General features: G+C 47.6%; 1 protein-coding gene and 1 pseudogene across 2 annotated transcripts; one reads left to right on the forward strand and one right to left on the reverse strand.

Annotated features, from left to right (window-relative positions):
* Positions 1-19,397: 19,397 nt before the first annotated feature.
* On the reverse strand, positions 19,398-19,997 carry LOC104668329 (annotated as a pseudogene).
* A 20,602-nt stretch (positions 19,998-40,599) lies between these two features.
* ABCC1 (ATP binding cassette subfamily C member 1) lies at positions 40,600-233,331 on the forward strand. Of its 2 annotated transcripts, XM_010370871.2 has the most exons (31): positions 40,600-40,816; positions 95,283-95,459; positions 97,215-97,340; positions 103,369-103,506; positions 105,370-105,495; positions 122,506-122,567; positions 125,865-125,996; positions 133,845-134,075; positions 135,215-135,392; positions 138,116-138,277; positions 142,435-142,527; positions 145,780-145,983; positions 158,551-158,697; positions 162,068-162,155; positions 166,781-166,856; positions 170,388-170,514; positions 174,533-174,709; positions 177,695-177,862; positions 181,254-181,437; positions 193,689-193,779; positions 196,431-196,566; positions 201,054-201,261; positions 204,487-204,797; positions 211,880-212,079; positions 214,833-214,959; positions 215,838-215,939; positions 222,227-222,373; positions 224,703-224,861; positions 226,810-226,976; positions 228,650-228,844; positions 231,442-233,331. In XM_010370871.2, the coding sequence occupies exons 1-31, from the start codon at positions 40,769-40,771 to the stop codon at positions 231,548-231,550; spliced, it is 4,596 nt and encodes a 1,531-aa protein (XP_010369173.2). In that variant the 5' UTR covers positions 40,600-40,768; the 3' UTR covers positions 231,551-233,331. The 2 variants fall into 2 exon arrangements, with proteins under 2 accessions (XP_010369173.2, XP_030780788.1); XM_030924928.1 differs by lacking the exon at positions 103,369-103,506 and having other exon boundaries at positions 40,628-40,816.
* Positions 233,332-237,145: the final 3,814 nt, after the last annotated feature.

Below are 237,145 nucleotides of genomic sequence, written 5' to 3' on the forward strand. Positions count from 1 at the left end.
CTAAGTAGCTGGGACTACAAGCCTGGCTAACTTTTGTATTTTTAGTAGAGACCAGGTTTCACCATGTTGCCCAGGCTGGTCTCGAACTCCTGGTCTCAAGTGATCCAGCACCTGGCCTCCTAAAGTGCTGGGATTACAGGTATGAGCTACCTTACCTGGTCAGTTTGGCAGGTTTAATGGTTGACTTATGCCTGTGGCTGTGGCTATCTTTCTTTATATTCTCACGGTTTACCCCAGGCCGGCCACTAGTAATACACGGTCACCTTAACCAAATTAGAAAAAGATATTCCAGCTCATGTGGTGGCTCACGCCTGTAGTCTCAGCACTTTGGGAGACCAAGGTGGGCAGGTCACTTGAGCGCAGGAGTTTGAGACCAGCCTGGGCAGCATAACAAGACCTCGTGTCCACAAAAATTACAAAAATGAGCTGGGCAAGATTGTGCATGCCTGTAGTCCCAGCTACTCAAGTGGCTGAGGTGGAGCCCGGAAGACGGAGGTTGTAGTGAGCCAAGATGGGGCCACTGTACCCCGGCCTGGGCAACAGAGCAAACCTGTCTTAAAAAACAGAAAACAAAAAACCTGACATGGGACTTTGAATATTCTAGTATTGAATGAATGAGGAATAAAGAGATGGATGGGTGGATGGATGGATGGATGGATGGACAGATGAATGAATGAATTGATAGATGGATGAGTGAATGGGTGGTGGAAGGATGGATGGATGGACAGGTGAATGAATGGATGGATAGATGGATGGGTGGTGGATGAATGGATGGACAGATGAATGAATGAATGAATGAATAGATTGACAAGTGGATAGGTGAGTGGCGGATGAATAGATGGTCAGATGGATGGGCCATGGATGGATGAATGGACAGATGGATGAGAGAAAGAGAGAGAGATTCCTCTGGGCAGCAGACAATTTCCTTGAAAAAATAAAAAGTCTCCTTTTTCGGGAAGATACAACCACATACCAAGAAGTACATTGGCTGAATGTCAGTCCCCAATCATCTACTCAGCACTTCCATGGCACAGGGCACAATTTTGGGCAAGCGCCCATCTCGTCAGGACCACAGACAGGCACCACTTTTTTTAACGGTTGGTGGGATGATCAACACTGTTTGAGGCATTGTATTCAAGCATTACAATGTTCAGAGGAGAAAATAGAATGACTTCCAGGATCTCTGCCAGAGAGCCAGGAAGAAATTCCTCGGAAACATTTAACAAAACTCTCCCCATATCTCATTAGCCTGATTTGAGTTACATTTCTTTTCTTCCTTCTTTCCTTCCTTCCTTCCTTCCTTCTTGCCTTGCCTTGCCTTGCCTTTCCCTCCCTCCCTCCCTCCCTCCCTCCCTCCCTCCCTCCCTCCCTTCCTTCCTTCCTTCCTTCCTTCCTTCCTTCCTTCCTTCCTTCCTTTCTTTCCTTTTTTTTTCTTTTTTTTTTTGAGACAGGGTCTAGCTTTGTCGCCCAGGCTGAAGTGCAGTGGCATGATCTTGGCTCACTGCAATCTCTGCCTCTGGGTTCAAGCAATTCTCCCTGCCTCGGCCTCCTGAGTAGCTGGGATTACAGGCACCCGCCACCATGCCTGGCTAATTTTTGTATTTTTTAGTAGAGATGGGGTTTTATCATGTCGGCGAGGCTGGTCTTGAACCACTGACCTTAGGTGATCCGCCTGCCTTGGCCTCCAAAAGTGTTGGGATTACAGACGTGAGTCACCGCGCCTGGCCTTCTTTCTTTTTTTGAGGTAAGATTCACAAAACATTTTTAAAAATCACCCTTTGGGGCCAGGCATGGTGGTGTGTGCCTATCGTTCCAGCTACTAGAGAGGCTGAGGCAGGTGGGTAACTTGGGCCCAGGAGGCTGAAGTGAACTATGATCACTCCACTGCACTTCAGCGTGGGTGACAGAGTGAGACCCTGTCTCAAGAAAAAAAAAAAAAATCACCACTTAAAGTGAATAGTTCACTGTTTTTTGTCACATTCACAATGTTGCACAGCTATCATCACTATCTAGAACACTTTTACCACAGCAAAAACAAAACAAAACAAAAAAACAACAACAAAAAAAACCATAACCATTAAGCAAACATTCTCCATTCCCCTCTCCTCCCAGGCCCTGAGAACCACAATCTACTTTTTCTCTCCCCGGTTTTGCTTGTTCTGTGTGTTCCATACTATATAAATAGATTCATACAATATGTAGTCTTTTGTGTCTGCATCTGTTCCCTCCCTCCCTCCCTCCCTCCCTCCCTCCCTTCCTTCCTTCCTTCCTTCCTTCCTTCCTTCCTTCCTTCCTTCCTTCCTTCCTTCCTTTCTTCTTCTTTCTTCTCTTCTTTCACATCATGGCTCACTACAGTCTTGACCTCCCAGGTTGAAGCAATCCTCCCACCTCAGCCTCCCGAGTAGTTGGGACTACAGGTGTGCACCAGCACCCCTGGCTAATTTTTGTATTTTTTTGGTAGGGACTTGCTGTTGCCATGGTGCCTGTGCTGGTCTTGAACTCCTGAGCTCAAGCAATCTGCCCAACTCAGCCTCCCAAAGTGTGGGATTACAGGTATGAGCCACTGCGCCTGACCAGGGTTCTTTCTTGTGGCATGGTGTTTTCAAGGTTCATCCAAGTTGTAGCATGTGTCAGTATTTTCTTCCTTTTCATGTCTGAATGATATTCCACTGCATAGATAGACTAAATATTATTTATCCAGTCATTACTTGATGGGCATTTGATTTGTTTCCACTTTATGGACTGTTATGAATAGTGCTGCTATGAGCATTTGTCTGCCAGTTAATGTTTGAACACCTGTATACTAGTATACACCCAGGCAAAAAGTTGCTGGGTCATATTGTAATCCTATGTTCAACTTTTTGAGGAACTGCCAAACTGTTTTCCATAGAGGCTGTACCATTTTACATTCCTAGCAGGAATGTACAAGGCTTCCAGTTTCTCCGCATCCCCATCATGCTTGTAATTTTCCTTATTTTTTATTTATTTATTTATTTATTTTTGAGATGGAGTCTCACTCTGTCGCCCAAGCTGGAGTGCAGTGGCGTGATCTTGGCTCATTGCAACCTCTGCCCCGCAGGTTCAAGCAATTCTCCTGCCTCAGCCTCCTGAGTAGCTGGGATTACAGGCACCTGCCACTGCACCCAGCTAATTTTTTTGTATTTTTAGTAGAGACGGGGTTTCACCATCTAGGCCAGGCTGGTCTTGAACTCCTGACCTCATGAGTCACCACGCCTGGCAGTGATTTTCCATTTTTAAAAATTATAACCATTCTATTGTGTGTGAAGTGGCATCTCTTTGTGGTTTTTATTTGCATTTCCCTAATGATGAAAGATGTTGAGCATCTATTCATGCTGCTTGTTGGCCATTTGTATATCTTCTTTGGAGAAATGTCTATTCAAATCCAGGGCCCATTTTAAAAAATTGGGCACTTTGTTTTTTTTTTGTTGTTGAGTTGTAAAGTTCTTTACATATTCCAGATAGTAGAGCCTTATCAAGCATGTGATTTGCAAATATTTTCTGTGGACTGCCTTTTCACTCTTTCGATACTGTTCTTTGATACATAAAAGGTTTTAATTTTGATGAAGTCCAGTTTCTCAACCTTTGCTGTTGTTACTTGTGCTTTTGGCATCATATTTAAGAAACCATTGCCAAGCCTGAGATAATGAAGATCTTCCTCTAGGGAGATTGCTTGAGAGGATTGCTTGAGCCCAGGAGTTTGAGACCAGCCTGAGCAACACAGCGAGACTTCATCTCTACTAAAAATACAAAACGTTAGCCCAGGTGTGGTAGCACGTGCCTATAGTCACAGCTACTAGCTATGTGGGAGGCTGAGGTGGGAGGATTGCTCGAGCCCATGAGGTAGAGGCTACAATGAACTATGATTGTGCCACTGCACTCTAGCCAGGGCAACAGAGCAAGATCCTGTCTCAAAAGAAAAAATCAATTGACCATAGATATATGGATCATTTCCAGACTTTCAGTTCTATTTCGCTAATCTATATGCCTATCCTCATATCAGTATGACCCTTTTGATGATTGTGGCTTTGTAGTAAATTCTGAAATTGCCAAGTGTGAGTCTTTCAACTTTGCTCATTTTTCAAGATTGGCTATTGGGTGCAATACCGTGTGAATATTAGGTTTGAATTTTCCAGGTCTGCAAACAAGTACATTGGGATTTTCACAGGGATTATATCAAGTCTACTACTTTGGGGTAGTATTGTCATTTTTTTTTTTTTTTTGAGACAGAGTCTTGCTCTGTCATCCAGGCTGGAGTGCAGTGGCATGATCTTGGCTCACTGCAAGCCCCGCTTCCCAGGTTCACGCCATTCTCCTGCCTCAGCCTCCCGAGTAGCTGGGACTACAGGCGCCCACCACCACGCCCGGCTAATTTTTTGTATTTTTAGTAGAGACGGGGTTTCACCGTGTTAGTCAGGATGGTCTCGATCTCCTGACCTCGAGATCCGCCCGCCTTGGCCTCTCAAAGTGCTGGGATTACAGACGGGAGCCACCATGCCCGGCCAGTATTATCATCTTAACAGTATTAAGTCTTCTAATCCATGAACATGTATATTAGTCTGTTTTCATGCTGCTGATAAAGACATACCCAAGACTGGGCAATTTACAAAAGAAAGAAGAGTAATGGTCTTGCAGTTTTCCATGGTTAGGGAAGTCTCAATCATGGCAGAAGGCAAAAGGCATTTTTTACATGGCAGTGGCGAGAGAGAATGAGAGCCAAGTGAAACGGGTTTATTCTTATAAAACCATCAGATCTTGTGAGACTTATTTACTACCACAGGAACAGTACAGGAAAAACTGCCCCCATGATTCAATTATCTCCCTCCGGGTCCCTTCCACAACACGTGGGAATTATGGGAGTACAATTCAAGATGAGATTTGGGTGGGGACACAGAGCCAAACCATATCAACATGTGACGTCTTTCTATTTATTTAGGTCTTTGTAACTGCTTTCAGCCATGTCTTATAGTTTTCAGGGCACTAGTATTACTCCTACTTGGTTAAATTTATTTATTTTTCTTCTATCGGAAGTGAAATTGTTTTCTCAATTTTACTTTCTGACTGTTTGCTGCTAGTTTGTGGAAATGTGGCTGATGTTTGTGTGTTGATCTTCTTTTCTTTTCTTTTTTTTTTTTTTTTTTTTTTTTTTGAGACGGAGTCTTACTGTCACCCAGACTGGAGTGCAGTCACATGCTTTTGGCTGACTGCAACTTCCACCTCCTGGGTTCAAGTGATTCTTCTGCCTCAGCCTCCCAAGTAGCTGGGACTACAGGTGCCCCCACCACGCCCAGCTAATTTTTGTGTTTTTTTAGTAGAGATGGGATTTCACCATGTTGGCCAGGCTGGTCTGGAACTCATGACCTCAAGTGATCCACCCACCTCGGCCTCCCAAGGTTCTGGGATTACAGGCATGAGCCACCATGCCCAGCTGCAAACTATCTTTTCAATGACAGTTGTCTCCTAATTTGTTGGCCTCAGCATAAGTAAATAATAATAAAAACTACATTTTGAAACATTGAAGGGCAATGTTCAACCAGGCACAGTGACTCACACCTGTAATTTCAGAACTTTGAGAAGCTGAGGAGGACAGATCACTTGAGGTGAGGAGTTCCAGACCAGCCTGACCAACATGGTGAAACCCTGTCTCTACTAAAAATACAAAAATCACCTGGACATGGTGGCCCACACCTGTAGTCCCAGCTACTTGGGAGGGTGAGGCAGGATAATTGCTTGAACCCAGGAGGCAGAGGCCACAGTGAGCTGAGACCGTGCCACTGCATTCTAGCCTGGGTGACAGAGAAAGAATCGGTCTCCAAAAATAAAGAAAGAAAAATAGATGAGTCACTTCCAAAATGGCCAAATAGGAACAGCTCCGGTCTGCAGCTCCCAGCAAGATCGACACAGAAGATGGGTGATTTCTGCATTTCCAACTGAGGTACGTGATTCATCTCACTGGGACTGATTGGACAGTGAGTGCAGCCCACAGAGGGCGAGCTGAAGCAGGGCAGGGCGTCGCCTCACCCAGGAAGTGCAAGGGGTCAGGGGATTTCCCTTTTCTAGCCAAGGGAAACTGTGACAGACTGAACCTGGAGGAACGGTATGCTTTTGTCCTAATACTGCACTTTTCCCACGGTTTTAGCAACTGGCAGACCAGGAGATTCCCTCTCGTTCCTGGCTCAGCAGGTCCCATGCCCACGGAGCCTTGGTCACTGCTAGCTAAGCAGTCTGAGACAAACCTGTGACGCTACAGCCTGGCAGGGGGAGGGGTGTCTGCCATTGCTGAGGCTTGAGTAGGTAAAGAAAGCGGCGGGAAGCTCAAACTGGGCGGAACCCACCACAGCTCAGCAAGGCCTACTGCCTCTCTAGATTCCACCTCTGCAGGCAGGGCATAACTGAACAAAAGGCAACAGAAAACTTCTGCAGATTTAAATGTCCCTGTCTGACAGCTCTGAAGAGAGCAGTGGTTCTCCTAGCACAGTATTTGAGCTCTGAGAACAGACAGACTGCCTCCTCAAGACAGTCCCTGACCCCCATGTAGACTGACTGGGAGACACCTCCCAGTAGGGGCCAACAGACACCTCATACAGGCGGGTGCCTCTCTGGGATGAAGCTTCCAGAGGAAGGATCAGGCAGCAATATTTACTGTTCTGCAATATTTGCTGTTCTGCATCCTCTGCTGGTGATACCCAGGCAAACAGAGTCTGGAGTGGCCCTCCAACAAACTCCAACAGCCTTGTAGCTGAGGGTCCTGACTATGAGAAGGAAAATTAACAAACAGAAAGGAATAGCATCAACATCAACAAAAAGGACATCCACACCAAAACCCCATTTGTAGGTCATCAACATCAAAGACCAAAGATAGATAAAACCACAAAGATGGGGAGAAACCAGAGCAGAAAAGATAAAAACTCCAAAAACCAGAGTGCCTCTTCTTCTCCAAAGGACTGCAGCTCCTCGTCAGCAATGAAACAAAACCGGATACAGAATGAGTTTGACAAGTTGACAGAAGTAGGCTTCAGACGTTCAGTAATAATAAACTTCTTCAGCTAAAGGTGCATGTTCTAACCCATTGCAAAGCAGCTAAAAACCTTGAAAAAAGGTTAGACGAATGGCTAACTAGAATAAACAATATGGAGAAGACCTTAAATGACCTGATGAAGCTGAAAACCACAGCACAAGAACTTTGTGATGCATGCACAAGTTTCAATAGCCAATTCGATCAAGTGGAAGAAAGGATATCAGTGATTGAAGATTAAGTTAATAAAACAAAGGAAGAAGACAAGATTAGAGAAAGAAGAGTGAAAAGAAATGAACAAAACCTCCAAGAAACATGAGACTCTGTGAAAAGACTAAATCTACATTTGATTGGTGTACCTGAAAGTGACAGGGAGAATGGAACCTAGTTAGAAAACACTCTTCAGGATATTATCCAGGAGAACTTCCCCAATCGAGCAAGGCAGGCCAATATTCAAATTAAGGAAATACAGAGAACACCACAAAGATACTCCTTGAGAAGAGCAACCCCAAGACACATCATTGTCAGATTCATCAAAGTTGAAATGAAGGAAAAAAATGTTAACGGTAGCCAGAGAGAAAGGTCAGGTTACACACAAAAGGAAGCCCATCAGACTAACAGCTGATCTCTCTGCAGAAACCCTGCAAGCCAGAAGAGAGTGGGGGCCAATATTCAACATTTTTAAGAAAAGAATTTTCAACCCAGACTTTCACATCCAGCCAAACTAAGCTTCATAAGTGAAGGAGAAATAAAATCCTTTACAAACAAGCAAATACTGAGAGATTTTGTCACCACCAGGGCTGCCTTACAAGAGCTCCTGAAGGAAGCACTAAACATGGAAAGCAACAACCGGTATCAGCCACTGCAAAAACATACCAAATTGTAAAGACCATCAATGCTATGAAGAAACCGCATCCATTAATGGGCAAAATAACCAGCTAACATCATAATGACAGGATCAAATTAACACATAACAATATTAACCTTAAACATAAATGGGCTAAAAGCCCCAATTAAAAAACACAGACTGGCAAATTGGATAAAGAGCCAAGACCCGTCAGTGTGCTGTATTCAGGAGACCCATCTCATGTGCAGAGACACACATAGGCTCAAAATAAAGGGATGGAGGAAGATCTACCAAGCAAATGGAAGGCAAAAAAAAAGCAGAGGTTGCAATCCCAGTCTCTGATAAAATGGACTTTAAACCAACAAAGATCAAAAGAAACAAAGAAGGCCATTACATAATGGTAAAGAGATCAATTCAACAAGAAGAGCTAACTATCCTAAATATATATGCACCCAATACAGGAGCACCCTAGATTCATAAAGCAAGTCCTTAGAGACCTAGAAAGAGACTTAGACTCCCACACAATAATAATGGGAGACTTTAACACCCCACTGCCAGTATTAGACAGATCAACAAGACAGAAGGCTAACAAGGATATCCAGTACTTGGACTCTGCTCTGCACCAAGCAGACCTAATAGACATCGACAGAACTCTCCACCCCAAATCAACAGAATATACATTCTTCTCAGCACCACATCACGCTTATTCTAAAATTCACCACATTAATTGGAAGTAAAAAGTTCTTCAGTAAATGTAAAAGAACAGAAATCACAACAAACTGTCTTTCAGACTACAGTGCAATCAAATTAGATCTCAGGATTAAGAAACTCACTCAAAACCAAACAACTACATGGAAACTGAATAACCTGCTCCTGAATGACTACTGGGTAAATAATGAAATGAAGGCAGAAATAAAGATGTCCTTTGAAACCAATGAGAACAAAGACACAATGTGCCAGAATCTCTGGGACACATTTAAAGCAGTGTGTAGAGGGAACTTTATAGCACTAAATGTCCACAAGAGAAATCAGGAAAGATCTAAAATCGACACCCTAACATCACAATTAAAAGAACTAGAGAAGCAAGAGCAAACACATTCAAAAGCTAGCAGAAGGCAAGAAATAACTGAGATTAGAGCAGAACTGAAGGAGATAGAGACACAAAAAACCCTTCAAAAAAATCAATAAATCCAGGAGCTGGTTTTCTGAAAAGATCAACAAAACAGATCGCTAGCAAGACTAACTAAAGAAGAAAAGAGAGAAGAATCAAATAGACACAATAAAAAGTGATAAAGTGGGTATCACCTCCAATTCCACAGAAATACAAACTACCATCAGAGAATACTATAAACACCTCTATGCAAATCAACTAGAAAATCTAGAAAAACTGGATAAATGCCTGGACTTTTTTTACCCTTCCAAGACTAAACCAGGAAAAAGTTGAATCTCTGAATAAATCAGTAACATGTTCTGAAATTTAGGTAAAGTATAATTAAAGTATAATTTTAAAAAAGAAAAAAATCCATTCACATATCGATAAAACATAGAACAATCAATCAATAAAACGTGAAAGTGCAATGTTGACTAAAGGTGGTAAAAGCAGGCATCCTTGTGTTGTTCCTGGTCTTTGCGGAGAAATCTTTGAGTTTGTAAGCCTTTCACTGTTGCTATATGGTGTGAGTTTTTCTTTTCTTTCTTTCTTTTCTTTCCTTTCTTTCCTTCTTTCTCTCTCTTTCCCTTTCTTTCTTTCTTTCTTTCTTTCTTTCTTTCTTTCTTTCTTTCTTTCTTTCTTTCTTTCTTTCTTTCTTTCTTTCTTTCTTTCTCTTTCTTTCTTTCGCTCTCGCTCTCGCTCTCGCTCTTTTTTTCTTTCTTTCTTTCTATAAATAGAGACAGCATCTCACTATGTTGCCCAGGCTGGTCTCAAACTTCGAGGCTCAAGCAATGTTCCCAAAGTGCTGAGATTACAGGAGTGAGCCATCATGCCTGGCCTGGTGTAAGTTTTTCATATATGCGCTTTATTCTGTTGAAGAAGTTCTCTTTTGGTCTTTATTATTTCAGTGTTCTGTTTTTTTCTGTTGTTGTTGTTGCTGCTGTTGTTTTGTTTTTTTAAATGCTGAAAAGGTGTTGGGTATTGTCAAAAGCTGTTTTCTACATTATCCCTTAATTCTATTAACGTTGTGAATAACATTGATCTTTTTTTTTTTGAGGCAGAGTCTCACTCTGTCTCCCAGGCTGGAGTGCAGTGGCGTGATCTCAGCTCACTGCAACCTCTATCTCCTGGGTTCAAGCTATTTTCCTACCTCAGCCTCCCTAACAGCTAGCATTACAGGTGTGTGTCACCACGCCCAGCTAATTTATTTTTATTTTTTGTATTTTTAGTAGAGATGGGGTTTCACCATGTTGGCCAGGCTGATCTCATATTCCTTCCTGCAAATGGTCCGCCCACCTCGGCCTCCCAAAGTGCTGGGATTACAGGTGTGAACCACTGTGCCTTGCTAAGTTTTTCCTTTTTTGAGACAGGGTCTCACTTTGACACCCAGGCTGGGGTGCAGTGGTGCAAACATGGTTCACCCAACTCCAGCGATTCTCTCACCTCAGCCTGCCAAGTAGCTGGGACTACAGTTGTGAGTCACTGTGACGTGCCCTGATTTTCTTATAATGAATCACCCTTACATTCTTGGGATAAGTCTCATCTGTTAACAAAAATGTATAATATGTTTCTATGCTGCTGGATTTGATTGGCTAGTATTTTCTTTAGGATTTCTGCGTCTATATTTATAAGGGACACTGGTCTATAGTTTTCTTTTCCTGTAATGTCATTGTATGGCTGTGGTATCAGGGTAATGCTGGATTCATAGAATGGGTCAGAAATGTTGCCTCTTCTTCTGTTTTTGGGAAGAGTTTAGTAAGAATTGGCCTTAATTATTTAAATGCCTGGTAGAGTTCACCAATGGAGCCATCGGGTCCTGAGTTTTTCCTTATGGAACTTCAAAAACTTGTTACCAATTCTTCCAACTTTCTAGTTTTTCTTGGGTTAGTCTTGGTAATTTGTATGGTTCTAGAAATTTGTGCATGTCATCCAGGTGTATTCAATTAATTGACATACAACTAGTTTATCGTATTCTCTTCTAATCTTTTATTTTTGTAAGGGTTGTAGTAACCTTCGATTCCTGATTTTAGTACTTTGAGTCATCTCCGTTCCATTTTTTGAGGGGGGATTAGTATTTCTAAAAGTTTATCAGTTTTGCTGATTTGTTAAAGAACCAGCTTTTGCTTTTATAAAAGCTTTTGCTTTTATAGAATACTATATTTTACTTATATTCACTGTAATTTTTATTTTTTATTTTTTGCTGCTGTTTGCTCTGGGCATAGTTTGATTTTTCTAATCCTATAAGGTGGAATAATGTATTATTTATTTGAGAGCTTTCTTTTTTTTTTTTTTTCTTGAGACAGGGTCTTGCTCTGTTGTCCAAGCTGGAGCGTAGTGGTGCAATCATGCCTCACTGTAGCCTCAAACTCCTGGGCTCAAGTGATCCTCCTGCCTCAGCCTCCCAAGTAGCTGAGACCACAGCATGTGCCACGATGCCTGGCTAGATTTTTTTTTTTTTTTTTTTTTCATACAGATAGAGTCTCGCTATATTACCCAGGCTGGTCTCAAATTTCTGGCCTCAAGTGTTCTTTCTTTTTCTTTTTCTTTTCTTTTCTTTCTTTTTTTTTTTTTTTTTTGAGAATTGTTGCCCAGACTAGAGTGCAATGGCATGATCTTGGCTCACTGCAACATCCGCCTCAGGGGTTCAAGTGATCCTCCTGCCTCAGCCTCCCGAGTAGCAAGGACTAGAGGCATGAGCCACAATACCCGGCTAATTTTGCCTTTTTGGTAGAGATGGGGTTTCTCCATGTTAGTCAGGCTGGTCTTGAACTCTGACCTCAGGTAATCCACCCGCCTCAGCCTCCCAAAGTGCTGGGTTTACAGGTGAGCCACTGCGGCTGACCTCTTTCATTTCTGATGTAGCTGTTTACAGCTGTAAATTTCCCTCTGAGCATTGTCTTTGCTGCATCTCATAAGTTTTGGTAAGTTGTATTGCTTTTTCATCCATCTCAAAATATTTAAAAATTTTTTTATGATGGCTTCTTTTACCCATTGTTTGGTTATGTTGTTTAATTTGTACATAATTGTATATTTATGAATCTAAAAATTTTCTTTCTCTCGTTGATTTCTAGCTTTATTCCATTGTGATTGAAGAAATTACTTTGTACGATTTCAATTTTTTTTTTTTTTTTTTTTTTTTTTTGAGACAGGGTCTCTCTGTCACTGGAGTACAGTGGTGTGATCTTGGCTCACTGCAACTTCCACCTCCCGGGTTCAAGCAATCCTCCTGCCTCAGCCTCCCGAGTAGTTGGTATTACAGGTGCCTACCACCATGCCCAGCAAATTATTGTAGTTTTAGTGAAGACAGGGTTTCACCATGTTGGCCAGGCTGGTCTCGAACTCCCGACCTCAGGTGATCCACCTGCCTCGGCCTCCCAAAGTGTTGGGATTACAGGCGTGAGCCACGGTGCCCAGTCAATAACTCAAAAATTTTCAAGAGACAAAGACTTATTTTTTAACAGACGGGAGACTCCGTTTTTTAAAACAAGACCCAATAAAGACAGCATGAGGCTAACTCAATCTGTCTCTCCTGCAAACAAAATTGTTTTTTACTATTTTTTAATATTACATGAAAATTTTGTTTAAAAGAGAACACTAAATTTTACCTTTCTGTGTAAAATTGTTCCTTTAGTAGTTTTAATTACATATATTATAATGTCAACTCTTAGGCAGTTTCCGCCTCTCAGGTTCAAGCGATTCTCTTGCCTCACCCTCCCAAGTAGCTCCCACTACAGGTGTGCACCACCATGCCCAGCTAATTTTTGTATTTTTTGTAGAGACAGAGGTTTCACCATGTTGGTCAGGCTGGTCTCAAACTCCTGACCTCAGGTGATCTGTCCACCTTGACCTCCCAAAGTGTTGGGATTACAGGCGAGAGCCACTGCACCCAGCCATTACTAACTTTTATTTTTAATTAAAAACTAAGGAGGTAGGCAAGTTTAATTATGTACCAGGTATAGAGTCTAGGACAGTAGTAACCTGTGTCACTAATATATGATTCTTTTTAGGATAGCCAGGGTGCATGGTTAACTCTCCACATCCCCAGGCCTTATCTACAATCTAAGGGCTTTAAAATAGACCAGTCCAACAATTATTTAAAATGCTATAGAAGCGCTAGGCACGGTGGCTCATGCCTGTAATTCTAGCACTTTGGGAGCAGAGGCTGGTGGATCCCTTGAGCCTAGGGGTTCGAGACCAGCCTGGCCAACATGGTAAAACCCGATCTCCACTAAAAATGCAAAAAAGAGCTAAACATGGTGGCACGTGCTTGTAGTCCCAGCTACTTGGAAGGCTGAGACGGAAGGATCACCCAAGCCGAGGGAGGCTGAGGCTGCAGTGAGCACGCCGCTGTACTCCAGCCTGAACAACAGAGTGAGTCCCAGTCGAAGAAAAAAATGTATAGAAGTAGTTTAGGACCTAAAAGATCTTAGTAAAGACAATACCAGACTTGTCTAATTTACACCAAATATTCACATTCTGAAGATAGTTTTTATTTTACTAATAATTTTAAAACTATCTTTACTAAAGATTATTAAAGTTATGTGAACTAAAAGATATTGAAAGTTTTTATTTTTTGATAAAATATTCAATGTAAGTGGTTAAGTCAACTGATTAGAGCTTTTTAAAAAACCTATTTCAGTGGTGAAATATTATATATTCTTTTTTTTTTTTTTTTTTTTTTTTTTTTTTTTTTTTTTTTTTTTTTTGAGACGGAGTCTCGCTCTGTCACCAGGCTGGAGTGCAGTGGCCGGATCTCAGCTCACTGCAAGCTCCGCCTCCCGGGTTTGCGCCATTCTCCTGCCTCAGCCTCCCGAGTAGCTGGGACTACAGGCGCCCGCCACCTCGCCCGGCTAGTTTTTTGTATATTTTAGTAGAGACGGGGTTTCACCGTGTTAGCCAGGATGGTCTCGATCTCCTGACCTCGTGATCCGCCCGTCTCGGCCTCCCAAAGTGCTGGGATTACAGGCTTGAGCCACCGCACCCGGCCAAATATTATATATTCATGGCACATGTAAACATAGACATAACGGACAGAAGTAGACCTTATAGACTTGCAAGACTTTTTATTTGTCAATTTAAAAATTTTTATTAATCAATTAATTTATTAGAGACAAGGTCTCACTCTGTCACCCAGACTGGAATGCAAAGATATAATCATAGCTCACTGTAGCCTCAAACTCCTGGGCTTAACTGATCCTCTCGCTTCAGCCTCCTGAGTTGCTGGGACTACAGGCATGCACCACCATGCCCAGCCAATTAAAAAAATGTTTTGTAGAGATGGGGGTCTCACTTTGTTGCCCAGGCAGGACTCAACCTCCTGGCCTCAAGTGATCCTCATACCTCAGCCTCCCAAAGTGTTGGAATTACAGGCTTAAGCCACCACATCTGGCTGGTTTTAATTATTAAACAACAAAAAAAATTCATTTAAAAAAATTAGTACTGTGGCCTCTACACAAAAATAAACAAAAACAATTTAGCATGGTGAAAACAAGATAGAGTCAATAATGTTAAATTTGGTTTTTTGAGACAGTCTCGCTCTGTTGCCCAGGCTGGAGTGCAATGGCTTGATCTCAGTTCACTGCAGCCTCCGCCCCGCTGGTTGAAGCGATTCTAGTGCCTCAGCCTCTGGAGTAGCTGGGACTATAGGCGTGCACCACCATGCTTGGCTAATTTTTCTATTTTTAGTAGAGACAAGGTTTCACCATGTTGAGTTTTGCTCTTGCTTCCCAAGTTGGAGTGCAATGGTGCAATCTCGTCTAACCACAACTTCTGCCTCCTGGATTTCGGCAATCCTACTGCCTCAGCCTTCCGAATAGCTGGGATTACAGGCATGTGACATCACGCCCGGCTAATTTTGTATTTTTAGTAGAGATGGGGTTTCTCTATGTTGGTCAGGCTGGTCCCGAACTACCGACCTCAGGTGATTCACCCACCTCAACCTCCCAAAGTGCTGGGATTACAGGCGTGAGCCACCACACCTGGCTCTAGTTTTTGTAGTTTTCAGTAGAGACAGAGTTTCATCATGTTGGTCAGGCTGGTCTTGAACTCTTGACCTTAGTTGATCCGCCTGCTTCGGTCTCCCAAAATATTGGGATCACAGGCGTGAGCTACTGCACCTGGCCCAAACAGTCTAAATTTTAATAAACACTGCCAAATAACACTTTCAAAAAGAGTATCCATTCAAACTCCCACCAATGGTATATAAAAAGGCTCAATAACAATTGGTAAAATAGGTTTGGCGGGGAGTTCAGCTCTACGCTGCTGAGTTGCTGATACTTGCAACCACAATTTTTTTTTTTTTTTTTTTTTTTTTTTTTCTGAGACAGAGTCTCACTTTGTTGCCCAGACTGGAGTGCAATGGTGCGATCAAGGCTCACTGCAACACTTGCCTCCAGGCTTCAAGTGATCCTCCCGCCTCAGCTTCCCGACTAGCTGGGATTACAGGAGTGCACCACCATGCCCGGCTAATTTTGTATTTTTAGTAGAGACTGGGTTTCACCATGTTGGCCAGGATGGTCTCGAATTCCCGACCTCAGGTGATCTGCCTGCCTTGGCTTCAGGCATTACAGGCATAAGCCACCGTGCTGGGCCCCGCAAACATAGAATCTTAGAGTTGAAAGGGACATAAAAATTCATCGAATTCTTGTCCAACTTCCCTCCCAAGGCAGTAATCCCCTGCAGTACAGTCTTGTTTTCAATGCTTCTCTTGTCTGGGACTGGGGTCAAACTCTTCATCTTTGATCTTAAGAAGAAACCACCACTGACACTGGGCTTATCACATCCAGTAAGTTTGTTATATCACTGGGCCAAAATCTACTTTCCTGGTGGGGCCCGGTGGCTCACACCTGTGATCCCAGCACTTTGGGAGGCCGAGTAGGGCAGATCACCTAAGGTCAGGAGTCAGAGACCAGCCTGGCCAACATGGCGAAGCCCCATCTCTACTATAAATACAAAAACTATCTGGGTGTGGTGGTACATGCCTGTAGTCCCAGCTACTCGGGAGGCTGAGGCAGGAGAATCACTTGAACCCAGGAGGCAGAGGTTGCAGTGAGTGGAGATCACTCCACTGCACTCCAGTCTGGGTAACAGAGTGAGATTCCATCTCAAACACACACACACACACACACAGTCTACTTTCCTGCAACACACCCACACCCCACCTGTCCTAGCTCTGCTGTCGGGAGTAACACAAAAGAGCTAATCCTTTTCCACATGACAGCCCTTAAAATATTTGAAGACTGTATCAAATTTCCCCAGAGCCTTCTTTTTATGGGGTAAAACTTCCTACTTGTGACCAAACATGTCCTCTCCATAGGAAAGTGCTGACTGGAGTCTCTTCAGCTCAGTGGCCCAGCATAAGAGCTTTAGAGTCACTAGGCTTGGGTTCAAGTCCATGTTCCCACCCTTTCCAGCCACCTGACCTGGACTAAATCACTTCTCAGACTTTAGTTTCCTCCCTTGGATAAACTGCAGAGCAATAGTACCCATGACATAGGATTGCTGGTTTGACCACATTATGTTTTTTTCTTTTTTTTGAGACAGAGTTTCACTGTTATTGCCCAGGCTGGAATGCAGTGGCACAGTCTTGGCTCACTACAACCTCCGTCTCCCAGGTTCAAGTGATTTTCCTGCTTCAGCCTCCCGAGTAGCTGGGATTATAGGCATCCGCTACCAGGCCCGGCTACTTGTTTGTATTTTTAGTAGAGACAGCATTCCTCCATGTTGGCCAGGCTGATCTCGAACTCCTGATCTCAGGTGATCCACCCGCCTTGGTCTCCCAAAGTGCTGGGATTACAGGCGTGAGCCACTGCTGGCCTTTTTTTTTTTTTTTTTGAGACAGAGTCTCACTCTGTCACCCAGGCTGAAGTGCAATGGCACGATCTTGGCTCACTGCAACCTCTGCCTCCCAGATACAAGCGATTCTCCTGCCTCGGCCTCCTGGTAGCTGGGACTACAGGCACCAGGCACCACACTCCATCACATTGATTTTTTTGGTGGGTTCCTTCCTCCATAATAAAGAAGTGTTTTAAATCATAGTTTATGACCGTGTTAGTATAAAGATAAATATAACAAGGCCTGGTGCAGTGGCTCACGCCTGAAATCCCAGCACTTTGGGAGGCCAAGGTGGGAGAATGACTTCATCCCAAGAGTTCAAGACCAGCCTAGGCAACATGGCAAGACCCTTTCTCTACAAAAAATTAAAAAAATAAAAATTAGCCAGAAGTGGTGGCATGTACCTGTGGTCCCAGCTCCTCAGGGGGCTGAGGTGGGAAGACAGCTTGAGCCCAGGAGGTCAAGGCTGCAGTGAGCCTTGAGCTGGAGTGCAGTGGCACTCCAGCCTGGGCGCCAGAGCTCCTGCTCAAAAATACCAAAAACTAAAAACCAAAAATTATATATATATATAATATATATGTAATAAAGGCAGGGTTATATTTATTTTCTCTTCTGATTTTAAAAGAATTAAAACATTTACATGGGACCCTAAAAGTATTGTGGGCCTTAGGCACCATGCTTCCTGTAAGTTCATAGGCCCTGGCTGCTGGAAGGAAGGAAAAAGAGAAAACATGCCAAATATGTAAAGTGCTTAGCACGGCACTGGGCCTGGCCCTTTTTAACTTATTAAATGGTGATCAAAAATTAAAAAGGGCAGTGCAGGCCGGGTGCAGTGGCTCACGCCTGTAATCCCAGCACTTTGGGAGGACAGGCGGGGGGATCACGAGGTCAGGAGTTTGAGATCAGCGTGACCAACATGGTGAAACCCTGTCTCTACTAAAAAATACAAAATCGCCAGGCGCGGTGGCTCAAGCCTGTAATCCCAGCACTTTGGGAGGCTGAGACGGGCGGATCACGAGGTCAGGAGTTCGAGACCATCCTGGCTAACACGGTGAAACCCCGTCTCTACTAAAAAATACAAAAAGCTAGCCGGGCGAGGTGGCTGGCGCCTGTAGTCCCAGCTACTCGGGAGGCTGAGGCAGGAGAATGGCGTAAACCCGGGAGGCGGAGCTTGCAGTGAGCTGAGATCCGGCCACTGCATTCCAGCCTGGGCGACAGAGCGAGACTCCATCTCAAAAAAAAAAAAAAAAAAAAAAAAATACGAAATTAACCAGGCGTGGTGTCACACACCTGTAATCCCAGCTACTCGGGATGGCTGAGGCAGGAGAATTGCTTGAACCCGGAAAGTGGAGGTTGCGGTGAGCCGAGATCACCCCATTGCACTCCAGCCTGGGCAACAAGAGTGAAACCGTCCAAAAGAAAAAAAGTGCGGGGAGGTGCAGTGCAGAGAACAGAGTGTAAACCTGGAGAACTCTGCAGAGCTTTCTTTTTCCTTTTTTTTTTTTTTTTGTTTGAGACTGAGTCTCGCTCTGTCGCCCAGGCTAGCATGATCTCGGCTCACTGAAACTTCCGCCTCCCAGGTTCAAGTGATTCTCCTGCCTCAGCCTCCTGAGTAGCTGGGATTACAGGTGCCAGCCACCACACCCGGCTATTGTTTTGTATTTTTAGTAGAGACCTGGTTTCACTATATTGGCCAGGCTGGTCTTGAACTCCTGACCTCAGGTGATCTGCCTGCCTTGGCCTCCCAAAGTGGTGGGATTACCGGCGTGAGCCACCACACCTGGCCTGCAGAGCTTTCTTTATTGGCATGCATTGGGACTTGCAGACTCAGCTTCAGCTGAATGCAAGTAACATAGTTCCTGGGTCCATGTTTTCTCACTGTGTCCACAAGAGTCTTGCAAGAGATTCTGCAAAAAGATGCACAGTCTATGGCATTTATTTTGAGAAGGGAGAAAATATATGTTTAGGGACATGTGCGTGAAGAATTCTGGAAGGATAAAGCAGAGCTTAATTTATAGCTGTTACCTATGGGGAAGGATTGATTGGGAATATTGTGAGTAGGTCCAGGAGTGGGAGACAGTCTTTCCACTGTATGCCTACTTACAGTTTTGATGTATAAACAATGATAATAGAGTGCGGATTCAAAAATCTTAGTAATTTCTTTTTTTTTTTTTCTTTTGTGATGGAGTCTCACTCTATCACCCAGGTTGGAGTGCAGTGGTGCGATCTCAGGTCACTGCAACCTCTGCCTCCCGGGTTCAAGTGGTTCTCCTGCCTCCACCTCCTGAGTAGCGGGAATAACACTTGTGCACCACCACACCCAGCGAATTTTTCTATTTTTAGTAGAGACAGGGTTTCACCATGTTGGCCAGGGTGGTCTTGAACTCTTGACCTCCGGTGATCTGCCAGCCTTGTCCTCCCTAAGTGCTAGGATTACACGCTTGAGCCACTGCACCTGGCTCAAAAATCTTAGTAATTTTTTTTGACTGTCCTAAATTATTTATTAGGTATGAGTTTTACAAATGTTACTTATATTAGCAGTAACAATGGAGATTGAGAGTATTGAGCCTTCTCCAAGCTGCCCAGCAAGAACCACCAACAGTGTGATGGAACTTATGGCCCTTTCCAAGGCCATGGCTCTTTTGGACTGCACATGTCAGCTCACACATCTCCTTGTGCTTGTGGACTGGTTTGGTGATCCACTGGGTGTCAGGATTTCTTCTGATACCTTTATGGAATGGATCAATGAGGATAACCTCAAAAAATCTGTATGTGGAATCTTCACCAACCAAGTAAGAATTCAGGACTCTTAGAGCCCCACAGTGGCGTCCAACTCACTCCTCCGCAATCAACTGAAGGCTTCAGTTAATACCATGATGGATAGGCTTGCCGTAAGTTACACCCTTAGGAATTGGGCATTTTTGGCCATCACAGAGAATACGAATCCTATATATAATATAACCTTGCTTGGTCTTGTAGCCCAGTTGGTGTACTTTATTGGCCTGGGTGGGGCGGGGAGCCCCGTGGAGAACAGAGAGCTGGTGGTACTGTCAGCAGCAGACCCTCAGAAGAAAGCTCATGACATCAGACTGCTGCTTCCTCCATAGCTCCTGGGTGTACTTGTATGCTCCCATCTTGGCTTACCTGATGGCTGCTACCAAACAGAAAGGTCAAAAATCTTAATAATTTTTATTTTGAAAAATATATGCATGTGGTTAGAAAAAACTTCGAACAGTTCAAAAGGGTGAAAAGCAATCTCCTTCTTGTACCCAAGGAGTACCTGGTAAGATATAACATCTCATACAGGACTTACAAAACCTCTATGGAAACTATTAAAAAAAATTGTTAAGAGAGAGTAAAGAAGACCTAAATAAATGGAGAGATATACATGTTCATTAATTGGAATAGCCTAGACTCAAAGGCGCCAACTCTTGTATTGATTCATAGATCCAATGAAATCCCAATGAAAAGCTCAGCTTGTTTTTTTTTTTTTGTAGAACTTCACACTCTGATTCCAAAACTGATAGGGGAATAAAAGGGAGTCAGAGTACCCAAGACACTCTTGGGAGGAAAAAACAAAATGAACTGTGGGCTGGGTGCAGTGGCTCATGCCTTTAATCCCAGCACTTTGGGAGGCTGAGGTAGGCAGATCATCTGAGATCAGGAGTTTGAGACCAGCCTGGCCAACATGGTGAAACCCTGTCTCTACTAAAAATACAAAAATTAGCTGGGTGTGGTGGTGGGTGCCTGTAGTCCCAGCTACTTGGGAGGCTGAGGCAGGAGAATCTCTTGAACCCAGGAGGCAAAGATTGCAGCGAGCTGAGACTGTGTTACTGCACTCCAGCCTGGCAACAGAGCGAGACTCCGTCTCAAAAAAAAAAAAAGCTAGACAGGAAGTTAGAGAGAGGGTAGACAAACCAGAACCCACATTTCTTTTTTGTTGTTGTTGTTTATTTTTCCATTATAGCCATTCTAGCACAATTAGAGTAATGTCTTATTGTGGTCTATTGAAATATTTTAAAGGAAGTTACAGAGATCATGATAGATTACATCAAGTGCTGTGCTATACATGTCTAAAAATACACGTTTATGGATTAGAAGACTTAATATTGTTAAGATGACAATACTACCCCAAACTGATCTACAGACTTGATATAATCCCTATGAAAACCCCAATGTCCTTGTTTGCAGATCTGGAAAATTCAAACCTAAAATTCACATGGTATTGCACCCAATAGCTGATCTTGAAAAATGAGCAGAGTTGGAAGACTCACAGTTGGCGATTTCAGAATTTACCACAAAGCAACAATAATCAAAACGTTTGGTATTGGTAGGAGGATAGGCATATAGATTAGTGAAATAGAATTGAGAGTCGGGAAATAACCCATACATCTATGGTCAATTTTTTTTTTTTTTTTGACAAAGTCTCACTCTGTCACCCAGGCTGGAGTACAAAATTATCATGCCTGTAAGTTCTGAAATATTTTTCTCTTATTATTTCATCTACAGTTTTTTTTTTCTTTTTCTTTTTTTTTTTTTTTTTTTTTTTTTTTTTTTTGCTGTGTTTTGTCAGTTTTATTTTTCTGAAATGCTTATTATTTAACTGTGGGATCTTTTTGTGTGACCTTCTCATGTTCTCTATTTTCTCTGATCTCCTCAAGATTTCAGCAATTTTTTCTTCTTCCCTTTTCTTCTTTTACTTCTTGCTTTCTTAATTTCTGAGAGCTCCTTTTTGTTCCCTGAATGTTCCTTTTAAAAGATATACTGGTCAGGTGCAGTGGCTCAAACCCATAATACCAGCACTTTGGGAAGCCGGTAGGAGGATCGTTTGAAGTCAGGAATTTCAGAGAAGAATTCTGCAGTCTCCTTGTTAAAGGTTGTGGTAGTCATACCTGCACCTATGAATAATTCTACCCAAGGTAGTCATACCTGCACCTATGAATAATTCTACCCATCGTAGCTCACGCCTGTAACCCCAGTACTTTGGGATGCTGAGGCGGGTGGATCACCTGAAGTCAGGAGTTTGAGACCAGCCTGGCCAACATAGCGAAACCCTGTCTCTACTAAAAATACAAAAATTAGCTGGGCGTGGCAGTGCATGCCTGTAATCCCAGCTATTTGGGAGGCTAAGGGAGGAGAACTGCTTGAACCCGGAGCCGAGATCATGCCATTGCACTCCAGTCTGGGCAACAAGAGTGAAATTCCATCTCAAAAATAAAATAAAATAAAAATAAAAAATTCTAACTAATGAGGTATGATTGAAAATGACACACATCTTTGTCAATCACACTTCATCAGTTAGAATTATTATTATTATTATTATTATTATTATTATTATTATTTGAGACAGGATCTTGCTCTGTTGCCTAGGCTGGAGTGCAGTGTTATGATCTCGGCTCACTGCAGCCTCTGCCTCCCTAGATCAACTGATTCTTCTGTCTCAGCCTCCCAAGTAGCTGGGATTACAGGCATGCACCACCATGCCCAGCTAACTTTTTGTATTTTTAGTAGAAATGGGGTTTCACTATGTCGGCCAGGCTTGTCTTGGACTCCTGACCTCAGGTTATTCACCTGCCTTGGCCTCCCAAAGTGATGGGATTACAGGCGTGAGCCACCATGCCTGGCCTAGTTAGAATTATTCAGAGAATAATTGAACAATTTTTCTGTGAACAACCTGTAAAGAACAACCTGAAAATTAAACAAGGAAAAGAAAAGACAATTCCACTTGCAATAGCACCAAAAGAATAAAAATACTTAGTAATAAATTTAACAAAAGATGTTCAAAATTTGTACACTGAAAGCCATGAAACATTGCTGAAAGACATTAAGGAAGACCTAAACAACTAGAAAGACATCCCATGTTCATGGACTGGAAGACTCAATATTGTTAAGATGTCAATACTACTCAAAGCAATCTACAGATTTAATGGGATTCCAATGGCCTTTTCAGCAGAAATGGAAAAGCTTATTCTCAAATTCATACGGAATTGTAAAAGACTCCAAGTAGCCAAAACATTATTGAAAGAGAAGAACAAAGTTGGAGGACTCACATTTCTTGATTTTAAAGCTTACTACAAAGCTACAGTAATCAATACAGTGTGGTATTAGCATAAGAACAGACATGTAAACCAATGAAATAGAATTGAAAATACACAAATAAACCTATACAATTATGGTCAATTGATTTTCGACAGGTGTGCTAAGACAATTCGATGGGAGAAAGAATAGCCTTTTAAAAAAATTGTCCTGGACCACTGGATAAACATGTACAAAAGGGTGAAGTTGGACCCTAACCTTGCAATTACCTTAAAAATTATAATAAATATAAGAACTAAAACTATAAAACTCTTAGAAGAAAACGTAAGGATGAATTTTCATGATCTTTGACTTGGCAATGAATTCTTAGATATGATACCAAAAGTACAAGCCAAAAAAGAAAAACAGACAAAGTAGACTTCATCAAATTAAAAACTTTTGTGCATTGAAGGATATTAAGAAAGTAAAAAGACAATGTACAGAATGGGAGAAAATATTTGCACACCATGTATCTGATAAAAGCCCATGTTTTAATGTAATTAAAACATGAACAAAGTTAATTTGTGCAGCAGCGATAAAAAAGGGAAACAAAATGTTAACAAAGGACTTGAATAAACATTCCTGGAAGATACATAAATTGCCAACAGGCACATAAAAAGATGTTTGACATCATTAGTCTTTAGAGAAACACAAATAAAAAACCATAATGAGGTCTCAGTTCACACACACTAGGATAGTTACAATTTTTTTAAAAAGTGTGTGTGTTGGGGGGTGCGGCTGGGAGCAGTGACTCATGCCAGCACTCTGGGATGCCAAGGCAGAAGGATCACTTAAGTCCGGGAGTTTGAGACCAGCCTGGGCGACATAGCAAGACTGCTATCTCTCCAAAAAATTAAAAAATTAGCTGGGAGTGGTGGCACACACCTGTGGTTCTAGCTACTTGGGAAACTGAGTTGGGAGGATTGAACCCAGGAATTTGAGGTTGTAGTGAGCTATGATCATGACACTGCATTCTAGCCAGAGCAATAGGGCAAGATCCTATCTCTAAATTACATAAATAAATAAATAAGTAAATATGCAGAAAATAAATGCTGGCAGGAATGTGGAGATGTTGGAACCCTCGTGCATTGCTGGTGGAAATGTAAAATGGTTCAGCTGCTGAGAAAAATTATTTAATGGTTCCTCAAAAAGTTAAACACTGGGCGGGGCACGGTGGCTCAAGCCTGTAATCCCAGCACTTTGGGAGGCCGAGATGGGCAGATCACGAGGTCAGGAGATCAAGACCATCCTGGCTAATAACACGGTGAAACCCCGTCTCTACTAAAAAAATACAAAAAACTAGCCGGGTGAGGTGGCAGGCACCTGTAGTCCCAGCTACTTGGGAGGCTGAGGCAGGAGAATGGCATGAACCTGGGAGGCGGAGCTTGCAGTGAGCTGAGATCTGGTCACTTGCACTCCAGCTTGGGCAACAGAGTGAGACTCCATCTCAAAAAAAAAAAGAAAAAAAAAAAAGTTAAACACAGAATTACCATATATCTCAGCAATTCTACTCCTAGAATATTCCCAAAATAAATGAAAACATGTGCTGACAGAGATGTACATACACACATGTTGACAGAGGCACTATTCACAATAGCCAACAGATGGAAGCAGTCCAAATGTTCATCAACTGATGAATGGATAAACACACTGCAATGTATCCACACAATGGAATATTAATAAGTCATAAAAATGAATGAAGCACTGATACATACTACAAAGTGGAAGAACCACAAAGACATTACACTAAGTGAAAGAAGCCAGACAAAAGGTAATATAGTGTATAACTCCATTTACAGTTGATTCTTTTTTTTTTTTTTTTTTTGAGACCGAGCCTTGTTCTGTCACTGGAATGCAGTGGCGCAATTTCGGCTCACTGCAACCTCCCCCTCTCAGGTTCAAGCGATTCTCCTGCCTCAGCCTCCTGAGTAGCTGGGACTATAGGCACCCACTGCCACGCTCGGCTAATTTTTATATTTTTAGTAGAGATGGGGTTTTGCCACGTTGGCCAGGCTGTTCTCAAACTCCTGACCTCAGATGATCCACTGGCCTTGGCCTCCCAAAGTACTGGAATTACAGGTGTGAGCCACCACACCTGGCCTGATTATTTTATTCATGGGTATTATGTTCTATAAAGCCACAGGAAATATAGAATTACCAAATATTGAACCACTGCTCCTAGGGGAAATTCAGTTCCTGCAAGCCTCTGGTCATAATCTTTTCAATACATAACATTGTTTTATGTATGTTTCCATTTCAAGGTACCTTATTTAATATATATTGTTGAGCCAAGCATGGTACCCAACAAATTAAAACTTGTTGTGCACGCCTGTAATCTTAGCATTTTGGGAGGCCAAGGCGGGCGGATTGCTTGAGTCTGTGAGTTCGAGACCAGCCTGGGTAACATGGTGAAACCCTGTCCCTACTGAAAATACAAAAATTAGCCAGGCATGATAGCACATGCTTGTAGTCCCAGCTACTTGGGGGACTGAGGCAGGAGGACCACTTGAACCCAGGAGGTCGAGGCTGCAGTGAGCCAAGGTGGTACCACTGCACTACAGCCTGCGTGACAAAGTGAGACTCTGTCTCAAAAAAAGAAATACATATATGTGCGTGGGTGTGTATATATAGGCATATATAGTTGATTCATTAACATTAAAGTCATTGTCAACAACAATACTATAACTCACACCTGAACAAAGCTTAACACATGTATTTTCTGTCTTCAGTTTTTTTTTTTTTTCCCCCAAGAGATGAGGTGTCACTCTGATGCCCAGGCTGGAGTGCAGTGGTGCCATCACAGCTCACTGCATCCTTGAACTTCAGGGCTCAAATGATCCTCCCAACTCAGCCTCCTGAGTAGCTGGGATTATAGACAAGCGTCATCACAACTTGCTACAACACATGTATTTTCTTTTTATTTATCTATTTTTTTGAGATGGAGTCTTGCTCTGTCGCCCAGGCTGGAATGCAGTGGCGTGATCTCAGCTCACTGCAACCTCCGCCTCCCGGGTTCAAGTGATTCTCCTGCCTCAGCCTCCTGAGTAGCTGGGACTACAGGCTCTCGCCACTATGGCCAGCTAATTTTTACATTTTTAGTAGAGACGGGGTTTCACTATGTTGGCCAGGCTGATGTCGAACTCCTGACCTCAGGTGATCCACCTGCCTTGGCCTCGCAAAGTGCTGGGATTACAGGCATGAGCCACTATGCCGGGCCCAACACATGTATTTTCTTAGGAACACCAGATAGCACTTCAGTGCTATGCTTGGGGGCCATTTCAAACAGCAAAATCAATAATAAATAGCACAGAGATGTGAAAACTATGGCGCACAAATGCTGCAAAAAGGACATCTGTGGCCTGGCACAGTGGCTCACACCTGTAATCCGAGCACATTCGGAGGCTGAGGTGGGTGGATCACCTGAGGTCAAGAGTTCGAGACCAGCCTGAGCAATATGGTGAAACCCCCATCACTACAAAAACTACAAAAATTAGCTGGGCGTGGTGGCGGGCGCATGTAATACCAGCCACTCGGGAGGCTGAGACAGGAGGATTGCTTGAACCTGGGAGGCAGAAGTTGCAGTGGGCTGAGATTGAGCTACTGCACTCCAGCCTGGATGACAGAGTGAGACTCCACCTCAGAAAAAAAAAAAAAAAAAAAAAAAAAAAAGACATTTACAATAGGACAGCTAAAACAAGAAGTCAGAGTGTGGCCTCATTCAACCTCAGATAGGAACATGTGTGTTGAGCAACTCAAATTTTTTTCTTTTTCTTTTTTTCCTTTTGAGACGGAGCCTCGTTTTGTCGCCCAGGCCCAGGCTGGAGTGCTACGACGTGATCTCGGCTCACTGCAAGCTCTGCCTCCTGCAAGTGATTCTCCTGCTTCAGTCTCCTGAGTAGTTGGGATTACAGGCGCCCACCACTATGTCTGGCTAATTTTTGTATTTTCAGTAGAGATGGGGTTTTGCCATGTTGGCCAGGCTGGTCTCAAACTCTTGACCTTAAGTGATCTGCCTGCCTCAGTCTCTCAAAGTGTTGGGATTACAGGCGTGAGCCACCACGCCCAGCCCTTTTTCATTTTTATTTTCATTTTTTTGAGACAGGGTTTTGCTCTGTCACCCAGACTGGAGGGCAGTGGGCCATTGTGGCTCACTGCAGCCTTAACTTCCTGGGCTCAAGTGATCCTCCCAGCCTCCAAAGTAGCTGTGAGCAAAGGTGAGCACTATTACAGCCGGCTAATTTTTTTGTATATTTTTGGTAGAGATAGGGTTTTGCTATGTTGCTCAGGCTGGTCTCCAACTGCTGAGCTCAAACGATCCACCCACCTCAGCCTCCCAAAGTGCTGGGATTCCAGGTGTGAGCCATCATGACCAGCCAGGGATCTCACTATTCTTAAGTGCCTTCTCACTTAATTCTCCTGTTGATAGTTGCATTGATTACTCACTCCATCCTCTACGCTGTCTCTTGCTACATCTGGACTCTCTCTGATTTATTTTCTCAAAGACATTCATCTAGAATGTCTAATTTTTGTGGTTGGGATCAATATAGTTCACTTGCTTTATGGGGTGGGAGGAATGTAACTGTTCTTTAAACTGAATTCCAGTTTTCAGTTCTGACTCACTACAGTCTCCATGCTATATTCTGAATGTTTGTACCCCCCAAAATTCCTATGTTGAAATCCTAACCCCCAAGGTGATGGTATTAAGAGGTGAGACTTTGAGAGATGATTAGATCTTAACAGTGGAGTCCTCATGATTGGGATGAGTGACCTTATAAAAGGGGACCCCAGGCTGGGTGTGGTGGCTCATACCTGTAACAATTCAGCTACCAAGGCCCCCAAAGTGTTGAGATTGCTTGAGTCCAGTGGTTCGAGACCAGCCTGGGCAACACAGTGAGACACTATCTCCATTTAAAATTAAAATAATAATAAATAAATAAAAGGGACCCCAGAGAGATCCCCTGCCACTTACCATAGGAAGGCACAGTGAAAAGAGAGCCATGTAGAAAAGCAGATCCTCTCCAGACACTTCAATCTACCAGCACTTTGATCTGGGACTTCGGTACTGTGTTACAACAGCCATACATTGTGCTACTGATATTACATATGTAATTGATGTTTTTGGATTTTGTTTTTTGTTTTTGTTTTGTTTTGTTTTGTTTTTGAAACAAAGTCTCGCTCTGTTGCCCAGGCTGGAGTGCAATGGCACGATCTTGGCTCACTGCAACCTCCACCTCCCAGGTTCAAGTGATTATCCTGCCTCAGCCTCTTGAGTAGCTGGGACTACAGGCATGCACCACCACACCCAGCTAATTTTTATATTTTTAGTAGAGACGGGGTTTTGCCATTTTGGCCAAGCTGGTCTTGAACACCTGACCTCAAGTGATCCGCCCACCTTGGCCTCCCAAAGTGTTGGGATTACAGGAGTGAGCCACCACTGCACTCAGTCTCTTTTCTTTTTTTTTTTTTTTTTTTTTTTTTTTAATAAAGACAGGGGTCTCCCTATGTTGCCCAAGCTGGTCTGGAACTCCCGACCTCAAGTGATCTGCCTCCCTCACCCTCCCAAAGTGCTGGGATTACAGGCATGAGGCACCGAAACTGGTAGAATTTGAAGGTGAGTATTTGGGCTGGGCAGGGAAAGTCCAGGCAGAGCAAAGCTATGAGGAAGACTGAAGCCCAAGCCCAAGGTCTCTCATGGCAGTTAGGCCTTTTTTGGTAAAGGATCTGAAAGTCTGAATTTGGGGATCCTGTAAATGAAACGTTCATGGGTAGGGCTGAATCCAGGATGCAAATGAAGCCATCACGAGTCTGTTTGTCTCCCTTTCTTGGCTTCTGCTTGCCCTGTATTGGCCCCAGCCTCAGGCTTCAAGGAGCAGGGACACGATAGATGTCGTTCAGGTGCCTGGGTCCCCTCAGACTTTCAGTGAGAGGAGTCAGAAGACTGTCTTTCCCCAAATTGTTTTTTGTTTGTTTGTTTGTTTTTAGATGAAGTCTCACTCTGTTGCCCCAGGCTGGAGCGCAATGGCACCATCTCGGCTCGCTGCAACCTCTGCCTCCTGGGTTCAAGTGATTTTCATGCCTCAGCCTCCCAAGCAGCTGGGATTACAGGCACACGCTAGCACATCCGGCTAATTTTGTATTTTTAATAGAGACAGGCTTTCATCATGTTGGCCAGGCTGGTCTCGAACTCCTGACCTCAGGTGATCTGCCTGCCTTGGCCTCCCAAAGTGCTGAGATTACAGGCATGAACCACTGCACCTGGCATCTTTCCCCTGTGTCCAGATGAATGCAATGCACTCATTGGCTAAGGCTGGGGACACATTTTGGGCACAGGGAATGGCCTTTCAAAATTGTACATCAGATCATGTCGCTTTCCAGTCTGAGTTCCTCTCCAGCAATGATTCTCAACCAGGTAGTTTGCCCTCCCAGGGGACATTTGGCACTGCAGGGAGACATTTTTGGTTGTTAAAATGCAAGGGTGGGTCTGCAGGTATATTCCTGGCATTTGGTGGGTAGGGGCCAGGAATGAGGCTAAAACATCCTGTAATGGGTCAGGTGTGGTGGCTCAAACCTGTAATTCCAGAACTTTGGGAAGCCGAGGTGGGAGGAATGCTTGAACCCAGGAGTTTGACAGCAGCCTGGGCAACACGACAGAACACCATATCTACAAAAAAAAAAAAAAAAAAAAAAAAAAATTAGCTAGGCATGGTAGCACATGCCTGTGGTCCCAGCTACTAGGAAGGTTGAGGCAAGAAGATCGCTTGATGCCAGGAATTTGAGGCTGTCGTGAGCTCTGATCATGCCATGCCACTCCAGCCTGGGTGACAAAGGGAGACCCTGTCACAAACAAACAAACAAACAAACAAACAAAAAAAGGCCAAGCATGGTGGCTCACACCTGTAATCGCAGCACTTTGGGAGGCTGAGGCGGGCAGATCGTTTGAGCCAGGAGGATTGCTTGAGCCCAGGAGTTCGAGGCTGCAGTGAGCTATGATCACATCACTGCACTCTGCACTGCATCATGAGCAACAGAGCAAGACCTTCTCCAGCAAAAAAACAAAACCCCTCAAAACCAGGTAAAGATATCTGCAAAGATAACAGGAAATAATATTTCTACCAAGGATACTGCAACTGTAAAGTGCCATGGTGACTTCCTACTGTGAACCACTGCTTTCTGACTTGCTGAGAAACTTTGTTCCATAAAATCATACATAGATAATTTGCAGTTTGAAAATATATTAGTACAGGCCAGGTGCAGTGGATTACGCATGTCATCCCAGCACTCTGGGAGGCAGAGGCAGGCGGATCACCTGAGGTCAGGAGTTCGAGACCAGCCTGACGAACATGGTGAAACCCCGTCTCTACTGAAAACACAAAATTAGCCAGGCATGGTGGAGGGAACCTGTAATTGCAGCTACTTGGGAGGCTGAGGTAGGAGAATCGCTTGAACCTGGGAGGCAGAGGTTGCAGTGAGCTGAGATTGTGCCATTGTACTCCAGCCTGGGCAATAAGAGTGAAACTCTGTTTCCAAAAAAACCACAAAAGCAACAACAACAACAACAACAACAAACAAACAACCAGAAAGAAAAGAAAATATGTCACTACAAATGAAATTTTTTCCTCTTGCTTGGTGGATCTGGGGGATACCCAGGCACAGGAATTCAGATAAGTGTTCTCTGAACAAAAAGGTCCACATTTATTAAACTTTAGAAGTTAATTTTTACCTTTGTTTGCTGAAGCATCCCATAGTTGTTCAGTTGCTCTGATGTGCTCCTCTCCCTCCTTTTTTTTTCTTTTTTTTTTGATACAGGGTCTCACTCTGTTGCCCAGGCTGCAGTGCAGTGGTACAATCACAGCTCAGTGCAACCTCTACCTCCTGGGCTCAAGCAATCCTCCTAAGCCTCCTGAGTAGCTGGGAATACAGGTGTGTACCACCATGCTTAGCTAATTTTCATAGTTTGTAGAGATGGGGTTTTGCCATGTTGCCCTGGCTGGTCTTGAACTCCTGGCTTCAAGTGACCTTTTTGTTCAGGGAATACTTATCTGAATTCCTGTGTCTGGGTATCCAAGTGCCTGGATCCTCCAAGCAAGAGGAAAAAATTTCATTTGTAGTGATATATTTTCTTTTCTTTTCTTTCTTTCCTTCTTTTTTTGAGACAGAGTTTTGGTCTTGTCGCCCAGACTGGAGTACAATGGCACGATTTCAGCTCACTGCAACCTCTACCTCCCATGTTCAAGCGATTCTCCTGCCTCAGCCTCCCAAAGTGCTGGAATTATAGGTGTGAACTGCCATACATCCTCTTCCTGTTTTTAATAAGTGAATAAACATGACATTTTTCTCACTAGGGGTTAGTCCCTGGTGGCCAAGCTGGTCTCAAATTCCTGGGCCTGAGCAATCCTCCACCTCAGCCTCTCAAAGTGCTGGGATTATAGGTATGAGCCATCCGGTCAGCCTCATTTATGTATTTGTTATGGATGCCTTTGCACTCCCATGATAGATGTGAGAAATGGTGGCAGACACTGCAGGACCTGCAAAGCCTAAAATATTTACAATCTGGCTTTTTACAGAAAAACTTTGCTGACCCCTGGTCGAAGTGCTCTGAGTACATAAGTGAGCAAAACATACCTAAATCCCTCCATCATGGAGCTGCAATTCTAGAGAGGAAAAATAAAAAGATTTGCATACTTACAAGACACCATAAATACATCTAGTATATGACCTGTATATAACTTAGGGTAATTAAATGTGAAAAGAAGAAGTGACTGGGTGCAGTAGCTCACACCTGTAATCCCAGCACTTTGGGAGGCCGAGGTGGGCAGATCACCTGAGGCCAGGAGTTCAAGACCAGCCTGGCCAACATGGCAAAACCCCATCTCTACTAAAAATACAAAAATTAGCTGGGCGTGGTGGTACGAACCTGTAATCCCAGCTACTCGGGAAGCTAAGGTGGGAGGAAACACCATGCCCAGCCTGCTTCCACTTTTTGGCTACTGTGAATAATGTTGCTGTGAACATGGGTGTACAAATATCTGTTCTAATCCCTGCTTTCACTTTTTCTTCTTCTTCTTCTTCTTCTTTTTTTTTTTTTTTAATGGAGTTTCACTCTTGTTGTCCAGGCTGGAGTGCAATGGCGCAATCTTGGCTCACCACAACCTCTGCCTCCCGGGTTCAAGCGATTCTCCTGCCTCAGCCTCTCGAGTAGCTGGGATTATAGGCATGCAGCACCAACCATGCCTGGCTAATTTTATATTTTCAGTAGAGATGGGGTTTCTCCTTGTTGGTCAAGTTGGTCTCAAACTCCTGACTTCAGGTGATCCACCCGCTTCGGCCTCCCAATGTGCTGGGATTACAGGTGTGAGCCACTGTGCCTGGCCTCACTTCTTTTGGTGATATACCTAGAAGTAGAATATTTGTATCTTTTTCCAGCAGGATTTTATACCAAGGACAAAGGGAGGCCATTGGAGGCTGTATGCAGGGTGCTTTACTAGGTCCCCTGGGGCTGCTGTGAGGGGTTCTGATTGTAGTGGGGAGAGAAAAGAAGTGGGGAGACCAAGGAGGAGGTAGGTGCAGAAGTTCAGGTCAGAGATAGCAGCAGCTTTGAGGTCCCAGTCTGGGGCAGGCGCTCATGCCTGTAATCCCAGCACTTTGGGAGGCCAAGGCGGGTGGATCACTTGAGGTCAGGAGTTCGAGACCAGCCTGGCCAACATGGTGAAACCCCATCTCTACTAAAAATACAAAAATTAGCTGGGAGTGGTGGTGTTCACCTGTAGTCCCAGCTACTTAAGAGGCTGAAGCAGGAGAATCGCTTGAACCTGGGAGACTAAGGTTGCAGTGAGCCGAGATCCTGCCACTGCACTCCATCCAGCCTGGGCGACAGAGTGAGGTATCTCAAAAATAAATAAACAAATAAAAATAAATAAAATGCTCCCAGTCTGGCTGGGGAGGCCATATGGAGCAAATAAATAAATGAATGATTACAAATAGTGAAAAGTACTCCTAAATAAATGAAGAAGAACACAGTGCTGTGATTACAGGAAATAAAAAGAGGAACTCTGGCATTCTGTATGCTATTTACCAGTTTAGTGATGCTTGAAATCCAAAATCCAAATCTTGCATTTTAATCATCAGTCACTTTGCTGCCAGTTGAGTGGGTTTGAGGCAGTGCCCAGAGTCTCTTGGTTTAAGGGTTTGTGACATTATGAGAGCCCCTAATGGGTAGGGTGGGGCTTAGAAAGAAGGCAAAGCGGGTGGTTTGAGCCTGTGGCTGAAAGAGTTGCACGGAGAGGCTTGGTGGTTAGGAGCAGAGCTGAGCCTTATCTCTGCCACATCCCAGTTGTTGGATCTGGAACATGTTACTTCGTCCCTCTAAACCCAATTTCCGCTTTTGGAAAATGGTAGACTAATTTGTTTGGTCTATAATTACTTCCTTCTTTGTTTTGGTCACTCCTGTGTCTACAGCAACTAATACAGTACCTGGCACACAGGAGACCCACAATACATTTCTTTCATACTTTGCTTCCTCTCCTCTCCTCTCCTCCCCTCTCTTCCCCTCCCCTCCTCTCCTCTCTCTTCCTCTCTTCCTCCCTTCCTTCTTTCTTTCTTTTCGTTCTTTCTCTTTCTTTTATGATGGAGTCTCACTGACAGACGAGTGCAGTGGCACCATCTTGGCTCGCCGCAACCTCCACCTCCGGCACATAGGAGACCCACGACAAATTTCTTTCTTGCTTTTCTTGTTTTGCTTTTCCCTCCCTCCCGCCCTCTCGCCCTTCCTTCTTTCTTTTCTTTCTTTATTTATTTATTTCTTTTTTTTTTTTAAAGACATTTTATTTTATTTTGTTTTGGAGACGGAGTCTCGCTCAGTCGCCCAGGCTGGAGTGCAGTGTTGCGATCGCGGCTCACTGCAAGCTCCGCCTCCCGGGTTCACGCCATTCTCCTGCCTCAGCCTCCCAAGTAGCTGGGACTACAGGCACCCACCACCACGCCTGGCTAATTTTTTGTATTTTTAGTAGAGATGTGGTTTCACTGTGTTAGCCAGGATGCTCTCGATCTCCTGACCTCGTGATCCGCCCGTCTGGGCCTCCTAAAGTGCTAGGATTACAGGTGTGAACCACCGCGCCCGGCCTCTCTTCTTTCTTTCTCTTTCGATGGAGTCTCACTCTGTCTCTCAGACTGTAGTGCAGTGGCACCATCTCGGCTCACCGCAACCTCCGCCTCCTGGGTTCAAGTGATTCTCCAGCCTCCGCCTCCCGAGTAGCTTGGATTACAGGCGTGTGCCACCATGCTTGGCTACTTTTTGTATTTTTAGTAGAGAGGGTGTTTTACCATATTGGTCGGGCTGGTCTTGAACTCCTGACCTCAGGTGATCCACCTGCTTGGGCCTCCCAGAGTGTTGGGATTACAGGCGTGAGCCACCGTGCCCGGCTCACATTTATTTATTTTCTATTTTAATTTTTTTAATTGAGGCTGTGCACTGTGGCTCATGCCTGTAATCCCAGCGCTTTGGGAGGCTGAGGCAGGAGGGTCGCCTGAGGCCAGGAGTTCGAGACCAGCTTGGGTAACGTAGTGAGATCCCTTTTTACAAAAACATTACAAAAAAATATTAGCCAGGCGTGGTGGTGTATCCTATAGTCACAGCTACTTGGGAGGCTGAGGCAGGAGGATTGCTTGAGTCCAAGGGTTTCAGGCTGCAGTGAGCACCACTGCTCTCTAGCCTGGGCAACAGAGCAAGAGCAAGATCATATCTCAAAGAATTTTTTAAATTGAGTTTAATTTTCTTTTTTCTTTTTTTTTTTTTTGAGGCAGAGTCTCGCTCTGTCGCCCAGACTGGAGTGCAGTGATGCAATCTCGGCTCACTGCAAGCCCCGCCTCCCGGGTTCACGCCATTCTCCTGCCTCAGCCTCCCAAGTAGCTGGGACTACAGGCGCCCGCCACCTCGCCTGGCTAATTTTTTGTATTTTTAGTAGAGACGGGGTTTCACCATGTTAGCCAGGATGGTCTCGATCTCCTGACCTCGTGATCCGCCCGTCTCGGCCTCCCAAAGTGCTGGGATTACAGGCTTGAGCCACCGCGCCTGGCCGTGAGTTTAATTTTCATAGAGCAAAGTACAGCAGCTTTAAATGTCCTCTTGATGATTTTTTTTTTTTTTTTTTTTTTTTTTTTTTGAGACAGAGTTTTGCTCTGTTGCCCAGACTGGAGTGCAGTGGCATGATCTCTGCTCACTGCAACCTCTGCCTCCTGGGTTCAAGTGATTCTCCCGCTGCAGCCTCCAGAGTAACTGGCATTACAGGCTGCACCAGGACACCTGACTAATTTATGTATTTTTTAGTAGAGATGCGGTTTCACCTTGTTGGCCAGGCTGGTCTTGAACTCCTGACCTCCGACCTTGGCTTCCCAAAGTGATGGGATTACAGGCATGAGCCACTGCACCCAGCCAAGCTCAATGAATTTTAAAATATAAATGTGTGTGTATGTGTGTGTGTGTATATATATATGTATGTGTGTGTGTATATATGTGTGTGTGTATATGTGTGTGTGTGTGTGTGTACGTATATTTAAAACCATGTAACTACCACCAAATCAAGTAATAGAACATGTCCATCTCCCTAGGACATTTCTTCCTATTTTGACTTTGATCAACATATATTATTATTATTCAGAGACAGGGTCTACCTCTGTTGCCCTGGCTGGAGTGCGGTGTTGCAATCGTACACAATTCACTGCAGTCTGGAACTCCTGGGCTCAAGCAATTCTCCTATCTCTGTTTCCTGAGTAGCTAGGATCACAGGTGTGTGCCAACATGCCCAGCTAATCTTTAAAATTGTTTTGTTGAGGCAGGCGCAGTGGCTCACGCCTGTAATCCCAGCACTTTGGGAGGCCGAGGCAGGTGGATCACGAGGTCAGGAGTTTGAGACCAACCTGGCCAACATGGTGAAACCTCGCCTCTACTAAAGATACAAAAAAGTAGCCAGGTGTGGTGACACGCGCCTGTAGTCCCAGCTACTTGGGAAGCTGGGGCAGGAGAATCGCTTGAACTTGGGAAGCAGAGGTTGCAGTGAGCCAAGATCACACCACTGCACTCCAACCTGGGCAACAGGGCGAGAGTCCGTCTCAAAAAATAAAAAAAATAAAAATTTGTTTTGTAGAAATGAGGTCTCACTGTGTTGCTCAGGCTGGTCTCAAACTTCTGGCCTGAAGCAGTCCTCCTGCCTGGGCCTCCCAGATTGCTGGTATTACAGACATGAGCCATGGTGCTTGGCTCTCGAATAATGTATATTCGTTTTACCTATTTTTGAACACCCTGTAAATGGGATCATGGCAAATATGCTCATTTGTGTCTGGCTTGTTTTGCTCCTTGTTATGTTTTGTGGGATTCATACATATTGTTGCTATTATGAACACTTTTTGTAGATGTGTTTTGGTGGATATAAACTCACCTTTCTTTTGGAGGTGAGTGGAACTGCTGCTGTGCCACTATGTAATTGTATGTTTCACTTTAGTACAAATTGTTAGTTTTCTTTTTTTTTTTGGAGATGGAGTCTCCCTCTGTCACCGGGGCTGGAGTGAAGTGGTGTGATCTTGGCTCAGAGCAACCTGCGCCTCCTGGGTTCAGGCAACTCTTGTGCCTCAGATCCCCAAGAAGCTGGGACTACAGGCGTGCGCCACAAGGCCCAGCTAATTTGTTTTTTTTTTTTTTTTTTTTTTTTGAGACAGAGTCTCACTCTGTTGCCCAAGCTGGAGTGCAGTGGCACCATCTCAGCTCACTGCAACCTCCGCCTCCCGGGTTCAAGCAATTCTCCTGCCTTAGCCTCCCGCGTAGCATGGATTACAGGCATGCACCACCATGCCTGGCTAATTTTTTTGTATTTTTAATAGAGATGGGGGTTTCCTCATGTTAGCCAGGCTGGTCTTGAACTCCTGAGCTCACGCAATCCATCTACCTTGGCCCACCTTTTTGTATTTTTTGTAGAGATGGGGTTTCACCATGTTGCTCAGGCTGGTCTCAATCTCCTGAGCTCAAGAGATCCACCTGCTTCAGCCTCCCAAAGTGCTGGGATTACAGGCGTGAGCCACTGCACCCGGCCAAATTGTTAGTTTTCCAAAGTAGTTGAGCCAATTTATACATCTCCTAACAGAGCGTGTCTGTTCCCATTAATCCATGTCTTTGTCTGCACTTGGAATTTTCAGTCTTTCTTTCCAGTCACTCTGGTGGGTGTATGATGGTATTTCACTGGGGTTTTATTTGCATTTCCCTGATGACTAATGAAGTTGAGCACATTTTCATGTGCTTGCTCAATAAATATTTGTTGAAAGGGTGAATAAAGAGTGAATGAATAAAACATGGAAAGAAATCCAACTCTGTCTTGTGCCCTGCCTAAAACCCACCAGTGACTCCCACTGCCCCTCTCTTGGCTGACGGGTACCTGCCTGCCCTGGCTCCTTCTGACCTCTCCTGCTCCAGATGGATTGCTTTTGCTTCCTTCTCTGGGTTCCTGCCACCCAGGCTGTTTTCAGTTTCTTCCAAGGACCCTTCCTGCTTCATAACTTTGCTACAAACTCTCTTCTTCTGCCCAGAACACAACCCAGGCCCCAGGAACCCAGATTCATTCCTTGTATCTCAGCTTGAAAGCCTCTTCCTCCCGGAAGCCTTCTCTGACTTCCACCCTCAGCAGGGGTGGTGTAAATTGCTAACTTAGGCCCACTTTTGCCCACTTTTTTTGTTTTTGTTTCTGAGATGGAGTCATGCTTTGTCATCCAGGCTCGAGTGCAGTGGGGCCATCTCAGCTCACTGTAACCTCCACCTCCTGGGTTCAAGTGATTCTCCTGCCTCAGCCTCCTGAATAGCTGGGATTACAGGCACCCACCACAACACACAGCTAATTTTTGTATTTGTATTTTTATTATTTATTTATTTATTTTGAGATAGAGTCTTGCTTTGTCGCCCAGGCTAGAGTGCAGTGGCATGATCTTGGCTTACTGCAACCTCTGCCTCCCAGGTTCAAGTGATTCTCCTGCCTCGGCCTCCCGAGTAGCTGAGATTGCAGTCGCCCGCCACCACACCCAGCTAATTTTTGCGTTTTTAGTAGAGATGCGGTTTTACCATATTGGTCAGACTGGTCTTGAACTCCTGACCTTAAGTGATCTGTCTGCCTTGGCCTCCCAAAGTGCTAGGATTACAGATGTGAACCACCATGCCTGGTCACCACTTTTTCTTTCTAGCTGTGACCATAGTTGTAAATATCTCCCCTCCCCTGGCTTTTTTTTTTTTTTTTTTTCTTTCTGAGATGGGATCTCACTGTGTTACCCAGGCTGCAGTGCAACGGTGTGATCATAGCTCACTGCAGCCTTGAACTCCTGGGCCAAGTGAACCTCCCACCTCGGCCTCCCAAAGCACTGAGATTACATGCGTGAGTCACCGCTTCTGGCCTTTAAATACCCTTTCAAAAATATAGTATTTGATTAACATCTGCCATCTTACCATAAGAAACACTTAAAAAATCCCAATTCAAAAAAATCCCAATCCTTTACGCTGTGTAAGAGTAGCAATTTTGGCCGGGCGCGGCAGCTCACGCCTGTAATCCCAGTACTTTGGGAGGCGGAGGCGGGCTGATCATGAGGTCAGGAGATGGAGACCATCCTGGCTAACACAGTGAAACCCCGTCTCTACAAAAAATACAAAAAAAATTAGCCGGGCATGGTGGCCGGCGCCTGTATTCCCAGCTACTCGGGAAGCAGAGGTAGGAGAACGGCGTGAACCTGGGAGGTGAGGCTTGTAGTGAGCCGAGATGGCGCCACTGCACTCCAGCCTGGGCGACACAGCGAGACTCCGTCTCAAAAAAAAAAAAAAAAAAAAAAAGAGTAGCAATTTTATATTGTTCCTAGCAAGACATCTGGCATATAGTAGTAAATGCTCAATAAATATTTGTTGAAAGTATAAAGGTCAAGCAACAGCACAATTGGCATTGTTACATGAAAGTAATTATCCCTTAGAAACTCATTCACCTTCGGGGGACCTGGGTCAATAAAAAAAATCACAGAAAACAATCCTATCTACCTTCCTCCTTCCCTGGCTAGGTCCTTTGTGGTTCGGTCTCAAATGGACACACAGTTTCTGTTTTATTTGGTGCAGCTGTTGTGTGCCTGTTTTACGGAAACCACACATCAGGCAGGAGATTAAGGAGAGGAGAAAAGAAAAGCATCGCTGGTATCACAGTGAAATTTACACTCCGAGGCCTCGCCCTCACTCCTCTGTCTCTGCCTGTCTGTCTATGCAATAGTTCAAAAGCAATATGGCACAATAGATGGTATTATAGACTTCCTACCTCCCTGGCTAACCTTCTTGGGTTCAAAGTTTGGCTTAATCACTTACAATCTAAATAATCCCTGACAATTTACTCTGTCTTTCTGGGTCTTAGTCTCCTCATATGCAAAATGGGGATAATACTACCTCTTACCTCGTGGGGTTGTGAGGATTGCAGTTAATTTGTGTAAATTGCTAAGAACATAGCCTTAGGAAGCCTTGTCACTATGAATGCTTATTAATTATTATTTTTTAATTATTTTTTGAGACAGAGTCTTGCTCTGTTGCTCTGGCTGGAGTGAAGTGGCGCCATCTCAGCTCATTTCAACCTCCGCCTCCCAGGTTCAAGCGATTCACCTGCTTCAGTTTCTCAAGTAGCTGGGACTACAGGTGCCCGCCACCATGCCCGGCTAAGTTTTGTATTTTTAGTAGAGACAGGGTTTTGCTATGTTGGCTAGGCTGGTCTTGAACTCCTGATCTCATGTGATCGGCCCGCCTCGGCTTCCCAAAGTGCTGGGATTACAAGCATGAGTCACCATGCCTGGCCTATGATTATTTTGTCTCCAGGCTTCGGTTTCCTTACCTCTGAGGTGAGGATCAATAACCCAGTTATTTCTAAGTGATGCTTAAAGAGGTTGAGAAGAAGCAAACGCGCTCTGCACACAGGTGAGGTCAACAGCTGTTAGTGATGGAGACTGACGCCCTCTGGGTCATCAGTGCTCTGGAATCAGGCTGCTCATGGGTTTGAATCTCACTTCCACTTTCACTCCTTGCTAACTGTGTGACCTCAGGTAAGTCACTTCGCCAATCTGAACCTCAGTTTCCCCATCTGTAAAAAGTGGGTGAATAAGAGTAGCCACCTTCTTCTGTGTGAGTCAGCTTTGCACCGGGTTCAAATCCCAGCCCCGCAAATGATTAGCCAGGTGACCCTGGGCAGGGGGAATCAGTCAACCTCTCTGCACCTGGGTTTCTTCCTTCATGAAAGTGGAGATAGTACAGAATGAAATGAAGGCGCAGCTAAGACGCCCAGCACACTCCAGGCAGGTAGGGGGCTCCGTTCACGTTATTTTCCCCTGGTTACGGATACTGTCGTTAAACAGGGTTTGAAAAGTGGTCGCAGGCTGTGTGGCCCCAGAAATCCTAGGCGCTTCCGGAAGACGAGCCAACGCTCCCCGAGACAGTCCGCAAGCGAGTGGGCCTGGGCCTCGGAGGATCTCGGGTGGGGGTGGCGCGGCATCCAGGCCCTGGGCGCCCAAAGGTGGCGGGTCCGGCTGCCCACGCCGAGAAGCGCGAGGTGAGCCGGGCGTCGGGGCGGGGCGGGGTGGGGCGGGGCCGCCGCATCCCCGTGACGCGCGGGCCAACCAGGCGGCGTTGCGGCCCCGGACCCGGCTCCTTGCGCCGCCGCCGCCGCCTCCTCCGCAGCCAGAGCCACCAGCCGGGCCGGATCCCCCACCGTCCGGTGCACGCCGCCGCCCGCGCCAGCAGCCGGGCCGGATCACCCGCCGCCCCGTGCCCGCCGCAGCCCTCGCCGCCAGCATGGCGCTCCGGGGCTTCTGCAGCGCAGATGGCTCCGACCCGCTCTGGGTACGTGCGGGGGGCCGCATGGGGCCGGCGGGACGGAGGGAGGTAGGAAGGCCGGCGAGGATGGAAAGCACCGGGCCCACAGCCGGCCGGGGCACCGCGCTCCCTGCTCTGCGTCCGGCCTTTGGGGCCCGGGACTCCCACGTCGCCAGCGGCCCAGCCCCTTTCGGGGGTGCAAGGCAGGGGGGAAAACTTGGGTGACTCAGTTCCTGCGGAGCAGAGCGTGGGGGGGCCGCGTGCCCAGTCCTGGGGTTTTGGAGGGGAGGGTCGGGCCACAACCTCCCGGAGGAGGCCTTCGTGTTTTGGGGTTCCCGCCTCTAATTAAAAACAACCTTCCAGGGAAGGGACGCTAGAGATGGGGAGCGGGAAGGGGGTGTCTCTCTGCTTCTGTTTTCCCATCTTTTTTGTGGTTAGGGTCCCCCCTTTTCACGAAAAATAGTCTATGACCAACGGGGTGAGCTGGGGAGGGGTTTAGATTGTAGAAAGGGACTTTCATTGTCTCCCCGAAGTTGTCGTACAAGCCACATTACTCTTCCGTGAGTTACCTAGCGTTGTCTTTTTTGTTTTCTGCTTAAGTAGTGCGGGGGAAGTTTGGGGGAACCAGGGAAGAAGGGGGGTGTTCACCCTTGACGTGCCCCACCTGACCCTCGGCTCGAGTCAGGTTTGGGGTGCAGCTGAGGACGCCCAGAACCCTGGTGGCTGTGGTCCTGCCCTCCCTTCCCTGCGACACGTGGAGCTCCTCTCTGGGGATTTAACCCCGGCAAATTTTCTTCGGTGTGGCCTGAGGAGCCGGACAGGGTGTCTGGAGTCCACTTTCTGTGGTTTAAGCCCCAGTCTTTTGGGCTTCAGCTTCTCCGTCATGCGATTTGCCTTTTTGTTCCAGGAAGGCACTTCTGTTTCGTGCTGTCTTGATTATTGGTGAACGCAGTAGGCAAATCTGGACACGACTGCTTCTCTCCTCTTTTGTTTAGGAATTAGGAGAAACAGCCTTGGTTCTTAGGAGCTGGTGATTAGCATCCAAAAATACTTTCTTGTCCTGTTTTGGGGGCCTTTCCTTGAAGGCTGCATTTGGAATGTTGAAAAATCATCCTCCAGGGCCCCATTGGAGGATTTGGTTTTGTTTATTTGTTTTTCTTAGTAGGGTATCATTATGTTTAATAATCTACCACATTTTGATATGTCTCCCATTTTAAGCCAGTGGGGTTGGAGAGTGACCCCAGGGGTGGAAATGGAACACGGACTTTACCTTCAGGGTCTGGGAGTGACTGGAGCCTCTTTGCAGATGAACTTTTTTTTTTTTTTTTTTTTAGCAGAGAGAGGAAAACCTGTGGATCCCTTGTTACCAGGTGTAATAACAGCAAGATTATTTTTTGCAAAGATTCACATGGTGATCTGGGTTCGGGTTGCTGTGAATTCCGGAATATACTCTTGTTTATTTTCTTCTCCTGCATTGAGGAGGGGGCAAAACAGGGTGGACATCCATGAGGTTTTGTATCAGGACGTATTTTATTGATGGCAACTGGTAGTTGATGGGTAATGAGTGTGTTTGGGTGCGCTTTGTTTATCTTAAACTGATTCACGAAGTCTAGTTGTAATTTTTTAAAAATTTTAAATAATTTATTTTTTTCCTTCGTTAAGGACTTTTTTTGCCACAGAAATTGCCAGGTGGCTGGGTTTTGCTTGGGTGTAATTGTAGCTGATTTCTGCCTCTGGTAGGTACCCCATCCCGGTGTTTGACCTTGCCTATTTCTGCTGTCTGGATTCCAAGACTTGCTGGAGGTGCCCTGGAATCAGAATTTGAGAGGAGGCAGCTGGGACCTGAGTGGGAAAATTGAAATATAATTAACTGAAAGGTAGAAAGTAGGTAGTTGTTGCGTTTTTCTTTTTCTTTTTTGAGACATCGTCTCACTCTGTCACCCAGGCTGGAATGCAGTGGTGCGATCTCAGCTCACTGCAATCTCTGCCTCCCCGGCTCAAGTAATCCTCCTAACTCAGCCTCCCAAGTACCTGGGACTATAGGCATGTGCCACCACACCCAGCTAATTTTTGTAGAGACAGGGTTGCACTGTATTGCTCAGGCTGGTCTCATACTCCTGGGCTCAAGCGATCCCCCTGCCTCAGCCTCCAAAAGTGTTGAGATGACAGGCATGCCACTGTGCCGGGCTGTTTTTGTGTTTTTCAAGGCAGTATGTTCAAGGCCAGGAGCGACTGGCCTCCCTGGCAGTCAGATAACTGTGTGACCTTGAGCAAGCCACTTTCCCTCTGTGTGCCTCACTTTCCTCATCTATAAAATGGAACGGGAGCCAAAAATGTGGCAGCCTTCTAGGGTTGTTGTGAAGAGTCAATAAGTTAATCTTGTAAGTGGCTCAGCTTGTGCCCTGCACAGAGATAAGCAATGGCTAGTGTTAAATATTATTTTATCCAAAGATGAAGTTGTGTGTTTCAAGCTCCTTGTTCTGCCTTTGGATTCCCCTTTTCTTCAGCTGGTGGAGATGAGATTGGGCTGTGGAAAGGCAGTGAGGCACTCGTGCCGGGCTCCTGTTGTGACCAAGGTCATGTGCTTAGAAGTCAAGGTTAGTGGGCCTTGTGTGACTCTGTCAGCGCTTTGTTCCTGGGCCACTGTCTGCCTCTGAGCCACAGGAAATGTCCAGAAAACCCAGAAGATGAAAATGGCCCATGATAAGGGTTCTGTTGACCATTACTCAGACAGATGTTCTGGGAAGAAAAAAGGAGAACTTCACTATCAAAATGGAAAATAGGGCCTGAGGACAGGGCGCAGCGGCACTTGACTTTCTTTTCTCACGGGAGTGGGTCTCTGGAGGTGGGGGTGGGACTGGTAGGAGGGGCTGCTTTGTGGTTGAGGTTGGAATGATGGTTGGAAATATGGGCCTGGGCTTTTTCGTGAGTTCATTTAAAAAAAAAAAAGCAGGCTGGGCGCAGTGGCTCACGCCTGTAATCCCAGCACTTTGGGAGGCTGAAGCAGGAGGATTGCTTGAGGTCAGGAGCTCGAGACCAGCCTGGGCGACGTGGATTGACCCCATCTCTGCTAATAATACTAAATTAAAAAAAAAAAAAAAAAAAAGCCAGGCGTGGTGGTGCGGCACCTGTGGTCGCAGCTACCAGGGAGGCTGAGGCAGCAGAATCACTTGAAGGCTGTGAGGGTAGAGGGTGCAATGAGCTGAGATCACTGTCACTGCACTCCAGTCTGGGCCACAGACTGAGACGCTGTCTCAAAAAAAAGGGCCAGGTGTAGTGGCTCATGCCTGTAATCCCAGCACTTTGGGAGGCCAAGGCAGGCAGATCACCTGAGGTCAGGGGTTTGAGATCAGCCTGACCAACATGGTGAGACCCCCATCTCTACTAAAAATTAGCTGGGCATAGTGACTCATGCCTGTAATTCCAGCTATTTGGGAGGCTGAGGAAGGAGAATTGCTTGAACCTGGGGAGAGATTGCAGCGAGCTGAGATCGCACCACTGTACTCCAGCCTGGGTGACAGAGAGACTGTCTCAAAAGAAAAAAAATTGTATTTCAGGCCCCGTGTAGAAAAATTGGAAATTACGGAAAAGCAGAGAAAATAACTTGGTATTAAGCAGTATAGTGTGGTGGCTCAGAGCAAATTCGGCTCTGCTGCTGAGGCAGATTACTTCTCTTTGTGCCTCAGTTTCCCTATGTGGGATAACATAGTAAGTAGTGAATAGCGGTGACTTGAGGAATAACTGAGTGAATCCTTAGCGAGGACTTAAAATGTTGCTGCTTGGCACACAGCGCTCAGTAAAGATCAGTGGTCGTCACCACCTGGAATTCTCTAGTTAATTTTTGCTGTTGCACCGACTGGCACTGGAGAAGACCAGAAGGAAGCTGCAGGTGTGTGTCACCCTCGATGGAGTGAGCTGTTCCCAGGGTTGATGTGCACGTCTGAGATACTCTGTGGCATCCACCAACTCAGTAACCCCCTGAATATCCGACTTAGCCGCCAAGAAGAGTATCTTAGAAGCTATTAGAAATTCCTCTTGGGGCTAGGTCTGGCCTTGGAGTCAGTCTGATCCCTGTTTTAATTCCTCCCCTTGGCTCAACAACAGTCTATGAAGAGCCAATTTTTTCCCCCTCCTCCAAGTGTGGCTTTGGTTTTCAAATCCATCCCTTAGCCTTCTCCCACTTCCTCTGTTTTCCCCTCCCCACCGACCCCCCACCCTTTTTTTTTTGAGATGGTGTCTTGCTCTGTCGTCCAGGCTAGAGTGCAGTGGTGTGATCTCGGTTCACCACAACTTTTGCCTCCTGCGTTCACGTGATTCCCCTGCCTCAGGCTCCTGAGTAGCTGGGATTACAGGTGCCCACCACCACGCCTGACTAATTTTTGTATTTTTAGTAGAGACGAGATTTTGCCATGTTGGCCAGGCTGGTCTCGAACTCTTGACCTTAAGTGGTCCAGCTGCCTCAGCCTCCCAAAGTGTTGGGATTACAGGCGTAAGTCACCGTGCTCAGCTTGTTTTCCCCCTTTTTGACTGCTCCTCCTTCCAGACCCTTCCTTATGGATTGTTAGAGTGGAAAGGGATGTCAGATCTCAGGGGGCCAATTGCCTCCACCCACCCTATTTCATGGATGTGGACGCTGAGGTCCAGGATGGTGATATGACAGGGTGCAAGGTGAATGGTTTTGGGAGGAGATGAGGGTGACCCAGGAGAGGCCTGGGCAGGAGTGAACTCAGGGTTCCTGGTCCAAATGGATTCGTGATTCAAGCCAATCAGGAGCGGATTCAGGGTTCCTTGGCCAAATGGAGCCGCGCAGCCCTTAGGGGCCTTACAGAAGGCGGCTGCAGCATGTCCATTTGGCCAAGACTCTCCTGAAGGATTGTGTTCTCTTTCTCTGAGGACAAGCTCCGTTTGTGATAGCCTGGAGGAAGTGCCTTGCCTTTGGGACCTGGTGGTGGATGGGGGGGAAAAAAAACCTTTTCTGTTTGTGGACACAACTTTTAGGAACTGATCTCTCTATGTGGGTGTCTCCCACTGACCATGTTCCTAAAGAACGTGAGCTTCCTCTTCCCATATCAGTCTCCAGCTTTGACTTCTCCTTTTCTCCTCCCATTCTTATCACATCTGTCAGCAAATCGTGTTGCCCGTTGCCTCAGATGGCCTGCTTCTCATGGCTTCCCCGGTTTCCACTCTGGCTTGAGTCATCGTTGGCCAATTCCTTGATTTGAACAGTCACCTCAGTCCAGGCACCGTGGCACATGCCTGTAATCCTGGCACTTTAGGAGGCCAAGGCAGACGGATCATTTGAGGCCAGGAGTTTGAGACCAGTCTGGACAAAAACCTATCTCAACTGAAAATACAAAAATTAGCCGAGCCTGTTGGTGGGCACCTGTAATCCCAGCTACTTGGCTTAGCCGAGCCTGGTGGTGGGCGCCTGTAATCCCAGCTACTTGGGAGGCTGAGGCAGGAGAATCTCTTGAGCCCAGTGGGGTTGGAGGTTGCAATGAGCTGAGGTTTCACCACTGCGCTCCAGCCTGGGTGACAGACTATCTCAAAAAAAAAAAAAAAAAAAAAAAAAAGAAAGAAAACAGTCACCTCTTCGCTGCTGTGCCTACTCTGCCCTTGACCCCTACAGTCTAGTCTTGGCCCAGCTGTCCCTTTTCTGCTAAAACCCTGCATTAGTTCCCCATGTCCTTGAGGGTATAAGCCGAAGGGCTTACAGTGGCCTTGAAGGCTGGGCAGCATCTGTCCCCTTCGCCTCCCTGACCTCCTCCCTGGCTGCTTTCTGTCTCACTCTCCTCTGGCCACGCTGGTGGCCAGGCCTGCCCCTACCTCAGGCCCTTTGCACTTGCTGTTTCTCCTACCTGCAATGTCCCTCACCTTCAAACTTTGTTCAGGTGTCACCTCAGGCATCCCATTCTTTCCCTCCACTAGCAAGTCTCTATCCCCCGTCTACACCCCCAGTAGCACTTACTGCCTTCTAATACACGTAATATTTTGCTTAAGTATTGTGCCTACTCTGTAAACTCCCAGCAAAAGGTCAGCTACATAGGGGCGGGGTTTTTTACCTGTGTTTGTTTATGGCTGTAATCCCAGCATCTCCAACTGTGCCTAGGGCTTAGTAAATAACAGTTGACCTTGGAACAATTCAGGGGTTGGGGTGCTGATGCCCCATGTAGTTGAAAATTTAGGATGCAGCGCAGTTTCTCACACCTGTAATCTCAGCACTTTGGGAGGCTGAGGCAGGTGGATCACCTGAGTTCAGGAGTTCGAGACCAGCCTGGCCAACATGGTGAAAGCCTGTCTCTACAAAAGTTAGCCAGGTGTGGTGGCAGGTGCTTATAATCCCAGCTACTTGGGAAGCTGAGAATTGCTTGAACCTGGGAGGCGGACTTTGCGGTGAGCTGAGCTGAGATCGTGCCACTACACTCTAGCCTGGGTGACAGAGCAAGACTCTATCTCAAAAAAAAAAAAAAAAAAAAAAAAAGGGAAAGAAAATTCAGGTATAACTTTCAACTGCCTAAAAATTTAGCTACTAACAGCCTACTGTTGACTGGAACCAAGAACATACACAGTTGATAACACAGATTTTGTTGTTTTTTGGTAGAGATGGGGATCTTGCTATGTTGCCCAGGCTGGTCTCAAACTCATGGCCTCAAGCTATCCTCCTGCCTTGGCCTCCTAAAGTGCTGGGATTATAGGCGTGAACCACTGCACCTGGCCTAACTCATATCTTGTATATATATTGTATACTGTATTCTTACAGTGAAGCAAGGTAGAGAAAAGAAAATGTTAAACTCATAAGAGAGATTTTTACTATTAAGTGGAAGTGGATCATCATAAAGGTCTTCATCTTCGTTGTCTTCACGTTGAGGAGGCTAAGGAGGAGGAGGAGGAAAGGGAGGGGTTGGTCTTGCTGTCTCAGGGATGGCAGAGGCAGAAGCATAATCTGAGTATAAGTGGACCTGTGCAGTTTAAATGCGTCTTGTTCAAGGGTCAGCTGTGTTTGTTGAATGAATGAATGACATGAAGCACTACAATGGCTTTTGGGCGGCGTGGAAACTTCTTTGTAAGGATTTTAAGGGTGAAATCACTTAACTGTCTGAAATGGATACTCAGATAGACGGAGTCCTTTAGCTTTCTCATCACATGGCTTTTTAAAAAATTATTTTATTGTATTTTTTTTTTTTTTAGACAGGGTCTTGCTCTGACACCCAGGCTGGAGTACAGTAGCGCGATCTCAGCTCACTGCAGGCTCAACCTCCTGGGCTCAAGCAGCTCTCCCACTTCAGCTCCCCAGGTAACTGGGACTACAGGCACACACCACCATGCCCAGCTAATTTTTATATTTTTTGTAGAGATAGGGTTTTGCCATGTTGCCCAGGTTGGTTGTGAGCTCCTGAACTCAGGCTATCCGCCTGCCTTGGCCTCCCAAAGTGCTGGGATTATAGATGTGAGCCACTGTGCCTGGCAAAACACCTATTTCATCTTGCAAAGATCAGAACAGGGTTTTGTCCACCCCTCTTTTCCCAGGACTCAGTGTCACACACAGTGGGGGCTCAATCAACATTAGAATTTGAGTGTTTTGAGGTATGAGTTCCAACCTAGGGTTTAGATATAGCTCACCACTGTGCTGGTTTGGCTTGATTTTAATTATAGGAATGACTGTAATTTCCAGTTTTATTTATTTATTTATTTGAGACGGAGTCTTGCTCTGTTGCCAGGCTGGAGTGCAGTGGCGCGATCTCAGCTCACTGCAGCCTCCACCTCCTGGGTTCAAGCAATTCTCCTGCCTCAGCCTCCCCAGTAGCTGGGGCTACAGGGGCCCGCCACCACACCCAGCTAATTTTTGTGTTTTTGGTGGAGATGGGGTTTCCACCGTGTTGGCCAGCATGGCCTCGATCTCTTGACCTCGTGATCCGCCTGCCTTGGCCTCCCAAAGTGCTGGGATTACAGGCATGAACCACTGTGCCCGCCCTCCAATATTTATTGATTGGCAGATTTCATAGAAACATCTGGATTTCTGGCTTCCCTTGAACAATCAAGTTCTGCTAGCCCCAGGCCCACATTTATACATCATAGTGGTCTGCTGAGGCTGTCCATTTCTGAGTTGCTCCAGTTTGCCGCAGTACACACCCCTCCCTGTTGTTGCTTTAATTTTAAAGCCAAATGTTTGTTGCCTTTATTTTATTTTATTTTATTTGAGATGAAGTCTTGCTCTGTGACCCAGGCTGGAGTGCAGTGGTGGGATCTCGGCTCACTGCAACCTCTGCCTCCCAGGTTCCAGCGATTCTCCTGCCTCAGCGTCCCGAGTAGCTGGGATTACAGGCCCGCACCACCACACTTGGCTTGTTTTTGTGTTTTTAGTAGAGATGGGGTTTCACCATATTGGCCAGATTGGTCTCGAATTCCTGACTTCAAGTGATCCACCCGCCTCAGCCTCCCAAAGTGTTGGGATTACAGGCACGTCCCTGGCCTGTTGCCTTTTTAAAATTGTGCTTCCTCGCACGTGGTCTGCTTCTCTCATTGATGGAAGCCACTTAGCACCTGTTGGTGTCTGAGTTGGCATCTCCTGCTTTGCAGGCCAACCTTGAAGTAAACATCGAATTGGTATGTTGGTTTCAGATTTTCACGGCAAAATAAGGCCTAGCTTTGATGATGAGATCTTAATGGTCCGTACAACTCCAGCTCGTGAAAACTTGCCCAAACATTTTGCCAAAATTAATTAATGGCCAGACATCCTGAGGCAAGCTTTCCTAAGCTTAGCAAGAAAACTGGGATAGGGTGGCATCCCTGCGGGTGGAGGAGTGGTGCTGTGTACCTGCACTTATCTCTCTGAGGCTGAATGGTTGAACGGGGCCTTTGAGGAAGCTGTCTTTTGGGGGTGGGGACATGGAGCACAGTTGCTCAGTGTCAACCCCGTTGACATGTAGGCCACATCATTGTGGCCTGGTTGCCATTCTGTGCAGCGTAGTCTTAGCCCCAAACCTGACCTCTACCCCCTAGTAGATGCTGGTAGCACCTCCCCTTGTTGTGACAACTGAAAATGTCTCTAGATGTTTTCAGATGTCCCCTGGGGTGTGAAATCACACAGCTGCTGGTGTGGAGGAATATGGGGGAGAAATGTGGAGCAAGACCTCTCTCCTCATCCTGCCTTTCCCTGAGAGGTTGTGGGCTGTTGAAATTCTAGTGTAATTGGCTTAGCAGGGTTGCCTTGGAGAAGCTTAATGAGACGTTAAGGAGGTTAAACTCCAATTAGCTAGAGAAGAAACTTGCAGCAGTTTCTTTTTTACTGAGGGCTGTGTCTTTTTACCTTTTTCCATTTTTCCAGTTGGAGTTGTGACAGTTCATTCTCCCCTGGGAAAACGAAAATGGCTTTCTTTTTCTTTTTTCTTCTGAGACAAGGTCTCCCTCTGTCACCCAGGCTGGAGCGCGGTGGCACAATCACAGCTCGCTGCAGCCTCGACCTCCAGGACTGAAGCGATCTTCCCACCTCAGCCTCCCAAATAGCTGGGACCAGAGGGGCACACCACCATGCGCGGCTAAATTTTTGTATTTTTTGTAGAGTCAGGGTCTTGCCATGTTGCCCAGGCTTGTCTGAAACTCCTGGGCTCAGGCGATCCTCTTGCTGCGGCCTCCCGGAGTGTTGGGATTATAGGCATGAGCCGTCATGCCCAGCCAAAAATGGCTTTCTTGAGAGATCAGCTTTGAGGCTCCTTCGTTTTAAAGTGCCCCAGGAGAAGTGGACGATTACAAAGTTGATCTTCCCCTTCCGTAAGTGTCCCCTTGGTTTAACTCTGGGATTCATCTGCTGGGGAGGTTGCCAAGTTCTGGAAAGTGGGTGTTAATGACCAGGGAGGGCGGCTCTAGGCTTTGCATCCTGTAACCCTCAGGTAGTAATTGAGATATTTATGGAGGTTTTCTCTTCCTCTCTGAGTTTTCTGTGTGAGAAACCTCAGTCTAGGGAGGGAGGCTCTAGGCTAGCATCCTGTAACCCTCAAGTAGTAATCGAGATTTTTATGGAGGTTTTATCTTCCTCTCTGAATTTTCTCTCTGAGGAACCTCAGTCTACCTTTTACTGGCCTCCTAGGTAATACTTGCTTGGGGAGAATATGTATGATGCCTAAGTTTTCCCAGTACGAGAAATTTGTGCGGTGATTGATAGATGGATTTGATGGGGTCTTGCTCTGTCACCCTGGCTGATTGCACCACTGCACTGCAGTCTTGACCTCCCAGGCCCAAGCGACCCTCCCAATTCACCCTCCCAAATAGCTGGGACTACAGGCATGCACCATCACACCCGGCTAATTTTCATATTTTTTTGTAGAGATGGAGTTCCACTATGTTGCCCAGTTTGGTCTTGAACTCCTGAGCTCAAGCAATCCTCCTGAGCTCATGTGGCCTCCGAGAATGCTGGGATTACAGGTGTGACCCACCAAGCCCGGTCTCATGTGGTCTTTTATAGCCCTGGGTTCATTGTCTTGTTCTTCCCACGCTGTTTTTCATTCATTCATTTATTCAATCATTAATTGAGCATCTACTGTGTGTTGCTGCTGAAGACACTGAAGATGCAACAGTGAACAGGACAGACCAGGCCCATGTTCTCATGGGGTTTATACACTGAGGGTGACCAAAATGATTTCAGATGCTGGGAAGTGCTGCAAAGGCTTGAACCGGGAAGAACTGGATGAGGTGCAAACTACTACAGAGGGATGTCCACAGAAGGCCTTTCGGAGGCGGTGGGGTTTGACCTGAGAGCTCAGTGGCAAAGCTGGCCATGCAAGGATGTGGGGGGAAGGGACTCCCAGCGTGGGAAGACAATGTGCAAAGGCCTTGAGGAGGATCATGGTGTGGTTAAAGTATCGAAGAGTTTAACTCAAAGGAACTGCAGAGCCCATCTCATAAAAATCTTGCCTGGAGCATTCTGCAAAATGCATAAAGCACTAACACAATGGCTTGCAGTCCTGGAAATTCCAGGGAAGGCACTTACCAGCTCGGCAAGAAGTAGAGCAATGCATGGTCCCTGGCAGAAGCATGAACCTCCTGATCTATTTATGTTTGAGTGAATCTCAGGGTTTTTTTGTTTGTTTGTTTTTATTTTGTTCTTTTTTTTTTTTTTTTTTTTAAATAGATGGGGTCTTGCTATGCTGCTCAGGCTGGTCTCGAACTCCTGGGCTTAAGCAGTCCACCCACCTTGGCACCTCCAAGTGTGTGAGGCAGGTGTGAGGCACTACACCCTGCTGAATGTCAGGTCTTAAAAATTAAGTTTATATTGTTTTATGAGTCTCTTCTCTTTCTCAGAACCTTAACTGAAATGTTTGGGTTTCCCCACTCCCCAGTTGCCTTTGATTCTCCGCCAAAGGCTTATTAGTAAGATGATGAGGTACTTTTTTCCTGTGGTTAAGAGGACTTTCTGTAGGTTGCTAGAAAACTCTTCTTTTAAAAAGAGATGTTGTTGAATTGATCTGGCTGGTTGCAAGAGGAAAATCTCACACAGCAACTTTGTTGATGGTGCTATTACTTTAAGGTGATATTCTAGAAGAATATAAAGGGAAAAGTGAAAGTTTTAGTATGTTCCCACCCTGCCCTTTGTTCTCAGAAGTAGCCGCTGATGATGATGGTTTTGTTGATGATAGTTTCTTGGGTGTTTTTCAAGAAAAGTTTCAAGCATATGCAAATATATATGCAAGAGCGTCTTTGTTTGTGTGTATATGTTTAAATTTTTTTCCCTCCCTAGTTGGGTCTTTTAAATACTGTTTTGTATCTTGTTCACTTAACCAGTGTTGATTTTGTTATCATTTTAAGCCCATGCAAACTGAAAGTAAAAGCCAATCAAATCTTTTTTTTTTTTTTTTTTTTTTTAAACAAGCCACACACTTGCCTGTTAAATGGCTGAGCCATGTATTCACCCAGTCCCCTCTTGGTGGCTATCAGGGTCATTCCCAGTTGCTGGTTTTTTTGCTGTGATAAGCAGTGCTGCATTGAAGGCGCATGTATGCAAGTATATGTAAATGATTCAGCAGAATAAATTTTCCCACAGGAAATTGCTAGGTTGAGAGTATGTGCATTTTGAAATTTGATAGTTAATTGCTAGGTTACTGCAGCAGTTTATACTCCCACTAAGGGGCCCACCAGCACTTATCAAACACCTATTGTATTCCTGCCATATCAGAAAAATTGAGCAAGCTGGGAAGTGACCAGGCCCATGTTGCTTGGCTGTGTGTGAGAGGGCTTTGCCCAGTTAAGTTAAACTTTAGTTTCCAGAGGTAAGGAGATCAAAGCAGGAGCATGCTTTGGTTTTCTTCAGTTTTTTAAAAGCTGTGTTTAAATTTTAAACATATTTGGACTTATTTTAAAAATTGCTTTTAAATCAATAATTTAACAATGTATAAAAATATTACTGATAATCTCACCATGCTAATGTCACTCTGATTTTTACACCTAATTTAATTGCAGAGTTTTCTGACCACAAAAGTGACATGTATTCCATATGACAGAACAAACAATATAAAGATATTTAAATAAAGCCTGACCATGGTACTGGTATTAGTTTGTTCATGCTGCTAAGAAAAAATACCTGAGATTGGATAGTTTATAAAGGAAAGAGGTTTAATTGACTCACAGTTCTGCATGGCTAGGGAGGCCTCAGGAAACTTAACAACATGGTGGAAAGGAAAGCAAACATGTCCTTCTTCACATGGTGGCAGGAGATAAGTGCAGAGTGAAAAGGAGAAAAGCCCCGTATAAAACCATCAGATCTTTTGAGGACTCACTACAAGGAGAACAGCATGGGGGAACTGCCCACATGATCTAATCACCTCCCATGAGGTCCCTCCCCCAACATGTGGGGATTACAATTGAGATTACAATTCAAGATGAGATTTGTGTGGGGACACAGAGCCATACCGTATCATTCTGCTCCTGACCCCTCCCAAATCTCATCTTTCTCATATTTCAAAACACAATTATGCCTTTCTAACAGTTCCCCAAAGTCTTAACTCATTTCAGCATTAACCCAAAAGTCTACGTCCAGAATCTCATCTGAGACAACATCTAGTCTCTTCCACCTATGAGCCTGTAAAATCAAAAGAAGTTAGTTACTTCCTAGATACAATGGGGGTGCAGGCATTGGGTAAATACACCCATTTGAATGGGAGAAATTGGCCAAAACAAAGGGGCTGCAGGCCCCATGCAAGTCTAGAATCCGATAGGACAGTCATAAAACTTTAAAGTTCCGTAATTATCTCCTTTGAAACCATGTCTCACATCCAGGTCACACTGATGCAAGAGGTGGGCTTCCACGGCCTTGGCCAGCTCTGCCCCTGTGGCTTTGCAGGGTATAGCCCCCTGCCTGGCTGCTTTCACAGGTTGGCATTGAGTGTCTGCATCCTTTCCAGGCACATGATGTAGCTGTAGGTGGATCTGCTGCCATTCTGGGTTCTGGATGGTGACCCTCTTCTCACAGCTCCACTAGGCAGTACCCCAGTGGGGACTCTGTGTGGGGGCTCTGACCCCACATTTCCCTTCTTTACTGCATTAGCAGAAGTTCTCCATAAGGATTCCACCCCTGCAGCAAAGTTCTGGCTGGACATCCAGGTGTTTGCATACATCCTCTGAAATCTAGGTGGAGGTTTCCAAACCTCAAATCTTAACTTCTCTGCACCCACAGGCTCAATACCACACGGAAGCTGCCAAGGCTTGGGGCTTGCACCCTCTGCAGGCACAACCTGAGCTATACCTTGGCCCCTTAGCCATGGCTGGAGTGGCTGGGCACCGAGTCCTAAGGCTGCACACATGGTTGGGGGGGCCTGGGCCCAGCCCAGGAAACCATTTTTCCCTCTTAGGCCTGGGATGGGAGGGTGTGCTGTGAAGGTTTCTGATATGCCCTGGAGACATTTTCCCCATTGTTTTGGAATTGGGCTCCTTGTTACTTTTGTAAATTTCTGCAGCTTGAATTTCTCTTCAGAAAATAGGTTTTTCTTTTCACATTGTCAGACTGCAGATTTCCACATTTTTTTTTTTTTTTTGAGATGGAGTCTCCTGTGTTGCCCAGACTGGAGTGCAATGGCTTGGTCTCGGCTCATTGCAACCTCTGCCTCCTGGGTTCAAGCAATTCTCCTGCCTCAGCCTCCAGAGTGGCTGGGATTACAGGCGCCCTCCATCATGCCTGGCTAATTTTTGTATTTTTGTAGAGACGGGATTTGACCATGTTGGCTAGACTGGTCTCGACTTCCTGACCTCAAGTGATCTGCCCGCCTCAGCCTCCGAAAGTGCTGGGGTTACAGGCGTGAGCCATTGCGCCCTGCCAGTTTCCACACTTTTATGCTCTGCTTCCTCTTGAATGCTTTGCTGCTTAGTAATTTCTTCCACTGGATGCCCTAAATCATCTCTTTCAAGTTCAAAGTTCCACAGATCTCTAGGGCGGGTCAAAATGCTGCCAGTCTCTTTGCTAAAGCATAGCAAGGGTTGGGAGAACAGCATGGGGGAGCCGTCCCCATGATCTGATCACCTCCCATGATGTCCCTTCCCGTAATATGTGGGCATTCCAATGGGATTACAATTCAAGATGGGATTTAGGTGGGGACACATATCAGTAATCTCTTGGGCTAACCAATAACCAATGCGTTCTTGTATTCTCTCTTTGAAATCATATAAATATTTATAAATTTAAATAACGTATTTAGATCAAAATGGATTATGTTGTAATCATTACTCCGCTAGTTTTTTTTTTTTTTTTTTTTAATTTTTAAATTTATTTTTTGTAGAGACAGGATCTCCCTATATTACCCAGGCTGGTTTTGAACTCCTGGCCTGAATCAGTCCTCCGGCCTTGGCCTCCCAAAGTGCTGGGATCAAAGTTTGTTAATTTGATAGCTAAAAATTATTTTCATCTGCATTTCAATTACAATTAGAAGCTATGCATCCTGCAACATATTTTCCAGCGATTTGTGTATTTTCAGTGTGTCTTTCTGTGCCCTTTTTGGGTATGCCTGGACTAGTTTGTCCTTTTCTTGTTAGTTTGTAGGGGCTCTTGTTATTGTGGGACCTTTCCTCTTTGTCCAACATGTGTATTTTCTAAATATTTTGTTATAGGCCGTTGTTGTCCTATTGGCATGTTAACATTTGAGTCTTGTTCTTACTAGTATGTAGTTTTGCAAGGTTACATTTGTACCTTGCATACTATTTTGTCTCTTACGTTTTTATTTACTCTAATGAGAATTTTCCCATGTACCCACATAACCTTTTTAATTAAACTTATAATGTCCAATCAATAGTTCCCTGTGTTGGTGGGCTATACTTACATAATTATTATCTCTGGTTTGACATTTGGGTTGCTGTGTTTTCTTGCTCCCTTTTTTTATTATTTTTGAGACGGAGTCTCGCTCTGTCGCCCAGGCTGGAGTGCAGTGGTGCGACCTTGGCTCACTGCAGGCTCCACCTCCTGGGTTCACACCATTCTCCTGCCTCAGCCTCCCAAGTAGCTGGGACTACAGGTGCCGGCCACCATGCCAAGCTAATTTTTTTTGTGTTTTAGTAGAGACGGGGTTTCACCGTGTTAGCCAGGACGGTCTCGATCTCCTGACCTCGTGATCTGCCCACCTTGGCCTCCCAAAGTGCTGGGATTACAGGGATGAGCCACTGCACCCAGCCTCTTGGCTCCCTTTTTAATTTTTTTGAGACAGTATCTCATACCATCACCCAGGCTGGAGTTCATTGCACAGTCTTGGCTCCCTGTGACCTCTGCTCCTGGGTTCAGGTGATTCTCCTGCCTCAGCCACTGGAGTAGCTGGGATTACACACGTGTACTGTGATGCCTGGTTAATTTTCGTATTTTCAGTAGAGATGGGGTTTCACCCTGTTGGCCAGGCTGATCTCCAGCTCCTGACCTCAGGTGATCTGTCTGCCTCCTTGGCCTCCCAAAGTGCTGGGATCACAGGCGAGAGCCACCACGCCTGGTCTTTTTTATTTTTCTTTTAAAGAAAACACTGTCCTGAATACCACATGGGTAGAGTGCGTATTGGCTTATTTCCTTAGATGATGATCTCAGGAGTGGAATGAATAACATATGAAATGGCTTCACTCTAGCCATTGTCTTATTTTCTAAAAGTGGGCTGGCCCAGCTCACCATTCTAGCAGGGTCTAAGGTTACTCTCTGCTGTGGTTATTATTCAGAGTGGACGGTGGTGCATGTTAATGTCAGGCACAGCCGGGCGCGGTGGCTCGTGGCTGTAATCCCAGCACTTTGGAAGGCCGAGGTGGGCAGATCACGAGGTTAGGAGTTGGAGACCAGCATGACTAACGTGGTGAAACCCCGTCTCTACTAAAAATACAAAAATTAGTTGGGCGTGGTGGCAGGTGCCTGTAATCCCAGCTATTTGGGAGGCTGAGGAAGGAGAATTGCTTAAATCCAGGAGGCGGAGGTTGCAGTGAACTGAGATTGCGCCACTGCACTCCAGCCTGGGTGACAGAGCGAGACTTCATCTCAAAAAAAAAAAAAAAAAAAAAAAGGTTCTTCTCTGGTTCCTCCGTCAGCCTGGCCTGGTAAGGCTGGAGACCTATGGCCGGGAGGAAAGTTGGAGGTGTCTGGCATTGGGAAGGGTAACCCAGTAGTTATAATTAGGTTGGCTTTTCTGTGAGCCGTTTGATAAGGCTTTATTAATTTACTAACCTAGGATTGCATGTTAGATCAGGATCTTTCTGAGGGCTGCAATTGTAGTTGCTTTTCTCTCTCTCTCTTTCTTTTTTTTTTTTTTTAGAGGCAGAGACTCACTCTGTTGCTCAGGCTGGAGTGCAGTGGTATGATCATGGCTCACTGCAGCCTTCAACTTCTGTCCTCAAGCAGTTCTCCTGCCTCAGCCTTCCAAAGTGCTGGGATTACAGGTGGGCACCACTGTGCCTGGCCTGCAGTGGTTTAATAGGGCTCTTTCATCTTTAACGTTGATTCCCCGCCCCCTGGGATCTGTGGAGTGAGCCGTTTGATGCTTGCTACTTGGGACAAAGCTGGCCTATGTCCAGTTCTCTGCATACTTGGTAGGGGAGTGTTTGGAGAAAAGGCTCACCTCTGGGTCACACCCTTTACATTCTCCAAAGGGCCATGGGGATAGGGTGGAGGAGGGTGGGGTGAAGAGATGGTGTAGCTCCAAAGGAAGCCAGGGAGGTATATGCTGGGTGAAGAGGCCAAGTTTGGGAGCCTAGCTTTGAAAATCAGTATAGACGATTCAGGTTAATTCACCCTGTTGTTATAGAGCATCTGTCTGTAGGGTACCCAGGTCTGGGTGAGTCTTGGACAGGATGGATATTAGGTTTCAGCTCTGAAATTGGACTGATGTATGGAGAGATTCATTCTGCAGTTTTATTTGTAGTTTAGGATTAAGAAAACTTGGACTGGGTACTGTTGCTGTCGTCTGATCCCAGTACTTTGTGATGCTGAGGTGGGGGGATCACTTGAGCCCAGGAGTTTGAGACCAGCCTGGGCAACAGAAAGACTCCATCCCTACAAAATAATGATAATAATTATTATTAGCTGGGCATGATGGCACATGCCTGTAGTCCCAGCTACTCAGGAGGCCGAGGCGGGAGGGTTGCTTGATCCCGGGAGGTTGAGCTGCAGTGAGCTGTGATTGTACCACTGCAGTCCAACGTGGGCAACAGCATGACACTGTCTCCAAAAAAAAAAAAAAAAAAAAAAAACACGTGTTTAACTACCTAAATCGTAGCATATGTGTGAAGCCAGACTATCACAACTCTGAGAACCGCTGACATACACATATTTTGGAAGTTGAGGTTTTCTGTTACTATAAACATGGTAGAGGTTGAATTACTTAAAGGGATTTCTTTAATCCTACTCTTTCTCCTCTGTGTCTGATGTTATAAGGGGTACAGTATAGAATGAAAACAGTGCAGAAATAAGTGAAACATGAAAATCCCTTCTAGAGATAATTTTTTTTATTATGTTTTTTGAGACAGAGTCTTGCTCTGTGGCCCAGTCTGGAGTGCAGTGGCACGATCTCGGCTCACTGCAACCTCCGTCTCCCAAGTTCAAGTGATTCTCCTGCCTCAGCCTCCCGTGTAGCTGGGATTACAGGTGTGTACCATGCACTACCATGCCCGGCTAATTTTTGTATTTTTAGTAGAGACAAGGTTTGCCGTGTTAGCCAGACTGGTCTTGAATTCCTGACCTCAGGTGATCCGCCCACCTCGGCCTCCCAAAGTGCTGGAATTACCTGTGTGAGCCACCATGCCTGGCCTCTTCTAGAGACAATCTTATTGGCAGGTTGATGTTTTTAATTTTCAGCCTCTCTTCTCCGCAGATTCTAAATATATAGTAATTTTTTTTTGAGACAGAGTCTCGCTCTGTTACCCAGGCTGGAGTGCAGTGGCGTGATCTCTGCTCACTGCAGCCTCCACCTGCCAAATAGCTAGGACTACAGGCATGCACCACTATGTCCAGCTAATTTTTGTATTTTTAGTAGAGATGAGGTTTTTTTTACCATGTTGCCCAGGCTGGTCTCAAACTCCTGAGCTCAAGCCATCCTCCTGCCTCGGCCTTCCAAAGTGTTTGGATTACAGGTGTGAGCCATTATACCTGCCCTTCAACTCAATCCCTGAAGACAACTTCCTTCTCAAGTGTTGGAAAGAACCAATGACTAAATTGCTTCTAGTCTTTGCTGTATCCCCAGCTTACTTGTGTGACGTTGGCAAGAGTTTGTTTGTTTATTTAAAGGAGTGGAGAGTTTAATAGGCAAGAAGGGACAAGAATGAAGGGAGAAGGAAGAAGCTCCCCTGTATAGAGACAGAGGGAGGGGGGCTCCAAAGCTGAGAGAGGGAACCCCAGCTGCCATAGATAGCAGCTAGGTATATATAGAGGCTGGAAGAGGTGGTATCTGATTTGCATAGGGCTCAGGGGATTGGTTTGACTAGGTATGTCTTTCTTGTAGTGCATGCAAAAGCTGGCCCTCCCACCCTAGCCTTTTAATATGCAAATGCAGGTTACCATGATGTTCTGCACAGTTGGGGATACGTGGCGGCGGCCATGTTGCCAGAAACATGTGGGGAAAGGGCAAGAAGGCTGTGGGAATCGCCATATTTGGGTGGACCCAGTTTCTAATGGCTTGTATTTGCATATCAAAGGTTGCTGGCCTGTCTCTAAGAGCCCGGGCTTTACAAGAGACTTTTCTGGAGATGCTTTAAAAACCAAAAATTTCCCAAGGACCCCTTTTTCCTCTCTATTTGCCCAAAATAATTTCTTAACTCCTACAACATTACCCCCTGTGGAGATGCCACACTAACTGCTGTTGGGGGTTTTGGGCGACGACTTCTTCTGGCTACTTCCTGGTGAAACGGGGCGTCGAATGGGGAACAGCAGCTATGGCTCCTCCTGGGGTGGATCTGAGGGTCCTCCATTTGGAGTTTGATTGCTTCAGTCTGAAGAAAGAATTTCCTTTCCTGGCCAACACACCAAAATGGTACAGCTCCGATGAGTGAAGGAATACCAGGGTTGTTGGTCCTCATGCTGGTTTAGATAAAATGACACAGACACACATGGAGTGGTTTTAAGGAGTGGAGAGTTTCATAAGCAAGAAGGAAGGGAGAAGGAAGCAGGTCTGCTGTACAGAGACAGAGGAGGGGGAGCTCCAAAGCTGAGAGAGGGAACCTCTAAGAGTTTATTTTATAAATAAAATAACGTGCATTGAGGTTGCTCTGTGTTGTGTGGTGTGCCCAGCCCTCTCTGCACATACCTTGTTTCAGGCACACAGTCATGCTGGGTGGGTGCTGTAATGACTTTTTATTTTAGATGGGGAAACTGCGATACAGTTAAACATGCCCAGGATCGTATCACTAGCAAGCGGTGGACACGGTATTCAAACCCAGCAGTTTGACTCAAAGCCTGCCCTTTGCCCAGCTGTTTTGCACCTCAGTCACTTGAGTCTAGTCTTCAGGATTTTGACATCTATCTCTTACCTTGTATCTGTTAGGACTGCATTTGGCTTCAAGAAACAGCCCAACTTCAGCAGCCTAAGCAGAAAGGTATTTATTTGTTTATTTTTTACATGTCAGGAATTCCAGTACCTCTTGGAGTTGCTGGCATTGGATTAGTGACGCAGAGCCCTTAGGATTGACATCTCTGCTGTTTTCATTGTCTTTTACTCAAGGCCCCTAAACGGCTGCTACAGCCCTAACCAATATATCCGGGTTCAAGGTAGGAAGAGGGAAAGGTTGCACCAGCCTCATGGGTTCCTTTCTATTCAGGAAAGTCAAAGCCTTCCCGAAAGACTCCTCTGTCCACATTGCAGACTTCTCATGTCTCCTTGGCTGGAACTGCATTACAGGACCATTTCTAGCTGCAAGGGAGGCAGGAAAAACGAGGATTTTGTTTTATGCTTCTCTAGGAGGAAACAGTAATGGAGAAACTTTTGAGTAAGCCAGCCACTATTGTCCAACATGTACTTATTTACTTAACTTTTTTTTTTTTTTTTTTTGAGACAAGATCTGGCTGGCTCTGTTGCCCAGGCTAGAGTGTGGTGGCACGATCTCAGCTCACTGCAATCTCTACCTCCTAGGCTGAAGCCATCCTCCCACCTTAGCCTCCAGAGTAGCTAGGACTACTGCATGCACCACCACACCTGGCTAATTTTTGTATTATTTATAAAGACGGGGTCTCACCCTGTTGCCCAGGCTGCTCTTGAACTCGTGAGCTCAAGCCATCTGCCCACCTCAGCCTCCCAAAATGCTGAGATGACAGGCATGAGCCACCACACTCAGCTAATGTTTTTCTTTCCATCAATTCACTTTTTAAGCCTTAACAAAGTTATCGCAAAAGGAAATTTCATATCACTTTAGAATGTCTTTGAAGTCACAGGTTGGTCATTTTATGTGCTTAATAGCTATTAATGCAAATATAGCACTAAGAAGAAAAGATATTCTTTAAATCGCCTATATCAGTGGTTCTTAACTCTGGATGATTTTGTCTCCAGGGGACGTTTGGCAATGTCTGGAAACATTGTTGGCTGTCGAGATGGGGCAGGGAGTGCCTGCCTAGAGTCTAGTGGGTAGAGGCCAGGTATGTGCTAAACATCCTACAGTACAGGATGGGCTCCCACAGTGAAAAATCCTCTGGACCCAAATGTCAGTAGTACTGCAGTTGAGAAACCCTGGCATGGACGCAGTCTACCTGCTGCCAGGAGTTACATACAAGCCATGTTAGGGTAATGCTGCAATATGTCCATTGTGATTGTGTTTTCTCCTGGTGACTATCAGTAACAATGTGGCCTGCTTGTTGGTTTTCAAGGTCCGTTCTCACAGTTACTATCAGATCTCCAGCAATCCTGTGATGCAGTTTAAAATGTTCATGTCATGTGGGCCGGGCATGTTGACTCATGCTTATAATTCTAGCACTTTGGGAGGTCAAGGCTGGAGAATGGCTTGAGCCCAGGAGTTTGAAACCAGCTTGAGCAACATAGCAAGACCCCATCTCTACAAAAAATTTTTTTAAAAAATTAGCTAGGTATGATGGTGCATGCCCGTGGTCACAGCTACTCAGGAGGCAGAGGTGGGATGATCACTTGGGCCTGGGAGGTTGAGGCTGCAGTGAGCCACGATTGCACCACTGTATTCCAACTTGGGCAACAGAGTGAGACCCTGTCTCAAAAAAAAAAAAAAAAAAAAAAAAAGGAATGTGCATGCAAATTCAAGATATGTCCCTTACAGAGACTGGTGAGGATGTGGCTCATTGACCCTGAAGCCGAAGTGGTTGAAATGATAGCCCTCTTGCCAGGCAAATCCTATGTGAGTGCTTCTAAAAGAGCACTGTGCCTTGCAGAGAGTATTCCTGGGACCTGGCAGAAATCAGGGCCTCTTGGTGACCACATGCTTTGGAAAGGGCTACGCTTTGGCAAGTGGGAGATTTTATTTTTTATTTTCTCCTGTCTGCCTCGGTTTGGCAAAAACAAACATGGCCTGGGCATGGGCCTTGTGGAGACAAGAAGGCAGCTGGTAGGTGGACATTATCAGTGATCAGGCTGCTGGAAGGTTTGCCTGAGCTGGCCTGGTCTGGTGGCTTGACCGTGATGCTCACCCCCTGTTAAAGTTAATTGAGCTATTACAGAATGGGAGTGGGGAGTGGGGGGTGTGATGACTGCCTGTCTCCTTGAGTTGGTGTGGCTAAGAAGTAAGGGAATTTTTTATTTTTCCTTCTTAATTCTGGAAACTTAGAAAAAAACCTCTCACCATTCCTTAATCATTCACTTAGAGAGACCAGGCTGTTGATACGGACATGCTGCATTTCATGGAATCCTAGAGGTCAGCATTTGTGACTTGCATCCCGATTTCAGAGATGTTAGGATATAAAAAGTAGCCAGCAGCGTTTATAGGATGGGCTAATTGAGAGACGCAGACAAGTATCAAAGATAGCAAAATAGGAAGAAACAGAGTCTTAGAATCAATGCAGTATAATAATAGCTTCTAGTTTCTTTCTTTCTGTCTGTCTGTCTTTCTGTCTTTGTCTCCAGGGGAGAGTCTCACTCTGTCGCCCAGGCTGAAGTGCAGTGGCATGATCGCGACTCACTGCAGCCTCTGTCTCCCGGGTTCAAGTGATCCTCCCATCTCAGCCTCCAAGTCACTGGGATTACAAGTTGTTTGCCACCATGCCCGGCTAATTTTTGCATTTTTGATAGAGACAGGGTTTCACCATGTTGGCCAGGTTGGTCTCGAACTCGTGACCTCAAGTGATCCCCCTGCCTTGCCTTCCCAAAGTGCTGGGATGACAGGTATGAGCCACCATGTCCAGCCTCCTCTCACCCTTAAGCACAGCTCTTAGGCGGTCAGAGATGTTGCCTGCTGTATTTCTTGTTCTGCTTTTACGCATGGTTTAAAAATCCTCGCCCCAGAGCGTAAGCCCCATGGCCAGTGCTGCCTACCACCTTTAGGGGTGGCCCCTCCTGGGGTGCAGGAGATCATGCGGTTTGTATTGTGACAGCTGGGTCATTTTTTAATCGGATCACCTGCCCCAGTTTGCTTGGCTCTTAGGTGCCTGGGAGTTCTCCTGGTTTTTTGCTGTTGTGAAATGGCCCAGCTTGTACACGTTGTTCCTTTTCTTGCTGGAGTTATTTCCTTTGGACTCCTGTCTGTAAAGTAGGATTGCTGGGCGAAACTGGGGTATGCGTGGTTAGGCTTTTCTCTGCCTACATTCTGGGTTGCTTTACAGATTAATCACCTTTTATTTGTGTTTTTTTTTTGTGTGTGTGTGTGTGTTTTGAGACTGAGTTTTGCTTGTTGCCCAGGCTGGAGTGCAATGGCAAGATCTTGGCTCATAGCAACCTCTGCCTCCCGAGTTCAGGCGATTTTCCTTCCTCAGCCTCCCGAGTAGCTGGGATTACAGGCATGCGCCACCACGCCCAGCTAATTTTGTATTTTTATTACAGAGGGGGGTTTTTCCCATGTTGGTCAAACTGGTCTGGAACTCCCAACCTCAGGTGATCTGCCCACCTTAGCCTCCCAAGGTGCTGGGATTATAGGCGTGAGCCACTGCACCTGGCCACCTTTTATTTGTTGAATGAGTATTTAATAAGCGTGTCCTATATGCATCAGGAGAATTAAATGGACATGGTCTTGCTTTGGGGGAAATGACAGGTAGGAGAGAAAGACACACTTAGAACTCAACAGAGGCCAGGCGCGGTGGCTCATGCCTGTTATCCCAGCACTTTGGGAGGCCGAGGTGGGCAGATCACCTGAGATCAGGAGTTCCAGACCAGACTGGCCAACATGGTGAAATCCCGTCTCTACTAAAATATAAAATCAATTGGGCATAGTGATGGCGCATGCCTGTGATCCCAGCTACTTGGGAGGCTGAGGCAGGAGAATTGCTTGAACTCGGGAGGCAGACATTGCAGTGAGCCGATATTGCACTGCTGCACTCCAGCCTGGGCAACGAGCAAAACTCTGTCTCCAAAAAAAAAAAGAAAAAGAAAACTCAGCAGAGAAAAGGTGGATCATTAACGTTTCCTTGGGATTTCCGAAGTGCCAGGGACTGTTGTTAATGCCTTTTAAGTGCTAATTATAATTTAATCATGACAAGCTCCCTGTGAAGCAGGGACTGTGATTGTTTCCACCGTATGGGTGGGGAAAGGAGGCAGAGAGAGGTGAATTCACCCAGCTAGTAAATGACAGGACTGGACTGAAACCCAGGCTGTCTGGCTCCAGGGCCTGGCCAGTACCCCATGCTCCATCTTGCCCCATAAACACCCTGGGGGGTGCCAGAGAGGAGTCTTTTCCAACAGGCTGTGCCAGATGACTTTGGCTCATCTTGGAGGCTGGAGGATTAGTCAGTCTACTAGGGGGGCTTCAGCATTTTGGCATGTGGCTTTATGAGCTGTTTACTCTAACGGTGATGATGACAATGGTCATAGTAGTGATAATACTGTGATAGAAGTAACTGCAGCAAACTCAACCCCTAACAAGTACTCTGTCTTCCTAACATTGTGTGCAATAGCCATGAGAGATCGGTGTTATTCTTTTAATTTGGCACACAGGAACTGAAAGCCAGAGAGGTTGGGTGACTTCCCCCAGGCCACACAGCCTGGAAGTAGTAGGACCAGGACTCGAGCCCAGATCTGCTGCCCCAGAGCCCATGCCCTTGACTACCATGTCATGGTCATGCCTGCCCCTGGGCCATCTGAGATGTGATGGTGGCTGGCCAGGATGGGGAGTGAGGATTTCAGTTTGGCATAGCACAGGGAGATGGGTGAGCCAGGACACTCCTTGAGATGGAAGGCTCTGGGGTTGGGGGAGAGGGAGTGGTGGAGACTGGGGTGTCTCTGAGGGAGTGTTTGAAGATGACAGTGGTTTTTCCAGTTTCTTGTTCTTAGCTATATTCAAGAAAAGATTAAGCCAGAAAATTTCTGAGTTTCACAACTTCTGGGAGCTTTTGCAACGTCTGGGTGATGCAGCATTTTCCTGGTTTGAATCCTAAGTGAAGTTTCATTTTTCTTCACTTAACTCATCCTGGCTCTGGCCTGTCTTCCCAGCTGTATTGGCCATCTGGTCCTCTTCTGGCTCTTTGTCCCATTTTTTATTATTTATTTTTATTTTTAAGAGAGATGGGATCTCACTATGTTGCCCAGTCTGTTCTGGAACTCCTGGACCCAAGTGATCCTCCTTCCTCGGTCTTCCAAAATACTGGGATTATAGGCATGAGCCACCGTGGCCAGCTTATACCCCCTAAGCTTGTGACTGTCCCTCTTGGAGTGAGGTTCCCTCCTGTCTCCATGTTGGCAAATCTCAGCACCTTGGCCCTTTGAGATGGAGGTCTGTGTTGCCTAGGCTGGTCCTGAACTCCTGGTCTCAAGTGATCCTCCCATCTTGGCCTTCCAAAGTGCTGGGATTACAGGTGTGAGCCACTGTGCCCAGCCAACCCTTCATAGATTTTAGTCACTTCAAGAAGCCTGCTTTGACCTCTCAAGTGGAAATAACAACTTCCAGGAGTAGGGTGGTCACTGGGCACCCACCCATCTGTTGTCACATGAATGATTTTATCCATATTAAGGAGGCAGTATATGCAGCAGCAAGCTAGCCTGTGTTGAAATTTTCTTCTTTTTACGGGCTGTACAACTTTGGGCAAGTTGCTTTAGTTCTCTGTGCCTTAGTCTCTTCCTCAGCAAAATGGAAAAAATACTGCCCATTTCAAATGGGTGAAAATGAAATATTTAATATATGAATTTTCATCTTCACAATGTCTCTGATGAAAAGCAGGTGTTGGTTGCACATGGTGCTCATGCCTATAATCCCAGCACTTTGGGAGGCCAAGGGGGGAAGATTGCTTGAGACCAGGAGCTTGAGACCAGCCTGGGGAACATGGCCAGACCACATCTCTTAAAAAAAATTTAGCTGGGTTTGGTGGCATGCACTTGTGGTTCTAGCTACTTTGGAGGGTGAGATGGGAGGCTCTCCTGAGCTCAGGAGATTGAGGCTGCAGTGAGCTATGATTGCACACCACTGCTTTCCAGCCTGGGTGACAGAGTGAAACCCCATCTCAAAAACAAACACACAACAACAACAATAACAACAACAAAAAACAGGTATTGTCCTTGCTGTATGAATGGGGAAACTGAGTTTTCCTTTTTGCTTTGTGAAACTCTTTTCTGGGTATCTCTTGCCTCTTATGTATATCTCTTTGATGGTACTTTGTGCTTTTAAAATCTTTTGTAATGTCCATTTATGTACCTACATTATATTCAAGATTCTAAGCTTTTTGAGGACAGGATTTAAATGTGGTTGTTTCTGGTTCAAATCCTGATGCAAGCAAAACTCAGTAAATTTTTTAAATGAATGGGTGGGCCGGTGGTTGGGTCTTCAGAGTCACTAAATACTGGTGGCAGGAGTGGGACCACACAGAAAAAAATGTTAAGGCAGTGGATCTCAATGGGGAGTGATCTGCCTCTTGCAGGACGTTCAGTGATGTCTAGAGACATTTTCGTTGTCACAGTTTGGGGTAGGGGTGCAGTTGCTGTCTATTGGGTTGGGGTCAGGAATGCTATAAACATCCTATGATACACAGGACGGACTTATCCAGCCTAAAACATCAGTAGTGTTGAGGGTGAGAAACCTTGGATTTATTAAGGCAACAAGCAACATATTAATAGCAACAGGAAAAGACATACATTTAAGTTTTTTTTCGGCCAGGCGTGCTGGCTCACACCTGTAGTCCCAGCACTTTGGTAGGCCAAGGCAGGCGGATCATGAGGTCAAGAGATTGAGACCATCCTGGCCAACATGGTGAAACCCCATCTCTACGAAAAATACAAAAATTAGCTGGGCATGGTGGTGCTCACCTGTAGTCCCAGCTACTTGGGAGGCTGAGTTAGAAGAATCACTTGAACCTGGGAGGCGGAGGTTGCAGTGAGCTGAGATTGCGCCACTGCACTCCATCCTGGAGACAGAGCGAGACTCCGTTGTCAAAAAAAAAAAAAAAATTTTTTTTCACAAATGCAAAGTAGTCTAGATGAGGTACACTCTTCCTGAGATGATAAAGTGAGGCCTAAGTGTATTTATTAATTCTTTTGAGGAGAGTGTTAAAGGCAGCATGTACAAGGCAAAGATTGCATATAGCCAGAGTGACCCTGGGGCTTATTCTCTCTCTCTCTTTTTTTTAGTAAACAGCTTTGTTGAGATGTAATTCACATACCATATGATGCACCTATAAAGTGTGCCACTCAGTTTAGTATATTCAGAATTGTGCATGCCTCCAGTCTCCAGGTAGGCAAATCTTAGTACCTCGGTCCTTCTTAGATTTTATTTTTTAGAGATGGGGTCTCACTGTGTTGCCCAGGCTGGTCTTGAACTCCTGGCCTCAAGCCTTCTTGGTCTTCCTCCCATCTTGGCCTCTTGGCCTTCCAGAGTGGCTGTATTCAATATTCAAAGTGACTATAGTCAACATTAGATATTTTTATCACCCTACTTATTTATTTTTATTTAAGACCTGGTGTGGTGTGTGCCTGGCCTTGTGATCACAAATGCTAGCTACACTGAATTGACATTTTGCTGAGACTCGTTCTGATGTCCATTCATAGATTCTATAGGTACTTCCTGAGTGCTTGCCACACCCCAGGAGTTCTGCACAGTGAGTGGGGAGTGATATTTTGAGGGACAGCACCAGTCCATTCACTGCCCTAAAGAAACAGTCTAGGGAGAGCGAGACATCGAAAAAATAACATGTAAAATAAACATCTGATGGAGACATAGAAAGATGCCAACCTTCAACAATTTTTGACTTTGAGCAGTGGTTGGCATGCTTTTTCTGTGAAGGGTTAGGTAATACTTACTTTATATCTCACAGGCCCAGGGGCAAATAGTCTTCCTTATAATATGTATATAAAAATTGGCAAGGCATGGTGGCTTCTGCCTGTAATCTCAGCACTTTGAGAGGCCAAGGTGGGAGGACTGCTTGAGCCCAGGAGTTTGAGACCAGCCTTAGCAACAAAGTGAGACTCTGTATTAGTCTATTCTCAGTGCTGCTATAAAGAACTGCCCAACACTAGATAGTTTATAAAGGAAAGAGGTTTAATGACTTACAGTTCCACAGGGCTGGGGACACCTCAGGAAACTTACACTCACAGTGGAAAGGAAAGCAAACATGTGCTTCTTCACATGGTGGCAGGAAGGAGACGTGCTGAGCAAAAGGAGAAAAACCCTTTATTAAACTATCAGATCTTATGAGAACTCACTATCATGAGAACAGCATGGAGGTAACTGCTCCCATGGTTGAATTATCTCTCACCAGGTTCTTCCCACAACATGTGGAGATTATGGGAACTACAATTCAAGATGAGATTTGGGTGGGGATACGGCCGAACCATATAATTCCATAGCCAAAGCATATCATTCTGCCCCTCCCATATCTCATGTCTTCACATTTCAAAACACAATCATGCCTTTCCAATGGTCCCCCAGAGTCTTAGCTCATTCCAGCATTAACCCAAAAGTTCAAGTCCAAAGTCAAGTGAGACAAGGCAAGTCCCTTCTGCCTATAAGCCTGTGAAATTGAAAGCAAGTTAGTTGCTTCCTAGATCCTAAATACAATAGGGGTATAAGCATTGGGTAAATACACCCATTCCAAATGGGAAAATTTGGCCAAAATGAAGGGGCTACAGGCCCCATGCAAGTCTGAAATCCAGTGGGGCAGTGAAATCTTAAAGCTCTGAAATGATCTCCTTTGACTCCATGTCTCATATTCCAAGTAATGCTTATGCAAGAGGTGAGCTCCTATGGCTTTGGGCAGTACCCTGTGGCTTTGCAGGGTACAGCCCCCATCCAGCTGCTTTCACAGGTTTGTGTTGAGAGTCTGCGGCTTTTCCAGGTGCACGGTGCAAGCTGTCCATAGATCTGCCATTCTGGAGTCTGGAGGATGGTGGCTCTCTTCTCACAGCTCCACTAGGCAGTGTCCCAGTGGGGACTGTGTGGGGCCTCTGGCCCCACATTTCCCTTCCTCACAGCCCTAGTAGAGGTTCTCCATGAGGGCTCCACTGCTGCAGCAAACTTCTGCCTGGACACCCAGGCATTTCCATACATCCTCTGAAATTTAGGTGGAGGTCCCCAAACCTTGATTCTTTACTTTTGTCCACAGGCTCAGTACCACATAGAAGCTCCTAAGTCTTGGCACTTGCACCCTCTGAAGGCACGGCCTGAGCTGTATTTTGGCCCCATTTAGCCATGGCTGAAGCAACTGGGACAAAGGGCACCAAGTGCCTAGGCAGCACACAACAGGGAAACCCTGGGCCTGGCCTATTAAATCATTTTTTCCTCCTAGACCTCTAGGTCCTGTGATGGGAGGGGCTACTGTGAAGGTCTCTGACATGCCCTGGAGACATTTTCCCCGTTGTCTTCGTGATTAACATTTGGTTCCTTGTTACTTATGCAAATTTCTGCAGCAGGCTTGAATTTTTCCCCAGAAAATGGGTTTTTCTTTTCTGTCATATCATCAGCCTTCCAGTTTTTCAAACTTTTATGCTCTGCTTCCTCTTAAACACTTCGCTTAGAAATTTCTTCTGCCAATCATCTAAATCATCTCTCTCAAGTTCTAAGTTCCACACATCTTTAGAACAAAGGGAAAATGCTGTCACTCTTTTTGCTTAAGAATAGCAAGAGTCACCTTTGCTCCATTTCCCAAGAAGTTCCTCATCTCCATCTGAGACCACCTCAGCCTGGACTTCATTGTCCATATCACTATCAGCATTTTGGTCAAAGCAATTCAATAAGTTCCTAGGAAGTTCCAGACTTTCTTACATCTTCCTGTACTCTTCTGAGCCCTCCAAACTGTTCCAACCTCTGCCTGATACTCAGTTCCAAAGTTACTTACACATTTTCGGGTATTCTTACAGCAGCACCCCACTCGCAGTACCAATTTACTGTATTAGTTTGTTCTCATGCTGCTATAAAGAACTGCCCAAGACTGGGTAGTTTATAAAGGAAAGAGATTTAATTGACCCGCAGTTCTGGAGGGCTGGGGAGGCCTCAGGAAGCTTACAATCATGGTAGAAGGGGAAGCAAACGTGTCCTTCTTCACATGGTGGCAGGAAGGAGAAGTGCTGAGCAAAAGCACTTCTTTTGCTGAGAAGTGTTGGGCAAAATCAGATCTCGTGAGAACTCACTGTCACAAGAACAGCATGGAGGTAACCACCCCCATGATTCAATTACCTCCCACTGGGTTTCTCCCACGACATGTGAGGATTATGGGAACTACAGTTCAAGATGAGATTTGGGTGGGGACACAGCCAAGCCATATCACCATCTCTACAAAAAAATAAAATTAGCCAGGCTTGGTGGCTCATGCCTGTATCCCAGCTACTCATGAGGCTGAGATGGGAGAATCGCTTAAGTGCAGGAGTTTGAGGCTACAGTCAGCTATGATCACACCACTGTACTCCAGCCTGGGCAACAGAGTGAGATGCTGACAAAAAAAAAAAAAAAAAAGGAAAGGAAAGAAATCCATTCTTAGCCTGTGTACTGTACAAAAGCAGGCAGCAGGCTAAATTTGGCCCACAGGCTGTGGTTCGCCAACTCATGACCTTTACAAATAGCAATTCATATGGTTCATCTAGTCATAACTGTACATGGTCTAATGGATATTATATAGTATGTTCATGTCAAATGGCATATAATGTGTAAAGTAACATATACAACATAAAATAACATCTGAGAAATATTTAATGAAAAAATCTGATAGGTACTTAGCAGGCACAGTACAGAGTACCATGAAGTTGTTAAATGGGGGATCTGGCGTGTTTGAGAAAGGAGTGGGGAGATAGGTGGGCCTCCCTCAAGAAGGAATGTTTCAACTGAGAGCTGAAGGATGCCCCTACATTGTGTGTCAGGGAAGTGATGGGGAGAAAGACTCCAGGTAGAGGGAACCCACTCTGCAAAGGCCCTGAGTCATGAAGGGGTCCCTGGAACAGTGAGTTGGGCCTGGACCCACAAGCTGCAGTTGTGGAGATTGATCCATCCTGAGAGCTCTGACTTGGAATAGTTTCCAGCACAGTGAAATGGGATTGGGGCTGTATTTTGGAGATATCCCCTGGCTGCAGTTGGGAAGGGAATCATGAAACCTATTTGGAAGCTGGGGTTTTCACCCAGGTCATGCAAATAAGTATTTCTTAGGTGTGGAATGAACTGAGCAAATCACATGTCTTCTTATGGTACACTACACTTTTTTTATTTTTATTTTTTGGTTTTGAGACAGGGTCTTGCTCTGTCTCCCAGGCTGGAGAGCAGTGACATGATCATGGCTCACTGCAGCCTTGACTTCCCAGGTTCAAGCAATCCTCCTGCCTCTGCTTCCCAGGTAGCTGGGACTACAGGTGCCCACTACCATGCTTGGCTAATTTTGGTATTTTTAGTGGAGTCAGGTTTCATCATGTTGGCCAGGCTGGTCTCGTAACTTCTGACCTCAAGTGATCCGCCCGCCTCAGCCTCCCAAAGTGCTGGGATTACAGGTACAAGCCATCACGCCTGGCCTTTAGTGATATTTTAAAGACTAAATTCCCTTAGGTATGCCTGGGTCTGCATTTGTTACTACTGTTCTGTTTCTCACTGTGTGTCTTGAGGTCATCAAAAGTAACCTGGGCCTTTTCCCTCGTTTCTGCCCCCCCAAGGCTTATGAGCCTAATAGCAAAGCCCGATGGTTGTGCGGGTCAGGCTTTTCATGTTTCCTTTAGCTTAAGAAGCAGTTTCTAAGGGAACTCATTGTGTCATTGTTTAGCAAAAGATGGGCAGCCTCCCAAGTGGCAGGCGGTAGGAGCTGGGGGAGTACAGTGGGTTCCACCCATTCTGTGGTGGGGTGAGATGCTTGCAGAAGGAAGTAAGACGAGGAAGCCCTTTGTGCACAGATGTGCGGCAGCCTCCAAGGGGTCCAGTTTTTAAGTGAAAACGTGAAGATCCACTTGGTGTATTTGCTATGATACCTCTGTAAAAAAGCAGACAAGTAAGAATTACATGGTTATATTTGCTTGTATTCGTAAGGAATTCCAGAGGGACGCATGAGAAACTAAAAGAGGTGGTTACATTTGGGCAGAGTAACTTTTTACTGTTTAGCTTGATATATATGTATTTACTTTATTTATTTTTTTTTTTTTGAGATGGAGTCTCGCCCTGTCACCAGGCTGGAGTGCAGTGGCACGATCTTGGCTCACTACGTCCTCTGCTTCCCAGGTTTAAGCAATTCTCCTGCCTCAGCCTCCTGAGTAGCTGCGCTCTTAGGGGCGCACCACCATGCCTGGCTAATTTTTTGTATCTTTAGTAGAGATGGGGTTTCACCTCATTGGCCGGGCTGGTCTTGAACCCCTGACCTCGTGATATGCCTGCCTTGGCCTCCCAAAGTGCTGGGATTACAGGCGTGAGCCACCGTGCATGGCCTGTATATATGTTATATAAACATATGCACACACATGCTTACATACACACACATATATTTTTTAAAAATTGAGTCATGGCCAGGTGCGGTGTGGGTCACACCTGTAATCCTAGCACTTTGGCAGGCGAAGGTCGGGGATTGCCTGAGCTCAGGAGTTCGAGACCAGCCTGGGCAACATGGAGAAACCCCTTTTCTACAAAAATTGGCCAGGCGTGGTGGCATACACCTGTGGTCCCAGCTGCCTGGAAGGTTGAGGTGGGAGGATTGCTTGAGCCTGGTAGGTAGAGGCTGCAGTGAGCCATGATCACGCCAGTGCACTCCAGCCTGGGTGACAGTGTGAGACCCTGTCTTAAAAACAAAAAGAGTCATATATTGCCTATTTAAAAAATAAATTCCTATATTCCATCATCCCCAGCTTCTGCCGTTCTAAAGCATTTTCCTAAGCAGCTCCACTGTGGATGTAGTGGGTATTTCAGAAAGGTGTTAGAAATGCCCCGGGAGGGCAGAACCTGGGGCTTCACTGGAGGTGCTGTTGGGCTCAGTCTAATGTCAAGGCAGGAGCATAGCAAGGGTATTGAGGTGTGAACAAGCATCACTCAGCAAGGTGACGCGTGTTCACGCCTCGATACCCTTGTTTCCCCACCAGCTCTATTTTTATTGCCTGCTCTATTGGTTTCTTTTTCTTGTTTTTTGTTTTTTTTTTTTCTTTTGAGACTCATTTATGCTTCTATTGCCCAGGCTGGAGTGCAGTGGCACCATCTCAGCTCACTGCAACCTCCGCCTCCCGGGTTTAAGTGATTCTCCTGCCCCAGCCTCCCAAGTAGCTGGGACTACAGGTGTGTGCCACCATGCCCAGCTAATTTTTATATTTTTACTAGAGACGGGGTTTCTTCATGTTGGTCAGGCTGGTCTTGAATTCCTGACCTCAGGTGATCCTCCTGACCTCAGGTGATCCTCCTGCTTTGGGCTCGCAAAGTGCTGGGATTATAGGTGTAAGCCACCGTGCCCAGTCTCTATTGGTCTTTTATTGCTGGTATTGCCGTAAACTTGGTGACTGAGAACAACACATATCACTCTAGTTCTCGGGGGTCAGAAGTGCAAAATGCATGACTGGTGTTCCTTCCAGAAGTTCCCAGGGACAATCCATGGCCTGGCCCTGTCCAGCATCTAGAGGCCACCTGCATTCCTCAACTCGTGGCTTCATGTCCCTCCACCCCTGCTTGTATTGTCAAATCTCCTTTACTTTTTTTTTTTTCTGACTCAGAATCTTGCTCTGTCCCTGAGGCTGGAATGCAATGGCGTGATCTCAGCTCACTGCAGTCTCTGCCTCCCAGGTTCAAGTGATTCTCCTGCCTCAGCTTCCCGAGTAGCTGGGATTATAGGTGCACACCACCATGCCCAGCTAATTTTTGTATTTTTAGTAGAGACGGGGTTTTACCGTGTTGGACAGGCTGGTCTTGAACTCCTGACCCTGGGTGATCTACCCGCCTCAGCCTCCCAAAGTACTGGGATTATAGGCGTGAGCCCCCACACCCGGCCTCAAATCTACTTTTCTGACTCAGATATTCCCACCGTCCTCTCACCCCTTATAATTCCCTGTGATTACATTGGGCCTACCTGGATCATCTAGGACAGGGGTCCCCAACTCCTGGGCCATGAACCAGTAGCAAGCGGTCCGTGGCCTGTTAGGAACTGAGCCATGCAGCAGGAGCTGAGTGGCGGGCAGCCAGCGTTCCCACCTGAGTTCCACCTCCTGTCAGATCAGTGGCCGCATTGGATTCTCATAGAAACTCGAACCCTATTGTGAACTGTGCATGCGGGGGACTTAGGCTGTGTGCTCCTTATGAGAATCTAATGCCTGATGATCTGAGGTGGAACAGTTTCATCCTGAAAGCCACCTGCCTCCATCCCTGGCAAAACTGTCTTCCACTAAATCCATCCCTGGTGCCAAAAAGCGTGGGAACCGCTGATCTGGGACATTCTCCCCATTCCAAAGTCTTTAATTATACCTGCTGAGTCCTTTTAGTTCTGGGGATGGGGATGTAGGCATCTTTAGAGGCTCTTCTGTGTACTGCACCTTTGCAGCTTAGTTCCAGGCACATAGTAGGGGCTCAATACATCTTTGTTGAATGACACAGTGAATCATTTGGTTAGGCTAGAGAATGTGGAAGGAGGCCAGGTGCAGTGGCTCACCTGTAATCCTGAAGCCAAGGCAGGTGAATCACTTGAGCTCAGGAGTTTGAGACCAGCCTGGACAACATGGTGAAACCCCATCTCTCCTAAAAATACAAAAATTAGCTGGGTGTGATAGTGTGTGTCTGTAGTCCCAGCTACTCAGGAGGCTGAGGCGGGAGGATCACGTGGGGTCAGGAGTCCAAGACCAGCTCAGAGGTGGAGGTTGCAGTGAGCTGAGATCATGGCACTGCGGTCCAGTCTGGCCAACAGAACGAGACCCTGTCTCAGAAAAAGAGAGAATGTGGAGGGATATAGCAAGAAGTGGATCTGGAAGTTTTAATAGTAGTGGAATTTATTGAGCACCTATTGTGTGCTCTGGCTCATATTTAATGAAGTGCTTGTTTGCATAATGTTAGTATTCCCATTTTACAGATGTGGAAACTGAGGTTTAGTTGCTGGCCTAGTATTACAGGGTGAGGAGCTGAAGCCCTATCTGCCTGACGAGGGGTGCGTTGGGGGTGTAGACTAGAAACTTGGTCAGGGAGGGATTCTGTTCAAACATAGCTGCTTAGCTTTGACACTGTTGACATTTGGGGCCAGATGTTGCCCGTCCTGGGGGCTGTCCTGTGCATTGTGGCTATTAAGCAGTATCCCTGGCCTCTGTCCACAAAGTACCAACAGCACTATCCTCTTCCCAAGTTGTGACAACCCAGGGTGTTTCTAAATGTTGTCACATGTCTCCTGAGGGACGAACTTGCTCCCACTTGAGAACCATGGTGTTAAAACATAGATCACGGCACATCAACTCCATGCTTTTCAGGTCACTCCGAGTGAAAGTCAAAATCCCTGCGATGGCCTGTGCGTCCCGCACTGACTGTCTCCTCCCTGCCTTCTGCCTTCCTCCCTGTCTTCACTGCTTGTTACTCTTGAGACCTGTTGGCCTCTCTGTGGTTTCTCAGAAATGCCAGGCCTGGTCTGACCTCAGGACCTTTGCACTGGCTGTTTTCTCTGCTTGGTGTGCCCTTCGTCCAGTTGGCCATTTGGTTTACTCCCTTGTTTCCTTCTATCCTGTATTTGTTCGTTTATTTTTAATTGAGACGGAGTCTTGCTCTGTTGCCCAGGCTGGAGTGCAGTGGTACGATCTCGGCTCACTGCAACCTCCACCACCCGGGTTCAAGGGATTCTTGTGCCTCAGCCTCCTGAGGAGCTGGGATTACAGGCGTGCACTACCCCACCCGGCTAATTTTTTGTATTTTTAGTAGAGACAGGGTTTCGCTATGTTGGCCAGGCTGGGCCTTGAACTCCTGGCCTCAAGTGATCCACTTGTCTTGGCCTCCCAAAGTGCTGGGATTATAGGCGTGAGCCACTGTGCCTGGCTCAATCCTGTGTTTAAATACCCATCCTCAGCAAGGCCTGCCCTCTTCTCTGAGTCCTTTTTATCACACATGTCTTCATATCCTCTCCCTTCTAAACCATCTGTCTCTTCTCTTTAGGCTGTCAGCTCCAGGAGGGCTGGCCTTTGGTCCCCACCGTTCACTGCTGGGCCCTCAGCCCTAGGAACCGTGCTCCGTAAATGGATGAATGCTGTCTGTCCTGTTACTGCTCTGTCCCCAGACATATCCCTATGCCCAGCACATGCCTGACCCCTCACAAGACCCTGGAACATGACTAAGGGATTTATCTGGTGAAGCATGAGAGTCTGATAAGAGGAGAGGAAGTGGCTGGGGAGCAACCTTGCAAAGATAGCCACGGCTAGATGGAGAAAACGAGGACGAGTGTCAGCTTCACAGGACGGGCCTCCCACGAGAGGCCTCGTGGTGCTTGGGAGAGTTTGGGTGAAAGCAGGTTGGAAGAAGATGCTTGCTGCTGACATTTGGGCAGTGTGATGGGCAGCCTGACCTCTGCTTTCTTTTCAGTGCTTAACAGCATTGAAGCCCTGTTAAGACAGGATCCTTAGGGCTGGCCACAGTGGCTCATTCTTGTAATCCGAGCACTTTGGGAGCCTGAGGTGGGAGGATCATTTGATCCCCAGGAGTTCGAGGCCAGACTGGGCAACATAGCAAGACCCCATCTCTGAAAAAAAAATACAAAAATTAACCAGGCTTGGTGGTGTGTACCTCTAGTCCCAGCTACTTGAGAGGCTGAGGCAGGAGGATCACTTGAGCCTGGGAGTTCAAAGCTGTAATGAGCTGTAATTACATGATTGCACTCCAGCCAAGGAGACAGAGCAAGACTCTGTCTCAAAAAAAAAAAAAAAAAAAAAAAAAGACTTAGTTTTGCATGTAACTGTGTTCAGTTCTGCATCTTGAGCATGAGGATTTGTGGTACCTGCCTGGATGGAGCAAGGACGGCCGTGCCCCTGCCTTCCTGGGTGTTAGGGATAAGCCTGGAAATTGCCCCTGTGATGTTACTGGGCTTTATTCTTAGCTCTGCTGAGTTAGGGGGCAGGGTGGGGTGCAGCATGCCAGGGCTCGTCACTGCCCACGCGATGCTGACTCTAGCCGCCTTCCTCTCACCCCATGCCCCTGCTAGCCGTGCTTGCCTCCTGCTGTGTTGGGGCCAGGAGACTTTAGCCTTTCTCCAGATCTTTTCAGGACTGCAGTGGGAAAATGAATGCCACATGCTGTGTCTTTAAACAGGATTAATGTTCAGAGGCCCAGCGGGTGCCCTGACCTAACCACAGGCCTCTTGGACTCCTTTTCTCAGCTTTCCTTGGCTTCTGAGCTGTCCCTTTGCAGCGCTGTTTCTGAGCGTGGCGTTCAGGAGCAGCCTCTCGCCTTGCCTTTTGCCCCTCGAAGCCCGGTCTGTTCTTTGGTTGGTTGTGCAGAAGAATTGCTGGGGTTTGAATCCAGGACCCTCAAGGTCCTGCCCCTGTGACTCGTGGGACTTCTTCTCACCTGTTTGTCTCTGCGTTCCTCTCTGTAAGGTGGGAGTCATTACAGTACCTTCCTCATAGACTGCTAGGGTGATAAAATGGAGCAATGTACATGAAACCTGAACACTGTGCCTGGTACGCAGTCAGTGCTTAGAAAGAACTGTGATTTTACTTTTATTTCTTTTTCTTTGAGATGTGGTCTCATTCTCTGACCCAGGCTGGAGTGCATTAGCATAATCACGTCTCACTGCAGCTTCCCACTCCTGGGCTCAAGCGAGCCTCCCACCTCAGCCTCCCAAGTAGCTGGGATTACAGGTGTGAGCCACTGTGCCTGGCACCATTCAGCAATTTTTTTTTTTTTTTTTTGTAACAGAGTCTGGCTCTGTCACCCAGGCTGGAGTACAGTGGTGCGATTTCAGCTCACTGCAACCTCTGCCTTCCAGGTTCAAGTGATTCTCCTGCCTCAGCCTCCCGAGTAGCTGGGATTACAGGCGCCCACCACCACACCTGGCTAATTTTTGTATTTTTAGTAGATAAGGGGTTTCGCCATCTTGGCCAGGCTGATCTTGAACTCCTGACTTTGAGTGATCCACCCTCCTTGGCCTCCCAAAATGCTGGGATTACAGGCGTGAGGCACCACACCCAGCCATCAGCAAATTTTTAAGTATACAATATAGTATCGTGAGCTATAGGCACTATACTGTACAGTAGACCCTAGGACTGACTGACTCATCTTGCATTACCAAAACTTTGTATGCTTTGACTAACACCTCCCTGTTGCTCCTACCAGCAGCTCCTTGCAACTACCATTCTGTTCTCTGCTTCTATGAGTTGATTTTTTTTTAGATGTCACATGTGAGTGAGATCTTGCAGTGTTTGTCTTCCTGTGCCTGGCTTTTTTCAATTTAACATAATGTTCTCCGGGCGCATCTATGTTGTTGCAAATGGCAGAATTTCTTTCCTTTTTAAGGCTGAGCGACATTCCATGGCATGTATGGATCACGTTTTCTTTGTCCACTTGACTACAGATAGACATTTACTTGTCTCCATCTTGATTGTTGTGAATGACGCTCCAGTGAACACAGAGTGCAGTTATTTCTCCAGGGCCCATGTGTGGCTGAGATTAGGAGGAGATCACCACTGTCGTCTCCAGTTCAGCAGTGCTAGTGCCTCTTGGTGTTTAGTGTCTAACTCAAGGGAGTGGAATTTTGGGTGTCTCAGGATCTAGGGCCACCTGTGCCTCTAAATCACAGGGAAGCTGTGTGTGTGTGTGTGTGTGTGTGTCGGGGGCAGGGGTATGGGTGTGTGGTGGAGTGAATCTGATTTCTCTTCTTTGCCTTTTCTTAGTTTTCCATTGGCAAAACAGAGCGCCGCTCCAGATCCCTTTCGGTCTTGCAATATGCATGAAAAGTACAGGGCTTGTTCTGCAAAAGAAACGTAGCCCCAGCGAGCTCAGGGTTGAGTGAAATTCCACAAGGACGGCACCTCTCGGATCTTCTGGGGCCTCTGGACTCAGCTTCAGGGCAGAGCTCAGTGTCGCCAAGCAGAACCCCCACTGTGGGCAGAGCTGCAGGGCCATCAGCATTCATTAGGTGAATCCGCAAGTGTAGACTCTGTGGTGCCACGAAGCAGCATCTGGTACTCACTGTGCATGTCTCGGGATGGTATCTAAGTCAGACATCCTTGCATCCCCACTTACGGCCTGTGTGCTGTTGGAGCAGTTCCTTCACCTTGCTGGTCCTCACCTTTCTCCTTGGGTTACGGGGAGAAGTAAATGTGCTAACGCCATACACGCCGACCCAGCAGTTGCCTTGAACCAGGCTTCTCTGTCACCCGTTTCATTGCCTTGACAACGGCTGCAGCCACCTTGCCCATCTCCCCTAGGATCTTCTCCTAGGGTCTCTTAATACAGGGGTCCCCAATTCCCAGAGCACGGACTGGTACCAGTTCATGCCCTGTTAGGAACCAGGCCAGAGGCCACACAGCAGGAAGTGAGCGGCAGGTGAGCGTGCAAGACTTCATCTGTATTTAGAGTTGCTCCCCATCTTTTGCATCACTGCCTGAGCTCTGCCTCCTGTCAGATCACTGGTGGCATTAGATTCTCATAGGAGCGCGAACCCTATTATGAACTGTGCGTACAAGGGATTGAGGCTGCGTGCTCCTTATGAGAATCCAGTGCCTGATGATCTGTCGCTGTCACCCATCACCCCCCAGATGGGACCATCTAGTTGTGGTAAAAAAAGCTCAGGGCTCCCACTGATTCTACATGATGGTGAGTTGTATAATTATTTCATTATATATTACAGTGTAATCGTAGAAATAAGGTGCAGAATACCGTAATGTGCTTGAATCATCCACTACCTTGTCTGTGGAAAAATCGTCTTCCACAAAACCCATCCTTGCTGCCGAAAAGGCAACCGCTATCTTTTTTTTCTTTTGAGATGGAGTCTTGCTCTGTTTCTCAGGCTGGGGTGCAGTGGCACAATCTCAGCTCACTGCAGCCTCCACCTCCCGGGTTCCAGCGATTCTCCTGCCTCAGCCTCCTGGGTAGCTGGGATTACAGGCACATGGCACCACGCCTGGCTAGTTTTTGTATTTTTGGTAGAGACGCGGTTTCACCATGTTGGCCAGGCTGGTCTCGAACTCCTAACCTCAGGTGATCCGCCCGCCACGGCCTCCCAAAGTGCTGGGATTACAGGCGTGAGCCACTGTGCTTGGCCAGGGACCACTGTCTTAATATGTGAATTAGGCGATGCCATGCCTCTGCTTAATGCCCTCCCAGGACCTCCTGTGAGAATTAGAACAAAAAATCCATACTCCGTACCATGACTCCAAGATCGGCTATGCCGTGGCCCCTGGTGACTTCTCCTCCCGCTCCATCTTGGGTCCTGGCTCATTGCTGCAGCCACCCACCCCCCTGACTGTGGCCTTTGCCTGTGCTATCTCTGCCTGGTATGTGCCTCCTAAAATCTTTGCACAGCCAGCTCTTCCTGACCCTTCCAGTCTGCGGGGATGTCATCTGCTCAGACCCCCACTCCGGTGCTTCCTGTCCTGACACCCCTTCTCTTTCCTTCACAGCAGGTACTGCTCTTTGTCATTAAGTTCTTATCTGTGAGCTTTCATCTTTGATGGACTATGCGTCTTAAGAGGGCAGAGATAGCGTTTCTGATTTCCCCCCATGCCTGTGACTAGCCCAGGTCTAGGCACATAGTAGGTACTCAATAAACAGTCATCAAATGATCAATTGAATGCATGAATGCATGACAGGAACCCTGCACTTTGTGTGTGAATCCGTCTCTTGGCTGCTAGGAACAACAGCTCCTGGAACCTGGCGCTTGGGTCACCTTACTGAACCCTCGTGATAACTCTGTGATAGGTGGGTTCTAGAATTAGTCTCATTTCACAGATGAAGAAATCAAGGCCTGGTGAGGTGAACTGACTTGCTTTAGGGCAGTGGGGATGACTTTGCCTCTCTGGAGATACTTGACAATGTCTAGAGACAGTTTTGGTTGTCACAACTTGAGGTGGGGAGTGCCATTATCGTCTAGTGGTAGAGGCCAGCGATGCCACTCAGTATCTTACAATGCACAGGATGGCCCCCTACAACCAAGAATTATTTGGGCTCAAATATCAGCGGTTCTGAGGTTGAAGAAGCCCTGCTTGAGGGCACACATCTGTAAGTGGTGGAGATGAGAACCTAGATCCTGAACCTTGTATTGTTTAACCACTACCCTGCACTGCTCACATTCGGGGCTGGGTGGGTGGCAGGGGTTGTAGAATGTTTCCATGTCTGAGTCAAAATCTTGCTTCTCTGCTCTGGAGAGATGCGTTTGGAATCTGTGAGGCCTGAGGCCATTCACTTGATCTCTGGCCCTGGAGATCTTGCCTCCAAGCCACCTCAGGCTCCATCTGTCTGCCATGCACCTTGCAAACGCCTTAGAATTCTGGCTGGGTGTGGTGGCTCACACCTCTAATCCTGGCACTCTGGGAGGCCGAGTCGGGCAGACTGCTTGAGTTCAAGACCAGCCTGGGCAACATGGTAAAACCCTGGATCTACGAAAGATACAAAAATTAGCCAGGCATGGTAGTGCGTGCCTGTAGTCCCAGCTACTTGGGAGGCTGAGGCAGGAGGTTTGCTGTAGCCCAGGAGATAGAGGCTGCAGTGAGTTGTGATGGTGCCACTGCACTCAAGGCTGGGCAACAGAGTGAGAGCCTGTCTCAAAAAACAAAACCAGCTAACCAAACAAACAAAAAGGCCTTAGTGTTCCAAGCACCTGGTTTAGAGGTGGTGGAACTCAGTGTCAGACTCTCCGTGGGTTCAAATCCTGGCTCTGTTTCTTTTAGGTTTACGAGCCCAAGCCATTTACATAAACTCTCTGGACCTCGGAGCCCTTGTCAGGAAAGGGGAGAGTTTTAATAGTCTTGACTTTGTAGGGCTGGTGGAAAGTTTAAATGGACTATGCTTGGGAAGCACTTATCACTGTGCCTGGCGCGGTCACTCTGGCTGTAATTATTGGCACCCAATAAATACATGCTTTCTTTTTGTTTCCAACTCAGCATTTAGAAATGTCCTACCCTTCAATTCCTGCTGCTGCTATTTATTTGAAGTGCGAACTGGCTTTCTTATTATTATTTTAGAAATAATGCATGCAGAGGAGAAAATTCAAACAGTACAAAAGATAATAAAACAAAAATTAATAGTTGGCTTCCTCTCCCTCGTTTCAGGCCTACCCCCTGCAGATTAATTAGCTTTTTTTCCTTTTTTTTTTTTTTTTGATATTAAGTCTTGCTGTGCTGCCCAGGCTGGAGTGCAATGGTGTGATTTTGGCACACTGCAACCTCTGCCTCCTGGGTTCAAGTGATTCTCCTGCCTCAGCCTTCCAAGTAGCTGGGATAGAGCGGATCATGAGGTCAGGAATGTGACACCAGCCTAGCCAACATGGTGAAACCCCGTCTTTACTAAAAATGCAAAAGTTAGCCAGGCGTGGTGGCAGCCACCTGTAATCCCACCTACTTGGGAGGCTAAGGCAGGAGAATCGCTTGAACTTGGGAGGCGGAAGTTGCAGTGAGCTGAGATCACATTATACTCCAGCCTGGGCAATAAGAGTGAAACTCCGTCTCAAAAACAGAACATCAAATTCCTGACTGTATGCTGCTTGTAGGTTATGTATGACCAGGCCTATTTCTGTATCTGTGAAATGGGTTAGGTTACAGTACCTGAATCCTAGAGTTGTGTGTGAGGATGAAATGTAATGTGAAACACTTAGAGTGGTGCTTGGGTGATGCAACTAATGAATCTTCCCTCTTACTCTTTCTATAGACAGAGGGTGGCACAGATTTCTTCATTTCTTTCCGCACTTTGCTGAAATGTCACCTTGGCCCAGAGGCCCTTTCTGTCTACCTGATACGGATCTAGCACCTGCCCGCCCACCGTTATGCTTCATCCACTTTCTTCTTCTTCTTCAAGCCATTTGCTCCCGTTGGGCATACATAGAGTTTTTTTTTTTTTTTTTTTTTTTTAACCTATTTGTAGTTTTGGCCTCTTCCCATACAATGAAACTGTGTGAGACTGGAGACTTTACTTGCACATGACCTTGGCACATGGTAGAAGTCCCTGATAAATGTCCACTGAGCAAGAGGAACCTGACTGTTGCAAGTTACTTATTTATTTATTTTTGAGACAGGGTCTCAATCTTTTGCCTAGGCTGGAGTTCGGTGGTGCAGTCATAGCTCACTGCAGCCTCGAAGTCCTGGGCTTAAGTGATCCTCCTTCATCAGCCTCTTGAGTAGCTGGGACTAAAGGCAAGCATCGTCACATCTGGCTACTTTTTAATTTTTTTATTTGTAGAGCGGGGGGAGTCTCGCTCCATTGCCAACTTTGGTCTCGAACTCCTGGGCTCAAGTGATCCTCCTGCCTCGGCCTCCCAAAGTGTTGGGATTACAGTTGTGCATCACCATGCCCAGCTAAGTTTTTTTTTGTTTTTTGTTTTTGAGATGGCGTCTCACTCTGTTGCCCAGGCTGGACTGCAGTGGCGTGATCTCGGCTCACCACGACCTCCACCTCCCAGGTTCAAGCGATCCTCCTGCCTCAGCCTCCCGAGTAGCTGGGATTACAGGCACACACCACCATGCCCGGCTAATTTTTGAACATTTAGTAGAGGGGGGGTTTCACTACGTTGACCAGGCTGGTCTTGAACTCCTGACCTCGTGATCTGCCCACCTTGGCCTCCCAAAGTGCTGGGATTATAGGTGTGAACCACTGCACCCGGCCAGCTAAGTTTTTAAATTTTTTTGTACAGACACAGTCTCACTGTGTTGCCCAAGCTGATCAGAAACTCCTGGCCTCAAGCTGTCCTCCCACCTCAGCCTCCTGAAGCGCTGTGATACATAGGCATGAGCCACTGCACCCTGTGGGGTGTGAGTTATTGAGATGTTTGAACTGGGAGTGGATGCTCAGGCCTCAGTGGAACTCGTGGTACACAGTGGGTTCTCATTACCTCCGTCAGTGGCAGTTGAGATTCATAATCACTTTTTCTGCCTGTTGTCTGCCCCATCCTCTCTGTGGCCTTCTCTCCTGTCCTGGAGTTGGCTGACTGGGTCCCTGGCAGGGCTACTTGCCTTATCCCTGCAGGCCCTGGTGGAGCGTCTGTCCAGAACCTGTGCCTTCTGGATGGGAGCAGTAGGGGTGTAGGGGAAAGTTAGTGAGCCGCCAGGTGCACGAGGACTTCCAAGATAATCATGGCTGAACCAGGAAGGCAGGTCAAAGCCAGGGTCATGTACAGGAAGAAGGTCAGCACCAGGGTCATGTATGAGAAGACTTAGATCAATGCCTGGTGCCTTAGTCATCATCATTCAGCCCAGAAAAGATGACGCCATGCAATAGGAATTTTATGAATGCACGAAGGTCAGGGGCCACTCAGACTTGGACGGGGTCCTGAGCTTCTTGAGTGTCAGAACTGAGGGCATGGAGATACAAGAACTTGACCAAGCTGGTGAGGTGTCCCGCAAAGAGAAGCCGCTGTTGGAGGGAACTGGGACCTGGGGGGGACATGAGCTTTCTCTCTCTCTCTCTCTCTTTTTTTTTTTTTTTGAGATGGAGTCTTGCTCTATTGCCCAGGCTGGAGTGCAATGGTTCAATCTTGGCTCACTGCAACCTCCGCCTCCCGGGTTCAAGCGATTCTCCTGCCTCAGCCTCCCAAGTAGCTGGGACTACAGGCCTGTGCCACCATGCCCGGCTAATTTTTTTGTGTTTTTAGTAGAGACAGGGTTTCACCATGTTAGCCAGGATGGTCTTGATCTACTGACCTCATGATCCACCTGCCTTGGCCTCCCAAAGTGCTGGAATTACAGACGTGAGACACCATACCTGGCCGACGTGCACTTTCTCTATGAAGATTTCCATGGGCCAGGTTGGGGCAGGGCCTGGGCTGGTGCAGTGACTGGTGACCGTGTTCTTCAGAACTCATCTCTTGTGGCTGAATTGCGTGTTGGACAGTTGGGTTCTTCTGATTCTGCTCAGAGAGTGGTGGGCCTGGCTGGATTTCCCTAGATTAGGAAGCAGCCTTGGGTAGCTGTGATTCTCGGAGTTGGGAACAGCAAGTGGCCTGCAGACTCCCAGGGAATCATCCCTTCCTTGAGCCTTTGGATATTGCCCAGTATTCACCGTTTTTCCCAGAACCTCCAGTAGTGAGAGTCGCGCTTCTTACCTCCTGGAGTTGTTAAAGAAGGACACATTAGGGTCCCTGCTGGTAAGGAACACCCAAGAGGCCTCGATACTTTTTATTTTTTCTTTTTTTTTGGAGACAAAGTCTCGCTCTGTCACCCAGGCTGGAGGACAATGACCTGATCTTGCTCACTGCAACCTCCACCTCCCGGGTTCAGGCGATTCTTGTGCCTCAGCCTCCTGACTAGCCGGGATTACAGGCATTTGGCACCATGACGGGCTAATTTTTTGTATTTTTTAGTAGGGATGGGGTTTCACTATGTTGGCCAGGCTGGTCTCGAACTCCTGACCTCAAGTGATCTGCCCTCCCCAGCCTCGCAAAGTGCTGGGATTTCAGGTGTGATCCACTGCGCCCAGCCCCGATACTTTTTTTTCCCTTTGAGACAGAGTCTCTTACTCTGTCACCCAGGCTGGAGTGCAGTGGGACGATCTTAGCTCACTGCAGCCTCAACCCCCTAGGCTCAAAAGATCCTCCCACCTCAGCCTCCTGAGTAGAGGGGACTACAGGTCTGCACTACCACGCCTGGATAATGTTTAAATTTTTTTGTGAAGACAGGGTCTTACTATGTTGCCCAGGCTTTTCTTGAACTCCTGAGCTCAAGCAGTCCTCCCGTCTCAGGCTGCCAAAGTGCTGGGTTTACAGGTGTGAGCCACTGTGCCTGGTCCCCAGATGCTCTTAGCTTTGTGACCTACGCTGTTGGCTGCTGTAGGGGCCGTGATGGAGGTGATGTGGGGGTGGATGGCAAGGGTGACCCATGTTGGCTGCTTTCTGCAATAGTCACGAAGTTCATGGTCAGAGTCAGATTTCCTCTTGTGATGCCTTCCTTCCGCTCCCTCCCACAGCTGCCCTCTGGGTCTGAGCTGGCCATCTGGCTCTGAGCAGGAAGCTTGCTTGTGCTCTTCAATTTGCTTGCTGCAGAGGAAACACCTTCCTTTGCTCAGTGTTTCCTGACCTCTCCTTCCCTGGAGTTCCGGTATCCTTAAATGCTCTCTGATTTCTTCTGTAGCTTACTTTCTTGCTTGAAAGGACAACTTTTCTTCATCCTTTAAACTTCTTATCTCTGGGCAATACCGTGGTGGTGGCAGTGGTGATTATTACTAACTGTTAGTATCTGCTCCTACGGTTTATTGTCTCTAGACTGTATCAGCATCTGGCACGCATTGTCCCATTGAATCCTCTCCAGAACTCTTCCAAATGATGTGTTTTCCTGACTTTTAAAAAAAAATTAAAAAAATTTTAAATAAATGGGGTCTTGCCGGGTGCAGTGGCTCATGCCTATAATCCCAACACTTTGGGAGGCTGAGGTGGGCGGATCACCTGAGGTCGGGAATTCAAGACCAGCCTGGCTAACACAGTGAAACCCTGTCTCTACTAAAAATACAACAAATTAGCCGGGCATGGTGGCAGGTGCCTGTAGTCCCAGCTACTTGGCAAGCTGAGGCAGGAGAATAGCTTGAACCTGGGAGGCGGAGGTTGCGGTGAGCTGAGATCTCGCCATTGCACTCCAGCCTGGGCAACAAGAGCGAAATTCTGTCTTATAAAAAAAAAAAAAGAAAGAAAGAAATGGGGTCTCACCGTGTTGCCCAGGCTGGTCTAGAACTCCTGGGCTCAAGCTGTCCTCCCATTTCGGTCTCCCAAATTGCTGGGATTAAAGGTGTGAGTCTCTGTGCCCAGGCTTTTCTTTCTCCCTTTCCCTTTCCCTTTCTATCTTTCTTTTCCCTCCTTCCTTCCTCCCTCCCCTTCCCTTCCCTTTCTCCCCTCTTCTCCCCTCCTGTCCTCCCTTCCTTCCTTTCTTCCTTTCTTTTTGAGCCTGAGTCTAGCTTTGTCACCCAGGCTGGAGTGCAATGGCACAATCTCGGCTCACTGCAACCTCTGCTTCCCAGGTTCCAGCGAGTCTTCTGCCTCAGCCTCCCGAGTAGCTGGGACTACAGGTGCTCGCTACCACACTGGCTAATTTTTGTATTTTTAGTAGAGATGGGGTTTCACCATATTGGCCAGGATAGTCTCGATCTCCTGACCTTGTGATCCGCCCGCCTCGGCCTCCCAAAGTGCTGAGATTACAGATGTGAGCCAGTACGCCTGGCCTTCCTTTTTTTTTTTTTTTTTTTTTTTTTGAGACAAGTGCTCACTCTGTCACCCAGGTTGGAGTGCAGTGGTGTGATTACATTTCACGGCAGCGTCTACCTCCCAAGGCTCAGGTGATCCTCCTGCTTCAGCCCACTGAGTAACTGGGATTATAGGCGAGTGCCACCCCACCTGGCTAAGTTTTTGCATTTTTAGTAGAGACGGGTTTTGCCATGTTGTCCAGGCTGGCTTTCAACTCCTGGGCTCAAGCGATCCACCTGCGCCGACCTCCCAAAGTGCCAGGATTACAGGTGTGAGCCATCGTGCTCAGCTTTTCTGCCTCTTTTTATTGATCAGGAGACTGAAGCTTGGAGAAATGAAGTGATTTCGCTAGGTTCACATGGGGTCAAGGCCTGAATTTGAATCTACGTCTGCTCGATTAGGAAGTGAGCGGTCATAGCTAGTCTCTACCTGAATGGATTATTTAATTGTTAAAATTTTTCAAAATAATTATTTAAAAAAAAAAAAACACGAGGTATCATTATGTTTCCCAGGCTGGTCTTGAACTCCTGGGCTCAAGTGATCCTCCTGCCTTGGCCTCCCAAAGTGCTGAGATTAGAAGTGCAAACTACTGTGCCCAGCCAGATTATTACTTAATAACCAAAACAACAACAATAACAAAACCAAACCAAACAAAGGAGGAAATTGATGGTGGACAAGTAAGAAGATCATTGCAAAGGTTGGGGGCAGATTATTTGGGGAGTGTGGAGGAAGCTTTTTAAATGAGGTACCTGAGTTGGGTTTTGAAGGATGAATAAGAGTTTGTTAGGGCAGAAAGACATTGCAGAGAGAGAATCTAGCAGGAGATGACTGAAGGAACCATTTATTTGACGAGCAGCTGGTGACTGCCTTGAAGGCAGGACTCACAGCCTTTCTGAATCTCCAGTGCCTGAAACAGTGTCTAGAACATTATCTGACAACAAACTTGGTAAATACTTCCTTAAGTAAATGCCTGAGTTGGCACATCTGGGGAACAGGTTGAGAGAAATTGTAGGAGAAGCAGATGGGACGTGAATGTAGAAGGAAGGCCTCATGGATCACTGCAAGGATTGGTTCTTAAAAGCAATAGGGAGCCATGGGAAGTTGTTTCCCAGCAGAAGAGAGATGGCCATTAGATCTGCCCTATGTATTAATGTAAATGTCTAAGTCTATGAATTGTCCTCTGAGCAGGAAAACCTGATTGCTTTTAAATACATATGGAAAGGCCCTCAGTTTTACTCATGATAAAGAGAAAAGGAACTTAAACTACAGAGAGAGATTTTTCACCTCAGATTGGCAGAGGTCAGAAACTTGTAACCTGCTGTGCTTTGTGAAGTAATTGCCTTTTACCTCATGAGCTGAAGTATGAATTGATGTTCCCCATTTGGAGGGCAGTGTCTGTCTAAATGTTACTGTATACACACTTTGACCTGGCAGGTTCATTTTTTGAAAGTTTGTGTATATATGAGACAGAGTCTCATTATGTTGCCCAGGGTGGTCTCAAACTGCTGGGCTCATGGGATCCTCCTACCTGGGCCTCCCAAAGTGCTGGAGTTACAGATGGGAGCCACCACACCTGACCGAGAAAGTGATCTTACCAACACTTGTTTGAGTGTGAAATAAGGCTCCTCCCAGGCTGTTTATTCAATGCTGCACTGTTTGTAAGAGCAATAGCAATGCCAAGTCCCCAGGAGACATATGGAAGTCAAGTTCATCCCTACAATAGAATACAAAACAGCCATAACAAAGAGTGAGGAAACCGTTCATGTATACTGCGGAATGATCTTTAAAATCTGTGATTAAGAGAAAAAAGCAAAAGTACAGAACATTATGTAATGTATGCTTCCTTCCATTTGATAACAGAAGATATATATTTACTTTTGTTATTTTTGTATAAAATATTTTGTGAAAGAAGACATAAACCCATGATCATTGCCTCTAGAGAGAGGAACTGAGGGGAGGGGCTTAGGGAATGGAATGAGAAGACTTGTCCCTTTTACCTTTTTGTTCAAAAGAAATATCAAGAATAAAACACATCTCTGTTACTGATAAAGATCAGTTTCCAAAGCCTGTGTGCGGTAGTTCACACCTGTGATCCCAGCACTGTGGGAGGCCAAGGCAAGTGGATTGCTTGAGCTCAGGAGTTTGGGACCAGCCTGAGCAACATGGCAAAACCCCATTTCTACTAAAAATACAAAATTAGCTGGGCATGGTGGTGTGTGCCTGTGGTCCTGGCTACTCAGGAGGCTGAGGTGGGAGGATTGCTGGAGCCTGGGAGGTCGAGGCTACAGTGAGCTACGATTGCGCCACTGCATCCCAGCCTGAGCAACAGAGTGAGATCTTGTCTCCAAAAAAAAAAAAAAAAAAAACAAAAGTTCAGTTTTTAATATTAGCTAAGTAAACAAAAAAGCAAGGTATAGAACAGAGTATCATGGTGCCTTTTGGGGCTACAAAATAGGTCATATCTGGAAGAATGTAAGATGTTAGCAATGGTAGCTTTCCTGTAGGGTAGGAATGGGGGGCTTAGTTTGGGGAGAAAGACATATTTTTCACTGTATACCTTTTTGAGTAATTTGAAAGAGTTTTAGCACACAAATATATTACCTATTAAAAATAATCACAAAGAGAGGGAGACATGGGTGGATGAATGGATGGATGGTTGAGTGGGTAGGTGGATACATAGGTGAATGGATTGGTTGGTGGATGAGTGAACTGGTGGGTGGGTGGTTGAATTGATGGATGAATGAATTAGTAGGTGGATAGGGTGGATGGGTGAATTGGTAGATGGATGAATGAATTGGTGGGTGGGTGGATGGATGGATGAACTGGTGGGTGGGTGGATGGATTGATAGGTGAATGAATTGGTAGGTGGGTAGGGTGGATGGATGAATTGGTGGATGGGTAGGTGGATGGATAAATGAATTGGTGGGTTGGTGGATGGGTGGATGAATTGGTAGGTGGGTAGGTAAATGGATGAATTGGTTGGGGGGTGGATGGATGGATGCATTGGTGGGTGGGTGGGTGGGTGGATGGATGGATGGATGGGTTCATGGTTGGTTGATAAATATATCCGTGGGTATACATATGGATGTGTACATAGATAATTCTCTGGCTATGGTGGGGAGGACTGGCTGTAGTAGGGAGGACTCAGTAGGACCAGGAGAGGCTGGAGACAGGAAAGAGTTAGGAAGCAATTGCAGTAGTCCTGGCAAGGAATAATGTGGGGCTAGGATCAGGTCAATTAAATGTTTAACATTGGAACTATGTCTCTTGTATACGTAACTGCATATGTCAAGTCTTGGTATTATTTTCTTTCTAGCAGGGCAGATTCCTTTGGAATGAGATTTTACTGGTAACTGCTCAGAAGCTGTTCTGTATATAATGACCACCAACAGTTTAATCCTTTTTTCAGCCATCACCTTAGGAATTAACAGTAGGGTGAAATAAATTAAAATAATCAGTCTTTGAGATGTCTTGCCTTCTCCACGATCAACTTCTTCTTTACAAGGCTGTGTTCCAAATGTGCCAGGCCAAAAAGACTTTTTAGGGTTTGTATCTTGATGTTTCCTAGCTAAATCTCTTTGTGTGTGTTGGCCTTGTAAGGTTTACTTTTTTTTTTTTTTTTTTTTTTGAGATGGAGACTCACTATGTTGCCTGGGCTGGAGTGCAGTGGTGCCATCTTGGCTTACTACAACCTCTGCCTCCTGGGTTCAGGTGACTCTTCTGCCTGAGCCTCCCGAGTAGCTGGGATCACAGACGTGCACTACCATGCCTGGGTAATTTTTATGTTTTTAGTAGAGATGGTGGTTTCACTATGTTGGCCAGGCTTGTTTCAAACTCCTCACCACCTGCCTAGGCCTCCTAAAGTGCTGGGATTATAGGCATGAGCCACCGTGCCCAACCTGATAACTAGATCTTTTTAATTATTGGAACATGTGTATTTTGATCAGATTGACACTTTTTTTTTTTTTTTAAAGTGAAGTGATCTTATTTCCTTCATTTCTCATTTTTAACTTTTTTTTTTGACATGGCTTTAGAGCTGTGTGGAGCTGTAAGGGTCTGGATTCCTTGACATTCCATGGGGGTCTCAGGTGGTCGTGGGAGGGCTGTTGGAATCAGAGCTATTTGGAGGGTGCATAGGCCGGTTGCATGGGAAGCCTGGGGGAGAAGTGGGTTTTTTGGGTTCTGCAGCCAACTGGACAACTGGGCCTGATCTAAAGACTGGCCCCTCCCAGCTCCTAGTGATAGTCATATACCAGGAATAGGGGCCCAGCGCCACCAGATTTTCTGATTTTTTTTTAAGACATAGTCTTGCTCTGTCGCCAGGCTGGAGTGGAGTGGCACGATATTGACTCACTGCAACCTCTGCCTCCCAGGTTCAAGCGATTCCCCTGCCTCAGCCTCCTGAGTAGCTGGGACTACAGGCGTGCACCACCAAGCCTGGCTAATTTTTTGTATTTAGTAGAGATGAGGTTTTACCATGTTGGCCAGGAGGGTCTTGATCTCCTGACTTTGTGATCCTCCTGCCTCAGCCTCCCAAAGTGCTGGGATGACAGGTGTGAGCCACCACGCCCGAAGATTTTCTGATTTTTAAAGTTATGCCAGAGACTGGGCACAGTGGCTCAGGCCTGTCATTCCAACACTTTGGGAGGCCGAGGGTGGCAGATCACCTGAGGTTTAGGACTTTGAGACCAGACTGGCCAACATGGTAAAACCTTGTCTCTACTAAAAATTCAAAAAAAAATTAACCGAGCGGGGTGGCACGTGGCTGTAGTCCTAGCTACTTAGGAGGTTGAGGCAGGAGAATCACTTGAACCCGGGAAGCAGAGGTTGCAGTGAGCCAAGATCGCTTGAACCCGGGAAGCGGAGATTGCAGTGAGCTGAGATCACGCCACTGCATTCCAGTCTGGGCAACAAAGCAAGACTCTGTCAAAAAAATAAAATAAAAAGCCGGAAATCAAAATTTAAATGTTGGAATCTAATCTAATCTTTTTTTTTTTTTTTTTAAATAAAAAGTATGCCTAAAACAACAGCAATAACAACAAGCCATTTATGGGCCACACTGTGGGTGGGAAAACCTGTTTTGTACCTCTTATCCAATCTAACTGTGGTGGAGACAGGAAATTGAGATCCCAAAAAGGGTAGTGAGTTTTCCCAAAGTTGTTTAGTCAGTTGCCAGATTATGGCTTCAATTACATGGAAATTCTTCCGCTGGGCATGGTGGTGCATACCTGTAGTATAGCTGCTTGGGAGGCAAAGGTGGGAGGATTGCTTGAGCCCAAAAGTTCAAGGCACAGTTAGCTGTGATCTTGCCACCACACTTCAGCCTGGGCAACAGAGCAAGACCTCATTTCAAAAAAAGAAAAATTTAAATTCTTCATTACAGAACAGCTGATGGTGGAGGTTTATTCTTGGGCAGGTACATATCTGATCTATCTATGTGTGTATCTATCTATGAATTTATCTATTTGGCACAGCTCTTTAACAAAATACAGACTTTTTTTTTTTATTTTATTTTATTTTTTTTTTAAAGAGTAATTGAAACAAAATTTGTTTCCAAGGCTGGACAGCTCAATGGTAAAATGCAGACTTGAACCACATTGCCTGAGTTTGAATTCAGCCCCAGAGCTTCCCAGCTGTGTGATACTGGACACAGTATTTAACCCTTCTCTGCCTGACTTTCACATCTGAAAAAGGAGATGATAAAAATACTTATAGAATGAAAGGAGATAATACACATGAGGTACTTAGAATAAAGCCCGGCACACAACTGCAATTTGGTTGTTACCCTGGTGATGGTGGTGATGGTGATGATGGTTATGGTGATAGTGGGGGTGGTGGTGGGGAGTGGTGGTGGTGGTGATGGTGGTGGTGGTGATATTGGTGATGGTGATGATGGCGGTAGTGTGATGGTTGTGATGATGGCAGCAGTAGTGATGATGGCGGTAGTGGTGGGGGTGGTGGTGGTCGTGGTGGTGATGGCGTTGGTGGTGATGGCAGTGGTGGCAGTGATATTGGTGGTGGTGGTGATGGCGGTAGTATTGATGATGGTGGTGGTGGTGATGGCAACGGTGGTGATGGCGACAGTGGTGATGGCATTGGTGTTGGCAGTGATATTGGTGGTGATGATGGTGATGATGGCGATGGTGGTGATGGTGGTGATGGTGGTGATGGCGGTGGTATGGTGTTGGCAGTGATATTGGTGGTGGTTATGGCAGTGGTGATGATATTGGTGGTGATGGTGGTGGTGGTGACAATGGTGGTGATGGTGGTGGTGGTGTTGACAATGGTGGTGGTGGTGGTGGTGGTGGTGATTGTGATGGCGGTGGTGGTGGTGGTGGCAGTGGTATTGGTATTGGTGGTGGTGATGATGGTCATAGTGGGGGAGGTGATGGTGATGAATGAAGATGATTAGAAAGCCCTCAGTTCACAAGGTCAGAGTGATCTAGATGACACAGGTTCTTCGGTTATAAGAGAATATCCTTCAGCGTTCCTTTAAATGGCTGTCTCCATCTTTTATACTACAGTGGGACTTGCCACAGGTTCTGGGGGCTGTTAATGTGACATGAGATGCTACATACCTTTTTGTTGGTGAGGTTTTTTTTGTGTGTATGCACTGTTTGTGTGTGTGTGTGTGAGAGAGAGAGAGAGAGAGAGAGAGTGTCTCGCTCTGTTGCCCAGGGTGTAGTGCAGTGGCATGATCTCAGCTCACTGCAACTTCCACCTTGCAGGCTCAGGCAGCCCTCCCACTTCAGCCTCCTGAGTGACTGGGAATACAGGCACGTTCCATGCTCAGCCATTTTTTTGTGTTTTTCATAGAGGCAGCATCTCACTGTGTTGACTAGGCTCGTCTCGAACTCCTGGCCTAAAGTGGTCTGCCCACTTGGCCTCCCAAAGTGCTGGGATTACAGGCATGAGCCACGCATCTGATTTGTATGCTCCTGCTAAGAGAGCTTTATTTTTATTTATTAATTTTGAAACAGGGTCTCTGCTGCTCAGGTGGGAGTGCAGAAGACACCACATACTTTTATCCTTCGTTCCTTGTTTCTTAGTCTTTCTGGCTACTGATCTTTTGAGTTTGCGTGTTCGTCCTGAGAGGTCCTTGGATATATAGGAGCCTTGTCTGTTTATTCAAACCCCACGGCAGCTGGTTTCACGCTCCAGGTGAGCTCCTGTCGTCTGGGGTGTGTCCTGCTGACTCCTCGCCTGTGTTTGTGTTCGTAGGACTGGAATGTCACATGGTATACCAGCAACCCCGACTTCACCAAGTGCTTTCAGAACACGGTCCTTGTGTGGGTGCCTTGTTTTTACCTCTGGGCCTGTTTCCCCTTCTACTTCCTCTATCTCTCCCGACATGACTGGGGCTACATTCAGATGACACTTCTCAACAAAACCAAAACTGTAAGTCACCAGGGGGTTTTGTTGTGGGGGGCAGGGAGGTACACCTGGATGGGGAGTGGTGGCTGGTGAGAACTGACATTTCTCTTCTAGTTAGTTGGCTCTAAGTTCCTTCTTCTAGAAGGCAGAAGAATGTGGGAGGTGAAAACTGGAGCTCTGGAGACAAACATGGGTACAAATCTTGGCTCTGCCGCTTAGTATTTGGCCTGGAGCAAATTTTTTAACCCTCCCAAGCCTCAGTTTCCCTGTTTATGCAACAGGAATGATAGGATTGTTCTCAAGGCATTACTGGGAGATTATCAGCTCTTCCCCTCTTACTGAGGCGATCTCCTTTTTATTTAATTAAATATATGTATATAGATTTTTTTCTGGCCAATTTTTAATTTATTTTTTGTAGAGCGAGGGGTCTTGCTGTGTTGCCCAGGCTGGTCTTGAAACCTGGCCTCAAGCAGTCCTCCTGCCTTGGTTTCCCAAAGTACTCGGATTACAGGTGTGAACCTCCACGCCTGGCCCCTAATTTTTTTTAAGTTGGCTTTTATTTTGAAATAATTTAAAGCTGCAGGAAAATTGCAATAATGAGCCGGGCGTGGTGGCTTACGCCTGTAATTGCAGCACTTTGGGAGGCCAAGACGGGCGAATCACTTGAGGCCAGGATTTCGAGACCAGCCAGGCCAACATGGTGAACCCCGTCTCTACGAAAAATATAAAAATGAGCTGGGTGTGGTGGCACATGCCTGTAATCTTAGCTACTTGGGAGGCTGAGGCGGGAGGATCCCTTGAACCTAGGAGGCGGAGGTTGCAGCGAAGTGAGATTGTGCCCCTGCACTCTAGCCTGGGCAACAGAGCAAGACTCCTTCTCAAAAAAAAAAAAGTTGCGATAATGATACCAGGAACTGCCGCCTGATTTTCTCTATCCATCACTCATAGTCACTTTTTTTTTTTTTTTTTTTTTTTTAAGACGGTGTTGCTCTGTCATCCAGGCTGGAGTGCAATGGTATGATCACAGCATACTGCAACCTTGAACTCCTGGCTCAAGCCATCCTGCCTCAGCTTTTTGAGTAGCTAGTAGCTGGGACTGCAGGCATACACCACCATGCCTGGCTAATTTAAAACAATTTTTTGTAGAGACAGGGTCTTGCTTTGTTGCCCAAGCTGTTCTCAAACTCCTGGCTTCCAGTGATCCTCCTGCCTCGGCCTCCCAAAGTGCTGATATTACAGGCATGAATCCGGCCTGTATTCACTGATTTTTTTAACCTTTTGCTACATTTGTTTTATCATGAGCTTTTGTTCTCTCTCTATATATGCATGCCATAATTTATTTTTTCTGAATCATTTGAGAATGGATGCACCTTGAGACATATCCCACCCACAGAGGACCCTCAGTAAATACTGGTTGAATGAATGGTTGTCGTGGAGGGCTTTCTTGTGCAGTGTGCTGGGGTTGAAGCTAGAGATGGGCTGTGGGCTGAGCTCGTGAGTGTTCAGGCAATGGGGAGCATGGTGACCAGACAGACAGTCCTGTTGGAGGCAGTGGGGCAGAGCAAGCCGGTTACAGACCGTCACGTGCCGGCCTGGATGCCACCTCACCCTACTGAGGACTTGTCCTTATCCCAGAGGATATGTGCCATGCCCTAGGACTGTGGCTGATAGCTTGAAGGCTGGCTGCTTCCCCTACCCCTGGGGCTGAGCTGTTTGTACAGGCCCTGCGGGAGGTTCCAGTGCTGTCTGTTGTAGGACGTGTATGTGCTTCTCTTCCAGGCCTTGGGATTTTTGCTGTGGATCGTCTGCTGGGCAGACCTCTTCTACTCTTTCTGGGAAAGAAGTCGGGGCATATTCCTGGCCCCAGTGTTTCTGGTCAGCCCAACTCTCTTGGGCATCACCATGGTAAGTAGGAGCTGGCTGTGACCCCTGGGCCATCTGCTGGGCTCAGTGGAGACCAAAAGTAGTAACTGGCGTTTAGAAATATAAAGACACAGGGTGGGTATGGTGGCTCATGCCTGTAATCCCAGCACTATGGGAGGCTGAGACTCAGGTGGATCACTTGAGGTCAGGAGTTCGAGACGAGCCTGGCCAACATGGCAAAACCCCATCTTTACTAAAAATACATACATACATGTATGAGATATATATGTATATGAGATATATATATATATGTGAGAGATAGATATGTGAGAGATGTGTATATATATAAATACATATAAAATATAAAGCCCTTGCTGTAAAAACCCAGAAACCTGACTTTTCTTGAAAAACTCAAAAATCTCGCAAGAGTAGAATCATAGTTTTTTGAGGCAGTGATCAGCTGGAACTGGGATACAAATGTAGCCTTTTTTTTTTTTTAAAAAAAAAAGAGATGGGATCTCACTTTCATCCAGGCTGGAGTGCAGGGGCACCATGATGGTTCACTACAGCCTCAAACTTCTGGCCTCAAGCAATCCTCCTACCTCAGCTTTCTCAGCAGTTGGGACTACAGATGTGTGTCACCACGCCCAGCTTATTTTTGACTAATTTTAAAATTTTTTTGTAGAAATGGGACCTCACTGTGTTGTCTAGGCTGGTCTTAAACTCCTGGCCTCAAGTGATCCTCCTGTCTGGTCCTCCCAGAACACTGGCATTATAAGCATGAGCCACTGTTCCCAGCCCCAGCTGCAGCCTTTGGATGGGGCATGTGTTGTCCAGTTTGCCACGATCCCCACCATGCCTTATTGTCTTCCCTGCCACTGATTCTGAGTGGCAGATGCCACCTTTTGTTGTATTTGCCATACTTTGCTCTTGTACTGGCTACTTTGGTCACTTATCTATTAACTGCCGGGGGCCTGACGGCCTTGAGTTTTTAATATCTGGCGTAGGGGGTGGGTTGCTAAGCTAAATAGGGAACTGCTCTGTCCCAGGGGGATACACAACTTAGTGATAGAGACAAGGAGACAACTTTATTAATTACAGCTGACATGTATGGAGCACTTACTATGTATGTACCTGGCAGTATTCTTGGTGTTTCATGTGTCTTGAAATTGATTTAATTTTCACAACAACCCTGTGAGATGGGTACTGCTTTGTCCCCATATTACAGGTAAGGAAACAAGGCACGGAGAAGTTAAGTGTCCTAGTCAAGGTCACACTGCTCATATGCAGCTGAGTCAGCGGTGGGATCCCAGAGGCCATGCTTTTAGCCCCTGCAGCCTGCAGCTTCTGAGCCCCTGATCAGAGAGTTCTCGGAGAGCGTAGCCCTCAAGTATTGTAAAAAGAGGAGGGAGGCTGGGCATGGTGGCTCATGCCTGTAATCCCAGCACTTTGGGAGGCAAAGATGGGAGAATCACTTGAGGTCAGGAGTTCAAGACCAGTTTAGCCAACATGGCGAAACCCCATCTCTACTAAAAAAAAAAAAAAAAAAAATTAGCCAGCGTGGTGGCACACGCCTGTAGTCCCAACTACTCAAGAGGCTGAGGCAGGAAACTTGCTTGAACCTGGGAAGCGAAGGCTGCAGTAAGCCGAGATCACGCCACTGCTCCAGTCTGGGGGACAGAGCGAGACCTCATCTCAAAAAAGAAAAAAAAATAAAAACAGAGAACAAATTTAAGGCAGGACATTCTGAGCAGGGTGAACAGTTTGTCCAGGGAGGGGTAGAAGGTTAAGGGGAGTATGCAGGCAGGGAGGGCGAGGTGTTCCATGAAGGAACACAGTGTGAAGGTTGGGGGGATAGAGTGGACGTGGCAGAGGGGTCAGGAAAGACAATGTGGAGCCGGATTGCCAAGGACCGTGAATCTTTATTTTTCTAAATTGATGTTTAATTTTTTAAATTTTAGAGTCAGAGTCATACTCTGTTGCCCAGGCTGGACTTCACTGGCATGAGATCACAGCTCACTGCAGGCTTGAACTCCTGGGCTAAAATGATCCTTCTGCCTCAGCCTCCCAAGTAGCTGGGAACATAGACATGTGCCAACGTGCCCGGCTAAATTTATTTTTTATTTTCTTTCCCCTATCGGGGGAAACCCTTCCCCCAGTATTCAACGTGGGTTCTTTTCTATTTCCCTAAGCGTCAGCTGGTCTGAGAAATAAAGGGAAAGAGTAAAAGGGAGAGAAATTTTAAAGCTGGGTGTCCGGGGGAGACATCACACGTCAGCAGCTTCCATGATGCTCCTGAGCTGTAAAACAAGAAAGTTTTTATTAGCGATTTTCAAAAGGGGAGGAAGTATATGAACAGGGTGTGGGTCACAGAGATCACATGCTTCACAAGGTAATAAAATACCACAAAGCAAATGGAGGCAGGGCAAGATCACAGGACCACAGGATGGGGCAAAATTAAAATTGCTAATAAAGTTTCTGGCACGCATTATCATTGATAACATCAGGAGACAGGGTTTGAGAGCAGACAACCGGTCTGACCAAACTTTATTAGGCGGGAATTTCCTCATCCTGATAAGCCTGGGAGCGGTACAGGAGACCGGGGCTTATTTCATCCCTTTGTCTTTGACCGTAAAAAACAGCCACCCCCAAAGCGGTCATTTCAGAGGCCTACCCTCAGGGGCGCATTCTCTTTCTCAGGGGTGTTCCTTGCTGCGAAAAAGAATTCAGCGATATTTCTCCTTCTGCTTTTGAAAGAAGAGAAACATGGCTCTTTTCTGCCCGGATCACCGGCAGTCAGAGTTTAAGATTATCTCCCTTGTTCCGTGAACATTGCTGTTATCCTGTTCTTTTTTTCAAGGTGCCCAGATTTCATATTGTTCAAGCACACATGCTCTACAAACAATTTGTGCAGTTAACACAATCATCACAGGGTCCTGAGGCGACATACATCCTCCTCAGCTTACGAAGATGATGGGATTAAGAGATTAAAGACAGGCATAGGAAATCACAAGGGTATTGATTGGGGAAGTGATAAGTGTCCATGAAATCTTCACAATTTATGTTCAGAGATTGCGGTACAGACAGGCATAAGAAATTATAAAAGTAATAATTTGGGGAACTAATAAATGTGCGTGAAATCTTCACAATTTGTGTTCTGCCATGGCTTCAGCTGATCCCTCCTTTCGGGGTCCCTGACTTCCTGCAACATTCCCCTGAGATGGAGTTTCACTCTTGTTGCCCAGGCTGGAGCGTAATGATGTGATCTTGACTTGCCACAACCTCTGCCTCCCGGGTTCAAGTGATTTTCCTGCCTCAGCCTTCTGAGTAGACGGGATTACAGGCATGTGCCACCACACCTGGCTAATTTTGTATTCTTAGTAGAGATGGGATTTCACCATGTTGGCCAGGCTGGTCTCAAACTCCCGACCTCAGGTGATCCACCTTGGCCCCCCAAAGTGCTGGGATTACAGGCATGAGCCATCACCCCTGGCCAATTTGTTATTTTTGTAGAGATGGGGTCTCCCTATGTTGCCCAGACTGGCCTCAAACTCCTTGTCTCAAGTGATCCTCCTGTCTGGGCCTCCTAAAGTGCTGGGATTGTGGGTGTGAGCCACCAGTGCCTGGCCCAGACCATGATTCTATATAGCACACATAGGTGCTGTCCACTCTCTGCCAGGAACTGTCCTAATCCCTTTATTTATTAACCCTTTTACATTGTATATTAGATAAGCAAATTGTGGTACAGAGAGGAGAAGGACTGGCCCAAGGTCATCTGGTCAGTAAGTGGTAGGGCCAGCTTCCAGTCTAGGCTACAGTGTGTAGCCTGGCACCTGTGGGGCTCTCTCTGCTTCACACCTGGCTCTCCTGCTGGGTTTGATTCCCTTTCATGTCCTCAGAGCCTGGCACTATGCCTGGCATGCAGTAAGCATCCCATAAATGTATGGAGGGAATGAGAGAGTAAAGGGCTTTGCTTTATCCTGAATTCGGGTCTTGGGCTCAGCGTTCTGGCAGTGGGGTATTAGAGTGGATTTTTTTTTTTTTTTTTTTTTTTTTTTTTTTTAAATTTCACTATAATAGAGACAAGGTCTCTCCATGTTGCCCAGGCTAGTCTTAAAGTCCCGGGCTCAAGTGATCCCCCCACTTTGGCCTCCTAAAGTGGTGGGATTAAGGGCATAAGCCACTGTAACCTGGTCAGCTATTTTTGACTTGAGTAGATCGTCCTCCCTTAACTTTCCTTGTTCTTGGTCTTTTGTTTTTTCTCTTCTTGCCCAGGCTGGCGTGCAATGGCGCGATCTTGGCTCACTGCAACCTCGGCCTCCTGGGTTCAAGAGATTCTCCTGCCTCAGCCTCCCCAGTAACTGGGATTACAGGCACACGCCACCACGCCTGGCTAATTTTTGTATTTTTAGTAGAGATGAGGTTTCACCATGTTGGCCAGGCTGGTCTCAAACTCGACCTTGGGCCATCCACATGCCTCGGCCTCCCAAAGTGGTGGGATTACGGGTGTGAGCCACCATGCCCGGCCGTTCCCGGTCTTTGGATCGTTCATTTATACCTCTGTCTGTCACCCTGGGGACACGGGGGTGATAGTCTGAGGGTTGGGGCTTTTGACCCCTCAGGGGACTTTGAGCTGGGCTGGCCGAGAGGTGAACCGGCCTGTGAGATCCTCAGCCTGTCTTTGTCCACCTGAGGTCTCTGAGATGGAATGGAGGACAGCTCACTGTGAATGCATCAGAAACATTCTGACTATATCCAAGGGAACCAGAATATGCAGGCACTGGGAATATGGGAAAGGATGCAACCAGCACACTTTTTTTTTTTTCTTTTCTTTGAGATGGAGTCTCACTCTGTCACCCAGACTGGAATGCAGTGGCGTGATATCAGCTCGCTGTAGCCTCCACCTCCCAGGTTCAAGTGATTCTCCTGCCTCAGCTTCCCAGGTAGCTGGGACTACAGGTGCACACCACCACGCCTGGATACTTTTTGTATTTTTAGTAGAGAGTTGGTCAGGCTGGTCTCAAACTCCTGACCTCAAGTGACCTGCCCGCCTTGGCCTCCCAAAGTGCTGGGATTACAGGTATGAGCCACTGCGCCTGGCTGATTTTTTTTTTTTTTTTTAATTTTTTATGCCTACTCTGTACCAGGCATTGGAGACAGAAGCACATAGTCTAGCTGTGCAAACAGACATTAAACAGATGATTCCTCAAAAAGGCACAAAGTGTGTAAACGTCTGCAGAGTGCTGTGCGAGGGTGAAGTGGGGAGCTTGGTTTGGTCTGGAAGATAACCAGGCTTCTCTGAGGGAGGGATGGTGGAGCTGAAGCCTGAGAATGAGCAGGTTGTTAAAAAAACTGAAGGGTCTGAGGGCAGAGGACCAGCTGGGGAGAATAGCACATGTAAAGTCCTGGGGGTCACAAGGGAAAACTTGAGAGTTCTGTGTGGCTGGAGCAGAGATGGCCGAGGCGGAGAGGAGGGGCAATGGGGCAGAGGCTGACCCCGGGAACGTTGAGCATCAGGACAGGTGGGTTTTGTTTTTCATTCCAGGTACTCTGTCTGTTCTTTTGAATAAAGTTTTATTGGCATGAAGGCATGTCCATTCATTTACATCTTGTCTATGGCCACTTTCACACTACAGTGACAAAGCTGAGTAGTTTTGATGTAGAGTCTATGGCCCATGAAGTCCAAAATATTTATTACATGGTCCATTAAGAAATAGTGTGGCTGGGAGCAGTGACTCACGCCTGTAATCCCAGAATCTTGGGAGGCCAAGGCAAGCGGATCACCTGAGGTCGGGAGTTTGAAACCAGCCTGGCCAACATGGTTAAACCCTGTCTTTACTAAAAATACAAAAATTAGCTAGGCATGGTGGCAGGCACCTGTAGTCCCAGCTACTTGGGAGGCTGAGGCGGGAGGGTCACTTGAACCTGGGAGTCAGAGGTTGCAGTGAGCTGAGACTGCACCACTGCACTCCAACCTGGGCGACAAGAGTGAAATTCTGTCTCAAAAAAAAAAAAAAAGAAAAGAAAAGAAAAATAACCAACAACTCCTGTCGTGTGCTTCTCTCCTTAGCTGCTTGCTACCTTTTTAATTCAGCTGGAGAGGAGGAAGGGAGTTCAGTCCTCAGGGATCATGCTCACTTTCTGGCTGGTAGCCCTACTGTGTGCCCTAGCCATCCTGAGATCAAAAATTATGACTGCCTTAAAAGAGGTAAGTGGCGGTCTCATTCCTCATCTTCCTTCAGTGGCCCTGGGCGGGGAGAGATGCTGGGTCCCTCTGGCTTGTGTAGGAGTCATGCGTTGCCATGGGAACCAGGGGATGGGTACCACAAGCACCTGGCTTCTCCCTTGGTGACTTCCCTACCCCACCAAATCCTCACCAAGTCAGCTCCAGCTTTTTTTCTAGCACCTTCTTTCCCCAGGGCCCGATTTGTCTATGTTGCTCCCAGGGGCTCCTGTGGGACCTCCAAGGACAGGAGCTGTGGGCAGATGCCAGGCTGGCCCCATCAGCAGGAAACAGCAAAACAGGCGGCTCCAAATGCTGCCAGGCTGGGATGGAGCTGAGCCGGGAACGGTGTTTGCAGAGTGACTGTTTCCCTGGGGGACCCTAGGCTTGTCCTCACATTACCTTTGTCTCATCAGTTGCTGCTCTGGCTGGAGAAGTTGTTTACATTGGCTGCCGTGAGCTGCTCCTAGGAATTTTGAGGAGCATGCACTTTTTTTGTTGTTGTTGAGACAGAGTCTTGCTCTGTTGCCAGGCTGGAGTGCAGTGGCGTGATCTTGGCTCACTGCAACTTCCACCTCCGGTGTTCAAGTGATTCTCCTGCCTCAGCCTCCCTAGTAGCTGGGACTACGGGCACGCGCCACCACGCCCAGCTAATTTTTGTATTTTTAGTAGAGACGGGGTTTCACCATGTTGGCCAGGATGGTCTCGATCACTTGACCTTGTGATCCGCCCACCTCGGCCTCCCAAAGTGTTGGGATTACAGGCGTGAGGCACCGCGCCTGACCTGGAGTGTGTGCTTTTAGAATAACCTGCTCTTCCTGCCGTCTTGGAGCCAATTAGAGACTGGCATGAGGCAAAGGAAGGAAAAGAAGCTGAACATTTGACTATTGAGCGCCTACATATTGTCATGAGTGATGGCAGCTGATGCTGATTGAGTTCATGTTTTCAAAGTGCCTCGCAGGGGACTATGTATGTTTCATGAATATTCTTCCTGACCTCTTGCAGTGACTTGGACAGAATTTCTCAGCCTCAGCACTAATCAGCGTTTTAGATAGGAGACTTCTTGGTTGTAGGGGCTGTCCTGTGCTTTGTAGACATTTAGGGGCGTCCCTGGCTTCCCCTGAGTGGGTACCATAACACTCACAAGTTACAACAAACAAGATGTCCCCTCACACTGCCAGATGTTTCCTGGGAGGCAGAGTCACCCCTGGTTAAGAACCATAGGTGATTTACAGGTGGGGAAACTGAGGCACAGTGGTTCAATAAGTTGACAAGATCCCACAGCTAGTATGGGAGAGCCAGGCCTTGATACAGCTCTGTTTCACTCCCAAGCCCTGTCTTCCTCCTGTCAGGCATCAGTGAGCAGTGAGACTACCCGTGATGGAGCCGGCTTTCTGCCATTACGTCCCTGGGGGAGCTGGGAGCCTGCAATGGCCCTGGAGCTGAGTGGGTGCACCTTCCATGGTGCTGTCTGCCCTCTGGGTTTCTGCTACCTGCTCTCAGAATGTGATCTTTTTTTTTTTTGAGATGGAGTCTGGCTCTGTCACACAGGCTGCAGTGCAGTGGCGCGATATCAGCTCACTGCAGCCTCCGCCTCGTGGATTCAAGTGATTCTCCTGTCTCAGCCTCCTGAGTAGCTGGGATTGCAGTCGCCTGCCATCATGCCTGGCTAATTGTTGTATTTTTAGTAGAGACGGGCTTTCACCATGTTGACCAGGCTGGTCTCCAACTCTTGACCTCAGGTGATCCGCCTGTCTCGGCCTCCAGAAGTGATAGGATTACAGGCGTGAGCCACCACACACAGCCCCAGAATGTGATCTTTTTCCTCCTTCCTTCCCCACCACGCAGGACGCCCAGGTGGACCTGTTTCGTGACATCACTTTCTACGTCTACTTTTCCCTCGTACTCATTGAGCTCGTCTTGTCCTGTTTCTCAGATCGTTCGCCCCTGTTCTCGGAAACCATCCACGACTCTGTAAGTATGACCACAGACAAGTATGTGTGTGTGCGTGTGTGAGTGTGAGAGAGAAGCATGACACAGTGCCAGCTAACAGTTCTTAGATCCATCCAGGATCTCATTCCAGCCTCCCTCAACCCCTGATACAGGGACTATCATCCCGCCTACTTTACAGATGGAAAAACTGAGGCTTAGATGTGACTAGGGGACCGAAGGAGAGAATCTACTTTGTTGTTGATGAACTACTGTGTCTTGCAGGCCTGTAGGTTTCTCACTTGGCATGGTGATTTTGGAAAGTGTGAGCAGATAATTACAAATCAGGTATTTTTTATGAATTCTAGTTGTCCAGATCCAGATGTTCTGGAAAAGTGAGAAGTTGTGACAGGTTAGGCCTATAATCCCACAGGGCAGAGCTCAGGAGTTGCTGGAGTCCCCACCACTCCCTATTGTATTATAGTGGCATGCTTTCCTCACTTGTGGCAGGTGCCTGGCCCTGCGGGATTTGAGTTTGAGACCTTTGGTCTGTTTTGTCAGTTTCAGAGAAATTCTGTAAATACAGAAACTTATCAGTGAGGAATGTGGAGATGGCCACCCCTTCTGCTAGTAAAACAAAAGGGAACACTTTATTCATTTCCCTTAATTTTTTTCTTTCTTCTTTTTTTGAGACAGAATTTTGCTTTGTTGCCCAGGCTGGAGTGCAGTGATGTGATCTCGGCTCACTGTAGCCTTGACCTACTGGGCTCACGCAATCCTCCTACCTCAGCTTTCTGAGTAGCTGGAATTACAGGCACGCACCACCATGCCTGGCTAATTTTTTTCTTTCTTCACCTTTTATTTTAAGTTCCAGGATACATGTACAGGACGTACAGGTTTGTTACATAGGTAAATGTGTGCCATGGTGATTGGCTGCACAGATCAACCCATCATCTAGGAATGAAGCCCAGGATCCATTAGCTAATCTTCGTGATGCTCTCCCGCCACCTGCTCCCCAACTTGTCTTACTTGTAATTACTTAATTAATAATTAAAGATGGGGAGATGGGGTCTTACTATGTTGTCCAGGCTGGTGTCAAACCCCTGGGCTCAATCGATCCTCTCTCCTTGGCCTCTCAGATTGCTGGGATTACAGGCGTGAGTCACCACGCCCAGCCTATTCTTTCTTTATTTATTTTTTTAACAGGGATGGGATCTTGCTGTGTTGCCCAGGTTCATGTGCAGCTTTTGATAAGAGAGATCTGGGAAGGCCTGCCCAGAAAACTGCATGTGAGCAGAGACCTACAGGGGTGAGGGAGTGGGTGGAGCAAACACCTAGAGGAAAAGTGTTACAGGCGGAGGGGAGCAAGTGCGAGGGCCCTGGGGTGGGGAAGTGTGGAGGGAACAGCAAGAAAAAGCACAGCAGGAGAAGGCCAAGAGATGGTGGGTGCCTGAGAGGTGGGACAGTCCCCTTGTGAGCCGGATGAGCTGTTTGGGTTTTATTGTGAGTGTGGCAGGGAGGCCTTGGAGCACCTATTTAATGCTGATTCATGGCTAGTCAGCTGGTAATGGGCAGACTGCAGTGGGAGCACTTTTTACCTCTGTGGTTCTGTTGGGTTTGGCCTGAACCTCGGTGAGGGGCAGAGGCTCGCCTTGTGGGTGATAAAAGGGCTTGGTGGGCATCAGTATGGAGGAGGAGGTTGATGATAACCAAGAGATTTTAGAAACCTATGTCCCAGGCCAGGCGTGGTGGCTCACACCTGTAATCCCAGCACTTTGGGAATCCGAGGCAGGCAAATCACTTGAGTTCAGGAGTTCGAGACCAGCCTAGCCAGCGTGGTGAAATGCCATCTCTGCTAAAAATACAAAAATTAGCCAGGCGTGTTGGTGCACGCTTGTAATCCCAGCACTTTGAGAGGCCAAGGCGAGAGGATCAATTGAGCCCAGGGGTTTGAGACCAGCCTGGGCAACATAGTAAGACCCCATCTCCCCATCTTTAATTGTTAATTAAGTAATTAAAAGTAAGCCAAGTTGGGGAGCAGGTGGTGGGAGAGCATTAGGAAGAATAATTCAGTCGGGAGGCTGAGGCAGCAGAATCACTTGACCCTGGGAGGCAGAGGTTGCAGTGAGCGGAGATCACACCACTGTACTCCAACCTGGGTGACAGAGTGAGACTCTGTCTCAAAAAAAAAAAAAGAAAAAAGAAATGCATGTCTAATATATGTTCTTAGGAGTCCTGTATTGGTATTTCCTTGCCCAAAGAGGAGCTGGGTTGGAGAAATGAGCAAGTGCGTGCGTCTGTGTGTGTGTTCCTGTGCATCTGTGTGTACGTGTGTGTATGCATGCATGTGCATGTCCGTGTGTCTCTGTAGTCACAGGCCTGTATATGCGTGTATGTGCTTATATGTGAATGTGTGCTTGTGTGCTTAAGTTCATGTATGTGTCTGAGTATGTGTGTGTGTCTTTGTGTTGTGTGTGCTTGCATATGTAAAAAGTTCACAAAGGCAATGATCATACCTGGGTCACTTCATTTTGGATCCCTGGCTGGTGCCTGACACAGAAGAGAGGGAGGGGCTCATGAGTCAGTGGTTGTTGTGTGTATTATGTATCAGTGTGTGTGAGTGTGTGGCAGCCAAGTGTCCCCATTTGTCAAATGTTGGGCTCTTCTTTTTTTCTTTTTTTGAGACGGATTCTTGCTCTTGTTGCCCAGGCTGGAATGCAGTGGCACGACCTCGGCCCACTGCAACCCCACCTCCTGGGTTCAAGCAATTCTTCTGCTTCAACTTCCTGAGTGACTGGGGTTATAGGTGCCCACCACCACACTCAACTAATTTTTGGAATTTTTTTTTTTTTTTTGAGTCTGAGTCTTGCTCTGTTGCTCAGGCTGGAGTGCAGTGGCGCGAACTCAGCTCACTGCAAGTTCCACCTCCCGGGTTCACGCCATTCTCCTGCCTCAGCCTCCCGAGTAGCTGGGACTACAGGCTCCTGCCACCATGCCTGGCTAATTTTTAAAATATTTTTAGTAGAGACGGGGTTTCACTGCGTTAGCCAGGATGGTCTCAATCTCCTGACCTCGTGATCCACCCGCCTCAGCCTCCCAAAGTGCTGGGATTACAGGCATGAGCCACCGTGCCTGGCCAATTTTTGTATTTTTAGTAGAGATGGGGCTTCACCACCTTGGCCAGGCTGGTCTCAAACTCCTGAACTCAGGTGATCCACCAGCCTCGGCCTCCCAAAGTATTGGGATTACAGGTGTGAGCCACTGCACCTGGCTGAGCCATTCTTTAGAACTGGGATTTATACAAAACAAATCATACCTTACCTGGGTGGCCGCAGACCTTGGATTGCTGAGGGTAAACCGAGTCTGGTTGGGGCTGCCTGGCTAGCTAGCGTGGGGATCACCTGACCCGTTAGGCTTCCTCTGGGAGCCTGGGAAGAACTCTCTTGCCGTGGATGGTTCTGGAAGCTTTTTGAAGGAGGGACTTTCTGATTTCTGATCTGGGAAATTCTGGATAAATTCCCTTTCACTTCTCCCCTGGGCGTGTGTGTAGTAGGGTGACTCACAGAGCTAACTTGGACCGTTTTTTGTGCTTTCTGCATTCCTGGGATTCTGGCAGCCTGGGCCTGGGATCTGCTCTGCCACCCCGGGTGGCATGAAGCTCTCAGCTCTGGCGGCTAAAAGGCTGCCTTGTTGGGGGGCTGGGACACCCTGACTCTTCTCCCCAGTCATTGTTTTCTGTCTCTGTCTCATCTCCCCCGGCTCCCGCTGTGTCACTGCTGGTCCTCCAAGATGGTGGAAGACACTGGTTTGTCTCTTTGGAGTCTCGCTCTGTCGCCAAGGCTGTAGTGCAATGGCATGATCTTGGCTCTGCAGCCTGCGCCTCCCAGGTTCAAGCGATTCTCCTGCCTCAGCCTCCCGAGTAGCTGGGACTACAGGCATGTGCCACCATGCCCAGCTAGTTTTTGTATTTTTAGTAGAGATGGGGTTTCACCATGTTGGCCAGGATGGTCTTGATCTCCTAACTTCAAATGATCCGCCCACTTTGGCCTCCTAAAGTGCTGGGATTACAGGCTTGAGCCACTGTGCCGGGCCATGGTCTGCCTCTTGTGCAGTGAGATCCAGCAGGGTGTCAAATGTGGGTGTGCAGGCTGCTGCATTTCTGACATTTGTGCAGGTGTCCAGGAGAGAACACTTTGATTGGCTGATACTCTCTGTCCAGGAAGCCTGAACTTCCCTTTGGGTTCCTGTTCAGGGACCCCATGGGGGTGCCATTTACATTTTTGCAGGTTAGAGTTTAGACCAGGAGTTAGCCAGTAGCCCACGGGCCGAATCTGGGCTGCTGCCTGTTTTTGTAAATAAAGTTTTATTGGAACACAGCCACTCGAGTTCATCACATAGTGTCTACAGGTGCCTGGAGCTGCAACGGTAGAGTTGTGTAGTTGCCACAGAGACTGTAGCACCCACAAAGTCTAAGATACCTACCGTCTTTACAAAGGAAGTTTGTCCACCCCTGGTCTCAGCATTTCTTTAGCTCTGATGACTTTTTAACTTCCTTTTCTGTCCCCTTTCCAGTTTCAGGCATTCTTTCTTCCCATGCAAGGCAAGGACGGGACTCGACATTTATTAGATGCCTGCGGTGTACTAACTAGCACTATGCTAAGTTCTTTATATGCATGTGTCACTTAACTCTCACAGCAGTCCTGATGAACTTGGTACTATTTTTCTCATTTTACAGAGAAACTGAATCGCAGACAAAAGTGCCTTGCTCAATGTGAAAAGTAGAGCAGAGATTCGAACTCACGACAGGCTGTTGTGCACAATCACGTCACTTCTCTTGGTTGTAACTGCTGAACGGCAGGCTCTTGGCTAAATAATGGCTTTGTGTTAGGCTAGAAGCTTCACATGGCAGTATCCACCTTGTAACCTCAGTGCCTAAGACACAGCCTGGCACACGGTGGGCCTTTAGTGGTAATTTATTGTTGTGTTATACGGGGAGGTGCTCAGTACGTGTGGCACATTATCTTACATCTTGCATAAGGGTGAGGTGTGCATGGGGCCTCACAGGACATCAGATTAAGCTGCTTCTCTGCCTTCATTCTGTTCTAGTATTACCAGGAAGAAAGAGGAAGGGGACTGATGTATGCACAGATGTTCTAAAGGCCTGGCATGATGTCAAGAGCTTTATTTTCTTTTTTAAAATGTTGCATTTTGGGGGGTTAAATATATGTAACCTAAGATTCGCCATTTTAACCACTTCAAGTGTGCAATTCAGTGATGCTAAGAGTTTTTAAAAATCTTGTTCAAGGCCGGGTGCGGTGGCTCACACCTATAAACCCATCACTTTGGGAGGCCGAGGCAGGTGGATTATCTGAGGACAGGAGTTTGAGACCAGTCTGACCAACATGGTGAAACCCCATCTCTACTAAAAATACAAAAATTAGCTGGGTGTGGTATTGTGCACCTGTGATCCCTACTATTTGGGAGGCCAAGGCAGGATAATTGCTTGAACCTGGGAGGCGGAGGTTGCAGTGAGCTGAGATTGCTCCAGTCTGGGCAACAGACTGAGACCCTGTCTCAAACAAACAACGAACAAACAAAATAACCACGTAACTACCTAGCAGCCTAGCTTAGCAATTGAGATGGGGGCAAGGAAGGGTAGGAACCAGGTCTTGTGAGAATCAGCTAGACTCGTGGCTTTGGGCTTGGTGCTCTTCCTTTGGGGACCTCAGCAGCTCCTTCTTGAAAACGGGTTGCAACTCGATTTGTGGTTGGCTGCACCTCCTCTCTCTGCCCCCAACCTGAGCCCTGTGATCTGAGGAGGAGGACAGCGAGACACCCTCTTTGCTTGTCTTCCTGTCACTCTCAGGGATTGAATCACAGTGGAGCCAGGAAGACGGGGAGAGTCCAGGCTTGCTGCTCTCCCATCCTCAGAGCAGCAGCAGGCCATCCATCAGCTGTTGCCTGTCCTCAGAGTGATCAGCCAAGGCCTGGGGCAGCTGGGGTCAGGCGGGGCCTGGGTGGGAGCTGGTGGGGCTGGCTGCTCCAGGCCACTTCGTGCTGAGTCACTGAGTCGGCCAATCCTCCCCAGCTGGCCCTGCTCCCATTCCATGACTCAGATGTCTATTTTGGCCCTGGCTGCTCGGTGGGGCTCCTCCCATCTTCCTCCTGGCTCTGGGGCTGCCGAGGCTTTTGGGAGCCTGGGCAGGGCTGACCAAGACTGCTAGGGCTCTAGCCCGTCCCCAGTCTCCTGCCTTTTATCTCATTGGCACTGAGTCTGTGGTTTAGGTTTGAGGGAGGAGGGTCTTGTAGATAAGGGGATCAAGGCCCAAGCAGATCATGTATTAAGTCTCAACTGAAAACGGGGGTCCTTGGACCAGTTGCAGCAGCTTGATATCCCCCGGAAGCTTGCTAGAAATGCTGGGTCTCGGACCCCATCCCAGACCTACCAAGTCAAAATCATTTTAAGATATCCAGGTGGTTCAGGGTCGCCAATCACTGGTTTGGAACGTTCAGTGAATGCTCAACTTATTTGCGGTAAGAGGTGGTTTTCAATGCTGTCTGTACAATATGTAATATTTCCCCCCAGCATTTTACTATGAACATTTTTAAACCTACAGAAAAGTTGAAAGAATTCTACAGTGAGCAGTCATATACTTGGTACCTAGAACCACAGTTAACATTTTGCTAAACTTGCTTTGTCACATATCTGTCTGTCTAACCAGATAGTTAATCATTTAGCCAACCAGCTAGTTTTGTTTTGTTTTTTTTGTTTTTGAGGCAGGGACTCACTCTGTCTCGCAGACTAGAGTGCAGTGGTGCGATTACAACTCACTGCAGCCTCCAACTCCTGGGCTCAAATGATCCTCCCACTTCTGCCTCCCAAGTAGCTTAGGCACTGCAGGTGCACACCACTGTGTTTGGCTGATTTTTAAATTTTATATAGGCATGAAAGGCTCCCTATGTTGCCCGCTCTGGTCTTGAACTCCTGGACTCAAAAAATCCTGCCGCCTCAGCCTCCCAAAGTACTGGGATTACAGGTCTGAGCCACTGAATCTAGTTTTTTTGATACCCGAAACTTATTTTGAAATATATTAGTATTCTGTCACGCAGCCACTTGCAAGCAGATCATTAGCTAGAGTTCAGTATCTGTTTACAGTTCGGAGTTTTTTGTTTAAAATTTACATACAGTGAAATTGCCAATCTCAAGTTAGCATTTGATGAGTCTTGGTAAAGAAATACCTTAAACCCCTGTCAAGATACAGAACATTGCAAAGACCCCAGGAAGTTCCCTTGTGCCCCTTCCTGATCAGTCTCTGTCCCCACCCACCAATGCCTGATCTTGGACCGTTGATTCAAGCGTTGAAACTCCATTTTCTTTCCTTTTCTGCATCATGCTGTCAGTCATTTAATAATCAGGTGTTGTGCCAGGGGCTGAGCTAGAAAGAAACAGTCCTTGAACACTGCCCCGGAGGAGAGATGGAAGGTGGGTGGCAGGCAGTTGAACCAACAACTGCAGGATGGACAGTGGGGGCTCTGAGGGAAGGAAGTGCTGGGAGTTGTTGGGGCTGGGAGAGTGGGTCCCTAACTCAGCCTGGGACCCCAGGGCTAGCATCCAGGGAGGGGAGGCTGTGCTCAAGTCTAAGGAATGAGAGGCTCCGGCCAGGTGAATATGGTTGGAGGTGGAGGGGTGGGAGGGTGCTCCTGGTAGAGCAATCGGCATGTGCAAAGGTCCAGTTGAGGGAGCTTGTGGGTGTTTGGGAATCGCTTAGAATTCGGCTTGGCTAGGCTGGGTGCAGTGTGGCTCGTGCCTGTGATCCCAGCACTTTGGGAGGCTGAGGCAGGCGGATCACCTGAGACAAGGAGCTCGAGACCAACCTGGCCAACATGGTGAAACTGTCTCTACTGAAAATACAAAAATTAGCTGGGTGTGGTGTTGCATGTCTGTAATCCCAACTACGCGGGAGGCTCAGGCAGGAGAATCACTTGAACCTGGGAGGCGGAGGTTGCAGTGAGCCGAGATTCTGCCACTGTACTCCAGTCTGGGCGACAGAGCAAGACTCCATCTCAAAAGAAAGAAAAAGAAAAGAATACTGCTTGGCTAGGTTGAAAGGGGTAGGATATAGTGAAAAGAGAGGCAAGAGCCAGGGAGCATCAGAGATCAAGGGTGCAGTTATGTGTCACAATAAGGACGTAAGTAGCTGGGACCATAGTTGCGTGCCACCACGCTCAAGTACCTTTTTCTATTTTTGATAGAGATGGGGTTTCTATGTTACCCAGGCTGGTCTTGAACTCCTGAGCTCAAGTGATGCCCCGTCTTGGCCTCCCAAAGTGCTAGGATTACAGCGGTGGGTGAACTACCACGTCCAGCCAGGACTTGGAATTTTAACCTTACTGTGGTAGGAGCTGAGGAAAGGTTTTTCACCAGTGGAATGACACACTTAGGTTGGACAGGTTTTGGAAGATCCTCAGACTGAAAGGAAGAGGATGCACTGGACATGGGGGTGGGGTTGGTGGCACTTAAAAAGCCTTTGCAGGCACCCAGGCAGGTAGAGAGGGAGGCTGAGCCAGGATATTCACCTGTGCCCACTACAGCATCAAAAGCCAGAGAAAGGGCCAGGGCGGTGGCTCACACATGTAGTCCTGGCACTTTGGGAGGCTTAGCGGGGAAGATTTCTTGAGGCCAATAGTTTAAGACCAATCTGGTCAACATAGTGAGGCCCTGTCTCTTGAAACAACAAAAAAAAAACCAGACAAGTTCATGGGCAAAGGGCATGGGAAAAGATTCCGACGTGTGCTCCAGTAGAGGAAATGGAGGTCCTGGGCAGGGAGGCATTTTGCACAGTTGGTAAGCAACAGTGCAAACAAATCACCAATGTTTACGTGATACTGGCAAATCTCTTATTGCTGGACATTTAGACTCCATCTAATAAGGATAACAGCTGGGTGCGCTGTATTATTTAGTCCTCACAGTAGGGCAGGAAGATCAGTCTTCCTACTTCACAGATGAAGACACTGAGGGTCAGAGTGGTGATGTGTCAGGAACCCTCCCACTGGGTTCTCACGCTTGAAACACAGATCGCTGGTCCCCACCCCCACAGTTTCTGATGCAGTAGGTCTGGGTGGGGCCCAAGCATCTGTGGTTCCTAGCAAGTTCCCAGGTGCCACCGATGCTGCTGACAGAGCTGTGTTTGAGGACCACTGCTCTAAGCCATATTGCTGCTGTACACATTCCCTCCTGCTGGGCACAGGGGTTGTGGGGGGCCACTTTGGCAGCGCAGAGCGAAGGTAACCAGCAGAAAACCCATCAGAACTAAAACCCGAGAGAGTTTCCGACAAACAGGCCAGTATGCTGAAAGAACCAGACAAGGTCCTCAGACTACCCTGCGCTCCAAGAATCAGTGCCTGGGGCTGCTATACCTAACTGGTTCAAACCACAGCGTTTCTGGCAGCTCATCTGGTACCAAACATAGATGTCAATATGGTGGATGCCAAAGAACACATCACTCTGTTAGGATGAATCAGGCTTTTCCTCCCTCCGCCTTCAGCCAGGACTTCTCTGAATTGTTTTCATTTCGAATGAAGGAGGGACCAGTTGATGAGCTGCTTTCTTGCTGTCTGGGACAGGAGTTGCTGTATTTCAGTGTCTGAGACTGGGAAACCCCCTGGAGGTGGCTCTGTTTTTTGTACCTAGTGTATGATGTCAAAAGATTGTCCTTGGTTTGGGTTACATGAGATGCTCCCTGGATTATGATCCAGTGCCCCATGGGTTTTTTTCCTCCTTTTTGATTGTCAATCCTTGACCTGCTTCAGAAGTTAGTTGTCTTTGTCGTCAAGGCCTTCCACGTCAGATAGAGGCTGTTTCCAGGCCGGGTGCAGTGGCTCATGCCTGTAATCCCAGAACTTTGGGAGGCTGAGGTGGATGGATCGCTTGAGGTCAGGAGTTGGAGACCAGCCTGGCCAACATGGTAAAACCCCATCTCTACTACAAATGCAAACATTAGCCGGGCATGGTGGCGTGCACCTATAATCCCAGCTATGCGGCAGGATGAGGCAGGAGAATCGCTTCAGTCTGGGAAGCGGAAGCTGCAGTGAGCTGAGATTGCACCATTGCACTCCAGCCTGGGAGACAAGAGTGAAACCGTCTAAAAAAAAAAAAAAAGAGGCTATTTCCTTTTTTTTTTTTTTTTTGCCAGTGAAGGAGGGGACCCTGTGTTGACCTCTGTATCTGTAACTTGAGATAATCTGAAAATCTGTTTGTATCTGTTTGTATTTATAGAAGAGAGGCAGCTTGAGGAGAAGAATTTGACAAAGCTCTTTGAGTGTGCAAATTAGAAACTGCAATGGCCGGGCGCGGTGGCTAAAGCCTGTAATCCCAGCACTTTGTGAGGCCGAGGCAGGCGGATCAGTTGAGGTCAAGAGTTCAAGACCAGCCTAGCCAACATGGTGAAACCCTGTCTCTACCAAAAAACACAAAAATGAGCCGGGTGTGGTGGCACGTGCCTATAATCCCAGCTGCTCATGAGGCTGAGGCAGGAGATTTGCTTGAACCTGGGAGGTGGAGGTTGGTAGTGAGCCGAGATCGGGCCACTGCACTCCAGCCTGGGTGACAGAGTGAGACTCAGTTTCAAAACACAAAAACCAAAAAACTCTGCAGTGTTCCGTCTGTCAGTGTCCTTGTCGCATTTGCAGGGCAGGTTTTCTACCAGTGGCTGGGGACTCAGTTTTACTGGGCTGAGGGAAGGTTAGGATTCGAGGGTCTTGTTAAGCTGGACATGGGCTACGTTTCAAGCCTCCCTTGGCCGTCTCTGTCCTGCGTGTTGATGCCAAGGCTGAAGAAGACTGGATTTGCAGACAAAAGACTGTCATTTGAGGCCTGATTTCACCCCTTAATCACTGTGTCTTAGCATGTTGTGGGGGTTGAGGTAGGCAGAGGTTAGCCAACCTTTTCTGGAAAGGGCTGACAGATAAATATTTTAGGCTTTGTATCCCATACAGTGTCTGTGGCAACCCCTAACTCTGCTGTGTAGCTCAAAAGCTGCCATATTCATTTGTAATATGTAAATGAATGGGTGTGACTGTTCCAATAAAACTTTATTCATAAATAGCTGGCCTGTGGGCCATAGATTCTTCTGATATATAAAGCATTTGGTACAGTGGCGTATTGTGAACCCACTGGGTTTTTTTCCCCCTAGACACTTCAGCTTTATTGATGTATATTGACATATAAAAATAGAGTATGGGTTGGGTGCAGTGGTTCATGCCTATAATCCCTGGACTTTGGGAGGCCGAGGCAGGTGGATCACTTGAGCTCAGGAGTTCGAGACTAGCTCAAGCAATAGAGTGAAATCCTGTCTCTACAAAAAATACAAAAATTAGCTGGGTGTTATGGTGTGCGCCTGTAGTCCCAGCTACTTGGGGGGCTGAGGTGGGAGGACCACTTGAACCTGGGAGGTCGAGGCTGCAATGAGCTATGAATACACCACCGTGCTCCAGCCTGGGTGACAGAGTGAGGCCCTGTCTCAAAAACAAAAAGGAATATATTTAAGGTGTACAGTTTGATGTTTCCATATGCCAGAGGCTACTGTCACTGCTTCTATTATTATTACTACTACTGCTCATGTTACCCTTTCTTGAGCTGTTACTCTGTGCCAGGCACTATTCTAAGTACTTAACATGTTGGATCTCATTTAATCTTCACCACCAAGGAACTGACCCGAGATCCTACAGCGAGGAAATGGCACAGCTGGGATTGAGCCATGCCAGCTAGCCCCCACCGCCTTCTTTTTCCTTTGTTCCCTTGTTATTAGCTGGCCCTTCCCAGAAAAGGTTGGTAAAACCTCTGCCTACCTCAACCCTGACAACATGCTAAGAACAGTGATTGAGGGGTGAAATCAGGCCTCAAATGACCTTTTGCTTTTGTTGCAGTTCTCACTGGTTGTAATTCTGATGGTAATTATGTATTTATTTGCACCGTGGTTTGCTTACTGTCCATCTCCCCCAGGGCGGGGGGCTGAATGGGGCAGGGGCCTCGCTGTCTCGTTTGCAGCTCGGTCCGCAGCACTTCACCCACATCCTGGCCTATAAGCAAGTCCTGCCCAAGAAATAAATGAATCATTGACAGCCATGCCCCACCCCTTCCTCCTCTCTCTACACCTCGGTCTTTCACAGTGGGTAGGGCTTGGGCTGCAGGTGAAATGGATTTGCAATTCCCAGATAACCCACCCCACCAACTGGGAGTGGGCAGGAAGGTGTCAGCTCTTCCGGATGAAAAACCAGCCTACAATGCAGCGTTTCTACTCAGCCTACAAAGCAAACACCACTACCTCCACGCCTTAGGTCGGAGAAATTCTGCTTTATGACACAGTCCCATGGGCCTCATGTCACTTGTCCCTCCTGGCAGTCCCGTGGGGTAGGTCGAGCAAGCAGTGGGACAAATGACTCCCATTTTCCAGATGTAAAAACTGAGGCTTGGAGGTAAAGGGACTTGCCCAAGGTCATCAGCTAGAATATAGCAGGGTTGGGATTAGAACCTAGGTCTGTCCGGGTCCACGGTCTGATCTGAACTCTGCTTCGGTTGGTCTGGAATGTAGCCCATGCACCCGCTGTATCTGATGACCTTATTAAAGATCTGTGGCTGTCAGGGTCCTCCCCCTAGAGGTGCTGATTTAGTTGGTCTGGGGTGGGGCCTTAGGCCCTTGAACTTCACAAACTCCTCAGGTGATTCCAGTGAACTGGAAGGCTGGGAACTTCACCCCTCTGAGCCCCAGAGTGGAGCCTGATCCTTAGCCCTGGCTGTGTATTTGAATCACTGGAGGAGCTTTTTATTTAGCCTTTTATGATGGAAACATAAAGTAGACAGCATAGGATAATGAACTACCAAGAGCTCTTTTTCTTTTTTTTTATTTTTGAGATAGTGTCTCACTGTTACCCAGGCTGGAGTGTGATGACACAATCTCAGCTCGCTGAAACCTCTGCCTCCCGGGTTCAAGCCATTCTTGCGCCTCAGCCTCTTGAGTAGCTGGGACTACAGGCACGGCCAATTTTTGTATTTTTTTTAGAGACGGAGTCTTGTCATGTTGCCCAGGCTGGTCTCGAACTCCTGAACTCAAAGCAATTCTCCCATCTCAGCCTGCCAAAGTGCTGAGATTACAAGTGTGAGCCACTGCGCCCAGCTGCCATGAACTCTTTACCATGCATTGCATAGGTGAACATTTTAGTATGTATCTCCGAAGGACATGGATTTTTGTTGTTGTTTATTTTTAATGACTTTTTATTTCGCAATAGTTTGGCTCTCAAACAGCTGCAAAAATAGCAGAGTTCCTGATGTCCATTGTTCAACTTTGTCTAATGATAACATCTAAAAGATAAGGATTTTTAAAACTGTAACTGTTGGGCTGCATGTGATGGCTCATGCCTGTAATTCCAGCACTTTGGAAAGCTGAGGCAGGAGGATCACTTCAGCCCAGGAGTTTTGAGACCAGCCTGATCAATAAAGCCAGACCTTGTCTTGACAAAAAACATATATATGTGACCTTTAATAATAATTAATATCAAATATTCTAGTAATCCATTGTGGTTGCACAATGGTTCATTCTTATATGATTATTCATGTTTTAGCTGGGATTTTTTTTTTTTTTTTTTTTTTTTTTCTTTTTTGAGACGGAGCCTCACTCTGTTGCCCAGGCTGGAGTGCAGTGGCCGGATCTTAGCTCACTGCAAGCTCTGCCTCCCGGGTTTATGCCATTCTCCTGCCTCAGCCTCCTGAGTAGCTGGGACTACAGGTGCCCGCCGCCTCGCCCGGCTAGTTTTTTTGTATTTTTTAGTAGAGATGGAGTTTCACCGTGTTAGGATGGTCTCGATCTCCTGACCTCGTGATCCGCCTATCTCGGCCTCCCAAAGTGCTGGAATTAAAGGCTTGAGCCGCTGCGCCCGGCCTAGCTGGGATTTTTTTATGGAAAAGAGTTTCCCCTTCATTTTTTTGATCACTGATCACTCTGTAGTGATGGAATAAATGACTGTTTTCCTCGGGGAAGCCTTCTCTGACCCTGGTGAACCAAATGAGTACATTTGGGAAAGGTGGAGAAATTACTTGTTTTTTTCCACTTTTTCTGTTTTCAAACAATGACCTGGTTCACTGGCAATATCAGATGTTTCTCTTTATTCCCAGCGTCAATATGAAACTTCTGTATATAAACATGTGGTAAGGCCGGGCACGGTGGCTCAAGCCTGTAATCCCACCACTTTGGGAGGCCAAGGTGGGCAGATCACTTGAGTCAGGAGTTTGAGACCAGCCTGTTCGCCAACATGGTGAAACCCCATCTCTACTTAAAATACAAACATTAGCCCAGTGTGGTAGCTCACGCTTGTAATCCCAGCTACTTGGGAGGCCGAGGCAGGAGGATCACTTGAACCCAGGGGGCAGAGGTTGCAGTGAGCCAAGATCACGTCACTGGACTCCAGCCTGGGCGACAGAGTGAGACTCCATCTCAAAAAACAAAACAAAAAAACAATGTGTGATATGTTTTAGCCCGTTGTACTTACTCTTCTTGTCAAAGCTCAAATTGTCCCTCTCTTACCCTGCAGCGGCCACTTCTGCTTGGCTCTTGAACCTTTTAACAATCCTGTTCATGCTTAGTTTCCTTGTTGTCTGGTGTAACAAGATGTTCTTGGCTTACCTTGCATATTTCCTGCCCAGCCACTTTTCCAAGAAAAATCTGGAAGTTTGAAACAAAAAGCTTCAGTGCCCCAGTCTCACCCCAAACAAACTTAATCAGAATCCCTGGTGCGGGTAGGGTCCGGATACAGTATTTTTTATATTAAAAAAAAAATTTTTTTTTGAGACAGGGTCCCTAGGCTGGAGTGCGGTGGCACGATCTCAGCTCACTGCATCTTCTGCCTTGTGGGTTCAAGCAATTCTGCCTCAGCCTCCCGAGTAGTTGGGATTACAGGCGTGAGCCACCACATCCAGCTAATTTTTTGTATTTTTGGTAGAGACGGGGTTTCACCATGTCGCCTAGGCTGGTCTCGAACTCCTGACCTCTAGTGATCTGCCTACCTTGGCCTCCCAAAGTGCTGAGATTACAGGCGTGAGCCACCACACCCAGCCAGGATACAGTATTTTTTAAAAAGCACTCCCAGCCTTGAATGGAAAAACCACTTGAGGAGAGTATGCCGCCTTATCTGGCTCTGTAAACACGTTAGAGCTGCACAAGGCTGGAACTTTGAGTGGAGTCCTTGGCTAAAGCTTTCATTTAGCGTGGTGACCTCTCTTCCCTCTGCTGCTAAAGCTTGTGTTTCAGAATTGAGACCCGGATGCATCCGTGTTGAAAGCCAGACTTTGTCATCCCAGGACCTCTGTGTCGGTCCCTTTCCTTGCCTGTGTGTTGTTGACTTGGGGCTCATCTTCATACCTCTGGGAAATAAGTTATTCGATAGCTTGCTTAGAATCTCTCGGTACTTCCCATTGCCCTTAGAATGAAGAGCAAGATATGTGGCCTGCAGTGTAGACTGTGCACAGCTTCCAGTATAGACTGCTCAGGCGCTTTCTTGATTCCTGGAGTCTGCCATGCTTCCTTCTGCCACTGGGCCTTTGCACACACTGCTGTCTGCTGGGAATGCATTGCCTTTCCTCATTACTTAGTTCTCCTCTACTCACCCTTCAGGTGCCAGCTTGACTGTCTTCCTCGGGGCAGCCTTCTCTGACCTTGGTATACCAGATCAGCCCCCATGCACTTACTTTGTCTCATTGGTAATATTTCTCTCCCTTCAGGATGCACATCAAGGCCCAGAAGTTGTAGTTTTACATTTGTTCATGTGATCATTTGAAGCATGTCTCTCTCTGGAGCCTGACTCTTTGCGGCTCACATCCTGACTCCACCACTTTTAGCTGTGGGACCTTAAACAAATCTTTTCGTCTCTGGTCCCCAGTTTTTAGATTTAATTTTATTTTTATTTTGAGATAGTCTTGCTCTGTTGCCAGGCTGGAGTGCAGTGGCACAATCTCGGCTGACTGCAGCCTCCACCTCCTGGGTTCGAGTGATTCTCTTGCCTCAGCCTCCCAAGTAGCTGGGACTACAGGCGCCCGCCATCACACCCAGCTAATTTTTGTATTTTTGGGAGAGACGGGGTTTCACCGTGTTGGCTAGGATGGTCTCGATCTGTTGACCTCATGATTTACCTGCCTTGGCCTCCCAAAGTGCTGGGATTACAGGCCCAGTTTCTTTTAACTGCAAAACAGGGATGATATAATTACTTTCATCTGTCTTGTGAGGTGAGGATGAAGATTAAATAAGGTAGTTTGTGTAAAGCACTTAGAACAGAGCCAGCTATTAATAGTAGAGAATCTTGTCAGGTATTACTGATGATTGCTGCAGTAGACCACAAGCACCATACAGGCAGGGGTCATTTCTGTTTGTTTAGATTTGTATGCAGGGTGCTTGGCACAAGGGTAGTGCTCGGAAAATACTTGTTGGATGAGTGAAGGAATCAAGTGGAGATAATAATAATACCGTGTTTATAGAATTCCACGAGGATATAAAATAATGCAAATATATAAGCTCTTGGTAGAGTGTCTAGCACATAGTAGGTGGTCAATAAATATTCAGTGACCAAATGAGTAAAGTGGGGACAGTACTAACACCCACTCATGAGGTTGCTGTGGGGATATCAGGCAACCCTGTAGTACCTTGTAGAATGCTTAGCACATAGTAGGTGCTCCAGAAAATATTTGTTGAATGAATGAGTGAAGTAGGGATGATGTTAACGCCAGCTCCTAGGGTTGTTATGGGGATACAAGATAAGGCAGGTCTATAGCATGTTGTATTATGGTTGCACACGGTAGACACTGTTGATTGAAACTGAAGGAGCTGCCATGAGTTTCTTTCTGCTGGGGATTAGGAGAGGATCCTTTTGGGGTGCAGAATGGTGTGGAGCTGACGCTGGTCCTCTGGAAGGAAGAGTGAGCAGCTAACTACTCCTTGCTAAGCTCTGACCTGGATGAAAAGTTGAATCGTTCCTTTCCCTCTTCCTCCCAAACCTGTGCTTTCTTTCCACTAGAATCCTTGTCCGGAGTCCAGCGCCTCCTTCCTGTCCAGGATCACCTTCTGGTGGATCACAGGGTAAGGCTGAGCCCCGCAGACCTCAGGGAGGTGGTGGGGAATGAATGAATGAATGAATGAATGAATGAATGAATGAATGAACATGAACATGCTCAGGTCCCCCCCGACTTCTCCCTCCGTCGCTCTGTTCAGCAGAGTTGTCTTGAGTCTGCCTGGGCTGGCCATGTGGTCTCAGAGACACCAACTCTGTCCGGCAGTTCCATGAACTTGAATGTGATATACACAGGAGCCGTGAGCAGCTTACACCTCTGCAGAAGGCTTTGCCTGGGACAGCCATACGCTGGACTGCTCTTGCTTTAGCTTCAGATTTGGGTTTTTAAAATATTAGGTATAGTTACTCTTAACATTGTCCCCCTCCTGCCCCCCACTCCTTAGAGAAATAATACTGTCTCACCATGGGAAATGTGGGTTAAAAAACCACATGTACAGATCAGCAGTAGGAACCACACAGAGGCAACCAGTTTCACCATTTTAGTATGCCTACTTCTGGTCTTCTTTCTTTTTTTTGAGATGGAGTCTCGCTCTGTCAATCTCAGCTCACTACAGCCTCCACCTCCCGGGTTCAAGCGAGTCTGCTGCCTCAGCCTCCCAGGTAGCTGGGATTACAGGTGTGCGCCACCATGCCCGGCCAATTTTTGTATTTTTAGTAGAGACAGAGTTTTGCCATGTTGGCCAGGCTGTTCTTGAACTCCTGACTTCAGGTGGTCCACCCACATCGACCTCCCAAAGTGCTGGGATTATAGGTGTGAGCCACCATGTCCAGCTACCTTCTGGTTCTCTTTTTGTACATCTTTTTCTGCCCATTGTTAGCATCTTATTGGGGATTGTTTGAAGGTTCTTTTTTTGCCCCTAATATGCATCATCGTTTTTTTTTTTTTTTTTTTTTTTGGGACAGGCTTTTGGTCTGTGGCTAAGGCTGGAGTGCAGTGGCACAATTGTAGCTCACTGCAGTCCCACTCTACTGGGCTTAGGTGATGCTCCTGCCTCAGCCTCCTGAGTAGCTGGAACTACAGTCACGCTCCCCCGTGCCCAGCAGATTTTTGTACTTTCTGTAGAGATGAGGTTTCATCATGTTGCCGAGGCTGGTCTCCAACTCCTGAGCTCAGGTGATTCTCCTGCCTCAGCCTCCCAGAATGCTGGAATTACAGGCATGAGCCACCATGCCCGCTCTCATCTTTGTCTTAATGACAAACACCTTTTTAAAAAATTAGATGTTTTAAATAATTTCTTCAAATTACTGTTAAAAAGCATCACTGGGACAGTTGATATAATTTGCACATGACTACAAGACACCGGATGCATGCTAATAACTTTCATTCTTCTTTTGGAAAATTGTGCTCTAGTTAAATAAGAGCATGTCCTGGATTGGAAGGGGATGCCTCCAGTTTTTTGGGGGTAAAGGCATAAGGCATGTAGAGCCTACATGTTAACTTTGTTTTTTTTATTTTTTATTTTTATTTTTTATGAGACGAGTCTCGCTCTGTCGTCCAGGCTGGAGTGCGGTGGCAGGATCTCAGCTCACTGCAACCTCTGCCTCTTGGGTTCAAGAGATTCTCCGGTCTCAGCCTCCTGAGTAGCTGGGATTACAGGGACCTGCCACCACACCCAGCTAATTTTTGTATTTTTAGTAGAGATGGGGTTTCACTATGTTGTCCAGGCTAGTCTCAAACTTCTGACCTTAGGTGATCCACCCACCTCAGCCTCCCAAGGTGCTGGGTTTGCATGTGTGAGTCACCGTGCCAGACCTTTAACTGTTTAAATGGTTCGGAAAAAGGTGGTGTGTTTGCATATGTATGTGTGTTTGTGTGTACGTGTCAGTGGATAGAGACAGAGAATGATACTGCCAACATGGCAACATGTTAACAGTGGTGAGTTGAGTGAATTCTTAGTATGATTTGAGTAATTTTTCTGTAAGTTCAAAATTAGAACAAAAGATGAAAGTATTTTACCTTATATTATAAAAGGTATAAAAAGTCTGCTGGGCACGGTGGCTCATGCCTGTAATGTTAGCATTTTCAGAGGCCAAGGTAGGTGGATCACCTGAGGTCAGGGGTTCGAGACCACCCTGGCCTACATGGTGAAGCCCTGTCTCCACTAACAATATAAAAATTAACCGGGCAGCACGCGCCTTTAATCCCAGCTACTTGGGAGAGTGAGGCAGGAGAATTGCTTGAATCCATGCAGTGCGTCGAGATCGTGTCATTGCACTCCAGCCTGGGTGAGTCACATAGAAAGATTAGTATAATAAAACTCAATAAGCTCATCACCCAGATTTCATGCTTGCTAATGCTTTGTCATGTCAGCGTTTTTATTTTTTTATTTTTCCTTCTTTTTTTTTTTTTTTTTTTTTTTTTTATGGACTCTGACTCTCTTGCCCAGGCTGGAGTGCAGTGACACAATCACGGCTCTCTGCAGCCTCCACTTCTTGGCCTTGAGCAATCCTCCCACCTCAGCCTCCTGAGTAGCTGGGACTACAGGTGTGAGCCATTATGACTAGCTAATTTTTTTATTTTTACTTTTTGTAGAGATAGTCTCCCTATGTTGCCCAGGCTGGTCTTGAACTCCTGGGCTCACAAAGTCCTCCCACCTCGGCCTCCCAAAGTGCTAGGATTATAGGCATGAGCTACCATGCCTGGCCCATATCAGCCTTTTTTAATTTAAAATTTTAAAAAGTTGGCTGGGCACGATGGCTCATGCCTGTAATCCCAAGACTTCGGGAGGCCAAGGTGGGAGGATCGCTTGAGCCCAGGGGTTCAAGACCAGCTTGGGCAACATAGGGAGACTCTGTCTCTACAAAAACAAAAAATAAAAAAAATTAGCTAGTCACAACGGCTTGCACCCGAAGTCCCACCTACTCGGGAGGCTGAGGTGGGAGGATTGCTCTAGACCAGGAGCTGGAGGCTGCAGGGAGCCGCAATCGCACCACTGTACTCCATCGTGGGTGACACAGCGAGACGCTGTCTCCAAATAAATAAATGAATGAATAATAAAAAATAAATTAGAGTCATCCTGATATTTCGCTCTTAAATCATCTTTTTTTTCTAAGTCTTTTGTATGCACCACTAAAAAAAAAAAAAAAAAAAAGCCATTTTCCTGCATGACCCAACAGAATGAGCTATAATTACCTTGTAATGTGCAGAAATGTCCATCCACATTCTGACTTTCCCAGCTGCATGGCTGCCGTCATTTGCAATGGGCAGTTGTGCTGCATCAGCAGGCGTGTGGAGTGAGTGAGCCCCGTCCTCCTCCTCCTCTCATTGACTCTCATTGCCTAACACCCTTGTGTCTTGGCCCCAGGTTGATTGTCCGGGGCTACCGCCAGCCCCTGGAGGGCAGTGACCTCTGGTCCTTAAACAAGGAGGACACGTCGGAACAAGTCGTGCCTGTTTTGGTAAAGAACTGGAAGAAGGAGTGTGCCAAGACTAGGAAGTAAGTGTGAGCTTCCTTGGCCTCCAGGATGCCCCGGTCACCTCCTTTCCGCTACTGTGGCCTGAATCCAGGGTGGAGCCCTGGCAATGCTGCCTGTTAGTAGCTTTGTGGTTCTGGGCAAGATGCCTCACTTCTCCTCCTAGCCTCGGTTTACTTTTCTGCCAAATGGGGTAGAATCTCACATGTCATTAAGGCAACTGGGTAGAGAAAAGAAGAAAGAAGCCAGGCGCACGGTGGCTCTCATGTCTGTAGTTGCAGCACTTTGGGAGACCGCGGCAGGCAGATCACTTGATTGGGAGTTTGAGACCAGCCTGACCAACGTGGTGAAACCCCATCTCTACTAAAAATACAAAAACTAGCTGGGCGTGGTGGCGCACGCCTGTAATCCCAGCTACTCAGGAGGCTGAGGCAGGAGAATCACTTGAACCTGGGAGGCGGAGGTTGCAGTGAGCTGAGATTGCACCCCTGCATTCTGGCCTGGCAGACAGAGTGAGACTCCGTCTCAAAACAAAGAAAAGAAAAGAAAGAAAGAAGGAAATGCCTCTCCAAGCAAGCAGGCAGTGGATGCTGTTTGCCATGACCCGTGACTATTCCTCCTTGAGTCAGTCTCACTTTTTCTGTCTCTTAGCATCTGGCATCTTGCATGTTCTTGATGCTTGAATGTTCTGTCCAACATGCCCAGCTGACCATGTATGTCTGTTTAGCTAAAGAAGCCCCATTTGAGGGTGATTTTGTCTGTACTGGATTTTATACTCTATGCCCTATGTAAGGCATGCCCCACTGTGCCTCCTCTGTCATTCTTTTGGGAATCAGGCCAGGGCCACCCCTGCACGTACCTTAACTTGTCAGATTTGAGACACCATTAGTTGCACGATGTGTTATTATTCTACGTAACAGTAAGAAAGAAAAGCAGCTGCAAATTAAACAAGGACATAAGACGTGTCCTGAGCCCAGACGAGCTGGACCATGAAATTGCAGGTGACATGGGGCCAGTGGATTGCTGCTGTGGGACTAGTAGAACAGCTGTTTTTGTTCCTGTTGCCTCTTCCGGGGTAAGTTTACTACGATAAGCCGTGAGGGGGCCAGTCTGGTACATTGGATTCCCCATAGACCCATTGGCCTTACAGGGAAAAACCCCAGACCCGGGTTCAGTTCCTCATTCTGTTCCGGGGATGCCCAGGATACAGACCTTTAGTCAGACCCAGGTGGTGGGTGGGAATCTGGGACATCCATGGTGCCAGCCACTAGGATATCAGCAGAGGGCCTCGTGACTCTGGTGGGAGGCTGTTTGGGTGGTCCAGGTGATGGGAGAAATTGTCTCGTGGGAGGCAGATAGAGCTTGGGCCTCTGTGGCTGAGCATTGTAAGGAAATGGCACATGTCCATGACCCAGTTGAAGGTCTTTGGCAGGTGGAGGTGGCATCCCTGTTTATTACAGTTCTTTCATGGAGACAGAACTAGTAGGACTGATGGATGGATGGACAAATAGATGATAGATAGATGATAGATGATGATAGATAGATGATAGGTAGATGATAGATGGGTAGATAGTTGGTGGATGTGTACATGATAGGAGGATGGATAGATGATAGATGGATGATTGATCGATGATGGATGGATGGATGGATGAAGGGTGGGAGGGGATCTACTAGGGAAACCGAATCATGTGATTATGGAGGCTGAGAAGTCCCACATTAGGTCATCTGCAAGCTGGAGAACCCAGGAAGCTGGTGGCATGGCTCAGGCCAAGTCTGAAGGTCTCAGACCCAGGGAAGTTGATGATGGAATTCTCAGTGCATGATTAAAGGCCTGAGAACCTGGAGTCCCTGGGGTGAGTCCCAGAGGCCAGACATCCTGGAGTTGCGATGTCCAAGGGCGGGAGAGGATGACATCCTGGCTGCAGAAGAGAGAACGCCTGCATTTGCCATTACTCTGACTTTTTGTTGTGCCTGGACCCTCTGCTGATTGGGTGGTGCCACCCACATGGGGCGAGGATGGATCCTCCTTAGCCCACTGATTCAAATGCCAGTCTCCTCTGGAAACACCCTCACAGACACACCCAGAGATAACTCTTTACCAGCCATCTGGGTATCCCTTAACCCAGTCAACTTGACCCCTAACATCACCCATCACATCTGGATCCCTTCGGCCTCACCTGCAGCATCCCCCGTGCTAAGCAGGCCACATTTGTAGCGTGGGCTTCGGCATTCCTCATCATCCATGCCTCTGCTGATCCCCTGGTTCAGCTTCCTCTCATGGAAGAAGGATGCCCACCTTTGTGTCCCCGGGAGCTTGCCAGGAGAGCACATTGCTGGAGACACCGTGGGAGAGGCCAGTATCACAGCTTCGGGAGGAGGACGGAGTTTGAATCAAGAAGTTCCTCCACTGGCCTGGCCTGGCCCTTAATCCATTGAGCAGATGAAACTGACTGCTGCTTTTGTGCTTAGTGATATTTAGTCCCTGAGGGTTCAGAGAGTGGAACAAAAGAGACACACTCTAGTTGGGTGCCATCGACGTTCTATATGGGAGACAGGATGTTGGTTGTGAAACGTGCATTGACAAGAAGCTTTGGAGTGATAGTGCTGGGGTGAGATAAACATGAGGAAGTGAGGGTGAGAGTAACCGAGGAAGCTTTTTGTTGTTGTTGTTTTTGTTTGTTTGTTTTGGAGATGGAGTCTCTCTCTGTTACCCAGGCTGGAGTGCAGTAGTGTGATCATGGCTTACTGCAACCTCTGCCTCTCAGGTTCGAGCAGTTCTCCTGTCCTGGCCTCCCAAAGTGCTGGGATTACAGGTGCATGCCACCATGCCTGACTAGTTTTTGTGTTTTTAGTAGAGATGGGGTTTCACCATGTTGGCCAGACTGGTCTCGAACTTCTGACCTCAAGTGATCCTCCTGCCTTGGCCTCCCAAAGTGCTGGGATTACAGGTATGAAGCTACCGTGCCCGGCTGAGGGAGCTATTTTAGATACAGTGGTCAGAGTTCTACCCAGTGCGGCCATGACTCTTGGTGAGCATGTGCCTGTCCCTCTCTAAGTCTATCTCCGCCTCTTTCCGAGCATCTGGCATCCTGAGTGTTACTGCTTTTCGAAGTGCTTTTGTTCAGCATGCCCAGCTGACCATGTATGTCTGTTTTGAGAAGGTCACATTTGAGCAGAGACTTCATCGGAGGGAGTGAGCCTTGTGTGTGTCTGGGAAAGGAAGGGCCTTCCAGGCAGAGGGAACAGCAAGTGCAAAGGGTCTGAGGACGCTTGTGGTGTAGCAGGGGGCTCGTGTGGCTTGAGCAAAGTGAGTGAGGAGGAGAAAGGGAGGAAATCAAGCAGGAGAAGGATTTGCAGGGGTCTCCTCTGAGAGTTAGGGTGGGATTCCAGGTGCAGTGAGAACACGGGCAGGTTTTCTGCAGGGCAGTGGTGTGACGTGAGTTCTGTTGTATGTATGTATGTATGTATGTATGTATGTATGTATTTATTTATTTATTTATTTATTTATTTATTTATTTATTTATTTTTAGAGACAGGGTCTTGCTCTGTTGCCCAGGCTTGATTGTAGTGGCATGATCACAGCTCATTGCAGCCTGGAAATTCTGGGCTCAAGCAATCCTCCCACCTCATCCTTCAGAGTAGCTGGGATTACAGGTGCACACCACCATGCCTGGCTAATTAATTAATTTGTGTTTTATATTTTATTTATTTTTTTGAGACGGAGTTTTGCTCTTGTTGCCCAGGCTGTAGTGCAATGGCGCGATCTTGGCTCACTGCAACCTCCGCCTCCCGGGTTCAAGCGATTCTCCTGCCTCAGCCTCCCAAGTAGCTGGGATTACAGGCATGTACCAGCACGCCTGGCTAATTTTGTATCTTTAGTAGAGATGGGGTTTGTCCATGTTGGTCAGGCTGGTCTCAAACTCCTGACCTCAGGTGTTCTGCCTGCCTCGGCCTCCCAAAGTGCTGGGATTACAGGTGTGAGCCACTGCGCCCAGCCTTTTAAATTTTTTTTTACAGAGACAGGTCTTACTGTGTTGCTCAGGCTGGTCTCCAACTCCTGGCTTTAAGCGGTCCTCCTGCCTCAGCCTCCCAAGTAGGTGGGATTATAGGTGTGAGCCACCACACCCAGCTGAGTTCTGGTTTATGACATCCCAGGCTGCCCTGAGGAAGGTGGATATTACGGACAAGAGTGAAGGCAGGGAGACCAGGATGGGGACCTCAAAGGCTGTCCATGAAGTCCCTTCATGCCTCACTGGGAGCCTCTGTTTATTTTTTGAGGCAGGGAGTCACTCTTTCATCCATGCTGGAGTATAGTGGTGCCACCTCGGCTCACTGCAACCTACATCTCCTAGGCTGGAGTGGTCCTCCCACTTCAGCCTCCCAAGTAGCTGGGACTACAGGCATGCGTCACCACACCTGGCTATTTTTTTTTTTTTTTTTTTTGTAGAGATGATGTCTCGCCATGTTGCCCAGGCTGTGCTCAAGCAGTCCACCTACCTTGGCCTCCCAAAGTGCTGGGATTACAGGCGTGAGCCAGTGTGCCTGACTGGAGCCTCCATTTTTTACCCAGAGCATTTTCTGAGAATTCAGTGAGATATATGTCATGATAAGCTGTGCACTAGTCCTGAGTAAATGCTGGGCAGGTTTTAGTTGTACAAGTTGTATTTATTCATCTATACACTTCCATCTTGCCGGGGAGAATGTGGTGTGAACTGGGTCTTTGGGCTTGAAAGTGGGCCACCTGAGAGGGGTCTGCCTCTGTGAGTACCTTGGTGTTTAGGGATGCTCAGCATGGGGCCAGGGGGTCATTTCCTTGGGACATTGGTAGACGGATTGCTTGCTTTATTCCCAGAGGCGTAAGCTAGATCTGGCACCTGTAACCCCTGTGTACCTGGAGAGAGTGACAAGGAAAACCCTGTCCTAGGCTGGAATTTCCTGGTGTGGCCACTTACACCCAGATCCCTTTAGTCAACCAGAGAAAGGAATGGAGCCTGTGCAGCTTGGGGCTGCTGGGTGTCCTAGGCTTGGGAATCAGGTGAGGGATACCTGGGCTGAGGGGTCTGCGTGACTTTCTAGGTCCCTTTACCACCTCTCTTCACCCCTGAGTGACTCCCTCTCAAAAGTCTGGTACGGCTGGGCATCGTGGCTCATGCCTCTAATCGCAGCGCTTTGGGAGGCTGAGGCAGGAAGATCACCTGAGTTCACGAGTTCGAGACTGACCTGGCCAACATGGTGAATCCCTGTCTCTACTAAAAATACAAAAATTAGCCAGGTGTGGTGGCGTTCGCCAGCTACTGGGGGGCTGAGGCACGAGAATTGCTTGAACCCGGGAAGTGGAGGTTGCAATGAGCCAAGATTGCACCACTGCACTCCAGCCTGGATGGCAGAATGAGAGTCCATCTCAAAAAAAAAAAAAAAAAAAAAGCAGGTGTGAGTGATCTCCCTGCTCTACCTTTGGTTTTAAAAACCCAGTGCTTCATTGGTTTGTGTGTAGTGGTTTTATGTTCTCTTTTGTGCATGGCTACTCAGAGCTTAGGGCCATTTTGGACTATGGTTTCTGCTGGCATGAATGTGAAATGTTTCTGTGACTCTGGAACCAGAGTTTGGCAGTTTTTTTTGTTTTTGTTTTTGTTTTAAGTTAGACATAATGACCATAGCGCCAGTCACTCCCTTCCCAGGCATCCACCCAAGAGAGCTGAGAACATATGTTCATAAAAGACTGGTACAGGAACGTTCTTAGCTACTTTGTGATAACCCAAACTGGAGGTAAGCCAGACAAATATTAGCAAGTGAACACACAGATGTACTAGTTATGTGCATGTGCATAACTGAATACTAACTGATGTACAAGGATGAACTATTGGCCGGGCACAGTGGCTTATGCCCATAATCTCAGTACTTTGGGGGGCCGAGGCAGGCAGATCACTTGAGGTGAGGAGTTCGAGACCAGTTGACTAACATGGTGAAACCCCGTTTCTACTAAAAATATGAAAATTAGCCGGATAGCCGGATGTGGTGGCACACGCCTGTAATCCCAGCTACTCGGGAGGCTGAGGCAGGAGAATTGCTTGAACCCGGGAGGCAGAGGTTGCAGTGAGTTGAGATCGCACCATTGCACTCCAGTCTGTGTGATAGAGCAAGACTCCATCTCAAAAAAAAAAAAAAATCCCTGTAAGATAAAGACTAGTTTTTTGGTGACAGCTTTATTGAGATATTCATATACCACACGATTCATGTATGCAGAATATACAATTTACTGATTTTTAGTGTGTTCACAGAGTTGTGCAGTCTCATCACAGTCAATTTTATTTACTTGCTTTTTAAGACAGAATCTCACTCTGGTGCCGAGGCTGGAGTGCAGTGGCGCGACCTCAGCTCATTGCAACCTCCTCCTCCTCCTGGGTTCGAGCGATTCTTCTTCCTAGCCTCCCAAGTAGCTGGGATTACAAGCACCCACCACCATGCCCGGCTAATTTTTTGTATTTTTAGTAAAGATGAGGTTTTGCCATGTTGGTCAGGCTGTTCTCATACAATTGACCTCAAGTGATCCACCCCCCTCAGCCTCTCAAAGTGCTGGGATTACAGGCATGAACCACTGCACCTAGTGAGAAAAAAAATTTTTTTTAGAAACAGGATGTTGCTGTGTTGCCCTGGCTGGACTCTTTTTCTCTCTCTCTCTCTCTCTCTTTCTCTCTCTTTTTTTTTTTTTTTTTTTTTTTGCATTGAACTATATATCTATATATGCCTGTCATTTTGCCTGTCTTGATTATTGTTCTTTTTTTTTTTTGAGATAGAGTCTCACTCTTTTTGCCCAGGCTGGAGTGCAGTGGTGCAGTCTCAGCTCACCACAGCCTCTGCCTCCTGGGTTCAAGCGATTCTCCTGCCTCAGCCTCCCAAGTAGCTGGGATTACAGGTATGTGCCACCATGCCTGGCTAATTTTGTGTTTTTAGTAGAGACAGGATTTCTCCATGTTGGTCAGGCTGGTCTTGAACTCCTGACCTTAGGTGATCCGCCCACCTCGGCCTCCCAAAGTGCTGGGATTACAGGCGTGAACCACTGCACCTGGCCTATTGTTGTTCTTTGTTTTTGACACAATGGTGCGATCTGGGCTCACAGCAACCTCCACCTCCCAGGTTCAAGTAATTCTCCTGCCTCAGCCTCCCAAGTAGCTGGGATTACAGGCACCCGCTAATTTTTGTATTTTTAGTAGAGATGGGGTTTCACTATGTTGGTCAGGCTGGTCTCAAACTCCTAACCCAAGTGATCCACCCGCCTTGGCCTCCCAAAGGGCTGGGATTACAGGTGTGAACCACTGTGCCTGGCCATGATTGTTGTTTTGTATTGTTTTGAAATCAGGAACTGTGAATCCTCCAATTTGATTCTTATTTTTCACGATCGTTTTGGCTGTTGTGGATCTTTGAGTTTCCATGTGAATTTTAGAGTTAGCTCATTAATTTCTACCTGGAAGCCAGCTGGGCTTTTGATAGGGATTACCTTGACTCTAGATCAGTTTGGAGCCATCAGTTTTCTCAGTCTTTCACTTACTCAACTTGTTTAATCTTACCTACCTTGGAGGGAGGTCCTACTCTTATCCTCATTTCACAGAGGAGGAAACTGAGGCCCAGAGAGCTTAAGGACCTTGCCTGAAGCCACGCAGCTGGCCAGTGGCCAAGCCAGACCTTGAGCCGGTGACTCTAGAGTCCGTGTTTGTAACCGCTGTGCTGAGCTGCCCCTCTCCCTGGGCTTGTTGTCTTTGACTCTGCCTTCCCTGAAGGGTGACTTTCCCTGGCCATGTCCCTCCGGTGGGGCGGGGGGGGGGGGGGTGCGTCACTGGCAGACGCCACAACGACTTCACTTCCTTGTGTTCCAGACAGCCAGTGAAGGTCGTGTACTCCTCCAAGGATCCTGCCCAGCCGAAAGAGAGTTCCAAGGTGGATGCGAATGAGGAGGTGGAGGCTTTGATTGTCAAGTCCCCACACAAGGAGTGGAACCCCTCCCTGTTTAAGGTGTTATACAAGACCTTTGGGCCCTACTTCCTCATGAGCTTCTTCTTTAAGGCCATCCACGACCTGATGATGTTTTCCGGGCCGGAGATCTTAAAGTAAGACCCCTTCCCTCCCAGGTGGGCTCTGTTTTCCCTCCTTGGGTTTGATCTTTCATTTGCATCAGTCATAACCCTAGGGTCATGCTGTGTCCTGAAGTGGACTCATAGCCAGATGTCTCCATTTTTACCTTAGCTTTTTTGAAAAAAACAGAGACAGGGTCTTGCTTTATTGGTCAGCCTAGTCTCGAGCTCCTGACTTCAAGCAATCCTCCTGCCTCGGCCTCCCAAAGTGCTGGGATTGCGGATGTGAGCCACCGTCACTGCCTAGCTTTGCTTTATGCTTTACTTAATACCATATTAGTGAAGACCACTTTGTTTGCAAGTAACAGAAACCCACTAGGCTCCCCTGAAACCCAAATGGGGAGGATATGGCATTGTCTTGGGAAACCAAGAGCAAGGAAATGCCAGCAGATCTCATGAAAAAATGCAACCAGCGTTGGGCGCGGTGGCTCATTCCTGTAATCCCAGCACTTTGGGAGGCTGAGGTGGGCAGATCACCTGAGGTCAGGAGGTCAAGACCAGCCTGGCCAACATGGCAAAACCGTCTGCTAAAACTACAAAAATTAGCTGGGCATGGTGGCGCACGCCTGTAATCCCAGCTACTCAGAAGGCTGAGGCTTAAGAATTGCTTGAATCCAGGAGGCAGAGGCTGCAGCAAGCCAAGATTGCTTCACTGAACTCCAGCCTTGGCGACAGAGCGAGACTTTGTCTCCAAAAAAAGAAAAAAAAAAAAAACAAAACTGCAACCAGGAACCGGAGAGTCAGAAAAGGAGGTTGCCTCTCTCCTCCCTGGCTCTGTGCTGCTCTGTGACTTAGGGGCTACACATTCATTCTCTTTCCCTCCCTACCTCTTTCCCTGGTGTTCCGTATGCAGTTCCTTTGGGTGACTTGCTGGTGATGAGATATAGCTAGAACATTTAGTACACAACCCCAAGACAGAGGCCTCTGTTATGAGCAGTTGGGGCCACCTGCACAGCCAGATCACCACTGTGGACTTGTTTTTCCATCTGTGAAACTAAAATGATAGTGTCCAGCCTGTCTGGCTCAGGAGAAAGTTGGAATGCCAACACTGAAGCCCTTTTCCCTGCCCCCACGTGTCACAAGTCATTCCGGGCCCTCTCTTGGCTCCTTTGCAGGTTGCTCATCAACTTCGTGAATGACACGAAGGCCCCAGACTGGCAGGGCTACTTCTACACTGCACTGCTGTTCATCGCTGCCTGCCTGCAGACCCTGGTGCTGCACCAGTACTTCCACATCTGCTTCGTCAGCGGCATGAGGATCAAGACCGCCGTCATCGGGGCTGTCTATCGGAAGGTAGGGGGCGCTGTGCCATTGGCATGTGGCCCGACTTTGACATCCCCTCCTGCAGCCCTGGGTTACTCTGGGACCAGCGTGGAGATTTCCAGCCCAGCTTCTGGAGCAGTAGGATGAAGGTAGCTTCTGTGGCCTTAGGTGGCATGGACACTGGGCATCAGGCGTTGTATGTTAGCAAAGCTGATTTCAAGGGTTGGCGTGTAGATGTCCTTGTGTATCAGCTGTAGGTAATTGAGTTTCTTAGATGGATTGGTGGCCCTCGATGTGGGGAAATCCAGTTTGGATCCTGGTTCTGCTGTTAACATTCTGTGCTTCAGCTTACTGTCACTCTTTTTTTTTTGAGACGGAGTCTTGCTCTGTCGCCCAGGCTGGAGTGCAGTGGCCGGATCTCAGCTCACTGCAAGCTCCGCCTCCCGGGTTTACGCCATTTTCCTGCCTCAGCCTCCCGAGTAGCTGGGACTATAGGCGCCCGCCACCACGCCCGGCTAGTTTTTTTTGTATTTTTTTTAGTAGAGACGGGGTTTCACCGGGTTAGCCAGGATGGTCTTGATCTCCTGACCTCGTGGTCCACTTGTCTTGGCCTCCCAAAGTGCTGAGATTACAGGCTTGAGCCACCGCGCCTGGCCGTTTTTCTTTTTTTTTTTTGAGACTAAGTCTCACTCTGTCCCCCAGACTAGAGCGCAGTGGCATGATCTTGGCTCACTGCAACTTCCGCCTCCCGAGTTCAAGCAATTCTTCTGCCTCAGCCTCCTGAGTAGCTGAGACTACAGGCGCCTGCCACTATAACTGGCTAATTTTTGTATTTTTAATAGAGACAGGGTTTCGCCATGTTGGCCTGGCTGATCTTGAACTACTGACCTCCGGTGATCCTGAGTTCTGCCTCATCTTCCCAAAGTGCTGGGATTACAGGCATAAGCCACCGCACCCAGCCTGTTGTCACTCTTAATTTGAACTGAGCAGGTGGCACATTCCTTGCATGATAAGAGTATGTAGCAGGCATCTGTGTACATCCAGTTTCAAAGGAACCGAATTACTTTTTTTTTTTTTTTTTTTTTTTTTTTGAGACCGAGTCTCGCTCTGTCGCCCAGGCTGGAGTGCAGTGGCTGGATCTCAGCTCACTGCAAGCTCCGCCTCCCGGGTTTATGCCATTCTCCTGCCTCAGCCTCCCGAGTAGCTGGGACTACAGGCGCCTGCCACCTCGCCCGGCTAGTTTTTTGTATCTTTTTAGTAGAGACGGGGTTTCACCATTTTCGCCAGGATGGTCTCGATCTCCTGACCTCGTGATCCGCCTGTCTCGGCCTCCGAAGGTGCTGGGATCCGAATTACCTTCTTGATCCCTATACATTTTTTTTTTTTTTTTGTCTCAAGGTCAAGGAAACTGCTTGGCCCATAGGTTAGGAAGAGATAGTCTTGCAGGTACTTGATGAACTAGAAGGGTGATTCTCAGGCCTGTCTGTGAATTAGACTCACCGGGGGAGCTTAAACTGCTACAGGTCAGGCACTGTGACTCATGCCTGTAATCCCAGCAGTTTGGGAGACCAAGGTGGGAGAATCACTGGAGGCTGGAAGTTCAATACCAGCCTGGTCAATATACCAAGACCCCACTCTGCAGAAAATAAAAAAAAATTAGCCAGGTATGGTGGTGCGCACCTGTGGTCCCAGCTACTCACAAGGTTGAGTTAGAAGAATTGCTTGAGCCCGGGAGTTGGAGGCTGCAGTGAGTCCTGATGGCACCCCTGCATTCCATCCTGTGTGACAGAATGAGACCCTGTCTCAAAAAAACAAAAAAACTTCCTGACACCTAGGTTGTACCAGACCAATGAAACTGAGATTGCTGAGGTTGCACCCGGGTGTCAGTGTTTTTATTTTTTATTTATTTTTATCTTTTGAGATAGGGTCTCACTCTGTCACCCAGGCTGGAGTGCAGTGGCACGATCTTGACTCACTGCAGCCTCCACCTCCCGGGCTTAAACGATCCTGCCAACTCAGTCCCCCATGTAGCTGGGCCAGAGGCGTGCATCACCACACCTGCTAATGTCTTAGTGTTTTTAAAACTCACCACATGATAGTGTACAACCATGTTTGAGGGCCAGGGAGATTTGCTCCCCGGCCCCCAGGGCATATTTGGCAATATCTGGAGGCATTTTTGGTTGTTCCAACTGAGGGTGAGGGCGTGTAGTATGTGGAGGCCAGGAATGCTGCTAAACCTCCTACAGTGTACAAGACAGACCCCCAAAGAATTATCCAGCCCCAGATGTCAAGAATGCCAAGACTTAGAGACCCTGGCCCAGACCCTCGGTCCTTCAGTGGGATCTGGGACCAGCAGCATTGGCACAGCCTGGAAGCATGGTAGAAATGAAGAATCCCAGGCCACATCCCAGACCTGCAGGATCTGAAACAACTCCCCCCACCCCCTACCACTCCCCCCCAAAAAAACCCAGCTGCATGTGTGCACATTAAAGCATGTGAAGACCTGGTTTTGAGGACACCTAGGGTCCCTTGCCAGTTGATGAGTTCGAGGTTGGGAGGCAGCACCATGGATAAGAATGTGGGCTTTGAGATGACAACGGCATCCTGGGCATACAGATAGGTCAGGAGGGGAGGAGCAGAGATGTACGGCATTTCCGCCCCTGAAAGTCTCCTTCCTCTCCGTGGGCCTGGAGGGAGAGTCAGGCCTCTTCACCTGCCGCACTCACCCACCTTCCCTCTCCTTTGTCCCACAGGCCCTGGTGATCACCAATGCAGCCAGAAAATCCTCCACGGTCGGGGAGATCGTCAACCTCATGTCTGTGGATGCCCAGAGGTTCATGGACTTGGCCACATACATTAACATGATCTGGTCAGCCCCCCTGCAAGTCATCCTTGCTCTCTACCTCCTGTGGCTGGTGTGTGTTTGACGCCGTTCCCCTTTGCATGCAGGGAGGGACTTGTACGTGTGGGCAGGGGGCTGAGGGAGTGGGTGTTGGTGGTAATGGGCATGTATAGCTCCCTGGCAGTTCCGGCTGTCGTTCATATTTTATTTTCCAGTCTGTTAACCGATTCCTCGGTATTTTGTTCCTTCCCTAAATTGTCAGGTTGATGTTCTCCTTGGTGGCTTGGCGTTTTCATTTTCTCTTCCCTTGACAGTGTCAGTAATTAACTACCCTACAGTGGACACATATTTCTCCCGTTGAATACTCCCAAATGCTTACCAGACTTACTTATTCACTAGTCCCTAATTATGGTGGTCAAAATTCTCTCAATTGCAAGGGATAGACATCTATCTTAAAGTAGCCTAAGTAAATAAAGGAAACTTTGGGGCTGCATGTATCTCAGAAATCTGGGGACTAGCTTCAGGTGTGGATTGATCCAGGAGATCAGGCAATGTTGTGAGTACTCAGTTTCACTCACTCACTCATCATTTCCTAGCCCTCTTGTCCTCTGAGTTGACATCATTCTCAGTGGTACTTCCCCACATGGCTCCATAGCTTTGGGGTGATAACATCATGACAGATAAAGGTGCCAGAGAAAAGATAAGGCAGCATTTCTCTGCACAGCCAGAGTCAGTCTCAGAGAGCACTCTGATTGGCCTGGCTTGGTCCTGTTCATACCCCTGAACCAAATCAGTGTGGCCCAGGAGGCAGAGTTCTCTGATTGGCCAGCCTGGGTCACATGTCCTCTCCCATGGCAGAAGAGATGTGATTGACAGTCCTTCCATGTGAGGAGGGAGAGTTCCCAAAATAAAATGATGATGAGCAAAGAGGCTCATAGCACAACACATGCCTTGTGCTTTGCCACTTCTGGGTCTTTGCCACCTGCCTTTCCTTCCTTCCTAATTGATGAAAGCCTGCTCATCCCTGCAGGCTGTAGCATGACACTACTTCCATTGATTGCCCCTGCCCTCTGAATTAGATGGACTTTCTCTTTTTTTTGAATTTTGAATCCCAATAACTTTAGTATAGGAAGTCGTCTAAGAATACTTTCTGGAGTAGTTTTTTTTTTTTTTTTTTTTTTTTTTTTGATATGGAGTCGCGCTCTGTCGCCCGGGCTGGAATGCAGTGTGCCATCTCTGCTCACTGCAACCTCTGCTGCCCATGTTCAAGCAGTTCTTCTGCCTCAGTCTCCCGAGTAGTTGGGACTACAGGCCTATACCACCAAGCCCACTAATTTTTCTTTTTTTTTTTTTGTATTTTTAGTAGAGACGGAGTTTCACCATGTTGGCTAGGCTGATCTTGAACTCCTGGCCTGAGGTGATCTGCCCTCCGTGGTCTCCCAAAGTGTTGGAATTACAGGTGTGAGCCACCGTGCCCGGCCCACTTTCTGAAATAGATTTTTTTTTTTTTCATGCTCAGTGTACTGCCTCCTCTTTGACGGGTAACATGTTAGCTACTTGCAGACACACAGCAGCTGACTTTTGTGTCTTCTGTGGGTACAACCCCAGCAGGGCCTGGTGCATAATGGGCACAGCTCAAATTATTACCTGTTATTGAAAGAGAAGGGCTGAACGAAATGGCTCATCCCTGTGATCTGAACACTTTGGGAGGCCGAGGTGGGTGGATCATCTGAGGCCAGGAGACCATCCTGGCCAATATGGCAAAACCCTATCTCTATTAAAAATATAAACGTTAGCTGGGCATGGTGGTATATGCCTTTAATCTCAGCTACTTGGGTGGCCGAGGCAGGAGAATGGCCTGAATCCGGGAGGCAGAGGTTGCATTGAGCTGAGATTGCACCACTACACTCCAGCTTGGGCAACAAAGCGAGATTCTGTCTCAAAAAAAAAAAAAAAAGAAAAAGGAAGGAAGAGGAAAAAATTACTGGTTTATTTGTCTGTAGTTTGCTTTTTTTATACATCTGTAGAGCAGAAGGCGAGTAAAGTGTTTCTATAATAAAACTCAGAAAAAAACACCAGAGTTTAATTATCTAATAGGCTGGGCACAGATATAGGTGGAATGTGCCTGTAATCCCAGCACTTTGGGAGGCTAAGGTGGAAGGATTGCTTGAAGTCGGGAGTTTGAGACCAGCCTGGGCAACATAGTGAGACCCTGTCTCTACAAAAAAAAAAAAAAAAAAAAAAATTAGCTGGTTGTGGTGGTGCCTACCCGTGGTCCCAGCTACCCTGGAGGCTGAGGCAGGAGGATTGCTTGAGCCTAGGAGTTCAGAGGCTGCAGTGAGCTAGGATCACACCACTGCACTCCTACCTGGGTGACAAGACAAGACCGTGTCTCTAGAAGAAAAAATAAAAATCTAAATAAATGTCTTTTCAAGCAGATGTCTTGGGGAATCTACTTTCGCAAAAGTGCTACTATGGGAAAAATATTTTTGGAACATTTCTTTTAGAATTGCCTTCAGGATTGGTTTATGAACCGTTAAGAAAATTGTCTAACATCACATCTTGTTTTAGATGGTAGTTGCTTGAGCTCAGCACTGTTGACACTTGGGACCAGACAGTTCTTTGTTGTGGGGGCTGTCTTGTTTTTTTGTTACTTTGTTTTTTCTTTTAAGGGACAGAGTCTTGCTCTGTTGCCCATGCTGGCGTACAGTGATTCGATCATAGCTCACTGAAGCCTTCGATTCCTGGTCTCAAGCAGTTTTCTCACTTTGTCCTCTCATCTAGCTGGGTGCCACAGGTTCACGCCACCATGCCTGGCTAAGTTCGTTATTTCTTTTTAGAAATGGGGTCTCGCTATATATATTGCCCAGGCTGGTCTCGAACTTCCGCCCTCAAGCTGTCTTCCCACTTTGTCCTCCCAAAGTGATGGGATTACAGGTGTGAGTCTCTGCACCTGGCCACAAGGCTATACGTTAATACAGCAAAATTAGCAAAGAATTAAGGAACACATGGGGCAGTGTTCAAGGGAAGCCAGGCACAGGTTTCTAGGAGTCCCCAGCAGAGTCACACAGGTGCACTAATTCTCCGGCCACCGTTATGATGATGTGTGTGAAATGTTGCCAACCAGGGAAGCTTGGTAGGAGCCCAGTGCTTGGGGTTTTTTAGGGGCAGGTCACATAAGCACCCTTTGCTTGGCACGTACCAGAAGTCTAGACTCCCAGAGGGAAAGCAGTGTTCACCATAAACCATATTGTTTGTACAAACAGGTGAGGCACATTGAGCCACTCTTATCAATTCTGTTAATGGTGGAAGCCCTGCAAGTATGCAGACACTAGCCAAGGGCTAAACTTGTAAGCAGCCTTCAAGCAGGATAAGCAGTCAGGTGGTCATGTTCACACTTTTCTACTTACTACCTTATTACCTTTCTAAAAATCTAAGCTGGGCGTGGTGGCTCGCACCTGTAATCCCAGCTACTTGGGAGGCAGAGGTGGGAAGATCGCTTGAGCCCATGAGTTCAAGACCAGCTTGGGCAACATAGTGAGACCTTCTTTCTACAAAAAATTTTAAAAATAGCTGGGCATGGTGGTGTGACTGTAGTCACAGCTACTTGGGAGGCTGAGTTGGGAGGATCACTTGAGCCCCGGAGATCGAGACCGGTTTGAGTAACATAGACCTTGTCCCTACAAAAAAAAAAAACAAACAAAAAAATTAGCTGGGCATGGTGGTGTGACTGTAGTCATAGCTACTTGGGAGGCTGAATTGGGAGGATTGCTGGAGCCCAGGAGTTGAAGACCAACCTGGGCAGTGTAGCAAGACCTAATGCTTACCTGTAGTCCCAGCTACTTTGGAGACTGAAGTAGGTGGATCACTGATGCAAATAGCCACTGTACTGCAGCCTGGGCAACATAGCGAAATCTCATCTCCTAAAAAAAAAAAAAGAAAGAAAAAAAATTAGAATTCTAAAGTTGTGATTTGCACAACTCATGTGGCCCCAAGGGCTTGGGAGAAAGGAGCATGGACTTGCTTATTCTTCAAGGGATTGGGAGGACCCAGAGAGATGCTCAGGAATGAAACCACAGGCTCTTAACACCCTATTGTGGGGTAAAAGTAACACACCTTGCCCTGAACTTGGTCAGCAGCATCCACGTGGGATTGATCAGCCGGAAAGCTGTTAAGGGCCCTGTTTTCTCCTGTCTTGTGAGTGATTAAGAGTCTCCTTTCCTTCCTTAGAACCTGGGCCCTCCCATCCTGGCTGGAGTGGCTGTGATGGTCCTCATGGTGCCTGTCAACGCTGTGATGGCATTGAAGACCAAGACATACCAGGTAAGGCATGTGTCTCTGCAGGCCCCCAAGCCAGGCCCTAGGCAGGAGCCTCTCCATGCAGATTTTATCCAGTTCCTTCTGCTCAGTCCCTGGGGTTCTCAGCCTTGCCTGCCAATTGGAGTCACCTGGGGAGTCTCAACAAATGCTGATGCCCGGGCCCTGTATCTGGGATTCTGATTCAGTTATTGTGAGTGGGGTCTGGACATCAAGATGTACAGCTTCCCAGGTCATTATACTGGGCAGCCAAGCTTGAGAGCTCCTGACACATGGTTAGACCTTGTAGGCCGGTGACTGGAATCAGAAGGTCTGGGAGCCTCCGAGAATCTTTGTTTCCCATCGTCTTGTTTATTATGTGTGTGTATGCCTCAGCTTTCAAGAGTTGAGTGCAAATTACCCCCTACTTGTTTCCCCCTTATTAGCTCTTACCTGGTACCAGACATGGTGTTAATGTCTTTATTTGAATTAAAATAAGTAACTAATTTCTAAGATGGGGCCTTGCTCTGTTGCCCAGGCTGATCTCAAACTCCTGGGCTTAAGTGATCCTGTTGCCTCAGCCTCTCAAAGTGTTGGGGATTACAGGTGTGAACCACCATGCCCGGCTTTCAGGTTTTTATTTTTGGAGATATTTTGTATTTTAAAATGTTTAAATACACAAGTAATAGAGTGTGGTTTCTTATTATAAAAAAGTTCAAGCCGGGCTCACCCCTACAGTTTCAGCATTTTGGGAGGCCAAGGTGGGTGGATCGCCTGAGCTTAGGAATTCAAGACTAGCCTGGGAAACATGGTGAAACGCCGTCTCTACCGCAAATGGATAAGTTAGCTTTGTGTGGTGATGCATGCCTGTAGTCCCAGCTACTTGGGAGGCTGAAGCATGAGGATCACCTGAGCCCAGGAGGTCGAGGCTATAGTGAGCCGTGATTATGCCACTGCACTCCAGCCTGGGCAACAGAGTGAGACCCTGTCTCAAAAAAAAAAAAAGTTTAAATCTTACAAAGTACTTAAAAGGGGATACCCCCTTCCCTACTCTCTCAACCACTGCAAATATATAGAAGCAACTCCTTCTAGAACTTTCTATGTATGTATATACAGACCTGATTAATGATATAGTTAGGTTTGGTTTTTATATATGTGGGGTTTTTTTGTTTGTTGAGACAGAGTCTCACTTCGTTGCCCAGGCTGTAGTGCAATGGTGCAATCTTGGCTCAGTGCAACCTCTGCCTCCCGGGTTCAAGCAATTCTCCTGCCTCAGCCTCCCGAGCAGCTGGGATTACAGGTGCCCACCACCACACCCAGCTAATTTTTGTATTTTTAGTAGAGATGCGGCTTCACCACATTGGCCAGGCTGGTCTTGAACTCCTGACCTCAGGTGATCCACCTGCCTTGGCCTCCCAAAGTGCTGGGATTGCAGGCATGAGCCACCATGCCTGGCCATTATATATGTTTGTCTGTGTGTGTGTGTGAGAGATATTACCATATCTGTTTTTACCTAAATGGGCCTACATGGCAGCATGATTTTTGCCTTTTAGTGCCCTGCTTTGGGGGCCTCTCTGTGCTATGCTGTATAGCTTCAATTCATTCTCCCGACCTGGTGCCTTTTGGTCCATAATGGAGATGGTGCAGTTTATTTCTCTGCTCTTCTGTTGATGGATAGTGATGGTGTGCTGTGGAATTTCAAATGGCAGCACTTGGCTGCACTGTTGGTACCACAGGGAGATGAGTTGCAGGATGTGGGCCCGTTGGAAGGAGAGGCCTCACGGGTTAGGGTTGGGTGCGATGGGTGAGGCAGGGGCTTTAGGGTAGAGTCACCCTTCAGTCTCTGATATGCAGGATTCCCTGAGTGACTCGACTCTGAACCCACTTCAGTCCCTGGCCTCGAGATCATGTAGCTTAAATTGTTCCCATCTGTGACCCGGGGATGACTGTAGCGCTCAATGATAGAGTTCTTGTGAATGTTAAGTGTCTGAATACATGTAAAATACTTAGAAAAGTTGCTGGTATACACAGAATGCTGGTGGTATTAAAAATATTTAACAACTGCACTGCACAAGTATCCACTTTTTGGAACCAGTGCTAGCCAGTACAGAAACATTTCACTATTTTAACAACCATGGGCCAGGCACAGGGGTTCATATCTGTAATCCCAGCTCTTTGGGAGGCTGAGACAGGAGGATGGCTTGTGGCCAGGAGTGCAAGACCAGCCTGGGCAACATAGCAAGATGCCGTCTGTACAAAAAAATACAAAAATGACCTAGGTGTGGTGGCATGTGTCTGTGGTCTCAGCTACTAAGGAGGCTGAAGTGGGAAGATTGCTTGAGCCCAGGAATTCAAGGCTGCAGTGAGCTATGATCGTGCCACTGCACTCCAGCCTGGATGCCAGAGTGAGATGCTCTTCCCCCAAAAAAGGAGAACTGGGCTGACAAGAAATAAGAAAACAGGTTGGGTGTGGTGGTTCATATCTGTAATCCCAGCACTCTGGGAGGCTGAGGTCGGTGGATCACTTGAAGTCAGGAGTTCGAGACCAGTCTGGCCAACATGGTGAAGCCCCATCTCTACTAAAAATAGAAAAATTAGCCAGGTGTGGTGGCAGGCATTTATAGTCCCAGCTACTCAGGAGACGAAGGTAGGAGAATCTCTTTAACCCGGGAGGCAGAGGTTGCAGTGAGCCCAGATCATGCTACTGTACTCCAGCCTGGGCGACAGAGCGAGACTGTCTCACAAAAAAAAAAAGAAAAAATAAGAAAACAGAGAAGAAAAACACCACCACCATGTCTCCTATGTTTGGGTCAGCAGAATAGGGACTGAATCCGTTCTTTTCTGGACACTTGAAGGGTTTTTCTTGCCTCTATTTCTGGATTCTAAATTGAGTGTGTTTCTCCAGTGTCTAACCTAACATGATTTGAAGGGTTTTTTTCTCTTGATCGCGGGGTCCTTTGGTGTGGTCTTGGGACTCAAGAGTAGGACTCATAGGGATTACAGGGCCAGCTCTCCCACCCTCAGGAGGCCTGTTTTTAATAGACGGTGATGTTGAGGCCCAGTAAGGTGGCTCACACCTGTAATCCCAGCATAGGAGTTTGAGACCAGCCTGGGCAGCATGCTGAAACCCCATCTCTATTGAAAAGAAAAAATCAATATGAAAAACATTCACATGTCAAAGCATATAATAAAATTTATGAAAAAGAATAGCTGGTGATGTTGAGTGATGGTCTGATCCCAGGGTCACCCCAGATGTGTTGACTGCCTTTCTCTTCCAAGGTGGCCCACATGAAGAGCAAAGACAATCGGATCAAGCTGATGAATGAAATTCTCAATGGGATCAAGGTGCTAAAGCTTTATGCCTGGGAGCTGGCGTTCAAGGACAAGGTGCTGGCCATCAGGCAGGAGGAGCTGAAGGTGCTGAAGAAGTCTGCCTACCTGGCAGCCGTGGGCACCTTCACCTGGGTCTGCACACCCTTCCTGGTGAGTGAAGCCACATTTTTCCTGGCCCTCATTATTTGATGTTTTATTTTGTCTGCATACTTGAATATTTTTAAAAGGTCACTATGTCGCCCAGGTGCAGTGGCTCATAGCTGTAATCCCAGCACCCTGGGAGGCCAAAGCAGGTGGATCACCTGAGGTCAGGAGTTCAAGAACAGCCTGGCCAACATGGTGAAACCTAGTCTCTACTAAAAATACAAAAAAATTAGCCAGGAGTGGGGACGCATGCCTATTGTCACAGCTACTCGGGAGGCTGAGGCAAGAGAATTGCTTCAACCTGGAGGCGACGGTTGCAGGGGGCCAAGATCACGCCACTGCACTCCAGCCTGAGTGACAGCGAGACCTTGTCTTAAAAAAAAAAAAAAGGTAACTATGTCAGCAAGGCCTTCCCTAAACACTTGCCTTAAACATTTGCCATCTTCTCCATTCTGCTTTATTTTATTCACATTTAGCAGCTTCTTAGCCAACCTGTTGAGGAATTGTTTGTTATCTGTTCACTGTGATATAGGCAGCTTGTGCCAGGATGTAAACCAGTGCCCTCTGCTTGCTGTGTTTTGCCGTGTTAAGATAGCCTTGCAAGAAACAAAGTGTGAGCTGAGCCAAATGGCACGCTTGGTGCCATAGTTGATCTACATTATGGTGCTGCCTCCTTATTTTGTCAGCAACTGGTCACAAAGTGTGGATTGTCAGTGTCCCGTGGGCCACATGTCAAGTGGCATGGTCTAAACACACTCTAAAATTTACTTATTTTGGTCTGGGTGCGGTGGCTCATGCCTGTAATCCCAGCACTTTGGGAGCCGAGGTGGGTCACTTGAGGCTAGGAACTCGAGACTAGCCTGGTCAACCTGGCGAAACCCCGTCTCTGCTTAAAAAAAAAAAAAAAAAAAATTAGCTGGGCATGGTGGTATATGCCTATATTCCCAGCTACTCAGGAGGCTGAGACATGAGAATCCCTTGAACCTGGGCGGCAGAGGTTGCAGTGAGCCGATATTGAGCCATGGCACTCCAGCCTGGGCAACAGAGCAAGACCCTGTCTCAAAAAAAGTAAAAAAAAAAGTTAAAAAAAAAATTCAAATAGACTTATTTTATTGTCTGCCTTTCCCCACTAGGATGTCAGCTCCAGATGGGCATTTTTGTCTTTTCTGTTGACTGCTATATCCTCAGTATGTAAAATAGTGCATAGCAGGTGCTGAACAAATATTTGTCATCCATTGTAATAAAAAAAAAAGAAAATACAGAAAGATGTAAAATGAGAAGTGTATTGTCCTCTCTTCCATCAGTTCCTCTCCTCCAAAGTGACAGTTTTGTGTATGCTTTTAGAAAAAAATGGACAAGCATCTAGGTGTTTAAATATTTTGACAGATTTAAATGGAATCATACTGTACATAGTGTTCTCTTTTGTGTAGTTAATAATATATAGTCTTGGTTCATTCATTCTGATCTGCTTCATTTTAGTTTATTTTTTGGAGGGGGGGAGTTTTGAACTGGGGTCTCGCTCTGTCCCCCAGGCTGGAGTACAGGGGTGCGATCGTAGCTCACTGCAGCCTTGAACTCCTGGGCCCAAGCAATCCTCCTGCTTTGGCTTCCGAAGTAGCTGGGACGTCAGGTGCACTGCTGTCATGCCCGGCTTGCTTCATTTGTGTTCATGATGAATGCTTGTCTCATGTGTGGATGTGCCCTGCTGGAATTACCCTTTTTCCCGTTCCTTGCAAAAACGGGTTGTTCTCTGTATTTTTTTGCTATTATGATCCATGCTCCACTGAAAGTTCTGGCACCTGTCCTGGGGTATGGTAACGGGTCTGTCCCTGCCTAGCTGGCTTTGAAGAGTTTAAAGACATCAGTGCAACTTACCATTTTGCAAAGTTGGCTGCAAATCAGGAGACCGCATAGAGATGGACTATGGAAATCCCCTTTTAAGCACAGTTAAAAACAGTTAATGGTGAAGGATGACTTCAGATCATGCCCCGTGTTTGTTTTTTCTTTCTGTCTTTTTATTAACGGTGTGATTCTTTCTGTAATGTCGTGCTCATTACAACTATTCCTTCTTGGTCAGGTTGGCAAATTGTATGTTTTTCTGGCAAGTTTCTGTGAAGTGGAGTTAAACATGTTTATGAATATGGAGCTTTTCTGTAAAACTACCACCTGCTTCATCTTAGCTGGGTTGCAGGTGGAATGTCTAAGGAAGCTCCAGCTGTTGCAGCATTTGCAAAAGCGTGTCCATGCTGACACTGAGCTGTTGTGCATTTGCAAAAGCGTGTCCATGCTGACACTGAGTTTTCTTAGTCTTGCCTTACATCTGTCCGGGTCTGGAACTGCAGGAGAGATGGTGTTCAAATTTAAGCCTGCATCAGAATCACCTGGAGAGCTTGTTACTATGTTTTATTTATCTGTCTATCGAGATGAAGTCCCACTCTGTCACCCAGGCTTGATTGCTGTGGCACAGTCTTGGCTGACTGTAACCTCTGCCTCCCGGGTTCAAGCTGTTCTTCCACCCCAGCCTCCGAGTAGCTGGGCTTACAGGCATGCGACACCACGCTCGGCTAATTTTTAAAATATCTTTAGTACAGATGGTGTTTCACCACGTTGGCCAGGCTGGTCTCGAACTCCTGACGTCAGGTGATCCACCCGCCTTGGCCTCCCAAAGTGCTGGGATTACAGGCGTGAGCCACTGTGCTGGCTTGTTACTATAAAACTCAGCTTTCTGGGCCCCATCCAGATTTTCAGTTTTAGCAGGTCTGGGTGGGGCCTGAGTATTTGCATTTCTGACATATCCCTCGGTGCTGCTGCTGCTGGTTCAGGTCGACATGTAGAGACACTGGAGTGGATCCTCACTACCTATAGTGTGATCCATGGACCAGCAGCCATGGCATCAGCTGGTGCTTGTTAACAGTGCAGACCTCAGCCCACATCCACTGAAACTGAATCGGTGTTGTAACTAGTTTTCCAGGTGGTGTATATGCACATTGAAGTTCGAGAGAGACTGACAGAAAGTAGGAGTAAAGAAACTTTTTCTGTCAATACTTTTGGAATTCCGGGCCATACAGTCTCTGTCACAAATACCAGTCTCTTCCAGCGTAGTGCAAAAGCAGCCTTAGATAATACGGAAACCGACGGGTGTGGCCATGTTCCTGTAAAAATATATTTGGAGACACCAATATTTGAATTTTATAGAATTTGCATGTGTCATGTAATATTCTTTTAATTTTTTTTTTAGCTTTTAAAAAATGTGAAATCTGGCTGGGTGCAGGGACTTATGCCTGTAATCTCAGCACTTTGGGGAACCGAGGCGGGTGGGTTGCTTGAGGCTAGGAGACTGAGACCAGCCTGGCCAACATGGTGAAACCCCATCTGTGCTAAAAATACAAAAATTAGCTGGAAGTGGTGGTGCTCACCTGTGGTCACAGCTCCTCAGGAAGCTGAGGCAAGAGGATTGCTTCAACCCAGAAGGCAGAAATTGTAGTGAGCCAAGATCATGCCACTACTCCTGGCTGGACAACAGAGTGAGACCCTTTCCTTCGCCCGCCACCTCTCCCCTCCCCCCCACCCAAAAAAAAAAAAGCCGGATGTGATGAAGCACGCCAGTCATCCCAGCTTCTTGGGAGGCTGAGGCAAGGGAATTGTTTGAACCCGGGAGGCAGAGATCGCAGTGAGCTGAGGTCATGCCACTGCACTCTAAGCCTGGGCAACAGGACAAGACTCTGTCTCAAAAAAAAATTAAAAAAAAAAAAGGAAATCAATGCTGAGCTCATGGGCCGCATGTAAACAGGTGTGGGCCAAATGTGGACCTCAGCCATCCTTGGCCAGCCCCTGGCTTAGAGGACTGGAATGTTCTTCTGAGACTCAGGACACTTGCCACATTCTACTGCCAGCTCACAGTGTGACCCCAAAGCTGGTCATCTCACCTCACTGGCTCTAGGTTTTGTCACATGGAAAATGAAGGGGTTAGATTCCAAGCATGTCAAATGCAGGGCCCTGCCCTCACTCCTCATGCCCACAGCAGACACCCACAGTCACTCACGGGGTTCTTTCCCACTGAGTTATGTTCAAGCAGCCCTCCAGGTGACTGGTGCCAGTGGCCTGGAGTTGAGCAAGAAATGGCATCTTGTTGTCCCTCTGTAACTCCGTGTTCCCTAAGATCACTTCCAGCTCCAGTGCCCCTGCATTCTGCCTTGTACATTGCATTCCTCTTATATTCCAGTCCCTTGACTTTACTGGGGTGTATTGACAAACTTTTTTTTTTTCCTTTGGAGACAGTCTCGCTGTGTCACCCAGGCTGAAGTGCAGGGGTGCCATCTCAGCTTAATGCAACCTCCACCTCCCAGTTCAAGCAATTCTGCTGCGTCGGCCCCCCGACTAGCTAGGATTACAAACACACACCACCATGCCTTATTAATTTGAATATTTGTAGTAGAGACGGGTTTTTGTCACGTTCGCCAGGCTGGTCTTGAACTCCTGACCTCAGTGATTCACCTACTTCGGCCTCTCATCATGCTGGGATTACAGGCGTGAGCCACCACGCCTAGCTTCTCCTTTTTTTTTTTTTTTGAGACGGAGACTTGCTCTCTCACCAGGCTGGAGTACAGTGGCACGATCTTGGCTCACTGCAACCTCCGCCTCTTGGGTTCAAGCGATTCTCATGCCTCAGCCTCCCGCGTAGCTGGGATTACAGGCGCCCACTACCATGCCCAGCTAATTTTTGTATTTTTAGTAGAGACGGGGTTTCACCAGGGTTCAAGCAATTCTCTTGCCTCAGCCTCCGAGTAGCCGGGATTACAGGCGTATGCCACCATGCCAAGCCAATTTTTTGTATTTTTAGTAGAGACCAGCCAGGCTGGTCTCAAACTCCTGGGCTCAAGTGATCCACCCACCTTGGCCTCCCATAGTGCTGGGATTACAGGCATGAGCCACCGTGTCCGTCGGTCTTACTTTAAAAAGTAGAAAGTAATGTATTTGCATATGGTGAAACATAATTCAAGCTGCACCAGATGCTATTCATACAGCCGGACTTCTCCGCACTTGGCCACCTCAGCCTGCTGACATTTGCCAACACGTCATCCTTTGTCCCTGTGTTGTAGGTCCTGGCCTGCACATCATAGAATGTTTCCCAGCATCTGTGGCCTCTACCTGCCAGATGCTAAGTCGTACCTCTCCCTGTTCTTCCCAGTGGTGACAATGGAATATGGCTCCAGGCATTGCGAAATGTCCCCTTGGGGGACAAAATTCTCCCAGTTGAGAATCACAGTCCATGGTGAAAGGCCCAAGCCCTTCCTCCTAACACCGGTCACCTTGCTTCCCTCTCTCCGTGTTTCTTGTGTGTTTTTCCACAGAGAGTCTATGTCTGTATCACTGTAATGGTGGATGCATGTCATACATGTAGTTATGGTGACATGATTCTATTTACTTTATTTTTTTACAAGTGATAGTAAGAGTCATACAGAAATACATGACTTTTTTTTTTTTTTTTTTTTTTTGAGACGGGGTCTCACTCTGCCACCCAAGCTGGAGTGCAGTGACATGATCTTGGCTCACTGCAACTTCTGTCTCCCAGGCTCAAGTGATCCTCCAACCTCAGCCTCCCAAGCAGCTGGGACTACAAGCATGCGCCACCATGCCCAGCTAATGTCTGTAATTTTTTCAGAGACAGGGTCTCATTTTGTTGCCCAGGACGTTTTCAAACTCCTGAGCTCAAGTAATCCGCCTGCCTCTGTCTCCCAAAGTGCTGGGATTGTGTATGAGTCACTGCGCCTGGCCTTGATGGCATTTTGAAAGGTCTTTCTTAGAGGCAAAGGTCCAAAGCCAGAGGGAGCAGGTGATGAGGTTTGGTCTGTGACTTGTGTCCCACTTAGGAGGGGATGCATAGTGTTCGCACAGCTTTTTCCTCTGCGCATTGGATTCGTTGGCAAAACCTACAGTTTCCAGGTTGTCACCAAACTTACATGATTACTTGCTGCCCTGTTCTCCATTAGGAAAGCACAGCAGAAGATGCTTAAGAGCAGGACTGGTTTGGTTCCCCTCCCCTCCCCTCCCCTCCCTCCCCTCCCCTCCCCTCCCTCCCCTCCCCTCCCCTCCCCTCCCTCCCCTCCCCTCCCCTCCCCTCCCTCCCCTCCCCTCCCTCCCCTCCCTCCCCTCCCCCTCCCTCCCCTCCCTCCCCTCCCCCTCCCCTTCCCTCCCCTCCCCTCCCTCCCCTCCCTCCCCTCCCCCTCCCCTTCCCTCCCCTCCCCCCTCCCCCTCCCCTACCATCCCCTCCCCTACCATCCCCTCCCCTCTTGTCCCCTACCGTCCCTTCCCCTCCCCTCCCCTACCATCCCCTCCCCTCTTGTCCTCTGCTGTCCCTTCCCCTCCTCTCCCCTCCCCATCCTTTCCCCTCCCCTACCATCCCCTCCCCTCTTGTCCCCTACCGTCCCTTCCCCTCCCCTCCCCCCATCTTGTCCCCTTCTCTCCCCTCCCCTACCATCCCCTACCATCCCCTCCCCTCCCCTGCCATCCCCTCCCCTCCCCTCTTTTCTTTTCTCTCTCTCTCTTTTTTTTTTTTTTTTTTTAAAGAGACAGGGTCTTGTTTTGCTGCCCAGGCTGGAGTACAGTGGCTTGATCACGGCTCACTGCAACCTCCAACTCCTGAGCTAAAGTGATCCTCCTGCCTCAGCATCTGGAGTAGCTGCGATTACAGATGTGAGATTCTGAACCCCGCTACTGGCTTTACTTAACCTTTTCTTGACCTTCCTTGCCATTCAGTTTCCTGGAGTTTCCAGAGACAGAGTTTGTTGAGCAGTTTGGCAAGAAACAGAGGGGCCTGGGTGTCAGTTGGAGACCTTGGTCCTGGCCGAGGCATCGAAGCCTCTGACTACATTAGGATAAAATATGTGGCCTTCAGTTCCCCTGGAAGGTGTCTGAGTGTTTTTTCCACTGGTGCATTCCTGTGCTTCAAAGACGATGAAGTGTTTACCCAGCAGTAGGTGCGATGGAACACAGAGGCCGGGGAAGGCCAGGGATGCCATCCAGGGACTGATGGGACTGTTTTTTTAGAATGCCAAACCTGGCATTTACCACGTCCACCTAATGCATTTTCCTAAAATAGCATCGCCAGGCAGCCATCAGTATTTAACATTTTCTGTCTTGGATGATTTGTGAGCTTCTTGCCTTCTGTTTACCCTGAATTTCCCTTTGTTCGAGTAATTCATCATTCTCTGTGGTAATTATCTGTCCTGTAGTTCTCTGCTGATCATATTCTAGGGTCCGTGGAGACACGGCCACAACGATGTCATTTTATTTATTTATATATTTATACATTTGTATATTTTTGAGACAGAGTCTCATTCCGTCGCCCAGATTGGAGTGCAGTGGCACAATCTCAGCTCACTGCAACCTCTACCTCCCGGGTTCAGATGATTCTCCTGCCTCAGCCTCCCAAAGAGCTGGGATTACAGGTGTGCACCACCATACTCGGCTAATTTTTTCTTTTTAGTAGAGATGGGGTTTCACCATGTTGGCCAGGCTGGTCTCAAACTCCTGACCTCAAGTGATCCGCCCTGCTCAGCCTCCCAAAGTGCTGGGATTACAGACGTGAGCCACCATGCCCAGTCAGACCTTGTCATTTTGTGCTTGTACCCTCCAAGCATAGGGAACTTGGCAAATGGTTCATGCTCCGTAAATGCATGTAGGTAAATGAATGAATACATGCGTGAATGAGAGGTTGAAATAAATCATATTCATTAGGAACTGTCTTGCAAATAATAGAAACCTAGCTTAAATCAACTAGAGTAAGAGAAGAGGGGGATTTTTGAGTCACAAAACTGAAAAGTCTAGAAAAAGACTTTTAAGCATGAATGGGGTTCCAGACATGACTAGATCTGAGAGTTCCCAAGGTAATGTTGGGAAGAACAACGTCTCTGACTCTCAGCTCTGTTTTCTTGATGGTGGTTTCTTGATTAGCTGGCAGTTTCCTGATCATCTTGTCACCTCAGCAACCGTGTGAGCAGAGTCTTATTTTCCCCTAATACTTCCGGCAGAGCTATGGGATTGAGTCTCATTGGTTGTGGTCGATCACACGCTTCTTCCTGAACCAGTCACTGAGGCCAGGGAGATGGGATGCTTGGGTCAGCCAGGCCTGGGTCATGTCTTTCAGGGCTTGGGGCCCAGGTAGAGGGTGAGGGAAGAGGTTCATCTGTGGCTGAAGCTCATAGGTTGAGATTGGGAGAAGTTCAGTTCCCCCAGAGAAAACTGCGTGTTGCCATAAACAGCGCAGTAGATGCCAGGCAGGCAGTGAGAGCAGATAATCTGCACACAGGGCGTCAGGGTTTTTAGAAGGTGGGCTGGAGTGTAGGGGTTCTGTTCGTTGGTTTTCCACGTTTCTCAGAAAAGGCACCTAGGGGACAGGTGCTCCTCATTGTGTATGAAGGACTTTTGCACCCTTGACCCTCGCCTATTTCAAGGCTGTTGCAAACTCCAGTCTCCTCCTGCCTGGAGCCCCAGTCATTGTGCCCATCCTACCAGCCTCTTCAGATTTCCAAACACTGTCTGTAAGGAACCTGTTAAAGCCTGTGCTTCCACTAGACTGTGTGTCTCAGGGTTGCCAAGCCCACCTCAGTCCCCAGTGCATAATAGGTGCTCAGTTAACAACTGAGGGGCGGATGGCTAGATGACCTCCTCCTTAGGGAGAAACCAGGACTGTGGACCTGAAAGGGGCTGCATGATGTTGTCCTGTCCCCTCGCTGTATGTGCCCTGTGCTGCCAGCAGCCAGCATCGATTCGTACTTGGCTCACCAAGGGGGCTGGTACGTTTTGGTGGTGAGATACTGCTGAGGAGACACTTCTGATGTGCTCTTCTGCCCTAAGGCAAATTCATCCACCCCTTCCCCACCCATTTATCCACTCTCATCCATCCATCATCTACCCAGCAGACATTCACTGAGCACCATAACCTGGGCTGTGTCCTAGGCTCTGACAATACAGCAGCAAATACTACAGGTAATAATCTCCAGTCAGGGAACATTTATTTTCACGGAGAGAGACCGACAAGAAGTAGTAGGCACAATAAATAAATCCTGGTGCTAGAGAAAGCCATCCTAAGTCCTATAGAAAGAAAAGAGTCAGGTCTTTGTAATAGGGGCGGCTTGCAGTTTTAAATAGGGTGGTCCAGGCTCACCGAGAAGGTGACACTTGAGGAAAGACTTGATGGAGGTGAAGAGGCCAACCAGGGGGTAGCAAGAGCACGTGCAAAGGCCCTGGGGCATTACTGTGCCCGTTCATAGGTGGGATAACCATGGAGGCTGAAACAGTGGGAGTGAGAAGAGAGTGACAGATGAGGCCAAATGAGGTACAGCTGGGCCCTGGGATCTGAGTCAGCACTTTGACTTCTACACTGAAAAATAGGTTGACTTTGGAGAGATACTTTAAAAAAAATTACTTGTTTAGAGATGGGGGCGTCATTCTGTTACCCAGGCTGGTGTGGCGGCACAATCATAGCTCACTGCAGCCTCGACCTCCTGGGCTCAAGTGATTCTCCTGCCTCAGCCTCCCTAGTAGCTAGGACTACAGGTGCATGCCACTATGCCCGACTTATTTTTTATTAATATTATTATTATTATTATTATTATTATTTTGAGATGGAGTCTTGCTCTGTCGCCCAGGCTGGAGTGCAATGGCACGATCTTGGCTCATTGCAACCTCTACCTCCCAGGTTAAAGCGATTCTCCTGCCTCAGCCTCCCTAGTAGCTGGGACTACAGGCACACACCACCACATCCAGCTAATTTTTGTGTTTTTAGTAGAGACAGGGTTTTGCCCTGTCGGGCAGGCTGGTCTTGAACTCCTGACCTCAGGTTATCCACGTGCATCGGCCTCCCAAAGTGCTGGAATTACAGGCGTGAGCCATTGAGCCAGCTGCCTGGCTTATTTTGTAAAAGATTTTGTAGAGACACAGCCTTGCTTTGTTGCCCAGGCTCAGCTCGGACTCCTGACCTCAAGTGATCCTCCCTCCTTGGTCTCCCAAAGCATTTGGATTACACGCATGGGCTACCATGCCCATCCAAATTTATTTTTTTATAATGAACATATAATTCACCATTTTAAAGTGTGCAATTCAGTGGTTTTTTTGTGTAGGTGGTGTGACACTCACCCAGTGGGTTTTCGTGTAGGTGGTGTGACGGTCGCCCAGTGGGTTTTCGTGTAGGTGGTGTGACGGTCGCCCAGTGGGTTTTCGTGTAGGTGGTGTGACGGTCGCCCAGTGGGTTTTCGTGTAGGTGGTGTGACGGTCGCCCAGTGGGTTTTCGTGTAGGTGGTGTGACGGTCGCCCAGTGGGTTTTCGTGTAGGTGGTGTGACGGTCGCCCAGTGGGTTTTTGTGTAGGTGGTGTGACGGTCGCCCAGTGGGTTTTTTGTATAAATGATACAATAGTCACCACTAATTCCAGGACATTTTCATTACCCCAAAAGGAAGCCCTATAGGTGTTGTAACTTGCTCCCCAAACCTTCCATTCCATCCCAGGCAACCGCTAATCTGCTTTCTGTCTCTCTCTATTTATCTACTCTGGACATTACGTGTAAATGGAATCTAACAACAGGTGGCCCTTTCTGACGTTTCTTTTCTTTTTTTTGAGATGGAGTTTCGCTGTTGTTGCCCACCTGGAGTGCAATGGCACGACCTTGGCTCCCTACAACCTTTACCTCCCGGGTTCAAGCGATTCTCCTGCCTCAGCCTCCTGAGTAGCTGGGATTATAGGCATGCACCACCACTCCTGGCTAATTTTGTATTTTTAGTCGAGATGGAGTTTCTCTATGTTGATCAGGCTGGTCTGGAACTCCCGACCTCAGGTGACCCACCCCCCCTCAGCCTCCCAAAGTGCTGGGATTTCAGGTGTGAGCCACCCCGCCCGGCCATCTGACTGGTTTCTTAGCATGATGTTTTCAAGGTTTATCCATGTTTTAGCATGTGTAAGAATTTCACTCCTCTGTATGGCTGAATAGTCTATCATGTAGATACACGTAGACCCTTTTGAGTAAAGAGCATATCTCTGGGCTGGGCATGGTGGCTCACACCTGTAATCCCAGCATTTTGGGAGGCCGAGGCAGACAGATCACTTGAGGCCAGGAGCTCAAGACCAGCCTGACCAAAATGGTGAAACTCCATCTCTACTAAGAACAATACAAAAACATTAGCTGGGCATGGTGGCGGGCGCCTGTAGTCCCAGCTACTTGGAGGCTGAGGCATGAGAATCGTTTGACCCTGGGAGGCAGAGGTTGCAGTGAGCTGTGATCGCACCACTGCACTCCATCCTGTGCAAAGGAATGAGACTGTGTCTCAAAAAAAAAAAAAAATATTGTGAGGTAGGATGCCAGTGTGTTGTTACCGCTTAGAAGATGGGAGCCAGGATGGGTGCAGTGGCTCACGCCTGTAATCCCAGCACTTTAGGTGGCCGAGGCAGGCAGATGGCCTGAGCCCAGGCATTCAAGAACAGCCTAGGAAGCATAGGGAGACCCTGTCTCTACAAAAATAAAAAAATTAGCTGGGCATGGCGGTATGCACCTGTAGTCCTTGTTACTCGGGAGGCTGAGGTGGGAGGAATGCTTGGGCCCGGGAGGTCGAGGCTGTGGTGAGCCATGATTGCACCCCTGCACCTAGGGATAATGTGTCCCTGTCATTTTGAGCACCTTGCCTCCCTCTTGGCATTGGCACCTGGAAAATTTCTGTGCCATGGCTCAGCGTCATCTGTCTTTTTAATGTCAGAGCCAGAACACGAACCAGCTCTGCCTGCCCATAGGACCAGGCTCTCGTTCATGGAACCAGGTTAATAGATTCCTTGGAAGAATGATCGAATTAATTTGGACCAAATCCTGTAACAAGAAATAAAAACAGCTGCCATCTGTTGAGTTTTACCGTGCTTGGGCCCTGTGCATATAAGCACCCTTCGTAAGTGCCAAAAGCCCTTAGAAGCATGTCATGACTCCCATTTTGTAGATGAGAAAAGAGGGGCTCACCTGGAGAGGTGAAATAACTCAACCAGGGCCCCACAGCGGATAGACGGCAAAGCGTATGGTTTTTACTTTTAAGCCGTATGGGCTTCCAGGAAGTAACAATGAAATGGCAGTGCTGAGACCCTGAAAATACATGGGATGATGGCCAGATGGCAGGGCTATTTGGGTAGAGTGGGAGAGGCATCTCCCTTGAATGGTGAGAGGGAGGAGCCAGGCGGCCACCTGGCTGGAAGATGGTTTCAGGCAGAGGAAACTGCAGGGGCAAAGGCCTGGCTTGGGGATTGTGCTTGGTGCTTTTGAGGAATACTAAGAATGCCCCTCTAGAACATCACTGAGAAAATTGATGGGAGAGGCCAGTTCTTGGGGCTCCTGGTCATTGATTTATCCAGTTCATTCCTGGAGTGTTTAGTGGGCATCTGCTATGTGCCAGATCCTGCACCAGGCTTTTCCATGAGCTCCAGCAGCTAGCCAGTTGTGGCCACCTGGGGAGGGCCCAAGCATGTCACCAGGGCCTGTCACTGCTCCTAGAATGATGTCTCTCATTCAGGGCACAGCAGTCAGCACTGGACGTTCTGCTTGCAGGTGGCCCTGTGCACATTTGCCGTCTACGTGACCATTGACAAGAACAACATCCTGGATGCGCAGAAAGCCTTCGTGTCTTTGGCCTTATTCAACATCCTCCGGTTTCCCCTGAACATTCTCCCCATGGTCATCAGCAGCATCGTGCAGGTACGGGGGGAAGCTGGGGCAACTTCAGAGAGGGGGCCTTGGGGTTCTAGGCCGCAAAAGCATGGAAGTGCCCCTGAGCACAGCCTCTAGATCACGCTCCCAATCGGGCTCCATGAGGCCTGGACCAAGGCTGCCATGCTTTTGTCTGGTCATGCCCAAAAGAAAGAAAATGCGTTTGACTTCTTGACAGAGAACTCACACTTGAGTATATGAATCCAGTTTAATGCAGCAAGGCTTTCCCATGCTCTGGAAGAATCTTTCTGAAATACTCTGTTCTCTTCTTCTATTCATCCGCCATTCCTATCCTTTTTTTCGAAAACGTAGTTCTTGTCTGACGTGATTCATTTTACAACCCACTGATAGGTCTTGACCACCCACGCTTTGAGAAACCCCAACCTTACAGCCGGGCGCAGTGGTTCACGCCTTTAATCCCAGCACTTTGGGAGGCTGAGACAGGTAGATCACCTGAGGTCAAGAGTTCGAGACCAACCTGGCCAACATGGTGCAACCTCTACTAAAAATACAAAAATTAGCCAGGTGTGGTGGCGGATCCCTGTAATCCCAGCTACTCCAAAGGCTGAGGCAGGAGAATTGCTTGAGCCCAGGAGGAAGAGTTTGCAGTGAGCCAAGCTCGTGCCATTACACTCCGGTCTGGGTGACACAGCAAAAACTCCGTCTCAAAATTAAAAAAAAAAAAAAAAAAAAAACCCCAGCCTAAGGCTGGCATGGTGGCATATGCCTATAATCCCAGCACTTTGGGAGGCCAAGGCAGGTGGATCTCTTGAGCCCAGGAGTTTGAGACTAGCTTGGGCAATATGGTGAAACCCTGTCTGTACCAAAAAATATATATATATATATATAATATATATATATGTTTTATGTATGTAATATATATATTTATATATTATATATATATTATGTGTCATATATTATCCTATATATGTCTCATATATATATATACACACACGCACACATATATGAAAATTAGCCAGGCATGGTGATGTGCCCCTGTACTCCCAGCTACTCAGGAGGCTGAGGTGGGAGGAGCAGCTGAGCTCAGGAAGTTGAGGCTGTAGTGAGTCATAGTCACACCACTACACTCTAGCCTGGGTGAAGGGAGTAAGACCCTGTTTTTTTTGTTGTTGTTGCTTAAAAAAAAAAATGTAGACCCTGTAGAATCTGTAAAATTTGTGCCATTGACTGTGTAAGGAGGGGTGGCTTTCTCCTCTGTCACACTTGGGCAGTGTTGGAAGCTCGTGTCACTTTGCTGCACTGTTTTCACATTCTTTTTCCAAGTATTGCGAACATTCATTTTGAAAACTCCATTTCAACTACATAGACAAATCAACCTTAAAATTTGATAGTACAACTCTGATTGCAGGCTTTGTCAAAAACAAAAAATCCTTTTTATTATGAAAAATGTCAAGTGTACACAGAAGTAGAATAGCTTTAAGCTTGTGAGCTGGTATTAAAAAAAAAAAAGAAAAAGCCAGGCATGATGGCTTACACCTGCCATCCCAGCACTTTGGGAGGCCAAGGCGGGCGGATCACCTGAGGTCAGGAGTTCAAGACACGCCTGGCCAACATGGGGAAACCCTGTCTCTACTAAAAATACAAAAATTAGCCAGGTGTGGTGGCGGGTGCCTATAATCCCAGCTAATCTGGAGGCTGAGGCACGAGAATCGCTTGAACCCGGGAGGCGGAGGTTGCAGTGAGCCGAGATCACGCCACTGCACTCCAGCCTGCATGTGACTGAGTGAGACTCCATCTCCAAAAAAGGGAACAATACAACATGAACCCTGTGTACACATCACTCAGATTCAACATCAGCATTTTTTGGCTGGGCACAGTGGCCTGTAATCCCAGCAGTTTGGGAGGCTGAGGTGGTAGGATTGCTTCAGTCCAATTCAAAATCAACCTGGGCAAAATAATGAGACCCCTATCTCTACAAAAAATAACAAAATGGGTGTGGGGTGCATGCCTGCAGTGGCTACATGGGAGGCTGAGGCAGGAGGATCACTTGAGCCTAGGAGTTTGAGGCTACAGTGAGCTATATTTGCACCACCACACTCCAGCCTGGGCAACAGAGCAAGACTTTGTCTCAAAAAAAGAAACCAAGGCCTGGTGCGGTGACTCACACCTGTAATCCCAGCACTTTGGGAGGCCGAGGCAGGCGGATCACGAGGTCAGGAGATCGAGACCATCCTGGCTAACATGATGAAACCCTGTCTCTACTAAAAAATACAAAATAACTAGCCGGGTGAGGCGGCGGGTGCCTATAGTCCCAGCTACTCCGGAGGCTGAGGCAGGAGAATGGCGTGAACCCTGCAGGCGGAGCTTGCAGTGAGCCGAGATGGCGCCACTGCACTCCAGCCTGGGCAACAGAGCGAGACTCCGTCTCAAAAAGAAAAAAAAGAAACCAAAAAATTTTGCCACAGTTGTTTTATGTCATCCTTTTTAAGTATCCCTCCCTTGTCCTTCTTTCCCTTCATTTTTTTTAATGCTAAACTCTGCCATCTATCCCTTCATTCTTTCCTTTCTTTGCCAAATAATTTTAAAGCAAATCTCAGACCCCTCACATTCCACCCACAAATACTTCAGCATGCATTTCTTCCGACATAATATAACACCATCATCATGTCTAAGCAAATTAACAATAAGTTTTTACAATAATCCTCAGCCCATATCCAAGTTTTCTGGAGTATCTCAGAAATGCCTGTCCCATCGGGCTGTTTGAATTGGCTCTGTTGCGTTTGCTGTTATGTTTCCAGAGTCCCTTTTCCACCAGTCCTCTGCCCTTTTCTTCTTTTATTTTTATTTATTTTTTTGAGATGGAGTCTCAATCTGTTGCTCAGGCTGGAGTGCAGTGGCACGATCTTGGCTCATTGCAACCTCTGCCTTCCCAGGTTCAGGTGATTCTCCTGCTTCTGCCTCCGGAGTAGCTGGGATTGCAGGTGCACGCCACCATACCAGGTTAATTTAATATATTTTTTTTAGCGGAGGCGGGGTTTCACCATGTTGGCCAGGCTGGTCTCAAACTTCTGACCTCAAATGATATGCCCGCCTCGGCCTGCCAAAGTGCTGGGATTACAGGCTTGTGCTGCCGTGCCCAGTCATTTGCCCATTTTTTTCTGAAATACCTTTTGTGGGCTTTTAAAACAAAGCAGAACCAAAACCTGCTTCTTTCTTTTTTTGTTTTGTTTTGTTTAATACTGAAGTATACACTGGTTCTAAGAAATGTGGGACCTTCGGAAATAAGGGTGGGTGTGTGCCCCTCCACACCCAGGGAAACCCCTGGAGGTTAACCTTGGTTTGTTTTGCAAAAAAGCTGTTTAAAAATAACTCTCCCCTACCATTGCTCTCTGTATAGGCGAGTGTCTCCCTCAAACGCTTGAGGATCTTTCTCTCCCATGAGGAACTGGAACCTGACAGCATCGAGCGACGGCCTGTCAAAGACGGTGTGTGTGTGTGTTCGGTCCTGGTTTCTGGAAGTGGCTGCCTTCCCATCTCCCACTGGGTCCTCCCTACTTGCTGTTCTTTCCCTTGGCTGCCCTCAGGTCTGACTCTGTCCAGCTGCTTGTCTGCGAGAGCCTGGGAGACAAGGGTTCTGCAGAGCCGGCAGAAGGGAAGGGAAGCCTGGCCTCCTAGGCCTCTGTCCTGTCTTACACTTCCCAGGACGGCGAACTTGCACTCGCATTCTTGGTTTCTTGCTGAGGGGCAGCGGCTGCTTGAGGCTTCCTCCTGGGAGTCACTTTCCAAGGCTTTGACCTTGATTCTATTCTGGGCTAAATGAGGACTCTGGAGGCTGGCCAGCCTCCACCACCCACAAGCTGTGCAGACTTAGGTCTGAGGCTCAGTTTTATCTAGATAAGGAAAACAAAAGTACCTTTCTTTGGCCGAGCGTTACTTGGATTTTTTTTTTTTTTTTTTTTTTTTTTGAGACAGGGTCTCATTCCATCGCCCAGGCTGGAGTGCAGTGGCACAGTCACGACTGTCACTGCAGCCTTGATTTCGCGGGCTCAGGTGATCCTCTGACCTCAGCCTCCCAAGTAGCTGAAACTACTGGCACGCAGCACCACACTTGGATAATTTTTTGGTATGTTTTGTGGAGACAGGGTTTTGCCATGTTGTCCAGGCCGGTCTCAAACTCTTTAGCTCAAGCAATCCACCTGCCTTAGCTTCCCAAAGTGCTGGGCTCATAGGCATGAGCCACTTCTCCTGGCCTTTTCTTTTGAATATTAAATTTTTTTATTTGGAGAGACAAGGTCTTGCTTTGTTCCTCAAGTTGGTCTTGAACTCCTGGGCTCAAGGATCCCTCTGCCTTAGCCTCCCAAAGTGCTGGGATTACAGATGTGAGCCACTGCACTGGCCATGCATTTTTATTGACAGGTTTGTTTATTTTGTAGCTTGTTTATTTATCCTTTCCCAGCCCATCCCCCTGAGCCAGGGATATTGTTTGCAACCATCTCTCGAAGCACTTAATAATAAATATTAGGTCGGGCACAGTGGCTCACACCTGTAATCCCAGCACCTTGGGAGGCTGAGGTGAGTGGATCACTTGAGGTCAGGAGTTTGAGACCAGCCTGTTCAACTTGGTGAAACCCTGTCTCTACTGAAAATATAAAAATTAGCTGGACTTGGTGTTGGGCACCTGTAATCCCAACTACTGGGGAGGCTGAGGCAGGAGAATCATTTGAACCCAGGAGGCAGAGATTGCAGTGAGCCAAGATCATGCCACTGTAGTCCAGCCAGGGCAACACAGAGAGACTCCATCTCAAAAAAAAGAAAGCAGTTAATATTAATGTCTCGAAGTGCAGTGACACATTCACTTATAAAGCCTCTGTCATGCATGTTCTGTTCGAAGGATATCAGTGTCCCAACTTGTCCATTACTCACCGTGGCACCCCTGGAGGAGGGTGATGGAAACCCCCATTTTCTAGGTGAAGAAACTGGCCCCTGAAACTTGCCTGAGATTGCACAGCTGATCAAAAAAAGAGCCACCATTCACACCCACAGCCCGTCGGTCGAGTCCATGCTCTTCCTGGCCATAGCATGTTGTCTCACTGAGATTTACTGAGCACCTACTATGTGCCAAGCATTGTCGGAAGTGCTCTGTGTGCACTGCCTCATAGACACCCCATCACAGCCCTCTGAAGTTGATTGCATGATTGTCAACCGTATTTTATAGATGAAAAAGTGAGGCACAGGCTGGGTGCAGTGGCTCGTACCTATAATCCTAGCATTTTGGGAGGCCAAGGCTGGAGGACTGCTTAAGGCCAGGAGTTTGAGACCACCTTGGGTAATGTAGTGAGACTTCATCTCTACAAAAATTAAAAAATTAACTAGGCATGGTGGTGTACCTGTAGTCCTAGTTACTTGAGACACTGAGGCAGGAGGATTGGCTGAGCCCAGGAGTTCAAGGCTGTAGTGAGCTATGATCGTGCCACTGTACTCCAGACTGGGCATCAGAGTGAGACCCTGTCTCAAAAAAAAAAAAAAAGAAAAGAAAAGAAAAGAAAAAAGGCACAGAGAAGTTAAGTAACTTGCCTGTGGCTACCCAGCTGCGAAGTGGTAGTCTCAGGATTCAAACCCATACAGTCTGGCTCCAGAGTCCAGTGAATGTGGTCAGAAGATTGAATGTGTATAAATGTTGGTTATACCGCGTGAGCTGTATCTGGCACCTCGCAAGCGCTCAGGTATCTTTAGTGGCACCTAAAACATTTGACGCGTTTGACACAGCACCTGGTACATAGAAGATGCTAAACAGATCGCGGGAGTGGTCCCTTCTCTGGTCTGAGTGAGACGATCTCAGCATCTTCAGCTGAGCCAGCCCCTGGTGTGGGGTTTCTTATCCTGGGCGCTACTGACATCTGGAGTCACGTTATTGTTTGTGGTTGGGGACTGTCCTGTGCATTGTGGGATGCTGAGCAGCAACCCTGGACTCTACCCATTAGATACAGTAGTACCCACCCCAATTTTGACAACCAAAAATGGCTCCAGACATTGCCAGATGTGCCTTGAGGGGCACAGTTGCCTCCAGTTGAGAACCGTGGCCCAAGTGGATGCTGGATTCCCCCTCCCAACACCCCTAGGCTGTGGTCATCTGGTTTCTGCTGTCCAGTGTGCCACATCCCCTCACATGATAAGGGAATGATTCCATCTACTCTGGGGTCAAATTTCTCTGCTGAACACAGGCTGAAATTTGAGGCGGCCGGCGGTGGGGGCTGGTTTCTTGCTTCTGAAGTTGTTCACAGCTCAGTGCAAGCGTCAGGAAACGCCTAGGCCCCTGGGTGCCCGCACCCCAGCCCCTCCTTCCTGCCCTAATAGTGGCCTCCTAGGTGGTTGGACTTTCTGGAATGTTTAGCATGCTCTATCCAGTGGGGGCCCCCTTTGGCTGCTGCCTGCTCCCAAGCTAACCGTTCTCTGCAACCTTCTCTGCAACCTCTCGCTCCAGTGGCTTTTCTTAAATTCCTGAAATAGCAACTCCCAGTTTCCTCATTCTACATCCTCTCTTTTAGAAGAGCTGAGGGAGAATGTTAATCTAGGTTAACCAGCGACTTCCTCTCTCTGTAGGTTTTTTGTTTCTTTGATGCATGGAGGAAGTTACTTCTTCATTTGACAACTTAAAGAAAAACTCCTATATTATCTCTAGATGGTCTTAAGGTGGCTCATAATTCAGAGAGTTGCTTTTCTGTTTTTTTTTTTTTTTTTTTTTTGAGATAGAGTCTCACTCTATTGCCCAGGCTGGAGTGCAATGGCACGATCTTGGCTCTCTGCAACCTCTGCCTCTCGGTTTCAAGCGATTCTCCTGCCTCAGCCTCCCAAGTAGCTGGGACTACAGGCATGCGCCACCATACCTGGCTAATTTTTGTATTTTTAGTAGAGATGGGGCTTCACCATGTTGGCCAGGCTGGTCTCGAACTCCTGACATAGGTGATCTGCCCGCCTCGGTCTCCCAAAGTGTTGGGATTATAAGCATGAGCCACTGTGCCAAGCCTGTTTTTCTTTTAAGTGAGAGACAGGAAGTAAAAGGAAAATTATGGGAAGAAGAGTAAAAGAAGACAGGTGCTAGGAGCCTTAGAAATGTGGAGCTGGCTGGGCACTGTGTCTCATGCCTATAATTCCAGCGCTTTGGGAGGCCGAGGCCAGCAGATCACTTGAGGCCAAGAGTTCGAGACCAGCCTGAGCAACATGTCAAGACCCCATCTCTACAAAAGATACAAAAAAATTAGCTGGGCATGATGGTGCACATCATGTAGTCCCAGTTGCTCAGGAGGCTGAAGTGGGAGAATTGCTTGAGCCTGGGAGATGGAGGTTGCAGTGAGCCAAGGTCGCACCACTGCACTCCAGCCTGGGTGCAGAAGCCAGATCCTGTCTCAGAAGAAGGTAGAAACACAGAGCCGTATAACGTGGGCTTTGTCTCCAACGCTCTCCCCTCCCCCGTACCCTCATACCACACTTCTTGTTCCGTATCCTCTTTTTTTTTTTTTGAGTTTATCATGATGGGTGTTTTAGAAAGACCCACCTGCTGTGGTGTGATGTGTGTAGGGTGGTGTGGCTGGGGGAGGAAGAGAGATAGAGGACATGGGGAGAAGGGTGAATGACCTCCCTTTGAACCTCAAGGAGGGCCCAGCGGTCTGATGCAGGCCACCCCGATGGAGAGACGTTTGCATGTGGACGCCAGCTGTTTCCCATTGGCCTTGGCCACTGCTGGGCCCTCCCAGGTGGAGCTGCCCCGAACCTGCCTGAGAAGGGCCAGGGCGTGCAGAGCATTGAGTAACCCTCATGGGGCCCCCACCTCTGCAGTCATCTCCTGAGATGAGCGTCCGGATGGCGCAACCCCGTCTTTCAAGGACAAAGCTTCTTGCAGTTTCCTTCTGCTTTCTGGGTCTGGGGCTGCCTCCAAAACTGCAGGTTGGGGTTCTTTCAGAACCTGTGACTGATGTCACCAGATAATAATGCCTAGCGCCATTCGCGTCGAGCGTCTGGGGTTGAACCACTCAAGCAGAGAAAGAGAGCGCTCTGCTCACGCGGAGTCCCACAGTTCAGCCTGTGCCTGACGTGTCGTCTCTGTGCTTTGTAGGCGGGGACAAGAACAGCATCACCGTGAGGAACGCCACATTCACCTGGGCCAGGAGCGACCTTCCCACGCTGAATGGGTAAGCCGGGATGTGGACACATGTGATGGCATGGAGAGAGCCACAGGGTTTTTGTCAAACATGGGTTTAAATTCCCACCGTGCTCCATCTCTGTGACCTTGAACAACTCACTTTGCCCTTCTAAGACTTAGCTTACCCATCTAGAAAATGGGTGCAGATACACCTGCTTAGGCTGGCGTGAGAAGCAGACACAGAGATGCGTAGCACAGAGGGTTCCCTCTGATTGTGAGTCATAGCAGCCTTGGACAGATAGACTTAGACAATACAGGAGATTCCTGGCTTGCTTAACTGGGAAGTTCTACTTTCAGGTATGGTGTGACCCAGGGATTCTGCCATCGGAACTTTCTTCATATTTTCTGTGTTTCACTTTCTCCTGGTCTGCTTTATCCTCACGCATCCTCTCCCCTTGTGATGGCAGATGGTCTCAACAGCTCCCACTGTGTATCCTACTGTTAGGAGAACGGCCTGCTTCTTGCTGACCCAGACTTGGTCCTCTGCCCTCTGTGAGCCAATCACTATGCCTGCAGACACTGAGCGTGCTGATTGGCTAGTCTTAGTCAGAGGCTGTGATGCTGCTGAACTCCAGTGCCCCTCAGCTGCCCAGCTCACCCTTTCTTGCCAGCTTTCTGCCTGGCACCCCACACCCTATAGTCCTTACCTTTCCAAAGCACGTGGTGTCTAGGAAATCGACCTTACCCCCAGGCAACTTGTCAAGCATCTCTCATTTTTTTCTGACCAGAGGCCTTGATCAACAGCTTTTTACGGCCCCTTAAGGAATCTGCAAAACACAGGGGCGATGGGACCCTTTTAGAGCTTTAGCTCATGCCTGGGTAGCCAAATCACTGCTGTGTTCTATCATGTAGGAGACAAACTCTCCAGAGAAAAGAATCTGTATAAAGCCTGCATTGAAAAATCATGGTGGTATTGCATGCTTAGGAAGTTCTTCCTTATGTCTAACTTAAATCCTGCCTGCTTCAATTGTAGCTATTCTCTCTTGTTGAGCTTGACAACTAATCTGTATGTGTCCCTTTCCTGACCCAGTGGTTTTCCTGTTGCAGTTACCTTCCCCCCATGAGCCCCCAGAACCTTTCTCTAACCCTTTCTCTCATCAGCCTATAAGAATATTTCAGTCTCGGCCGAGCGCAGTGGCTCATGCCTGTAATCCCAGCACTTTGGGAGGCTGAGTCGGGCATCTTGAGGTCAGGAGATCGAGACCATCCTGGCTAACGTGGTGAAACCCTGTCTGTACTAAAAATACAAAAAAATTAGCCGGGCGTGGTGGTGGGCCCCTGTAGTCCCAGCTGCTTGGGAGGCTGAGGCAGGAGAATGGCATGAACCTGGGAGGGAGAGCTTGTAGTGAGCTGAGATTGCACCACTGCACTCCAGCCTGGGCAACAGAGCGAGACTCCGTCTCAAAAAAAAAAAAAAAAAAAAAAAATTCGGTCTCACATGGACAGTGGCAGGTACTGTCTCACTGAGATTCCTGCCTACTCAGGCCCCATAATCCATTCCCCTCCCAGCACAGGAACAAAACGCCTGGTAAGTATCACCATGCAACAGTGTCGTAAGAATGAAACAGTCAGTGACAGCAATGACTATCAGCATTTCCACTAATACTCTGAACTCAGAAAGGTGGCAGTTAAAAAGCACATAATCCTAGCACTTTGGGAGGCCAAGGTGGGTAGATTACCTGAAGTCCAAAGTTTGAGACCAGCCTGGTCAACATGGTGAAACCGTGTCACTACTAAAAATAAAAAAATTAGCCAGGCATGGTGGCTCACACCTGTAATCCCAGCAATTTGGGAGGCCAAGGCGGGTGGATCACCTGAGGTCAGAAGTTCAAGACCAGCCTGACCAACATAGAGAAACCCCGTCTCTACTAAAATACAAAAAAATTAGCCAGGTGTGGTAGTGCATCCCTACAATCCCAGCTATTTGGGAGGCTGAAGCAGGAGAAATGCTTGAACCTGGGAGGCAGAGGTTGCGGTGAGCTGAGATCATGCCATTGCACTCCAGCCTGGGCAACAAGAGTGAAACTCCGTCTCAAAAAAATAAAAAAAAAAATAAAAAAAATTAGCTGGACATGGTGGTGCATGCCTGTAATCCCAGCACTTTGGGAGGCTGAGGCGGGCAGATCACTGGAGGTCAGCAGTTCGAGACCAGCCTGGCCAACATGGGGAAAACTCATCTCTACTAAAAATATAAAAATTAGCTCGATGTGGTGGCACCTGCCTGTAATCCCAGCTACTTGGGAGGCTGAGGCATGAGAATCACTTGAACCTGGGAGGTGGAGGTTGCAGTGAGTCAAGATCAAGCCAATGCACTCCAACCTGGGCCACAGAGTGAGACTCTGTCTCAAAAATAAATAAATACCTAAGTAAATACAGATAAAAAATAAAAGCATTTTCCATATAAGTGAGCCCAGCAAAGCCTTGGATGTGCCCTCCCTTCCCTGGGAGGATGGAAACCCTGCTCTGGCTGTGCCATCGGCAGTGAGAGTGGCCTGGGGTTGTCCTGCCCCATTGACAGCCACTGTTGTTGAGCTTATTTTATTTTGCTTTCTACTGTTCGTTAAAGGCTGATTTCGATAGAGACATCTTCCCGAAGTTCAACTCAGATTTATTCATGTCTGTCTCCCTTTTCAACACTTTGGTGGCTCCTGGGTGGCAGAGTTCAGGTGTCTTAGCACAGCGTCCTTCCAGGGCATCTCTCAGGGTGCTCCCAGGCCTGGCTACCACCTACCTTAGTGCCATCGCATCCCTGGTTGCACCCCATGCCTTCACCCCTTTACACCTTTCTCCAGCTCTCCCCATATTTCCGTGTCTTGGACACACTTGCTTTTCTGTCAGAGTTTTTATTTTTTCTTTTTTTCTTTTTTTTTTTTTTTTGAGACAGAGGCTCATTCTGTTGCCCAGGCTGGAGTGCAGTGGCACGATCTCGGCTCACTGTAACCTCCACCTCTTGGGTTCAAGCGATTCTTGTGTCTCAGCCTCCTGAGTAGCTAGGATCACAGGCCCCTGCCACCATGCCTGGCTAATTTTTGTGTTTTCAGTAGAGACGGGGTTTCACCATGTTGGCCAGGCTGGTTTCGAGCTCCTGATCGTGTGATCTGCCTGCCTCAGCCTCCCTCCGCCCACCTTGCTGGGATTACCAGCACTGGCATGAGCCACCATGCCCAGCCCCAGTTTGTCTTGAGGTGTCCTCTCCTCTCAGACCTTGCCTCATGCCCCCAGTGAAGTTTCTGCCCCTCTTGCAGCTCAGTGTGACGGGATCCCTCAGGTTACTCTCTGCCTCTCTTCCCTAAGGTGTACCTGTCACCTGCCTCCCACCTGGAGGGCCCCTGAGATGGGTCACTGAACTGAACTCAGCAGTAGAAACGGAATGTTGAGGCCTTCAGTGTTTAGTACGGCCCTTCCTTCTGTCTGTCTCTCTCTTTCTCTGCTTGGGGTAAATCGAGGCTCAGTGACCAGGGGCATCAGCCTGGCAGGCCTCATTCATTGTGTCTGAGCCAGGTGTGTTGTGTCGTTTCAGCATCACCTTCTCCATCCCGGAAGGTGCCTTGGTGGCCGTGGTGGGCCAGGTGGGCTGCGGAAAGTCGTCGCTTATCTCAGCTCTCTTGGCCGAGATGGACAAAGTGGAGGGGCACGTGGCTATCAAGGTAGGATGAGGACCAGTGGGCAGGGGCAGTGGGGAAGCTGGTGGTCTGAGGAAAAGCTCAAAAATGATGCTGTTTCTTTTGACTGTCCCTGTGCCGGAAGTGAGAGTAGCAACGTCTGTTTTCCTCCTCCTCCTTTATCTTTCCATCTGTCTCTTTCTCTGGCGTTCTTTCTGTTCTGTTCTGTGCCATCCTAGAAGGCAGGAATTGGGTATCATTTATTTCCATCTGTCTCTCAGCACTTAAAATAGTGCCCAGTATATAGTAGGCACTTAATAAGTAGTTATTTTGTTATCTCCTTATTAAGCTGTAATTTTTTAATTTTTATTTTTTTTTGAGACAGGGTTAGGCTCTGTCTCCCCAGGCTGGAGTGAAGTGGCACGATCTCGACTCACTGCATTCTCTGCCTCCTGGGTCCTATTTTTATTTATTTATTTGTTTTTTTGAGACAGGGTCAGGCTCTGTCCCCCAGGCTGGAGTGAAGTGGCACTGATCTCGGCTCACTGCAGCCTCTGCCTCCTGGGTCCAAGCAATTCTTCTGCCTCAGCCCCCCGAGTAGCTGGGATTACAGGCATGCACCACCATGCCCAGCTAATTTTTATATATATTTTTAGTAGAGACGGAGTTGTATCATGTTGGCCAGGCTGGTCTCAAATTCCTGACCTCAAATGATCTGCCCACCTCTGTCTCCCAAAGTGCTGGGATTACAGGTGTGAGCCACTGCACCTGGCCACTTAATAAATACTTAGTAGACACATGAAGACGCCCTGGCACGCGGCCTGTCTCCTTCCTTTGCGTCTCTGCCTGTCACTGAATGTCTCTTGGTCTCTTTGGGTCTTTTTGGATTTTTCTTTATCTTTATGGATCTCTCTGGGTATCTCTTCTTATAAATGTAACAAAACAAAAATATGTGGTTAGAATGTTAGAACATTGTTTAAAGGGAACAGTTTAAATTTTTAGTGTTTGTTGAATTCTTAATAGGGGGCTAAAAGAAGACTGCAGTTTTACTGCTTTTAAATACACGGTGTACTTTGAAGTAAGTTGAAATTCCCCAAGACTGAGCTTAAGAGGCTGCTTTACCAGTAAGTCCCACTGGCAGTCAACAGTCTTTGTTTGCATTTAGTTAACTCTGAATGAAGGCCTTTTCCTAGTGTAACAATACATCCCTGGAAGTTTTGCTACCAGCATTTCCAGGAGTGTGGTCTGCAGCCAGCTCATCTTGCAGGACGTTTGGGGGAGAAAGAACCCCAGACTCAAACAAGCATGGGAAATAATGAATACTCCGACCCCCTCCCTCTTACAATAAACGTTAGCAAATTAAGGTTCTGACAAGTCCTGCAGTGAGAAAGAAATCTATTAACTGTTTAACCTCATGTGTCCCAGGTGTACTTGCCTGCACCTCTTTAGTGTCTGTGCAACTGCACATTTATCTCTTGGAATCTGCCTTTGGGAATGTCAAGTTTATGATGTTTGTTGTTGTGGTGGTTTTTTGTTTTGTTTTTGTTTTTTTGAGACAGTTTTGTTTTGTTGCCCAGGCTGGATGCAGTGGTGTGATCTTGGCTAGCTGCAACCTCTGCCTCCTAGGTTCAACCGATTCTCCTGCCTCGGCCTCCTGAGTAGCTGGGATTATAGGCACGCACCATTACCATGCCCAGCTAGTTTTTGTACTTTTAGTAGACATGGGGTTTTACCATGTTGGCCTGGGTAGTCTAGGGCTCCTGACCTCAGGTGATCTGCCCATTTAGGCTTCCCAAAGTGCTGGGATTACAGGCGTGAGCCACTGCTCCTGGCCTAGTTTATGACAGTGTTTTTATTTCCAAGCAAAACCCTTTCTTCGTTGATTATACAATGCCTTTGAAAAGTATACATTGTGATTGGGTCCAAACTAATGACCTTTAACTGCTGTTTTAAGAAATGTTTTATCATTACTTTTAAGTCCATGCCATAAAATAAGATTAATGAACCGTGAGAGCTAGATTAATGGAAGAAAATTCCAAATCTTGGTAGGATCCACATTGCTTTCTCCAGATTTCTGCTATCCTGGCACTATTATCATTTCAGGCCAGATGATTATTTATTATTGGTTGTTTTGCCCAAGTAAGGGGAGTGCTAGAAATGTGTATAAAATATTTATCTTTTCCCAAAGGTTTTAGTCGGTGGGGTTTGTGTATATTATGTCTGAATTTTCTGTGGGTTCTATGGTAAGGCACCTCTGTTGACATTTTGGCTTCTTAAAAGTTAGGATGTTCAAGTCAGCAGGTTAATTATTTGAGAATTTAGAGTAAGAATGAGGGCACCTGGGACCCGCTGTCAGCTTTGCCCTCTCTAGAATTCCCTTATTCAAGAATCTTCTGGCTGGGTGCTGTGGCTCACACCTGTTAATCCCAGGACTTTGGGAGGCCAAGGCAGGTGGATCACCTGAGGTCAAGAGTTTAAGACCAGCCTGGCCAACATTGTGAACCCTGTCTCTACTAAAAATACAAAAATTAGCGGGCCTGGTGGTGTGTGCATTTAGTCCCAGCTACTCAGGAGGCTGAGGAAGGAGAATCCCTTGAGCCCAGAGGCAGAAATTGCAGTGAGCTGAGATCTTGCCACTGTATTCCAGCCTGGGGGACAGCGAAGATTCGTTTCAAAATAAAAAAGAAAAGAATCTTCAGGGGCCGTTGCCCTTCCAATAAAACCCATGCTCCTCACCATGTATAGGCCCCCTTGCTGTCCCTGATGTGTTTTCTGCCAGTCGTTCCCTCATAGGATTGATGGATGTTCCTGTCACACTGGACTTTCTGCTCCTTGAATGTGCCAAGTACTTTTCACCTCCAGGCCTTCGCATGTCCTGTTCCCTCGGACTTGAGTGCTCTTCACTCTTCTCCTCATGAAACGGACTCATTCTTCACTTTTTGGTTCTTATCTAAACATATGTTTGAGCCGGGCATGATGGCTCATGCCTGTAATCCCAGCACTTCAGGAGGCCGAGGCAGGAGGATCGCTTGAGGCCAGGAGTTCGGGACCAGGCTCAGCAACATGGAGAGATTTTGTTTCTACAAAATCTATAATAAATGAGAGAATGTTTTTTAACTACCCCAGCATTTTCATTAGCAAAATACACAAAACAAATATCCTTACTCTAGCCTTTATTCTCATGCTATTTGTGATACCTGACATTATATGGAAATAAAAGTAAACCTTTGAAATGGATGCTTTGATATAGGAGTCTTTGCTTCAATTTTTAGCAAGGATGCTTCCTCGAGGATCCTTCCTGGATGTCCCAAACTAGGTCGGTCTTTTATTTTTAATTTTTTTGAGACAGAGTCTTGCTCTGTGGTCTAAGCTGGAGTGCCGTGGCACGGTGCAGTCTCAGCTCATGGTACCTCCATGTCCTGGGCTCAGGTGATCCTCCTACCTCAGCCTCCCAAGTAGCTGGGACTACAGATGCACAGCACCATTGCCTGGCTAGTTTTTCTCTCTCTTTTTTTTTTTTTTTTTTTAAAGAGATGGGGTTTCTCTGTGTTGCCCAGGCTGGCTTTGAACTCCTGACCTCAAGCAGTTTGCCTGCCTTGGCCTCCCAAAGTGCTGAGATTACAGGCATGAGCCACTGCTCCTAGTCAAGTCAGACTTCTAAAAATTGTCATATATCTCGTTCTCTTAGCATCCACAGTAACTGTAATCAAGCAGCTTTTGGCCATGTAGGTGCTTCCACTCTTTGGAAGTGGGGGTTTTGATCGCCGCTGTAGGCATTGAGTTAATAGCTAGCTACTAAATAAATAACTGTAATCTTATCAACGAGGATACCAGCTCTTTCACTCCTGATGTTGGAGTCAGCGATTCACGTGGTATGGGTTCTGAGCCCAGCCCTGGCATCTGTTGTCCTTCGTGACTCAGTTTCCCTCTTGCTAAAGCAATAGGTGTGATGAAAATGACTTGTGAAGTGAGGCCCTCGTAGCAGGTGGGTGGGCCAGCTGCTGTCTTGTTGATCAGATCTGTCTGTGTGTCTGTCTCACCTCCTTCTCCATTTGCCACTTAGGGCTCGGTGGCCTATGTGCCACAGCAGGCCTGGATTCAGAATGATTCTCTCCAAGAAAACATCCTTTTTGGACGTCAGCTGGAGGAACCGTATTACAGGTCTGTGATACAGGCCTGTGCCCTCCTCCCAGACCTGGAAATCCTGCCCAGCGGGGATCGGACAGAGATTGGTGAGAAGGTCAGTATAGTTTTGCTGTTGGCCCCTGGATGAGTCAGCTGTTGCTGCCTAACAAACACTCTCACACTGTCAGTGGTCTGTGAGTCTACTGCAATCAGCTGAGCCGGTGGGGCTCAGCTGGGTGGCTCTGCTGAACTCTGCAGGCCAGCTGAACTTGGGTCCAGGCTGTGGGTGTGGCTCAGGTCTGCCTTACAGAGCTTCTTGCTGGGGACTGGGGTGAGGGCTCAGCAGCTTTCCAAAGGGAGGCTCTTCTCATGGTGGCAGCAGAGGCCCAAGATAGGCCCCCAAAAAAGCATGCAATGTCCCTTAAAGTACACTGTCCTTTCCATTCGCAAAGCAAGTCACTTGGCCAAGCTTGAAGGGAAGGGACCAGGAAGGAAGTACATTCTACCTTTGTGGTCACATGACTGCAGAGTCACATGACAGAGGGCGTGCTGTTGAGGGGAGTGGTCAATGATTCAGATGTTCATAGTCCCTGTCAAGACAGCTGTAATACTGAAAATAGCACAATAGCTAACACTTAGCATTTTCTCTCTTTTCTTTGTTTTCTTTTCTTTTTTGAGGTGGAGTCTCACTCTGTTGCCCAGGCTGGAGTGCAGTGGCATACTCTCTGCTCACTGCAACCTCTGCCTCCCAGGTTCAAGCGATCCTCCTGCCTCAGCCTCCTGAGTAGCTGGGATTACCGGTGCACATCACCACACTCAGCTAATTTTTGTATTTTTAGTAGAGGCGGGATTTCATCATGTTGGCCAGGCTGGTCTCGAACTCCTGACCTTAAGTGATCTGCCGGCCTCAGCAAAGTTCTTCTTCTTTTTTTTTTTTTGAGATGGAGCCTCTCTCTGTCACCCAGGCTAGAATGTAGTGGCACAATCTTGGCTCACTGCAACCTCCGCCTCCCGGGTTCAAGTGATTCTCCTGCCTCAGCCTCTTGAGTAGCTGGGACTACAGGCCACTGCCACCATGCCTGGCTAATTTCTGTATTTTTAGTAGAGGTGGGATTTCACCGTGTTGGCCATGCTGATCGTGAACTCCTGGCCTCAGGTGATCTGCCCGCCTCTGTCTCAGAGTACTGGCATTACAGATGTTAGCCACCTCGCCCGGCCTATAACTTGAGTATTTTCAGTATGCCAGGAACTGTGCTAAACATTTCACACATAATTATTCCTCACAGCAAACCCATGGGTAGAATTTGTTGTTACACCTAGGTAATCATTGAGGAAAAGGAGGCACAGAGAGGCCAAGTGACTTGCCTGAGGCCACACAGCCACAGAACTGCAGAGAGCATGGTTCCTGGGTTCATGTTCTTTCCTGCTCATTTTGTCATCTCTAAAAGGGCCATTCTCTGTGCCTCTCACCACTGCAGACTCTCCCTCCTGCTGTGCTCCAGCCCCCAGGTTTTCCTGCTATTCCTCAGCAATCCCCAGCTCCTGCCCACCTCCACAGCTTGGTCTGAGCCTTCTGGGCCTGGGGTGCCCTCCCTTGCTGCTTGCCTGATCACTTTGCTTTCGCGCCCCATGGTGGTCGTCTGGTGTATCCCCTTTTGGAAGACCAAGAGTGCAAAATGCTGGCCCATTTCTATTTTTAGTTATAAGCCAGGGGCTCTGTCAGCTTTCTTACTTGGTGAATGATGTTTAAAAATTGAGGTAAGTCTGCAGCTCCTTGGAAATAAAAAACAAATTATTAACCGAGCACGGTAGCTCACGCCTATAATCCCGGCACTTTGGGTGACCAAGGTGGGAGGATTGCCTGAGGTCAGGAGTTTGAGCCCAGCCTGGGCAACATGGTGAAAACCCATCTCTACAAAAAATTGCCAGGCGTGGTGCTGTGCACCTGTGGTCCCAGCCGCTCAGGGCTGAGGTGAGAGGATTGTTTGAACCTGGGAGGTGGAGATTACAGTGAGCCGAGATTGTGCCACTGCACTCCATCCTGGGCGACAGAGCGAGTTTCTCAAAAAACAAAAAGAAGGCACCTGGCTGCCAGGGCCTTACCTCAGTGCATGGGAGCCAGGGCAGGTATCTCAGGAGGGGCTGGGCAGTAACCTGTGATTTCTAGCCAAATAGGGAAATGACGTTAGCTTATCTGTCATGGTTGGAGCTGACGCTGCTGCTGGTCCATGCATTGTCCTTCCTTCTGGTGACTGGGACGTGGGCTGGATTTCAGCATCACCAGGCTGGAACCTTGCTTCACCTATATGTGGTTTTGCCGGACAGTGACAGATCCAGAGTAAGCTGGCAAACACAGCACCTGTCACCAACAGCAGCAGTAGCATTAATATGCCCATGTCTACCAGTGCCTTCCATGAGACTAAGAAATCAGGGCCTTTCTGCTGGCCAACATGATTTGGTGCCATCAGCCAGCCTTCGCTAAGTGCTTGCCGTGTGCCCTGTGCCCTGCTCAGCACCTCACGGGAGACTCAAGTTTTCTCTTTTGCCCAGTTTACAGGTGGGGCTACACCCTGTGCCTGTGATCCCATCCTTGGTGGCGGTGGAGCTGGGGCCTGGCTCCAGGTTTGGGCAAGTGGCATGACCTCATGCCTTCAGCCTCAAACTCAGAGAAGAGGAGACGAGTGCAGCTCTGCAGGGCCTCCACCCTGGGCCTGCTGTGTCCTGAGCAGGCTCTATGCTTTTCTTTCTTTTTTAAAGAGACAGGGTCTCATTCTGTCGCCCAGGCTGGGGTACAGTGGCCCAGCCGTAGCTCATTGCAGCCTTGAACTCCTGGGCTCAAGCCATCTTCCCACTCAGACTCCTGAGTAGCTGGAACTATAGGCGCACACCACCAGGCTTGGCTAGTTTTTTCTTTTTCTTTGTTTTGTAGAGACAGGGTCTCCCTATGTTGCTCAGGCTGGTCTCAAACCCCTGGCCTCAAGCAATCCTTCCGCCTCGGCCTCCCAAAGTTCTGGGATCACACCACACTCAGCCTGCTTCTGCATTTCTTGAGTCTCAAGGTTTCCCAGGAAACCCACTCTTGTGCCATGTCTCTCCCCAGGGCGTGAACCTGTCTGGGGGCCAGAAGCAACGCGTGAGCCTGGCCCGGGCCGTGTACTGCAACGCTGACATTTACCTCTTCGATGATCCCCTCTCAGCAGTGGATGCCCACGTGGGAAAACATATCTTTGAAAATGTGATTGGCCCCAAGGGGATGCTGAAGAACAAGGTGCCTGCTGGCGGGGCGGGGCTTGGCGTCGGGCTGTCTCGTCCTTTGGTTAAGTTGGAACATGTCCCCTTTAGGAGTCCTTTACTTTCTCTGGCTTTCTTTGTGTTTAATTGGACTTTAAATAACACATTTCTCATGCTTCTCTTGGAAGCCTTCCTAAGACAGTCATCTTGTACTTACCTTTGTAGGGGTAAGTCTTCCACGCAGAGTTAAATTCATTGCCTCTGCATGGCCAAGGGAGGCCCTTCTTCCTGCTTAAGTCCCAGGGCTGGCTTCTCAGCAGGGAATCCCACCCCAAGACACTGCCTGTGACCTAGCAAGGCTGTGTTTTCTTACTTGCAGAGGTGGCTGTGGGTGGAGGGGTTGGAAAATTGCCACAGCACCTTAACATGATAGGAAATAGTTCCTATGTTCTTTTTATAGGGCAGTTGTGGTAATGGGCGCACACTGGCTCTTTTTTTTCTTCCCCTTATTTTATTTTACTTTTTTTTTTGAGGTGAAGTTTCACTCTTGTTGCCCAGGCTGGAGTGCGATGGAGTGATCTCAGCTCACTGCAACCTCCACCTCCAGGGTTCAAGCGATTCTCCTGCTTTGGCCTCCCTAGTAGGTGGAATTACAGGTGTGCACCACCACGCGTGGCTAACTTTTTGTATTTTTAGTAGAGTCGAGGTTTTACCATGTTGACCAGGCTGGTCTCAAACTCCTGACCTCAAGTGATCCGCCTGCCTCGGCCTCCCAAAGTGCTGAGGTGACAGGCGTGAACCACCACCAGGCCCAACTGTTTCCCCTGATTTTAAAACTAACTCATCCCCATAGGTGGGATATAGATTAAGAAAAACATGAAAAAGAAAAATGGAAGCAGTTACATACATTCCACTGGTTAAGAAATTTTGTATTTCTTTCAAGTCTTTTTGCTCTGTGTATAAACTTTCTAAATAGGGTTATCTCATTACACGTATATATACAGGAAGCATCATGCTACGTGACCTCTTGTAAGCATTCCCATACATACCAGTAACATTCTGTGCAAACATATTTTAAAGTAGTAAAAAAACATTTTTTAAAATTACTAGGTAATACATGCCCATGGTAACAAAATTGAAAAGTACAAGAATATGGATATATTCTTACAATGTATGTGTGTATGTGTGTGTGTATGTATATAAAGTAAATAAAACTGGGCACAGTGAGTAATCCCAACACTTTTGGAGGCCTGGACCAGTGGATGACCTGAGGTCAGGAGTTCGAGACCAGCCTGGCCAACATGGTGAAACCCCGTCTCTACTAAAAATACAAAAATCAGCCGGGCATGGTGGCGCGTGCCTGTAATCCCAGCTGCTTGGGAAGCTGAGGCAGGAGAATCTCTTGAACCCGGGAGGTGGAGGTTGCAGTGATCTGAGATTGTGCCGCTGCACTCTAGCCTGGGCAACAGAGCGAGACCCCGTCTCAGAAAATATATATAAATAAAGTAAATAAAGTAGTCCCTCTTCATCCTGCATCCCTAATCTTTAATTCTTCTCTTAGACAGCAAGGGTTAGCAAATCTGGCCCACTGCCTGCTTTTTGTATGGCTCTTGAGCTAAGAATGATGTGTATATTTTTAAATAGACGAAATCTAAACAGGAAGAATATTTTGTGACATTTGAAAATCATATTAAATTTAAATATCAGTGTCCATAAATAAAACTTTATTTATTGGAACATGGCCAATGTATTTTTTTCTTTTTCTTTTTTTTCTGGAGCCAGGGTTTGGTCTGTTGTCCAGGCTGGAGTGCAGTGCCACAAGCATGGCGTGTCAGCCTCCAACTCCTGGGCTGAAGCAATCCTGCCTTCTGAGTAGCTCCTGGGACTACAGGCACGCACCACCATGGCTGGCTGATTTATTTTTATTTTTATATTTTTTGGTGGAGACACATCTCACTATGTTTCCCAGGCTGGTTTCATACTCTTGGCCTCAAAGGATCCTCCCGTTTTGGCCTCCCAAAGTGCTGGGATTACAGGTCTGAGCCACCGCATGTGTCCTGTTGTTTAAAGTGTCATCTACGGCTACTTGAACTCAGCAGAGCTGAGTTGGTGGTGTGGCAACTGTAAGATCCGTAAAGCTGAACAAATTGACCGTTAGCTGTTTAAGGAAACATATACTGACTTTTATTAATAGTTTGATGAATGTCTTGCCAAACTTTCAGATCTTCTGATAAAATGTATTCATGTGCATATTTTGTAGTGGTTTTGGGGGTAGCTGACAGCGGGAGTTGTTTGAGAAAAAAATTAAGCCAAGATTGGGCACAGTGGCTCATGCCTGTAATCCAAGGTGGATAGATCTCTTGAGCTCAGGAGTTCAAGATAAGTCTGGGCAACACGATGAGACCCCCTGTCTCGATAAAAAATACAGAAGTTAGCTGGGCGTGTTGGCACATATCTGTGGTCCCAGATACTTGGGAGCCTGAGGCAGGAGAATTGCTTGAACCCAGGAAGTACAGGTTGCGGTGAGCTGAGATCTCACCACTGCACTCCAGCCTGGGTGACAGAGACCCTGTGTCAAAAAAAAAAAAAAAAAAAAGAAGAAAATAATTAAGCCATTGGGCCGGGTGCAGTGGCTCGCGCTTATAATCCTAGCACTTTGGGAGGCCGAGATGGGCGGATTGCCTGAGCTCAGGAGTTTGAGACCAGCCTGGGCAACATGGTGAAACCCCATCTCTACTAAAATGCAAAAAAAAAATCAGCCAGGTGTCATGGTGGGCGCCTGTAATCCCAGCTACGTGGGAGGCTAAGGCATGGGAATTGCTTGAACCTGGGAGGTAGAGGTTGCATTGATCCGAGACCATGTCACTGCACTCCAGCCTGGGCAGCAAACTGAAACTCTGTCTCCAAAAAAAAAAAAAAAAACCATTGCATACAAACTGTTCTGCAGCGGCACCATCCTTTTATTCCTTAAGACACTTGTATGGTTCCCTCCCTATCTGTTGTCATTCAGGTTTTTGTTAAAAAAAAACTTCCCTATCGCCTTTGTTAAAACTGTAAAACCCACACACTTGGTCCAACCGTTCCCCTTTTTTGCTGCGTTTTCGCCATTCAGCAAACACTATTTTACTAGTGTTCATTTCTCCTCCAGCCCTGGAATCTGGGGCAGAGGTCTTTGTTTCCTGCCACCTCCCCAGCTTTTAGCTCAGCACCTGCGGCGTGGCAGGCCCTTTGCACATGCACGTTAAAGGACGGTGTGCACAGGTTCAGCTGCTCCTGGATGCTGTTATCGCAGGTGCATGTCCCACCTGCAGACCTGAGTTCTGCCCGCCAGGTGTTCGTTGGCTCGTTCCTCCTTTAGTCTTCACTCTACCAAGCCAGGCAGTCTTGCACGTGTGCACTGATGTGGCCAGGTGTCTCTTTACCCACAGACGCGGATCTTGGTCACACACGGCATGAGCTATTTGCCGCAGGTGGACGTCATCATCGTCATGAGTGGCGGCAAGATCTCTGAGATGGGCTCCTACCAGGAGCTGCTGGCCCGAGACGGCGCCTTCGCTGAGTTCCTGCGTACCTACGCCAGTGCAGAGCAGGAGCAGGACCCAGAGGACAATGGTAGGGGCAACCTCAGGGTTCCTCCCTCTTGGGGTATCTGGCGCCTTGAAGGGCCACACTGGCCTCTGTGAGGTTGCCACCAGCCACCCAGGGAAGGTGGCTCATCAGGGTATGAGGGTGGGAGCTGGATGGAGCCCCCTAAAGTACTAACTTGGAAAACCATCTTAGTCCCTGCAGCGCTGAATTGGGAGGGAGTCTCCATGCTTTATGGCCAGGGGATGGGAGTACCAGGCTTCAGCTTAGCTGACCTCAGGGCGGGATCTAGCGCCTTCCTGGAACGTGACCTTGGGCCTGATGAGTTTCAGGGTCCTTATGGTAAAAATGGGAACGATGGTAATTAAAGTCCTAGCTCTCACGGCTGAGAGAAACTGAGGACACGCATGACACAAGAGATGTGACGGTTGTGAAGTGAAGCATGGAGTTAAGCTGGCAGGCTTGGGTTGGTGACGTCTGGGTTCAGTCCCTGGTCGCTCATCTCCCCAGCTGTGTGACCTCAGGCCTGCCCTTCAGATCCATCTGAGCTTCATTTCCCTCTCTCATAAAGCAGTTTAGCAGGGCCAGACATGGTAGTTCCCAACACTTGTAATCCCAATAGTTAGAGAGACTGAGGCAGGATGATCGCTCCAGCCCAGGAGTTTGAGACCGTCCTCCGTAGCATGGCGAAACCTCATCTCTACAAAAAATACAAAAAATTTGCCAGGCACTGTGGCTCACGCCTGTAATCTCAGCACTTCGGGAGGCCAAGGTGGGTGGATCATTTGAGGCCAGGAGTTCAAGACCAGCCTAGCCAACATACTGAAACCCCACCTCTACCAAAAAAAAAAAAAAAAAAAGGTTTCAGATACTATTAAGTGCTATGAAGGTGAAAAAAAATAAAAGGCAATGCCATGGGCTGAGGAGTGATGGGTGTCCTTGTGGCAATTCAGGCAGGGGATAGAGGAATCGCTCTCTGGGGAGGTTGCATCAGTGTGGGAGGGAGCCAGTAGGGAGAAGATCTGGGAACAGTGTTGTGGGCACAGGGAACAGCAAGTGCAAAGGCCTCAGGACCAGCATGAGCTCACTTTGTTTACCAAACAAAAAGGCTGGTGTGGCCTGACCATGGTGTGCCAGGACATGGGGGCAGCAGAAGAGGTCAGCACAGTGATCGTCCTACAGGGCCTTCCAGGTGAGTTTTGGTCTGACTGCCCTGGGAAGCCACTGAATGTCAGAGAGGCAAAGTGACCAGCCCCAGGATACACAGCATCTGCTGGCAGGGTCAGTTCTCAAGTTGGTCTCTGAGTTTCTCATCCTCTGCCTGGAGTGGGAGCTCCTTGTCTGCAGGGGTCCTAGTGGTCTCTAATAAATGCTTTCTTGAGATATAATTCACACACGTAGGCTGGGCGCAGCGGCTCATGCCTGTAATCCCAGCACTTTAGGAGGCCGATGCAGGTGGATCACCTGAGGACAGAAGTTCGAGACCAGCCTGGCCAGCATGGAGAAACCCTATCTCTACTAAAAATACAAAAATTAGCCTGGCATGGTAGTGCATGCCTATAGGCCCAGCTACTAGGGAGCCTGAGGCAGGAGAATAGCTTGAACCCGGGAGGCGGAGGTTGCAGTGAGCCGAGATTGTGGCACTACACTCCAGCCTGGGTGACAGAGCAAGACTTAGTCTCAAAAACAAAAACAAAACTAAAAAAACCAAAAAGCAAAACAAAACAAAAATTCACACAACATACAGTTAACCCACTTAAATCACACAATCCAACCATCACCACAATCAAGGTTAGAACTTTTTTTTAATTACCCCCCAAAAAAACCCCAATCCATCAGCCATGACTCCCTATTTTCCCCAGCATCCCCCAAGCCCGAGGTAACCACTAATCTACTTTCTGTCTCTAGATTTGCTTATTCTGGACATTTCATATAAATGGCATCACAATAGGTGGAATGTTGTGACTGGCGGCTTTTACACTTAACGTGATGTTTTCAAGGTTCAACTGAGTTGTAGCTTCATTTCCTTTTATTGTGGAATAATATGCCATTGTGCAGATAGACCACACACTGTGTTGATCTATTCACTGGTTGGTGGACATTCGGGTGACTTCCATTTCCTGACCCTTGTGAATACTGCTGTCATGAGCCCTGGTGATTTTAAAGGAAAAGTTGTTGGCCAGGCGTGGTGGCTTGTGCCTGTAATCCCAGCACTTTGGGAGGCCAAGGTGGATGGATCACTTGAGGTCAGGAGTTCAAGATCAGCCTGGCCAACATGGTAAAACCTCATCTCTACTAAAAATACAAAAATTAGCTGGGGTGGTGGTACACACCTGTAGTCCCGGCTATTCAGGAGGCTGAGGTCGGGGAACGGCTTGAGCCTGGGTGTTTGAGGCTGCTGTGAGCCAAGATTATGCCACTGCACTCCATCGGGCCTAGGTGACAGAGCAAGACCATGGCTCAAAAAAAAAAGTTGTATTTTTGTTTCTTGCCAGTGTGTGATAGCTGACATTCCCTTCAGCTTTTAAATTCTCTGATTAGATTGAATTTCTGCGTGTTCATTCCCTTGTGGTTGGGAAGTTGTGTCTTGAGTCTAGCCTGTTTCTTCTTGCTGCAGAATCCCCCTTCGTCTATCTCTTAGCTGGAGCAATGGGTTGTGGCAACTTCTTGGTGACTTTTTCACTGACCTGCTTGGCAGGCTACTTTTAGGTGAAAATACCCTTTGTGCTTTCTAATTGAAAATGTGTGGGTTTAGCTGAATCTTTTGCCCAATGTGAGATCTCTCTCTCTACCCTTCCATCCAGGTGAGCAAAAAATGTCCTTAAACTCTGTTGGCCCCAGATAGTTTCCGGCCGCCACTTCCTTTCCCAGCTGCTAGAGTATCCAAGCAGTGTATACAGAACATGGGAGGCTGCCAGTTGCTTTATTATTTTTTGTGCACGTCAGCACTTAATTTGGCGATGCAAATGCCGCCCACCACCCTGGCACCTCGTTTGACCTCATTTCCCCAGTTTGACCTCCCCACCTCCTACCTTTGAGGATACATAGAAGTCCTTGGCAGTGGGTCTTACATCAAACTGGGGCACCCCCCTCCCCCACCACCCACCCTTTTCCGTTGCTCCGGAGGGGCCCTGGCTGTACAGTCTTGACATCAGGGAGCCTTAGCCAACTTGAAGTGCCGGTGACCTTGGGTTTGTTTAAACCACATTTTTGGCTCTTCCTAAAGGGGAACTTCTTTCCTTGTTGGGTTAGTCGGCTCTTTTTTTAGAACACCCAGTCTGAAGCGGGGGTGAGTGTTGGTATTTGGTTTGGGAGGGTCCTTGAGGGGAGATGGACAGGACCAAGGCTTGTGACGGGGGCGGTACCGACCTCTCTCCTGGGATACTCAGTTTACTGTTTTCTAAGATACATCTTTTTTACTGTTTCTCTCTCGCTCGCTCCTTTTTTTTTTTTTTTTTTTTTAACTTTTTAATGGCATTCCTTTTGTTATTTATTCCCATGCCATAAGCTTTTATTTCTTCCATTTCTCCTGGGATATATTTTTCTTCCGTGCAGCCTCCCCTTCCAGTTTAGGAACAGTTTGTTCCCTTTCAGGCAGTATCATCTGGATGTGGCAGGGTGAGCTCACGTATGGGTTAATCCAACCGACGCTGAGTTCTGTAGGTCCGGCGGCACATCTTAGGTGCTTTGTTCAGTTGGATATGCTGAAAGACCAGAGAATCTGCATCTCAACCCTTAAGTTCAGCATGACTGTATTTTTAAGCATGTGCAGCAAAAATTCAGCACTGTTTTTGGGCCACCGACCTTGTGGCCAGCCCTACTCCTTGGCCTGGGCACACCTGCCACCTCCACCATTGTAACGTCAAAATGGTACACGTTGTTTCTGTAAAGTGGCATCTTTTTGATATTTCATGGCTTTTTGTATATGCATGCTCTTGATAGCCTGGACAGTTTCAGTTTTTTTTGTTTTTTTTTTTTTTTTTGAGACAGAGTCTCACTCTGTTGCCCAGGCTGGAGTGCAGTGGCATGATCTTGGCTCACTGCAACCTCCGCCTCCCGGGTTCAAGAAATTCTTGTGCCTCAGCTTTTCGAGTAGCTGGAATTACAGGCATATGCCACCATGCCCGGTTAATTTTTGTGTTTTTACTAGAGGCAGGGTTTCACCATGTTGACCAGGCTGGTCTCTAACTCCTGGCCTCAAGGGATCCTCCTGCCTCAGCCTCCCAAAATGTTGGGATTACAGGCATGAGCCACCATGTCCGGTCTCACAAGTGTTCTTAAAGTGAACACAAAGATTTGAACCTCTTAATTTGCATGGTTCTGTGGGGTTTTCTGGATCGAGTGAATAGTGAACCATTTTCACATATTACCTCAGGCCACCTAAGGGAAAAAAATTTTAAGGGATTTTAAAAAATGGCTCATTAACCTTCATACCTGAAAGGTAAAACTCATCTTTATGACTCTGATTTCTTTCTTAGGAAGCTAATACCTAGAGCAGTAGTTTTCCATGGGGGGCAAATTGCCCCCACCGTGCCCCCAACCCTGAGGACAATTGGCAGTGTTTGGAGACATGTTTGGATGTCACAACTGTAGTGAGGTTTGCCCCTGGCAGGCAACCAGGGTAGAGGCCAGCGATGTCACTAAACATCCTACAACATTCAAGACTAATTCCCCCTTACCCTGCCCCCCATGACAGAGAATCCCCTGGCCAGGACATCCAAAGCACCAAGAGCAAGAAGCCCTGTATGCTCCGACTTCACACTGCTGACTTCTTCCCTCGTCCTCTTGGGAGAAGGACCTTTATTCCAACAATGTGGCCATTTTTCTCCTTTAAAAATTTTTATTTATTTATTTATTTATTTTGTGGAAATGGGATATCACTCTGTTGCCAAGGCTGGTCTCGAACTCCTGGGCTCAAGCGATCCTCCCACCTGGACCTCCCAAAATGCTAGAACTATAAGCATGAGTCACGGCACCTGGCATGTGGCCATTTTTCAACACCTTGCTTGAACCATCTGTTAACCTCATGGCAAATATTTTTCCCTCTTAAGTATTTACTGAGTTTTTCTTAATGATTATAAAAGCAACGTGTGCTCATGATAGACATTTGTAAACTACAGAAGAGTACAAAGAATCAGGAAAAAGCCGGTCATGGTGGCTCATATCTTTAATGCCAGGACTTTGGGAGGCCGGGGTAGGCAGATCACCTGAGGTCCGGAGTTCGAGACCAGCCTGGCCAATATGGTGAAACCCCATCTCTACTAAAAATACAAAAAGGTCGGGAGGCTGAGGCAGGACGGTGGCGTGAACCCAAGGGGCGGAGCTTGCAGTGACCCGAGATCACGTCACTGCACTCCAGACTGGGTGACTTCGTCTCAAAAAAAACCGAAAAACAAAAATATTAGCTGGGTGTGGTGGCGGGTGCCTATAATCCTGGCTACTCAGGAGGCTGAGTCAGGAGAATCGCTTGAACCCGGGAGGCAGAAGTTACAGTGAGCCAAGATTGTGCCACTGCACTCTAGCTTGGGTAGCAGAACGAGACTCTGTCTCAAAAAAAAAAAAAAACAAAAAAAAAACAAAAAGGTCCCGAAAAAGAACATCCTTCCGCCCTCACCACCCAGAAAGGGAGCTGCTGTTAGCTATGGCATCTTTTTCACCTGTCCTTCCTTCCTAGGCCTTTTCCCTTGACAAGATTGAGAGCATATCGACAGGTTTTCTCATCTCCTGCCACCTTTGATTTCTTAACCATGGGCCGTAGGCACCTCCCCAAGTTACAGAAATTGGTTGTCAGCACAGAGCAGCTGCCGAGAGAGTTCATCGTACAGACCCCACATTCCTTCTGGCTGTCCTCAGAGGCCGGATTTCTTCCTCTTTTGAGGATGAAGAGCTTTCTGTGCTGAGGCTAGGGGAGGAGGTTGGTGAGGCAGTCAGTGAATGCCGTTTTTGGTCAAAAATGAGGCGTTGACTGTAAAGCTGTGAGTCAAATTCTTCCCTCCGGGGAGGTTGGCCTGCTGGACCTCGCCCAAGCAGAGTTCCAGAACCTTCTTGAGTAAAGGCAGTGTTGGTAGAATAAACAGTGAGAGGGCTGGCAGCGGAATACACAGACTCAAGGTGGCACTTAACGTGGGTCAAGGGTAGAAACAGCACCTGGCTTGACAGCATCTGAAAACCAACACGTAGTAGTTGCATGAACTCAGTGACAGTCATTGAATTACAAGTTTCCTGTGTCTGCTTTAAAAAATAAAGAGAGAAATAATCCTTACTACTTTGTAGCATTCTCCACCCTGGCCCCCAGCCTTCGTTTCCCTCTTCTTCCCTGCTTTGATTTCGTTGTGGCACTTATTGCTGCCTGGAGTAAATTATGGATCTACTTGTTCGTTTCTTGTTGATCTCTTCCTTTGGAATTTAAGATCTGAGGGTTTTGTTTTGTTTTGTTTTGGGAGTCTTGCTCTGTCGCCCAGGCTGGAGTGTAGTGGCGTGATCTCGGCGCACTGCAACCTCCACTTCCCGGGTTCAAGTGATTCTCCTGCCTCACCCTCCCAAGTAGCTGGGATTGCAGATGCATGCCACAATGCCCGGCTAATTTTTGTATTTTTAGTAGAGATGGCTTTTTGCCATGTTGGCCAGGCTGGTCTCGAACTCTGAACCTCAAGTGATCCAACTGCCTCAGCCTCCCAAAGTCCTGGGATTACAGGCATGAGCCATCGCACCTGGCTGCTCTGAGGGGTTTTTGATTGGCTCTCCATCCCCAGGACTAAGAAAAGAGCCTGACACATAGTTAGACACTCGATAAATGTGTTAAATAATTGAGTGGATGTATCTCACGCTAGCTGTTCAAGGCACGTCCTGCATAAGCAATGGGTAGGCCGGAGGGCTTTGGATGTTTACACAGCAGCATAAATACCTCAGACTAGGAGAAAACAGGAGTGGACCCCTCTCAGGTCTGCTTTAGAAACCAGCTTTCTCAGTCCTGGCTGTGAGAGGGGCCCCTCTGGCAATGGGAAGTGAGCACTGCTTCTTGAGTTGGCCATACAATTGTCAGTCTGTCCATCTGTCTGCCAGGTGTGTACAGAGTGCCTGCTGTGTGCCACAAGGCCACCTGGTACATGAGCCTCTGTGTGGAATGGTGCCCCCCACCTTGAGTTGTGCAGTGTGCATCCTGTGTAACTGCACTTGGCCACCTGCTGTGCCAGGTGCTGGTAATACAGTGATGGATAAGACCCACTTCATGCCCTTGAGAGCTCACAGTCTGATGGGAGAGACAAACACCAAACAATTAAGAGTATCACAGTGCTAAATGCAGTGATGGAGGAGTGCTTGAGGGCCTGGGAAATCCCAGAGAAGAAGCCCCCATCGCAGCCTGGGAGGGTCCAGGGTGATATCTGGGCTAAGTCACCTGCTCTTCTCCTCTTGGGTACATGTGCATCTGGCTGTGTATGAGGCCAGCCCCTCTCATAAGCAATGTCTGTCCTCAAAGGGGTTGGAGCTGATGCCCATGCCACCTCCCAGTGTCATTGCCTGGCCTGCCTACTCTTAATACTTTCTTTCCCTTTCCTGCTGTAAAAACAGGTGTGAAGACTGAAGGTTGGTCTGCATTATTTGTGTAGCTCTATTTATGGTTAAACACAGTTATGACTTTGGCCAGGCGTGGTGGCTCATGCCTGTATTCCTAGGACTTTGGGAGGCCAAGGCGGGTGTATCAGTGAGGTCAAGAGTCTGAGACCAGCCTGGCCAACATGGCAAAGTCCCGTCTCTACTAAAAATATAAAAATTAGCCGGGTGTGATGGCAGGCGCCTGTATCCCAGCTGCTTGGGAGGCTGAGGCTACAGAACTGCTTGAACCTGGGCAGCAGAGGTTGCAGTGAGCCGAGATCATGCCACTTCACTCCAGCCTGGGCTAAAGAGTGTTTCACTCCATCTTAAACAAACAAAAATCCAACACAATTATGACTTTGGAGAAAGGGGTTGGTCTTCGGCAGTGTGCTTGTCCCAGATCCACCCAGCACGTGTGGGATGGGGAAACTGAGGCACAAATGGAGCAGACCCTTCAGCCATTTTGCCCCTCCCCCTTTAGAAAAGACAGCCCCTTCTTTATTTAGTTAGGGGCTTAGGGTGGGAGTTTTGCTTTGCTTCTTAACAATATCTTGGGTCTTCTGAATTCTCAGGCAGCAAAGTGTTGGACGAGGAGGAAGCAGGTCAGTACTGCCTGGGTTAGAGTTGGCTCTGCTCATCGAATGAGGCCAGAGACGGGCCGAGACCATTGCTGCATGTCTGCGGAGGTGCCCTTGGATGTCTGGGTTTTCACCCCCCTGGTTGTTCATTGGTTCATTTAGCACACATTTACTGGGTACTTGGTACTTACTGCGTATCTGGCTTTGAGGCTGGCACTGGGGGATGCGGCCTGAGTCCCCAGATCCCTTTATTGTCACTGGTGACCTTGGCTAAACTTTACTGTTTCATGCGTCACGTTACCATGGCCAGCACGCCTCGAGGGGACCGTGCTTATGAAGTGCCTGGCACACAGTGGATAGATAATAAATGGCAACAGTTTGAGTGTGAGCTGCCACCCATGCATCCTGGGGCACAGTCAAGACACACATGGGCCCAGACAATGCAGCATGATCAGCGCCTGTTGGGGAACTGCAGCAGGTGGTGGTGGAGGGCCCTGAGGAGGGGTGTCACCTAGTGGAATTCCAGTGGCCAGAGTGGACCTGTCCCTCCTGCCTTCGGCAGTGTGTGACTGAGGGTCCCAGCCAAGGGCTTTTTTTAAAAAGCAACAGAAGCTGAATCTGGCCATCTTAAACAAAAAGGGTGTTTCCTGGAAGGATACCGGGTAACTCATGAATCAAAGGCAGAACCGAGCCAGTAGAACTCAGGAAATGGGGACTCTGGGACCAGACAGACTCTTCTAGGACAGATGAACTAACTGTCTTTGGTCCTTGTAGACCACTGATGATGGTTCAAGTCCTGGGAGAGGGGCTTTCATGGGGCAATCTCGGACGGTGTCCACCTTGGCTAGGGGAATCTGAGGCACCCTGACTGACAGGCCCACCAAGGCTGTAGGAAGAGGGAGAGCTGATTCCTTCAAAAGGCCAACAGGGGGCCAGGAGCAGTGGCTCACACCTGTGATCCCAGCAATCTGGAAGGCCAAGGTGGATGGATCACCTGAGGTCAGGAGTTTGAGACCAGCCTGGCCAACATGGTGAAACCCCATCTCTACTAGAAATACAAAAGAATTAGCCAGGCGCAGTGGTACATGCCTGTAATCCCAGTTTCCTGGGAGACCGAGGTGGTAGGATCAATTGAACCCAAGAGGCAAAGGTTGTAGTGAGCCAAGATCGCACCACTGCACTCCAGCCTGGGCGACAGAGAAGACCTTGTCTCAAGACAAGAAAAAAAAAACAAAGGCTGACAGGATGGTGGACTAACTGATGTTCAGATTCCTCCTCTTAGGGGCTCGGTCCTACCCCATGCAAAGTGAAATTTTCCAGCTGCGCAGTTCAACCTGTGGGCTAATTGGTGGGTTGAGAGGGTGAGACAGCCTTAGTAGGCCCCACTGCAACCTTAGCGAGCACTGCGTGCCTGCTGAAGCTCGCAACTGACCCTGGTGGCTGCACTCAGTGAGGAACAGGAGAAGTGAAGGCTGAGACGTACAGGAGGGTGGCCTGAGGCTGCTGGTAGGAGGAGGGGGCTCTCTTTGGCATGCAACCTCCAGATGGAGGTCCCTAGGAGTGTTCTGGAACATTCACATTCCTGCACAGAGAAAGATGGTTAAGGGCCTGGCCGGTTCCCAGTGTTACACATGTGTGTGAGAACTGGCCGCATAGGAAGTCCTGCTTGGTGTCACTCTTCCTTCCTGGGTGATGTGGCTATTTGTGCTTTGTTTGTTTGTTTTCTTAATTTAGTGTTTAGTTAGTTTAGACAAAACAAAACAGATGCTGACATTAAAGGGAATGTTTAAAGCAGAGGTTCTCAGTTCCTGGCTATGCCTGTAGTTCTCTGGAAAACGTGTTTAAGGGGTTGCCATCACTGAACACTCGCCGTGCCAACACTGAACACACGCATGAGGCCCTGCGTGCGATCTCGTTTCATCCCCTTGCGAATGAGGGTTGGGTCTGCTGCTGTTCCTGTTTTGCAGATGTGGAAGATGAGGCTCAGAGAGGTTTATCATTTCCCCAAGGCGTACAGCCAGGAAATGAGAGAGCACTTCCCACACATCAGTTAACAGAGCGTGCTCTAATTCAGAATCACCGCAGGGAGTGGGCTAGACACAAGGGCACCTGCTCATTTTTTAATTTTTTTTTTCTTTTATGAATGTTTGTTAGATTTTTTATTTTTATTTTATTTTTTATTTTTATTTTTGAGACAGAGTCTTGCTCTGTCACCCAGGCTGGAGTGCAGTGGCACGATCTGAGCTCACTGCAACCTCTGCCTCCTGGGTTCAAGCAATTCTAGTGCCTCAGCCTCCCAAGTAGCTGGGATTACAGGTGCGCACCACCACACCCAGCTAATTTTTGTATTTTTAGAATAGAGATGGGGTTTTTCCATGTTGTCCAGGCTGGTCTCAAACTCCTGGCCTCAAGTGATCTGCCTGCCTCGTCCTCAAAAGTGCTGGGATTACAGGTGTGAGCCACCGTGCCCGACCGCCACCTGCTCACTTACAAAGCCCCCTGTGACTCATTCACAACCAAGACTGAGAATCCCTGGCATGGAGCGCCTCCCTGAGTCCAGGAATGATCTGCAGCCCCCTCTTCCCTTCCAGGTGTGTCTGTGTCTCCAGGCATGGCCGTTTCTGCGAGACTTTGCATTTTTTAGGTCTGCTTTTATTTGTGTCACCTGAGTATGTTCCCAGGGTCACCCTAGCATGTTCCCAGGGTCACCCTGACCGTGATGCTGGCTGCATATTTATCCCTTTTGTATCTTCTGTCCTGGTTCCTCTCCCACCTTTTCTGGGTCAGCCCTTTCATGCCTTACATTGTGCTGCTTTCTCTCCTGGCACCAAAGAATGAGGCAGTCAGTGCAGAGTAGGGGCAGTAGTCATCATCATCACTGAGTTATTGTGAACCGGGAAAGAGGTATGATCTGTTTTGACACAGCATGATGCCTGAGTGCCCTTGATAAATGTTGACTGTCATTGTCATTGTTGATGTTCTGGTGATGATTATTGATGCCAGGTGGATTCTTCCTGGGATCAGGGCAGATATCCAGCTGCCGTGTCCCTTGGTGTCCTTATCAATGTCCTTCCTGAGCCTGCAACCAAGGCATCTGCCAGGGCTGGGGTCTCATCTGAAGACTCAACCAGGGAAGGGTCTACTTTGAAGCTCACCTGGTTGTTGACAGAACTCGGTTCCCCAGTTGTTCAAATGTTAAATATTTTCTTTTTCTTTTTCTTTTTTTTTTTTTTGAGACGGAGTCTTGCTCTGTCGCCCAGGCTGGAGTGCAGTGGCTGGATCTCAGCTCACTGCAAGCTCCGCCTCCCGGGTTCCCGCCATTCTCCTGTCTCAGCCTCCCGAGTAGCTGGGACTACAGGCGCCCGCCACCTCGCCCAGCTAGTTTTTTGTATTTTTTATTAGAGACGGGGTTTCACCGTGTTAGCCAGGATGGTCTCGATCTCCTGACCTCGTGATCCGCCCGTCTCGGCCTCCCAAAGTGCTGGGATTACAGGCTTGAGCCACCGCGCCCGGCCTAAATATTTTCTTATTACTGTGGAGACAGCCACTGCCCCAGGTACCTTTTACCCTGAACTCTTGGGACCTCTCTGTGGTCTGGGAACTGAAGGGTTAACTCCTGGCACTACAGGGGTCTCTGGGCCTCTGCCTGTTGGCTGATGCCCTTGTCAAATTGGTTGTCTGTTTTGAGTATCACCTCTTCTTGCAGTGCTTGGGAATCAGGGGGCTATGCCCTTTCCCTCGTGTAGTTCCTTGCATCCTGGTCCTAGGAAGTGAGTTTAACACAGCAGAGCTACTGTTTTCTGGGCTGCGTTTTACCCATTGCTGCTGTCACAGGATGCTGGCTCAGGCCCAGGTCCCTCAGTGGATGGAGCTCTCTGCACAGTTGCGAAGCACTGTCCCTGCCCCGAGGGACTGAACTCCAGATACCACCTGCCCCACAACCAGACAGCCTGTCCGTGGCCTCTGCAGAGCAGGTCTCCTATTTCCCATCGTCCTGGCGGCCAGGTGCTCTGCTGTCTCCTCCCTGTACTGGCTGGTTTTTCTTGCCCTTGGTTTTAGCATCTGGCTTATTAACCCCACTTACCCCCTTTGTCTCTCTTCTGCCAGGGGTCACGGGCATCAGTGGTCCAGGGAAGGAAGCAAAGCAAATGGAGAATGGCATGCTGGTGACGGACAGTGCAGGGAAGCAACTGCAGAGGTAAGAGCGGGGAGGGTGGCCCCAACCCGAGGACCCTGGCCTGTCAGCAGGAGGACAAGTGGAGGGACAAAAGAAAGGCCTCGGCCCCCTGGGGTCCTGGAAGGCCTGGTCTTTCTGCCTCCCCTCCCAAATCCTCCAAAGACCTTGCTTTTCAGAGCACAGAGGCCCAAAGAAGGAATGTGGCACTCTTCTTGCCAGGTGGCACGAGTCACCCATGCCTCATGATTTAACCATCTGTCCATGCTTCTGACACTCATGTTCCCTACATGGTGTGGGTCTTTGCTCAGATCCCTTGGTGGGGCCTGGAAGGTTCAGGCTTTATGAAGCAGCATTCGATTTAAAACTGTCTCAAGGCCAGGTGTGGTGGCTCATGCTTGTAATCTCAGCATTTTGGGAGGTTGAGGCAGAAGGATCACTTGAGACCAGGAGTTTGAGACCACACTGGGCAACACAGCAAGACCCCATCTCTACAAAAAAGGAAGTATGCTTGTGTTTGATTATAGAGGGTTTCCTTAGATCCTCAGGGATTTATACCCTATGCAGTATGTTAACCATACTAGTTTTTAAAAATTGGCTAAGTTGGCCAGGCATGGTGGCTTACGCCTATAATCCCAGCACTTTGGGAGGCTGAGGTGGGCGGATCACCTGAGGACAGGAGTCCAAGACCAGTTTGGCCAACATGATGAAACCCTGTCTCTACTAAAGATAAAAAAATTAGCCATGCTTGGTGGTGCATGCCTGTAGTCTCAGCTACTCGGGAGGCTGAGGCATGAGAATCACTTGAACCCAGGAGGTGGAGGTTGCAGTGAGCCGAGATCGCACCATGGCACTGCAGCCTGGGTGACAGAATGAGACTCCGTCTCAAAAAACGAACACAAACACACAAAAAACCCCAGAAAACAGCAAACCAACAGCAACAACAAAAATTGACAAAGTCAGAAACTAAACATACCTGACCCCAGAGATTTGAGAAAGGATTGCGGACCTGCAGTTGCTATAGGGGTCAGGAGAGAGCAAAGACGGTGCGGCCTTGCACTGTGCCTGGAACAGACAAACACCTGGTAGATGTCCCTTTTGCCATTGTTATCATCTTACACAGCCTAAATTCTAGTGGGAGGCTCCAGACAGTGCATGAGTGTAGAAGGATATAAGATTTTCTGTCCAAGGTGTGTGACTTGTGAAGTACTATGTCATGAAGCAGGAAGCCCCAGCTCCTCATATGAATTCTAGATTCCATCCAGAGTTGGTTCTGATTCTTCCCTCTGCTCCTTGAAAACTCACTCTTGCTTTTGGATTTGAGGGCCGCTTCACCTCACTTGGCCTTAACCAGAGACCGTTGCACAGATCTCATGGGTACGGAAAGGTTACCCACCCCCAGACCCTAGTTCAGAGAGGGGAGGTGCTGGAGGTTTATTCAGCCTTCAGGAAGTATTTTCAGGGAACACAGTTCTGGGGGTGCAGGGATGACTCACATGGGGCTCCTGACCTCAGGTAGCTTGTAATCTTGTGCAGGAGATAAGTAGGTAGAGTTAAGTATAGAAATTTCCATGGCCATGAGCCACAGCTGTGTTTTGCATGGCCTCCATAATTTCTTTCTTTCTTTTTTTTTTTGACATGGAGTCTCCTTCTGTCACCCAGGCTAGAGTACAGTGTGCACTGGCACAATCTCAGCCACTGAACACTAAACTGGGGGCAGTGCAATCTGTGATCATCTCTGGGGGTCTGCATAAAGCTGATGACCCCGATGTGCAAAAAGTGCTATTTTTTTTTTTTTTTTTTTTTTTAATTTGAGATAGAGTCTTACTCTGTTGCTGAGGCTGGAGTGCAGTGGCGTAATCATGGCTCACTGCAACTTCTGTCTCTGGGATTCAAGCGATTCTCCTGCCTCAGTGTCCTGAGTAGCTGGGACTACAGGCACGTGCCACCATGCCCGGCTACTTTTTGTATTTTTAGTAGAGACGGGGTTTCACCATGTTGGCCAGGCTAGTCTTGAACTCCTGGCCTCAAGTGATCTGCCCGCCTTGGCCTCCCAAAGTGCAGGGATTACAGGTGTGAGCCACTGCACCTGGCCGAATAGTACTTTCTGAGTAACACGCTTCCGTGAAGGAGCAGCCAGGGCAAGTTCCCTCCCCAACCCCCGCCACGTTTGTAAAACTAGAAAATTGAACTCGCTGGGTACTTTGCTCTGTGTTTTTCATCACGTGTTACATTTTGAATCTTTTTCCTGTTTGAAAAATGATCTATGATGCGCCCTTTCTGTTTTATCTTTTATTGGTAGTTTGTTTGTTTGTTTGAGATCAATTAGAATTGATCTCAAAAAAAAAAAAGAAAAGGCAAGCACGCACTTTTTGCATGTCAGCGGTCATGGGCGTTTTGCAGCCTCCCAGAGATCATCACAGATTGCGTTTCCCACAGGTCTCGTTCCTGCCTGAGACACTGCCTTTCTCTGGGGACCTGGAACCCCGGGGAACGACATGGTGGAGTGGGGTGCACATGTGCATGTGTTCATATATATGTTTACATGTGTGCATGTGGAAACACTCCGTCTGTTATGCCATGGTTCAGACCCACAATAGCAGCCCCAGCAGGGAGCCCTCCAACCCTGCCCGAGGCATCCGTGCAGTTGACACCCCTGTGCTTTGCTTCTCCAGACAGCTCAGCAGCTCCTCCTCCTATAGCGGGGACGTCAGCAGGCAACACAACAGCACCGCGGAACTGCAGAAAGATGGGGCCAAGAAGGAGGAAACGTGGAAGCTGATGGAGGCTGACAAGGCGCAGACAGGGCAGGTGAGATTCGCTCCTTAAATGATGATGGTGGCTGGAGTTTACAGAGCGCCCGCTGTGCACTGGCACTGTGCAAAGTGCCTTGTCTGTGTGCACTCACGTGTCCATCACAACACACCTCTGAAGGTACTGTTTACAGCACCAGAAACTGAGGCCAGAGAGGCTAAGTGACTGACCCAAGGTCACCGCTGGTCAGTGGCAGAACTGGGATTTGAACCCTGGCAGACTCCAGGGTTGGTACTTGTAGTCTCTGCTCTACTGACTGCCTGAGCAGCTCAGGGAGTCTCATTAGCTAGGGGCAAGCTGGATGCTTTAAATCAGGGCTTCCTGCAATGTGGGGTTCAGTTGTACATGAGGTGGTTTCCGGTTGTGCACAGACACATTAAATGACAGATGAATATTTGTTTCATTTCTTTTTTTTTTTTTTTCTTTTTCTTTTTTTTGAGACGGAGTCTCACTCTGTCGCCATGGCTGGAGTGCAGTGGTGTGATCTCGGCTCACTACAACCTCCGCCTCCTGGGTTCAAGCAATTTTCCTGCCTCAGCCTCCTGAGTAGCTGGGATTACAAACACTCGCTACCCCGCCCAGCTAATTTTTGTGTTTTTAGTAGGGACAGGGTTTCACCATATTGGTCTGGCCGGCCTTGAACTCCTGACCTCAGGTGATCCACCCACCTTGGCCTCCCCAAGTGCTGGGATTAGAGGCGTGAGCACTGCGCCCTGCTTATTTTTCATTTCTCATTTGGTCCTAATGATTACGTCCCTGAGAAAGTCTCAGTTGGGTCCTACCCTGCCTTCAGTACCTAACAACCACTAGCCTCTCTTTGTAACAAGGAGACCGGGTTTTGAGCTCCTCTTTTATTGTTTTTAAAGATCGTCTATTTTGGGCAAATGTTAATAATTCTCCATTTGTGGTGGTGCTCCAGTTTATTTTTAAAAATAAATGTGGTTATGTTTAAAAAACAACAACAACAACAACAAAAAAAAAAAAACACAGGGAATTGAATTTTTAAAGTAGGTAAAAAATAAGCATGCAGATAAAGAAAAACAGAAAAACCCATGAAAGGTGGTAGTGGGGGAGTGAGATTGGGGCACCTTTTCTTAGATCCACCCGGATGTGTCCAGAACTTCCCAGGACTCTCTGTTCCTGGCTTCTTAACTTGTCATCACAGTCAGGACCATAACAAGGGGCAGAGGTGACTGGTGTCCCCTCCCACCTTACCCTTAGTGACCTTCCAGGAAGCCAAAGAAATTACCCCAAATCACAGGACATGGGAAGGAAGGGCCAGAGATGCCAGGCCCATTTAATCCTCACTTAACTCCGATTTTATATTCAGGGAACACCAAAGCCAGGGGGCCTGTAACTTGTCAAAGTTGGACCAAGAGTGGAGCCAGGCACAACACGCTCATCATTTCTTTGTTTTTTTTTAAATTTGAGACGCTGGAGTGCCATGGCGCAATCTGAGCTCACTGCAACCTCCGCCTCCCGGGTTCAAGTGATGCTCCTGCCGCAGCCTCCCTAGTAACTGGGACTACAGGCATGCGCCACTATGCCCAGCTAATTTTTGTATTTTTGGTAGAGATGGGGTTTCACTATGTTGGCCAGGCTGGTCTCAAACTTCTGACCTCGTGATCCGCCCGCCTCAGCCTCCCAAAATGCTGGTGCTGGGATTACAGGCGTGAGCCACTGTGCCTGGCCTTTTTTTTTGTTTTTTTAATTTGTTTTCTTTTTTTTTTTTTTCTGAGACAGGGTCTGACTCTGTCACCCAGGATGGAGTGCAGTGGCACAATCATGGCTCACCGCAGCCTCCACTTCCCAGATTGAAGTGATTCTCCCACCTCAGCCTCCCAAGTAGCTGGGACTACATATGTGCACCACCACGCTTGACTCATTTTCTTTATTTTTTGTAGAGATGAGGTTTCACCCTGTTGCCCAGGCTGGTCTTGAACTCCTGGGCTCAAGTGACTTGCCTGCTTCCCAAAGTACTGGGATTACAGATGTGAGCCACCACACCTGGCCACACACTTGTCATTTGTGACCCCTGAGCCCACCACATTTCACTGCTCATGAGAAAGAGGTTCCCGAACTCTGCAGGCTTATTTCAGGGACGGCAGCAGCTTGGCTGCATATGATGAGTGGTGAGGTAAACACGTTCTTAATTATGACCTGTCTCCTCACCCACATATTTCATTTTCCAGAATGGAAACTTGAAAACTCAAAAGGAAGCAATCAGTTAGACACCAGACCTGTTATCTTTCATCTGACCATAGGGTCAGATGATTTTTGTTTTTTTTTTCTGGTGGGGGGCAGGGCCTCACTGTGTCGCTCGGGCTGGGGTGCAGTGGTGTGACCAGTGCTGACTGCAGCCTTAAGCTTCTGGGTTCACGAGATCCTCCTAGGTCAGCTTCCTGAGTACCTGGGACTATAGGCGTGGACCACCACACGTAGCTAATTTTAAAATTTTTTGTGGAGACAGGCTCCTACTGTGTTTCCCAGCCTGGTCTCGAACTTCTGGGCTCAAGTGATTCTCCTGCCTTGGCCTCCCAAAGTGCTGGCATTATAGGTGTGAGCCACCGCGCCCAGTTTCCAGATGATTTTTACGACCCAAAATTCAGCATGAAAAGCTTGAAATGACAGCACAGACATGGGTAAAGATCGCTGGAATTTCTTGAAACCAAGCCAGGTGGTTTAGGCAAGGGCTGGCCTAAAGCAGAGTGCCCCGTCTGTCATGTCAGGAGGCTAGACTGATTTGTTTAGACCCGTGCTGGGCACCACAGGGAATGTAGGAGGGAAAGAAACTCCCACATTTGCCTTCCGGAGCAAGCTGGGCACTGGGAAGATGGGTGAGACGATGTTCTGTGCTCAGAGGGGAAGGAACTGGGGGAGACTGGCCCAGTTGTGGTGTGGAGGTGACACTTGGCCTTGGTTGCCAGGCAACATCACACATTGCTTAAAGCTCATTGGTGGCTTCTGCTTTCTGTCAGTCTTGGCATAAAAGTTGGAATCATGACCCGAGTCTCCCATGCCATGTGTGGTCTGACTGCAACCGGTTTCTTCAACCTCTTGTTTGTTGCTGCTCCATGATCTCCTGGCTCCAGCCACCAGTGCCTTCTCTCAGTTCCCCAGATGTGCTGTGTTCCCTCCTACCTCAGGGCTTTGCATGTGCTGGTTCCGTTTTCAGATGGTTTAACTCCTTTTTTTTTTTTTTTTCCTGGAGGCAGTGTCTCCCTCTGTCACCCAGGCTGGTGTGCAGTGCCGCAATTTTGGCTCACTGCAACCTCCGCCTCCTGGGTTCAAACGACTGTTGTGCCTTAGCCTTCTCCTGAGTAACTGGGACTGCAGGCACGTGCCCCATGCCTGACCAATTTTTATGTTTTTTGTAGAGACAAGGTTTCCTCATGTTAGCCAGGCTGGTCTCAGACTCCTGACCTCAGGTGATCCACCGGCCTCAGCCTTCCAAAGTGCTGGGATTACAGGCATGAGCCACCTTGCCCAGCTAATACCCTTTATTGTTTTTATTTTTTCGAGACAGAGTCTCTCTGTGTCGCCCAGGCTGGAGTGCCGTGGCTCAATCTCGGCTCACTGCAACCTCCGCCTCCCAAGCTCAAGCGATTCTCCTGCCTCAGCCTCCCGAGTGTACATGTGCCTGCCAATAGGCCCGGCTAGTTTTTGTATTTTAGTAGGGGAGGGATTTCGTCATGTTGGCCAGGCTGGTCTCAAACTCCTGACCTCAGGTGATCCACCTGCCTCGGCCTCCAGAAGTGCTGGGATTACAGGCGTGAGCCACTGCACCTGGCCTTGGTTTAACTCTTCGATGTCACTTCCTTGAAGAAACCTCCCCCCATACCTCTCTAGACGGCATTAGGTCAGGATGTCCAATTTTATACTCACGTGGAATTGTGCGCCGTTTACGGCCCTTCTCAGTGATGATGCATTTATGTGGGATGATTTGATGGGAGCCTATCTCACCACGCGACTGGAAGCTCCATGTGTGAGGGCAGAGACCCTATTTTTTTTTTTTTTTTTTTTCTTTTTGAGCTGGAGTCTCACTCTGTCACTCCGGCTGGAATGCAGTGGGGCAATCTTGGCTCACTGATGCAACCTCTGCCTCCTGGGTTCAAGCAATTCTCCTGCCTCAGCCTCCCAATTAGCTGGGATGACAGGTGCCCACCACCACACCCGGCTAATTTTTTATATTTTCAGTAGAGGCGGGGTTTTGCCATATTGGCCAGACTGGTCTCAAACTCTCTACCTCAGTTGATCTGCCCCCCTCAGCCTCCCAAAGTGTTGGGATTACACGTGTGAGCCAGGGCGCCTGGCCCTCGACTTTGTTTACTGCTGACTTTGTCAAATAGCTAAAGGGGAGGGTGTTCTAGGTAGGAGCAAAGACAGGCAGCTGGGGGACACAGTGCTGGTGAAGTCCCTGACCTTGTGGGGCTGGGGCTGGGTGCGTGCATGTGCTAAGTTGCCTTATCTCCCATGGTCTCCAGGTCAAACTTTCCGTGTACTGGGACTACATGAAGGCCATCGGACTCTTCATCTCCTTTCTCAGCATCTTCCTTTTCATATGTAACCATGTGGCCGCGCTGTCTTCCAACTATTGGCTCAGCCTCTGGACTGATGACCCCATAGTCAACGGGACCCAGGAGCACACAAAGGTCCGGCTGAGCGTCTATGGAGCCCTGGGCATTTCGCAAGGTGAGTGCCACTGTCTCCCACCCTGCCCGATTTGGGCCCCTGTTGTGGCTTTGTCTAATTACAGAAATGGATCCTTAGAGTCCTCAGGGTTTTGTGCGACCCCAAACCAAGCCAAACCCAAAGGAACAGTAGCTGTCAGCCAGTAGACACTCATACATTTTAGAGTCAGTGTTTGAGTGCTTTGTTCATATGGGCCTTGGTGGTAGATGGGAGGAGTGCTCCAGTGTGTCCATTTTACAGATGAGGACAGTTGAGAACAGAGGCCACTGGAAGCACTGTGGGTTGGGAAGGACCCCCTTGATCCTATTTGCTTTGTAAGGGTGACAGAGCTTCTGTGAGGTCTCATTTGTGGACTTTTGCCTGTTGAGCGAGGGCAGAAATTGGCTCATACTAGTAATTCCCAATTATGGGCACTGTTGTCCCCCAGGGATGTTTGACAATATCTGAAGATGCTTTTGGTTGTCACAAGATTGAGAAACCCTGCTGTTGGCCAGGCATGGTGGCTCACACCTGTAATCCCACACTTTGGGAGGCTGAAGTCAGAGGATTGCTTGAGGCCAGATGTTTGAGACCAGCCTGGGCAACATAGTGAGACCCTGTCTCTAGAAAAAATAGATAAGTAAAAAAATAGGTAAATAAAATAAACTACAGGTGCACGTGGTGGTATATGTCTGTAGTCTCAGCTACTTGGGCAGCTGAGGTCGGAAGATTGCTTGAGCCCAGGAGTTTGAGCCTACAGTTCGACCTGTGATTGCACCACTGCACTCCAGCCTGGGTGACAGAGCAAGACCCTGTCTCAAAAAACAAACAAACAAAAAACCCTGCTCTATACGGGTCTGTGTGGTTCTATGGGAGTCCTCAAATGCAGCAGCATTGATAATAACAGCTAGCATTTACGGAGCATTTACTCGGTGCTTGGCTGTGTTCTAAACACTTCCACGTGTTGTAACTTATTTTATCCCTGCAGCAGTCCTGTGAGGTAGGAGTTAATATTTCCCCCATTTTGGAGATACAGAAATTGAGGCCCAGAGAGGTTGAGTGAGTTGCCAAAAGCCACACAGCTAATACATGGCAGCATTGGCATTGAACAAGGCAGTCTGGCTCAGGAGCTCACGCTGTTATCCACTGTGCTATGCAGTATGTGAGCTATGTTTGCAAATACACATGTATGGTCCATATGATATATTCACAGTAAATGGATAGTCTTGACACATTTGAGCACTTCCTGTATGCCAGGCACATTGCCAGATGGGGACTTTACATTTCACAGTGCTCTGAGGTTAGCGTCATTGTCCGATTGTACAGATGAGGAAACTGAGATTCAGTGACCTATAGGAGGTCTCATAGCTGGTAAGTGGCAGAGATGGGATTTGGCAGCATTGGCTGCAGAGCCTGTCACTTGAGCCCCTGCCTATTGGGTGTCTTCCTATAAAGAGGCCGAGACAGAAGCCTCTGTTGCTGCTCTGGAACGCGCACTGGCCTCCTGTGCGTTGTTTGAGAGAACCACCAGTGTCTCAGGATCTCCAGGAGGCGGCTTTGGGAAGACCTGCTGATAGCAGAGCACACATGGATTCCTTGACTCTCTCAATCCCTACCCTCCCCTTTCCTTGCCATTAGTGGAAAGGACTGTGGCCTACAAATTATAATTGAGGGAAGATAGAGAACAGAGAGGCTGTGGTATTACCTGAACTCACACAGCAACAATGTCTGTTCCAGAGCTGTGCTGTCTGATGCAGTAGTTGCAAGACACAGGTGGCTATTTTAATTTCAATTGTTAAAATTAAATAAAGGCCAGGGGCAATAACTCACGCCTGTAATCCCAGCACTTTGGAATGCCAAGGCGGGTGGATCGCATAGTCCAGGGGTTCAAGACCAGCCTGGGCAACATGGCAAAACCCTGTCTCTACAAAAGTACAAAAATTTGCTGGGCATGGTGGCCCATGCCTGTAGTCCCTGCTACTCGGGAGGCTGAGGTGGGAGGATTGCTTGAGCCCAGGAGGTCGAGGCTTCTGTGAGCCATGATCACAGCCCTGCACTCCACCCTGGGTGACAGGATTAGAGAGACCCCCTCTCAAAAGAAAAATAAAAGTAAAGATTTATTCAATGAGACTAGACAGGTTTCAAGTGCTCAGTAGACACCATTTCCATCATTTCAGAAAATCATCTTAGATAACACTGTTCAAAAGCAGCGATCCCCAGCCTTTTTTGGCACTAGGGACTGGTTTCATGGAAAGGGTAGGGGATGATTTCGGGATGAAACTGTTCTACCTTAGATCATCAGGCATTACTTAGATTATCATAAGAAGCCCACAACCTAGGTCCCTTGAATGCGCAGGTCACAGTAGGGTTTGCGCTACTAGGAGGATCTAATGCCACCACTGAGCTCACAGGAGACAGAGCTCAGGTGGTGATACCAGCTCACTTGCCCACCACTCGCCTCCTGCTGTGGGGCCTGGTTCCTGACAGGTCATGGACTGCTGCCAATCTGTGGCCCCAGGGTTGGGAACCCCTGGTCTAGAGGAATATGGCGTGTGGATTAAGAGCAGGCTGTCTGGATTAATATCCCACTTCTGCTTCTGATAGGCACAGTATACTAAGGGCAAAGGCATTCACCTATCTGGACTTCAGTTTTCTTATCTGTAAATTGGGTAGTCATAGAAGTTATTCGGAGTCATCATAAAAATTAGTTACATGTAAAACCCAGCACAGTGCATAGCACATAGGAAGTACCCTCTGAATAATAGCCACTACCACCACCACCACCACCATCATTATTATTATTTTTATTTATTTATTTATTTATTTATTTATTTATTTTTGAGATGGAGTCTCACTGTGTCGCCCATGTTGGAGTGGAGTGACGCAGTCTCGGGTCACTGCAACCTCCACCTCCTGGATTCAAGCGATTCCCTTGCCTCATCCTCCTGTGTAGCTGGGATTACAGGCGCCTGCCACCATGCCTGGTTAATTTTTGTATTTTTAGTAGAGATGGGGTTTCACTGTTTCAGCCAGGTTGGTCTCAATCTCTTGACCTCAAGTGATCCACCCGCCTTGGCCTCCCAAAGTGCTGGGATTACAGGTGTGAGCCACCATGCGTGGTTCCTCATTATTATCATTGTTAGAAGTTGGGAGTCCAGGCCTGCCTTGTCCGCATGGCCGCTCCTCCCTGCAGTGCCTGGTCAGCTCCCCCTCCGCATTGTGGAGTTTAACTCCAAGTGTCTGCAGGGATCGCCGTGTTTGGCTACTCCATGGCCGTGTCCATCGGGGGCATCTTAGCTTCCCGCTATCTGCACATGGACCTGCTGCACAGCGTCCTCCGGTCACCCATGAGCTTCTTTGAGCGGACGCCCAGTGGGAACCTGGTGAATCGCTTCTCCAAGGAGCTGGACACGGTGGACTCCATGATCCCGGAGGTCATCAAGATGTTCATGGGTTCACTGTTCAACGTCATCGGTGCCTGCATCGTTATCCTGCTGGCCACGCCCATCGCCGCGATCATCATCCCGCCCCTCGGCCTCATCTACTTCTTCGTCCAGGTAAGGGGTGAAGTCTTAGTGTTCAGGACAAGCCCTACTGTGCCTTATACACCAGTGTTACCTAAAGCCTCGTTTTATCTCACCGTGTCCTCAGTGTGGTGCTTTTGAAGCATGTACATTTGTTTTTGTCAGTTTTGAATACCTAAATTGTTTTTTTGCTCACAATAACAAAATGCACTTTTTTCCTAAGTTTTATTTTTCCACCTGTCAGTTCAAAAAGGAAACAAAACCTATCGCTATAAAGATAACTTCATTATTAAAATTTCTTTTTTTTTTTTTTTTTTGAGACAGAGTCTTGCTCTGTCTCCCAGGCTGGAGTGCAGTGGCACAGTCCTGGCTTACTGCAACCTCCACCTCCCAGTTCAAGTGATTCCCCTGCTTCAGCCTCCCGAGTTAACAGGCGCGCACCACCACGGCCGGGTAATTTTTGTATTTTTGGTAGAGACGGGCTTTCACCTATGTTGGCCAGGCTGGTCTCAAACTCCTGACCTCAGGTGATCTGCCCACGTCGACCTCCCAAAGTGTTGGGATTACAGGTGTGAGCCATGCGCCCAGCCTAAAATTTCTTCAAGTATAAAATTCTTTAGTTCCGGCCGGGCGCGGTGGCTCAAGCCTGTAATCCCAGCACTTTGGGAGGCCGAGACAGGCGGATCACAAGGTCAGGAGATCGAGACCATGCTGGCTAACACGGTGAAACCCCGTCTCTACTAAAAATACAAAAAAGTAGCCGGGTGAGGTGGTGGTGCCTGTAGTCCCAGCTACTCGGGAGGCTGAGGCAGGAGAATGGCGTGAACCCGGGAGGCGGAGCTTGCAGTGAGCTGAGATCTGGCCACTGCACTCCAGCCTGGGTGACAGAGCGAGACTCTGTCTCAAAAAAAAACAAAAACAAAAACAAAACAAAACAAAAAATTCTTTAGTTCCTAAGCCTCCTGCAGGAGACAGGAACTAAAGAAAAAACATGAATAATAGCAGCTTAAATAAGACAGATGTTTCTTTTTCTCTGTCATAATAGAAATTTAGAGGTAGGCTGTTCAGAGCTGGTATGGCAGCTTCATGAGTTAAATATCCCAGATACCTGCTTTTATTTAAACATTTTAATAATCTTACCATATTTATACAAGCCTTCCATTCTTAAGTTGGCCTCATGGTCCAAGGTTGCTGCTGGAGCTCCAGCCATTATATCTATATTTCAATCACCAAGACCAAGGAAGGGAAAGTAGGGCAAGGGAGCATATGGGTGCTGAATCAGCACTACTCCCTTATCTGCAGGCCAGCACTACTCCCTTATCTGCAGGCCAGCACTACTCCCTTATCTGCAGGCACACATTCTAAGACCCCTCCTAATGGATGCCTGAAACTGCAGATAGTAATGAATTCTACATATACTGTTTTTTTTCTGTACATACATGCCTATGATAAAGTTTCATTTGTAAATTTGGCATAATAAAAGATTAATAGCAGTAATTTATAATAAAATAGAACAATTATAACAATATGCCAGTATCACTACTCCTGCACTTTAGAGGCGTTATTTTTATTATTATTATTATTTTTTTGAGACAGAGTCTAGCTCTGTCCTCCAGGCTGGAGTGCAGTGATGGAATCTTGGCTCACTGCAACATCTACCTCCCATGTTCAAGCGATTCTCTTGCCTCAGCCTCCCAAGTAGCTGGGATTACAAGCATGCACCACGCCCAGCTAGTTTTTGTATTTTTAGTAGAGACGAGGTTTCACCATGTTGGCTAGGCTTGTCTCAAATTCCTGACCCCAAGTGAGCCACCCGCCTCAGCCTCCCAAAGTGCTGGGATTACAGGCATGAGCCACTGCGCCCAGCCAGGAGCATTACTGAGTAAATTCGGGTTACTTACACATAAGCACTACAGTACCATGGCAGTCAGTCTGATAACCGATATGGCTGTTAAGTGACTAAACTGGCAGGGAGGGTCTGCAGCGTGGATCTGCTGGACAAAGGGATGATTCACGCCCCAGATGGGACTGGGGGAGATTTCATCGCACTCCTCAGAAGGGTGCACAATTTAAAACTTATACATTATTTATTTCTGAAATTTTTCATTTATTTCATTTCATTTATTTATTTCATTTCATTTACTGTTTTTCTGTCTCAGTTGACCATGGATAACCAAAACCATGTGTATTAGTTTGCCCTCATGCTGCTATGAAGAAATACTCAATACTGGGTAATTTATTGAGGAAGGAGATGTAATTGACTCACAGTTCCGCACGGCTGAGGAGGCCATGGCAGAAGGAGAAGCAAACATGTCCTCCTTCACATGGCGGCAGGAAGAAGAATGAGGGTGCCATGAAGTCAGGGAGCTCCCTTTTAAAACCATTAGATCTTGTGAGAATTAACTCACTATCATGAGAACAGGTCGGGGGAAACTGCCCCTATGATTCAGTTATCTCCAGCTGGTCCCTCCGATGACACATGGGGATTAACGGAACTACAATTCAGGATGAGGTGTGGATGGGGACACAGCCAAACCATATAGCCGTGGAAAGTGAAACCTTGGATCAGAGGGACACCTGTACATCTAATTGTCCAGAACTTAGTCATGGGACCACCTCTATTCACAAGGGACCCTGGGAAGTGCTGTGTTTCAGCTGGGCACACAGCACTTCCCAACAAGAAGTTTCTGTTGGGCCTGGGCATGGTGGCTCATGCCTGTAGTTCTAGCCCTTTGGGAGGCTGAGGCAGGTGGATCACCTGAAGTCAGGAGTTCGAGACCAGCCTGACCAATATGGTGAAACCCTGTCTCTACTAAAAATACAAAAATTAGCCAGGTGTGATGGCATGTGCCTGTAATCCCAGCTACTCGGAAGGCTGAGACAGGAGATTGCTTGAACTCGGGAGGCGGAGGTTGCAGTGAACCAAGACTGCGCCACTGCACTCCATCCTGGGTGACAGAGCGAGACTCTGTCTCAGAAAATAAAGAAGTTTCTGTTGGGAAGGAAGGAGAAATTGTGTAGGCAGTCAGTCGTCTCTGCTGCATCCCTTCTGCAGAAATGGTTATATGTTCTTTGTTCTTTAAACACGTGTGGTTTCTTAGCATATCGCAGGATAGATCATGTTTTCAATTGACAGGTGGAGCATCTTGCTAAGTGGGAGAGCTGAGAGTGCAACCTCAAGTCTGTCCAGTTCCAAAACTGTGCCGTTACTTACCCCTAAAGGATTAACTGCAGCACAGTTGCCAGTAGGGATGGGTTGTTTAGATGGGAGTGTTCTAGCTGCAAAGCAAAACAAGAGTAAGAAACCATGAGGTATGGCATATCTCAAACCATGCTGTACAGCTGTTCAGGTGACATCCAGGGGGCCTTGGTTCAGTCATCCGGCCCTTGCGCCCCACCGCACTGTGGCCTATTGATTGAAGAGAACAAACAGTGATGGAATCAGAGAGTAGGTCGAGTTCCCGGAGTCTCATTATATCCCCTTGAAATTGGTGCCAGCATTTTTTTTTTTTTTTTTTTTTTTTTTTTTGCATTTACTAAAAATGTTATCTGTGTTCATACGCCAGCTGGAAAATTTCCTGAAAGACTTAAAAAAAAGACTCCAAAACCAGGCCAAATGCAGTGTTGAGGGCAACTTAAATGTCTGCCAATAGCAGGACCTTGGGGACACCGTGGAGTGATGAGGCTTTGAGCAGGGGTACACCATGGAGCGATGTGGCTTTGAGCAGGGGTACACAGTGGAACAATGTGGCTTTGAGCAGGGATAATTAGAAGACACAGCTGTTGGAACACCAAGGATTTTATTTTTCAACAACAAAGGAAATGATTTCAGCAAAGGACCAAGTTGTATGTGCGCTGTCATCACTGAGATAAAATGCATAATGTGTGTGGGCAGGACTGGAAGGGAGGTGGATACATGAAAACATTGTCTTTTTAAGGGTCAAGATTATAGGATAGTAAATTTTTTAATGGCTTTTGGCTAAACATGCATTTATCCTCTCACCAGGCAGTCTCATTCTTAAGTGTATATGGAAAAAAAGAAAAAAGCAAAGGCAGTGCTTAGAATGTTCTCAGCATCTTGACTCATAATCGCCCCAAACTGGAAACAGCTCCAGTGTCCATTAACAAGACTGTGGAGAAATAAATTGTGATATAATTATACAATCTATGGCCGAGTAGTAAAAAGGAATGGAATGCGAATACACACAATTTGGGTTTATCTCACAGATAATTATAGTGATCAAAAGAAGCCAGACACAAAAGAGGAGGTACATTGAGATATCGTTTACATGAAGTTCGGTCGGGTGCGGTGGCTTACGCCTTCTAATCCCAGCACTTTGGGAGGCCGAGGCGGGAAGATTGCTTGGGCTCCGGAGTTCGAGACCAGCCTGGGCAAAATGGGAAAACCTGATCTCTACCGAAAATACAAAACTTAGCTGGGTGTGGTGGCATGCACCTGTAGTCCCACCTACTTGGGAGGCTGAGGTGGAAGGGTCACTTGAGCCTGGGAGGCGAAGGTTGCAGTGAGCTGACGTTGTGCCACTGCACGTCAGCCTTGGTGACAGAGCAAGTTGTCTCAAAAAAACATCAGATCGGCAGGGCAGGTGGATCACCTGAGGTCAGGAGTTTGAGACCAGCCTGGCCAACATGGTGAAACTCCGTCTCTACTAAAAATACAAAAATTAGCCAGGTGCGGTGGTGGATGCCTGCAATCCCAGCTACTCAGGAGGCTGAGGCAGGAGAATTGCTTGAACCTGGGAGGCAGAGGTTGCAATGAGCCGAGATTATGCCAGTGCATTCCAGCCTGGGTGACACAGCAAGACTCTGTCTTAAAAACTAAAAAAAAATCAGATCATTCCTGAACAAATATTCATCTCAGGTTAGATTTTTCCAGTAAATAAGGTTCAGAGGCAGCGGCAAGTGGAGGAAATTGAACAGGTAATACCCTTTAGAGCGATTTGCATCTGGACTGTTCAGAAGGCAAGCCAATGAGAGAGGAAGGAGTTGTGGTCCAGGGTAAGATGGGGCAGAACCACCTGGGCCTTCAGCCGTGCAGAGGGGGTCTGAATTTCATGGGAGGCGTTGGGAACAGCTGGAGAAGAAATTATATCTGATCCATATTCCAGGAATTGGCAGAACAGCTATTCTGAGACTGCATGGGGTTGTGTGGTGCCTGGGTTTACTTACAGAGCTTCTGGGGCCCCAGGAGGCTCTCCATCTGTGGTTCCAATTAACGCCTGTGTCGCCACCCAGAAAGAAGCTGCCAACCACAGAGGCCTCGTAAAAGCCACCTGCTGCTGTTGATGCTCTCTTGGACTCTGCCCCAAAGCAGCCCAGTACACCTGGCACAGGGCAGGACGCAGGGAGGCTGAGTTCCTAGCAACCCTGTATTGGTTTTCCCAGCTCTGCTGTCGATAAGCAATTGTAGGTACCTTTTGGAATTGGGAACCCTGAGCTCACCAGTTCCTTTTGCATAGATGAGAAAACCTAGTCTAGAGTGCAGTGTCCTCAAATGGCTGGTGCAGCCTGTGATCCACAGCTCCGCAAAGTTTCCAGAGGGTGGTTGGCTTTTGTTCTGAATCTAATGAGACTTAGCGGGCGGCTCTTGGTGCCTGGCACTGGCTGAATGCCCAGGTTGGGGCAGGCAGAGCAGATGAGGCATCTCCCGGCGAGGGTGGGTGGAGCTGCTTATGAAACGTATCATCGTAGCCCAGGAGCTGGGACACTGACGCTTGGAGATGGTGCTCATGTTGGAGGATGGGAAAGGCTTCCCTAGGAAGTGACATTTGTGCTGCCATCTGCTGGGTGATGAGGAATGGCCTGGATGGGACAGGAATGGTGGTAGAGACAGGGCCTGTGTACGGTAAAGGAAGGGGAGAGTTACAGGACAAGATGAGTTGAGGGAAGTGTGGTTGGCAACTCTTAAGAGCACCCGGAGGCCATCGAAGGAGGAGGGTGACGAGATTGACCTTATTTTCATGGGCATCTCAGCTGGGCTGAGTGTGCCGGAACCGGCCATTGCAGGAACACAGTCACCCCCGAGGGGAGGTGATCAACAGGTGGAATTCTGTCACTTAATAACAGTAGTCACCAGCTAACTGAGTGCTTTCTGTTAGGTCAAACTATATGAAATTACTAATATTCATTTCTTATCCATAGAAACAGCCATTTCTTAGGGTTCAACCTAATATTACCAGGCACTGTGCTTGGTGACATCATGTGTATCTATATGATTTATGAAATAATGTATCCATGCAAATATACCTCACATGTAAGATTGTAATTCTTACATGTCACCCTCACAATGACCCTGTGAAGCAAGCCTTGTGGGTTTTTTTAAAATAATTTTTTATTTTTGTAGAGATGGCGTTTTGCCATATGGCTGGGCTGATCTCAAACTCCTGACCTCAAGTGATCTCCCGCCTCTGGCTCCTAAAGTGTGGGTATTACAAGCATGAGCCACCACACCTGGCCAAGCAAGCCTTGTTGTTCCCATTTTACAGATGAGGAAACTGAGACTTAGAGAAATAAAGTGTTAGCCGTGTTTATATTGCCAGTCAGTAGTTGAGTCAGGATTTGAACTGAGGTCTCAAAGCCTTGACCTCAAAGCCTGGGCCCAAAACAATACTGCTGGTTCCAGAAACCTCCAGAGGTGAAAGGCTTCAGAGAGGCAGTACAGGGTAGAGGTTAGCCCTTTGCAGTCCAGACGTCCTGGGTTTGAATCCCAGCTCTGCCCCTTGCTAGCCACGTCACCTTGGGGAGGAGATTAACTAGCTTCTTTGTGCCTTAGTTTACTCATCATATATAGGAAGGAGCACCTCGTAGGTTTTTTGTGAGGATTGAATGAACTGATGTTTGTAAAAATGCTTAGAACTATGCCTGGGGCGGTGGTCTTGGTATAAGCATGAGCTGTTAATCGTAACCGTCCTTGTCATTGGTGGTGCTGTCCCTGTGCTTCACCAGGTGCACGGGCACCCCTGTGGCAGCAGCCCAGCTCTAACATTTTGCTTCCTGGAGGTACCGGTTACGTCTAGACTTTGTCCAGCACAACCCTGCCCTGGGAGGATGGGATGAGGGAACGTTCATCAACTCCCCGCATCTGTTCTCTACTCCAGAGGTTCTACGTGGCCTCCTCCCGGCAGCTGAAGCGCCTCGAGTCCGTCAGCCGCTCCCCAGTCTATTCCCATTTCAACGAGACCTTGCTGGGGGTCAGCGTCATTCGAGCCTTCGAGGAGCAGGAGCGCTTCATTCACCAGAGTGACCTGAAGGTGGACGAGAACCAGAAGGCCTATTACCCTAGCATCGTGGCCAACAGGTGGGCATGGTGGGCCCACAGGAGGAGGTGGAGGAGGCCGCCTTAGCACCTTGTGCCATTGCCTCGATCTCTTCCTCGTATCTTCAGCTGGGTACAAAGCCAAACCTGGGCCTTTGCAGAAAGGATGGAGAGAGGCTTGATGAGCGTGGAGGACAGATGAATCATTAAGGGCAGACAGCAGCACTGTAGACAGGTAGTGCCAGGGGCATTTAAGTGCAGGGACACAGTTGTTCTGGAGTCAGAAAGCCCTGCAGGTGTTTCCCATTAACTGTCGTCCTAGTGAGGCAAGACTTTCAGTGACAGACTTTGCTATTGAGTATCTTCATGCTGCTGTTCCTGTCTGGGGGTGATCATGCACCCCTGGGTGAAGTGTGTCAGAAGCAATTTACTAATACTAAACTGAACCATATGAGATTGTCATCTTGTGGGCCAGATGTCATGGCTAAGGCCTATAATCTCAGTACTTTGGGAGGCTGAGGCAGGAGGATCCCTTGAGGCCAGGGATTCCAGGCCAGCCTGGGCAACTATAGCAAGACCCCCATCTCTCTTAAAAAAAAAAAAAAAGTAGCCTGTCATGGTGGTGTGTGCCTGTAGTCCTAGCTTCTCGAGACGCTGAGGCTGGAGGATTGTTTGAGCCCAGGAGTTCAAAGTTGCATTGAGCTATGATTGCACCACTGCACTCCAGCCTGGGCGACAGAATGAGATCCTGTCTCTGGAAAAACAAAAAAAGGAGATGGGGGTGGGAGATTGACACCTTGTGGATCACAGATAATAGCATCAATCCAAAAGAGGCAGAAGTTTGCTAATAGTTTGCTGAATTTAGAGAAATGTCTGACTTACCCCTAAAATAGCATCTCTCTTACCCATTTGCATCCTGATGGACTTTTCTGAAAAAGTGACAACACCCCAGAGGTGTCCCATAACCATGAGCCCATCTTACACACTCTAATCCCAAGTATAAACCTGGGTGGGCCAACCCTGAATGACGAGGGACCTTGACTTCCCTTGCAGAATTTTTAGGGAGTTTGTCACAATCTGGCTGTGTCTGCCGGAGTAGTAAGGATCAATCACATGGTTCATAAGGGCTGCAATGGAGAAAAGATCAACACCCCATCTTCCTAGAATGCTTTATATTAGAACATTAAAGTAGTAGTTATAGTGCTATATGATATCATATATAGTGCTATATGATAGTGCTATAGTGCTATAAGCATGAGCTTATAGCACTATAAGTGCTATAGTGCTATATGATATCATACAAAGCCTAGCTTTAAACAAATAAGGTGGCCAGGCGCGGTGGCTCACGTCTGTAATCCCAGCACTTTGGGAGGCCAAGGCGGGTGGATCACCTGAAGTCAGGAGTTCGACACGAGCCTGGTCAACATGGTAAAACTCCATCTATATTAAAAATACAAAAAAAAAAAAAATTAGCTGGGCATGGTGGTGGGTGCCCAACTACTTGGGAGGCTGAGGCAGAAGAATCACTTGAACCCAGGAGGCAGAGGTTTCAGTGAGCCCAGTCTGCGCCATTGCACTCCAGCCTGGGCAACAAGAGCAAAACTCCATCTCAAAAAATCATAGAATAGCACAGGAGAGAAGAGAAGAATAAAATAAAAAGTAAAATAAAGTAGTTCTGATGCTACGTGATACCATACGAAATCTAGCTTTAAACAAATAAGTTGACCGGGCACAGTGTTCACACCTGTAATCCCAGCACTTTGGGTGGCCAAGGCAGGAGGGTCGCTTGAGACCAAGAGTTCGAGACCAGCCTGGGCACTGTAGGGAGACCCTGTCCCTGAAAAAAAAGAAAAAAATAAACAACAGCAACAAAAATTAGCCAGGTGTGGTGGCGTGGGCCTATAGTCCCAGCTACTCAGGCTGAGGCAGGGAGATCACTTGAACCTGGAAGGTTGAGGCTGCAATGAGCTGTGGTCATGTCATCCACACTCCAGCCTGGATGACAGAGCAAGACCCCATCTCAAAAAAACAAAACGACAGAAAACAAGATTTCCATTTCAATTTTAAAGGATAAAATAGTGTATTTTCACATTTTGAAATGAAGAAGAGTCTGGGTTTGGGAACGTTCCAGTGATGTTTACTCGTGCTCGTTACCCTCTGCCCTCTCAGATCTGTCTCGTAGCAAGAGACTGTTCTTTTCTACTTGTGCTTAGCCAAAAGGCTGAGAAATAATGATGGTTATTTTTAAATCACTGGTGTCTCTTATAGTTGATGTCTTCTTAGTATTTAGGAATTTCCAGGACGTCTTTTTTGTTGTTGTTAATGCATTATATATGTGTGTGTGTATATATATACACACACATGTATATATGTGTGTGTGTATATATATGTGTATATATACACATACACACACAGAGAGAGAGAGAGAGATGATTACAGGCGTTAGCCACTGCGCCCGGCCTATATGTATATATCTTAAAGACTTTAATGAGAAAAAAGTTGGTTTTTAAAAAGGCAAGCTTCAGATTCCAGGGAAGATTGCCTCTGGAGAGCTGTGTTTTAATCCATGGGTTTGCCAGATTCATGAGGATTTACTGGCATCGTGCCCTTTCGGCCCTCCCTCCTCTGCGCCCATTATGCATGTTTTGAAAAAGCAGTGCCAGAAAAGACTCTCTGGAACTATTGTGGAGTTACTTGAGTTAGCAAAGAATCCCCTTCTGCCCCCAAGAGCTGTAAGCCAAGTCTGTGTAAAGCTGACTCCACGCCTGTTTGTCTGCCTGTATGTCTTGGCGCAGGTGGCTGGCCGTGCGGTTGGAGTGTGTGGGCAACTGCATCGTTCTGTTTGCTGCCCTGTTCGCGGTGATCTCCAGGCACAGCCTTAGTGCGGGCTTGGTGGGCCTCTCAGTGTCTTACTCATTGCAGGTAAGAAGGGATGCTCGTGACTGGATTATTAAAGTCTGTTAATGGGGGAGCCAGTTGTCCTTTTCTTTGGATTCCAACTCCAACAGCAACGGGGGAGAGGAACGTGGGAGGCATGGAGTTTCAGGAGTGGGTACAGTGCCTGGTGACCAACTACAGCAGGAGAGGGATTTGACATGAGTCCAATATTTTCCTGTCAGTCACCGAGATTCCTTGGTGGCCCAAGAGGATACTTCCAGCTACGAGGGGAATGCTTTTAAAACTATGAATTTCCCTCTAAGAACTGCTTTAGCTGCATCTCACGAATGGTGATACATTGTGTTTTCATATTGTCACCTGGTTAAAAATATTTTCCAGTTTCTTATTACTTTTGTGACCCATGAGTTATTTTGGAAACGTGGTATGTGCTTAGGAGATAGCAAGGTGGCAGGCCTGGGTGATGGCTATAGCTGGGTTTGTTCATTTCTGTACCTTTCTTACCTGTTTCATAATTCATTACTTTTTTTTTTTTTTTTTTTTTTGGAGACAGAGTCTCACTCTGTTGCCCAGGCTGGAATGCTGTGGCGTGATCTTGGCTCACTGCAACCTCTGCCTCCTGGGTTCAAGTGATTCTCCTGCCTCAGCCCCCCAAATAGCTGGGGTTACAGGCGTGCATCACCACAGCTGACTAATTTTTGTATTTTTAGTAGCAACTGATGGGGTTTCGCCATGTTGGCCAGGCTGGTCTCAAACCCCTGACCTCAGGTGATCTGCCTGCCTTGGCCTCCCATAATTCATACTTGTTGAAAATAATTTGTTTCCTGTTATCTCAGTGGAAAAAGAAAAGAAAGAAAAATATGCCTGCTCATTCTAGAAATGCCACGTGACTCTTCCACTTGCAGGTCACCACGTACTTGAACTGGCTGGTTCGGATGTCATCTGAGATGGAAACCAACATCGTGGCCGTGGAGAGACTCAAGGAGTATTCAGAGACTGAGAAGGAGGTAGGCAAGGGCCCCTGGCCGGACCTGTAGGTCTTTGGTGTAGCTTTACCCCGAGGAGATCTCTGAGCCCTATCCTGTGCACCTCTGCCTCTGAGCAGGAGAGTGAACTGGATACCCCACCAGGTAGAAGTGCGTCTTACGCTTGTCCAGTCTTTTTGCAGCACTTACTTAGAGCTCAGTTTTAGGGTGAAAATAATTTACCGGCTTTCCCCAGGATTTGGGGTATCCATATACGAGACTGTGGGATGCTGTCAGCGTGTTCAGAAGGTATTCACATTGTGAAGAAGGTCCCCCTCTAGTTCTCTTTCATAAGTTTGAACAGTATCACAGAGAAAGTCTTGGTCTGGTGCTAGCAGGTCTTTAACACCTTAGCAGTTGAGATGATCTCCCTTCAACAGACAGCTAAACAGCAGCCTTCACACTTAGACCCTCAACAGGATGGCCTCTGTCTATCAAAAATAACCTTCTGTTGTTTGTTATATATTTGGTTTTTTTGTATGTGAGATGGAGTCTCACTGGTGCCCAGGCTGGAGTGCAGAGGTGTGATCTCGGCTCACTGCAACCTCCACCTCCCGGGTTCAAGTAATTCTCCCGCCTCAGCCTCCAGAATAGCTGGGATTACAGGTGCCTGCCATCATGCCTGGCTGATTTTTGTATTTTTAGTAGAGATGGGGGTTTCACTAAGTTGGCCAGGCTGGTCTCGAACTCTTGACCTCAGGTGATCCGCCTTCCTCAGCCTCCCAAAGTGCTGGGATTACAGGCTTGAGCCACTGCACCCGCCCTATTATGTATTTGTATGGGGGACTCCTGTTACGGAAAATACTACTACTTTTCCATTTGTGATTGTAATAAATATTCCTCTTAAGTTGAGAAATGAAGCCCAAGTGACTTGATTAAGCATATTAAAACAACAAGAGAATGAGTCCATGCATACTACACAAGTGATGTAGCCAGGAACTGACCAAAGTTTGGGAAACCCTGCAGTTGTTTAACCCCAGCCCTCTTTTGATAGATGGAGAAACAGGGAACCTGGGGAGGCACGATGGCGGATCCAAGGTCCCACATGGCTTGGTAGAACAGCCGGGACTAGCACCTGTGCCTCCAGTCTTTGATGTCGCGTTGCCCTTAATAACTGCCTTCTTAGGCCCGGAACACCAGCACGAGTAGGAACAGCAGTGATAATCACAGTAATGCCTGGCGACACCCCCACCCCCACCAGTAATGATAACAGGGACACACGTAGTGCCTTGTAGAATGTCAGACCCAGACCTAAACGTTTAACACAGAGTAATATGCTCAATTTACCCTGCCCTATGATTGATTTCTGAGACACAGTCTCACTCTTGCCCGGGCTGGAGTGTAGCGTGATCTCACTCGTTGCCGCCCAGGCTCAAGTGATTCTCCTACCTCTGCCTCCTGAGTGTCTGGTACCACAGGTGCACGCCATCACGCCCGCTGATTTTTGTATTTTTAGTAGAGATGGGGTTTGGCCGTGTTGCCCAGACTGGTCTCGATCTCCTGAGCTCGAGTGATCTTCCTGCCTTGGCCTCCCAAAGTGCTGGGGTTACAAGCGAGAGCCACCGTGCTTGGCCCAGCCCTATGATTTAGGTGTTATTATCACCCCAGTTTTACAAGTGAGGAAACTGAGACAAAAAGATGAAGTTATTTGCCCGAGATCACATAGCTGGTAAATGGTAGACCTAGGTATTGAGCCTGTACCTTCTCGGAGACACTGTCCAGTGCCATGGGGGTCATGCTACACAGCCTCCTGAGGAGATATGCCCCTTGGGAGTGAGACGAAGGCCTCCGCAAGGTCTGTCCTCCTGAGAAATTCACAGAGGTGACCTCAACCCACTCCTTTAACATTCTAACTGGGTGAACCGGTCCGTGTCACGGGTGAGCATTGTAAGAATGGCATGAGTGCCCCCGTGAGGAACCAAGGGTGCATTACACCAGCAGCTTCCAACTTGACACTAAAATTTATTTAATTCATTTATAGGGCATTTCATTAGGTTGGATTTGGCTTGTTTTTTGTTTTTTTGGATGGAATTTTGCTTTTTTTGCCCAGGCTGGAATGCAGTGGCATGATCTCGGCTCACTGCAACCTCCACCTCCTGGGTTCAAGTGATTCTCCTGCCTCAGCCTCCCAAGTAGCTGGGATTACAAGCACCTGCCATCCTGCCCAGCTAACTTATTTCATTAGTTTTTATAATAGCCTCATTGACATGTGAATTTCACATGCCACGCAATTCACCTAGTTAAAGCATGCAGTTTGATTGAATTCAGTTTTGTTTTTTTGTTTGTTTGATACTGAGTCTGGCTGCAGGCTGGAGTGCAGTGGCATGATCTGAGCTCACTGCAACCTCCACCTCCTGGGTTCAAGCGATTCTCAGCCTCCTGAGTAGCTGGGATTACAGGCAATTTTTGTATTTTTAGTAGAGACAGGATTTCACCCTGTTGGCCCGGCTGGTGTCGGACTCCTGACCTCGTGATCCACCTGCCTCAGCCTTCCAAAGTGCTGGGATCACAGGTGTCAGCCACTACGCCCGGCCTGAGTTCAGTTTTCAAAAGCATTTTACTTTTGACTGACTTTTATATTTTTAGAAGGAGTGTGTTTGACAAACCCAAGAGAAAGTAATCGTCCTCATTAGTCCTACCACTATCCTGTATTTACACGTATTTTTATATACAGATAGAAAGTTCCACATACTTCTCTCCATTCCCTTCACTGTTTTTGTTATAGCATCTCCCCTTCAATTATGTACATAAATTATAAAATAGAGATATGCTTGTTATTTTAAAAAAGAAAATATCAATACAGGGCTGGACACAGTGGCCCACACTTGTAATCCCAGCACTTTGAGAGGCCAAGGTGGGTTGGTCACTTGAAGCCAGGAGTTCGAGACCAGCCTGGCCAACATGGTAAATCCCGTCTCTACTAAAAATACAAAAATTAGCCGGGCATGGTGGTGGGTGCCTGTAATTCCAGCCACTTGGGAGGCTGAGGTGGGAGGATCGCTGGAACCCAGGAGGTGGAGGTTGCAGTGAGCTGAGGTCATATCACTGCACTCCAGCCTGGGTGACAGAGCAAGACTCTATCTCAAAAAAAAAAAAAAAAAAAAAAAAAAACCAAAAAAATAAGTTTATGGCAGAGAATGAAAGTTGGTTCCTGTTGCCAGGCACGGTGGCTCATGCCTGTAATCCTAGCACTTTGGAAGACCGAGGCGGGCAGATCACAAGGTCAGGAGTTTGAGACCAGCCTGGCCAAAATGGTGAAACCCTGTCTCTACTAAAAGTAAATAAATTATCTGAGTGTGGTGGCACATGCCTGTAATCCCAGCTACCCAGCAGGCTGAGGCAGGAGAATTGATTGAACTGGGACCCGGGAGGCGGAGGTTGCAGTGAGCTGAGATCACGACATTGCACTCCAGCCAGGGCAACAAGAGCAAAACTCTGTCTTAAAAAAAAAAAAAAAAGAAAGTTTGTTCCTGTTTGCCCGGTTCCTCTCCTTCCCAGAGAAAGGCTCCATTAGCATTCAGGTGCGTTTCCCCCAGAACTTTCCTGTGTGGATTCCCACATACCCCCACGTGTTTGTTTGTTTCTTTTTCTTTTAACATAAGTGAGATCTACCTGTTATCCTGTGACACCTTTTCTTTAACCATGAGGCCCCTTTGCATCCGTGTATAATAATAGTCACTGCCTCTAAGGGCTGCTGTGAGGCTCAGATGAGATCATGGGTCTCAAGTGCTGAGCAGAGTAACTTGCATTAGGTGCATTGAAAGCGCTCAGTAACACTTACTTGTTGGCCGCGCGCAGTAGCTCAGGCCTGTAATCCTAGCACTTTGGCTCACTGCAACCTCTGCCTCCCAGGTTCTAGTTATCCTCCTGCCTCAGCCTCCCAAGTAGCTGAGATTACAGGCTCCCAACCATCAGGCTCAGCTAATTTGTGTATTTTTAGTAGAGCCAGGGTTTCACCGTGTTGGTCAGGCTGGTCTCAAACCCCTGACCTCAAGTGATCTGCCCGCCTCGGCCTCCCTAAGTGCTGGGATTACAGGTGTGAGCCACCGCGCCTGGCAACGCTGTTATTTTATGGCACACCCACAAAAGGGCTGCGTGTCTTGCCTAAAAGGTACCCGGCGTTTTCTTGTTATGTGCTGTCTGCTGTGCCCCAAGCTTGGCCATATGCTCTGCAGCCTGGTTCAGCACCTGTGTGTGCCCTAGAGGAACGTGCACACCCCGAGGCTAAAACCACCGAACCTGGCCCAGGCCACATCCCGCTGTGGGCCTCAGTAAATGCTGAACTGAACTACTTTTCGGAAGGAGGGTGGTATGTCCCTGGGCAAGTCACTGCCCCTCTCTGTGCCTCAGTCTTCTTGTGTGTAAACTGGGGATAGTAAAAGGATCCCCCACATGGGATTGCTGTGAGGACTGGATGAGGCACTGATACAGCTGCTGCTTTTATCCTTGTCTTCCTGCCGGGGTGGGCAGCCAGGATAGCTCACTGTTATTCTCATGCCTGTCCGGAGAAGACCACTCATTTTATTGACTCCGTTTGTTTATAAATATTTATTTTAAAAAAATTTTATCAAAAAATAAGTTTTTTTGGCATCTAAAAACAAAATTTACCCAACATATGTCAATATTTATGTTATTGTGTTCTTGTTTCTTTTTTTTTTTTGAGACGGAGTCCTGCTCTGTCGCCCGGGCTGGAGTGCAGTGGCCGGATCTCAGCTCACTGCAAGCTCCGCCTCCCAGGTTCACGCCATTCTCCTGCCTCAGCCTCCCGAGTAGCTGGGACTACAGGCGCCCAACACCACACCCGGCTATTTTTTTGTATTTTTAGTAGAGACGGGGTTTCACCGTGTTAGCCAGGACGGTCTCGATCTCCTGACCTTGTGATCCGCCCGCCTCGGCCTCCCTCGTGTTTCTTTTTTACTCACTGCGGTGTGAGGAGCAAATCACAAACATTTACTTTAGAGAAACAGAGACCACAGTGTAGATTTTACAAAATCACTTATTAAAATCTCTGTATTGTGCTCCTCAAATACCTAGAGCCAGCCTGTGCGTAAAATGTCACACTGCTGTCTAAACCTTAAAATTCTGCATCAGCCTAAAGATACGGATAAGATATACCTCCACTTGCTCTTTTGAAATATATCTATTACCTTATCCAACCTAATGATAGCTATCTAAAAAATTCTTTCTTCCATAGGAAGCCTCTGACAAGCTGTTATCCATTTCCTTGACGTTAAAAGAATCTGGGGGCAACATTTCTATTTTATCAGAAAAATTCTTATGAAGTTTACCTATCATGTTCACATTAAAGAACGTTGTCTGTAACCGGGCGCGGTGGCTCACGCCTGTAATCCCAGCACTTTGGGAGGTCGAGGTGGGCAGATCACCTGAGGTCAGGAGTTAGAGACCATCCTGGTCAACATGGTGAAACCCTGTCTCTACCAAATACACATAAATTAGCTGGGTGTGGTGGCGGGTGCCTGTAATCCCAGCTACTCAGGAGACTGAAGCAGGAGAATCATTTTAACCTGGGAGGCAGAGGTTGCAATGAGCTGAGATCATGCCACTGCACTCCAGCCTGGGAGACAGAATGAGACGCCATCTCAAAAAAAAAGCAATGTCTGTAGAAGTCAGTTATTCAGTTATTTTAAGAGAAAGGTGAACATGAACATCAGGTTAATTCTGGCAGACAAAAATGGACTACTGTGGTCCAGTCAGCCATTATGTATCACAGAGAGCTGCCGGCATTACAGAAGGTGTCTCTGTCCTACTGAGTGATGATTATGTCCCCTCAGTTTCTGTGCCTTCTACCACTGGTTCACTTTCTATGTCAGCAGCTATGTCACTCTTCTTGTTTATGTGCATATTTATTGAACACCTACTATGTACTCTGAGCCCTGGGATACAGCAGTGAACAATTAGAGCCTGTCCTCATGGAGTGGATGGTGCAGTGGGCGTGGGAGACAGTGTATACACTCAAGCGTACGAGCCCTGAGAGGGCTGGGGACAGGCAGTGCCCTGAAGAAGAAGGCAGCACGGGAGGGGACAGAGGGACACAGGGCTGGAAGGGCGCTCTGCATCGACCAGAGATCCACAGGATGCAAGGGGGTCTTTTGGGGAAGAACGTTCCAGGAAGGGCAACCCCCAAGTGCTGAGGCCTGGGAGGCCACCTTTGGCAGCAGCATGAGTAAGGGGGGGGGGGGGTCGGGGGAGTCACGGCTTTCCAGGATGGACTGGGAATTCCTTACTCTCTCCCTCTGCTGCAATCGAAGGCGCCTTGGCAAATCCAGGAGACAGCTCCGCCCAGCAACTGGCCCCAGGTGGGCCGAGTGGAATTCCGGAACTACTGCCTGCGGTACCGAGAGGACCTGGACTTCGTTCTCAGGCACATCAATGTCACCATCAATGGGGGAGAAAAGGTGGGTACACATGGCCCCATTCCTCTACCCATCCCCAGTCGGGCACAGGGTGCCACCAGGCTGATGAATCAAGCTGTGGCGTCTCCGCAGTCACTTACAGCTCCACACCTCCACTTGAATGGATTTTCCAGGGGATGGGAGTGGAGCATGGCAGTAAAAGCTGTTGAGAGCGCATCCAACTTGTAGAAGTGAAGGCTTTTAGGCGAACTGACAGTCCAAAGACCAAATGAGCCCCACAGATATGTTTTGGAAGATTTTTTTTTTTTTGAGACAGAGTCTCACTCTGTTGCCCAGGCTAGAGTGCAGTGGTGTCATCTCAGCCCACTGCAACCACAGCCTCCCAAGTCGGGGGACTGCGAGTGGTTGGGATTACAGGTGTGTGCCACTACACCTGGCTAGTTTTGTATTTTTTTGTAGAGATGGGGGTCTTTACTATGTTGCCCAGGCTGGTCTGGAACTCTTTAGCTCAACTGATCTGCCTGCCTCAGCTTCCCAAAGTGCTGGGATTACAGGAATCAGCCACCATTCCTGGCCCCGGAAGAATTTTGTTTGTTTGTTTGTTTGTTTTTTGAGGTAGAGTCTTACTCTGTTGCCCAGGCCAGAGTGCAGGGGCCCAATCTTAGCTCACTGCAACTTCTGCCTCCCCGAGTTCAAGTGATTCTCTTGCCTCAGCCTCCCGAGTAGCTAGGATTACAGGCGTGGTGGCTGATTTTTGTATTATTAGTAGAGATGGGGTTTTGCCATGTTGGCCAGGCTGGTCTTGAACTCCTGACCTCAAGTGATCCACCCGCCTCGGCCTCCCCAAGTGCTGGGATTTCAGGTGTGAACCACCACACCCAGCCTGGAAGAAATTTGAATAAGTTGCAAATACTAAAAAATCTGGAACACTTAATATAAAAATTTATTTTCTGCTTTTTTTGGAAGATCAGAACATCTGGCAACATTGGGCCTGGCTCTTTATAGACAGCCTGTGAGCCTCCTGGTTCACCCCAGTCCCTCCCTGTCCCATTCAGTGCCTACTTGGCCCCTCCAAGACATCAGAATCTGTGATCTCTAGAATAAGGGGTCACCATCCCTTCTAGGGGATGGCTTAAGGGAAGTGAGAACTCGTCAGAATTTTGGAACCTTCTCTTGGTTCTGAGCTTTTCTTGGAAGAGGTTCCTTGACCTGAGCGAGACCCTTAGGCTGTCCTCTGGAATCGTTCTGAGAATATTGCTGGCCGTTTGCTGGGGAACAAGGCTCCTTTCACCTCTGAACATATGGACTTGTTGAATTGTTCTTACGTCCCTCCCACAAAGCTCAGAACATTCTGTTCCCAGCAGATAATTTCTGTCTGAGATACAGAGAAGAGCAGAGTGGGTGATGTTCTTGCTGTCTTTTTTTTTTTATTTTGTTTTGTTTTGAGACAGGGTCTCACTCTGTCATCCAGGCTGGAGTCCAATGGTGCTATATCGGCTCACTGCAACCTCCGTCCCCAGGTTCAAGTGATTCTCCTGCCTCAGTCTCCTGAGTATCTGGGACTATAGGTGCCCGCCACCATGCCCAGCTAATTTTTGTAGTTTTAGTAGAGATGGAGTTTCACCATGTTGGCCAGGCTAATCTGAAACTCCTGACCTTCTGTGATCCACCCGCATTGGCCTCCCAAAGTGCTGGGACTATAGGCATGAGCCACCACGCCCCAGTCCTTATTGAGTCTTTATGACTTTGCTCACGTCATGAGAATTTTTGCACGCATGCTGCTCTGTGACACCCCTGTAGGAGGGTAGAGGAAGCCCACCTCTCAGGAGCCCAGCAGGAAGGGGAGAATTGGAGATCAGGAGCGTCAGTCATTGACCATTAGCTGGAGAACCTAGTTCCTTCAAGAGAGGATGCGCGGAGACCAGGTCATAGCAAAGGGCCAGAAGGTCTGCCTGAATCTTTCAGATATTTCAACAGCTCATGATGGGAAACTCACCATCAGAGGTGTGAAAAACAGCGTGGGGAAATGAGGAAATGCCTGATTATTACTTAAGAGTTACTTGAGTTGAAACAAATAGGGCTTTGTTGGAAATTCCTTCTGCCTCTTCTGTATCTCTTTTGAGGTCTCTAGTAACTTATAAAAAGCTGAGTAATTCCTTTCAGGAGCCTGGCAAAGGGAAGAGAGTCCTTCTTGACCTTCGACTGAAACACTTAAAGGAGTGTCTCTGGGCAGCAGGCGAGGGAGAGGGCTGTGGAGTTGGGTCGACCAGATGACTGATGCCTGAGGTGGGGCCGAGATGAGGGCACTGTGGGGCAGGGACCAGTCCGGATGCCAGCATTCCCACCACACCCGCACCCTTCCGTCCTGCAGGTCGGCATTGTGGGACGGACGGGAGCTGGGAAGTCATCCCTGACGCTGGGCTTATTTCGGATCAACGAGTCTGCCGAAGGAGAGATCGTCATCGATGGCATCAACATCGCCAGGATCGGCCTGCACGAGCTCCGCTTCAAGATCACCATCATCCCCCAGGTGGGGTCTGGGTGCGGCCCAGGCGGCGAGCCAGGGCTGGCAAGCCCTGTGATTGCACCAACAGTGAAGTGTGTATATTTTGGGGGCAAACATACATTTGGCCCTACTTTGTTGTTTTCTCGTTTTGTTTTGTGTTTTCTGAAACAGGATCTCGCTCTGTTGCCCAGGCTGGAGTGCACTGGCGCAATCTAAGCTCACGGCACCCTCCGTCTCTGAGGCTCAAGCGATTCTCCCATCCCAGCCTCCTGAGTAGCTAGGACTATAGGCACACGCCACCACGCCCAGCTACATTTTTTTGTATTTTTTGTGGAGATGTGGTTTCATCATGTTGCCCAGGCTGCTCTTGAATTCCTGGGCTCCAGTGATTCACCCACCTTGGCCTCTGAAAGTGCTGGGATTACAGGCGTGAGCCACCGTGCCTGGCCTTCGTTGTTTTTATTGAAGTTAGGCTGTGCTGCTGCTTCCCTGAATTTCATGTTAGCATACGATTAACAATGTGGGAATTAACTATCAGCCCCAACTTCCCGTCCCCGCAAGGGGTAGTTTTGGAGCATCTAGAAAAATCCAAAAAAACACGATCTTCTCTCTCTGCTGCCAGAGTCAGACTGAGACTCTCTAACCCTTCCACGAGCTAGACAAGAAATAAGACTTTTTAATTTTAGATTCACGGGGTGCACCTGCAGGCTTGTTACATGGGTGTATTGTGTGATGCTGACGCTTGGGCTTCTATGGATCTCATCACCCAAATATTGAATAAAGTACTCGAGAGATAGTTTCTCAACCATTACCCTCCTCCATCTGTCCCTGCTTTTGGAGGTTCTGGTGTCTATCATTTCCATCTTCACATCCATGAGTACCCAGAGTTTAGCTCCTACTTACAAGTGAGAACATGCAGTATTTGGTGAGAAATAAGGATTTTCTTTCTTCTTCTTCTTCTTTTTTTTTTAATTGAGACGGAGTCTCACTGTGTCACCCAGTTCTGTGGCATGATCTCAGCTTACTGCAACCTCCACCTCCTAGGTTCAAGCGATTTTCCTGCCTCAGCCTCCCAAGTAGCTGGGATTACAGGTGTGCACCACCACGCCTGGCTAGTTTTTGCATTTTTGGTAGAGACAGGGTTTTACCGTGTTACCTAGGCTGGTCTCAATCTCCTGGCCTCAAGTGATCTGCCTGCCTCGGCCTCCCATAGTGCTGGGATGAGCCAACATGCCTGGCTGAAATAATGATTTTCTAGACCAATCCCAGCAGGTGGATTTCTTGATAGGTTGCCTTTTAGTGTAATCTTCCCTAATGTTTCTTACAAGATTCTCTTTTAGAGTTGGAGGATGGGAGAATCCATGGGACTTTATGTTAGGAATCACCTGTGCTGTATCTCATTTTGGGAGGTTCTCAACCCACTTGCATATTGAAGGCTCTAGGAAGTTGTATGGAAAGGAAATCTTTTATTCTGCCAAACTCAGATTTTCCAGACTTTTTAAATTTTTCCATCATTAAGGAATTTTGTTTTGTTTTGTTTTTGAGACAGAGTCTCGCTGTGTCACCCGGGCTGGAGTGCAGTGGCATGATCTTGGCTCACTGTAACCTCTGTCTCCCAAGTTCAAGTGATTCTCCTGCCTCAGCCTCCCGAGTAGCTGGGACTGCAGGTGTGCACCACCATGCCCAGCTCATTTTTGTATTTTTAGTAGAGACAGGGTTTCGCCCTGTTGGTCAGGCTGGTCTCGAACTCCTGACCTCAAGTGATCCGCTCGCCTCAGCCTCCCAAAGTGCTGGGATTACAGGTGTGAACCACTGTACCTGGCCTTTTTCTCCATTATTAGCATCTGCAGAAATAGTGATTCCAAGGAGCTCTGACACCCCACCTTCAGCAGTCCTGGCCAGAGGTCCTTAGGCCTCACCTCGTCTCCATGCATGTCAGCGTGACATAGTCCACTCTCTTCTCTCTGAACAGGACCCTGTTTTGTTTTCGGGTTCCCTCCGCATGAACCTGGACCCGTTCAGCCAGTACTCGGACGAAGAAGTCTGGACGTCCCTGGAGCTGGCCCACCTGAAGGACTTCGTGTCAGCCCTTCCTGACAAGCTGGACCACGAGTGTGCAGAAGGCGGGGAGAACCTCAGGTAGGCGGGGGTGAACGGGGAGACACCAGATAAGGTGTCCTAGGTGCCACCTTGGTAGGGGTGTTTGAAGAGTCTGTCCAGGTCTGTGTCAGACCTGGATTTGGATCCCAGCTGTGCCGCAGATAAACCATTTGTCCCTTCACCTCTTGGAGCCTCAGTTTCTGTATCTGTAAAATGGGTCTTAATCCAGGCTCTTCGTACCGGGAGGTAGAATAACCAGGATGGCCAGTACATTTCCCTTTATACACACCAGCTCCATTCAGTTGAGAGTGGCTGTCAGTCGTTAAGCTCTGGAAAGGCTCCTGTACCAGCTGGTCACTGGCACTGCTCTGAGCCCTCAAGTCCCCATGCACTACCCCAGCTGTCTTGGTCCTTCTGCCGGGATCCTGGAGCTCTGTCCATGACCTGGCAACTAAAGCATTAATGCCTGGCACACCAGCAGAACCTCTGGGGTCCCGCTCTGGTGGTGTTAGAGCCTGCTTCTGCTTCTGTTATCCGTCTCCATGACAACCAACCATAAAGCCTCAGTCACGTCCAACCATAAAGTAGTGATCATTGCTGCCATACGAGGGCAGTCAGCCAGGTGACTCTGCTGATCTTGGCTGGGCTCACATGCATGTCTGGGGGTCAGCTGGCTGTTGGCTGATCTCAGGGTCAGCTGGCTGTTGGCCTCAGGTAGGGCAAGAAGGGTATACTCCATGCATCCCTCATTCCAGCAGACCAGTTTGGCATGTCATGGCCATGGCAGGGGCACAAGAGCGTGCAAGCACCCATGTGCATCTCACAGTATTCTTTTGGCTGATGTTATGTTTGCCAGTGTCCCATTGGCCAAAGCAAGGTACATGTCTGAGTCCAGAGCCGCCTGTCATGGCCCCACAGTTGGATAGGGATGCATGGATATTAGCCCTTTTTTTTTTTTTTTTTTTCTGAGACAGGGAGTCTCACTCTGTCACCCAGGCTGGAGTGCAGTGGCGCAACCTCCGCCCCAGGCTCAAGCAGTTGTCCTGCCTCTGCCTCCCAAGTAGCTGGGATGATAGGTGCCTGCCACCACACCCAGTTAATTTTTGCATTTTTAGTGAGATGGGGTATCACCACATTGGCCAGGCTGTCTCGAACTCCTGGTGTTAAGTGATCCGTCCACCTTAGCCTCCCAATGTGCTGGGATTATAGGTGTGAGCCACTGTGCCCGACTTTTTTTTTTTTTTTTTTTTGCCTAGGCTGGAGTACAGTGGATTGATCTCAGCGTCTTACTCCTGGACTCAAACAATCCTGCCTCAGTCTCCCGAGTAACTGGGACTACAGGAGCATGCCACTACACCCAGCTTATTTGTTTATTTTTGTTTTTAGCAGAGATGGGGGTCTTGCTTTGTTGCCCAGGCTGGTCTCAAATTCCTGGCTTCAAGCTATCCTGCCACCTCGGCCTCCCAAAGTGCTGGGATTGTAGGTGTGAGCCACTGTTTTGAGAATGATTCTGAACCTACATCTTGCTGAATAGGAGATGTGCTCTGATTGATTAGTGATGTCTGCTGTAGACACAGATGTTGGGAGCGGACGTGCTTTCCTGGTCGAGCAACATCGAGTGTCTCCTTTCACATCTCCCAGCCTGGGCCTAGGTTCAGAGTCAGGGGTGGTTTGATCTAACACTGTGTCCTGGTCTTTTTCTTTTGGTCAAGTGTTGGGCAGCGCCAGCTTGTGTGCCTGGCCCGGGCCCTGCTGAGGAAGACGAAGATCCTTGTATTGGATGAGGCCACGGCAGCTGTGGACCTAGAAACGGACGACCTCATCCAGTCTACCATCCGGACACAGTTTGAGGGCTGTACCGTCCTCACCATCGCCCACCGGCTCAACACCATCATGGACTACACAAGGTGATGCCCCGGCACAGTGGCCTCTAGGCTTTGAGAGTTTGCCTTACTCACTGGCTCATTCATTCATTCATTCATTCAACACTGTCCTTATCCCTAGTGACTGCCCCAGTGGGTGGATCCTCTCTTCATCCTGAATGGTACCAGGTATTTCTTTTTTTTTTTTTTTTTTTGAGACAGAATCTCACTCCATCTCCCAGGCTGGAGTACGGTGGCGCGATCTTGGCTCACTGCAACCTCCGTCTCTGGGGTTCAAGCAGTTCTCCTGCCTCAGCCTCTTGAATAGCTGGGACTACAGGCATGTGCCATCACGCCTGTCTGATTTTTGTATTTTTAGTAGTGTGACAAGGTTTCGCCATGTTGGCCAGGCTGGTCTTGAACTGCTGACCTCAGGCGATCTGCCTGCCTCAGCTTCCCAAAGTGCTGGGATTACAGGCATGAACCACATGGTACCAGGTATTTCTGACATCATCTAGTCATTCATTCTGTCATTGTATCTGCATAGTGCACCTGCCATGTTCCCAGACCCTGGGGACTCTGTAGGCTGCTATCAGACAAGGTCCCTGCCTCTAGGACCAAGTAGCTTATTAGATAGAGGAGAGAAAATATACAGAGCAACAAACCAACAGGATTCCAGAGGGCAGCAAGTGCTGGGAAGGACACTTGCCGAGGAGATGGGATAGCAAGTGCCAGGCAGGGCCATTGTTTACATCGAGCACTGCAGGCCCAGTGCCTGGGGCCCACAAAAAAGGTTTTATTTTTTAAAAAATCAGAAGCAGGCCAGGTGCGGTGTCTCACGCCTGTAATCCCAGCACTTTGGGAGGCCAAGGCGGGCAGATCACCTGAGGTCGACAGTTTGAGACCAGTCTGGCCACCATGGTGAGACCCTGTCACCATTAAAAATACAAAAATTAACCAAGTGTGGTGGTGCGTGCCTGTAATCCCAGATACTTGGGCTGGTGAGGAAGGAGAATTGCTCTAACCTGGGAGGTGGAGGTTGCAGTGAGCTGAGATTGTGCCACTGCACTCCAGCCTGGGCAACAGAGTGAGACTCACTCCATCTCAGAAAAGAAAAAAAAAGAATATAATCCAACCTTGTTTCTATTTATACCAACACAGTCATAAAATAGAAATTTTAGCATTTTGTGTGGAGAAAGCCGCCTCCGCAGGCATCAGTGCCGGGGATCACAGAAGTCACAATGCGGCCGTCGTGCCAGGATCTTGGGGGGTTTTGAGTTTTGCTTGGGTCACCTCTGAGGAGGTGACATTTTAGCTGAGACCTGAACAATGAAAGGGAGTCAGCTGTGAGAAGATCTGGGACAGCGATCTGCAACCTTGTTCTCAAGGGCCGGGGTAGTTTCAGCTTCGCGGGCCACACGGCCTCTCGGCCACTTGACTCCAGTGTTGCCTTGTGAGCGCAGTCATAGTGCACAAATGAATGAGCATGGCTGTGTTCCAATAAAACTTTGTATAGAAAAACAGGCAGGGGGTCAGATTTGGCCTGCAAGCCGCAGTTTGCCAACCTTTGATGTAAAGGAAGAACATTCTAGGCAGCCAGTACAGCCGAATGTAAAACTGAATGAATGTGCTTCATGAGGAGGCCGTTGTACCTAGAGGCTGGAATTGAGGGGACGGGGTAGGAGATGAGGCCAGAAACGTAGGCAGGGGCTAGATCTTAGAGCAGCATGTAAGCATGGTGAGAAGCTTGGAACTTACTCTAAGAGCCCTATAAAGCCATTGGAAAGTTTTAAGCAGGGGAGTGACGTGAGTTTCTGTTTTATTTATTTATTTTTGAGATAGGGTCTCACCCTGTCACCCAGGCTGGAGTGCAGTGTTGGGATCACAGCGCACTGTGGCCTCAAGCGATCCTCCTGCCTCAGCCTTCCAAAGTGCTGGGATTACAGGCGTGAGTCTCTGCACCCAGCTGACATGATGTTTCTAGTTCACTGAGTACCACCTACTAAGTGACAGATACTGAGTTGGTGCTTTTGAAATATAGGGCATAGAAATGAGGACAGAAGTGGGCAGTGTCAAATCTTACAGGACCTAAAATATTAGGGGTCAGCCAACTATGGCCCACAGGCCATAGATCTGGCCCCCGGCCTGTTTTTATGAATAAAGTTTTATTGGCACACAGCCACATCTGTTCATTTTCTTGTCGTCTGTGGCAGCTTTCACACTATAAATACAGCAGAGATGCATAGTTGTAACAGAAACCATATGGCCTGCAGAGCCTCAAGTATTTGCTGTCTGGCCTTTTTCAGAAAAATGTTGCCAATCCTTACTGTAGACTATGGTAAGATCTTTTTATTTTACTCTGAATGTAATGGAACAGTGAATGTGAACAGTCAACACTGTTAATACTGTTCCCACCGTGATTGATGTGGGGTAGATATTAAGGAGGTGGCCTCATGGGAATTTGACATTGACTAGAAACAGAGATGGAGGGTGAGCAACCAGCTGGAAGGCTACTGACCAGTCCTAGCGGAAAGTGTTAGGGACCTGACCCAAAGCAGTAACTTGCCCAGGTCACTTGTCCCAGGGGCATGAGGTGCTCACCCCTCTCCTTCCTCTCATGTCTGTATCCCCTCCCCCTACAGAGTGATCGTCTTGGACAAAGGAGAAATCCAGGAGTACGGCGCCCCGTCAGACCTCCTGCAGCAGAGAGGTCTCTTCTACAACATGGCCAAAGACGCCGGCCTGGTGTGAGCTGCAGAGCTGGCATATCTGGTCAGAACTGCAGGACCTACATGCCAGTGATCAGGCAGGAGTCAGTACCCCTGGGAAACCAAGCCTCCCACACTGAAACCAAAAAATAAAAACCAAACCCAGACAACCAAAACGTACTCAAAGCAGCAGCCACCGCCATCCAGTCCCCTGCCTGGAACTGGCCATGAAGACATGGGAGAGACACAGAGAGGCAAGCTGCCCAAAACATCCTCGCCCTTGCCCCTGGTGCCCTGAGACATACACACAGCCTCATGCCCCCGGGAATACAAGTGTGTTCCTGGTGCTTCCCGCAGCTGAGTTTTGGCAGCCAGACTTCTGAAGGAATTGGTTGTATAGAAGATCCTAGTGACCAAATCCAGCCAGCTGCCTCGGATCTCTCCAGCCGAAGTCTATGGACTGCAAGTCTTTGAGATGCCTCTGGCTTCCATCACCTCTAACATCCTTGTCTGGGTCCACCCGGGATGCTTCATTTCCTTGGGGCTGCAGTTTTGAGGTTGAGGGGCCTGGAGAAAATCATTCCCTCCCCTTGGCAGTGTCCCAGGGCCCTGGATGGTCCTTTTACCAACATCTGGTCTTCCAGGCACTCAGAAGCTGGGAACCAGCATCCCAGCGCCAGCTCTACCAGTTCTTGCTTCAGGCCAGAGGCAGCCTCTGCACTCCCAAGCCTGTCCTCTTGGAAGGGACCTGGTTGGACTAACGGATAACCTGGACCTGGAACTGCAGGGCCAGGGGATTGTCTCGTAGGGCCAACGTTCCACCTGGGGTTCCCCTCCCCATTCAGCCCCACTCCAGGCTTTCCCTTGCTTTTTTCTTTTGCTCAACATTGTAAGAACAATCAACGCTGTTATTACTGTTCCCACCATGATTGATGCGGGGTAAATAGTAAGGAGATGGCCTCATGGGAATTTGACATTGTCTAGAAATAGAGATGGAGAGTAAGCAGCCAGCTGGAAGGCTGCTGACCAGTCCTAGCAGAAAACGTGTTAGGGGCCTTGCCCGAAGCACTGTTGGTTGCTTACAGTGTTGATTGCTTTTCTTTTTTCTTACCGCCTCTTTGCTTTCCCTCTCATGGTACCTGCTCATGGTTATGAAGCTTTCACAGTAAAGAACACGAAGTACCTCCCAAGTATTGCCAATGGGTACCAAAAAACGTCCCCTTGTGTCCTCTCCTTTTTTTTTAGATTTTAATTCTCCCCCTTGGCAGCCGGTTAGTCCCCCAGCGGGGCCAGCATTGTGGAGAACTTGACGTTTAGTTACTGATGTTCTTCCAGGACACGAAAAGAACCCATCTTTGAATATCGGTGATGTTTTTTTCTTTAAGTACTGTTCCAGGGAGAAAAACTGTCTCAAAACTTGAACTTCTTGGGAAGAGAAGTGTTAGGCTGAGAAGTCACATTCCCAGGAAATAGGAGCTCACCCTGTGTCTGACCGTTTTGGTCTCTGTATTCCTGGAAGAAAACGGAGAAGCAGCATCTTTTAAAGCCTGTTCTTTAATGTATCTCCGTTGGAGCCCAAAGTGAAATCCAGAAAGCAGCCAGAGCTGATGGCTGCCCCAGGACTCATACTTACTAAGAATTACATCGCCGACTTCAAACCCAGAGAGCATCTTTCTTTTAGGTGAAAACACATATATTTATTTTTTGTAAGTTATACCATTCTTTCGCATTAGATAAACCAAGTTTTGGGGGATCCTTTTGTAATGACTTAAACTGGAAATGTGAACATTTGCAGTAAAAAAATATATATATCTATATATTTTATTTCTTTCTAAACAGTAGTTCCCTTTCCTTCGGGGCCTCAGCGAGGGTTCCAGCCATCTCCTGCAGGGTCAGGATCTGGCATCTTCCTGTTTCTGTTCTTTCCTTCTGACAAGTTGCCTCTAGTGGGAGCTGTTGCCAGAAAGGGCAAGTCCTGGACATCACTAGTCGGATGGGGTTTATTGGGAAGGCGGGACAGCCGCAAGGTGGACGGAGTCCAGGCTTTGTTGTCAGACAGATCCTGGCTTGTCTGCTTGTACTGCTCTTGTCATTGTTCTTGTGACCCTGGGAAAGTCACTCAGTCTCTGTGCCTCACTTGCTTTGTAAGATGAGGCTAATCGTACGTACCCTGTGAGCAGTGATGTGTGTGGTACTTGTAGCCTCGGTCAAGTTCTAAGACACAGGCGAGGCAGAAATCACATGTGGCCAGAATGATTCTTGAAAATCCTGCCCTCCCCCTGCCTCTTCTTTCCCCCTAGAGACAAGGTCTCACTCTGTTGCCCAGGCTGGTGTGCAGTGGCACAGTCCTAGCTCACCGCAGCCTCAAACTCCTGGGCTCAAGCAATCTTCCTGTCTCGACCCCCTGAGTAGCTGGGACTACAGGCATGTTGCCACCATGCCCAGCTAATTTTTAAAATTTTTTATAGAGACAGGGTCTTGCTATGTTACGTAGGTTGTTCTTAAACTCTTGAGCTCGGGGGATTCTCTTGCCTGAGCCTCCCAAAGTGCTGGGATTGAGGCACCTGGCCTGAAAATCCCTTTGTGTTAGTCCAGAGAGGCAAGGCTGTGCTGCAGTAACAAATTCACCATAAAATCTTGGGAAATGATCGCAAGGCTTTATTTCTTGCTCATGCAGTTCTGGATGAGGGTCAGCTGCCTCTCTAGGGTAGCTGACTTCCCTGTGACAAGTGATCCAGGCTGTCCTGGTTTTATCACATGGCATCCCAAGGGCTGGCTTCCAGGTCCCCACAGCAGGAGAAGGGAGAGGGGACGACTCTCACCCACTCTTCCCTGTCTGAAACCAGAACTGACGCAGTCAATCCCACTCACAGCCCGTTGGCCAAAAGGAGTCACATGACCCCAACCCAACCACTGCGGGAGCTGGGAAATGGAGGGGTGCCTGTGGAAGAGAAGTATTTTTCCCTTTCCTATGTCATGTGGTTCCCGAGTTTGGGACAGCGGAGTAGTCAGACTAGAGTGTTTGGTTTCTAACTTTGAGTGCGTCTGGGCGGTAAGGAATGTCTGTATTTGGGGAGTACACTATTTCTGCCACACCTAAAACCATGCACCAAGTACATGAGCAGATGGAACATTCTAGCACTGCCGTTGTTCCCTCAAGCCTTCCTGTCCCCTGATTGAAACTGTTGGCTTGCCCTAGGGACTGTGGTGTACAAAGATGCTCAGAGAAGAGCCGGCGCGGTGGTGACCATTCGAATGAGTAGTATTGTCTGGGTGCAGTGACTCGCCCCATTGAAACTGTTGGCTTGCGGTAGGGACTGCAGAGTATGAAGTTGCCTAGTGAAAAGCCAGTAAGGTCATAACCATTAGAGTAGTTAGTATCGGCCGGGCATGGTGGCTCACGCCGGAATGAAGTCATTGGCTTGCATTAGGAACCACGGAGTGTGAAGGTGCCCAGTGAAAACCTGGTGACGTGGTGACTATTAGAATTAGCAGTATTGGCCAGATGCGGTGGCTCATGCCTGTAATCCCAGCACTTTGAGAGGTTGAGTTCAAAACCAACCTGCCTGAGACCAAGAGTTCAAAACCAGCCTAGGCAACCTAGTGGAACTCCGTGTATATAAAAACTGTTTTTGTTAAATTAGAAGTAGTTGAGGCTGGGCGCAGTGGCTCAAGCCTGTAATCCCAGCACTTCGGGAGGCTGAGGCGGGTGGATTGCCTGAGGTCAGTAGTTCAAGGCCAGCCTGAACAACATGGTGAAACCCCGTCTCTACTAAAAACACAAAAATTAATTGGGCATGGTAGCACATCCTGTAGTCCCAGCTACTGGTGAGGCTGACAGGAGAATTGCTTAAACCTGGGAGGTAAAGGTTGCAGTGAGCTGAAATCATGCCAGTGCACTCCAGCCTGGATGACAGAGCGAGCTGAGGCTCCATTTCAAAAAAGTAGTTGGATCCATCGGCGGGAATCTTAATATAGATGTGAGATATGTTTAGATCTCAAAGCCTGACTCTAAGTATTGAAGTCCCAGGTCAGATCCTAAGCAGTCCCCGAGAGCTCCACCTGGTATGCACCTGTGCCTGTGTCTTGGGGTGGGGCAGCTGGGTGCTCGGGTGGAATCCGGGGCTGGGTACAAGTTTAATCCCCTTGATGAAGAGGAGGCAGAGGGAGGCATAACTCCTCATCCAGGTGAGTGGAAGTACTGTGGAAGGAAGCTCTGTTTTGTACCTACTACGTGCTGGCCCTGGGCTCACTATAGAACTCTCCACACTGGAAAGGGTCCCGCAGGCCAGAGAGGTGTAAGGAGGGGGCTGGTGCTTCCCAGTGTTGAACTGTTCATCTGTCCTCACACCCGCCGTCAGATCCTACAGCAAATTTGTTTGATTTTCTGCCAAACACCCAGAATCTATCCACTCCCCATCCTCCCATTGCCACCCCGCTGGTCCCAGCCACCCCACTTTCTCCCTGCATCCCTACAACAGCTTCCACAGTGGTCTCCAGGCTTTTGCCCCCAGCCACACACACATACACACACAATCACAGTGTCCTCAACCCGGTGGCTATAGTGACCTTATGAAAACATGCATTGGCTGGGCGTGGTGACTCACGCCTGTAATCCCAGCACTTTGGGAGGCCGAGGCGGGCGGATCACCTGAGGTCAGGAGTTCGAGACCAGCCTGGCCAACAGTGAAATCCTGTCTCTACTAAAAATACAAAAATTAGCCAGGCGTGGTGGCAAGTGCCTGTAATTCCAGCTACTTGGGAGGCTGAGGCACAAGAATTGCTTGAACTGGGAGGTGGAGGTTACAGTGAGTCAAGATCGTGCCCCTGCACTCCAGTCTGGGAGACAGAGTGAGTGAAACACTGTCTAAAAAAAAAAAAATTTTTTTTTTTTTTTTAAGAAAAAGAGGCAAGGTAGCCTGATGGTAAGGACATGGGCTCTGAAGCCAGACTGCTTGGGCAGAGACACCATTCATTCTGTCTGTTTTCTCATCTGTCAAAAGGGTCTGATGGTAGTAGTACCTTCCTCATCCAAGTGTTCAGTAAGGGGCCCAGTGAGGCGGCTTCCTCCTCTGGTCCACTGAATGAGTGTGTGGCTGGCGGGCATTTAGAGCAGTGTCAGGTACACGTAGTTACATGTTTGCAGTGGCGAGGTGGACAGTGGTGAGTTTTAAAGAGTCTACCGGGCGCAGGCACTGACCAGAGAGGAGGTCTGCAGCCTTGTTGGATGGAATTCGTGTTCCACCCACCAGCCAGGCCCTGCTGGCAGGAGCCCATGACGGGTATTAATGGCCCGGGCATCCCTGCTGGCGCGTCTCCAGGCTGCCATGGTATGAGCCCAACAGCAGCCTCATCAGCAGGCTGGCAGGTGCTGGTTCCCACGTGCCGGCCGCCTGTGGCCCACCCTCTGCTCCCTGGCACGCAGCCTAGGAAAGAGGATCTGGTGATCCTGGGTCATCCCAGGCTGAGTTTGCCAAATGTCCACGTGACAGCCCCTGCTTGGGGTCACTCTGCAAGGCAGTCAGGTGGCTCAGCTCCAGGCAGAGAAAAGATGTGCTGCATCTGCCCTTCCATTCTCTAAAGGACAAAGGTGCCCTGTGCAGTGACTTTGGTATTAGACCCAGAAGTAGATCCCCAC

This window comes from Rhinopithecus roxellana, chromosome 20 (genome assembly GCF_007565055.1).
Source record: "Rhinopithecus roxellana isolate Shanxi Qingling chromosome 20, ASM756505v1, whole genome shotgun sequence".
NCBI lineage: Eukaryota > Metazoa > Chordata > Mammalia > Primates > Cercopithecidae > Rhinopithecus > Rhinopithecus roxellana.

Bases quoted from the DNA above. Each gene is read 5' to 3' on its own strand.
- ABCC1 (XM_010370871.2), top strand. From the start codon at position 40,769: ATGGCGCTCCGGGGCTTCTGCAGCGCAGATGGCTCCGACCCGCTCTGG. The intron at 142,528-145,779 runs GTAAGGCATGTG...TTCTCTTCCAAG, and splicing joins TGAAGACCAAGACATACCAG to GTGGCCCACATGAAGAGCAA. The intron at 170,515-174,532 runs GTAGGATGAGGA...TTTGCCACTTAG, and splicing joins AGGGGCACGTGGCTATCAAG to GGCTCGGTGGCCTATGTGCC.